Below are 224,182 nucleotides of genomic sequence, written 5' to 3'. Positions count from 1 at the left end.
CAGTAGTTATACATGGGAAATGAACATGAAGGCAATATTTAGAAAGGGCATCAGTAGTAGATGAATGCGAGATTGGAGGTATGACACTGAGAGAAGAATTTGACAGAGCATTGAAAGCTACAAGTCAAAACAAAGCCCCTGGAGTATATGACACTCCTTCACAACTACTGATATCCTTGGGAGACATAGCCATGACAAAACTATTCCACCTGGTATACAAGATGTATGAAACAGGTGGAATACACTCAGACTTCAAGAAGATTGTATTAATTCCAGTTTCAAAGAAAGCAAGTGCTGACACCTATCAGTTTAATGCAACATGGTTGCAAAACACTGCCATGAATTATTTACAGAAGAATGGAAAAACTGGTAGAAGTTGACATCAAGGAAGATCAGTTTGGATTCCAGAGAAATATAGGAATACGAGAGGCTATACTGAGCCTTCAATTTATAGGTTAAAGAAAGATAAAGCTGCATTTATATCATATCAATACTTACAGAAAGCTTTCACTGATGTTGGTCTGGAAAACACACTTTAAAATTCTGAAGGTAGCTGGGTAAAATACAGGGAGCAAAAGATTATTTACATCTTGTCCAGAAACCAAGTGTTAGTTACAAGAGTTGATTGGCATGAAAGGGAAGCAGTGGCTGAAAAGGGAACAAAACAAGGATGCAACCTATCCCCATTGTTCTTCAATCTGTATAGTGAGTAAGACGTAAAGGAAACCAAGCGGCAGCTTGGAATAAACATCAGGAAGAAGAAATAAAAATGCTGAGTTTGCAGATAACATACTAATTCTGTCAGAGGTAGCATAGGACTTGGAAGAGCAGCTGAAAGGAATGGACAGTGCCCTAAAAGGCAGATGTAAGATGAACACAACAAAAATAAAATACTGCTAAAAGAATACAGTAGAGTTAAACCAAGTGATGCTGACAAATTATATTAGGAAATGAGGCACCTACATTCAACTCTGCAAGCCACTGTATGGTGTATTGCAGAGGGTACCTTGTTCCACTGCTAGTCATTTCCTTTCTTGTTCTACTCACAAATAGAACAAGGGAATAAGACTATTTAATGCCTCTATATTTCTCTTATCTTCATGGTCCTTACATGAAATATCCATTGGTAGCAGTACAATCTTTCTACAGTCAACTTCAAATACCTGTTACCTAAATTTTCTCAACAGTGTTTCATGAAAAGGAGGCCATTTTCCCTCCAGGGATTTCCATTTGAGTTTATGGAGCATCTCCATAATATTTGAACGTTGATCAATGCTCACCTAAGAGCTGCTTTAACATCTTCCTTCATTCTGACCTGGAAGGGATCTCAAGGAATCTCGCAGTACTCAAGAGTGGATCACATTAATGTTATATTCACGGTTTCCTTTGTAGATGAACCAATCTTTACTAAAATCCTTCCAATAAACTGAAGTCGACCTTTCACCTTCCCAGCATTAGATGAGTATTGATAGAGGGGTAGTAAAGTAACTGATGATGGTCGAATTAAAGAGGAAATTAAATGTAATCCGGCAAAGGCAAGAAAAACATTTCTGAAGAAAAATTTGTTAATACCAAGTGTAAATGTAGGTGTTTGGAAGTGTTTTATGAAGGTATTTGTCTGGAATGTAGCCTTTTACTAATGTGATATGTGGATGATAAAAAGTTCAGAGAAGAAGAGAATAAAAAGTTCTGAAATGTGGGCTACAGGAGAGTGCTAAAGCTTAGCTGGGCAGGTTAAATAACTAAACATGGGACATTGAATCAAATTTGGGAACAAAGAGCTTTATGGTACACCTTGATCAAAAGGAGAGTTTTGTAGATCACACCATGTCACCAAGGAATAGTTAGTTACATAATGATGGGAAGAGTGGACAGTAAAAATTACATAATGATGGGAAGTGTGGACAGTAGACCAAGACTTAAAAGGTAAACTCTAGTGTAGAGAGCTGCATTACGCCAGTCTTTGGATAAGAGTTACTTATGTCTAACCTTGGTTTGTTCCTCACAGTAACAATTCCAAAAAGAACTGAAGAATGCAGTGAAATGGTTACTGAAACTGCACAGGTAATTTCACTTCCCCTTATTCCATCTTTACTTCTCACTTGTGTTAAAGCTGTACATTGCTTACCTGTTGTTCTATTTTTGACTTCTAATTCTACCACATTGCACCTTTCCCATTATTTTTGTCCCCCCACCCCATGTCCTATAAAAGATAGGCCCATTTCAACCTGGGACCTTTGTGACCTGCCCTTCTTTATAACATTTCCCAACATATCCATCTCCCCTTTCTGACTCAGTCTTTCCTTTTCATCCTGTACATTAAGTCTCCCCCAACCCACAGCTCTGGGCAACTTTCCCAATATCTACCCCTTTCCTAGGCCTCTCCAGTCCTTTTCCTTCACCCCTCTCCTTTCCCCTTCAACTCCTCTGCCTGAAGAAGAAGCCGCTGGCTCCAAAAGCTTGCCAATTACAATTGTCTTTGACGTGTGTGTTCTGCCACCTCTTATTGAATAGATTTTTTTTTTTAAATCTAAACAAACAGGGAAATAGTTATATCTGGCATTCCTTCAATCCTCTTAGGTATCTTGAGTCTCCTTGTATATAACAATGACATTTCAGTAGCATTATCAGGTGTTAAATGTGTTAAGCATTGCTAATTAAGTTTTCATGTTCCTCTATACATAGTTCTAACCCACTCATCAACATTTATCAGAACACACAAGAAACTGCAAACTGAAATATGTATACAATATGAAGATGTGCAAAAAGAAAAAGTTGGTGTTGTTAAATGCTGATGATTACTACTGGATTACAAGTAGACAACAAAATTCAGTCACAAGTGACATACCACAAATTGCCAAATGAATGAACAGATCTTTATTTGCAATTAAATTATTATTAGAGAGACATGTAAAATGAAAAGACTCACACAATTAGCTTACTTTCATTCCATAATGTCATACTGTAGCTATCAAACAAAGAAGTTTCTGCACATTGTAATATCGACAAAAAATAGTCAGAGTTAACTGAGTCACAAGTGAGTAGAACAGAGCCTGGAAATGAATTATACAGATTGCAGACTCACGGGATGCATGGAGGCACAGCAGAACTCCCTTTTGTGCGACCAGAACTGTCACTGTTCCATTGAGCTCAACCCAGTTAAGAACAATGTGTCAAACAGCCCAGTTATCAGCATATGTATGAATCTGGACGGGGAAGAAAGATATCTCTGGGAAATGAATAGCTCATACATGGCATGCTGTTACAACAGTGAAGAGAGTTCAGATCCAAAAAACGCAGAATGTTTCGGATATGGATCACACATTGTGACCATTACACTATTAACAATCCCACACACTAAGATGGGTTGCCCACATTGGGGGTAAAAGACACATCAAATTACTACTGTTTAAAGTGACATATTACAGGCACACAAACCTGTTATCCTTTATGGAATCCAGTAAGCAAACATTCAGAAGGGGGAGATTAGGACAACAAGCAGACAGGACAGCAATTCTTTTTCTAAACCCCCATGAGCTCCATAATCAGTACCTTCACTTAGACCAGAAACCATTGAGGTTTTATTTACACTGCGAGGAAAATGTGCAGAGGTGCCACACTAACCAACTGGATCCCCTGGAAGAGTTGTTATTAATGACAAGGTAAGTAGCCTGTCAGTGTTTTCAATGAAGGTGAACTGCCCATAAACCTTTGGTCACAAATAGCACAGATGGTGATTTAGTGATTTACGGCATGACCCAAAGGCCGTTAACATCTGAAAATTCACAAATTAATTGAATAATGTAGGTAGAGATAAAAATTGACACACAGGCCTGAAATGACATGGGTTTTTATTGCAAATAAAAACGATTGAAAAAACTGGCCAACAGATGGCACTGGACAGCAACAGGTTGGCGATGCCGCATAAGAATCTTGCATAAAATGCGAGTTAGATCATCCCTTACCTTGCTGATAAACACCTGCTGGAAGGTACGATATTTATGTAGGATAGCACCCCACCCTATGTTGCTACTCGTGTGGAAGATCTCTTGTGCATATCGTTCAGTGAGGATACATGCTGAGCTGCCATGTCTGTCATGCTTGGTGTCCAATGCTCCCAGCCCTTAATCCGTGTGATTATTCATTTTGCAGTTACCTGAAGTCGCACGTCCACTGCAATCTTCCACCTTCATTACGGGTTCCAGTGGAGAGCATCTGACGACAATTTCCCACTATACCTGCTGATATGCTGAACAGCGCTGGTCACAACATTGTCCCTCAGCTACGGGTACTGTTGACGAATGATGGCCGACATGTCGATCATTTCTTATAAAAACATTATTTTTGATAAAAATAAGATTTTATTCTAATTATTGCTTTTTATTATATGAAGTGCCATCTGTTGCTCATTTTGTGCACTTTCTTGTTTCAATAACACACTCATGATATTTCAAGTATGTATTTCAATTTTTACCTATCTGCTACCTGTAGACAACCTGTAGAGAGTTTCAGGGAGAGCATAAGGGAACAATTGACAGGAATGGGGGAAAGAAATACAGTAGAAGAAGAATGGGTAGCTCTGAGGGATGAAGTAGTGAAGGCAGCAGACGATCAAGTAGGTAAAAAGACGAGGGCTAATAGAAATCCTTGGGTAACAGAAGAAATATTGAATTTAATTGATGAAAGGAGGAAATATAAAAATGCAGTAAATGAAGCAGGCAAAAAGGAATACAAACGTCTCAAAAATGAGATCGACAGGAAGTGCAAAATGGCTAAGCAGGGATGGCTAGAGGACAAATGTAAGGATGTAGAGGCCTGTCTCACTAGGGGTAAGATAGATACTGCCTACAGGAAAATTAAAGAGACCTTTGGAGAGAAGAGAACCACTTGTATGAATATCAAGAGCTCAGATGGTAACCCAGTTCTAAGCAAAGAAGGGAAGGCAGAAAGGTGGAAGGAGTATATAGTGGGTTTATACAAGGGCGATGTACTTGAGGACAATATTATGGAAATGGAAGAGGATGTAGATGAAGACGAAATGGGAGATAAGATACTGTGTGAAGAGTTTGACAGAGCACTGAAAGACCTGAGTCGAAACAAGGCCCCAGGAGTAGACAACATTCCATTAGAACTACTGATGGCCTTGGGAGAGCCAGTCATGACAAAACTCTACCATCTGGTGAGCAAGATGTATGAGACAGGCGAAATACCCTCAGACTTCAAGAAGAATACAATAATTCCAATCCCAAATAAAGCAGGTGTTGACAGATGTGAAACTTACCAAACTATCAGTTTAATAAGTCACAGTTGCAAAATACTAACACAAATTCTTTACAGACGAATGGGAAAACTGGTAGAAGCGGACCTCGGGGAAGATCAGTTTGGATTCCTTAGAAATGTTGGAACACGTGAGGCAATACTAACCTTACGACTTATCTTAGAAGAAAGATTAAGAAAAGGCAAACCTACGTTTCTAGCACTTGTAGACTTAGAGAAAGCTTTTGACAATGTTAACTGGAATACTCTCTTTCAAATTCTGAAGGTGGCAGGGGTAAAATACAGGGAGCGAAAGGCTATTTACAATTTGTACAGAAACCAGATGGCAGTTGTAAGAGTCGAGGGGCATGAAAGGGAAGCAGTGGTTGGGAAAGGAGTGAGACAGGGTTGTAGCCTCTCCCCGATGTTATTCAATCTGTATATTGAGCAAGCAGTAAAGGAAACAAATGAAAAACTTGGAGTAGGTATTAAAATTCATGGAGAAGTAGTAAAAACTTTGAGGTTTGCCGATGACATTGTAATTCTGTCAGAGACAGCAAAGGACTTGGAACAGCAGTTGAACGGAATGGACAGTGTCTTGAAAGGAGGATATAAGATGAACATCAACAAAAGCAAAACGAGGATAATGGAATGTACTCAAATTAAATCAGGTGATGCTGAGGGAATTAGATTAGGAAATGAGACACTTAAAGTAGTAAAGGAGTTTTGCTATTTAGGGAGTAAAATAACTGATGATGGTCGAAGTAGAGAGGATATAAAATGTAGACTGGCAATGTCAAGGAAAGCGTTTCTGAAGAAGAGAAATTTGTTAACATCGAGTATAGATTTAAGTGTCAGGAAGTCGTTTCTGAAAGTATTTGTATGGAGTGTAGCCATGTATGGAAGTGAAACATGGACGATAACTAGTTTGGACAAGAAGAGAATAGAAGCTTTCCAAATGTGGTGCTACAGAAGAATGATGAAGATAAGGTGGGTAGATCACGTAACTAATGAGGAGGTACTGAATAGGATTGGGGAGAAGAGAAGTTTGTGGCACAACTTGACTAGAAGAAGGGATCGGTTGGTAGGACATGTTTTGAGGCATCAAGGGATCACAAATTTAGCATTGGAGGGCAGCGTGGAGGGTAAAAATCATAGAGGGAGACCAAGAGATGAATAAATTAAGCAGATTCAGAAGGATGTAGGTTGCAGTAGGTACTGGGAGATGAAGAAGCTTGCACATGATAGAGTAGCATGGAGAGCTGCATCAAACCAGTCTCAGGACTGAAGACAATAACAACAACAACAACAACCTATCTGCTTTCACTATTTTGCAAAATACTGAATTTTCAAATGTTAAATAACTTTTAGGTCACCCTGTACAGTAATGCATCAAACCTGATTGTGTGTTTAGAGATCAGCACATGTGTACATGATGTATACTCATATTTCCTGAATTACAAGTTGCATCATCACCAAACACTTAACTTTTCACAGAACCAGTCTTTTATTATTTGGAGCATAAGTATGCTCTCAGACTTAGATCCCGTCTCAACTATAGATAGTAGGACGTCTTCAGTAAGAACAGTCTACAACAACTGTTGAAGTGTATACTACCGTGTACCAAAGTATCAGCAACTTCAAGGCGCCAATGGCTTCTCGTGGATCTTGCGTAGATGCATTTTTTCCCCTATTCTACTACCTGTCGTGTCCCACTGACGTGTCCTGAGAGGGAGTGGAAGGTCTGCATTGGTGCGCGTCAGAGAACTTACTTGGCATGAGGTCTCGGTGGTGTGGGCCGCCAACTCCTCACTGCTCCGTGGTAGAGAAGGCTGCAAGGTGAGCTAGAGTACGGAACTCGGATAGGATCTTAGGGAAGCTTTCATGTATGAACACTCGATGTATAGAACGATTATACAGGAAGTACCCCTGGCACTTGTGATTTAAATAAGATTCTATATACAGTCTCCAATGATTGTCTATCTGGCTATGCAGTTGCCATCCCTAACTTCCCAAACCTAAGTCCTAATACAGCAGAGGCGAGCGCACCAGACTAAGTGTCAGCTGTGTCGATTCATCCTCAATCCCTACTTGTTGCTGTGCTCAATACTCTCCTGCAATTCTTGCAGCATCCCGACGCCGACTAACGTGGACCGGCGTCCTAGGTACCTCACTCCATCACTGTCCTTCGATCTAGCGGCTATCCGCTTTTATAGGGGGTAGTGCACCCGGCACCACGTGTTCTAGAAGGTTCTAGCACCCCCAAACTTTGAGCCCTGAGTAGGTTAGTCACGTGGCAGCATGTGATGCCTACGTGATGAACTAACCATTCTCCACTGTTTGCTGTGTCCAAGGGTTGCCACTAACTGTGCTTGAGCCTTGTGATACTGCATAAGTCCCTCTTGTTAGTCGAGTACACATTACACATTAGATAGTCTGGTCACATCCGCCTCGCTTGATCTGTAGCAATAATTTTCCAGCCTACATGATTTTAATTCTATCTTCTACTATTCGTGACATAACACCACTTATTTTTTTCTTGCAAACACCGCATTTAAGAACAGATCATATAATCCAGAATGAGAGTTATACTCTGCAGCAGAATGTGCATCAATATGAAACTTCCTGGCAGATGAAAACTGCATTCCAGACCGAGATTCGAACTTAGGACTTTTGCAAAGGTCCCGATTTTGAGTCTTGGTTCATCACACAGTTTTCATCTGCCAGGAAATTTCAGATTGTTACACACAATAATCTTGGTGTAGAAATTATACAATCATGAACACAATACTTTCTGTACTCTACTTGAGACCACATCTCTTAACTCCACTGCTTCTCTCTTAACAACTGATGAAAGAATAAACACACAGGATGATAACAGATTGCAATTACTGCTGCCACATGGCAAATGTGAACACAATCCTCACACAGGATGTTTACACATGCTTCACAGGAGATATCACTGTGGATTATGACTTGTTTTGTTATTGATTTGATGTGTGCTATGTGGTTCACCAACTACAAATTGTAATGTATTGGAGAAACAGTCTCCTTTTTGCCAATACAATTTTCTCTCTAATGTAGTATAATTACATGAATCGGTAATATTTGAAATGTGTAAGCTAATTTTGACTCACCCTTCCTAACAATTTACTGAACATGGTCTTCCATCTGCATTTAACCTTTTATTTCTGTAGATTTCACCTGGGAACCTACAGGGTTGATGACGGGATAACTACAGGTGTAAATTTCTAAAAATGATTACTAATGGTGAACTTCATCGTAGTACATTTTTAAGCATTGCCACTGGATATTGCACTCAAACAATATTTCTTGACATTCTTTTATTCGAGTTCGGCTTTTTTCTGCTCCAAGTACCCATTTTTTCTTCTACCTCCCATTTACTTGTGGTGAATACATAATTTCTGCACTACACATCACTTTAATGGAATGACTAAAAGCAATAAAATGTGATATCAGAGACAATTTGGGGAAAAAGTACTGTCAATTGTGCTGCAGTTCTACTGGGTCTTGCTGCTACTGGAGTGTGTGAAAGAGGAGAAGCGGAGGTAGTACATATAAATAGCTAAAATACAGCAATTTAAGATCAATTTTTGACAATCAGTTCCTGCCGTTCCTTAGACGCAATCTATAAAATTACTTTTCTGCTGTACGAGCCTATTCCCTTCTCTTAAATCTCCATTATAAATACTGGCAGGATAAGGACCAGCAAAATAACTTTTGTGCTTCCAAAAGGAACTGCACCAGTTATGCTCATGGTGATACATCCTGGGCTACTGGATTGTTTTCAGGACTAAGAATGTTGGAAAATATTAAGATAAGAATACTATACTTCAGCATCATACTTTAGCAAGAAAGTGCTGTGGTGAAAAATAAAATATGTTGTTGTTGTGGTCTTCAGTCCTAAGACCGGTTTGATGCAGCTCTCCATGCTACTCTATCCTGTGCAAGCTTTTTCATCTCCCAGTACCTACTGCAACCTACATCCTTCTGAATCTGCTTAGTGTATTCATCTCTTGGTCTCCCTCTACGATTTTTACCCTCCACGCTGCCCTCCAATACTAAATTGGTGATCCCTTGATGCCTCAGAACATGTCCTACCAACCGATCCCTTCTTCTGGTCAAGTTGTGCCACAAACTTCTCTTCTCCCCAATCCTATTCAATACTTCCTCATTAGTTATGTGATCTACCCATCTAATCTTCAGCATTCTTCTGTAGCACCACATTTCAAAAGCTTCTATTCTCTTCTTGTCCAAACTATTTATCGTCCATGTTTCACTTCCATACATGGCTACACTCCATACGAATACTTTCAGAAATGACTTCCTGACACTTAAATCAATACTGGATGTTAACAAATTTCTCTTCTTCAGAAACGCTTTCCTTGCCATTGCCAGCCTACATTTTATATCCTCTCTACTTCGACCATTATCAGTTATTTTGCTCCCCAAATAGCAAAACTCCTTTACTACTTTAAGTGCCTCATTTCCTAATCTAATTCCCTCAGCATCACCCGACTTAATTAGGCTACATTCCATTATCCTTGTTTTGCTTTTGTTGATGTTCATCTTATATCCTCCTTTCAAGACACTGTCCATTCCATTCAACTGCTCTTCCAAGTCCTTTGCTGTCTCGGACAGAATTACAATGTCATCGGCGAACCTCAAAGTTTTTATTTCTTCTCCATGAATTTTAATACCTACTCCGAATTTTTCTTTTGTTTCCTTTACTGCTTGCTCAATATACAGATTGAATAACATCGGGGAGAGGCTACAACCCTGTCTCACTCCCTTCCCAACCACTGCTTCCCTTTCATGTCCCTCGACTCTTATAACTGCGATCTGGTTTCTGTACAAATTGTAAATAGCCTTTCGCTCCCTGTATTTTACCCCTGCCACCTTTAGAATTTGAAAGAGAGTATTCCAGTCAACATTGTCAAAAGCTTTCTCTAAGTCTACAAATGCTAGAAACGTAGGTTTGCCTTTCCTTAATCTTTCTTCTAAGATAAGTCTTAAGGTCAGTATTGCCTCACGTGTTCCAGTGTTTCTACGGAATCCAAACTGATCTTCCCCGAGGTTGGCTTCTACTAGTTTTTCCATTCGTCTGTAAAGAATTCGTGTTAGTATTTTGCAGCTGTGACTTATTAAGCTGATAGTTCGGTAATTTTCACATCTGTCAACACCTGCTTTCTTTGGGATTGGAATTATTATATTCTTCTTGAAGTCTGAGGGTATTTCGCCTGTCTCATACATCTTCCTCACCAGATGGTAGAGTTTTGTCAGGACTGGCTCTCCCACGGCCGTCAGTAGTTCCAATGGAATATTGTCTACTCCGGGGGCTTTGTTTCGACTCAGGTCTTTCAGTGCTCTGTCAAACTCTTCACGCAGTATCATATCTCCCATTTCATCTTCATCTACATCCTCTTCCATTTCCATAATATTGTCCTCAAGTACATCGCCCTTGTATAGACCCTCTATATACTCCTTCCACCTTTCTGCTTTCCCTTCTTTGCTTAGAACTGGGTTTCCATCTGAGCTCTTGATATTCATACAAGTCGTTCTCTTATCTCCAAAGGTCTCTTTAATTTTCCTGTAGGCGGTATCTATCTTACCCCTAGTGAGATAGGCCTCTACATCCTTACATTTGTCCTCTAGCCATCCCTGCTTAGCCATTTTGCACTTCCTGTCGATCTCATTTTTGAGACGTTTGTATTCCTTTTTGCCTGTTTCACTTACTGCATTTTTATATTTTCTCCTTTCATCAATTAAATTCAATATTTCTTCTGTTACCCAAGGATTTCTACTAGCCCTCGTCTTTTTACCTACTTGATCCTCTGCTGCCTTCACTACTTCATCCCTCAAAGCTACCCATTCTTCTTCTACTGTATTTATTTCCCCCATTCCTGTCAATTGCTCCCTTATGCTCTCCCTGAATCTCTGTACCACCTCTGGTTCTTTCAGTTTATCCAGGTCCCATCTCCTTAAATTCCCACCTTTTTGCAGTTTCTTCAGTTTTAATCTACAGGTCATAACCAATAGATTGTGGTCAGAGTCCACATCTGCCCCTGGAAATGTCTTACAATTTAAAACCTGGTTCCTAAATCTCTGTCTTACCATTATATAATCTATCTGATACCTTTTAGTATCTCCAGGGTTCTTCCATGTATACAACCTTCTTTCATGATTCTTAAACCAAGTGTTAGTTATGATTATGTTGTGCTCTGTGCAAAATTCTACCAGGCGGCTTCCTCTTTCATTTCTGTCCCCCAATCCATATTCACCTACTATGTTTCCTTCTCTCCCTTTTCCTACACTCGAATTCCAGTCACCCATGACTATTAAATTTTCGTCTCCCTTCACAATCTGAATAATTTCTTTTATTTCATCATACATTTCTTCAATGTCTTCGTCATCTGCAGAGCTAGTTGGCATATAAACTTGTACTACTGTAGTAGGTGTGGGCTTCGTATCTATCTTGGCCACAATAATGCGTTCACTATGCTGTTTGTAGTAGCTTACCCGCATTCCTATTTTCCTATTCATTATTAAACCTACTCCTGCATTACCCCTATTTGATTTTGTGTTTATAACCCTGTAGTCACCTGACCAGAAGTCTTGTTCCTCCTGCCACCGAACTTCACTAATTCCCACAATATCTAACTTCAACCTATCCATTTCCCTTTTTAAATTTTCTAACCTACCTGCCCGATTAAGGGATCTGACATTCCACGCTCCGATCCGTAGAACGCCAGTTTTCTTTCTCCTGATAACGACATCCTCTTGAGTAGTCCCCGCCCGGAGATCCGAATGGGGGACTATTTTACCTCCGGAATATTTTACCCAAGAGGACGCCATCATCATGTAATCATACAGTAAAGCTGCATGCCCTCGGGAAAAATTACGGCTGTAGTTTCCCCTTGCTTTCAGCCGTTCGCAGTACCGGCACGGCAAGGCCGTTTCGGTTATTGTTACAAGGCCAGATCAGTCAATCATCCAGACTGTTGCCCTTGCAACTACTGAAAAGGCTGCTGCCCCTCTTCAGGAACCACACGTTTGTCTGGCCTCTCAACAGATACCCCTCCGTTGTGGTTGCACCTACGGTACGGCTATCTGTATCGCTGAGGCACGCAAGCCTCCCCACCAACGGCAAGGTCCATGGTTCATGGGGGGGGAAATAAAATATCAAATGCCCACAATTCATGCGTAGTTTATTGTGTTAATGGGGGTAGAGCTCAGGACCTAGTAGCCAACTGTCATTATTTAAATAAAACTATGTCCAACTTTATATATATCTTATTGTCCAGTTACTCCATGCGCAAAATTGTGGTAGATGAAGCCTTGTTTTGAATCAGTGTGAGTGAAAGAATGGAAAGGAAATAGACTGTGTGGGGCAGAGAATTAGAAAGCTAACTCTACCATTGACTGTCTGTCACTTCTTTTACATTGTTGCTATTAATTTCTTTCATTCATAGCTTGAAGTATTCATTAAATTATCTTCATGTACCGATACCAATTTATAAACATATGATTGCGTCTTATTTTCCTACGTTCAGCTTATCTTCTATTTAAAAAGTGAGTATGAGTCCTAATGTCACCCGATAACTCTGAAGTGCAGTGTGGGAATCCTGTATTATTGTCCTGTTGGAAATCTTCAATAGCCTTTAAAACTTACATAAATTAATATTTTAGTTATATGCATCCAAGTTACTTCTACGTGTTTTATAATGCCACCTACTCACCTTCTGTTAAATTGTTGCCTGTGTCTTCTTCTCTCTTGGAGTTCAACGAAGAACTTCATTGAGCCATTTGCTTCTTTTTTCCCTTAACTTATCTTACTACTTCTTGATGTACAATTCCCCATTACCAATTAAGTGAACTTCAGTTTCCTAATTTTTTTGTACTTAAAGTACATGTTAAAGCACACAAATATGAACTGATTGTGCCCTTTCTGTTTCAGACACATGAGAAACTCAGTTTCGAAAACACTATTTAATTTACAAAAAGCACTTTGGGCCATTTTGACTTTTCTGGTTTTTTCTTTTGCTGTCATCTTCACCAAATGAGGTGGTGCAATGGTTAGCAAGCTAAACTCACATTTGGGAGGATGACTGTTCAAATCCCTGTCCAGCCATCCAGATTTAGGTTTTCAGTGATTCCCCAAAATTTCTCCAGTACAGTTCCTTTGAAATGGGCATGGCTGATTTCCTTTCATAATCTGAGCTTGTGCTCTGTCTCTAATGACTGGTCTGCCAATGTGACAAACTCTTCAATCATCTCTCCTAAACAGAAAACCTCATCAGTTCAATCAGTTCTCAATAATTCTAGTTCTATGATGACACTGTTAAGCTGTACAATTTTTTTTTCAACATTGTTTGCAGGTTTTTTGTCTTATGTAATTTATTTTCAGGCCCAATGTCAAACTTGAGCTATTAAGGTTCCTGCATCTTTTGTAATAGTAATTTATTTGCAATAGAAGCACACAATACAATGTCATTATCAAAATGAACATTATTCAGATATGTTCTATTAACATGTATTCCCTGCTCATTTTTTTCAATTTAAGGAATGCAAAACTTCCCCCAGAGTGGCAGTGTAGTTTTGGTGGAATGGAATTTCCTTGGATCACTTCTTTCACTCTGAAAATTTCATTTAGCACCAAACAATATGAAGTGAAGCCTAGAAATATAAAATGTAAATGATAAAAAATTAATATGAACAAAACAATAAACTGTGCTATATAATATAAGAATGAGATCAATCAAATGCGTAAAAGTAAATAATTTTCTAGAAAGTATTCCTCTATGCTGTTAAATGCAATATGTGCCCGGAGATTACAACTGTACTAAAATTGACAAAGAAAGAAATAGGACTAATGATTAGAAATGAAACAGCTGCAGCAATGTCAGTGGTATAGTGGAGGAAACAGTGGGGAACTGAGTCCAAGTATGCACTTAAGACCCTAAAAAACAATGCCATTTTATGTTTCTCACAAACATCAACACAACTTTACTGCCTAAATTTTTGTTTGGTCTTTGAACAGAAATACACAGCAAAAATAATATATAGAAATGTGAATAGTTAGGAAATTGGAGCTGTTCAATATTTTTAATCTCTTTCTCTTTTCTGCAAATAAATTTGTGTACAGCATAATTCCCAAAACACAAAAAATTAAATGTAATAATTCAGCACAATTTTCACAACCTATCAATATGAGGCACAAATTTATAACCACTCAACCAGTCTCTTCAATCATTATAAACTACAATAATCATTTAATTGGGGAGAAAAAAAAAGCAATGGAAAATTTACATAACATTCTCTTCCCAAAAATTCTGAAGCACTGACAGTTTTTTGGTACTACCAATATGGTAACAATAATAGAGATGGTGTCATCTGCAAGATATAGAGTTCATTACCGTTGTTATCAAAGGAAGTTTTGTCATAAAATAGATAACAAATATGTCAGTCAAAAGCCTCCAGCAACACACATCTGACACACAAAAATCAGAAACAAAGTTCAGATGCTCAAGTTACACAAGATTCTTCACATAACATTATGGGGCAACAGAAGATCAATTAAAACATGAGCCTGCAGCCATATAACTAAATCTGTCAGTGAAATACTTATGGGTGCATTTATTAGTACATTTTTCACATGAAACTGAAATCAGAATAAAATTTAAGAATCAGGTATCAAAAAGATTTCAACCAAGTTATCCACTGTTCAGATGAACCATACAGAAGCTGCCAAATCACACAATATAGTGTCTTAATTTATGGTTAAGTGTCTGAAGTCCATGTGACCCATAAGAAATAATCTAAAAACAAACATTATCTGTACAGTTTAAGCTCCAAGTCCAATTGTTATTGAATGCCAGGCTGGCAAAACTGACTTATTATTGAGCACAGAATCCATCAGCATTATTCATAACAACTTTGAGGCATTGTTTCACTTAAATGTAGACTTCAATATGAAGTTACCAACAAGGTAACTTATTTGAAATAACTTTGTTTTTCAATATAAAATAAACAATTCAGGGAAACAAGAGTCAGAATAAGGTCATCTTCCATGTATATATCTTCGGGGGAGGGGGGTGGCCAGAGTAAATATTGCTGTAACTACCATGATTATACTTCTGTGTGGTTCATCTTCAAACTGGTCTGGATTCCCTATTTAGCTGTCATCTTCATTTCATAAAATATATAAGAAACAAGAAAATTATAATGGATAGTTGGTTACATTCTAAAGAAACAGTGGTAATAACACTCACAGCCTGGTGAACAGAATTTTAAGTTGTACACAAACTACAAAATATAGAAGCTGAAAAACTGAAGTAATATGACATAATATTGAATAACTTCTCATCTCATAGTTAACTGGATAAGTAAAGAAATGTTTTCAATGCCCAGTTAACTTCAAAATGTAAGTGCTCTAAACATTGAATGCGAAATCAAATACATCTGTTCTAAACTGCAAACAGATTTGGTTCTTGAACAGTTTGAATTAATAATGTGTTACATTTTTGCTGTCTACAGTATACCTGTCAAGAAACACCGCTCTGAAAACAAAACAAAATGACAAGTTACAGTGAGTGACTTTTTTGAAATGTAGTTCTAAATCTCTCTCAATATTATCAACTTTCAATATTTTGTAAGACACAAACAAAGCAAACTTAAAGCAATTATTACAAAACTTTTAATGGCCTTTTTATTATTGCTTGTACATGTGACAATAGCAGTACCAACAAATCTTTCAAGAAATAAAAAAAACAGGTAAACAAAAACAATGCTCTTTCCACATCTGCTTATCTTGCACTATTATAATACTGATCTAACAATGAGAAACCACCATGAATCTCATCCAAGCAGCAAAATACAGTCACAAATATTGTTAAGTAGCTGGAGGACATCCTGCAGCAATAAAAAGTAAAGGTTAGAGAAGAAACTCGGTTAAGCCTCTTTGTGTGACTAGGAGTACCCCACACGCACACACATACCGGTAACATGTTGCCGGGTGAACAGTATTTCATATTTGTATGAAACACGTAGAATAAATAAACAAGGTCATTTGTTATGACACACAGCACAGTTGTCAAATGGTGTAGTCTTTGATGATAATCACTAATATGCTTGTGTTTCATTTCACTTCCAACAGTGAGATGCAAACAATGAATACTTTAGTGGTAAGTCTTAAGTGGAGTAACAAACTCCGTCCAACACTGATGTAGTGAACACACAATTTGAGGAATCTCACATTCTAACACAGACAGTGACAGATGCAGCAATAACAGCTTGACACTTAAACCATTGAGAGTTGATCCCAATCTTCTGACACTTCCATAACAACACTGAGCCTACCCACCATAACAGTAAGATTCAAAGATGCACTGTGGCATGTCAAACTTCTAAGTGTTTTGATGGTGGGTGTATGATGAACGGTTCACTCCACATTCTCCGTAAATCACCCTGCAATGAAATACCATTCTTTCAAAACAATTCCAGATGACAAGTAATTATTCTAGGCAAAACACTGTATTACTGTCTGCAATCAATATCAGTTCATTTATAATGAAATAAAACTATTCTATTAATATTTTCAGTTATGATGAACATCCCTTGCCAGGACATTACAAGATCTGTGTATAGGTATCTGCTAAAAATTGCAAATAATGAAATAATCATATCTACTTCATGTCTGTAGTCTGAAGCAGAGGTAAGATAAGTTATGAACACCCCACTCCATTGTTCTATGGTTCCATTTCTATTGTCTTACAAAAATGGTTTCTCAAACCAAGTTTTAGAATAACTGGCATTGCAGTATCTACTTAACCACTCTAGGAAATTTACCATTTAAATCAGAATGGTATCCTTCTCCAAGGACAGCCAGATATATTTATTATTACAGAATTGTTAAGGCTTTCATGGCCACTTGTTGACAAACTGCCTATTGGTTTCTGTCTCGAGTTCTTCGGCCAACATTGGCTAAAGAATCCGAGACAGAAGTCAACAGGCAGTTTCTACTACTACTACTACTACTACTACTACTACCACCACCACTACCACTACTACTACTACTACTACATATGGTCATGATGATATCACTTCCAGTGCAAAAAATTATTACACTATGAACAGTGCTAGAGAAAACTGTCAATGAGGACTATTTATGTGAACACTCAAGTGGGAATACAAAGTGAAAGAAGTGAAATCTGATGTGATAATGTATGGGACACAAAGAGTGTGGCACAGAGATGGGTGGAAGAGGAAGGGGGGGCAGATACAGTGTAAAGAATTATTACATTGGGGGAAGAAAAAAAGAAGACTAAATTTATGGTCTAGTGTGGACTTGCCTGTATTAAAAATGGGTTCTGGAGAATACACACAAATACTTATTTTCTCTTGTTTTTAATGCTCAATCTCTTTCATATCAACACTTTCTTCAGTTTCTCATTTTAAATAATTCCTTTGTTGTGTAAAGTACTTACTTTTACTTTAGCAGGCATTTCCACTAACCAGCAGTTGCCTGTCCTAGATGCCACAGACGTATATCATGATGATCTTTTTCTGATAGACCTCTCCTTTCCATGGATTTGGCTATAGTTTGCCTCCACACTGCCTCAGCTCCTCCTCCAAGGCAGACACCAATTGCACAAACACTGCACCTATTATTGTTCCTCCATCCATCAGGCATGTCCATACCATTTCAGTACTCTAGCATCAATCCTATCTGTGATTGGTTCCACAGCATCCCTTTGCATTCTTGCGTTTTCGTTTCTCAGTCAATCCAAGCAAGTTACCCTCATGCTCCACAGTAACCCGTCCATTCTGACAGCCTCAATCCCCTCCCCCTTTCCTTCATTCAATGTCCAGCACTCTCCACTGTATGTCAGGATGCTTCCAACCACAGCATACAGCACTACTTTCTTTGTTCGCCAGGAAGTGTGTGAAACTCCAAAAGATACCATTAATGATCTAATAGCTACCCTCACTTGACTTAACCTGTGGGATATGTCCACTTCACAGTGGCTGATCTTACTGATTAGTGAACCCAGATACTTGAACACTTAAAACATTTCTTACCCAGCCAAACTCACAATCAAAATCCTCAGTTTGCCCACTTCCAAAGTAATATTCTGTTTTATCCATACGTCTGTTAGTCACCATTGTCTATAAGCATCCATTAATTTTCTCACACCTAATTCAGAGCCAAAAGTACTCAATCATTGGCAAACAGTAATTAATGTAAACGCTTATGCTGTACTGCTATGATAAAACTTTTGCACTGTCTATTACAGTAACCAAAAACAACTTCTAAATACAACTTACACAAGGCTGGTAATTAGAACATCCTTTTCTTAAGCCTTTACTTGTTTTCACACTTTCTGATATCTTCCCACCAAACTTCACAACTTCCTCATATTTGTGGTATACCCATTTCACCAACTCTATTAATGCATCATCCACTCAAACATTTTCCAATGCTGCCCATAGTAACTTTCTTGCACAGAATCATACATCTTTTCTAAATCAACAGAGATCTCAATTTATTGTGATAATTTTCTTGCACATATGGCATGCACCAAAGGGGTTATCAACATAGCTTTTCCCAGCAATGATACCTAACTTTTCTTTAGATACAATGATATTCACAACCTTTTGCAATCTATTCTTTACTATACTACCGAACAACCTCCTCTCTTAAGCCATTACATTTATTCACAACCTTTTGCAATCTATTCTTTACTATACTACTGAGCAACCTCCTCTCTTAAGCCATTACATTTATTCCTCTGTAATTAGTCTGATCTCTCCTGCCACCTTTCTTATACATGGCAGTAATATAAGATGTTTTCCAGTCTTGAGATACTTCATCTGCCTAAACCATTTTATTAAAAATAGTTACAAGTGCTACTACCACTTTAGGTCCTCCATACTTCAATAATTTCACTACTATGTCACCATGACCAGCTGCCTTTCCATTGTTTTTATTTTTGAAGGGCCTGATAAACTTCATTGTTGGCCACCTCTTGCACAGGATAACTCTCCACTTCATTCTGCTCTTCTCAAAACTCTTCCCTGTGCTCTGTAATAAGATATGTAAAACATGCCTTCCATTCATAAATGGCAATCACTTTAGCTCCTCATCTAATTTTAGCAGGCACTCTCATTTGATACACAAATCACCAAGACCCTGATGCCGTGTTGTATCAACTAAATGTTCTAGGTCAGCAAATTTCTATATCCCATGGCTTCTCTTTAGCTCAGATAACCATCCTCCTTACTCTCTTAACCCCTTCACTGCTATGGATGTCTATACATATCCTGCTACACTATTCACCAGGTGCCGTGGACTGTATACGCATGGCACTTGGATTTTCCTACAAACATTTGTATTTGTCCCTAGATGCCAACCCCTCACTGGTGCAGATGAGCTACTTCTATATCTCCCTGAATAACGAAGTTTTGGGTATTTATCAAACAACGTATGTGCCTCATCATCAGGTGCTATCATTTGCTAAAACTTCATTTTGATATCTTGAATAGTTTTGAGCACATGCACCAGCATTTGGTGACCAGCAGAGTCATAGCAAAAGCCACCTTCAGCACAGAATGCGTAGAGCATGTCTGCAGCACTGAAAAGATTGTGTTGTAGTGATCTCTATCTTACTGTCTTTTAGAACTTAACTATTTCTGATAAGCGGTCTTCTTTTCTTCAGTCCTTTCTCTTAAGGCCTGAGTCAACCACTCAGCAACCACTCCCTCTTCTTCGTGTGAATTAACATCATTTAATCCCATATTACCTTTGTCAATCCAAACTAGCCACCATTACTATTTAAAATTATTAAACTGTTCATATTCTTATTTATGCATTCTTCTGTTACTTCTTGGTAGAATAATTCCATATTTAAGGTTGAATAACAAGTACACTGTTTTTGTTTTGCTTCTAACTAGTTTTCGGCTTATTAGGTCATCTTCAGGAAACAACTGTCAAAAATCTGCAAGGGACACCTAAAGAACTCATGTTCCTTGTAGATGCTTATCAGTTGTTTCCTGGAGATGGCTTGATAAACCAAAAACTAGATAGAAATAAACAAAAATCAGTAGAACAACAACAGTGTACTTGTTATTCAAACTGTCCACATTCCTTTCTTCTTTCCTTCTCGCCCAACATTTTCTTTGTCTCTCTTACACAATTTACTCCAAACCTTGAAATGACATGATTCTACAGTGTTTAATGTTAAGGTAACATTATAGCTATTTATTTCTTACATACTTTGGTGAATTTTCTACCCTGTCAGTGCTCAAAAAGTATTGGGAGTAAAAGTAACTATGCCTGAAGAATTGGGCACACTTTCAGTTTTCAGAGGGAATACGAACTCTTCTTCCCAACTGCTTCATTAATCAATGCTCTTTGGAACTGGTGGGAGGCACATAGCCTGAAGCATAAATTTTACAATGAACTATTGGCCATACACAATGAAGCAACACTGGCCTTACCAACCCAAGGCCAGTTTTCATCTTAAAGGTAGCAAAAATTCCTCAGTCTTGATTTAAGTGCCAATTCAGTGAGGTTTTACCCTCATTCCTTAAATTGTTTCTATTCCACCAGCAACTTTCTATTTCCATATGTAGTTAAATTAATTTGTTTCTGCACAACTTTACTTTTTCTCTATTAAGAACCAGTTGTTGAGCTCTGCACTAAATTAATATCAAGTTGCAATATGTCTCAATGTATATTTCAACAATATTTTTTTATACAAAAGTTCCATGAGGTGAAATGTACAACATAAGGAATATGTAATTTTTTGTAAAACAAACAAATAAATAAATAAATCTACAAATACCAATGAACATGTAGTTCTTTCATTACTTTTCTTTTTACTGCAAACAGTTAGTTTGAAAACATCTGAATTTATGGCAAACTATTGCAAAAATAAAAGTGTCAACCACAAGCAAGAAGTTACAGTAAACTAGGATTATAAGTTGTGGAACAGAAACCAAAGCACATGAATAAATAAATAATGTCAGCATTTTCTCTAATTATTTACCTTCAGAGTCACACTTTTTTACTGAGTACTTTTTAGATGACATTTAAATGGTATTTTTCATATGCTCTCACAACTTTTGAAACTTCCTTCTGTTGCAAAAATCTATACTCAAACAACTAGTCACAGTTTCAAAAATAAATGTTTGATAATATAGTAATTTATAATTGTGACCACAACTCAGCTTCAATTAATACATAACAAACTTACTGCTCACCAATACAGGAGATGTTGAATCACAGACAGAGATTGCTACACATTTTAGTATTTCTCCCAAAAGGCCTTCTTCTGAAGTAGAAAGCACACACACGCTGCAGCCACAGACAGCTATCTATGCTTTTCATACATTGTTGCATTAATACGTACCTTAAGATAGGCCATTGTGAGCAGAGGTAACAGCGTAAACGGCACAAGATACAGAAGGGCAGGCTGCGCAGCTTTAAACACCTCCGATGACACTGTTGCTGTCAGCAAACCAAGGAAGTAACCAATCAGAGAGCAATGGAAGTAGCTGAAACATGTAACATTCAAACTTCAGACTCAAGGTGCTAACACTAATTAATGCAAGAAATCTGAAACTGTTGTTACACGGTATCTACTCACATATCTCGTTAATAATGGGAAAACTATTTGTTTCTGAGCTGAATATCTATTACAGATGATCATAAGGATTATCTATAAAAACTGATAGGACTTCATACCGCATCATTTCATAGGTCCTGAGTGTTATTTCAAGATGTGTGTGTATTCCAACGCTCTAACAAAGTGCTGGCACATCAAGATCAATGCTATATAAATCAGTGATGAACTTCAACTGAGTGGCATCTAGAATACTCATATTACAATAGTTCTGTTCCATGTATTCTGTGACATACATTTTATTTATTTGCAACACATATCAATGACATATACTAAGAAATATCACTGTATTACTATGCTAGTATTAATTATAACCTAACTATTAATTTAAAAGTTTCTGTGTACTTAATGGAGCAGGATTTACCAAAAAAAGTCCAATTCAGTAAAACCACATAACATTATCAACAAGATATTTCCCACATGTGCAGTAACGTACATTATAATAGTTGAAAAGTAACTTCCTAAAGTGGGTTCAAACCAGCTTACAGTTTGTAGCATTTACAATTTAACTGCGTCATAGTTATTCATCCAATCTTTTTCTTAGGATAAGACTACATTGCTCCATGATAAATATTAGTTGTTACCTAATGGAACACACTGGTTCAATTTTATGTCTTGCATTGAATTATATACCAAAAAAATGAGCACGCTGTACATGTCAAGATTTACTATCGCTACAAAGACAAAGGGGAGATGTCAGAAAGAGTAGGTCAGACACGATACAGTGTGTCAGCTTTAGTGTAGACATAAGGACAGAGTGTCAAGTAAACTTAAGTTTAGTTGGAAGAGATGAATACTGCAGTTAAGAATTAGGATAGAAAAAGGGTCATTATTAAAAATTATAACTATCTGACAAATAAAGAATAATGAAAAATGAGAGGGGGGAGGATGTTTTATGTTGATCGAATTCATGAAGGTGTCAGCACGCAGCTAAAATTCACCTTCCTGCACGTTGACCTCCACTCACTTAAACCTCATCTAAACCACAGTCCATATAAAAACAACCAATAAGCAACAGCATTTACATATCAAATGCCCTTTTTCCTACAGACCAGGTATCCATGGCAAACTTATCTTCTCCACCACTGAATTTCTCGATACCTACACCAACAGTTTCTCCCAAGCATTCCTTTCCCACAACTATCCCAAAAATCTTGTTCACAAACAAGTCTCCCACATAGATCCCTCCTCCCACCCTTTGTATGACTAATACAATTCCTTGTATGAATGTGTGTGTGTGTTTTCTTTTCTGATGAAGGCTTTGGCCAAAAGCAACATATCTAAAGCAGCTCTACAGATAGCTACCTCATAGCACAGGTTTAGAAATCTGGAACTGAGATTATCTAAAAACCACACTTATCAAGAATCAGCTGTCCTTTACCTGCTCCCTTAAATGGAAGTATTTCTTCCAAATCTACCCTATACTGCCCAGATCAAGCCCAAATTATATACTGAAAGTTGTCTTATTCAGTTTCAACTTCCCTTCAATTATGATCCTCTCTCATGTCCCAGCTGATAGGCTTTTAATAATTCCTCATCCCCATCCTCTTTTCACCTTCATTCCACAAATATCTTTCTTCCAATAATCGGAGATCAGAAAAGAGATCTGTACACATGTTTTAATATCGCCAATGGGTCCTATGGTGCCATCTCTGAATCCGTTGTGTTCTTACATTCGAAGACTCTACTTGCAAGTTTCTGTTGCAGGCCATTTAGCTGAGAACTTGCCACTGTAGACTGTTGTCAGTCAGAAGTGGACTTTATCACCATAACATGGGAAGTGAGTACACGAGTTTGCAAGTACAACTGGGAACTTGCATCACTGCCACTACATACACAACTCCTGGGCACTACAATTACAATTACGTTGGCCACACACTTCTGCCACGTTACCGAGTCTGTGACAAGAGTAAAAGAAAACAGCCACGAGGATGAACTGTACTCTCTACATGGTGATTAATTATTAAAATAGATTCACAGCAGTTTTTGAAAAGTTATGGATAAGAATAACAAGTTTAACAACTCATCATTAGACCATAAACCAAGTTGCCATAACCGAGAAATTACAGAAATAGCACGATATTTGGTCACAGGGGCATCAGAGTAACTTTGCAGAGCCCCCAGTTTTCAGTTGATGAAACACGTATGTTCTCTTTTGTGGGAGGTGGAACAAACAAGAATAAAAACCCTTTGTTGGCACTGGATGAGATTTTTATGTTTCTTGTCTGAAGTTTGGACTATAGCACTGAATTTATTCCAAACATCACTCTTCCCCTAATGAGGCACATCTGCAATTGTGTCGACTGCATCAAATAATTTTCATCTTACACCCTCCACAGTCTCACAAAAGATAACTTTGTTGTGGTCATCTGATCCTAATAATCGGTCATATTGTCCTTTAGAACAGTAAGATTGTGCACTCAAGTTCTGCACTATGACACGGCAAGCCCTACACTCCTGCATGCGTCAGTAAGAGAGAATGAGATGACACACAGGAAGCGACCACAGTGCTGCCACTGTCAGACTCATTATAATCATGGATCTGTAGCAGGTAGGAAACAAGCCAGTGTAGCACTGATGTAAATGCAGCACCTTGATTTCTCTCAACATTAGCCTTGTACTCAAGCCATTTCTGTCCTTTACCAGTAATCACACCACGGCAACTATGGAGGAAACAGCTATTCATGACATAAGTGTTATTGGAGGACTAATTCTCAGTAGCAATATGACGCAACAAGTTACATCATTTGCAAAACGGGAGAAAATGGAACTAAATGTTTGCTTTGGCCACAACTAAACAATACTGTGGACTCTTCATAACTTAGATAAAATCAAATGTTACAACAAAGCAGGACAGTTATTTATAAACTACTACATTACTTCTGAAAACAGATGCAAAAACCACCAAACTAGACTAGCACTGTAAATCCAGACAAATTATGCCACCACTCCAAGCGTGTCCATTATATCTAAAATTTCCAAACCATCAGGATATAACGATCTATTTTTAAGTATTGGTCAATTTGATGACATCACTGTCATTCAATTTTCGTGGTTGTTCTGAAAGTTAATTATTGTGTAAATAGGCCATTACTTTTAGACAAATGTTGTCAAAAACACTGCTTTATAGCACCTACATTTTGTACACAATGGCTACTATATTCACCAGACATATCACTGCAGGTTTCTGTCATTCTTCACACACTGAAATTCTCAAAGATATAACAACAACACAGATGTATTTGCAGACATGTAAAACAAATTTCCAATATCCCAGTACTTCTCTCAAAATTTTCAAATACTACACAGGATCTGCTGCATTTCTTGGTGATACAGTGCTCTATGAGTAAGAAAGATGGATAATAGTGTAACAACTGCTAAAGGTTTGTTTCTTAAGAGCACTGTAACAAAACAAACTAGTCCAGGCTCAAATTCTAAAAAAAAAAAAAAAAAAAAAAAAAAAAAAAAAAAAAAAAAAAAAAAAATTAATTTAGTTCTACTGTGAACTCATGGTTACCCAAGTACCAACAAAAACAGATTATACCACCTAAATGCTGTATCACTGTCACATCATGGAAAAATGGCACACTACTAAGAAATAAAAGAGTAGAATGTCAAACAAAGGAAAATCCAGGACAGAATGTAACAATATTATGAAAATGAAAGTTGCTACTCACAATATAACGGAGATGCTAAGTTGCAGATAGGCACAACAAAAAGATGTCACAATATAAGCTTTCGGCCAACAATGGCTTTGTCGAAAATAGACAACACACGCACGCACACAAATGCAACTCATACATGACTGCAGCCTCTGGCAGCTGAAGCCATACAGTGTGGCTTTAGCTGCCAGAGACTGCAGTCGTGTGTGTGTGTGTGTGTGTTTGTTTTTTTCCGAAAAAGGCCTTGTTGGCCAGAAGCTTATATTGTGACATCTTTTGTTGCACCCATATGCAACTCAGCACCTCTGCTATATAGTGAGTAGCAACTTCCTTTTTCATAATATTGTAAAAGAACAGAAAAATTATATTGTATGAATCAACTACAGAGCATCTCAAGACACAGTGGAATTTCATAATGACACCAAAATAAATAAATTTTTCACAACAAGACAAAATATTAATGTAAATAGAATACACTTACAGAATTAATTATTCAGTTCAAGACAATTTTATTTTCCTTTTACTCAAGAAGGAATTCTTTCAGCTGTTTTAATTGTCTACTAACTGTTCTCCAAACAAATACTGAAATTTTCGCACTTTCCACTGTAAATGTTGTGTCACATTACAATAACATAAGTTACAGAAAGAAAACAACACACAAAAATAAGGAAATCAACCATAAATCAACTGTACTTGACTGATGAGTGACATACAGAAGCACGCAACAACAGAGGGTCTTTGGTATCATGTTTCTATGTGCCACACACCAGCTGCAGGTGAGTGGTTGCATAACCTCATTTTGGTTTAATTTGTAATGATAGATAGCTGTTCAGCTTTCGCATAGTCAAAAAAATCTATGAATCTGGTACAAGCCAGATTTGGATTACAGATGCGAATATACCTCAGTTTACTGAACTGCCTTGGGGGTGGTACTCCCGTGTCAGCTAGATGCAGCAGCTGGGATTTTTTATACGCATCGTATCTCAACACAAAGCAGAGCAGAAGACCCGGCATGACCACATCTCCCAGGCCCAGCATAGAGAAGTGGCCAGCATGGTGGAGTGATGGGAACACTAGTTTCCCCGGCAGAGAGAGCTTTGGCGCTTCACGCACTCCTCCCATTCCTCCCAGGTGAAGCTTTCGCGCAACGAGGCCAACTGGGTTTTCTGCTGGCCGTGTAGCAACCTTGAAACATCAACATGAAAAAGGCCAGAATTATTAATTACTTACAGAACATAAAGTTCATATGAATCACTGGGGAAATAAAAACTAACTAAGGTACAACTGTACAATTTGTAACAAAACTACAATACTTGGTCCTGTTAGAGGATTTATAGCACTGCGTTCTTCAGCTTTGAGATTTTGAGCTGCTAGTTACAGAACCTAAAACTTAATACCTAATCTGAACCAAAGTGTACCCTGCCATTTTTCACACACAATACGTATGGTTAGTTGTTGAAATCTCTTGATCTTTTGCAACAGAGAAAAAGCAGAGGGCTGACTGCAGATCAGATTATGAGCCTTGGATTTGCAGTGTGACACTTACCCACTTGGTCACCAAGTCACACATCTAAGAAAATTACTTTATTAATTGCTTTTTCAAGATTCATGTACAGCTATCTGCCTAGAAACTACTTTAGCATGTTATTTTAACTGTTAAAAAGGACAAATCTCTTCTGGCTGTAAATGCAGAAGCCTATAATATGAGGGTTGCTTAGAAAGTAATCCACTGCATTTTTTTTTTCTCAGCCAAAAACAATGCTACAAATGTGAAACATTACTTATGTATCGTTTGAAGTCTCCCGAGTGAAAGCACCACGTTTCCATCACTTCCGACGGATGACATAGCTGCAGGACAAGTTTTGAAATAGCGTCTGTAGGTGATTACAAGCAATGTGCCATCATCAAATTTTTCATCGCAGAGAAAGATATTGTGGGGAATATTCACAAATGCTTGTGCAAAGTCTATGGAGCATCTGCTGTCAACAGAAGTATGGTCAGTCACTGGGCACAGAGGGTGAGGTCATCAGAATTCTGCGATTTGCAGTGGTCGGGGAGGCTATTCACAGCTGTCACACCTGACATGTTGCAGTGAGCTGATGATGTCATTCTCAAGGACAGAAACATTATGACTTGGTATTTGGCACTGCATCTGTCAATCAGCGTAGGAAGTTCACACAGTGAAGCACTGGCTCCACCACTAGGACAAGGATTGGTACCGATGGGACATACACGCTCTTGTTTCGCGCTGGATGAAGGCCATAAAACGGGATGGAGATTACATGGAAAAATAGGGTGTGTAGATAAAACAACATTATTTTGTGTGTCTAATTCTCATTACGTTCAATACAGAACTCTTGAAGGGAAAAAAATGGTGCATTACTTTCTGGACAACACTCGTAATTTTTCTCATATTTTCATTAGCAACAAAACTATTTATTTTACAGTATTATTTGGTAAAATCCTAATTTTCTGTGCACAAAAAGCAGTCAAACATTCAAAAAACATTCTCACAACTGCCTCTTAACACATTATTAAACAGGCCTGGCCAAACAGTGCTTTACAAGCAAGAGCGCTCTGACCACACTCCTGCCTAGCACTCTGAGTGGCGCTGAGAGGTGAGGAGCAGTATCCTCGACTGCACTGGCCAGTCACTTTATTTCAGTGTTTGATTCAACATACATGAGTGATCCCCCCCCCCCCCCCCCCCCCAACCCTCTTATGAAATTGATGAAGCCCCATCATCAATGTTAGAGTTTAAAAGATTTTAGTCTGCATAGCTCCATGTGTTTGACTATATCACAAACCATAGGACCATGTATATTACATATTCTAAAATCCAAATGTGGCATAAATGTATATACACCACAAAATTACTGTTAACAGATTGTATGTAAAGATTTTTGTAATTCTGCTGACCATTTTACCACTATCTAATATACTTCTTTACTGAAGTAATAGAAGTTACCGCTTTGGCAACAAAAGTTGAAAATAAACATGTGATAAAAGCCCACTTATAAAATTGTGCTACAATGATCGACTCTTAGAAGTAGTTGCACCGCATTGCAAACATGTTTTAAGTTTCACAGGTGTGCAGCCTTTGGCATATTGTATTGCCATCTCAGTCCCACACCTGAGTGGAAGAGTGCAATGGTTGAGAAAACCAGAGCACCGAGTAGAACAAACTGTACTCACAGAACGCGAGTGTGCTCCAGGAGCACAAATCTTGGTCAGGCCTGTTCCAAAATTTACTTTAAAGGTGGACCCATGAACTTGAGTAATTTTATTTCTACATGGAGAAAAACGTCACAAATTTACAACACCTGACTCAAGTCTTTTGACAATCAGAGCACGCTACACGTGTCTAGTACATTCACTATTTTGTGAAAGAAATGCAGACTAGTTGGTGAAAAGAGTTACTCAGTGAAGTCTAGCTGTGTACCTTTACACTGTACAATATTGGATGAGGGTGTGGTGTGGTGGGGGCGTATGGGTTTGGCAAAGGGTTGAAGGGACAGGGGGCTATGAGAAATAAGAGTGGGATGGGGGTAGTGTGTGTGTGTGTGTGTGTGTGAGAATTTTTCTCCACCAGATATCCACTAATCCACTACTAAACATGCACTGGTGCATCATCTGTTGTTCCAAGAATTATTCTGCTGTTACAAAGCAAACTGCCTCCTCTGTATGAATGTGCTGAAGGCCTCAGGACTGCCCTCTTTACTTTTCTCTCCCTGTGTTTAAATATTTTTTTCCTTTTTGTCTTTGTCTTACTCTTCTTCATTTACGTTCCATTTTCTTAGCCTTTCCTATTATTCTATAACTTTTCCTTCCAATTTTCATTACTGCCATGACAAGGTTCTCCAAACTTATTTTCATAACTAGTAACAACGTATTATTTCTATTTATTCACTTGCATTATACATTAAGTTTTGACTGCTGCTGCATGGTTGCTACAACTATGGCCATAAAACAAACACACAACAACAAATTCAGCATAACAGAAACTTCACTGACTTTAGAAGTGTAATGAAAGCTGCCATATCTAGGTAGCTCTGTAGATAACTCTCATAAACATATCACTAATCATAGTCTGATGCAAAGTCTACTATTGTAAATACCTGCCACCATATATTACAGTACGAGCTATATAGCATAATATAAAATCTGAATATAATAGAGGGAAACATTCCACGTGGGAAAAATATATCTAAAAAGAAAGATGATGAAACTTACCAAACAAAAGCGCTGGCAGGTCGATAGACACACAAACAAACACAAACATACACACAAAATTCTAGCTTTCGCAACCAATGGTTGCCCTCTTTCCTGACGAGGCAACCATTGGTTGCGAAAGCTAGAATTTTGTGTGTATGTTTGTGTTTGTTTGTGTGTCTATCGACCTGCCAGCGCTTTTGTTTGGTAAGTTTCATCATCTTTCTTTTTAGATATATAATATAAAATCTCATATTTATAATTATAATAAATTGCTATTAAACATTACCTTGACCATGACATTTGTGTTGAAGATATATGACGAGAAGAAAACCCAGAAGACATCATAAATAAGCAGTCCAGTCAGCAAAAGTGTCGACACTTTCAGACTGGGCAGACGCACAAATGCAATAAACGCGACGCACAGTCCCATACCCATTGCTGAAACAGAAAAATTATTTGAAATTCAGAAATGAGTGCAAATCCATTCAGCTTACATCAAGGAATAAAAGATTCTGTGGTCGTAAAAAGATTAGGGAAATAGTAACTTGGGGTGGGGAGCAGTGACAGGGTTTGTGGCAAGAAAAGTGTTCACATTGTATAGACTGTGTAAAGAGGCGAGTAGATCTTTAATCAGCCCAGCATGATTGAATTTCATCATTGGGCTGAAAGTGTAACTTTTGAAAAAGTTCTGAACTTCTGCAGAATTAAGTTTCTCATTGGATAGGTCAATAAGGTGTTCTGTGTTTAATTAGGAGCTTGGGAGGAAATCACAGGTAATGTTGCATATGGAGGACGTCAGCAAAGCAGAGCCTGGGTGAGGTGGGGTGGAATCTGGGAGTGGGTCAGAACATGTTGGGTAGTTAGTGGCATTCAGAGGTGGACAGTACATTGAATTCTCTCCCATATAGTCTAGTGATCCTGTAGCTTGTAAACAATTCCACTGACACTACAGTGAACTCAAGACTCCTAGGTCTAAGGGGGGATAATAGGTTCCCATGGAAAGCAGATATTCGTGACCTCCAGCTCAAGCTGGTTGCAGCTACGATTAAGATCAGATGACTATCCACAGTCAGCAATAATTTCACACTTAAACTGGTTACATTACATGATTCCCTCCTTTATGTCATATGAAATGTTTTGAGGCAGCCCAGATCAGGCAAAAACAATGCTCTTCAATCCAAAAGTGATCCACCAGAGCAACATAATAGTGTTAATTCATGAAGCTACATAGGCTACCATTTTATGAGCTTAGGCCTCTTACTGACCTCACAGTAAAGCTACTCACTTACAAGATTTGTGGTTAACAACATGAGTTACTATAAAAGAAACAGAACTTCCCATTTCAAGACAAAATGCAAGAACAAATTTTGGACAGTGGAAAATCCAGGATGGAATGTAACAATATTGTGAAACGGAAAGTTGCCTCTCACCATACACACACAATATTGGCAACACGTTGTAACATGTATTTTCAATATCCACACAAAATGTTGAAGGCTATTGGTGTAAATTGGTAGCTATGCAAACCTTAGTTTAAGATTATTCTTGTTGTGAACTCCTACATCCTGCACTAATACTGTAGGTTAGTTAAATTGTGTCATGGAATGTAATTCACTTAAATGATTTGAACACTAGGTAATATTGCTTATGTCGAGTACTTTAGGTCTGCCTGATTGTGCAGCTCTCTAAAATAACATTAAAAGTATTTAAAACTTTTCACATATATAGTGCACGATTCCCAGATCCAATTTTTCACTAAATAGCTGTTCATGAGTCATGCCTGGATAACTCAGTCAATAAGAGCACTGACCACATAAGGCAAGGTTCTGAGTTAACGTCCCAGCCTGGTACAGAGTTTTAAGCTGCAAAAAGGTTTTAGGCTACAAGGATGTCTGTCTGATACAATAATTTCAAGTTCCTTTTTTTCTGTCTCCGTTTGCAAGAGCTTTCAAATGGTTTTTAAAGATATGATGTTAAATTTATTTCATGGAAACAGAATACCAATAGCATGCAATGAAACCTTGAAATTCCATTTATCTGTGAAACCTTGTGATTCCAGTAATCACTAACTCCATTATCAAAGAGATTTGAAATTGCATGTATTTCTTTAATTTGTCAATAACTGAGGTTCTACTATATAGTTGCAGATGTGGCAACATTATCTGTATCACTTTATATATTTTTTAAGAAACCGTGTTTGCTTCTATAAAATTGAACAAAATGGAGTTACACGGTTTTTATTGCCTACATCAATATCTAGGTACTATCAATAATAGTTATTCTGTAATTCAAGATGACATCAAGAATATAAATCTCTCTCCTGTACACATGGTGTAAATGGTAACTGTTTACAAAGTACAACAGTGGTGTAGAGGAAGTCGAGATGAAAAATTGTTGTCTATCAAATTGAGAAACTACCTCAAATTGCCCTACAAAAACCACTTAATATACAACACATGGATGCCACACAAGATTCTCAATATTGCCTTGCTCTCTTAGTGCAAAATAATGGTCCTATGGAAAAAAATGAATAGGAACTTTGTTGCACCACACTTAATGTAGTCAATTTTGTACAGGGATATATTTTTGCTAGAGATTGCGGTTCTGAATTATTCAAGAAAAACATACAAAAGTGACCTTCAAATGTATCCCATCCCCACCGATCAGGATTTTTAGTATACTGTTCATGGAACACCCTCCTACCACTGTACAAAAATTTGTGACTACATCACTTATTTCCAATATTTGACCTTTTTTATCTTTACTGACGGGAGTTTACTCACCAAAGGCTTAGTTGTGTACTTACAAACAATACGAGAGGGAGTCAAATGAAAAAGCTTAAAAGTGTAATTAAAAATCAACACTTCATACCATTGTTCTGTACATTGGCAGTACTGTTACCAATGATATCAGGAATGCCCTACAAGTGGCAGCATACTACAGATAATCAAAGCACTGCCACAAATCAGTTCAAACTGGCTGCCACTCTTGTGACATGCACCAAGGAATAACAATATTCTGTCATAGGTTTTCTGGACAGTGAAGGTACTAAACTTATTGAAATCCATCAGTGAATGAAGGTCCAGTATGGTGATACATGTCTATCACTACAGCAAATGTAGGAGTTGGGCAAAAAGTTCAGAAATAGTGTGACTTCTGTGACAAGACAGTGAGGCACACTATGTTATGACATCAACAGCAGTTGAAGCCACTGAGGCAGAAAATTTCTAGGTAACAGTGGATGAAATAGCCGCAAATCTGGACATTACTCATGGCTCAGCACACCACATCATTTATGAAGTGCTTAAGTTTCACACAGTGTCTGGAAGACATATGCCATGAGAGCTCACTCCATAACTGGAATATTGATTCTCTTACCACATCTGCCATACTCACGAGACCTTGTCATGAGTTATTACCAGATGTTGAAGCACTCAAAGAGGTGATGTGAGGAAAGAAATAGTATTCCAATGAAGAGGGGGAAGCCTGTGCTGCGCAAGCAGCTGTACAAATGACCAAAAGATTGAACCCCCTCCCCCTCTCCAGAGGAGTCCATGCACTTCCTACATGCTGGAGGAGGTGTATTGAACGACAGGAAGACTTTATTGAAAAATGATACACTTGTGTTCCACTTTTCTTAAAAAAAAAAGACGATGATAATTAATGTTTTCATTTGACTTCCTCTTGTAAAATTGACATTTGTGTAAATTTTATCTCAAAATTTTGTTAATTTTAATTAATTTTAATTAATTATTAAATCATTCTGTTTGTTTGGCCTTCTTACAAAAAAGCTACTGTGCCTGTTTGTATCAAATTGTAAACATAATTAGGTTTTGTGGAATATTCACAAAGATCTTTTTTCTTTCGTTACCCTCACAGAAAAATTTAAATTAATTAACAAAACAGCCGACTAAGCCAATGGCGTAATAGTGCAATGTCTATGAACAATGTGTTTCAATGTCAGAGATATTGACACAATCATAATAAGAAAAATTAAAGACTAGAAATGTACAGAGAAGTGCTGGCATGTTTCCATGATTGAAATGTTTCCAAATTACACTTTCTATAAATTCCAACAATGAAGTACGAGGTGCATTCAAGTTCTAAGGCCTCCGATTTTTTTTCTCCGGACTGGAAAGAGATAGAAACGTGCGCATTGTTTTAAAATGAGGCCGCGTTCATTGTCAATACGTCCCAGAGATGGCAGCACCGTACGGCAGATGGAATTTTACCGCCAGCGGCGAGAATGAGAAGTGTTTTAAATATTTAAAATGGTAACTTTTTCCTTACTTGAACAGCGTGCAATCATTCGTTTTCTGAATTTGCGTGGTGTGAAACCAATTGAAATTCATCGACAGTTGAAGGAGACATGTGGTGATGGGAGTTATGGATGTGTTGAAAGTGCGTTCGTGGGTGCGGCAGTTTAATGAAGGCAGAACATCGTGTGACAACAAACTGAAACAACCTCGGGCTCGGACAAGCCGGTCTGACGACATTATCGAGAAAGTGGAGAGAATTGTTTTGGAGGATCGCCGAATGACTGTTGAACAGATCGCCTCCAGAGTTGGCATTTCTGTGGGTTCTATGCACACAATCCTGCATGACGACCTGAAAATGCAAAAAGTGTCATCCAGGTGGGTGCCACGAATGCTGACGGACGACCACATGGCTGCCCGTGTGGCATGTTGCCAAGCAATGTTGACGCGCAACGACAGCACGAATGGGACTTTCTTTTCATTGGTTGTGACAATGGATGAGACATGGATGCCATTTTTCAATCCAGAAACAAAGTGCCAGTCAGCTCAATGGAAGCACACAGATTCACCGCCACCAAAAAATTTTTGGGTAACCGCCAGTGCTGAAAAAATGATGGTGTCCATGTTCTGGGACAGTGAGGGCGTAATCCTTACCCATTGCGTTCCAAAGGGCACTACGGTAACAGGTGCATCCTACGAAAATGTTTTGAACAACAAATTCCTTCCTGCACTGCAACAAAAACGTCCGGGAAGGGCTGTGCGTATGCTTTTTCACCAAGACAACGCACCCGCACATCAAGCTAACGTTACGCAACAGTTTCTACATGATAACAACTTTGAAGTGATTCCTCATGCTCCTTACTCACCTGACCTGGCTCCTAGTGACTTTTGGCTTTTTCCAACAATGAAAGACACTCTCCGTGGCTGCACATTCACCAGCCGTGCTGCTATTGCCTCAGCGATTTTCCAGTGGTCAAAACAGACTCCTAAAGAAGCCTTTGCCGCTGCCATGGAATCATGGCATCAGTGTTGTGAAAAATGTGTACGTCTGCAGGGCAATTACGTTGAGAAGTAACGCCAGTTTCATCGATTTCGGGTGAGTAGTTAATTAGAAAAAAAATTGGAGGCCTTAGAACTTGAATGCACCTCCTACAATAGATTGCTATTCACCACATAGAGGAAGCAGACAGGCACATTTAAAGTACAAGGTATATAAAAAAGAATCATCCGATTTTAAAAAATCATACCTATTATGTTATTTCAGATATGTGCATGAACAACGTACTGTTGGAAAGAGCGAACTCTTGAGTTTTACATGGTTACTGCTAATTAGCAGTAGTTTGTGCCCACTTCAGTTCTAGTAAAAATGGAGTTGGGACAAGAGAAAGCATTTTGTGGTCTATATTTTGCGCAGTGCGAGTCAGTAAGAACTGCTCAGCATGACTTTCGTGTGAACCGTCATAATGTGAGAATATGGGGTACCGGACAACCACGTGAAACTGCACGACATGAGAGGGATTCTCCAAAATTTAATGTGCTTTGTGCAGTTTCAGAGGAAAAGGTGTATCGTCCATTTTTCTTTGCTGAGAATACTGTTACAGGAAGCACATATCTCGATATGCTTGAGAACTTTCTTTTTCCACAGCTGGAGACTGATTTGAATGATTTCATTTACCACCGTGACGGGGTACCGCCACACTGGCATCTGGAAATGCCGGAATTTTAAAAATTGAAGGATTACTGAATGATAGATTGGTCGCACTGGACCAAGTGATTCAGCCTTACATTATGGGCCTCCAATGTCACCACACCTAACTGTGTGTTGTTATTTCTTGTGGCAGTTTATAGAAGAGTCTTTTTACGTGCCTCCATTACCAACAACAATGAATGAACTGAGACATCGCATAACAACAGCTGTGGAATCAATAATTCAAGACATCCTCGCTGCAATATGGGAACAATTTGAATACTGCATTGACATATGCCGTGCATCTCAAGGGGGGCATATTGAACACCTATGACAACGTGTGAAAGAAGACTTTTCGAGTTTCCCATTCATCAAAAAACAAAATTCATTGTATATGTTTATTAGTTTCAGAAATATAGACTTGTCAAATTGGATGATTCTTTTTGATTAAATGGCTCTGAGCACTATGGGACTTAACATCTATGGTCATCAGTCCCCTAGAACTTAGAACTACTTAAACCTAACTAACCTAAGGACATCACACAACACCCAGCCATCACGAGGCAGAAAAAATCCCTGACCCCACTGGGAATCGAACCCGGGCATGGGAAGCGAGAACGCTACCGCACGACCACGAGATGCGGGCCCTTTTTGATTAACCCTATATATTAAACAGAGACCCAAACAATGGAAACTCCAGGTAGGCATTCCAGCGTGAGATGCTGGAGTTGGTGGTCATACGTGCATGAGTTGTACTTGCTTTATTTTGTGTGTGTGTGTGTGTGTGTGTGTGTGTGTGTGTCACTGATGAAGGCAGTGGCCAAAAGCTATATGCGAGTGTCTTAATTGTGCCTGGCTGCAACTTGACGTGTCTTTACCGCAAGTAACAATCTGTCTTTTCCTTCATTGTTAAATATGACCCAGTAGCTTTAGCTATGGGACAAAGTCTGTCTTTCTATGTAGACAATACGCATGCATGCACATATGTGCACTTTCACATGACAAATGAAGGTTCAATATTGTGATACATGTCTATCACTGCAGTAAGTGTATGAGTGGAGTAAAAAGTTTGGAAACAATGTGACCTCTGTGACAGACTCCCAGCACCCACATCATGCACACTGCTTTATGATAATAGTCTACTGCTGTTGCACTCAGACAAGATCGCTGGTTATCATAGTTGCAGCTAGGCCTTAGCACTCTTAGATGACAATGGTTTTGTTTGTGCGTGTGTGTTTTTGTCTTGTATATATGTGAGAAAGGAGTCAGTCTAATAACTGACTATTTTTAGTGTACTTTAAATTTCATGTCTGCCTCCTCAATGTGGTGAATAGCAGTCTATCCTATTTCACTACTGTTAGCTCATACCGGATTTTTCACTTGTTATTAATTTCCTTGAGAACTTCTTGTTGTGGAACCAAGGGTTATGCAGATTTGTTTTTTTTTTGTATTGAAACATACCATTTTCCTTTACAAGATTCCTAGTGTTCTTCCCAATACATATTTATTTTGTCACTGATCCTTGGATTAAGGTTCCATTCAGGAAATTATAAGCAAAAAAAAATTGCTTATGTTACTGTAGACTTAGCTAACTGATTTACCTATTTACTATGAGTAATGCCCAAGTGACAAGTGATCCAAATGAAAGAACAAATGATTTCTTTATCATTGCACTGTGCCATCATGTGAATGCTTTTGGCTAAATGTATGTATGTATCATAGTTCCATTTTTGACAACATTTAGCAGACTGAATAACACTTTCAGAACTGATATACATGGTATGTTGTGATGTCCTCGGGTCTAGCAAATATTTGAGCTACTTTTATGGCTATTACTAGATCACAAGCAATTGATTCATTAGATCTTATTTTTGAAGTATCTGTAAATATTAACAATGTGTTATTAAATGTCAAAGACCCCATTAACAACATAATATATTTGTTCTAACCACAGAAAGACTGCAGTGTTAAATTACAACAATAAGCCATAAATTTGCGTAATTGGCAACTGAATGAAAATTCAAACCATACATACAGGACACTTTGATAAGCATGACACAATCTCAAGAAATGGTGTCTGCTGCTGGTAACAACGGAAGGTGTTTAGAAAACTGATTTGAGTTTAGATTGATGATATGAGAAACTGACTGAAATTTATGGAAGAGTTTGTGCATAATATTACCAGAGTTTTCATCTTCTTCAGGAGGAACTTCTTAGCCAAAAGCTGTCTTATGACAAAATGGCTTATCCACTGATTCAAATCCTATTGTAGACCTGTTATAATGTTATGTAAAATGAAGTAGTTCTTATGCTGTATATTTATCACAATCAGATTAAGAAATAATAATACACATGGAAAGAGGCAACAACACAGAACCACAGGCAAGGGCACAAAACCGAAAACATCATCACAGAATCAGAAACAACAGAGAGAAACTCTTTTTAGAACTAAGATTCTTAATGTAGAAGGCTATCAAGAAAGGGACCATTGAAGCAGGAACATGAACAGAAGAAAGACAAAGACAATATGGGTAGAAGATGATGACATATTGGAAAAAAGGAAACAACAAGGTAAGTACAGGAACTGAAGCTGTTGCACGAAGCCAGTTATTCAATAGAAATAAGGTGCTGCAGAGATAATTGTTGAAGAAAATTACAGGCAAAGTAGACACGGAAAGGAACTTTTTGTAGTTAATGAATGGAGCCATGAAAAAGGAAGAGAGGATTGATTCTGGCAGCACAGAAACTAGCCATCTGAATGAAGGCCATCTAAAGCCAGAATTGAGAAACATAAAAAGCAACTATACTGGGACCTCCAAGAGGGATCCACCAAAACATCATGTAGCCCTTGCTGCTTAGGAAATATCAGACTGATGATAAAATATATTATACAACACAACACACTCATTTACTGTTGTCTGAAGTCAATATGCAATAACTTTTTTCTGTCATTCTGCATGAAAAATTATACTCAATATTTTATTATTGGAAATTATTTATCATGTGACTACATCTGCAAATGCTGGCTCAAGTTTTCTAACAAGGTATCTACCTACAAGGTTCTCAGGAACAGCATATTTTTGTGACCTTTGACACTGCCACAATTGACCATAATAATATTCTGTATCCATGAGAATTACTTTGTTTGCATGCATAATTCAAATCAGCATCTGAAGGTGACGACTAGCTGCCTCATAGAACATCATGCACTTTTCTACTGAAATATACACATATACCGAGAAAAAGTTTTTGACAATGATGACCAGAATACTCTCTTTCAAATTATGAAGGTGGCAGGTGTAAAATACAGTGAGCGAATGGCTATTTACAATTTGTACAGAAACCAGGTGGCAGTTATAAAAGTTGAGGGGCATGTAAAGGAAGCAGTGGTTGAGAAGGGAGTGAGATAGGGTTGTAACCTACCCCTGAAGTTATTCAATTTGTATATTGAGCAAGCAGTAAAAAGAAAAATTTGGAGTAGGAATTAAAATCCATGGAGAAGAAAAGAAAACTTTTGAGGTTTGCCGACAATATTGTAAATCTGTCAGAGACAGCAAATGACCTGTAAATCTGTCAGAGACAGCAAATGACCTGGAAGAGCAGCTGAATGGAATGGACAGTGTCTTGAAAGGAGGATACAAGACGAGCATCAACAAAACCAAAACGAGGATAATGGAATGTAGTCTAATTAAATCAGGTGATGATGAGGGAATTTGGTTAGGAAATGATACACTTAAAGTAATAAATGGGTTTTGTATTTGGGGACCAAAGTAATGATGGTCGAAATAGAGAGGACATAAACTGTAGACTGGCTATGGCAAGGAAAGCATTTCTGAAGAAGAGAAATTTATTAACATTGAGTGTAAATTTCTGTGTCAGGAATTCTATTCTGAAAGTATTTGTATGGAGTGTAGCCATGTACACAAGAGAAACATGGGCGATAAACAGTGTAGACAAGAAGAGAACAGAAGCTTCCGAAATGTGGTGCTACAGTATAATGCCGAAGATTAGATGGGTAGCTCACATAACTACTGAGGAGGTAAGAAACAGAACTGGAGAGAAGAGGAATCTGTGGCACAACTTGACTAGAAGAAGAGATCGGTTGGTAGGGCACGTTCTGAGGCATCAAGGGATCGCCACTTTAGTATTGGAGGGAAGCATGGAGGGTAAAAATCAAAGAGGAAGACCAAGAAATGAATACACGAAGCAGATTCACAAGGATGTAGGTTGCAGTAGTTATTCGGAGATGATGAGGTTTGCACAGGATAGAGTAGTGTGGAGAACTGCATTAAAACCAGTCTCTGGACTGAAGACAAAATGAAGGAAACATTCCACGTGGGAAAAATATATCTAAAAACAAAGATGATGTGACTTACCAAACGAATGCGCTGGCATGTTGGTAGACACACAAACAAATACAAACATACACACAAAATTCAAACTTTCGCAACCAACGGTTGCTTCATCAGGAAAGAGGGAAGGAGAGGGAAAGACGAAAGGATGTGGGTTTTAAGGGAGAGGGTAAGGAGTCATTCCAATCCCAGGAGTGGAAATGATCAGGGTAAAGACTTTTAGCTGCAAATTTCAGACCAAAAAATGTGCTAAATGAAAAAAAAAAAAAAAAAAAGAAAAGAAAAAAAAGGGGGACAAAAAGGTGTTTATTTACTCAATTAATTCAACAAAATCTCATTCTTCTATTTTAGTTTATTGAATTATGAACAAGTACAACAAATCATCGCTCATCAGAACAAGGAACGAACATGAAACTGTTATACTTCAAGATATTGGGCATCTCTAAATTTTTAAAAATAATTCTGTTTTTATTGGGTGACAGAATGTCTTTGCTGATGCTAAAACTTAAAACTTCTTCCACAATCTACAGAAATAAGTACGGCAAATTTTTTGTTCACTCAGAGTGGCAACTCTACAGATGTGGCAAATTTCTCAGTATTCAGATTTTTCTGAAGACTTGATCAAGTTCGTCTATGGAAAAGCCATCTAACTTCCCTTACAGAAAAATATACACCATCATTTTTCCTTGTCAAGACTTTGTTTTTCTAATCATTTAATAACTAGTCAGGTACTTGTAATTACTGACAAAAAAGATTTCTGTCTGCAGATTATATATCTTCTCTGGTAGCAGAAATTTCTGTGCCTTTGTACCGTTTCTTGGTAAACATGCTTCTTGTAATTTTTTCTTAAAATGCTCTCATCGGGCACTGACATATCTGTACACGGACAATCGCACGCGCACACATCAACGCTGAATTCTTAAAATTTTGGATTTTAGATGAACACTGTACAATTTCATTTCATAATAGAGGTCGCAATGATTTGTTTGTTTGAAGTCTTGTTATTTTAATGCTTAGAGTTGGAAATGTGTTGTTTTCATATGATTTTGCACATGTTTTTCATTAAACAAAATTCCTGAATCAAAAGTAGTACATCACATAACAGTCCTATCGATTTCTATGAAATCACATTTGAATTCCCGGCCCAGAACAAGAAATCTGGCACTGGATGCCTTCGTCATGGTAAAATCTAGTACTACATTCATTTAGTAATAATTTGACATCTACAAACAGCAGGCTCCTGATTCTGGTGAATTTGTAAGGATAGAATGCACATTCTCGCCACATGTGCATTGCTGCAACTATTTACAGCAGTAAAGTGAGAGGTAGAGGATTTTGATTTTACACACACACACACACACACACACACACACACACACACACACACACACACACACACACTTGCTTTGCGTACTTTCTGTCCCACATTAACCGAAAAAGGTAGGCCTACTATTCACATGTTCACTGCAAGCTGAGGACTCTACATCTACACGAGTACTCTGCAAACCACGTTTAAGCGCCTGGTATTGGGTTCATCAAATCACATTCATAATAATTCTCTATTATTCCACTTTCTAACAGCACATGGAAAAAACAAATGCCTATACCTTTCTGTGCGAGCTCTGATTTCCCTTATTTTATTATGATGATCGTTTCTCCCTATGTAGGTCGGCATCAACAAAATGTTTTCACATTTGGAGGAGAAAGTTGGTGACTGAAATTTTGTGAGAAGATCCCGCGACAACAAGAAATGCCTTTGTTTTAACAATGTCCACACCGAGTCCTGTATGTGTCCATGACACACTCTCCCGTTTCTCAACAATACAAAATGTGCTGCCCTTCTTTGAAATTTCTCGATGTACTCCTATAATCTTATTTGTTAGGGAACTCACAGTGCGTGGCAGTACTCCAATTGGGTTTTGTGACCAGAAATTAGCTTGTTATTGTGGCTACTGCTCACAAACAGCAGAATGCTATGGTACAATGCGATACGCTGGAAGAACTGACCGCTCAGAGTTAGCAAGGGACTACAAACAGCATCCTCCCAACGACCGTTGATTAAACGTTGCTGTGTATAGCCCCGCAGCAGCTGCTAGCCTCATGCATCCATGCTGACCGCAGTTCAGTGGCGACGAACAGTGGAACCCATAGGCCGGTAAAACGCAGTCTTTGGTTCACCTTCCCCCACAACATTTTCTATGTGTTCTTTCATATTTAAATGGTTCATAATTGTAATTCCTAGCTTTTTAGCTGAATTTATGGCCTTTAGATTTGATCAATTTATCGTGTAACCAAAGTTTACAGGATTCCTTTTAGCACCATGTGGATGACCTCACTTTTCATTATTTAAGGTCAATTGCCAATTTTCGCACCATACAGATATCTTTTCTAAATCTTTTTGCAATTTGTCTTTATCTTTCAATGAATTTATTTGATCTTTCTGTGAATTACTACAAACTGCGGCCTCTGACAGGAAACTATGAATCCAGTTGTCATCAATATAAAATATTTGACTTTCAATTAATTCAAAACCATATATAATTGTACATCATTTCTCTTATGAATAATGGAGTGGGCTCAAGAAGATTACTCAAAAGCTATAGTAGAAGAAGAAAGGCAGAAAGGGGGCTATTGACACGGTTAGAGGAAAAAAGGAATAAAGGTCACAAAAAATGGGAAAAGGGCTTGGAAAATGTGTCTTTTCGCAAGTAGAGGACTAAATTTCATAATGTGGTATCATTCCAAAGAACTTCAATTTATGCTGTGAAAAACGGTGCACACCTAAAAATTTTGACTGAAAATAAAAAAAATAAATGGTAGCTGGCCACAGTTAGAATGTTTTAAAAAATAGAGCCTACTGTCCATCTCAGGGGGTTACCACTGATCTTTCAATCTACTCCATCTGTAAATGAAATGAGACCAGAGAAAAACAGATTAACAGAATACAATTTACTTTGAAAAATCACTTTAGGTCTGCTTATGCCATTGCAATTGCACTCTGTTAAAATTTATAAGGTGACATTAGCTAGCTGTAAGTTCTTACTTATCAGTGCTTTATGTATAGACTTAACAAAAATGTTCATATCTCTTCATAGGCCGTTTTCTATTAAAGTAGCTTTAAAAAATTATTCTTAGCCTATATTCATGACACATTTAAAAAACATCGTCTTTAGACTAATGATACAAAAATACACCGATCAGCCATGCACGAATACAAAGCAAAAATAAAGAAAGAAATGGTTAACATACAATATAGCTGTCACATCAAAATACATAACCATCCACCAGCCCCAAAACATGACCAGATTCTAAAAAAAAAAACACCTCCTGGATGGCAAGCAACTGGCCAGCAGTGCCACATATTGCCTAAGAATAACTTAATAACCACCAAATGGTGGAAACATGGAGTAAAGAAGAAGATATCATGTAAAATTATGGAAATTATAAGGTCTAGGAAATTACACTGCACTTTTTCAACTCACCATCCATTAGCAGCCAATGGCCAGTTAGAACCCATATGCACACAATGAAGACTGCGAGAGAGAATGACAACAGCTCTGCTCCAGTGAAACGACCACATACCCCAAATGAGATTCTGAAACACACCAGAAAATGTTAAGTGGTGAATTAAAAACAGAACAAAAAGAAGAGAAAGAAGACAGAGGATGGCTATGGGCAAGTGGACAGAAGAGGGCTGAGGCGCGGTGGGGTGGGGCGGGCACATTTGAGGGCTGAGAGATAGATAGATGGGGGGTGGAGGGCTGAGAGAGAAGGGAGGGGGGGGTAGTGGGCTGAGAGAGAGAGAGAGAGAGAGAGAGAGAGAGAGAGAGAGAGAGAGAGAGAGAGAGAGAGAGAGGGGGGGGGGGTAGTGGGCTGAGAGAGAGAGGAGAGGGGGGTGTAGTGGGCTGAGAGAGAGGGGGGGGGTAGTGGGCTGAGAGAGAGAGAGAGAGAGAGAGACAGCTGGAGTTCAGAAACAGATATAATCCACTCATTTACGGAAAATGAAATGTTTCAGGTATTCACCATAAATGTCATTACAAAAACAGTAAAAATGAAGCTAGATACCATAAAAAAGGAAAAATTACTGAAGAATGAAGAAGGTCAAGAATAAATATTGTATGCGAAGTTCCAGCAAAATGTCAATAATTTACGAGTAAAGGTGACAATTTGCAGCACAACAGAGGTGTTGAGTTGTTGACAGACACAGAAACAGGGCTGGTAACTTTGCTCGTGGACCTGCCCACATAAAGTGCTGGCCAGAAATTACAGCGGAGTTGCTACACTAGGTGATCAAAGATAACCTGACACCTGGCACCGTGGCATCCTTCATCGGTAATGTTAGAATTCAATATGGTGTTGGCCCATCCTTAGCCTTAATGACAGCTTCCACTCTCGCTGCCGTGCGTTCAATCAGGTGCTGGAAGGTTTCTTGGGAAACGGAAGCCCATTCTTCATGGAGTGCTGCACTGAGGAGAGATATCGATGTCAGTCGGTGAGGCCTGGCACGAAGTTGGCACTCCAAAACATCCGAAAGGTGTGTTATATAGGATTCAGGTCAGGACGCCGTGCAGGCCAGTCCATTACAGGGGTGTTACTGTCATGTAACCACTCCGCCACAGGCCGTGCATTATGAACAGGTGTTCGATCGTGTTGAAATATGCAAATGCCACCCCTGAATTGCTCTTCAACAGTGGGAAGCCAGAAGGTGCTTAAAACATCAATGAAGGCCTGTGCTGTGATAGTGCCATGCAAAATAAAAGAGGGTGCAAGCCCCTTCCATGAAAAACACGACCACACCGAACAACACTGCCTCCGAATTTTACTGTTGGCATGACACACGCTGGAGGTGACGTTCACTGGGCATTCACCATACCCACACTCTGCCATCGGATTGCCACATTGTGCACCATGATTCGTCACTCCACACAGTTTTTCCACTGTTCAATCATCTAATGTTTATGCCCCTTACGCCAAGCAAGGTGTCATTTGGCATTTACCGGCGTGAGGTTTGGTTTTTGAGCAGCCGCTCGGATTTCATAGTCAAGTTTTCTCACCTCCCGCCTAACTGTCATAGTACTTGCAGTGGATCCTGATGCAGTTTGGAATTCCTGTGTGATGGTCCGGATATATGTCTGCCTATTACACATTATGACCCTCTTCGACTGTCAGCGAACTCTGTCAGTCAACAGACGAGGTCAGCCTGTATGCTTTTGTGCTGTTTCTACTTCACTATCACATCAGAAACAGTGGACTTAGGGATGCTTAGGAGTGTGGAAGTATAAAAGTGACACCCAATCACCTGACCACGTTCGAAGTCTGTGAGCTCCGTGGAGCACCCTATTCTGCTCTCTCACTATGTCTAATGACTACAGAGGTCACTGATATGGAGTACCGCAGTAGAGGGCAGCACAATGCACCTAATATGAAAAACATATGTTTTTGGGGGGTGTCCGGATACTTTTGATCACATAGCGTATATGTGACTGCTTTCACAGATGGCACAAACTCTATAGAAGCATGATCACCAACCAACTGCTCACTGAAATGAATGGCCACTGACAAATTGTGATCAAGAGCAGAACTGACTGACAAATTGCAGAACACGCTCATGAGCACAATGTGTTTGATTTCAAAAGCTGCTTCACATAACGTGCCATCTGCAACCCCCCCCCCCCCCGCCGCACTTTTCCTGAGCTACATAGATGGGAATTATCCTTGAAACACATCAAAACATCCTTCCTTCACGTAATCCTCTCAACCCAATCTTCGCTAATATCCTACAACCACACCATGTTCCCTATAGTCTCCCCTTCCTCTGCTCTGTCTCCACCTATGCATCCACTCTCCCGTGTCATTAGTATCATGCACTGTACGAACTCACCAGTTCACCGTGTTGCATACCTTTCCTGTGCTACTGCTGGATCTCCCTCCCAGATTCCTACTTCATACACCTGCTGCCTTCCCTCCAAGCTATCTGCCACTCTCCTCCAATCCTCCCTCCCCTCCCCACTTCTTTTCTTTCTTCTTGCCTCACCCACTCCAATTGTACATTCTAGCTCAAAAAAGGATTTGTCCAAAAGATAAATAAGTGTGTGTGTGTCAGTGACTCCACACCTCTACTACCAAATCAGTTGTACCTTTACTCTTAAATTATTTACATAAACAAAAGAACAGCATTTTATAAAACTCAGTTATAAACTGAAACACTGTATGTGATGCAATAGCAGGCTGCATATTAAGTAAATATTTCTTTTAATGTCCAAAATACTGAATGTATGCACAGACTTATAACAAGTTAACAGGTTTTGTGAGTAAAAAATAAATACATACTCACAGAAGTTAACACATGATGGTAATTTGTGCTTTAGGGTTTTCGTTACAAATATAATCTTGGAATTTTTATCAACTTCTGATGCTGTATTGGGTAGCTACAGTCAGCAATATTTGAGGTTCTAAATTTAGATTTTACAGCATTACTTACATAAATTTAACAATATTAAGATTTTTAAATAATTTTTTTTTATGGAATAAAAACCTAGAGATGATGAGGACAGGTCATCACATATAGCTATTTCTAGATATGAGAATGTGTTGAATTTGAGCTTTTAATTATTACTCTTCAAAAATCTTCTGGTATTAGTCGGTTTTCAGCAACCAAGATACAGATGTCCATGCTTGAGTAAATGGCAATTTATTACCATTTATATCATAAAATTTAATAAATAATAACATAACTTACAGTCATTTCTCCTCAACTGCAACTCTACAAACAAACTGCCTGTCAGTATGTACATGCCACCACAGAAAATTTACTCCCTTAGATGAAATTTCTTTTAAACAATCCCAGAAAAAAAAGTATCAAACATTCAAAAATAAAATACTGGAAAGAGAAGTGGTTTGCACTATCTGCCACTCATTCTTAGTGTGGCGCAGAAAAGAGTAACATGTTCAGCCACATAAATCTCTGCCTACAAAGTGACATGAAGATTTTAATAAACTAAAAATTGACCCCAAACATGAACCGGAACCATATTTGCTTGGCAGTTCCTAATTTTTAAACGTGCAATAATAATGAATAGTTGAGCTCTCATGTTAATACAGTACACTAGCACTCACTTGTTTCCATCAGAACACGGTCTTATGATGTACTGACACATTGGTAGCAGCAAAAAAGCCAAAGCAACTGTTGCAATTACTGAAACAAAAGTATGATGAAAATTAATCTCAGACAGCTCATGTCACTGCATACAAAAGTTCAAACTTAGTTGGTAGAATGATGTAACATTTCACTTACTTGCTGTGCATATAGCAAACAACATTTGCATAGAATCAAAGAAGAAGAACATGACTAGGAGTGAAACTGAAGCTCCTAGTGGGAGGCAAAGGGCCTGCATGGTATCCAAAGTTTGTACATCTGTGAAAGAGAAGAAAATTGAACATATATACATCAACAAATCATACCTCTTTATGAGAGTTACATTTGCATATATTGCACTACATACTATCATATGATTTTTTGCAACCCTATCTTCACTCTCTTGATTCTTTGTTTTTTCTATCCAGGCAGAGGATTACAACAGTCAGAGTCTAGACCCAAGGGTAGTGCTGTTACTTACATGCTACATGTGTGTGATGGAAATGGAAGTACTGAATTTTATTTGATTCTGCAAGATTACATTGTGTACAGCAAGCGCGCACGCCCACACACACACACACACACACACACACACACACACACACACACACACACAGAGAGAGAGAGAGAGAGAGAGAGAGAGAGAGAGAGAGAGAGAGATCCTTCTGTATCAGTTATTTCCTACAGACCAAACATTTTGATTAAAATCTGTAACATCACTGATTACGAAGAAGAACAATATATAAAAATTCAGTGTAATAGGTATTCTTTGTATAAATCATTTCCTATCAAATAACACGAGTTTCTTTGGAAAGTTAGTGTCATGTGTACTATGAGGTAGGTTTGTGGCAGACTCCTTAGTAACTTGAAATGTGAGTACCGATGTCCTTTTTCAAGGACTGTCAGTGGATGGGGTATGCTTCGTATCTCTTTCTTCCTCTGTGTGTTGTAGGTATGCACACTGTCATGTGTAATGCACTTTGAACTCTCTTTTCTAATATGTGTTACTGTTTTGATTATGTACATAGATAGCAGGTACAGCACTAGACTCTGCCCCTGGAGGTCCTAGACTCAATCCTGGGTAGGGGTGGGGATTTTTCCTTGATCCAGTCCCTACAGGATTGCCCCAGGACCACTCAGCCTCCTACTAAGTAAGTCCCCAGGACCCTTCCTGGGGGGGGGGGGGGGGGCCGCCACCCTCCCCCTCCTAGTGCCAAGGCAAAGAAAGGCTGCATTCAACAAGCAGTTAGGCCAATGGCCCCAACATGGTCTTGTTCCACAGACTACACCTTCTCACAGAAAATTGTTCAATTCACTCAATTCACTTCGCAAAACTGCAATATCAATGAGTCACAGATGGAATCGGTCAACTGTGCTTATCTTCAGTTTTTCTGGAATAACTCCATCCAGGAAAGAGCAGTTTGCCTTGTCCAGTAATTGTGCAATTGTTTATTCACTTACAAAAAACAGCTGTGTTATTTGATTAGATGTTTCATCTTCACCAGCTGATTTCTTCACTTTTAGTTTCTGTGTTCTTATCAATTTTATTTTGTGACCGGTTTCAAAAACATGTTGCTGTATATTTACTTACTTTTGATACCTTGCAACTTTCTTTTTTGGACTGTTTCTTCCAAGTTTCAAGTTGGCTACCATGTTTATGTTGCTATCATTGAGTATGTTTACTATTTCTCTACCATTAACAGTCACTGCACTGACTATTTTCACTGACCTGATATATGTTTCTTTCAGCCACTTTTTCCATTCTTTCAGTATTAATTACGTTCCAAATTACCTTTAGAATGTTATTTGATTTCATTATAGCAGTGTTCATTGGTCCTTATCTGTTTCCCTATCATCTTTCTCTATTCAATTTGTAACATGTATAGTTTTAGGCTTTTTACATCTGTCTCACTTGGTAATCAGCTAGATTTGATCTTGCACTTTTCTTGGCTCTCTGTTTTGGGTAATGCTACATTAAAATGATATTTAATTTGTAGTATTAAATGCACCTAGCATAACATACCACTTTCGATAAAGCAACGTGTTACCCACTGACTAACTAATCAAAGAATGACAGTGAAAATATTTTTTAAAAAAATTTTGTAAGCTAATTAGTTTAGAATTGCAAACTGTTTAGAAGTTTATTATTGTTTGTGCATATACACTGGGCTGGATGGTCACCATGTATCTCCAAGATGGGACACTGATGGCAGTTTGGCTATGCATTGCTATATCTGCTGGCTTGGCAATTATTCCATGCAATGATGTCCCGGCTACGGCACTCAGTGAATACAGGTGCCTCCTTGACAAAGGTGCTGAAGTCATGGAGGACATACATTGATTCATTAAGTGCCATATTCATACAGAACTGTTATTAATACTGCCAGATTGAGTTTAGATAGCATTAGATTGACTGCATGAACATTCTTTGGAGATGTGTTTCCCTTATATCATCAATTTTAACAGAAGACTACTTTTTAATTTATTTATTTACATTTTCTTTGCATGGAGCCATCGTAATGATGGCTTTTGCACACATCACACTTAATACTATTGTTATATTTACACTTACAAAATACATTATATTCTGTAGTTGTTGCTTCTTATGTCTTTTTTTACATTTATCACATTACAACTGATATGCTAATGCCTCATGTTACAATCACTATCTTAAAATTTGTTGAAAGAATATAAACATTTTTCTATTACAAAAGATGTTAATTTTGTTTTAAAAGATTTCCCATGTACGTTCTTGGAGAGTTTGGTAGCTTGTTATACCAAATCAAACCACTGTTATATGGACATGAAAATGTCTGCTTGTGTGTGTATATGTGCGGTTGGATATGGGGGTGTGTGCGAGTGTATACCTGTCCTTTTTTACCCCTAAGGTAAGTCTTTCCGCTCCCGGGATTGGAATGACTCCTTACCCTCTCCCTTAAAACCCACATCCTTTCGTCTTTCCCTCTCGTTCCCTCTTTCCTGATGAAGCAACCGTTGGTTGCGAAAGCTTGAATTTTGTGTGTATGTTTGTGTTTGTTTGTGTGTCTATCGACCTGCCAGCGCTTTCGTTTGGTAAGTCACATCATCTTTGTTTTTAGATATATTTTTCCCACGTGGAATGTTTCCCTCTATTATATCTATATATATACATATATATATAGATCCTCCTTCCCTCTTTCCTGACGAAGCAACCGTGGGTTGCGAAAGCCGAAATTTTGTGTATGTGTTTGTGTGTTTTTTTATTGTGCCTATCTACCAGCGCTTTCCCGTTTGGTAAGTCATGGAATCTTTGTTTTTAATATATATATATATATATATATATATATATATATATATATATATATATATATATATATACACACTCCTGGAAATTGAAATAAGAACACCGTGAATTATATATATATATATATATATATACACACTCCTGGAAATTGAAATAAGAACACCGTGAATTCATTGTCCCAGGAAGGGGAAACTTTATTGACACATTCCTGGGGTCAGATACATCATATGATCACACTGACAGAACCACAGGCACATAGACACAGGCAACAGAGCATGCACAATGTCGGCACTAGTACAGTGTATATCCACCTTTCGCAGCAATGCAGGCTGCTATTCTCCCACGGAGACGATCGTAGAGATGCTGGATGTAGTCCTGTGGAACGGCTTGCCATGCCATTTCCACCTGGCGCCTCAGTTGGACCAGCGTTCGTGCTGGACGTGCAGACCGCGTGAGACGACGCTTCATCCAGTCCCAAACACGCTCAATGGGGGACAGATCCGGAGACCTTGCTGGCCAGGGTAGTTGACTTACACCTTCTAGAGCACGTTGGGTGGCACGGGATACATGCGGACGTGCATTGTCCTGTTGGAACAGCAAGTTCCCTTGCCGGTCTAGGAATGGTAGAACGATGGGTTCGATGACGGTTTGGATGTACCGTGCACTATTCAGTGTCCCCTCGACGATCACCAGTGGTGTACGGCCAGTGTAGGAGATCGCTCCCCACACCATGATGCCGGGTGTTGGCCCTGTGTGCCTCGGTCGTATGCAGTCCTGATTGTGGCGCTCACCTGCACGGCGCCAAACATGCATACGACCATCATTGGCACCAAGGCAGGAGCGACTCTCATCGCTGAAGACGACACGTCTCCATTCGTCCCTCCATTCACGCCTGTCGCGACACCACTGGAGGCGGGCTGCACGATGTTGGGGCGTGAGCGGAAGACGGCCTAACGGTGTGCGGGACCGTAGCCCAGGTTCATGGAGACGGTTGCGAACGGTCCTCGCCGATACCCCAGGAGCAACAGTGTCCCTAATTTGCTGGGAAGTGGCGGTGCGGTCCCCTACGGCACTGCGTAGGATCCTACGGTCTTGGCGTGCATCCGTGCGTCGCTGCGGTCCGGTCCCAGGTCGACGGGCACGTGCATCTTCCGCCGACCACTGGCGACAACATCGATGTACTGTGGAGATCTCACGCCCCACGTGTTGAGCAATTCGGCGGTACGTCCACCCGGCCTCCCGCATGCCCACTATACGCCCTCGCTCAGAGTCCGTCAACTGCACATACGGTTCACGTCCACGCTGTCGCGGCATGCTACCAGTGTTAAAGACTGCGATGGAGCTCCGTATGCCACGGCAAACTGGCTGACACTGACGGCGGCGGTGCACAAATGCTGCGCAGCTAGCGCCATTCGACGGCCAACACCGCGGTTCCTGGTGTGTCCGCTGTGCCGTGCGTGTGATCATTGCTTGTACAGCCCTCTCGCAGTGTCCGGAGCAAGTATGGTGGGTCTGACACACCGGTGTCAATGTGTTCTTTTTTCCATTTCCAGGAGTGTATATATATAAAATAGAGGGAAACATTCCACGTGGGAAAAATTATATATAAAAACAAAGATGAGGTGACTTACCGAACGAAAGCGCTGGCAGGTCGATAGACACACAAGCAAACACAAACATACACACAAAATTCTAGCTTTCGCAACCAACGGTTGCCTCATCAGGAAAGAGGGAAGGAGAGGGAAAGATGAAAGGATGTGGGTTTTAAGGGAGAGGGTAAGGAGTCATTCCAATCCCGGGTGCGGAAAGACTTACCTTAGTGGGAAAAAAGGACAGGTATACACTCGCACACACTTGTGTCTGTATGTGTGGATGGATGTGTGTGTGTGTGTGTGTGTGTGTGTGTGTGTGTGTGTGTGTGTGTGCGCGAGTGTATACCTGTCCTTTTTTCCCACTAAGGTAAGTCTTTCCGTTCCCGGGATTGGAATGACTCCTTACCCTCTCCCTTAAAACCCACATCCTTTCATCTTTCCCTCTCCTTCCCTCTTTCCTGATGAGGCAACCGTTGGTTGCGAAAGCTAGAATTTTGTGTGTATGTTTGTGTTAGCTTGTGTGTCTATCGACCTGCCAGCGCTTTCGTTCGGTAAGTCACCTCATCTTTGTTTTTATATAAAGGAAGAGAAAAAAGGGTCCAAGGATTGAGCCCTGTGGTACACCTTGTAATACAGGTTAAATGGTGGACTGGGAGTTCATGATTTTATTATCTAGTTTGTATTGTATGACAATTTAATGCTTTGCTTATGATTCAGCAGGTATGTGGTTAAAAGATTCATGGCTTGATCCCTAATACTCTAAGATTTTGGCTTTTTAAGAAGTAGCCTATGGTTTACCATATCAAATGCTCTTCTCAGGTCCAAAAATATACCTGCAGTCTGCATCTTCTGGTCCAACAGACAGTAAACTTCATGAACTGTGTAGCTGCTGTGGTTGTACTTAGCTCTTTTCTGAAGCCATGCTGTTAATCTACGAGCAGTTTATGTTTTGTGAAAAAGGCACTTAGCTGAGAAAGGATAATGCTTTCGAATATCTTACTAAAAGTGGGAATTAATGATATTGGTCTATAGCTGGAGACATCTTCTTAACTTCCGTTTTTATACACTGGTTTCACTACATTCATTTTTAGAACCGGTGGAAACATGTTTTCTCTAATGCTGCAATTAATCAGGTAAGAGGTTTAGAGATTTCTTTTAAGCACGCTTTAGTAATAGCACTGGATACGCCATCCCATCCAGATGAAAATTTTTTCTTTAGCACGTATATTGCCCTGCGAACCTCCTGCTCATTCACCTCCACAAATTCAAATTCGGTACACTGGGTGAGAGGGCATCGGATCTCTACTTGTGAATCTATAATATGGGTTGATTGTTCACCAGAAATGTAGTAGTTATTAAAAATATTACATGTAGTATCTGGTTTTTTTTTTATGTCATCATCATGTCTTATGCGGATATGTTCCATGTTCATCTTGTTGGGATCTTTTTGGCATTTGTCAATCACCTTCCAAGATGCTTTGCTTATGTTGTCAGACTGTTCTATTGTTTTGCTGTTAATCTGATTCCTTAGATTAACAATTTCAGTTTTAAAAGTTTGCTTGGGCATATTGTATTTTTCCTTGAACACCTGCATAGTAGTAGCTTTATAAAGCTGGTTTAGATCATGTACTTGCTGCCTGAGGCTAATCAGATTTGTTGGGAGTTTTAGTCTAGGATTACTTCCATTTTGACAGTGTTTAACTACCTTCTGGATTTCTCTGACTGGACAACTACATTCATAATGATGCAGTAGGGTTGAGTAGAATTCATTCCATTTCTCATCCGACCCTTTTACCTGGTACACAGAATCCCATTTCTCATTCGCTAGTTTGTCTTTAAGAGCATTAATATTTGAGGTATTCAGCATTCGTTTCTCTAGCACAATTTTTGTTAGTTAGGCACAACTGAAGTTTTGTACTCTATCACCTGACAGAAGTGATCAGAATAAAGAAAATCTAAGTTACTGTAATTTACCTTATCTATAACATCTTTGTTGATTATGGCATAATCTATTTTAGTGGAACATGTGTCCTTCACTCTGGTGTCAGAGTTCACTATATTTACAAGATAGTATGAGGTCAGTACATCACTGAGTTTCAAGTTTACTATACTATTTGAGTTTAAATCTATATTAAAGTCACCTAATATAGTAAGGTCATTAGAACCGGCCTGACCAACAACACTACTAAGTTTATCCACAAACAGCATTACATCAGCATTTGGTGGCCTATATACTCCAATCACTTTATGTTTTGGTAACTTAAGCTCATTACTGTGGAGTACAATACCTGTCATTTCAATTGATCCTTCTTTGGTGTGGTGTTCAAGAAAGGAATTTTTTTTTAGCTTCTATATCCTTATTAACATAAACTGCCAAACCACCACCTTTATGGTTTCGCCTACAATAACTATTTGCTAGTATGTAACCTTCTATTATATAATATATTATTTCACTGCATTTTAGCCCACGTGGCAAGTGTTCCTCTATGAATATTTGTAGAATGTCTAGTTTGTTTCTGAGATATTGCACATTTAAGTGCATTAACTTTAAGGATGTTATCCCTTCTTGTTTATTTACCATCTTGCACGAATCAAACAAATCAAAATTGTTTAAGTTACACTTTTTACGACATTTTGCATACACTGGTTTTTTGGAATTGACCTGCAATGACTGATCACTTATTTCACAGCCTGGCTTTTCTTTGCGTGAACAGGACTCAGTCATATCTGAAATACATCCCTGAAAACTATTATTATGGTCCTTTATTCTAAAAAAGTCTCATGATTGTAGCCCAGAGCAATTGGAGCTTTCTCCACACTGTCTTTCTTGCACAGTTTGCTTATGTGGAAAACTGGCTTGGCCTTCCCTTTCCTGTTTAAGTGGAATCCGTGTTTTGTGTGTTCATCACGACTCATCTTACTTAAGTCTATCAAACGCACACGGCTAAATTTATCACACAGTTTCTTTAGCTCGGAATTGTAGTGTTGAATCTCTTTGTTTACACATGACCACAGTGGTAAATCATGTTGCACTGGCACATTTGTGATGACAATGTTCGTTTGAAATAGTTTTGATAATATGTTACAGAAGCATCGCAGGGCTGTCTTGCTTTCGTTTTTGTATATGTCGTTGCCGCCGCCAATAATCACAACGTAAGCGTCTTTGTTAAATTGACTTGTTTCTGAAACTTCCTGGCAGATTAAAACTGTGGCCCGACCGAGACTCGAACTCGGGACCTTTGCCTTTCGCGGGCAAGTGCTCTACCATCTGAGCTACCGAAGCACGACTCACGCCCGGTACTCACAGCTTTACTTCTGCCAGTATCTCGTCTCCTACCTTCCAAACTTTACAGAAGCTCTCCTGTGAAACCTGCAGAACTAGCACTCCTGAAAGAAAGGATATAGCGGAGACATGGCTTAGTCACAGCCTGGAGGATGTTTCCAGAAGGAGATTTTCACTCTGCAGCGGAGTGTGCGCTGATATGAAACTTCCTGGCAGATTAAAACTGTGTGCCCGAACGAGACTCGAACTCGGGACCTTTGCCTTTCACGGGCAAGTGCTCTACCATCTGAGCTTACGAAGCACGACTCACGCCCGGTACTCACAGCTTTACTTCTGCCAGTATCTCGTCTCCTACCTTCCAAATTTTACAGAAGCTCTCCTGCGAAACTTGCAGAACCAGCACTCCTGAAAGAAAGGATATAGCGGAGATATATTCATATCAGCACACACTCCGCTGCAGAGTGAAAATCTCATTCTGGAAACATCCCCCAGGCTGTGGCTAAGCTATGTCTCCGCTACTAGTGCTGAGAATTTGTTTGATAATGGTATCACTGGGGCTGTACTTACATGTAGTTCTTGCTTGTGTTTTTTTTTTTTTTTTTTTTTTTTCCTTCAGCACAAGCCACATTTTTTGCACGGAATGACTATTAACAACGGTGTTGTCTTGAGTTAGGCGATAATTCTAATCCACTGCTTTATATTGTTGCCAGCTCTTGGTATTTCCTCAGAAGTTCTTGATATTTTGTATTGATTGACACTAAATCATCTGCTACACGCTTATTATTTTTTCTTATTGTTGGAAGAAATACTTTCTGTCATTTAGTACACAGCTGAGAACCGATTAAAGCTTCCAGATTCCAGCACAACAGCTACAATGGTGCGAAGAGGTCCGTTTTGAGAATAACTATACAGTGTGTCTGAACAGTATTCCAAGAAGCAACACTTCAGAATTTGAGAGCAACAACATTCACATGCTGAACATAAAACACTTTTTCAGACATAGGGAACATTCCACACTGCTTTACATTTACTTTGGGTGCCTAGTCTTGTATGCTGCTTTGCATTTACATTGGGTGTGCTAGTCTTGGTTTCCCTACTTAATACAGTATTTTTCTACAGAAATTATTATTTTGCTTACTTATAATAAAGGCTTCATTGGTTGTTTTGATTTTAATATGTCAACATTTGGGCAAGAGCAGGTCATCTGCCCATGATGACCAGATATTTCTATTTGAAGCACGTGTGTTTCATAGGGATAATGATTATGTAAATAACTGTCTGACTTTGAGAAGTCATGCCTCTGGGTGCAGATTGTTTCACTGTTATACTTCATTAACAATTCTTCAACATGTTATCTTGTTTTTGATCCTTTTCTCATGTCTCCATAAATAATGTTTCTCTTCATATTCATTCACAGTAAATTAGCCTCATTTTATTCATAAAAACACTAATCTTGCAACTTGGTGATCCGCATACACAAAACACTCTAAAGCCATCTGTCATTACACCCACAACTTCAAAATATTTTTATTTAACTCTGATTAATCCCACACCTTTATGTCTGGTTTATTTCACTTTACAGTACTTCCACTTCTAAGTTCTTGTTATCAATATACTGCATATTCTAATGTAGCACTTTTACACAATTTTCCTTTATCTGACTTACATGTTGTGGGCTGTATTCTCAGTGCAATTTCTGTCATTCCCTTCTTGGGGTGGTGCTTACATTTTGCTCTTTCAGCTAGTGTCTGATTTTTTGCAGCCACGAGACTGAATTAGTTCCCCTTGTTTCTAATAATTTTGCAAATATCCGTCAACATCATGCTGAAAGTTACAGACCCAATCTAATCAAACACAGATCATCCTTTCCTAGGTAGTTTTCACACAGAAATTTCTTTGGTCTGTGAAAACTGCCCTAAGATTAACACATTGTTCCTTGACAGCACAATCTGTTTTATGACACCACTAAATATGAACCTGTATCGTGCATAGATACTTCTTGCCAAATAAATCAGAGTTCTTGTGTCTATTTAAATATTCATTGATCTGCTGCATTCTAATTCCAGGTTGTACACTGATTTTGCAGCTGGAGACAGCTATATTTTCAACAGTTTGCTGCCTGTCATTGGCAATTGATTTTCATTTGCTTGCATAGCTATGGTCCAGTCTTTACTTTTACTTTACATAAGAGAGTGTGTAAATAATCAAACAGGGAGCATCATGTAGACATGTTTTGCAGCCATGGGTAGAATTGATTGGGTCAAAATGTGACATCTATATAAAGATAAAATACACAATGTATTTGAAATAACAGCTACTGAAAACATAAAAGTTAACAATATGTATGTCCTAAGAAAGTGAAATTTTTATCACACAATTCATAACCAAAATGTATGCTATTTGTGTCACTGACTTCCCTCTGAGTAACTGCTTGAACTGATCAGTACAAGTAACCAAGCTCCTTGTCATAATACACACTGGTTGTCCTTGATAACTCACAACCAAACTATCATATCTGAGTCTAGCATAGTCCTTGGAGCTTCATTACAAACCAATCTGTCACAATAACATTCATTCCAAACAAGATGTAAAAAAGAAACTGTCAAGGTTGAGGAGATGAACATTTAATGAAACCACAAATAACATACAAAGGACTTCTACATACCACGCAAATACTTTAAGACCAAAGGAGACCACTTTGAATAGCCGATGCGTTGAGTTGGGTGCACAGAAAAGAAGTAACACCTGCTAGCTTTCAGAGCCAACCTTTGATGGGCTTAGAGTAAAAAGAAACACCACACACGCCCATGTGCCCCCCCCCCCCTCCCCCCCCCCCCTCTCTCTCTCTCTCTCTCTCTCTCTCTCTCTCTCTCACACACACACACACACACACACACACACACACACACAATTTTGTACTATCAAAAATATCCCACCTCCTATTAACCTAGAATAAAGACAAGAAATACTAAAGAGTGTTAGGTTGTTCCATACGATTTCAGACAAGCTGCTGGCTGTCAATAAGATGCTGCCACAATATTTCGGGACAAAACTCTTCTGGCCATCATCAGATGCATAGTGGCTAAAGTACACTAGGCTCCTCTGTTTAAAAGGAGCCAGCGGGTGCACAGTGTACCAGTTGTCACTGTTTTTGTGTTATTAGGATGCACGTGCATCTGCTCCAAGCCTTTGATTTGCTGGGAGCACCCTCTTTCTAATCAGATCAATTATCTTCACATGATAAAACTGAAGAATAAAGCAGATTATGCACAGCATAGCATTATTTTATCAGAGGATTCCATGCATTATCTAACAGGAAGCCACTATCCCAATTGGTAAGTGTCTCAGACAGTCATACTTCTTCTGATTCATTGATAACACAAGTATGAATCACACCATTTTGTGTTGTTGTATTTCATGAGATCACCAGTACAATTACAGTGCTCTGCGAAAGCAGATTTCCTGGCTCGGAGAAGCTGAGTATGCCACTGGTGTTCTACAGTGTGCTGCTGAACACTGTTCCAACAGCTCTCCTATAGCATGTATGATTTGCCACACTCACTCAGGATCTTGCACTGCTCTTAAATCACATCCTGCCTGATAACAAAGGTGTGAAGATTTTTTTATGGAGGATGAAAGATCACTTTAACCTTATGTTTTCTTGATATTCTGCCCATTTCCACAAAAACATTTCCAATCTATGGCAGGTAGGCTGTAAGCCTGAAGGTTTCGTCCTCTTCCTTGTTGTATTGTTTGTAGTACTCTCTGTATCTGCTGAGATGAATATCCATTTTCCAGGAAACAGTCTGCAAGTGTTCAAATATTGCTTGCACATCACTGGCATCTGAGGCGATATGCGCTTAGCAAATCAAGGTCCTCAGAATGTTCATTATTTGTGCCAGATGGTGGCAACTAGTAGCCTGCAAATACAGATTGGCATTAGTGGGCTTTTGAAAAGCCCAATTTTCCCAAGTGTTCAATACAATGAAACAAAAATTGTGTCCCTTAGTTCAAACTTTTGGAACCCTGTTATCAATGAATCACTGGAAATATGACTGTTTGAGGCGCCTATCAATCAGGATGACAGATTCCAGTTAGGTAATGCCTGCTATGCATAATTGGCTTCATTCTTCAGTTTTATCATGGGAAGACAATTGAACACATACCAAAGAGGACGTTTCCTGCAACACACAGACTTGCACCACATGCATATGCACCCTTTTAATGCACACAAAGTGACAACTAATACACTGCACACATACTGATGTGTTTTAAATAGAGGATCTCAATGTGCTTTGGCCACTATGCACCAGAAGACTTTCCAAAACAACGCGACAGCTGGAAGCAACTTTTCGACATCTGGCTGTTTGCCTGAAATTTTATGGTGCAGTATATGCTGTGAAAGTTTTAAATTTCACAGGATAGTGTTTTTGTAACATACTGATGGAAATTTACACTGGAAAAGCCATATACTTGTAGTAGATCTGCAAGAATGTTTAGGTATTAGAATAATTGTAAACGGTGGGGGTAACTCCTCACTTAGACAAAAATTATTCATTGTGCAGAAGGAAGCCATTAGAATTATAAGCACGATTCATCCATGTACATCTTGCAAGCATCAATTTGAGCAACTGGGAATACTAACCGCAGCCTCACATTACATTCATCCCATTACAAAATTTGCTATCAACAATCCAACGGAGTCTGAGACTTAAAACAGACATATTCACAACTACTACAACATCAAGGATCTGCATTACCCATTACTGAATCTAACTTTGGGACAGAAAAAGGTGAACTATATAGCAATAGAAGCCTTTGACAATCTAGCCATACATATGTAAATAAAATTTCTGACAGATAGTAGCAGTGTTTTTAAATGTAGATAAAAAATGTTTCTTCTTAATGACTTCTGAAATACAATAGAGGATTTCTTGAGCAGATATAGTCATTTATACAGAAAAACCTGTAAATTGCCAGCATGCAATTATATAAATATCTTCTCATCTTTTTTAAATGTGTGTTCTATGGTTGTTCATCTGACACATTCCACATTTAATGGTTAACATGAACCAAACTAACAACCTGAAATGCCAGCATTCCGCTTGATAATACTGTGTTGTTTGTCTTCAGTGAGTGTGAAACTTACGACAGCGAATGGCAGATCTTGATATATCAAGTTTGCAAGTAGGCCTGGAATCCATTGCAATAAGACTAAAACAACGTACAATCAAGGTTCAAAAAGAAAAGAATAAAATTAAGCAATGAAGTAGTAGAACCAACTGACAAATTATTGTATTTAGGATAACTGAAGACAATGACTGGATGGACAGTAAAACAAATATGCAGGAGAAAATTATCTTCTGCATCTGCATATATACTTCCCAAGCCCCCATGGCGGAAGGTACCCTGTACCAAAGTTAGTCATTTCCTTTCCTGTCCCACTCACTAATGGAGTGAGAAAAAAAGGACTTCTATATGCCTCTGCATGAGCCCTAATTTTTCTTGTCTTCGCAGTCCTTATGTGAAATCTATGTTTGTGGCAGTAGAATAGTATTGCAGTAGCTGCAAATGCTGGTACTCTAAATTTTCTCAATAGTGTTTTGCAAAAAGAACATCCCCTTCCCTCCAAGGACGCCCATTTGACTTCATGGACTATTCCTCTAGTATTTCCTTAACGTCTTCCTTTAATCCAACTTGGTGGAGATTCCAAAGGCTTCAGTAGCAATCAGTGATACAGTGAACAAGTGTTCTAGACAGCATCTCCCTTACAGATGATCTACACTTTCCTAGGATTCTCCCAATTAACAGAAGTCGATCATTCGCCTTCCCTACAACCAACCTTGCTTCTCTCTCCATTTCATATTGCTCTGCAACATTACACCTAGATCTTTCATCAATGTGAATGTGTCAAGCAGCACATTACTAATACTGTACTCTTCACATTACAGGATTGTTTTTACTACTCACTCAAATTAACTTACATTTTTCTACACTTACAGCAATCTGCCCTTTATCACACCAAACAGAAATTCTGTCCAAGTCATCCTGCAGCCTCCTATAATCACTCAATGATGACACTTTCCTGTGATCAACTACAGCGCCATCAACAAATGGTCACAGATTGCTGCTCATCCTTCCTATCACATCATGTATCTATATAGAGAACAAGTCTGGATGGTCCTATCACATTACCCTGGGGAACCTGACAATACCCTTGTCTCTGATGAACATGCTATCCAGGATAACATACAGGGTTCTATTACTTAACAAGTCGTCAAGCCACTCACACATCTTAAAAATCTAGGAAAATGGAATCCACCTACAGCCGTTCATCCATGATTCACTGTATAGTGTACAAGAAAACCACAAGCTGAATTTTAAGTATGTGGTTCTCTCTAAATGTGTACTGAGTTATTGGACATGATTTTCTGTATCAAGGAAATTATATTCAAACTTCCTGCTTGGGAGTTTGTGCTGGGTGAGATATTTGTGACAAATGCAAAATTAAGTAAGCCACTAACAGTGCTGAAGGCTACACTTTCCTAGGATTCTCCCAATTAACCAAAGTCGATCATTCGCCTCCCCTACAACCGACCTTGCCTCTCACTCCATTTCATATTGCTCTGCAACGTTACACCTAGATCTTTAATCTGTCAAGTCGCAGCCTCCTGTAATCACTCAATGATGACACTTTCCTGTGATCAACCACAGCGCCATCAACAAACGGTCACAGATTGCTGCTCATCCTTCCTATCACATTATGTATCTATATAGAGAACAAGTCTGAATGGTCCTATCACATTACCCTGGGGAACCTGAGAATACCCTTGTCTCTGATATTTAAAACCAAATTGGGATTTCATTTGGACTTGCCGATTTATTTGTTTTCAACTATTTCAGCTGCTTTTCTATTCTAGGGATGTCTTTCTATGTTCTCCATATAGAAGTCTGTGCAATGATTAAACAATAATGTGTCTGTATGTTGCTCCTGCGAGGAAAATTTTTTTAAACACAAAAATTAAAACTTCAGCAATCCTTTTGCTACCACACCAGATTGATCAATGTGAGACTGAACAGAACCTTGAATGTGCTTTGCACTTTTGTTTGTGACCAGAAATTCTCAGGTTCTTGGCAAGTTCTATTGCTAAAGCCGGGTTCACACACGCAACAAAAGTATCGCCACTAGTCAAGTCATTCTGGAGTGGCGTTGTGAGCTACCCTTCACACAGGACGCCACAAATTCTTCGTAATTGCGCAGTTTGCAAAATGGCGTCACCTGTCTCAGCTGATTAAACGGCTGTACATATTACTAAATAAGATGTTTTGGAAACATAATAATTGTAAAATATTACTTACCAAAGTGTTTCTCATCTCTCTTGTCTCAACTACATGTTTTAAGAACCGGTCTGCAGCTTCAAACCAAGCAAGGATGGGTATATAAATTCCGTCTGTAGACGCACCACTCTTAAGTGATTTCAGTACTTTTTTATGTTCATTCATGTAAGCATTTCAAATGCTTCGAATTTTTAATTTTGTTGTAGCTACATCAATTCCAGGTACATATTCACGCATACTGTTTACTATTTCAATTAATGCAGCATCTCTCAAATTTCTGTCTTTGTATGATTCGCTTTTGTGGTTCCAAAGGCATTCTCATTCTTGATACACCTCCAAGAATCACATAATTGTCACTGTTGACCACTTTTTCGACATATTAATAGCAAACGCACAAACAAAAAGCACTATCTGCGAACTTATACGCACTAGAAAGGTTTGAATCCAGCCGCGAGGTAGCAATCGAATGACATTATTCGATTGTGGAGAAGGCAAAATGGCGCAACAAAGTAGAACCAAGTTCAACTTTTTGTGGCGTGACAAAATTTTCGCTTCTTAAATGGCGCCACCGAAAACTAGGGGTTCACACATGCAATTACAAAGCAACTGCAGTTCACCATTAGCAGTGGCGATACTTTTGTTGCCTGTGTGAACCCGGCTTAATTTATGACAGTGGAAGTAACTGTATGCTTTGAGCATCTATCTTTTTAAAGATGCACATATTTTTACTACTTTTTGTTTTCAACATTTCTGCATTCTGTTTTGAACCAAGAGTGCAACAATCTCTGTTTCCTCGGCATTTTCCAAATTTTACTATGAAACCACAGCGGGTCTTTTCTGTTCTTAGTCCAGCTACTTGCTACACACTTCTCCAGAGCACAATTTAGAATTACTTTGAACTTCGTCCGTAATTCATCTATGTCCATTATACTATAACTAAATTATGTTCAATCTTTGTCTAATTAGGACACAAACAGCTGCTCATCCGATCTTTCCAGCATTAAAATTCTCCTAGTTTTCTGGGTGGATTTACAAAGTTAAGCAAGTACTGTTTCCACAATGGCATTATGATCACTAATCCTGTCTCTACACTGACACTGTAGATGTCTGAAGTGTGGGTTGTCAGACCAGCTGCTCAAAACAGTTTCCGAAAAATGTATTCAGAATAGCTTAAAAGAAATCACTTTCAGTGCCATCTACAATTAATCCGCAGATATCTGGAGTATACTCAGCCGATTAAAGTTGCTTGCAACTAATAATGCATGACCAAGGTACTTCTGTGCTATGACCCAAGACTTTCTTTGAATGATTATGCAAGTGTTCTGGTGTAATCTGCAGGTCAGCAAAAACATCCAAAAATTAACTTGAGTTCACCTGGGCTCACATACAGATAACTTTGCAGACAAATTCAAATTCAAACCCAATAGATATAATATTTTTGTTGACTACAATGAAAACTTCCTCTCCTGTAGCATATAACTGTCTATTCAATAAACATTCCATACCTTATCAAATATTCTAGAGCTCACTGCTTTGGGTTTCACCCAGCTATCAGTTCAGAGTATAATTTGCATTGGACAGCTTTCCTTGACGGTAGTAAATCTAGGGACTTCGTTACAAATGCTTAAGTTTACTGGCCAATGATCTTCTTCAGTGCAGATGCACTCACATTGCCCTTACGGGAATTCGTAGATTGACTGTCATGAGTAATGAATATAGTGGGCAGGGGCACTACAAATGTGGTGTTTGAACAGTAAGTTGGAAGTGTCCCTGCAGTCGCACTATCCTCTGTGTCTTCGTTGGCTCAGTCGGAGAGAGCGTCTCTGTCATGTAAGCAAGAGATCCCGGGTTCAAGTCCTGCACAGGTTACACATTTTCTACTGTCCCCGTTGATATTTATCAAAACCTGTAAGCAGCTAATGTCTGAATTTCATTGTAATTTTATTACTGTTAAAATTTTGACATTAAAAAGTGTCTTTACTTTAGATGCAACATAATTTTGTTCCCTGCATAGCAACTGGAAGGGGTCCATCAGAGGACCTCAGAATATAGCCCCACCCACAAAAATACCTATGTGCACTCCACAAGTACTCTGCTACCCGAATAGCTGCTTCTTTTGTTTGATGTCTGAGAGTATTTGAAAAAACTAAATACAATTTTAAATACCAATCTTTCCTTGTGCCTTTTGCTGAATGTTTACAATCCGTGTCCATTAAAAAGTTCTCACTTACAGCAATGAGACCTGTACTTTTAATGTGGAAACCTTACAAAAACTGAGGGTTGCCCAGCAAATGTGCAGAATTACTAAGAGGGACTCGAAAACAAGTAAATGGATTAGGAAACAAGACTAGAGTGGAGTGTAACAATAATCTTAATAAGATGCAATGGAAGTGGACATAACATGGAGAAATGCAGACGAGTTAAGTGGATGGTGCTTGGTGAACTGGAGTCTTAAGAGTAATTTCTTTTACCCACCGCTGATTGAAAACTAGCAGCAATGTGATACCCTTCCGCATGTATAGTGCCTCTCTACAAGTGCCTTTGCCATTGGTGCCTCACTCAAGTTACAATATATTTACTCTGTACTACATACTTAAAAAGTCTAACTGAACAACGGTTCAATGCTTCTTACTGTTTTCAGCAACTGCCGCTGTTGCTGGGGTGGCCGTGCCAGTGGGCAGCCCTGCGAGACCTTGCTGGGCTCGTTCCTTCTCTTTCTCACGTTCACGGGCTTCTTGTTCCATGTTCAAGGATCTGTAGACGGAAAAAAAAGGAAGTGAAATAATTTCTACCATTGTTATAGCTTATATAATACCCACCACTTGAGCTTTCACTGGTCCACAAATTTTCACTTTTTTATTTGTTACAGAAATGAAAGTAGATGTGCTTTATGTATTTAAAAGGGCTAAACACAGATTTCAATGCTAAAATTGTCTCCCAGCTCAGTTTACAGGTAAAAAAAGATGTTTATGTTTCACAGTCACACTTATGAGACATTACAAGAGCTACATGGAAAGGCACTGTCACATGGGTTCCTCAGCCGCGAGTGAGTGAGTCAGACATTTCCAGTCCAGTATACAACCATAAAAAATGGCATTGTGAACTGACTGACACCTGATTAGCCATTTAGATCTTTCACAGCACAAAGCTGAACTCTTTGCCTCATGACTGCAGCAGTGAAAGATCATTGCTGACACAATAAACGTTATGTGTGTGTATGTTTTGGGAGCATCAGAAAAAACTTGAGTGTAATTTCGGTTCCAAAGGCGATGCTACATTTTACAGTGACATTTACAGTTTGATGAAAGGTCTGAGCCTTACATACAAACAAGATAATTGGAAACACTAAATACTGGCTCAAAAGCAAGCATGAAAGCAATATTATTGCTCAATAGTAATCAAAGGCCATCCATCCTGGTCACATATGCTGCCTTAGCTAAAGATCATGTCAAAATCTATTATAAACTGTGTTAATTAGAATAATCATGAATGGCTGGTATGTGGAGACTTCAAAGTTATTGCGATGCAGATGCATTTGCAAGGGGGCTCCATTATTAGTGCTGCTACCTATGCGAGTGCGACAGTTGGGCAAGAGGAAAATGCTACACACAGCGAGGATGGTCTAACTGGCTACAATATGTCCCATCATATCAGAACAGGGAATATTCATGCTTTCTGGAGGAGACATATATTTGTGCACCTTGCCTTGAGGAGTGGAAACTCAGCTCCAGTAGTGAACAAAACTATTTTTAGGAGTTCCAGTAAAAATGTTATTATTTACCTTTGTACAGAAGCAGAATGTTTTGGAAAATGACTGATCAAGTGTAAACAATGTTTTTGGAAGTTTTAAAAATTCTGTGACTGCTTCAGATGGGCTAAAAAATTCCAGGTGGCGTGCTATACTGTTGTAATTCTGAACTTCACGCTACTGAACTGTGTAGTACAAACTGAGCATATCAAAACTGAGAATCATTGTGGAACTTTCAAAACATTTATTGACTGTCAAAAGAAATGATTCTTTACACAGCAGGTCATTACTTCTATGCTTATGCTGGCTACCTCTGAAAGCATGTGATATGTGAGTGAGCATGACAGTATGAACTATGAACAACAACTTGTTTTTCTTACATCAAGCACTGTACATTAGGATCAACTAGCTGGCAGTGTACACCTAGTGAAATTTAGAATAAAGAACAACTATTTTGGCCAGGAACTTATTTTATTCAGTAGCTTCAGACCCCTGATAAGGAACCCCCTTTGCAGCAGGAACCAATATTTTATGCACTTGCTGAAAGTATAGAGCAGAACCCTCTTTGCAGCAGCAAGCAATGTTTTATGTGCTAGCTGAAATTTACGTAACAGCCTATCTTTTTGGACAGCTTTTCCAGTTTGAACTACATGTAATATCACTTCAGGGCAGGCTAAGGAAACACACAGAGGAGAATGAATTAACTCCAATAGACAGACAGACATTGGAGAATCCAAATATTTACTGTAACATTTACAGAAAAGGAATCGAGCACATGTATTATTGTATCATGCATGACAACATGGTTTAAATCCAGATGCTCGCAAAGTAACTGAGCCCAACATCTGTACTCATGCCAGAACTGCACATGTGTTTTTATTATGATAAACAGCCCTTGAAATGTGTCATATCATTTCAAAATACCAATACAGTGTATTCATGTGCAAAATAAGAAACAGGAAAATTTTAAAAAAGAAGGGGATGATACAAGTTGTTGACTGAAGGAGAACGGCCAAGAATGGGTGACCATAGTTTTCATTTCCTTGGACTGTTCCGTTCGGTATAACATCAGCACAGCAAAACCAACAGCATGCACTTATTGCCTGGTTCAATAGCTAACATGAAATACAAACACGAAATTTGGTCAGTATTACAGCTCCATTTTGGTGATACCTGTTGATTGGCTAGTAAATCATTAGATGGCTGCATTAACTTTAAGAGTTCTTCTGTAATACAACAAATATAGGTTGAAACCGAAAAAGTAAGTTAGACAGAAACTGAAAAACACTATGAATTACATAAGCCATACAAGACAATATTCATGCAATCATATAATGCAGGTTGTCCGCCTCCGTAGCATTACCGCCTACCATGCAGGGGGACCGGGTGTTGTGTGCCCTTCATCATCATTGACTTGCAAGTCACCGATGTGGCGTCACCTAAAAAGGATTTGCAATACGGCAGCCGAACTCCCCCGAAAGGGGCCTCCTGGCCAACAATGCCATACAATCATTTCCATTTCTATAATGCAGGCTTTCACAATCAATATCTAATCATTACTATGCTACAATGTACAGAGGCCATTGAAATTCGAAAACACAAAATCAACTTTAACAGAAAAGAGGGAGGACTGAAATTAGACAAGTTGTGGGAATTAGTACTAAATAAAGATTCATAACATATGTCGATGCCACTCAGTGAACTTAGGTAGCGGTCTGACAATGTCATAAACTGACCGTTGTGTGGATGCATACAAACAGCTTGGCTTGCTGAGCTTATTTGATATTGTAACTTCTTTCTGAGTTGTTACAGCCTCTGATGATGTCTCCAGCAATGGAAGATGAGACATTAGATAGATAAATGTATCCTTGGACCACAGCATAATACCCATAAAACAGATAGCACCAAAAACAGTTTGCATGCATTGTGAAATGTTAATCAAAAAGTTCGAATACTTGTTTTGGTAATCAAACTGCCTTTTCCTGCTAGCAGCAGGATAACACAGTTTGATTTGCAAAACAAGTATTTATATGCTTGCTGCGGAAGATGACCACACAAACAAACTTGTTAAAAAGTTCAAAATTTACAATGTCAAACCAGGAAACAAAGATACAATGAGCGAATAAAGTAGCAATTTTCCATGGTTACAGAAACTGAATACAAGTGTATGTGACAGTAATGTGGATGATTTTCTAAAGAGAATCATTAAAGTCAATATCTTATCAGGCAGATGATACAGAAGATCCATCACTATGACTGGCAGTGCATCAGGTACCAACAGCATTGATACTGACGTACAACCTATGAGTGTCCTTGAAGACAGGTTTACTAAAAGAGGGAGACATGTTGCAGAGGTTGAAAAGAGGCCAACAGCTGAAACTGTTAGTAAAAGAGGTAGCTGCCTCAGTAACTTGTGCTGATGTGGGACTGAGAAGATTGCTAAATGTAACCACGAGAACACAATTCTTGATATTTTTGTGAAATGTTTCACAACCAACAGGCATTAATCACTGCACTCATATTTTCAAGAGCTTTTGAATGCCATTAAAAAAAATAAAAAATCATACTTGCACCAATACCTCAGCTGAGACAAGAGTTAGAGAGAATTAACCATGAAACAAATTATGTGCCAATCTGCATACTATCATTTTCTGAAAACCTCTTATCAGTATCTTAAGCCGTTCGCAAAGTAAAACTGATGTTCATTTTCTCATGATCCATCTCAGGGACATTTTTTATTGTGATATATTCACTGATGTTTTTTCTTCAAATGTTTCAATTCATGAAATTTATGATTTCAGTCAAGAGATTTGGGATTTCATACTACTGCAGCTGTTGTGGATGGTTCTCTTCTGATGTGGTTTCACTGGCCATTTGATTATGAACCCTCTGTAGGTTTATACATTTCATGTGGGAGGAAGGGGCTGGGGCGGGGGGGACTTTAAATTTATGCTCTTATCTAATTCTTCGATCTGTCTCCTTTTCTTCACTCTCTAGCTTAATTTCGTATTCATATACCAGTTTCCACAATTCATGGAGAGTACTGAACTTGCCATTTACAGTAATCTAGTTGACTAACGAAGGTCTAATATAAACTAAAAATAAAATTGTAAACAACATGAAAATATGACCAGAAAGGTGGTTTGATATACAGGCACCCCACTGTGGTATTAGTCTGATTTTCGTATATGTATCTTGATGCACACTTTTTAGCTGCTTGAACTATACAACTCTTTGTTTCTCATACAATGCTGAAAATAAGAATAATTTAAAGGGCTACCCTAAATAAATGAGACTGAATGGAGTTAAACGCTGGCCCAGAGACAAGATGAGCAAGTGAAAATTTCTTGATGGGTCTGCCTGCTCTAAATTACCACTGAACCTTTTGTGCATTTCAGGAGGACACAATTTTCTGAGATCCACTGTAACTTAGTGAAAAGTCTTTCGCAAAATGAAGAGACTGTGACATAAGAAACCCAGTATGCATTCATTCAATTCAAGTTCCGTAGTTCTCAAGGAGTGCAACAAGGGATGAAGAAGAGTGAAGATTTACATTAATAAAATATGTGCAATACTTAGAGAGACAATATAACTTTTTAACAACAATGGACAATCACTACTCTGCTTAATAGTATTTGTGCTTACAAGTTAAACGGAACATCATGAATTTAAAGGAAAAAGTGCTGCAGTGAGAAAAGTTACTGCTTCCTCAATTACACTAAAATTACTTTACATTTGTTTGGTCATTCGATATTTGTTGATTAACTTGGTATTTTTAAAATAAAATAGTTATCTACTTTGAAAATTTAAAACTCCAGAAAATATAAAATGTATCTGGAATTTTATCTTAAAAAACGAGATTTATAAATGAAAAAGCAATAGTACAATGAGTAGAACTGCAGTGTGGGTGTTCAATTATTAATCACAACATAATATGTAGCTGATGCAAGACAGTAACAACAACAGGAGAAAGTCAAATATGCTACGGAAGAGAGCAGCCCACTAGAAAAGACATGAAAATATTATGAAAGTAATTATCAACACAAATTTCATGTATTATCTTGTATCCACAGAAATGACAGCCACATCTTAAAGAGTTCATAAATGGGGAAAGCTTCATGAGAATAACATGGTAAGAGTTATGAGGCAGGCAGCACCAGAGTATGGTAACAGGCTTACATAAAATGGCAGATGCTTAAGTCACGTAGAAAGAATCTTTTCAGCCGGTGGCGCCATGAGGGCATCAGCAGTGCTTAAGCAATAACACTGTAAACCATAATTATCATTAAGAGTGAGAGTAAGAGAGGGATAAGGGAAAGTGTCTGGAAGGAGCACATGTATGTTATGAAAAGCCTACAGCAGGTTCATGACATGAATTTACAACAGACATCTCCCTTCCTCCACACAGATTCTGAAAATCAGTGCATAATTAGGGCCCACGACACGGCGAGGGTCCTTCATCACACCAAGTGAGGGACTTCGGAGGCAAAGGGGAAATTGATTAAAACTCAGATGCACACACTCTGAAGAAAGAGTCATGGCACTTAGAGCAGGCAGGAGTAGAGGATGGATAGGATAGGCAGATCCTAGTGGAAATGCCAAGATAGCAGTACTGGCAGAAATCGTGAAAGTTACTAGCTGAGCAGGAATGAGCCCAGAGTTATCTGCAGCAATTCTGAACAGTAGATGGACTTCTAACTGAGGACTCCTGTGTGTCACGTCATGGGTGCAGATGCAGTTAGCACGAACAGGTTCTTTTACTAGGACGAACAGTGCTACTCAGTAACTGTCTCTGTGTAAAAATTTGGTCTTTCATGGACACAACTCATTTAGATCAACTATATAAAGGGTTCACTGAATAAAGTCCAAAGTTATAAAACACTCAGTGTTAATCACTCAATACTAATTCCAATACTTACCTTTTGTAATAAAGGACTTTTAAAACACAGTCAGATCAAGACTCCTCCCTCACTGAGGCCAACTGGCTATTTCCCTTTCTCCCCAAATCCTGTCATCCAATCCCAAGCAACAGTCACATTTGGGAAGCTACAGTATCCTGCCATGTCTTGGCTTCTAAGCAATTGTGTCACGAGATAAAAGGATACATTGCCACAAGAAGCTACATTTCTTCCTTTTTCCCTCTGAATGATTTTTGATGGGGGATAAGGGACTAAATAGCGAGTGGTCAGTCCTTCCTTAAAAAAAAAATTCCATCTGAAGTTATTGGTATCAGCCAGAAATTTGACTCAATTGCGGTGGTAAGTAGAATTGCTACTCTACATGGGAGAGAGCTGACATGTAACCCTCCCTCCCCCCCTTTCCTGCCCCCTCCAACAGGGATTATCAGCAGCAAGAGCATCTAACCCCTCCTGACACAAGACAGGGGTTAAGACGGTAACGAAATAAACAATTCCATCTAGCCGGGTTGAGAGGATCTGTCACATTTTTTAAAAAAAGCTAAAAATGCTATGAACATCAGTAGGATGGACGACAGTAAAAGAAGATAAGAAAAATAATCAGGTGAGTAGGCAAAGGTGATACATCCCTCGGCCCATGGGGCTCAGCATTTGGCAGGGGTGTCTCACAACTATACCATCACCAATGTATTATATGTGGGAACAGAACCCACTTTCTCATGGGAAGTGTAAAAACTTGTTCAGTTACTCTTTTGCCATCAGCTAGTATCAAGAATAAGGAATTCTTAGGATCATGAGAGTATTACATGAAGAGGCACTCCTAAAAAAGTAAAAACAGGGCATGGTAAAAAAAAGAGCTAATTGCATCCAAGAGCAATTAAAAACAGGATAAAAGAGGGATAACTAGGGTGGCTGGCAGAGGAGATAGGATTGAGGGTCTCCTATGTGCAGCATGCATGGGAGACACCTCAGATTCAACCATTCTGACCTGAAAGCAGTTGAAACCCTAGTTCAACTATCTGTACATCATCTACGAACATTAGAGGTAAAAAATCTGGAAGACCACGATTGGCATGGATTGTCAGGTGGTGGCATTCCACTATGTTGTGAGCTGCTGTCTGCAAGGTTCTGCAACCACAAAGCAGTGGTGACTTATTACATTAACATAAAATTATGGATTAATCTGACCAACACAAAACAACATAATATGGTGGATTCCCTCCCAGAGGAACAGAAGGAAGAGCACAATGTAGTTTTAATAAACTCTGTGCTATCAAGGAGACTATGGCTGCATGGTGCTGCTCCTCTTCTTCCTCCTGGAAGAGAGAACAGTAGCCCATTAGATGATGATCAATTTCTGAGTCTTATCTGCATTTGTATATCTGTGTCCAGATTGTCAAAGAAGATGTTAATAGTATATTTCTAGGTGTTTAGCGAAGTAATTGTTTCCATTTCATGAACAATGTTTCAATGACAGACCCAGCTATCTTTTTCAGGTGCCGTGTGTTCTGCTGTTATATGTACTCGTTGCCTCAACTCCAATCAGACTGTACATAAAATGGAAGCAATAAGACTGAACACAAAGAAACACATCATTAATCAATCACACTGAGAAAACCTTAGAGATCACAAAGCAAATGCTGGGTGAGTAATTGCTCTCTAGTCAAACAGTCATCCAGTTCATTCCATGGAATACGAACATGACTTGGGAACCACAATATGACAACTGAGTCAGTAGTATGATTAAGGTCAGAGAAAAGATTGTGACTAGCATATACCACAAGTTGACAAGTGTAACATTGATCAACAGCCTACTGACTCCTTACTGATCCACTACATGTTAAAATGTGGGTGAAGGGGTCCTGTTTAATAAAATGTATGGTGATGTTAACGGCTATGAGCTCTGCTGTAAGAAACACATGTTGCTGTTAACAAGAGTTGTTCTTGATTGGTGAGAGATGTAAAAGTATATCCCATCTAATCCATTGTTTTAGCGCCATAGGTGTAAATGATGGTAGCATCCCGACACTCCTGAAGAGCTTAAAGAAACAGATGCAAGATGGTCATGTGGAAGACAAACTTTAGGTCCTTGAAACAGATTGGTCCTATCTGTGATGTTGATTAAGGGTTTAAGGAGACTAAACACTGCACAGCTTAGACTGTGCACACAATGGCACTTTACACCAAGAACTGTTGTCAGCACCAGAAGTTGCTCTCCTACAACAACATCATTCAAACATGCACCCTCTGTCATGAGACACACAAAATTGAAAATCTGCCACGTAGAGATTACCTGGAGTCAACAACACCAACTGATGGCCACTAACTGGAAATTATGGGTTGTAGGTACTATGAGAAGAATGCATCATAACTGCACACTTCCTTTTTGGAAGCAACTCAGTGAGGTTGTGTTGGCCCAGGGTGCATGTAACTTCCACCACACAATTAATTTGGCCATCATGTGTCCAGTGTGAATGGTAGCACAAAACTGCCAGCAGCTGGTATGCAAAGAAGGTGGGTAAGGGAGCACTTGAATGGAACCTGGATCAGTAGCATCAGATTCTCTTCATTGGTGAGTGGAGGCTTTGTCTGACAGCTGATGATCATCATATAATAGTATGGAGGTGAGCAGGTACCAAAATACATCTCAGTCATATAGTCTCCTGGATGAAGTGGGAGGGTCGTTTTTGGCCAGTTTCGTGCACAGATTTCAAGATGCCTTTCATCACATCTAGGGTAATTTGAGGGTTGTGCTGTATTGGAAAAGTATCCTCCAACATACATGCCCACCCTGCAGTCAAGATTTCAGCATTGGGTTCGTGTTTTGAGATAGATACCTTCCCCAGCATTGGGTTCATGTTTCGAGATGGATACCTTCCCCTAGGGGGGCAGGAATCAATTGAATGGAATGGTCTGCAGTATCTGCTAATGACTGAGGTTGCTTGGGACCAGCTCAGACTTTCAGTGCATTGTCACAGGAAACCACTTCGCACACTGGATGACTTCAAAAGAGAGACCATCACAAGATGGGAAAGGCTTCAGTAACATCTTAACGAAGGCTTTGGCAGTGATGTCTTGATCAACTGAGTTGTGGAAGCACAACTGAAAACTCCAAAAATAAGAAATGTCATTTGCTTTACACCTTCAGAAACTACTTATATAAGTAAGAGGGCAGTAACTCGAGACTGGTTTGGAAAGTTCTCAAAATCACCACGAGAGGCCAGTGCAAGTGCAACGAGTTGCTCACGTGATATTCATTGGACAGTTGCCTGTAAACATGTGCCACATCAGTGCTCTTGGAAGAGAGCCGTGGCGGTGACATGGCTATGTTATTGTGCCCACTTAGTGATTTTCAAAGGTGGAAAAAATAGATATTCGAGCAGTGATTAAGTACTTCGTAAAGAAAGGTATGAAAGCAAAGGATATTCATGCAGAGTTCCAGAATACACTGGGGGACTCTGCTCCTTCATATTCAACTGTTGCCAAGTGGAGAAATGAATTTAAATTTGGTTGCGAGAGCTTAGATGATGATCCGCACTCTGGTCGGCCAAGATGTATCACTACTCCAAAAATCATTGCAAAAGTGCACAAAATGGTAATGGAGGATCGCCGACTGAAAGTGCATGAAATTGCTCATCTGAAAGAGTATATCACATTTTAACTAAAGAATTGGAAATGAAAAAATTATCTGCAAGATGGGTGCCGTGACTCTTGACGCTGGATCAAAATTGCATGAGAAGGGACATATCGGAAAAATGTGTGACCCCAGGTGAAACTTGGGTGCACTACTATACCCCAGAGACAAAACAACTGTCAAATCAGTGGAAACCTGCTGATTCTCCACCACCAAAGAAAGCAAAGACAATTCCTTCGGCAGGAAAGATCATGGCATCAGTGTTCTGGGATGTGATTGGGTGTTTTAGGGAAGGAGACCAGACAGCAAGGTCATCGCTCTAATCGTATTAGGGAAGGATGGGGAAGGAAGTCGGCCTTGCCCTTTCAAAGGAACCATCCCGGCATTTGCCTGGAGTGATTTAGGGAAATCACGGAAAACCTAAATGAGGATGGTCGGACATGAGATTGAACCGTCGTCCTCCCGAATGCGAGTTCAGTGTGCTAGCCACTGCGCCACCTCGCTCGGTCATTCTGGGATGTGAAGAGGGTTCTGTTAGTGGATATCTCCACACTGGGCAAACTATCACGAGAGAACACTTTGCTAATGTCCTGGACAAATTGCAACAAAAGATACACGAAAAAAGGCCAGGTTTAGCAAGGAAGAAAGTCGTCTTCCATCAACACAATGCGCGCCCACACACATGTGCCGTCACCATGGCAAAATTACACAAACTAAGGTTTGAATTGTTGCCACACCCACCTTATTCACCTGGTATGGCTGCGCCGGACTTCATCTCTTCCCAAAACTGAAAATTTTTCTTGGCAGATGAAGATTCACTTCAAATGAAGAGTTGGTAGCCAGAGCTGACAACTATTTTGAAGGCCTGGAGAAACTCATTTTTGAGATGGGATCAAGGCACTGCCACATCATTAAAGTAAATACATTAATCTACAAGGAGGTTACACTGAAAAATTAAAAAAAGTTTCAGTGATGTAAGTACTTTTTTTCTATTGCGTTCTGAGAACTTTACAAACCACCCTTGTACTAAGCAGAAGCACAGTGCTTCCATCAGATACATGTTACACTACATTAATGTAGCTGCCAGGATACACTGAATGCAGATTTTAGCAAAATCACAAAATAGTTGTAATTCTTTATTAAAGGTACCTGATTAGTATTCTTCTAGTAACATCAAAAAATATTTACAATTTGGAGGAAGATAAGAGTGAGAGTGTGTGAGTGTGTGTGTGTGTGTGTGTGTGTGTGTGTGTGTGTGTGTGTGTGTGTGTGTGTGAGGCCGAGCTCTGATTAAGCGGCCGCAAATAAGATAAATCCTCCAACAGTTCATTCAATCAATACTGATCAGCTCTCAATATACTGGCATTATGTTATTCAATCTGTATATTGAGCAAGAAATAAAGGAAACAAAAGAAAAATTCAGTGTAGGTATTAAAATCCACGGAGATGAAACAAAAACTTTGAGGTTCGCCGATGACATTGTAATTCTGTCAGGGACATCAAAGGACTTGGAAGAGCAGTTGAACGGAATGGACAGTGTCTTGAAAGGAAGGTATAAGATGAACATCAACAAAAGCAAAATGATGATAATGTAACGTAGTCGAATTAAGTCGAGTGATGCTGAGGGAATTAGATTAGGAAATGAGACACTTAAAGTAGTAAACGAGTTTTGCTATTTGGGGAGCAAAATAACTGATGATGGTTGAAGTGGAGAGGATATAAAATGTAGACTGGCAATGGCAAGGAAAGCATTTCTGGAGAAGAAAAATTTGTTAACATCGAGTATAGATTTAAGTGTCAGGAAGTCATTTCTGAAAGTATTTGTATGGAGTGTAGCCATGAATGGAAGTGAAATGTGGACGATAAATAGTTTAGACAAGAAGAGAATAGAAGCTTTCGAATGTGGTGCTACAGAAGAATGCTGAAGATTATATGGGTGGATCACATAACTAATGAGGAGGTATTGAATAGAATTGGGGAGAAGAGGAGCTTGTGGCACAACTTGACTAGAAGAAGGGATCGGTTGGTAGGACATGTTGTGAGACATCGAGGGATCACCAATTTAGTATTGGAGGGCAGTGTGGAGGGTAAAAATCATAGAGGGAGACCAAGAGATGAATACACTAAGCAGATTCAGAAGGATGTAGGCTGCAGTAGGTACTGGAAGATGAAGAAGCTTGCACAGGATAGAGTGGCATAGAGAGCTGCATCAAACCAGTCTCAGGACTGAAGACCACAACCACAACAACAACAATAGCAACATGTATATTTGAAGCTACTTCCCTAAACTCAGTTGGGGAGCATATCTTAATATCTTTCCAACATTTTCAGAAGGCACAATTTTATCAGTCTTTGATCTCAAGTATCTTGTCATCAAAGACTGATATAAAGTCCAAGTTCATGCACCTGCTACACTGTTATATTGGGAAGGGTTTAAGGACCATTCAGATTAATGAGCACTATATATTATGGTCCGAGAAAGCAGCACTGGTCACAGTGTGTTCATTTTTTTTATATATAACCCGATCAAGATCTTCCACAAGAAATGTCCCATATGCCCCAACCCCCCCCCCCCCCCCCCCCCCCCCAAAAAAAAAAAATCTCTCTGGGTCCTGTACGTGAAAGAGAGAAAGAGAGAGAGAGAGAGAGAGAGAGAGAGAGAGAGACTGATACCACCATTCTTGGTCTTCATTTGCACAATAGCTATTACATATTATGGTCACTGAGCTAATGTCAGTGCCTATATCTTTAAGATTTGATTCTTCTAGATTCACATGTGTTACAATTATCCAAGAAAGATTAAGCTCTACAAAATATTCAAAAGCTACTTGAGACAGACATGGCTTTATGGTAGGTAACTATCTACTTAAGCCACAGAGTCTTCCCGAGAGAGACTTTCACTTGCTACTTTCTCCTCCCAACTTCATTCACAGCCAGGCTTTTTCAGCATGCATGATAAACTTTCACTATGCACTGCACACAAAAACAAAGACCTGAATCACCATCAGTAGTATTAACAAGGAACACACACACACACACACACACACACACACACACACACACACACACACACACACACACGCGTCCTGCTTTAAGCACCATCCAATCTTTTGAGAGGCACAAAGTGTACAGGAAAACATAACTAGTAAACACTACTGATCTAATGAACATGCTCAAATTCCTGAATGTCCTCAATTCCCATAACTATGACTGCCTCCTCTTAAAAACCTTGGTGTATTATGAACATGAATTTGAAGACACTTTTTCTTGTATCAATGTTTAAGTTGTGATAAGTTGTAGCCCACATCTTTGGTAGGAAGATAAGCTTTGAAAGTATAGTGTTTAAATAACCTGAAAGTAAGAGGTCTAGGTAATATTTGTATGTTACAGAAATTATTATACACACTACTAATCACCTACACAACTGATCACTGATGTTCATTTCTGCACGTGTCCTAAATATGAAAATACCTCTGCAGAATGGCTACTGCTACAAGTGTGTTGATTTTCTCCTTTTTGACATACCTAACTTAAGACCACTTTAGTTCAAAGGCAGCCAATTTATTTATTGCTCATTTCAAATGTGGATGTCTATGTAAGCACTCAAGAATCTCAATTTATATATCTTTTAGTATTGCCCTTTCATCAATACGTAACAGGTATTTAAGCAACAAATATTTTTAATTTACAGCCCATGAAAGCTGTACTAGACTATCATGAGCCATACTTAAATGGAAGGGCTATAAATGACCAATCACAGGTAGCAGATATGTTTAATGATTGGTTTCTAAATGTCATAGAAAAGACAGGGACAAATAGTTCAAGAGAAAAACCACAGTAGTGTGTTGAGAAAGCAACTCAAATGAAATTCAATTGTGTGGCTGTATCAACAAGTGTCCCACCTGAGTAACAATAGTACCTTTGGTAAATTAAGTTTTGATTTCAGAAGAGTTGCTCAACTAAGAATGCCATTTACAAGTTCACTCACCGAATCTTACTCACATTACATAACAAAATAGCACTGAAGTATTTTCTATGACCCATCTAAGGCATCTGGCTGTGTAAATTACAACATTTTCCTAGATACATTGAGGTTTTATGCACTTATTGTATAATCAACAAATAGACAATGTCATATTTATCCAAAAGAATGCAGAATGTTACATGCAGTAATTCAATCAGTTTAATCGGGGAGATTCTTCTAACCGGGGAGAAATCACATGTGGGGTTCCGAAGGCTCAATTTTAAGTCTGCTATTGTTCCTCAAATATGTAAAAAAAAATTTCACTAATATGCGACAAGCAGTTACTTTTGCAGAGGACACTAATATCGTAATCAATTCATGTATAATATAGCAACAGAAGAAACTATAAACAGCTTTCTTAATAAGTGTCATTGACCGGTTTTCTGCAAATGGTCTCACTCTCAATTTCAAAAAGACATGATGTATTCAGTTCTGCACATCTCAAGGTACTAAACCAACCTAAGTGTAACACATGGTAAGGAAATGACACACAGGGTGGAAACTCCAAAAATTTTAGGTGTCCACATGAATGAGAATTTAAACTGGAAAAAAAGCATTTTGAAATGTCTAAAACAATTTAGTTCAGCCATATTTGCAGTTACAATCACTTCAAATCTTGGGGAGACATAAATCAGTGAAAGCACATATTTTGCATGTTTAAAAAAGAAAAATCGCCAAACAGCCATTACGTTTTCAGAATTTCTTTTATTTACACGACCAGTTTCTGCATCTCATTAATGCTATCTTCGGGTCCCCTATGCACTCCACGTATAGACAATCAGATACATTGATACTTGCAGAACTGGAGGCATCAATAACTGTGGATGAAATCTTCTCAGGCTTCCATGAGGGTAGCTGCGTCGAAAATCCGTGATGTTTCGATGAGTTTCATTCTCATCATCTTCTGGCGGGGGAGGGGGGGGGGGGGGGGGGGGTACTTTGCCAAAAGATGATGAGGATGATACCCATCGAAACATCGTGGATTTTCAACGCAGCTACCTGGACGGAAGCCCGAGAATATTTCATCAGCAGTATACACCGGGAAAGCCTGCATTCACATATCAATAACTGTATTCCGTGAATTCATGTTAGAAGTGTTTACTTCAAAGGCTTAACTTGAGTTGTTGTCAAGTCTTCAATATAAACACAACAAAAACAAATTCACAGAATCCAGATTGATGGCTCCAGTTATGCAAGCATTGATATATCTGACTGTATATACATGGAGTGCCTAGGGGCCCGAAGATAGCATTAATGAGATGTGGAAATTGGTCCCCTAAATAAAAGAAATTATGAAGACATACGGCTGTCTGGTGATTTTTCTTTGCTGAATATCTGACTGGCCACTGTACCATATCCACGATGGATCAACAGAGATCTTTTGCAATTTTCATTAAATAATGTCATATGGAATAATGTCCTGGGATAACTTATCTTTAAAGATGTGTGTCCCCTACTGCAAACTTATCTAAGTCTTGCAGAAGCTACTTCTGCAAGCTGTTTGCTTTGGAAACAAACCAAGCACGTTGATTTCTGCAAGTTCCGTCTACTTGCAGAAGCAGCTTTCACAAGTTAGTGGAAACAGTTTCTTGCATTTTGCTGCAAATACTTGCCGAACTTGCCAGTTGCTGGAAGTTCTGTGTGTTCAATAATGGGATGATGAGGTCAGTGTCGAAAAGGAGAACAGCACAAGGACAGAATAACCAAACAAATGTACCACAAGAACCCATAAACGTATATATTTGGCCACCGTCAACCAAGGGAGTGTTGAAAAAATTAACTGACTATTGTGTTTCACCAGAAGGGAAAGAAGAATGCGACTAGATAAGTCTTAAAATTTTAGTTGATTTTTTATCTTAGCATAAACATACACGCATTACATTTGCAATAAATAATGTCTGCCAAAACTGAAGATTAATTAAAGGCCATCTCTTGGTGATCTAGCTTGCAGCATTTTTGTGTCCTGGTTTTGAATATTTTATTGTACAACAGACAAGAGTTTTTTGAAATTTGCACATGATATTCTCAAAGTTTTTAATCTGACTTTAATCATCTGATTTTAACTCATTCAGGTGTGTTTCCTCATAAATATATACACCTCCATATCCACTCCTTCCCTCAAACATTTCCTTTTCTTTTTAACTTATTGATTTTTGTCACAATTTTTCTTCAATAATACGAGGGACATTCAATAAGTAATGCAACACTTTTTTTCTGAAATCAGGTTGATTTTAGTCAGGATTCCAATACAGCAGATTATTCCCTACTCTTTTGGTTACAAAGCCTTATTTTTCAACATAATCTCCATTCATTGTGATGGCTTTACACCACCTTACTGAGAGGGCCCGAATGCCCACAACGTACCACTGTAGTGGTTCACTTTGGAGCCAATGTCTTGCTGCATCAATAACCTCCCCATCATAGACATACTGCTTCCTGTGCAGTGCATCCTTCAGTGGGCCAAATAGATGGAAGCCGGAAGATCTGTGATTCAGGCTGTAGGGTGGATGCAGCACAGTCCAATAAAGTCTTGCGAGTTCCTCTCATGTGCGCAGACTTGTCTGACGCTGTGGTTTTGTTCACTGCCAGGTTTCTGTAGACATTCTGCTAGAGCCTATGAGTCTGTTCTTCAGCAAAAGGAACTTAATAAAAGCCCTCTACTTGGAATGCACCTACGATGCACACGCCATTTTGAAAGCTGCATATAGCACTGCCACCTATCGAACTTCGTGAAACAATAGGTGCTGAAGCGGGAATATTCCACTACGTTTCACAACAAATTCCGCATTTTTTCAACTGAAATTGGCCAAAAATAAATTTTGCATCACTTACTGAAAATCCCTCATAATAATGCAACAACAATGGTTTCTGGCCTGGCTTTTAGCATGATACTGTAAACATCCACTTGCCAATCTCATGATGCATCTCTAGCTGAAACATTTCTGCAAGTACTTGCAGCAAGTTGCTGAAATTAACTTGCCCAAGTGACTTGCAGAAGTAAATGTGCACAAATTTTTGTTCTAATGTAAACACCTCAGCAAGTGCTTGAAGAAGTTACTTGCAGAAGTTAACGTGCTAGTGGACACATGCCTTAAAAAAGAAAGTCTCCACTGCTCAAAAAGTACTGTAAGAATAATACGTGGTGCTCACAGACAGTTTTCTTGTAGACATCTGTTTAAGGAGTTGGGCATTCTGACTACTGCTTAACAGTATATTTATTCCCTCATGAAATGTGTTGCAAGTAATCATTTACAGTTCAAAAGGAACAATTCTGTACACAATTACAATACCACAAGGAAAAATGGCACTCATTATTCCACATTGAGGTTGGCTTTGGCACAACAAGGAGTGCACAATAATGCAACTAAAATTTTTATCACTTATCCAGTAATATAAAATGTCTGACTGACAGCAAAGTAAAATCTGGAAAACTGGAAACCTTTCTCCCTGATAACTCCTATTTTTTAGAATATCTTCTGTTATTGTAATTCAAAAAGGTTGGGAACATGCAGTACTAAATCAAATGTGTATGTTTAACAAAATGGTCAGCATGCAGCTGTATTTCCAAATTAATTTTTTACTTGAGTGTGAAATGACTTGTTCCACATCAGTACAATTTATCATACAAATTATCCATGAAGCATGGAACTAAGTAACTGTGCTTCTACATTCCATTCCTAAGCCACATTTTAATATCAGTTCCATATTTTGTTGATATTTTTGCCTTGTTTGTTTTTTGGCTCCACAACCTGCTTATGTAGTCTTCCCAGCTTCATTTGTAGTCAACAAACATTAGGAAAGACTTGGCAAATTATATTTGCTGTATAAATATGAAGGAATGACAATTTGTTTTAGCGGCCTAAAACAAATGATCAGAATGGCACTACTGAAACAAGAGGATAATTTTTTAAAATTTGTATTCAGTTATATAGAGACAAATAGAAACAGAGGAATTACTACACCTAACACAGCAGAGTTTAGTCCAAAAATAGATGTTATCTGTCAAATGAACTTAAGGTGAAGGAAGCAAGACTTTCTTCATTTCAGCTGGAGATTTATTTCCCAACAATTACAGTTCAATGATCAATTTCAATTCAATCCACATTTAATATGTTAATTAGTCAAGAGTCCAATCAACATATACTATCAACAGGGGCAACTTTGCCACATTTTTCCTTTATTTGAAGCGCTGTGTACGAAAGTGCATAAAAATCATTAGCCTTCATCTCTAGTTTCATAATTTTTGGAAACTGGCGAATTAAAAAAAAAAGTTTGTGTGTTAAAAAGATAAAACGCAGTGATGTTGAAGTAGTCCTGGAAATTTGTCAGCTGTGTTGAAATAAACGGGATCACTAAAAAAATTCAATAGAAATGGTACTTTAAATTATGAAAACCCTTTTTTGGAAAGATAGGCACAGATAAATATTCAACACATTACACAGACAACTTTAAATCCACACACTTTGGGTTAAAAGAAATAAATCCTGAAAGATTTGTTAGAGAAGGCTAATTTTCTCAAGATTTCACTGCAGGGAGAATCAGTTACATCCATAATGTCTTGCACATTGCAGATTTTGGAAGTAAAAACTGTTCCCACAAGCAGTTGTTCGAAGATTTGAAATTTTTAATTCTACAGCTTTATAGAAGAAACAAGGACTACTACTACATCATTATTCAACCTATGCACTTCTGTATTGTTGAATGATGGCATTTTACTTTATTTCAAATAATTCTGATCTGAATATTACATGTTTCTGCTGCTTTTCCTCTGCTCATTTCCCCACTTACCACTGTACACAAAGCAAGTTGTAGAGTAATATTGTCGCCGTTTTCATATATGCAGCCTCCCAACCTGGTCCTAGTATATGTTTGCATTTTGACAACATGTAAAACAAATCTAAACACGCATGAGCTGAAAACAAGTACGGAAAATGTAGGGGAAAATGCGCAATTTTAGACTGGCACAGTTGCCCCGATTTCAGGAAGATTCCTGGTGTCGAATTTCCATGCAATACAATTAAACCAAAATGAAAAACAATATTTACAGCTAAAATGATCCTGAAATACAACTGCATACTCTATGAAGCAAAACAAGTAGTTTTTACTCAGACGTGAATGTATGAGCAACTACTACAAACTCATGCCCTCCAAAATAGACAAAAACACCTATTATGACCTATAAATATGACAATGGTGAAAATCTGCAAAATAGCCATCATCAAAGATCCTCTGCGTGCAATTGAAACACTGGCACCTCTACTGGTTAGTTTAGGAACCTGACAGAGCACAAGATATTTTCAAATACTGGCAAAACTTGTCCAACGACATGCAACAACAGATCCCACCTCAAGCGAGAAAGAGGGACATCTTCACAAACTGAACTTGCATTACAAATGATACACAAACAAATGTCTCAATTTGCTGAATAAAGGCAGAGCATTAGTTGGGTGCTGACAAGTAGAAAATCAAGAACAGTCTGTCATGGAATCTCAAAACTATTTACTATTCCCTGCAAAATTAATATGAATTACTCAGATCCTGGGTAACCTTTTGTTCCACATGCCAATGCTGTCCCAGTTGACTGCACTTAAAATGGTTAAAAATTAGTTTTCTGACCAATCCTAGTTTTAAATTACAGGAAAGAAATGAAGACAAAGCTGTAGCTCTGCTTTTCAAACATAAGGTACACCTGAGAAGTTTGGCGAATGGTCTCACTAAATAAAGGAAACAAGACTGACAAACAAAATATCTCTACTGGTCTTCAAAGTAATCCCCATTAGCCACAACACACTTCTGACACTGGTTGTAAAGCAGTTGGAAACTATCAGCAAATGCTTCTTGTGGAATTGCTCCAAGCACAATCGTCACACACAATGCCTGTGAAGCTAAAGCCTCTCAGGGCTAATTTAAGCCGGAGGGGCAGAAGAAGAAGAAGAAGAAGAAGAAGAAGAAGAAGGTCAGCTGTAGCTGAAACTGGAGAATATGGAGGATGTTGAAGTCAGCTTCTTTGAATGAGGCAGTTCAGCAACAAGACATGGATATCTACCAATGGATGAATATGGCGTTTTGAGTGATTTCAAAGGACGTATTTGCCTACAGGTTCCACAACTTCACAATCATTGTCAGAAGTGCGTTGTAGGCACAGCCCATACCAATTCAGGCAGGCTAGGAAAAAATCTTACCTTCATAGTCTCGGATGTTATTGAACTTAGCAATGTTAAAATGAAGGACTAAGTGAGCAACACATTTTTTTGCTTTCTCCAAAAAAATTTCTGCTCCGAGATACAGCCCTCCAACAATGACACTGCACATACCATTTTGAAGATGTGAATGTTGGAAAAAATTTTAAAATGCCGTGTCTTTGGAACAGTTCTACATATTTTGATTTTTTTATTTGAAAGAGAATTGCTTTATGATTACAAAGAAATCCTCCATTTGGATTTATCTGTCAACGTTTTTTTACTACAGTATTCTGAAATTATTTATAATTTATGGATTTTTTTTTCAAAAATGCCAATCCATAAAATTTTGATTTTTTTTCTGTTTATTAGCACTATTTAGTTCTACATTCCCTGAAAAGGAGAGATTCCACTTTTAGTTTGAACAGGTTTTATAAACAACTGAAATTTTTGCCATACATAAAACCTTTTTTAGTATCACATAAAAATATATCTCATAAAAAACAAAACAAAACCTTATTTAACATAATTTTAGTTTTGAAATATGAGTAAGAGACTCATTTTTCAAGCATTTTAAATCGTTACAAAATGTACGTGAAAGGTCCAAAGACTTAAAAGATTTCAACTTATACAACTTCTATGCACTCTGGTTTGTACTGAAATTAGCCAGTAAATGAAATAAAAATGTGTTCCACTGCTTCAGTATATAGTGTGATGCTTTCCTGTTGAACCAATAGGAAGTGGAGCACTTACAGTCTTCAAAATATTGTGAACAGGAAGTGAGCACTGATGGCGTTGTTGCTGTCCTTCAGCTGGAAACCTACATCCAGCTGCTGGTCCATGTGGTAGCATAAAATTCTTTACAATTTCATTTGACTCGTAACTGGTATCTATAATCTCTGCAATCCACCAGCCCCAGTCATACACACACGCCACAAGCACCCCTCTTCTCAGGTTGTGAATCTGAATGTTATGCTGCTGTTTCCGAGATGTTGGCCGAACAAATAAAATTTCTTCTTTGTTGCTCTTTAAAGTGCGTGCAATATGAGTTCGCCCATCACTTTGAGTCTATAAATGTCTTCTGAATTCCTTTCACAGGAGTAGTTTGTTTGGACCATTTTTCTTTTTTCTGATCACAGAAATCTTCGATTTTCTCTTTGGACAAACAATTGAGGGCTGTGGATGTGTAAAATATCATGGATTACATGACTCTTGTAAAATCCCCAGCATTCTGAATTGCAGCTGTATTTGGTCTGGAAAGATTATGTTTTGTAGCATGGTGCTTCAGTGGGCCTCCTAAACCACCACAAGACCCCTTCCCGTGACCAGTAGCACTGTATACTCAGTCAATTGGCACAAGCAACTTACTCAATTCAAACAGCTGGCAACAATTTTTTAAAATGACTAGAAGCACAATCAGAAATGATTATGATCTTCTCCGCCCCTGTTTGCAGTTGAAGAACTTTGTGCATTGCTAGCAAAAGATGTGCTGAGTCATGTCCTGTGTCATCACTCATAACTGCAACACCTGTGGTCTTGTTTTGAAAATATGTCACTCCTGCAAAAATTGAAACCTTGTAATCACTCCAATGATACCCTTGTACTTGGTGTGGGAGAATTACATACCAGTTCTCAGCAAAATCACAGTGAAGCACTAAACATAGTTCTTCAGCCTGTACAAACCCTTTAACTTTTACAATGTGGTATTGTTGCGATTTCTTCAGATGCTGGTGCGTTATTGCTTTCACTGACCATTTACCAAGTTCATCAATGAAACTATCAAAGGCAATAGTTTTTTTGATTAGTTTATTTTCCTCCCATGTAGAATATGCAATTTCTGCAGAGTTATCTGCTACACCTTCCAGGGCAAGTGTCTGTAAAGACAGTCCTCCCTTTCCAAGACAGTCACCACATTCTTGAAACAAACAAGTCTCTCATTTTACATCACAGACTACTAATGACTTCACACGCCCAAACAAGGTGTCATATGTCACGTGCTCCAGTAAGTTCCTCAAAGTTACCACATAAAGTTCAAAATTATCGCAGTACACTCATAAACAGGTGGGTGTGGCACTACCCACTAGGTTGTAGTGCATAAAATTTTTATCTTCCAATATGAGAAGTTGTATAGTTGCTCTTATAAATTACAAAAGTTTCTTTAATATTGTGAGTCATGTAACTCTTCACTCTCACAACGGGTCGACAGAAGCGTCCGATCCCACGAGTCGGCTTTGACCCGTGACATAAGGGTGTTGTCGTGTGTGACATCATGACGGCGCTGCTCATTATCCAGAATTGTTAGAGTGTCGGCTGTGTTTGTAGTGGAATTCGTTTCAGTGAGTTAACGATTTTGTGTGAAGGTTAATTTAGTGTTGTTCGCTGTACGTCGTGTGGTAATATTAGTAAAATTAATCGGTTGTTGTTTTTGTTTAGAAATGGATATAACGGATGAAATTAACAGTGCGCAGGTCAAGGGAAGTGTTCGATCCCAATGTGTGCCTGTGTATGTTGGTATCGGGAGATGTTTCTGAGCTATATAGGCCAAGGGAAGTATTTGATCCTAATTTATGGGATCGGGAGCTGCTGTTGTGCTATGTAGATCAAGGGAAGTGTCCGGTTCCAGATGATATTGTGTTTAGTGGTATTTGGGAAGTTTTATGATGACTGTTTTTTTTCGTCTTTTTGTGTGGTTTTGTATGGGGGTGGGTGTCTAAATTTGTTTATATTTGTGTGTTTGTTTTTCGATGATTTTCGTCCTCATAATGTGTACGTAACGACTTTATATGCGTCATACTGGAATCGTAGTTTATGGTCGTTTTCGCCATATTTGTGACGTCATGGGTCAAAGCAGACGGGCGGGATCGGAGGCTTCCGTATTTCCCCTCACAACTTTTTGACCTTCAAAGAGAGCTGCATCAAAATTCATTTAGATGAATATCACTCTCTTCTTCTTCGTCTTTTCTGTTAGCACTCTGGGGAGAACAGTCCCATTATCTTCCAGATAAAATGACTGCACTATCTGAACTTGAGCTGCTTCTACTGAATGACCATAGTAGGGATCTGGTCCTCCAAAGACCCCATTTACAGACCTCACATTTCTTGATTTGTCTACCGTATAGGCCTACTTTGATACTGAATTGTTATCTTTGAAAATGTCTCTGGAATAATAGTTGAAACTTGCACCATTTCACTGTAGGATGCACGAGCTGAATTGATATTTTTGAAAAATTCCTGGCAAGAGGTGCAGGAGTACTTTGATTCGTTTTCTTCTGATGATGGAATGTCTATTATGAAGAGTGTGGTCAGTTTCACTCTAGTGTATTCCTCCATAGCTTTAGTAATTTCTCTGCACTTTCTTGATGCATAGAGCTTGTGACTAACACCTACCTCTGTAGTCGACTGATTCAGGGCATTTCATTCTTCCTCTATTGATGCAAAATCTGCACCATGGGAGGCTTCGCCTTGTTCATATACTGTTATTCGGTCAAAACATTTAGAACACATGAAGTCGTCACTGGAAACATCTTCACTTTGAAACAGAGTCTTCAAATGAGAACACTTATTCCCAACCTGAACAAAGTCTGTTTTTTTGTTTGTCTTACATATCACTCTTTTACAGATATCCAAATAGTCAGCACATGTCACTCTCCTGTGCCCCTGTCAGAAGACAATTCAAACAGTCCTTTTCACAAAACACACTGCAACTGTGTCAACTGGCAAATTCCTCATGAAAACACAGAACTTGCGGAATGGTCTCAGATGTCTTAGAAGCCTCTTCAGTAAGCAAATTATAACTGAACAACTACAATACAGAAACCTGCAATGAACAACGACAAAGAAACTGACAAGAAAATACAACAAAGTGTAAGAAATAACTGCAACAATGAAAGTGAAAAGAAATCACAGCAACAATGAAAGTGAAAAGAAATAACAGCAACAAAGAAAGTGTTAAGAAATAACCGCAACAAAGAAAGTGATAGAAAATACCGCAACAAAGACAACAGAAACAAACATTGTAACAAAGAAATTAGTAAGAAACTACTTCAGTGAAGACATACATTAGGCTACCCTTGAAAGCTAAAAAAATGTTTTAAAAATAAAACTAGCCCAACTTAACAGTGGAAGCTCTCCCTTACAGGGAATATAGTACTACATGTTACTAATTAAAAGAAAAAAATTGAACTTTTCTGGATCGGCATTTTTGAAAGAAAAAAAAATTCTGTAAATTATAAAAAAATTCAAAAAGCAACAGTAAAAGAACTTCGACAGATATGTCCATACGGAGGACACCATTGTAATTATAATGCAATTATCTTGTAAATAAAAAAATAACAAAATATCTATAACAGTTACAGAGATACAGCATTTTAAAAAAAATTCCAAGATTCACATCTGCAAAATGGTGTTTGCAGTGTCATCTTTGGAGGCCTCTATCTCAAGGCAGGATTTTTTTTTTTTTTAAATAAAAAAAAAAACATCACATTTCTTACCTACTCCCGAATTATAACATATGCTAAATTCAATAACATCCAAGACTATGAAGGTAACTCCCCGGCCTGAAGTGATACGCATAGTGCCTGTAGCTAATGGTGATTACTTTGAAGGCCAGTAAAGGTATTTTCTTTGTAACTCTTGTTTCCTTGATTTTCTGAGACCATTCAACAAACTTTTCGGATGCACCCTGTATGTAAACTGAAGGAACATATTTGCTATAGGAATGGAAACTCTTTCTGATATACAACTCTTGACTTATATTACCAATTTACAGCCCTAATATCTCAATATGTCCCGATCTAGATCAGTTATAGATAGAGTGATGAATTTGTTTAAAGTAAATTTCTAGCAATATAAAAATTTCCTGTTTCATGTCAGTGAGTCACCAATTTAAAAGCTTTGAACCTTGGTACTGAAGAAAGCTCCAAATCATGCAGCATGATGCAAAGACTATTAAACAGTAATTATTTTTCTGCTCATTTTAAGACGATGTATATCACAGTTAATCTGAAAAGTTTTGCCTGTTTCTGATACACATAAATGTCTTGAAAGAGTAACTGAACCAACTGATACAAACAAATCTTCTAACTGGTCTCTGGATGATGTTTGGCTACTAACTCTGAATATTATTCTTACTGTTTATGAAGTCTTGGGCTTCCACCCACAGAGCTATATCAAAATTCATTTTGATGAATATCACTCTCTTCTTCCTCATCGTCATCTGAAGATGATAGGAGCAAAAATCATGAAAATTTCATGGAATTTCAGTGCAGTGCCCAGATGCAAGCTTGAGAAGATTTTAAAGGTACAGGGAAAGTCAACATTTGCTTTCTTGCAGCTTACTATCCATACTCATTGAGTCTTCTTGAACTACTTAAGAATATTATACTATTAATGAAAGTAAGTAACATTTTCATCTACAAATCAAATGTGAATACTACTAATTATATTCTTTCCCAGTTTTTATTTTCTGAGAGTCATGCTTGTACTTACAGTTATCAGTGCGTTTAATTTTCAATCATTAGGTACCTTGGTCTTAATCTTGTGAATCAACATCAAATTAAGGTTTGAGTGTGATAGTGTTTCACACCCGAATGTTGGCTGTGACAGCAGACTGATCCAAGGCATAGCCTGAGGTCTAGGTAAAGTTGAAGACGACAGTTAGGTAGTGAGTAGGTGAAGCTAATTGATATGAATTCCATATAATGGTTATGTATCAATGAAAATAATCAATTTTTGACAATATAATTGGAGCCAGTGACTCCTCCTCGTCCTGCCAGGAGGGTTGAAGGGGACGCAAGAGGAGTGAAGGAAAAGTACTGGAGAGGTTTAGGAAATGGAGTAGAGTTCATAAAAGATATCCAGAATCCCAGGTCAGGGGAGACTTACCAGACTGGATGAGAAGGGATATAATGGTTATCGTACCAGATTGATTAGTTGCAAAGCCTGAAATGTATGTTCCCTCTATATTTAATGCTCTTTCCACTAGGAACTAAAAAGCAAAGTTCGTAGAGTGTTAACTGATGTTTCAGTCAACAGCTGCATTTATATTAGGACTAGTTCCAAACCTTACTGGTTATATTTTCAAGCCTTGCCTATTCAGGCTGCAACGGCAGTGACTGATCTTTATTATAATAAACCATCAGCATGTCAACACATGCTTTATAAATGTCTGCAGAATGAATGCCACAATCCACAAGTGCCTCCTACCAAGTCAAGTTATTGAGATTTGCAAATTGTATATACTGAGTTCCATGAGCTACTCTCCACTTGCACATCAAATAATTGTGCAAACAAATGTATGAATGTGAACTGTCAACTATAGTTACATTACATTATTTTGTGATGATTCAAGAGATTAAGATTTACGGCAGATAGGACCTAATGATTTGCAAACAAACAAGACTACAACAGAACATAATAAGCGTTGTCAGTATAATAGTAGTTCTTTCACCTATGTCATGGTGGAATTCCACAATTTTATTCCACATCAATTAACTGAAAACTCCATGACCAAATGCAATGCTAGTTGTTACCACAAACACGAAAGTATCACTCTCGTATTAATCCACGCTACATTGACAACATTCTGCTTTATGCACACGGCTACTTTTTTAAAGAAAAACCATGCAGTTTTGGTGCGACGACAGAAAATTTGTACCAAGAACAGGAGACTGGAAAGCATAATCTTTCTTAATTTATGAGATACTACAAAACTAGCAACTAAATGAAACGGAAAACTCATTCATCACTCACCTGAAGCTTCCGTAGACGATGAGCAGGATTGATATAAGGAACGTCGAAACTCTCGACGAATCCATTATGGAATATGCCCTACGAAAGTGAGGAGAAAAAGTGTAATAATGTCGACCCTTTTCATTGTACACAACACAGAGCAGCATGTGAAAAAATATTATGTTGACATCCTTGAAGGACTAAAAACAAAACACGAAGCTGTTCTGTAACTGGGTAAGATATTAAAGTAACTGAATGATTTGCATTTCTTACCACTGATAATCGGCCGGGGTGGCCATCGCAAGGCCCGCCTGCGGCTTTGCTAGCACCTGTAAAGTTTCGTTTTCGTTAATGTTATGGACAAACAGCTGTCAGTTGGAACACTATAATTTAATATGCATCGTCGTGGAAATTACAGTGGGAATTGCAGGAAGCACAAGAAACATGTGACACAGATATGTATGTCACCGGTGCTGAGACTTCAGTATTGACGTAAACAAAAATCTAATTTTTATACCACTAGGGCAGGTCTTTTGTTCCATTTCAGTTGCGAGAAAGCGTAAGATGAAAGTAACAGCCCTTTACGTACCTCATAAATCGAACCATCCCAGAAATTCCTCTACTACAAAACCGCGTCCGAAACAGCTGTTTCTCAAAAGCCATTAAAACTAACTTATGGAGCTACCACTTCGTTACAATAGTCATTCTATCTGTTACTGATGAGCCTCAGGCATTCAACTAACGGTCTGCCATCTTGGTAAACATTGTCACGTGATCAGCTGGGAGAAAATCATACAGCACCTGTATTTTCGTACATAGAAGCGTATGTGAGATAAAGAGTAGGCTCTGGAATGCTGCACTACGGAAAATTGCGTACTTCAGTTGCTTTTTAGTCGTTACATGTAATGAAATTTCTTTGGAGATATTGATGCGCATTGGCGCATGTCCTTTGTTTTGAAAGTATGTCACAGCCATAGGTTAATGGGGCCCTTGTAGACGTATTATTTCGCTTATAGGCATGGATCGTAAGTGTATTTATCACTGTCGGCTGTGATAAACACTTCGTAATATAACAACTTCAAATCAGTGTTTGGGCTGACTTCTGCTGTCTTTGTAAATTGCGACAACCGTAAAAGTTTAATTTCGCAAGAAAATATATTTTCATGTACACTTTTCTTCAAGCAAGCTTTCTCCGCTATAAAACGTTTCCATACTTACTGTGGGGCATTCTTTTATGTCGGATGGGTACATTGTCAATGTAAGGAAATATATCAGTATGGCATTGACACGACGTTGATTGCTTGGTAATGTCTCCACAAAATATACCATAACACTTCAGTTGATTCTCCTTTCAAGGCTTTTAATCTCCATTTAACTGATGTCAATAAGTTTTGTTTTTATTGAAAATGCAATTTACTACGCTTTTTTAGGGAAAAGCTATACTATAGCACAGATGTAGCTATAAATGCACTACCACCTTGTTAAGTACCATCTCATTTTTCTTCATAGCCTTTCAGAAATGTGGGAAAACAAAACTAGGTGCTTCAAAATAAATTATTTGAAAGGTTTTGGTATGGATGGATTATTCAAGAGACACACGTTCACTAGAATGAATATATTTGTATAAACTAGACAAATACAAATGTAGCTTTTAAATAACATTCAAGACAATTGCTTCCACGGAAAAATATTCATATTTATAACAGATAAAAATGCACTTTTAACAGTTTTGTACATTAAATAAAGCCAAAATAATAATGTGCAAGTACAATGGCTATGAAACAACAGGTATTTTACTCGTGTTTCATTGCAGGACACAAATTTTCCAATGCACTGTTTGCAAGTCCAAAGCAGTGTTACAGTTACCTCACAGCAGTGGCATTCAGCTGGGTCAAAATCAACAAATTTAAAGTCAATATGGACCACAATAAAAAATTATGGCATTTTTAAATTAAGTAAATCAAAGCAAAAATACTTGTACAGAAGCACTACACAAACTCTCTCCACTTTCTTTCAGATGCATACACACAATTTTGTAACTAAGATTAAACAGACAAGGCAAAAAATCTGCACACTTAAATACATGTCACACTCATGACAAACAGAAATCTGACAGTTTAGCATGAAATGCTGAACACCACTTCTTGAAGTACATGAGCCAACTCAAAACTGAAGACACCAACACAAAATGAACACTACTGTTACAGCATACAGATGTTTATCACTGCCCACCGTGGCACTCATATGACTTACAGCTACCTTCGGCAGTAAGCATCACCCTGAAGGAAGACTGTGATGTAGGTAGGAAGCCTCAGTACAAATCACAAATGCTGATACTACAGGAGCTTCCATCAGGGTGACAAAAAATATCACAACTCTACAGCACAAGGGATTAAATCAGTTCCGTTTATTTTTTTCATTGCATTTCCATAGCTTTATCTAGTAGGTGTACTACATATAGCATGTTAAATACAAAGTTTAAGAAGAAAATCTTTCTGCTTCTTGTATTGCTATCAGGCAGTCACACCCATTTCAGAAGATATCCTTTATAGAACAAGCCAAGGACCAACTGCAAATGGTTTCAGCTTTCATTGAACAGGATGTGCCAGGTTGGGGCAAGGATGAGGAGAAAGTGTTAAGGACAAGATCAGTCTACGCTACCGTCCCACTAACTACTATTATGGGATTCGTGGCTGGAAAAAAGTAGGCGTTAAGTACCAATAAATAATTACATTAATACACACTTTCTGTCTAATACACAGGGTAAATGTAAAACAGAGGCCATTACTTTAATACTCTCAATACAAACAAAATGCAAATCTTTTGGAATGATAACTAGGAATTGAATACAAAACAAACCTGCACTGGCAATGAGCTATGAAGACGACACTAAGAAGGTGGAACACTGTTTGCTGGAGTTGCCTCTCCTAACTATAAATGAGGCACCACTGATAAGTATACCCTGAAAGGAATTTTGTATACAAAACCATTCCACATTCTTAGTTTTAAATTACTTTTTACATGCCTATTAATACTGTGATACAGATAAATGTTATACATAGCAATGGCTCGATTCTAAATATGATTTCTGCCGCACAGACATAGAAAAAAGTCGTATTCTCTTCTGTAACAGTGTATTAGTTGCAAAATTATAGCAGTGAGATTTGTCATATGACTACTCTTCATCTTCATCCCCACCCTCCGTCTTGATTTGCTGGGCGTTCCGGTAGAGCAGTTGATTCTTACAACCTCCCCACACAACATCTGTTTACATTAAGTTTTGCCATGTGTCCATTATCACTTAGCCATTCGATTTTGGTTTTGACCACAGAAAAACAAGATGAAGATGTTCAGAGTTAAGATGTTTTTAAACTTTTCTTTGATGTAATTAAGAATTTATGGCACAAAAGTTACGACACATCCTGATCTTCTACATCTTGCAGTTGTTCTTTCTGCTCTGTTTCACCTGGGGGGAAAAAAAGCAGAATTATAAAAAAATACCAATACAACAAATTTTTGTCAATATCATACACAGTTAAAATGTCAGGGAAATATTAGTGCACACCCTCACCCCTTTTTCTAAGCAATTTTTTTTTCTCCAAACATTTGGCATCACTAAGTGCTATGACAAAAGAATGGACAAAAACTAAGAAAAAAAAGGCGAGTAAACATGGGATCTAAACTGCATACCTTAAGAGTTAGGAGCAGTTATTTGGTAGAAAAGATGATTTAGAGTAGTGAAGTTTAACAAGTGCTCATAAATTTTAAGATATGCACATTAGAGCCAATGTACACTCGACATTTTTCCTCCTTTTGATCCATACTACCACCTTCGACAGTTTTGTCTGTAGAGTTCTGGGTTACCCTATATATTTTAAACTAAACAAACATTACAAAATTTGTGTGAAGTCTTTGAGTAGGGCTCTAAATAACTAGAAGTAATGAGCAGTAAGGTTACTAAACATGGCTTTCTTTTAACCACATAATCACTTTCTCCATTAAGATGGTCTTCAAGTGTCATTTCTTCTATTACAATGCCCTACTACTCAATAAAACTGAACATATTTACAGAAATTCTCAAGATAATCAGTTATGAACTGCGAGACAATACCATAAAATCTATTCTCTACGTTTTAATTGGAAAGTTAGTACACTATGATAACATACTCAGTTATAGGACAGTGTACGGTAGGGAAAGGGACAGGAAAGGCAGAACATTAAAAATTAAAAGCTCCCGGATTTTCATTTCTGAATGTATAACGATGAAACCAGTTACATTTTAGCAAAACAATATTGTTGCATTAACTCACAGCTCAATGTCCACAAAGTAAATCCCTTGTCTCATTCAGCATGGTGTTACTGCAGTTGCTACATCCTTGTCTTCCCCAAGTGCTGAACTTATTAACCCAACCAGTTATTTGGTGACAGAGTTTACCATGAATTCATTATTTTACACATACACTAGTCATTGGCAGATGTAATGGAAGCAATAAGTGACAATAGTCATACAACCACAAGGTTCAACGCAACACCCCCCCCCCTCCCCCCCCCCCCATGAATATCACTTTGTAAGTTACTTCAAGTTGCAACAATACTAACGAAAAGGATCAATCTAAGGTTATATCAATTTGTAGAGGGGGTGGTGGTTATTTTTGTAGCATTCTCAATAGTTATAAAAGGTGGTTTCAGCAGGATTCAAATGTTCACCTTCTGACATCCATTTTACCAACACACAAACTGACTGTGCAGAAACTCTGCAACCGTGTGTGCCCTCAATCAATTTCTTCGTTTACAGTAACCACAATCGTTTACCTGCTAAAAGACTTATTTCCACCTCAGCTGTTGTTGACAAGAATTTACTTTTTACATATTGCATGGCTGACTCAATTTCGGGTATTTTTAAGCACAGCAGGTGTCATTACATTGTAAAATTACCATACACCTACATACATGCGTCACAAGCCACTGTTATGGTGTGTGGCAGAAGGTACCAGATACCACTTCCTTTCCTGTTCCACTTGCAAGTAGAACACTGGAAACACAACCATCTATATGCACTCCTAAAGAGTCCCAATTGCTCTTGTATCTGTAGACCTTATGCAAGAAGTTCATTGGCGGCAGCAGAATTGTTCAGCAGCCAGCTTCAAATGCCTGTCCTAAATTTTCTCAACAATGTTCCTAAAAAAGAATGCCTCCAAGGACTCCAATTTGAGTTTCTGAAGCATCCCCATAACATTCACTTGTTGTTCAAACCTACCAGTACCAAGTCTAGCATCCTGTCTTTGAATTGCTCCAATGTCTTATTTTAATCTCATCTGGGGCGGACCTCGCTAACAGTACTCAAGAATAGGTCATACTAATGTACTATATGCAATTTCCATAAAATGAACCACTCTTTCCTAAAAGTCTCTCAATAAACAGAATTCGACCATTTGCCATCCATGCTTGTTCCATTTCATATCACTTTGCAAAATCACACCTAGATATTTAATCTGTGTGTGCGTGGCTAGCAGCACACTACCTGTATCTGAACACTATGGGTTTGTTTTCCTACTTATCTGCATTAACTTAAGTTTTTCTACATTCACAACAAGCTGCCAGTCATCACACCAACTACAAATTTTGTCCTAGTCATCTGGTATCCTACAATGACTCAATGGCAAAACTTTCCGGTATATCACAGCATCATCTTAAAACAGCTGCACACTGCAGCTCACCCTGCCTGTCCACTAGATCATTTTATGTTTGTAGAAAGTAACAGCAGTCCTACCTCACTTCCTTGGGGCAGTTCTGACAATATCCTTGTTTCTGAATAGCTCTAGCCGCAAAGGACAACATCCTGGGTTCTGTTACTTAAAAAGTCTTTGAGCCACTCAGAGATTGTAAAATGGCAGATGTAAATTATGTGAGTGCATTATGGTTTTAATTTTGATGCTTGCACATTATGCATTTGCTCACTCATCAACTAAGCCCTGTTATGTAATCAGACAATTTTACAATATACTGACACCTACTGCACACGAAAATGACCTGTTAGGCCAATTGTGTAATATGTAATGAAGTGAGTACTTGTCAACAAAAGCTTAGGTGGAAACCTCTTCAAATCAGTGAAAATAAATTGGAAATATGGCTCATGGCACAGTTCTGGGTAGTAGTATAGAGTTCAATATTTCACACCGGCAGTGGTACACATGATGAACTAACTTTTGGAAGACAGACTGAAAAAATAATGGACCTTCCTGCTTCAAGAAATGAAACTTGCTTTAAAACATTTTTGGTAAGATAAGAATCCAAATCGGAAAGCTACAGTATATTTGCACCAATGTGGACACGAAATTTCATTTCACCGTCCCCACAATAGCTGACCACCTTATCAGAAAATAGTTAACATCTATCAAAGACAATTTTTTTCTCTTCACTGAATGGTAATTATTGGCATTAATTTTTTGTTATCAATACCATGGAATACTAACACCAATAAACACAAATGAAGGAAAACAATTTGTCTTTAATATTAAGCAGCCAGGGTTCCTTATGTACCTTCTGGCAACATGGAAGAAAGAAAACTTAATGAACTAATGACCCCTCTACTTGTGGGACTTTATTTTTACCTGATATGTTATGAAAAAATATTTCTGCCAATACTCAACAAAAATATTCCCCAAAAGCTGCAACTTCCACCCACAACCTTCATCCATATCTGCAATCTGAATCTGCTTACAAATAAACCAGTTTGCTTTTGGTTACGAATTTGATGGCAGGGAGTGGGAAAAGGTGGGGAAATGACCTGGGAATCAGGAGGCTGCCAACAGATTGTCTTCAGGTGGCGTACCGTCGCCTTGCATGTCAGATGTCCACAGCGTCAGGTTGTCTCTCAGAAGTTGCATGATTAGTGTTGAGTCTTTGTAGCTTTCTTCACTAAGAGTATCAAGCTCTGCAATCGCATCATCAAATGCGGCTTTTGCTAGCCTGCAGGCTCTTTCAGGCGAGTTCAGAATCTCATAGTAGAATACAGAGAAATTCAGTGCCAAGCCCAACCTGAAACAATTGGAAAATATATTAAAATGAAAACAAATTTCCACACATGAAAAATTACACGCAAACAAGTTCTAACATACTAAGATTTTGATCTTACCTAATAGGGTGGGTAGGTGGTAGTTCTGTCATTGCAATATCACTGGCTGCCTTATAGGCAACGAGGGAGTTTTCGGCAGCTTCCTTCCTGTCATTACCCGTGGCAAATTCTGCAAGATATCGATGGTAATCTCCCTTCCTGCATAAAACAAATGTTGGTTAGTGTATTATTATGTACGGCACAGTGCTCTACAAAGGTATTAAGCACAAAGCTCAAGACTCTGATGCTAAGAAACTGACTTACATTTTGTAGTAGAAAACTTTACTCTCCCCTGTGGATGCACAGGGAATCAGATGTTTATCCAAAACTCCCAAGATATCAGAGCATATATCTTTTAACTCTTTCTCCACCTAAATCAAATGTTCTATTATTACAGTGTTAAGGTTTAACGTAAAGCACAACTCAAACTACATATAACAATTTCCAACCTGTGATCTATATCCTCTAATCATTTCAAGCTTTTCTTCTGCTCCTTTGTTTTCCTCCTTCTGCTCAATAGAACTTATTATCCTCCAGCTTGCACGCCGTGCCCCAATTACATTCTTGTAGGCGACTGACAGGAGATTTCGTTCTTCAACAGTTAACTCCACGTCTAGTGATGCCACTTTCTTCATGGCCTCCACCATCTCTGCAAAAAGAATGGCGATTAAAAAAAAAATCCAGTTCAGCAAACAATGCTTCTAGGACTCAAACTATTTCCCTTATTGGGTATATTTTTTCCAGGAAAAAAAAAAATGTAATGCTTGGTAAACCATTACAAACAATACTTCCGTGGCTAGTTGCGAAGGAAAGTGCATTCGATACCATAGTCCGCTCTTCGAGTCCTTTTTCAGAAGAAAATAGCATGTAAGTCTGTTTCGGGCTTGTGTTTTCAATTTATGGTGAAATAATTAAGGAAAGCAACCGCAATGATGTAGAAGATCAATACAATACAGTATTGTAACCTCAGTATCCATGGCAACAAAACTGTTTGCCGTACCATACCTTCCGCATGTCAGATACAGTATGAGAAATTTTTTCAGCACTTTTCACTATAACTATTAACTCCATAGAAGCAGATTTCTTAAGACTGATTTTTTTAACAGACATATTCCGAATACTATAGCATGTGTAGCCGCAAACGTTAACTTCAGTGACGCACACGCAATCTTCACACGCGCTGCTAGTGCCGAAAGCAGGTCATTAAGCTTCTGATGTACCATTTGATTGAAGCCAACAATTCCGGCACGTAAAAGTATTGATATAATGAAGAATACTAGCCCGATTTGTTGTTCCAAAATTTGTAAATTTTAAAACGCAGTAAAACCCCGAAAGCACCTTACTGCAACTACCTGCACTTCTAGATTAGTTTCTTACAATCGTAATGCTTAAAATCTTTATTTGGCGATAGAAATTACAACTGCGGCGCAAGTAACTAAATTCATGGATACCAATGCTCTTGCAATACGAAATTTTCAATACCATCTCCTTCGAGTGATGACGCATCGATCCCTGGGCCTTGCCCACTCTGATCACTTCATTTATGTATCTCGGAGATGTAGAAAAACTAAATTCCTACTTCTTGTTTCAAATGAATGTAAACCATCGGATTACAAACATATTTCAGTTTAATATCAAACTGCTTCCGTTGGTCTCTATGCTCTTCGGTCGGTGGCAACTTCAGCACACGAAGTACCGTCGGCATCTTTACATACATATGTAATATAATATATACTGCGGAAAATAAAAGCTATTTACTTACCGTCATATCTTTCAGCCTGTTCCGCCAGTTTGGCTTTGTATACGTTATCATCTCTTTCCGACATGGTTGATGTACTAGGATTTACAACGCGATGTGCGGACCGACCACTATTACAGAGATATCTAAGATGGCCGCGCCCGCCAACACTGAAAATAGTTCGTCAATAAGGTGTGTCGTCCATGTGTCCTTCCGCCATTTACGTCATAAGCTTGGGAACGAAAATGAGGAACTTTGTAGGTCCCAGTTTGTTTGAAATTTACGAAATACATGTCAATTAAAAGAATACATCTATGTAATTATAAAGTTTAAAATCATGGAAATAATATTAAATATGTATATGTAAATTTAAAACATTCTGTTACGGAATAATTTTGAGAGTAGTCGAGCTCGCATAAATGTGGGAGAATTGTGATCTGACCGCAATATCCTAGGTTCAAATCCCGGTCACGACAGATGTAAAATAATGCTAGAAACTATGTTTTTCTCGTTCCATACCATGATGCTTGTAAATCGATTGGAGGGCGAAACCTCCATTTCGAGTACCATGTTATATTATGTTACTAACTGGTAATATATTCTACAGATGTGTCACATTGTGATTCGGCGTAACCAGATGTGCTGCTGGTATTAGCTTTGGTTTTAGTACTTCAGCATATAGACTGCCATACATTTAGCACATATCTTTAGCAAAGTTCTATGTCAAGTATATGAGGCAGGGTCCTTTTTTACCGTACAGTTAATTTTGTCGGTGCAGTGTGGAAATGGATTTCTTAGCTATACGTACTCCTTTCCGCGTATAGTAATCCAGCTTTTCCTTGACTATCCCCGTGAAAGAGATGTAAAGAACAACATTCGCATATTCCACACTGAAAGATTGATTTAGATGTCATCGATTCTTTTTATAGACGAGGAATTTTTATTTTGTTGGCTGTGTAAGACAGCTGCAGAAATAGCGTAGTGCAGTCATATCTTATTTATTAAAAATGTATAATCATTGAATGTATCGCCGTTCTACATGCCGTAGCAGTTTGTCAGACAGCTTCCTATCCAAGTGTTGTAGCTAGAAAGATCTCGTGATATAACAAGCATTGCTATTTATTTCCGTAATTCAAATTGCTATAAATTTATTTGCCCGTTAACAACTCTCTTGTTGTATGAGACATCGTAATTTCAGACATATCGGTTATTATACAGTAATACAAATTACATTATATGCAACATGTTACAACGTGGTTTGTGGAGATTGTGCCAATTATCTCCGTGAACCATAGGCGATTTCATGAAGAAATTCTTTTTTAAAAATTCATTTAAGCAGAAAGACAGAGAAAACTGTAACAAATCTCGGCAGTTGTTACACAGTATCTTGAGCCCGCACGGCGCAGATGGCGTCATGGCACCGACAGGGCTAATTTCGAATTTTTAAGCTAAGGATTGAGTTTTATTTCTCTGTTGATGTTGATATGTAAATGATTACTGTCAACACATCGTATGCGGTGCAATAAATTTGAATCTTGTGCGGAAATCCCTGTAGTAAGTTAAGTGTTTATTCAACAAAGAAAACTTTTGTCCTTCAAGATTACTTAATTCGATAGAAGCATATTAGTGAACAATATCATTCTGGAACGGTCATTACAGAAAAAGAAGTGGAACTGAAAGGTACTTCGTTTTGTAAAGGGCGCTATTGGGCTTCGCCTCTAATTTGCGCACTCTGTTAGGGAATTACGGAATCAATGCAAAGATATGTTGATGAATTAATGAACCGGTAAACGAATATAATATTTACAAATAATAAGTTTGGAGCTGCAAGAAGTAACAACAGTTCTTTCTGAATCTGTTTAAATCAATATTTAATTTTTTACAGAAATGAGAGCATCTTGCTTGATTTGAGCGTTCCATCAGCTCGCAAGTGGTTTGTCTTTACGCGTGCTACATTACGTGGAAACATACGTCGTGTACTGTATTTACAGGAGACTAATGGAAGTGAGGATGTTGTTTCATGTATTGTTTATTTGTATGTCCGTGTGTTTTCGAGTATGTGTTTCGTACTCCATAACAGTGGATGCCCATGCAGAAGAATGCTTCTTTGACAAGGTTGAAGCCGGAACAAAAATGGGTAAATGTTTTGACAGCAACAGACTTGCAGGTGATTATGCTTCCTTATGCAGTGATCATGCTTAGCATTATTTTCTTTTTTCAGGGCTGATGTTTGAAATTGCTGAAGGTGGTTTCCTTGATATTGATGTTAAAATAATCGGACCTGATAACAGAATAATCTATCAAGGTGAACGTGAAACCAGTGGAAAATACACTTTTTCGGCGCATACAACTGGAGTATACACGTATTGTTTTAGTAATCAAATGTCTACAATGACTCCTAAGGTTGTCATGTTTAACATGGACATAGGAGAAGCACCTAAGGATCAAGCTCCAGCATCTGAAGGGGGAGGTGAGGATAGTCAGTAGTTGTCTCTTCAGAGTACCTGTCTTGCCTTTTCATTTATCCATGCACCGGCAGAAATAATAATTGTTGTTTACCGCATTGTACAGCTGTCTTGTACAGTTCTGTTATACATGCGGTTAATGATTCTGTGTACTGGATTACACTTTGCAAATTACGAATATGTAGGTAGATTTGCCAACTTTCCTTCCTTCCGGACTTACACGTAAGTTCAGCCAGTTGCAACCACAGTGAAACTTTCAGCTGCCTTACTACGACTTATCTTATGCCCTCTTCCGTACCTGCTGCGATTTTGCAGAAAGTGTTTTATCTGCTTGAAATAATTAGCAGCTGTTTGAGAAATACGATTTGAATGAATATCTAACAAATAGAATCGTCTTTATAGTTAGGCTTTGAGGCTGTGAATTACGAGTTTACGATTCTGTCGGCCCTTAAATGCTTTTCGATAGATATTTTTGTCAAGAAGTTCTTTTAGTTCCTACAATGTGCCTTGCATGGAAAGTAGTGATAAAGAGAGAGCTTTTATGAAGTTGGAAGGGGTTATGGACAATTTGTGGCTAACTATCTACAAACAAAAGAAGGTGCTTGTCTTGACGCTAATGTCAAAACCAAAATAATTGGAACTACAAAGTAAGTATTCATGCTTGCCTTACAGATTGCAGTGCCGTGATGATGAGTCTACAGACAAACGCAGTGACCGCACAATAAATTCCCAGGTGGAATACATGTTATTTGTTAATAAGTGGGGTTATTACAAAGGAAACCTACAAATCTTTCAAAAAAAAAAGTTCTTTTATTGATTGCTAACAAATATTTGAAGAATTGGCATCAAATGATACATTAAGTTGCATGTTGCAGACCCTTAAAGTCAGGTTTGATGAAAATTGCCCACTAGAACTTGATAGATATCCAACTGTCAAATCAAAATGCATGCAGAGAACAGGTCAACTGAAGACTGGGATACTACCCATCGACTCTGACTGATGACGTCATAGTTTACTCGTAGATATTATCTTTTTTTTAATTTTTTTATCTATTTTGTTGGCTTGTAGCATACAAACTTTTTGGCAATCACAAATAAATGTACTGACAAGATATTGTCTTTATTTTCGAGTTGTAGATAATAAATCTATCTCCTGTGTCATCATTGTAAACTGAAATAATTGACTGTTTTCTGAAAAGATTGGGCTAGACATTGGTTCGATTTTTGTCACTTGTATTAATTATAAGTTAATTGTTCGTTCCATTTCATTCGGTACTTGTTTTCATTCTTAGTGAGATCTAGATATTTTGAAAGAATTGTTATTCATTCTGGACAACTTTCACTTTTTGATTTTCATTTGTAGGTATGGATTTACCTATCTTGACTGCAGTACGGGATACAAATTTTACAGTTGTTGCTTCATTCTCTCTCACTAGTACTAGTATTACTAAGATATTTCTCAGTGGGTATTGGTACTATTGAAGGCAAAAAGACCAATAATACAAAAGATTTGTACTAGTGCTAGCAAAGACGAAGAAAGCGACTTATTTAACACTGGCGTCCTCTACCTCAGTTGAAGTATGAAGGTAGTATTCTGTTCTTCAGTTGACCTCTTTAGGTCAACTGAAGAATAGGACACAAGTTTTTCGTATGTCGCTTTTTTCGACTTCGCTAGCGTTAGTATCTCGCTCTTCAGTTGACTTATATACATCAACTGAAGAAAAGAATACTACCTTTGTAGTTCATCTCAGATATTAGTTCTAGTGAAGGCGAAAAAGTCGACATACCTTGTATCTCGTATTGCAGTTAACCTATACGTATCAACTGAAGTTCGGGGTACAACTCATATATGTAAACTGAAGTAGGCCATACTGACATTGCTTCTATCCCTTTTTTCTTTATATTTTTTGCACTAGTATCCCATTCTTCAGTTGAGCTGAAGAATAGGATACCAGGACTCAAAGAAATGATATATCTAACATCATGTTCAAAATATGGATGTTCGTGATGCATGCCTAACATCTGTTTTCTCTGACCTGCGTTCCTTTGTTACTCAACATTCGTCTTTGCTAAATAAAATGTGTTGCCCAAGTACCAAATATAGTCAAAGTAGCTAAAGACACTGTCATTAAGGATAGACTATCCAGCAGTTAGTTATGAGCCAAAAGGATATACAGAAAGAAAAGAGAAAAAAGGAAAATGCTGCTAGATTTATTAAAGAAACGTATAATCGTTGCAAGGCAGCATGGGAACTGGTTAATGAACACAGGAAAAAAGTCCACCTCTTATTTATTTGGTTATGTATCCATGGAACACTTTACAATGATATTGGATTTGTCATTATAATACAGTGAAAATAAATAGCTCAGGAGCTAACATAGAATATGTAAGTATGGTGTATGAGGGTAGGACAGTTGGTCAGCTTAATTGATTGCAATTCGTGAAGTCCAGTGAATTTAATGAATGCGATGACATTCTTGACTTGGGAATTAATCTTGCAGTTGCTGTGAAATTTGGAAATAAATACAGCATAGTAATGTGGAACAGAGTGTATCCAAAAGATGTAAAAAAATGTAAACTCTCAAAAAATCCCAGATGTTTACAGTGTGCCCTGTAGAGTATGATACAAACTATAATGTGTGAAATTGCTGAATCACTGTTAGAAGTGATAAATAAATGCCTTGGTGCTGGGGAATTTCCAGATTACCTAAAAGTAGCATGCACAGTGTCAATTTACTAGAAAAGGTACTCCAAATAGTGTCACTCTACAGGTCTATGTATCTATAATACCAGTATTAGCTTAAGTGATATAGTCCATAATGAAAGATCAACTATTCAGTTATTTTGAAAGAGTTGTATGGTGCCTACCATTTCCCTCAGAAGGTCCAGTCAACAGCAGCAGTACTTGACTTTGTTAAAAATACAGGGTGAGTCACTAACTATTGCCACCTAGAATAACTCGGAAAGTATGATAGTAGCTGAAAAGTTTGTGGGACAAAAGTTGTGTGGGACAATGGTTTTTTTTTTTGTTGCTAGGTGGGGTCGCTTCAGAGATATGAAGGTCAGCTTTGATTCTTTAAACGGGATGTTATAGTTTGGTACTTATTTCCTGGTAGCAGCTATCGAGACGAATCCAATGATGTGTAACAGTAAGGACTTTGAAAGTCAACGAAGGTCAAAAAAGTGACATGATCGTCCATTTACAGAAGGTGTTAGAGGTGATGACCATTGGTATCAATGCAGTGCTGCAATCTTCTTATCATGGATGAGTGGTATTCCTTATCACATCAGCACTTATCGAAGTACATGTTCTGACAATTCTCTCTCGTATATTGTGCAAATAGTAAATATTCACCGCGTATCCATCTAACTTGCCATTGACATGTAAACACCATTTGACGGTTTCGCAATACAACACTAATAAGAATGTTAAGACTAGTATCGTCGAATCCAGCAAATGTGAATGATGTATTCCTTCGAAAAACAAGTTGGTATGCTTCTCATTTATGGAGAATGCCAATGAAATTCAGTGAGAGCTAGAGACTTATACACTGAAACATATCCTCAACGTAATCACCCTACTCGTTGTACTTTTAAATAAGTGTATGATAAATTGCCCCCCCCCCCCCATCAATCACGGACCTTGCCGTTGGTGGGGAGGCTTGTGTGCATCAGCAATACAGATAGCCATACCGTAGGTGCAAGCGCAACGGAAGGGTATCTGTTGAGAGGCCAGACAAACGTGGTTCCTGAAGAGGGGCAGCAGCCTTTTCAGTAGTTCCAGTGGCAACAGTCTGGATGATTGACTGATCTGGCCTTGTAACATTTACCAAAATGGCCTTTCTGTGCTGGTACTGTGAATGGCTGAAAGAAAGGGGAAACTTCAGCCGGCCTGGTAACACTAACTAAAACAGCCTTTCTGTGCTGATACTGCGAACGGTTGAAAGCAAGGGGAAACTACAGCCATAATTTTTCCCGAGAGCATGCAGCTTTACTGTGTGGTTAAATGAGGATGGCATCTTCTGGGGTAAAATATTCCGGAGGTAAAATAGTCCACCATCCGGATCTCCGGGCGGGAACGACTCAGCAGGACATCGTTATCAGGAGAAAGAAAACTGGCGTTCTACAGATCAGAGTGTGGAATGTCTGATCCCTTAATGGGGCAGGTAGGTTAGAAAATTTAAAAAGGGAAATGGATAGTTTAAAGTTAGATATAGTGAAGTTTGGTGGCAGGAGGAACAAGACTTCTGGTCAGGTGAATACAGGGTTATAAATACAAAATCAAATAGGGGTAATGCAGGAGTAGGTATAATAACGAATAAAAAAATAGGAGTGTGGGGGAAGCTAGTACAATAGCATAGTGAAAGCATTATTGTGGCCAAGATAGATACGAAGCCCACACCTACCACAGTAGTGCAAGTTTATATGCCAACTAGCTCCGCAGATGAGAAAGAGATTGATGCAGTGTATGATGAGATAAAAGAATTTATTAAGATAGTGAAAGGAGATGAAATTTTAATAGTCAGGGGTGTCTGGAATTCGATAATAGGAAAAGGAAGAGAAGGAAACGTAGTAGGTGAATATGGAATGGGGGTAAGAAATGAAAGAGGAAGCCGCCTGGTAGAATTTTGCACAGAGCATAACTTAATCGTAGCTAACACTTGGTTCAAGAATCATTAAAGAAGGTTGTATACATGGAAGAGGCCGGGAGATACTCGAAGGTTTTAGATAGATTATATAATGGTAAAACAGAGATTTAGGAACCAGGTTTTAAATTGTAAGACAATTCCGGGGGCAGATGTGGACTCTGACCACAATCTGTTGGTTATGAACTGTAGATTAAAACTGAAGAAACTGCAAAAAGGTGGGAATTTAAGGAGATGGGATCTGGATAAACTGACAGAACCAGATGTTGTAGAGAGCTTCAGGGAGAACATTAGGGAACAATTGCCAGGAATGGGGGAAAGAAGTACAGAAGATGAAGAAGAAGAATGGGTAGCTTTGAGGGCTGCGTCAAGTAGATAAAAAGACGAGGGCTAGTAGAAACCCTTGGGTAACAGAAGATACATTGAATTTAATTGATGAAAGGAGAAAATATAAAAATGCAGTAAATGAAGCAGGCAAATATGAGTACAGAGTCTCAAAAATGAGGTCGACAGGAAGTGCAAAATGACTAAGCAGGGATGGCTAGAGGACAAATGTAAGGATGTAGAGGCATATCTCACTAGAGGTTAGATAGATACTGCCTACAGGAAAATTAAAGATACTTTTGGAGAAAAGAGAACCAATTGTATGAATGTCAAGAGCTCTGATGGAAACCCAGTTTTAAGCAAAGAAGAGAAAGCAGAAAGGTGGAAGGAGTATATAGAGGGTATATACAAGGGTGATGTACTTGAGGACAATATTATGGAAATGGTAGAGGATGTAGATGAAGATGAAATGGGAGATATGATACTGCATGAAGAGTTTGACAGAGCATTGAAAGACTTAAGCCGAAACAAGGCCCCGGGAGTAGACAACATTTCATTAGAACTACTGAAAGCCCTGGGAGAGCCAGCCCTGACAAAACTCTACCATATGGTGAGCAAGATGAATGAGACATTTGAAATACCCTCAGGCTTTAAGAAGAATATAATAATTCCAATCCCAAAGAAAGCAGGTGTTGACAGATGTGAAAATTACCGAACTGTCAGTTTAATAAGCCACGGCTGCAAAATATTAACACGAATTCTTTACAGACAAATGGAAAAACTGGTAGAAGCCGACCTCGGGGAAGATCAGTTTGGATTCTGTAGAAATGTTGGAATACGTGAGGCAATACAGACCCTACGACTTACCTTAGAAAATAGATTAAGGAAAGGCAAACCTATGTGCCTGACATTTGTAGACTTTGTGAAAGCTTTTGACAATGTTGACTGGAATACACTCTTTCAAATTCTGAATGTGGCAGGGGTAAAATACAGGTAGCGAAAGGCTATTTACAATTTGTACAGAAACCAGATGGCAGTTATAAGAGTCGAGGGGCATGAAAGGGAAGAAGTGGTTGGGAAGGGAGTAAGACAGGGTTGTAGCCTCTCCCCGATGTTGTTCAATCCGTATCTTGAGCAAGCAGTGAAGGAAACAAAAGAAAAATTCAGAGTAGGAATTAAAATCCATGGAGAAGAAATAAAAACTTTGAGGTTCGCCGCTGACATTGTAATTCTGTCAGAGACAGCAAAGGACCTGGAAGAGCAGCTGAATGGAATGGACAGTGTCTTGAAAGGAGGATATAAGATGAACATCATCAAAAGCAAAACGAGGGTAATGGAATGTAGTCAAATTAAATTGGGTGATGCTGAGGGTATTAGATTAGGAAATGAGATGCTTAAAGTAGTAAAGGAGTTTTGCTTTTTGGGGAGGAAAATAACTGATGATGGTCGAAGTAGAGAGGATATAAAATGCAGACTGGCAATGGTGAGGAAAGCGTTTCTGAGGAAGAGAAATTTGTTAACATCGAGTATAGATTTAGGTGTCGGGAAGTCGTTTCTGAAAGTATTTGTATGGAGTGTAGCCATGTATGGAAGTGAAACATGGACGATAAATAGTTTGAACAAGAAGAGAATAGAAGCCTTCGAAATGTGGTGCTACAGAAGAATGCTGAAGATTAGATGGGTAGATCTCATAACTAATGAGGAGGTATTGAATAGAATTGGGGAGAAGAGAAATTTGTTGCACACCTTGACCAGAATAGGGGATCGGTTGGTAGAACATGTTCTGAGGCATCAAGGGATCACCAGTTTAGTATTGGAGGGCAGTGTGGAGCGTAAAAATCGTAGAGGGAGACCAAGAGATGAATACACCAAGCAGATTCGGAAGGATGTAGGATGCAGTAGGTACTGGGAGGTGAAGAAGCTTGCACAGGATAGAGTAGCATGTAGAGCTGCATCAAACCAGTCTCTGGACTGAAGACAACAACAACAACAACAACAACAACATGTAAATTGAGAACAAGTAGATTTTTAATGCGTTGGAAACATGTCTGGTAAAATAAAGTTACTAACAGTGGTACGTGTGCCAGTGTGTTTCGAGATCCTTGTGTTAGTTCGCATCAGGTTGTAAGGGAATGTGGCATGAGCCAGTGTAATGTTGTTCGTGTTCTGCATTGCCATAAGTATTATCCTTACCATATTGCTCTCCACCAAGAATTAACTGGTACGGACTGTATGTGTCGCATTGAATCCTGCCGATGGGCTCAACTTCGGATTCTGAGGGATAACACATTTACTAATTTTACTGACGACGCTATATTCACACACCATAAAAGTGTTAATTTACATAACATGCATTATTGGGCATCTGAAAATCCATGTTGGCTGCGGCAAGTTGCACGCCAAAAACCGTGGTCGGTGAATGTTGGTGTGGGATTCTGGAGGACAGAATTCTAGGCCCCTATTTCATCGAAGGAAATCTTAACACTAGAAAGTACATCACATACCTGCAAGAAAGATTAGGTCCGTTATTGGAAGAAATACCTTTAGGAACAAGGAGCAGAATGTGGTATCAACATGATGGGTGTTCGGCACATTTTTCGCTGATGGCTAGAAATGAGTTGCAGAGACAATTCCCAAACCTTTGGATTGGACGTGGAGGAGAAGTGTCGTGGCCGGTTCATTCCCCAGACTTGATGCCTCTGGATTTTTTTCTTGTGGGAATTTGTAAAAGACATTGTTTATAAATATGTTCCAACTACACCGGAAGATATGCGAGAGATAATTGTCATAGCATGTGCTTTGATAAGTGCCGATGTGATAAGGATTACCACTCAATCTGTGATAAGAAGATGGAGCACTGCATTGATACCAGTGGTAATCATTTTGAACACCTTCTGTAAATGGACGTTCTTGCCACCTTTGTGACCTTGGTTGTCCTTAAAAGATCTTACTGTTGCACATCACTAGATTCGTCTCGATAGCCGCTGTCAGAAAATAAGTACCAGACTATAGCATTCCCTTTAAAAAAGTAAAGTTGACCTTCATATCTCTGAAGCGACCCCACCAAGCAACAAAAAAACCGTCATATTATGTCCCCCATTGTTCCATGCAACTTCTGTCCCACAAACTTTTCAGCTCCTACCATACTTTCAGAGTTATTCTTGGTGGGAATAATTACTGACTCACCCTGTATAATTCAAGTTTTTAAGGAGCTCCAGAAAGCCCTATGTTTCCAATGTTAAAATAGTACTTATAAATTACATGTAAATATGCTAAATGAACCAATTTCTTCAATTTTAAATTACATATAACAGTAATTGTGCTTATTGCAAACATAGCTGAACCAATAACAGCAAAATTCCACATTCTGGCCCTGATGACCTATCAGAATTGACCAACCACTGTGTCTTCCTCTACCAGTGGTGTCATTGGGTGTGATATGTACCTCTGAGACTCCACTTCTCATTCAAGTAGCTCATCAGTTGGCCTCACGAGGCTGAGCACACCCTGTACCAGTCCTCCCACCGAGGAAAAATCTCTGGCAATAACAGGAACCAAAGCTGAGTCCTCACTGTAGCAGCCATACATGCTTACCACTGGGCTATGGAGGCAGACGAAAGAGTTGCTTCATTATTTCTAGACATTGGGTTTTTCCAAATAAGGTTGTGACCTATCTGTAATGCGCAAACATTAACACTTTCTAGTTCTTGTATTTTATTGTTGGAGAAATCTACACTGAAGAGCGAAAGAAACTTGTACACCTGCCTAATATCGTGTAGAGCCCTTGCAAGCACTCAGACAGGTCGTGGCATGTACTCGACTAATGTCTGAAGTGTGTGCTGGAGGGAACTGAGACCGTGAATCCTGCAAGGCTCTCCATAAATCCGTAAGAGTATGAGGGGCTGGAGATCTCTTCTGAACACCATGTTGCAAGGCATCCCAGATGTGCTCAATAATGTTCATGTCTGGGGAGTTTCGTGGCCAGCAGAAGTGTTTAAACTCAGAAGAGTGTTCCTGGAGTCACTCTGTAGCAAATCTGGATGTGTGGGGGTATCACACTGTCCTGCTGGAATTGCCCAAGTCTGTCGGAATGCCCAGTGGACATGAATGGATGCTAGTGAACAGACAGGATGCTTACGTACTTGCCACCCATCAGAGTCGTATCTAGACGTATGGGGGGTCCCATATCGTTCCAGCTGCACATGCCCCACACCATTAAAGAGCCTCCACCAGCTTGAACAGTCCCCTGCTGATGTGCAGGGTCCACAGATTCATGAGGTTGTCTCCATACCTGTTCACATCCATCCGCTCGATACAATCTGAAACGAGACTCGTCCGACCAGCGTCATGTTTCCAGTCATCAGTTGTCTAAAAGTCAGTGTTGATGGGCCCAGGTGAGAGATAAAGCTTTGTGTCGTGCAGTCATCAAGGGTACATGAGTGGGCCTTTGGCCCTGAATGCCCTGAAACTAGAAATAGAAAATTATTTGTGTAGATCAAAACCAACAGAAGACCAAAACTGCCAGTCTTACTTCAAATTCAGTTTGCCATTGGAACGTAATTGACATGAACTAATATACTTTAATTTTCATCATTTGGATGGGATAAAAATCATGAACCTTCTTGTCTGCTATTATTTTCACTTTCGCATAAGGATATCACAGTTCACACAGTCAGAAACGTTACCGGAGTCACAAAATTCAGTAGTAATAATTTCTGATTTATTGTTTCTGGTACACAATCTGTCAAAGGGATTAACTTAATCCTTTGGCAACCACTTTGTCAATTCCCAACCAACCTGTCAGCTTTCAGTCCAGCAAAGGCCTTGGGCTACACTACATGTAAGTATTTCATCTCAACTAAGATTTTGTATCCGGGTCAGACCATGCTATTTTTTTGTTACGAAAGGATACTTTTTTGTGAAATCTGGGTAAAAAACTTTAATTAGAAATGGAAAACAAGGGCACAACACATATTCTGCAAACTGTTAAAAGCAACAGGAATTTTTTATGCATTTAAATAGTAATATTATGTTTCTATATTTTCAATATTAATTATTTTACTGAGCATTACGGAAGGACGAGAAAAAGCAAGCTTTTTCGATACTTGAATGTAAAGATTAATTCCTGCTCTGATGTTTATGTTCCTCTTAGTAAATTTTTTAATTGGTTGACTGCATATGTTTAGTATATAGAGAAGGGCATAATAGATTTTGTAGCTCTTAGATTAAATGCTGCATCCAAGAAAGTGAGTAGCTGCAGTGTTACGGAAGGACATTTTTCCCCAGCTATACAGATTTGACTTTTAACACAAAATAAATTGCTATTTATTGAATTTTGTAACTATAAATGCTATCATACAAGTTACATATTAATTTATTACTGAAATTAAAATATGTAGCATAGGAAAGTTAAATTATTGTTAGTAAAATATAGACTTTGTACATACTTAATTTAAAACACTGTTCTGAGGAAGTACCCTTTACATTTAATAAAGTAACACTGGAAAATGGTTTATAAACTTCAAAATAATTGAAAAATTATATACTTAGGCATTACTACTTGCTTAAGAAAGTATGAGTAATGTTGCTGAGATATTTCTTTTTTTGTTTTTTAAGAAAGTACCAGGGAAAAAAAACTTTCATTTAGTTATTGTTCATAAACATCAACAGGATCTGAAAATTTATAAGTAAGTCTTTCAGAACTACCATTAATATGTGGTTCACAACACAGAAATTATGTCAGCAGGAGAAACATTAAAGACATTATTCTGGGCAATTTTAAATGTGTTTTTAGTATTGTCTGTTGACTTCATTCCCATCACTTTGTAAATATCTTTATCAGCATGAAACTTCTGAATAATGCATGCATACCTGTATACAACAGCTGTATCACTTTGCAAAGTAAAAATGACCCATTAGACAAGACTGAATCATTTGTTAACTTGCTTTGAACTGCTTGGTTCTGCTGCTGCTTGAAAACGTTTGCACTCTGAATAAGTTTGTAGGTCCTTTCACTACTATGCTGCCCAGAAAAAAACGGAATTTTTCAAAAGTGTGACTTTTTTTTATCAGAAGAGGGTTGTGCAAAATGATATTTTCGAAGGCCACTTATAGGCAAACAGTTATACTCTGGAACGTAAATCACAATAGAACTTTTGGCAAGATCTTTTGCAGCTGTTGCAAATTCTTCTGCATTATTTACTACTATTTTTTTTTTCTGGAGTATGGAACGAAAAATGACACTCTTCAGTTCTCCTCTGATGTCATCATGTGGACCCTTTCCATGAGTTGTTTCGAAGTAACTCTGATCAGCTGTTACACCAAAATCTTTGTCATGAAAAAGAAGATCACAAACAGAAAACCGGCTTTTGAACTGACTTGCAGCTCCATCACTAAAGTAATGGACAAGTGAAATTGGAAACCCGACTTTTGTTTTCAGATGTGCTAAAATTGCCTGATTGAAAGCATGGTTACTGTCCGTACTACGTTCTAAAGAATCAGATACAACACAGCAGTTTATATGCTTCAGTTCAGGACACTTGTAATACAAAATGGCTGTAAAAATAGACACCCTGGGTGAACACCAGTGAGTCTGCACGATCTCAGATTGATGTTTTGTCGAAAAGTTTTGTGAGAAATTCTCTAGTACAACAATGTCAGTTTCGGGAAGGACACGTTTTAACATGAGCAACTTGGAGTGCTGCCTACGTGCATTGTAAACGTGCCTAGTCAGTCTGTAATTGTAAATAAAGTTGTACCTTTGCTTCTGACAACTTTGCATTTCTTGTTTCTTTGTACGACCTTCTTCTAGACACCATTTATAAAAAGTTATTCTTTCGTTTAAATGTAACCCTTCAAAATAGCTGTCAAGGTTTTGAAGTGCCTTACTCTTCACAATTCCTGTCTCGGTCCGGCACACAGTTTTAATCTGCCAGGAAGTTTCATATCAACACACACTCCGCTGCAGAGTGAAAATCTCATTCTGGAAACATGCCCCAGGCTGTGGCTTAGCCATGTCTCCGCAATATCCTTTCTTTTAGTTCTGAAAGGTTCGCAGGAGAGCTTCTGTAAAGTTTGGAAGGTAGGAGACGAGGTACTGTCGGAAGTAAAGCTGTGAGGACGGGGCTTGAATCGTGCTTGGGTAGCTCCGATGGTAGAGCACTTGCCCGCGAAAGGCAAAGGTCCCGAGTTCGAAACTCTGCCAGGAAGGTTCACCTTCTTTATTGTTCGATTTGGCACAGAATCCCTTCTTTTTTTTTCTTTCAAATATTGATTGTTTTGGTTTTACATTCCTAGCAGTAAAGCCAGCAACATCAAAGAAATTATTAAGTTTTTGAGGTGAAAAGGATTTGACGGGTTTTCGAAGAACTTCGGGATGCTTGGAAGGTGATTTTGGGAAACAACTCTTGATCCTAGCGGTAGCTTTACCTAACGTGCTAGGTGACATTTTTAATGTTGGATTTGGACTGGTTTGACGAGCAAGGGCACGTTGCATCTTTTCTTTTCTTTTTCATATTTTCGTAAATGACCTATCTTTCCCTCAGCTATTAACTTCTGTCACTTTGCTTTCTTTCTCTCACGATCATTTTGACGATACACTTCTGCGGTTCCTGGATCATTCATTTTTCATTTCTGCATCCCTTAGCACGCTTGGCATCAGTTTTGGCCATCACACCTGCACATATATTCAAGAAACTTGTTAAGTCTGTAACTGAACCAAAGAAGCAATTGAATTTACATTACATTTCCAAAAATTTCATAGTAAGCCATTGATGTACATTACATTTTATTTGCAAGCTGAAAGAGCGAACATATGCTCAGCTCAAAGGAGATATGCCATGTTTGTTTAGAGTATAAATTAAAAATTACAAAGCCAAAAATTGAGAAATTCTTTTTACATGTTTTTGAAAGTGTTGCACATAACAGTGTCACCTAGTCTTTGCAGAGTAGGCTACGACGTTCCTTCACTGTTAATAATTATAAAAATATTTGGAAGTTGTCAGATAAATACTAACAATATTAACAAGATGCCTCAGCATGTAAATATTTGATACACTTGCTTATATAGCACATGGAATTATAGCTTATATTGTTCACTCATGCTTTTGAAGTAATCAGGCTTATTCAAAAATATGTTTCAGACCATGCATAAATAAACAAACTTTGTTTACATTAAACTAATACTTACTTTCAAATTGGTTATAACCTTTATAACCAGCAGATTTACACTTCCATCATGAACAGCCACTTGAAACCTATACAACAATGGGGAGAGAGAGAGAGAGAGAGAGAGAGAGAACAGAAAACTGGAGGGAAAACATCTGATAGAATTGTTTCATTGGCTAGCCAGGTAAAGACATGCTGTGAGTGGCTGGTTTCATTTTTAGAGGGAAACTCAAATAGACATTTATAACAAATGTCCTTCTGTAACAAAACATGTCCTTCCGTAAAAAGTTTTACAAAATAAATATTTATTAAATAGTCATGTTTCATGTGGATTTATGGTACTGACTGAAGACATATTCTCTTATATTAGGAAGTTAAGGAAAAGAAAATTGTGTATTAACTGTTCATTATATTTTATATTGAAATTGTCAACAATTTGTTATGGAAGGACATTTACAATTTTGGGGGAAATTTTATGTCTTTGATAAACATACCAAATTCCTTCTTTTAATACCAATGTGTTCCTGTTAGGCTAACTTAAGTGCCCACATAGATTTTGTCATTGGATCATCAATGTGTGTCATACAAATAATAAACATGAAATGTCCTTCCGTAACAGAATTTTTTTTATTTTTTCTAAATATGTGAGAAAAAAATCACACAAATAATTTTTAAAAAGGAAAATGACTATAGCATATGAAACTAGATAATTTTTCTGAACAAAATAGCACAAACTTTTATGGTGATTAAAAGGTTTATGAATTTCAGTACTTGTGGCAAACAATATCATGGCCTGACCCATCTACATTCTTTGCTTTTAGCAACTCACGATCAGATTGTCACCCTTCAGCATCTACCTCGTGTTATACTACAAAACAGCCGGCCGGTGTGGCCCAGCGGTTCTAGGCGCTACAGTCTGGAACCGCGCAACCTCTCTGGTCGCAGGTTCGAATCCTGCCTCATTCATAGATGTGTGTGATGTCCTTAGGTTAGTTAGGTTTAAGTAGTTCTAAGTTCTAGGGAACTGATGACCTCAGATGTTAGCCCGCTGTGGGTTTGGGGGTAAGAATAGGCCCGCGGTATTCCTGCCTGTTGTAAGAGGTGACTAAAAGGAGTCTCAAACGTTTCGGCCCTTCTGTGCTGGTCCCCTGTCGGGTTTGACTTCTATATCTCAAAGTTCTTCTGAAGAGTGAGCCGATTGGGGAAGGGCGCTTTACTTGGTACATTGTGTCCATCTTGCGTTGAGACCTTTCGCCAACTTATTCGTCGTTGCTTTGCAGTCCTGCCCGCTCTCCATCTCTTGGGCATGGATACGTTCCTGCGTGCATTTTCCGCCATGCAATGTGCAGTGTCGCTTTCTGCAGTGACGACGAACATGGACTACTTGTCACCTAATATCTAGCACGGTAGCCAGTCCGTTGTGGTGGGGCCGCCATGTACCCTGTTGGTTGTAGCCTCCTGACAACACAGGGATCGCTCTGCTGATGCCTGCGCCGTTAACTCCCCATGTATGCCAAGGGTTAGATGCCTATCTCCCTGGGTCATCGGGACTCCCAGCAACGGCCATTCTGCCAGGTGGCCCTTGCTGAGGCTGGGTGGCACCCGTGGGGAGGCCTCTTGGGCGGAGTGGGTGGCATCAGGGCGGATGACCCGCAATTAAGCGTGCTAAATCATCTCTTGCTGGTGGCCAGCTGCCAGCAGTCTCTAAGCGTTCTCGGGCTCAATGTAATGCTCAGAAATACGATCCGAAAACGTTCCCCTACCTGGCCACACCGTGGGAGGAGGTTAAGTCTCAGGATGGCAGTGACAGTTATTCGCCCCGTTTCCTTGTTTGTACGAGAGCTGATGGGGAGTCTTCCATGCCCACAAAGCCTCAGTTCTTCATAGAGCATTTAGAAGACAAGTTTGGGGAGGTGGAGGGCTTGTCCAGAATGCGCTCAGGGACAGTTTTGATAAAAACGGCGTCCTCTGCCCAGTCATGATGGTTACTTGCTTGTGACAAATTGGGGGATGTTCCCGTTACCATCACACTCCATAAGAGTGTAAATATGGTCCAGGGTATTATTTTCCATAGGGACCTACTTCTGCAGTCTTATGACGAGCTGCACGCCAACTAACAAGAGCGTCAAGGTGTTCATTTCTTCTGGCGCGTTCATTGGGGTCCGAAGGATAATCAGGTTGCTAATGGTGCCGTCATCTTGGCCTTCGAGGGTGATACATTACTGGAGAAGGTCAAGGTGATGGTCTACGGGTGTGATGTCAAGCCCTATATCCCTCCCTCGATGCAGTGCTTCAAGTGCTGGAAGTTTGGCCATATGTCTTCCTGCTGTACTTCCAGCCTCACATGTCGAGATTGCGGACGCCCATCACATCTCAATACTCCATGTTCCCCACCTCCCATCTGTGTAAACTGTGGAGAGCATCATTCACCTTGCTCGCCAGACTGCAGGATCTTACAGAAAGAGTGAAAAATCATGGAATATAAGACCCTGGACCGACTGACCTATACTGAGGCTAAGAGGAAATATGACCGACTACTTCCTGTGAGAATGACGTCTTCATACGCCGCTGCTGTAACAACCATGCTATCCCCATCAGTTCAGCAACTTCCAGCCAGATTGCCGAGCTGTACAACTCCACATGCCCCCATGCCCGTGGGGGGGCACTACCCACCCTGTTGCTCCTGTGCCACCTACCTCGGGAGCAACACTCCCCCACCCTTCCCCGCTTCTAAGCTGGAGAAGCGTCCAACTTCTTCGGCTACTCTCGCTCGCAAGGGGTCCCCTGGGTCCCTCCCTTTCCAGGTTTCCACAAGCGGGAAGGATGACGCGCGACAGTGTCATAAGTTCCCACAAGCAGCTGGTCATAGGGCTTCGCAATCCTCCTCCATCCCTGAGACTGAATTGGTGAGGCCTCCCAGCAGGTGAAGCCCAAGGAGCAGCAAGAGAAGTCCAAGTGAAAGGTACTTGCGGTAGCACCCACCCCACCACAACCTTCGAGCTCTGCATCCGAGGAAGAGGTGGAGATCCTGGCATCCACTGAGGACCTCGATCTTGCCAGTCCCTCAGACACAATGGATAGCACTTGCACAGGTGCTCAATCGGTGGCAGCAGGTGACCCATCTACATCTACATCTACATCCATACTCCACAAGCCACCTGACGGTGTGTGGCGGAGGGTACCTTGAGTACCTCTATCGGTTCTCCCTTCTATTCCAGTTTCGTATTGTTTGTGGAAAGAAGGATTGTCGGTATGCCTCTGTGTGGGCTCTAATCTCTGATTTTATCCCCATTGTCTCTTCGCGAGATATACATAGGAGGGAGCAATATACTGCTTGACTCCTCAGTGAAGGTATGTTCCCGAAACTTCAACAAAAGCCCGTACCGAGCTACTTAGTGTCTCCCCTGCAGTGTCTTCCGCTGGAGTTTAGCTATCATCTCCGTAATGCTTTCACGATAACTAAATGATCCTGTAATGAAGTGCGCTGCTCTCCGTTGGATCTTCTCTATCTCTTCTATCAACCCTATCTGGTACGGATCCCAGCGGCGTAATCTGCCTCCCCAGTCCCTTCACGCCTTTCTCAGCCATGGACAATATCATCCCCCAGTGGAACTGCAGCGGTTTCTTCCACCATCTTGCTGAGCTCTGACAACTTCTCAGCCTTCACCCTTTCCTCTGCATTGCTCTTCAAGAAACTTGGTTTCCAGCAATGTGAACCCCCGCCCTTCATGGCTATCGGGGTTATTGTAGGAACCGGGCAGCTTATGAAAGGGTATCTGGTGGCGTCTGCATCTACTTCCTTCACTCCCTTCACAGCGAGTCTGTCACTATAAAAACCTTTAGAGGCTGTCGCTGTTCGGGTGTGGATGCCTCATGCTGTTACTGTCTGCAGTCTGTATCTTCCACAGGATGGTGATGTCCCTCAGCATGTCCTGGCTGCGCTGATAGTCCAAATGCCGCCCCCTTTTCTGTTACTGGGCGACTTCAACGCCCATAACCCTCTGTGGGGTGGATCAGTGGCAACAGGCCGAGGCGCCACCGTTGAGCATGTTTTGGCACAGTTCGACCTTTCCCTTTTAAATGATGGTGCCTTCACACATTTCAGTGTGGCGCATGGCAGGTACTCGGCAATCGACCTTTCGATTTGCAGCCCTAGCCTCTTACTGTGTGTCCAATGGAGGGTGCACGACGACTTGTGCGGTAGTGACCACTTTCCGATCTTTCTGTCACTGCCACAGCATCTTTCTTCTGGGCACACCTGCAGATGGGCCATGAATAAGGCTGACTGGGACTTGCTCTCCTCTGTTGTCGCTATTGTGCCTCTGTCCAATGACGCCATTGATGTGGTGGTTCACTCTGTCACCACCGGCATAATTAATGCCACAGAATCTGCTATTCCCTGTTCTTCTGGGTCCCCTCGGCTGAGGACCATGCCTTGGTGGTCACTTGAGATTGCTGAGGCGATGAGAGATTGCAGGTGGGCACTCCAGCATCACAAGCGACATCCCTCATTAGCACACCTCATCGCCTTTAACGGCTCCGTGCGCGGGCCCGCCACCTCATTCGCCAACACAAGCAGGAATGCTGCGAATGGTATGTCTCCACCGTTGGCCTCCGTACTTCTCCATCACAGGTATGGGCCAAGATTCGGCGACTCTACGGCTATCGAACCCCCGTCAGTGTCCCTGCGCTGTCACTGAAAGGGGCAGTTTGTACTGACTCTGACATAATTGCAAACCGCTTAGCAGACCATTTTGCTCTCAGTTCTGCTTCTGTGAATTATCCACTGGCCTTCCGCTCTATTAAAGAGCGATTGGAATGTTGGAGCCTTTCATTTCACACGCGCCATCCTGAATCCTACAATGTTCCATTCAGTGAGTGGGAATTCCAAAGTGCCCCAGCACTTGCCCTGATACAGCTCCTGGGCCAGATCGCATCCACTGTCAGATGCTCAAACACCTCTCAGTGCACTGCCAGTGACGCCTCCTCGACCTTTACAACCGTATCTGGGTCGAGGGTGAGTTTCTGTCGCAATGGCGGGAAAGCATTGTTATCCCCGTTTTGAAACCTGGCAAGAACCCATTGGAGGTGGACAGCCATTAGCCTCACCAGCGTTCTTTGCAAGTTGCTTGAATGCATGGTGAGCCGGCGGTTGAGTTCGGTACTCGAGTCTTGGGGCCTTCTGGCTCCGTCTCAGGGTGGGTTCCGTAAGGGCCGCTCTGCCGCTGACAATCTGGTGAGCCCGCCGTCAGCACCGTGTCGCTGGCTTTTTTGACATGCGGAAGGCATACGATACGACATAGCGACATCACATCCTCTCTACGCTTCATGGTTGGGGTATTTGGGGTCCGCTGCCGATTTTCATACGAAATTTTCTGTCGCATCGTACCTTCTGCGTGCAAGTTGCGGCCTCCTATAGTTCCCCTCGGGTTCAGGTGAATGGGATGCCACAGGGATCTGTCTTAAGTGTCTGCCTGTTTTTAATTGCAGTTAATGGGCTTGCTGCGACGATAGGAACGTCTGTCTCAGCTTCCTTGTATGCTGACGACTTCTGCCTCTACTATAGCTTCATTGAATTTCAGCTGCTGAATGTCAGCTGCAGGGCGCTATCCGCAAGACGCAGTCTTGGGCTGTAGCACATGGCTTCCAGTTTTCGGCTGCCAAGACCTGCGTTATGCATTTCTGCCGGCGACGCACTGTTCAGCCTGAGCCACAGCTTTATCTTGACGGCGAACCTCTTGCTGTGGTGGAGACACATCAGTTTTTGATGCCTGGTTGACTTGGCTCCCTCATATTCGGCAGCTTAAACAGATGTGTTGGCGGCATCTTAATGCTCTGCGATGCTTGAGCCACACCAGCTGGGGAGCCGACCGATCTACCCTCTTACGGCTCTACCAGGCTACCCTCTTACGGCTCTACCAGGCTTTAATTCAGTCCCGTCTGGATTATGGGAGCCTGGTGTATGGTTCAGCATCCCCTTCTTCATTGCGGGTGCTGGACCCCATCCTTCACAGTGGGATCTGACTTGTCACTGGAGCTTTCCAGACCAGCCCTGTGAACAGCATCCTTGTGGACCCAGGTGTCCCTCCACTGCGGTTACGGCGCCAACGTTTACTGGCTGCTTATGCTACACACATTTGTAGCGTTCCCGTTCATCCTAATTATCATCTCCTGTTCCCTCAGTTGGTCGTCCATCTCCCAGAACGTCGGGCCTGGTTGGGTTGTACGATCGCGATCCTATTCAGAGAGCTTCTCTCTGGGCTTGGGGTTTTCCCTCTTCCACCTCCTTTCCGGGCCCCTCTGCCTACACGCCCGTGGTGTGTGCCCCGCCCATGCCTTTGGCTCAAATTGGCACAGGGCCTAAAGGACTCAGTCCCTCCTGAGGCCTTCCGTCGCCACTTTCTTTCCATCCTTGCCACGTATGAGGGCTCTGGCATTGTTTACACTGACGGTTCGATGGTTGTTGGTCGTGTCGGTTATGCTCTCACTCTAGGGGACCATTACGAACAACTCTCATTGCCGGCTGGTTGCAGCGTTTTTACTGCTGAGCTGGTCGCCATCTTTCGTGCCCTTGAGTATATCTGCTCATGCTCAGGTGAGTCCTTCGATATCTGTAGCAACTCCCTGAGTGATTTCCGAGCTGTCGACCAGTGTTTTCCTGCTCTCGTCTGGTAATGGCTATCCATGAGTCCCTCCATACTCTTTCCCGTTGTGGCCACTCTGTGGTCCTTGTGTGGACCTCAGGCCATGTTGGGATACCGGGCAATGAACATGTTGACCGCCTGGCCAAACAGGCCACCAGTAAACCATCTCTGGACATTGGCCTCCTGGAGACTGATTTGCGAGCTGTCTTACGCCGCAAAGTTTTTTAATTTTGGGACACTGAATGGTGCGCTCTACCTTCTCAAAACAAACTTAGGGCCATCAAGGAGGCTACCGGTGCGTGGCGCTCCTCATTGCGGGTCTCTCGCAAGGAGTCTGTTGTCCTCTGCCGGCTGTGCATTGGGCACACCTAGATGATGCACGGCCACTTATTGCACCGTGAGGACCCACCTCTATGTCGCTGCGGATCCATTTTGACGGTGGTCCACATTTTGTTGGAGTGTCCCTTTTTAGCTGTGCTCAGGCAGACGTTTGCGTTAATCTAAGTGTTTGTAATTTCTTTGTTTTGAGTCTGGCCTTTGGCCTACGATTTTAGACTGGGTTATTATTTAGTGTGTTTCTAGGTGGTTGGCTTTTCCTTTTTTGTCTCTGTGTTCAGCCAATCACCATCACACTCTGCATGATTTTAATTCCTTTTGTCTGGTCTCTGTCTGCATCATTCTTGTCCTGTGTCGTCTGTTGTCATGTCCATTGTTCGTTTTTATTCTGTGTGGGTGTTTTGAAGTTTTGGAAAAAGGGACCGATGACCATAGCAGTCTGGTCCCTTTAATCCCACAAACCAACCAACCAACCTCAGATGTTAAGTCCCATAGTGCTACAAAACAGTCCATCATAACAACTACATTACAAAAAATAATAGAGATGCAAAGAAGTCAGTTGATCCTGTCAAGGTACTGTTAAAAATAAGTGTAAGAATTATTTAGCTGCCACCCAGGTTCCCTCATCCCACAATGCCAGAACATTTTTCCAGTCAGTGTATTGATATGCAACATGTATAAACAGATCTATTTGTTACCACAACCATTATTTGGTATTCAGTCATTGACCTCACTGGCTTATGTCAAAGACCTCTGCCTATGTTAAAGATCAGTCTCTCACCACAGCTAAGCTTTTGAGAAGGTAACACTTATAACACTAAAAACAAGATAAGCAATACACCATATAGAATTTTTTCTTGAAAATTGAGATATAGAATGCACTGATTCCACAAATGAAAAAATGTGTGCGCTGCTACTCAAAAATCTTGCTGTCCCAGGTGATTATTCAGCATTTTGTCTTCAATCCGATCAATTCCGTTCCCCCTTTGGAAAGGTAGTGCTACAGAACTGTGGCGCAGGCTACAGTCTTCTGGTTGTCCATCTTCATCAGTCTACCTGACACCAATTGTTAGAAAGAAAAAGTGTTTTGCTCCAGCAACATGGCAGTGGCACTGCTCGATGTTGAGGTCCAGACTAACACTGGAGAGCAGGGACGGGCAGGTGAGCGGTCGCAGAGGTCTGTAAGTCGCAGCCCAGAAGCAGAGTTTGAGGCGAAGACTCGAGGGCTTTGTCAGTAGAACTCAGTGATGGCTGACGACCCATGGCAGTCAGTACACATGGCCCTGCTGGGCTGAATGTGATATGCTTGGCAGGGCCTGCATTCAATTGCTGGTTATTGACACTGATTTCCCCCCAGGGGCTCAGCATTCATTTGCTGAGTACGGGCTTGGCGACCCCGGGGTCCTGAGCTGGGGACTGGTCAGCGCCGCCAGTCTCCTGTCACCGTAACCCCCGGACATGCTTCAGCGACCACCGCATGGCGCGGCGGTGGAATGTTGTGTGCTGCGGGGAATGGTAATCTTGGCTTGACCGCCTGGATTGCGAGGAAGGTAAACCTCTATAAAAACCCCTCAATCTTATGGTGTGCTGCGCGCCTATAAGATGCATGGCTGTTGGGGTGGAACAGTCGCAAGCGGGCAACCTCTGGGGCACCTGCCGTGCCCCAGTTGTATAAGGCTTACCTAGGCACGCGGGGCTCTGTCTAGGTCGACTTCTAGTTCCCTAGCTGCTCGTGGGACCAAGATGGAACCCTCGAACTTTTATTCTTCTCCTGCCAGCGGAAAGGGTGGACCGCTGGTGGGTTCTAACACCCAATCCAACAAGAGGGCTCGTGTAGCCAGTCCTCCTGATTCAGGTAGTAGTAACAGAATGCATGCTGCTTCACAGAATGTGTTTCTCATAATTAAAAGAAAGGATGGGAGTTTTGAAAAAGTTTCGCCATTTTATATACAGAAGGGCTTAGAAGGTATTGCTGGCACATTAAAATCTGTAAAGCGCTTGCGAAATGGCACCTTGTTGGTTGAAACGTCTAGCTTCCAGCAAGTCCAGAACCTTCAGAAGGCACAATTTCTTGGGGAGTTTGCGATAGAGACTGAATTTCACGACACCTTGAACTACAGCAAGGGTGTTGTGACTTGCAGAGATCTCGTTGACATTCCCCAAGACGAACTGAAGGCTGAATGGTCTCGGGAAGGAATTGTCGACGTGCAACACATTATGAAACGGGTGGATGGTGCTCTCATAAAGACTGACTCATTATCCTTACATTTAACACCACCAAATTGCCAGAGCATGTGAAGGCAGGTTTCCTACGTCTCCGTGTACGGCCTTATTACCCCAACCCCATGTGGTGTTTTAAATGCCAGCACTTTGGACACACTACTCTCGGCTGTAGAGGGGAAGCCACTTGCGGGAATTGTGGTAAATCCGCCCATGAGGGAGTTGGTTGCTCCTCTCCTCCCAAGTGTGTCAACTGCTCTGGGGATCACCCTGTGTGGAGTAGGGAATGCAGAGTTTTCCTTGAGGAACGGAAGATCCAGGAACTAAAAACTACAAAACGCATCCCGTATGGTGAGGTGAAGAAAATCTACAAGTCTATGCAGCCGCCCACGTTCGCTGCTTCCTTTTCTTCCGTTCTCAAACAACCAGTCTTGAAAACCGATGCCGCTACACAAACGGAGGTTGCTACTGTCAGCACTAGCACCTGCGCTTGTCAATGTACATGTGCTGCTGCCGTTCCTGTGAAGCCTGCTGCTCCCCCCCGGCCTTCTGACCAGGCCGTGGTAGCTGACATCATGGAACTTCCTGCCCCTTCCCGGGTCCAGTCTTGTGCACTGCCCAGTGCTGCTACACCCCCTACTGCTTCTGAGGTTTTGGCTCCAATGCCACCTCAGGCCAGAACATCGAAGCCAAAGACAAAGGTGAAGACTCGCCAACTAAAGGAGACTGCAGTTATACAGTCTCCTGATGTGGATGTCATTGTCTCTGACGTCTCTCTCGACTCCTCTTCTGAGGCGATGGAGGTTGATGTCAGACTGGGGCAATCATCTCGCCGCAAAACTGAGCCTCCACCTGTTGTGGGCTCTCCTCCCCAACAGAAAGTGAGAAAGTAGGTACTCCCACCCTGATAGATGGCTCCCATTATACAGTGGAACATGAATGGATTCCGGGCACATGTGGAGGAACTGAACCTCCTAGCACGGCAACACCCCCTGTGCTTGTGTTTACAGGAAACGCATTTAAAACCATCTGATGCTCCTGTACTAAGGGGCTATACGTCATATCGCAAAGATGACCTGACTGGAGAAAGGGCCAAAGGCGGAGTCGCTGTGTTTGTCAATAATGACCACCACTCCTCTGCTCTCCCCATGGATACTGACCTGCAAGCAGTTGCAGTTGAAATTCATTCACCTCGGAGGCTTACCGTTTGCTCCCTTTATTTACCCCCTCTGGATGCAATGACCTTAGACGCTCTCACAGATCTTATCGACCAACTCCCCCGCCCATTTCTCCTCCTGGGAGACTTCAATGCCCATCATGTCCTGTGGGGCTCCACTTCTCTTTGCCCTTGAGGTCGAATTTTGGAGAGCCTCCTAACATCTCAAGTGTTGTGCATCCTCAACACAGGTACTCCGACTCATTTCTCTACTGCTACAGGGTCATTTTCGGCCATTGACCTATCTTTCTGCTCTCCAACCCTCACCGACTCTGTTCACTGGGAGGTCATTGACGACCTTCATTCCAGCGATCACTTCCCTATCCGCATTCATCTCCTGGATGGTGTATCGCTGGAGCAGCGGCCACCATCGTGGATGATTGGCAGGGCTAACTGGGCACTGTTCACTCGGTTGGCTGTCTTTGACCGCCACAATAACGTACAGGAATGGGTGGATCACATCACGCTTGTGGTCCATCATGCTGCTGACCTGTCCATACCACAGTCTTCTGGCACTCTTAAGCGGCACCTTGTGCCTTGGTGGACAGAAGAGTGCCGTTCAGCCATCCGGGACAGGCGTGTGGCTCTTCGCCAATTTAAATGCCGCCCAACAGCGGTCAGTCTTACCGCCTTTCGAATCGCGAGAGCCAGGGCACGCCGTGTCATTAAAGAGAGCAAGAAAAGGTCATGGGAGGAGTTCCTGGACTCCATCAACCATTCCACTTGTTCCACAAGAGTATGGGAAGCCATCCAGAGGATTTCCGGTAAACATAGCCGTTTACCAATAGCTGCCGTCCTGAACCAGGGATGCCTCCAAACGACACCCAGAGCCATTGCTCAGATGCTGGCAGAGCATTTTGCACAAAGTACTGCCACTGCAAATCAGGATCCAGCATTTCGTCGCTACCGTGCGACTGTCGAAAAAGCGACCTTGGACTTTCGGTCGAACAGTTCTGAGGCCTACAATTCCACTTTCTCCATTTGGGAACTTGAATCGGCACTTACTGAGACTTCTGACACTGCACCAGGTTAGGACCGCATCCGGTACTCCATGCTTCGATATCTGCCAGTGGCGTCAAAGGAAATCCTCCTCGAATGTTTTAATCTCATATGGCAGACAGGAGTGTTCCCCACCTCGTGGAGGGAGGCAATTCTCATCCCTCTCCTCAAACCAGGAAAGGACCGCAGATGTCCCGGTAGTTATCGTAGTATCGCCTTGACAAGCTGTGTCGGAAAGACCCTGGAACGGATGGTTAACCGGCGTCTGGAGCCACTTTCAGTGTGGATTCCGAAAATTTCGGTCCACGGTCGACAACCTGACCCTCCTAGAGGCGGCTATTCAGCAGGCTTTTCTCCGTCAGCATCACTGTATCGGTATCTTCTTTGATATCAGTAAGGCATATGATACTACTTGGAGACACTGTATTCTTGCACAAATGCATCAATGGGGCTTTCGTGGCCGCCTCCCGATTTTCATTCGGTCTTTCCTGTCTCAGCGGTTTTTTCGGACCCGCGTTGGTAACACACTGTCTGATCGCTTTGAGCAAGAGAATGGTGTCCCCCACGGCAGTGTTTTAAGCGTTACCCTTTTTGCCGTAGCCATCAACAGTATAACGTCTACAGTGAGGAGTCCAGTACAGTGCTCCTTATTTGTGGACGACTTTGCTGTTTCATGTTCCTCCTCCAGTGTTGCAACCATGAGCCGTCAGTTGCAGCTAACAGTGCGGCGGTTAGAGGAGTGGGCTGCAAAGACGGGTTTTCGGTTTTCTGTCGAAAAGTGTGTTTGTGTTCATTTTAATCGTTCTCGTCATCTTTTTACTTTGCCTGCCTTGCATATGGGGGATACTGTCCTACATTTTAGAGACACAGTGCGGTTTCTGGGCCTAATTTTTGACTCCAGGTTGTCATGGCTGCCACACCTACGTGACTTGAAAGCCAGAACGCTGAAGGCACTGAACATCCTCAAGTGCCTCAGCCACAGGTCTTGGGGCGCGGACAGGGCGCGTCTCCTACAGTTTTATGGAGCTTTTGTGCGTTCACGGCTGGACTATGGGTGCACAGTATATGGGTCAGCGAGGCCATCTTATTTGCGGATCCTTGACGCTGTTCACCATGCTGGGATCCGACTGGCCGCGGGTGCTTATCGGACCAGTACCGTACCCAGCCTCTGTGCTGAGTCTGGCGAACCGCCACTTACCATCCGGCGGCAGCTCCTGCTGGTGCGCCAGGCTTGTAAGTTTCTTGCAGCTCCCAGATCGCCTGCTCACCATCTTGTTGCTCATCCACCTCTGGACCGCCTTTTTTCCCGCCGTCCCGGGGCTATGTTGCCGTTTGGGATCCGTGTGCAACGTGTACTAGAGTCCCTCGGTGTGGAGTCTGTACAACCAGAAATCCAAGGTTTTAACCGCCTGCCACCCTGGTTACTGAAGAGGCCCGGAGTGATTTTAGATTTATTGCAGTACAAGAGAGATTGCACTCCTGCCACCGTTTTTAATGCAGCATTTTCTGCCATTTTATCTGAGCACCATGACTATGTAGCTGTTTTTACGGATGGGTCGAAACAAGGGGATTCTGTTGGTTGCTCAGTTGTTTTTCCATATCGTGTCCTCAAGGTCCGACTGCCTCAAACTTTTACTGTCTTTGATGCAGAATTGTTTGCGATCTTGCGGGCACTGGAGCACATGAGACATTCTTCCTTTCCTAAATTTCTTGTCTGTTCCGATTCACTCAGTGCCTTTCACTCATTGCAATGTTTGTATCCGGCAGACAAAATTGTCCAGACCATCCAGGATGCCCTCCTCGGACTACAGCGACTGGGGAAGGTTGTAGCTTTCTGCTGGGTTCCGGGGCATGTTGGCATTGCTGGGAATGAAAGGGCAGATCTTGCAGCCAAGGAGGCGTGTCTCGCCCCACAAGTATCTCAGTGTGCTATCCCCTTGCACGCACTCACCTCGCTGTTGAGCTCACGGGTCATGCGTCGGTGGGAGGATGAGTGGCTGGAAGTGACTGACAATAAGCTCCGTATGGTCAAGCCCACAACGCGTGTGTGGTGTACTTCCTTTCAGCCCCATCGACGGGGCGAGGTTCTCCTCACTCGGCTTCGAATAGGCCACAGCCCTATGACGCATGGCTTCCTGCTCCGGCGAGAGGACCCTCCAATGTGTGGTGCTTGTGGCGTCCAGGTCACTGTGCGCCACGTTTTATTGGATTGCATTTTATTTTATGACCAGCGGGTCGCGGCTGACTTGCCAGTGGACCTGCCATCTCTTTTAGGCAACACTCGCACGAATGTGGCTAAAGTTTTAAAGTTCTGTGCCCTGTCAAATGTTTTTACAAAGATTTTAGGGAGAGGATTTTAATTTGCTCACTGTGTAACAAGCTCGCCCATATTTTGTGTAAGTGGCCAGCCAATGACAATTTCCTGTGGCATTCTTGTTGCTATGTTTCCCCTTTCCTTAGGTTTTAATTTCTTATGTAGCATTTTCCTTCTTTTCCTGCTTTCTTTGAGTGTGTGCTTCAGCTTTCTTAGGTCTGTCCACATTCGTTCCTTTTAATGTGTGTCAGGGCGCTGATGACCTCGATGTTGAGCGCCCATAAGCCCCAACACACCACCACCACGACACTGAATTTATGGAACGATTGTCTTTGTGGTCCACCACAAACCATCTGAAACAGAACAACAGCCACAGTTTCTGGGGTAATCGGTGCCATGTGTCGAAAGCGCTGAAGTTGGTCGAGCTGGAGTGGCTTCTCAAATGCTTGCTCCAGGGTACTGACACCCAGAATGGTGTCACAGAAGTCTTGCTGCTGCCGAGGGAAACTGATCAAGCAGGGGTCATTGCTGGCTGTGGCCGATGCCTGTGGCTTATGGTACGATTTTGGCAGTCCACCTTCTGCTGCAGTTCATCCCATTACAGTTGTTTCTCCCTTGGCATACTGTATCTATGGGCTTTGTCATCAAAACATTCATTTGTTTAGTGCTTTCTGTGTCCCTTCAGTGAGTGTTTATAGCATTGCATGCTATCCAGGATAAAATTATAGAGAGAAGTGAATAAATGCATTAACATAAAAAGTGTGGTATTAAAATGGTGTAATGGTGTTGTCAGTAATTTGGAATGCAGTAAATGGTTTTATGTGCATATGTGCAAACATGGTATTCAGCTGGAAGCAATGACACTATCAGTAAGCCAACTTTGTCAGCCATATTTAATCATTGTGGAATATGTGACATCTTATTTATGGATATTTTATATTTGGGGCATCTGTGGGAATACGGGGATGTTGGATGGGAACATTCATGTTATTAACACCTTCAAAACATTGATAATTTGAAAATATCAGATTGCAGAGGAAAGCAACAGTTGTCAGCGGCGATGTTGAAATGTTTCTTCTTCTCTGTTGTAACAGAGACTTCTTAGCATCAGGCAAAATCACACTCGTGTCCATGGCCAAAGTTGGCGCACACTTAGCACTGAGTAGTACATGAGACAAATTGTGCTAGGTAGTTCTCTTAAGACTTCCTCTGAAAAGTTTATCACTTGATGCAAATTATTTCTGTGCACAGCTACACATATACTGGTCAAGCTGAATAACAGTCACCCACTTCGCTTCTCACTTTTACCTGTGACATAAGGTTAAAATAGTGACTTCATCTACACCACTAATCAGTGCTCTGAAGCAATCCAGGTGCATTCAAAGACTCTCCAACCACTATACTGGAAAACAAGCACCGCAAACAGACACTACACCATCTCCAGATGGTTTATAATGTCTCTTCAATACATGAGACAGGATAGCAATCTAAAATTGAAAGATAGCAGGACACTTGCAGAAACACCACAAGTTTCCACTAGAACAAGTGGAGTTTATAGGCATCAGTTAATCCTAGCCAAGTCTATCACTTTTATCCAACACCTCCTCCAGCTAGTTAATGCCTCCAGGCTTTGTTCAGGGGTGCCTTTTTATTTGACAAGTATTCACTCACTAACCTGCAACACTCTCAAAGAAAAACAGCAAAGTACCTAAGCTGTAGTGACAGCCGCACATGAGAACAACTTTTGAGTACTTTGTAGGCTTTCTGTATTGGAAAAGTAATCTCAGACATTGTAAAGAATGACCACTTTAAAAACACAACCTCCATCCCCGTGAGGGGTGCAAGCTGACTCTGATTTCATGAGCTACCAAAATTACCCACGAAATTGTTTTAATCTCCAAACCTTCCAACCAGTCAGCTTCCAGAGCAGGAAGTAGGCACCTCAGTTGGTCATTTCCTGCTAACATACATAGTACTTGCTTTAAGGTGCTGCTTCCTGCCAGTACCTGTACCTCCAGCAGCCAAAATTCCAGTACAACCAACACACATACAGAACTACACACACTATCCCAGTTTCCAGAACTATTAGTTCCTTCCTTACGGTTGTTTGATTACTGCTTGGTTGGTTGGTTGGTTGATTTGTGAAAGGGGACCAAACAACGAGGTCATTGGGCGCATCAGATTAGGGGAGGATGGGGAAGGAAGTCAGCTGTGTCCTTTCAAAGCAACCATCCTTGCATTTGCCAGAAGTAATTTAGGGATATCACAGGAAACCTAAATCAGGCTGGCTGGACATGGGTTTGAACTGTTGTCCTCCTGAATGCCAGTCTAGTGAGGTAACCACTGTGCTGCCTTGCTCAGTCCTCCCTGTTGGAGGAGGGAGTGAGGGATAGATTGGGTAACATTAAAGAAGGGAAGGCAGGCCAGTCAGAAGTGGAAGAGAGGAGACGAAGACTTCTAAATATATTTTTAATTTTTTTTTTAGGTATGCCCATGATCATAACTTTTTAATTTCATTTCACACTTCCTGTAGTTCATTATTGACATCTTTTTCTAATGCTGTGAGGACTATTTAAATAAGCATCAGTCCTTTATCCACGCGTTGTTTCTGCTGGGCATTTTCTTCTTAGACTGTTTCTAGGTCATTTTAATGATAAATACCTGATTTGATCAACCAGCGATGTTCAACTTTCCTGTCTCTAGCTTCCTTTCCAGGATTTATTAACCACATTCTTTGGAAAACAGTGCTCTTTGTTTCTGTGTATCTTTGCACACTTTCCACTGGAGCAAAATTTTGCAGTTCATCCGTAAGAAACAAAACTGTTCAAGATTAGGCCTTAGGTGTGAGAAAAATTACGATCATTTGTTAGCATAGAGCCAGTTATCACTTTGCTTGTTGAGTCAACATTCACCACCCTTGAATATTAGATAAAAAGTAATTCAGAGTATTTAGAGGTTGGTATTAACTAAATTCATGTGAGCACCAAAACATTGTTATAGTGTAAGTGCTTCAAAGGAAAAATGTATCAAAAAACTTTCTGACCAGTATTCACCTTCAAAAGCCAAAATGTTTAGTGCTACCAATAGACACATAAAAAGTATAAATGATATTAGTTCCTTCCTCAGGGGGAGGAAGGGATGGAGTAGAGAAGGTTAAAAAAGATGTCTGTTAATTAAAGAGAGGGATATTTGATATGGCAGATTGGAGAAAGAAAATTTAATGTAATATTACTTAATTCCAGGAATGTCTTTGAAATATACGGTAACTATAGATAGAAAGTTGGCTGAAACCAGATGTTAATAGCAATGAAATTCTAAATTTTGGTAGGAATGTATATCGCAAAGACAGATTGAATGCTTGTGGTGGGGGCATGTTTTTTTTTCTTTTTTTTAAAAAAGTAATATGTAATATTTCTGGTACAGAATACAAATGTGAAATAACTTGGGTGAAGATAAGTGTTACAGGTGGATCAAACATCGTCATCAGATGCTTTTATGGACATCATGCCTCAAGAGCAGTAGAGGCAGAATTTTTGAGGAGAAAGCTTGAAAAGGTTTTGCATGAATTTTGTGTTCATGTTACAGTATTAGAGGAGATTTCAATGTACCAGCTATAGCCTTGGAGACTTCAGTGATTAAAGTAGGTTGTAGGTACAGGAAATCACGTGAAATTTTTCTGAAGGCCTTATCTGTAAATTGCATTGAGCAGCCAGTCAGGGAACCAATTCGTGAAAATATATTGGAACTCCTTGTTAACAATAAGCTCTAAATTTTCAACTTGGGATAGAACATGGGATCAGTGATTATAAGGCCCTTACAGAAGCCCTGAATGTAGTTGCATGTATGAATGTAAAGGGAAACAGGAAGATATTTTGCTTAATAGGTGTCACAAGAAAGATTTCAGTTCACCTGACTGGTCAACATGGAAATTTTACCTCCAGCACTGCCGGTGTTGAGCATCAATGGACAAAGTTCGAGAGTATTCTCCAATATACTTTGTCCGTGGTTCAGCAGCCATGTTAGGAAGTTGCTACAAAAGCAAGGAGTGTTTCACTGCAAATGTTAATGTAGCCAAAGCCTCACGGACGAACAAAAACTGAATGAAGCCGAAATTAGTGGAAGGAGGCTCACGCTTGAAGCATTCAACAAATTCGAAAGTAAACATCTACCTGCCAACTTGAAGGAAAAACCTAAAGTTTTGGTTGTACGTTAAATCAGTTAACAGATTCAAGGTATCTGTCCAGGCAATGTGACCTTAGTGGCATAGACGTGGGATGGCAGCAAGAATGCCAGAATATTAAATGTCTCGTTCCAAAATTGTTTCACTGAGGAAGATCATACTGTGGTTCCTCCTCTAAATCATCAGACAAATGTGAAAACGATAGATAATAATATAAGACATCATGTGGTAGAAGAGAAACTGAAATTGACTGACAGATGAAACACCACTGGACTTGCTGGAATACTAATAAGGTTTTACGTAGAGTATACGAAAGAACTAGTTCCAACATGTTCCTCTTATTGCAGCAGTGTGCTGTAGCAATGAAGCATTCCTAGCAATTGGTAAAACGTGCAGGTCATTCCCATTTTCAAGAAATGTTATGAGATATATGTGCAGACTGTAGGCCTATATCTTTGACATTTGTCTTGTTGAATTATGGAACATGTTTTATGCTTGCTTATAACAAAATTTCTGGAGACTGAAATCTCCTCTTTATAAATCAACAAGGGTTCAAAAAACAGTGATCATGTGAAATTCAGTTCACTCTGTTTGTCAACGAAACCCAGAAAACAGCACCTACCAAGGTTGATGCCATGTTCCTTGACTTCCAGGTGGTGTTCGATAACAGTTCCACGCTGCCGCCTAATGAAAAAAGTGCAGGCATATGGAATACCAGATCAGTCGTATAATTGAAGAGTTTAAAGCAATCAGAAGACAGTGTGTCATCCCTAATGGAGAGGAATCTTTGAATGTGAAAGTAACTCTGGGCGTTCCCCAAGGGACCGTTAAATGACAATTACTTTCCATGGTATATACTGAAGAGCCAAAGAAACTGGTATACCTGCCTAGTATCCTGTAGGGCCCCCGCGAGCTAACAGGAGTGCTGAAAAATGGCTTGGCATGGACTTGACTAATCACTGAAGTAGTGGTGGAGGGAATTGACACAGTGAGTCCTGTGGGGCTGTCCATAAATCCATGAGTGCAAGTGGGTGGAGATCTCTACTAAATAGCACGTTGCAAGGCATCCCAGATATGCTCAATAATGCTCATTTCTCGGGAGTTTCATGGCCAGTTAAAGTGTTTAAATTCAGATGAGTGTTCCTGGGGCCACTCTGTAGCAATTGTGGACGTGTGGGGTGTCACATTGTCCTGCTGGAATTGCTCAAGTCCGTCGGAATGCACAATGGACATGAATGGATGCAGGTGATGAGACAGGATGCTTACGTACGTGTCACCTAGACGTATCAGGGGTCCCATATCACTCCAAATGCACACGCCCCACACCATTACAGAGCCTCCAGCAGCTTGAAAAGTTTCCTGTTGACATGAAGGGTCCATGGTTTCATGAGCTTGTCTCCATACCTGTACACGTCCATCTGCTCGATACAATTTACACGATTACACGAGACTCGCCTGACCAGGCAACATGTTTCCTGTCATCAACAGTACAAATTTGGTGTTGATGGGCCCAGGTGTCGTGCTGTCATCAAGGGTACAGGAGTGGGCCTTCGGCTCCGAAAGCCCATATCGATGGTTCTGTTGAATCGTTCACATGCTGATACTTGTTGATGGCCAAGCATTAAAATCTGCAGCAGTTTGCGGAAGAGTCACACTTCTGTAGCGCTGAACAATTCTCATCAGTCGTCGTTGGTTCCATTCTTGCAGGATCTTTTTCCGGCCACAAAAGTGTCGGAGATTTGATGTTTTACCATATTCCTGACATTCAAGATCCACTCATGAAATGGTCATGCAGGAAAATCCCCACTTCATCGCTATCTTGGAGATGCTGTCCCCCATCGCTCGTGCACCGACTGTAACACCACATTCAAACTCACTTAAATCCTGATAACCTGCCATTGTAGCAGCAGTAACCAATCTAACAACCGCGCCGGGCACTTGTTGCCTTATCTAGGTGTTGCCAATTGCAGCACCATATTCTGCCTGTGTACTATCTCTGTATTTGAATAAACATGCCTCTCATAATTTCTTTGGTGCTTCAGTGTATAATTGACTTGTAAATATAATTGACCTAATGGACAATGTTGGGAGTTCTGTGAAGCTCTTAACAGATGATGCCATTGTATACAGAAAAGTCGTAACATAAGAAATTTCTTGCAGGATGAAGGGAGACCTAGGGAGGATCAGTGTTGGTGCAGTGATTGGCAGGTAACCCTCAACGTAAAAAGAGTCATATATTGTGCATAAATAATCAGAGCGCAAGATTACACAATTGCAGACCAATCACAGGAAGCAATCGCATCTGTAAAATATCTTGGAAGAATTGCACAAATGATTTAAAGTGTAACAACCACATAAAACTAATTGAAGATATGCAGGTGCTAGTCTGAGATTCATTGGAAGAATCCTCAGAAACCATCGACCACTCACAAAGGAGACAGCTTATAAAACCCGTGTTCGACCAGTGCTTGAATATTGGTCGTCAGTCTGGGATCTGTACCAGATTGAACTGATGAAGTAAATAGGAGATCCAAAGATGATAGCAGTGTGTTTCCTTACAGAGTCATTTAATAGGCACAAATGTGTCATGGAGATGGACGTTCAACTTGAGTAGGAGTCGCTGTAAGAGAGGTGTTCTGTTACACGGTGTGGTTTAGTGTTAAGAGTTCCGAGAACAAATGTTTATAGAAGAGTTGACCAATTTATTCCTTTCTTCTGTGTATTTCTCATGAAAAGATAATGAAGGTATAACTAGAAGTATATGAGCTCACATGGAGGCTTGCCAAAAATGGTTCTTCTTGCAAACAGGATAGTCGGATGAGTGACATTGATGCACACAGTACCCTCTGTTACACTGTAAGGTGGTTTTTGCAGTTTAGACATAGATGTAAATGCTTAAAAAATATATTTAAAAACAGAAGTATAAACTGAAACAAAATTGAAATAAAAATGTATTAAAAAGGTGCTTGGTTGGCTCAGTCGGTAGAGCAGTTGCCTGTGAAAGTCAAAGGTCCCGAGTTTGAGTCTTGATCCGGCACACAGTTTTAACCTGATAGGAAGTTTCATATCAGTGCGCACTTAGCTGCTGATGAAAATTTAATTATGGAAACATCCTTCAGGGTGTGGCTAAGACTTGACTTTGCATTCTTTGATCGAGGAGTGCTAGTCTTGCAAGTTTCGCAGAAGAGCTTCTGTGAAGTTTGGAAGGTAGGATCTGAGGTGTGGTGGAAGTAAAGCTGTGAGGATGGGTTGTGCGTCAATCTTGGGTAGGGTGGATTGTGAGTCATTCTTGGGTGGCACAGTCTGCAGAGCACCTGCCTGCATATGCCAGGAAGTCCCCCCCCCCCCCCCCCCCCTCCCTCCACTCCCGTCCCTGTGGGTCCGGGGGTTAGAATAGGCACGAGGTATTCCTGCCTGTCATAAGAGGCGACTGAAAGGAGTCTCACACCTTTCAGCCTTTATGTGATGGTCCCCTCCATTTTTCAGAATTTTCCCGAAGAGCGAGCCAATTGGGGAAGGGTGCCTTACATGGTGCATTGTGTTCATCGTACATTGAGATCTTTAGTCCGCTTTCTCGTCATGGCATTGCAGTTCCGCTCATCCTTGAATCTCTTGAGCGAGGACACCTTCCTGGGTGCGTTTTCCTCCACCCACTATGCAGTGTCGTTTTCTGCGCCAACAATGACCATGGAATTCTTTGCACCTCACATCCAGCATGGTAGCCAGTCTGTTGTGGTGGGGCAACCATGTACCCTGTTGGTTGTAGCCGCTAAACTACACAGGGATCGTTCTGCTGATGCCTGCACTTTTAACTCCCCACATATGCCAAGGAGTAGATGCCTGTCACCCTGGGGTATTGGGACTCCCGGCATTGGCCATCCTGCCAGGTGGCCTTTGTTGTGGCTGGTGGCACCTGTGGGGAGGGCCCCTGGTCGGAGTGGGTGGCATCAGGGCGGATGATGCGCGATGAAGCGTACCATGTCATCACTTGCTGGTGATCAAACGCCAGCAGTCTCTGAGTGTTCCAAGTCTCAGTACAATGCAAGGAAGTATGATCCTAAATTGTTTCCCTCCCTGACCACACCATGGGAGGAATGCCAGGCTAAGGATGGCAGCGTACCTCATTCGCCCCGGTACCATGTATGTACGAAAGCTGATGGGGACTCCTTGGTCTCTAAGAAGCCTCAGTATTTGTAGAGCATGTAGAGGACAAGTTTGGGGGAGGCAAAGGGTTTGTCCAAAATGCGTTGAGTGCCAGTCTTGATGAAAACGGCATCCTCTGCTGAGTCACGGGCATTATTTGCTGGTGACAAGCTTGGGGATTTTTCCATTACCACCATGCCTCAAAAGAGCTTAAATATGGTCCAGGGTATCATATTTCACAGGGATATTCTTTAGCAGTCTCACAATGAGCTGTGCGCTAACTTAGAGTGACGAGTAGTTCATTTCGTCCGGCGCGTCCATCGAGGTCCGAGGGATAATCAGGTTGCTGCCGGTGCCTTCATCTTGGCCTTTGAGGGTGACACGTTTCCTGTGAAGGTGATGGTGATGGTCTACCATTGTGATGTCAAACCATATATCCCTCCCCCAATGCAGTACTTTAAGTGCTGGAAGTCTTCCCGCTGTGCTTCCAGCGTCACATGTCGAGATTGTGGACGTCCATCCCATCCCAATACTCAATGTGCCCCGCCTCCCATCTGTGTCAAGTTCTGAAGAGAGCATCGTTCCTCTTGCTCACCAGACTGCAAGATTTTACAGTGAGAAAGGAAAATGGTAGAATACAAGACCGTGGACCGACTGACCTACTCTGAGGCCAAGAGGAAATTCGAGCGTCTACATCCTTTGGCTATGATCTCCTCTTATGCTGCTGCTACGAGAACAGCTGCATAGCCCCATCAGTTCTGCGAGGGGGGGGGGGGGGGAGCAGCACTTCCCTCCCTGTTGCTCCCGCCCCACTTACCTCAGGAGCACTGTCCCCCCAACCATCGGGGACACCAGTCCCCACTTCTCAGCCAGAGAAGCGTAAGTATTCTTCGGCTCCTCTCGCTACGAAGGAGTCCCTTGGGTCACTCCCTTCCAAGGTTTCTGCTAGTGGGAAAGGTGACACACGTGAGAGGCTGAAGTGCCTAAAAGCAGCTGCTCGTAGGGCTTCACGATCGTCCTCAGTCCCAGAGACTGAATCATTGAAGCCCTGCCAGCCAGAGAAACCCAAGGATCAGTAAGAGAAATCCAGAAAGAAGACCCCCAAGGCCAAGGGAAGTGCGGTGGCACCCACACCACTGCTACCTACAAGCTCTGCGTCTGAGGATGAGGTGAATATTCTGGCGTCCACTGAGGACTTAGATTTTGCCAGACCCTCAGACACAATGGATATACCCTATTCAGGAAATAAGTCAGTGGCAGTAGACGACCCTGATGCGTAGACTGCCTCATTGAGTGTTTCATGCCTTCCCAGTCTCACGATCATGTCATGCTCCAGTGGAATTGCAGCAGTTTTTTCCACCACCTGGCTGAGCTACAGCAACTGTTAAACTTTACACCTGCTTTCTGCATTGCCCTCCAGGAAACTGGGTTCCCGGCAATGCGAACCCCTGCCCTTCGCTGCTCCAGGGGATATTACAAGAACTGCAGCAAATATAATAGTGTGTCAGGTGGAGTTTGTGTTTATGTCCTGAACTTAGTATGTAGTGATCCTGTGTCCCTTCAAACTCCTTTTGAAGCTGTAGCTGTCAGTATATGGACGACACAGGAAATAACTGTCTGCAACATATATCTCCCTGCAGATGGTGTGGTACCCCTGAACGTATTGGCTACAGTGATTGATCAATTCCCTAAACCTGTTCTACTTTTGGGAGATTTTAATGCCCACAACCCCTTGTGGGGTAGCACCGTGCTTACAGGCCATGGCAAAGATGTCAAAAATTTACTGTTCCAACTCAACTTCTGCCTCCTAAATACTGGGGCTGCCACACATTTCAGTGTGGCTCATGGTAGTTACTCAGCCATTAATTTACCAATTTGCAGCTCAGGACTCCTCCAATCTATCCACTGGAGAGCACATGACGACCTGTGTGGTAGTGACTGCTTCCCCACCTTCCTGTCACTCGCCCGGCATCATGCCCACGGATGCCTACCCAGATGGGCAGGCAGATTGGGTAATGTTCACCTCTGCTGTCACCAGTGAATCTCCTCCACATGGTGCCATCGATGTTGTCATTCAGCAGGTCACTACAACAATAATTTCTGCGACGGAAAACGCGATCCCACGTTCTCTAGGGTGCCCCCGTTGAAAGACAGTCCCTTGGTGGTCACTGGAAGTCGCTGAGGCAGTTAAAGAGCGTCGGCGAGCTCTACAGCGACATAAGTGGCACCTTCCCTAGAGCACCTAACAGCCTTTAAGCAGTTCTGTGCCCGCGTTTGCCTGCTTATAAAATGACGGAAACAGGTGTTGGGAGAAGTACGTGTCGACCATTGAGTGCCATACATCACCTTCCCAAGTCTGGACGTAGGTCAGACATCTTTTTGGGTACCAGACCGACAGGTGTCCCTGGCGTTAATGTCAATGGTGTTCTCTCTACCGACACAAACGTGATTGTCGAGCACTTTGCTCGAGCCTCTGTATCAGAGAATTATCCCCCAGCGTTTTGCACCCTCAAATGCCGGATGGAAAGGAAAGTCCTCTTTCACTACATGCCACATTGAACCCCATAACGCCACATTTACAGAGTGTGAGCTCCTCAGCGCCCTTGCACATTGCCCCGACACAGCTCCTGGGCCGGATCGGATCCACAGGCAGATGATTAAACAACTCTCGTCTGACTACAAGCAACATCTCTTCCTCATCTTCAACCGGATCTGGTGTGATGGCATTTTTCCATTGCAATGCCTAGAGAGCACCATCATTCCGGTGTTCAGACCTGGTCAAAACCCGCTTGATGTGGATAGCTATTGGCCCATCAGCCTCACCAATGTTCTCTGTAAGCTGCTGGAACGTATGGTGTGTTGGCGGTTGGGTTGGGTCCTGGAGTCACGTGGCCTACTGGCTCCATGTCAGGGCAGCTTCTGCCATGGTCGCTCTATCAGTGATAGTCTTGTGTCCCTCAAGTCTGCCATCCGAACAGCCTTTTCCAGACACAAACATCTGGTTGCCATCTTTTTTGACTTACGTAAAGCTTACAACACGACCTGGTGACATCATATCCTTGCCACATTGTATGAGTGTAGTCTCTGGGGCCTGCTCCCGCTTCGTATTCAAAACTTCCTGTCGCTCCGTACTTTCCATGCCAGTGTTGGTGCCGCCCATAGTTCCCCCCGTATTTAGGAGAATGGCATTCCATAGGGCTCCGTATTGAGCATATCTCTGTTTTGAATGGCCATTAACGGCCTAGCAGCAGCTGTAGGGCCATCGGTCTTCCCTTCTCTGTATGCGGATGACTTTAGCATTTCGTATTGCTCCTCCAGTACTGGTGTTGCTGAGCGGCACATACAGAGAGCTGTTCATAAGGCGCAGTCATGGGCTCTAGCCCATGGATTCCAGTTTTCAGCCGCGAAGTCGTTTGTCATGCACTTCTGTCGGCATCGTACCATTAATCCGGAACCTGAACTTTATCTTAATGACGATTCACTCACTGTAGTGGAGACGTATTGATTCTTGGGACTGCTTTTTGACGCTCGATTGACTTGGCTACCTCAGCTTCGTTAGCTTAAGCGAGAGTGCTGGCAGCATCTCAGTGCTCTCCAATGACCGAGCAACACTAACTGGGGTGCAGATCACTCTAAGCTGCTGCAGCTCTACAGAGCCCTTGTTCAATCCCGCCTTGACTTTTGGAGTCTGGTTCATGGTTCGGCGGCACCCTCAGCGTTGCGTTTACTCGACCCATTGCACCACTGTGGCATTTGCCTAGTGACGGGAGCATGTAGAATTAATCCGGTGACCAGTGTCCTGTGGTGGAGGCCAGAGTCCCGCCATTGCGGATCCGATGTGCACAACTGCTTGCCAGTTATGTTGCACACATTTGTAGTTCTCCTGGGCATCCGAATTACCGTCTCTTCTTCCCACCCACGGCAGTTCATCTCCCGCATCGGCAACCCAGGTCAGGGCTCACGATTGCGGTTTGTGTGCGATCCCTCCTCTCCGAAATGGAGTCCGTCCCATTACCACCTCTACTTGACGTCAATTCACGTACACCTCCATGGTGTACACCTCGGCCGAAGCTTTGTCTGCGCCTTTTGCATGGCCCTAAGGACTCCGTTAACCTCATCGCTCTCCGCTGTCACTTCCTCTTGTTTATTCACGTGTTCAGGGGCTCTGAAGTTGTTTACATCGATGGCTGATGGTAATGTTGGCTTCGCCTATGTCTACAGAGGCCATATTGAACAGCATTCCTTGCCTGCTGGCTGCAGTGTATTCACTGCAGAACTTTTGGCCGTATCTCGTGCACTTCAGTACATCTGTTCCTGTTCTGGTGAGTCATTTCTTCTGTGTTCTGACCCCCTGAGAAGCTTACAAGCCATCGACCAGTGCTACCCTTGCCATCCTTTGGCAGCGAACACTTAGGAGTCCATATCTGCCCTAGAACAGTCCACTTGTTCAGTGGTGTTTGTGTGGTCCGCAGGACACGTTGGAAACCCAGGCGACGAACTTGCTGACAGACCGGCCTAACAGGGTATGATGAAACCACTCCCAGAGATGGGCATCTCTGAAACTGACCTGCCTTCTGTCTTCCGCCACAAGGTTTTTCAGCTTTGGGAGACGGTGTGGCATAACAGTATGCACAACAAACTGTGTGTCATTAAGGAGACTGCGAATGTGTGGAGATCGTCCCTGCGGGCTTCTCCCAGGGAATTATTTGTCCTTTGCTGGCTCTGAATTGGCTATACGCAGCTCACACATGGTTACCTCGTCCGTCGCGAGGACCCACCTCAGTGTCGCTGTGGCTCCCAAATGACAGTCGTCCACCTCTTGCTGGACTGCCCACTTTTAGCCACTCTGTGGGGGGACTTTTAACTTTCCCAGCATCCTACCTTCAGTGTTGGGTGACAATGCGTCAACAGCAGCTTTAGTTTTATGTTTTATTCATGAGGGTGGGTTTTATCATTTGATTTGAGTTTTAGCGCATGTTCTTCGTCTCTGTGTCCTCCACCCTAGGGCTTTTAGGGTGAAGGTTTTAATGTGTTGCAGAGTGGCTGGCTTCTCCTTTTTTATTCTCATGGTCAGCCACTCATGGTAACCTGCTTTCTTGTTTTTAATCTCTTCTCCCTGTTTCTTGAGTCTCTCTCTGGTTTTCTGTTCTGTTTTGTCCATTGTAGTGTTTGTTGTCCTCCTGTCGTTCTTCTGGTTCTTCCTCTCTCCTGTTGTTGTGCCGTATGCCTTCTTTGTTTTCTTTCCCTTGGGTAATTGTTCTACTGGGAACAAGGGACCAGTGACCTTGCATTTTGGTCCCTCCCCCCTTTTAAACCAACCAACCATGAAGTTTCATATTGGGCCACACTCTGCTGCAGAGTGAAAATTTCATTCAAAAAATATATTGTCAGCGCTAGGCCAAACACCTGCCTCAAGAACGGTCAAAAATGCAAGTAATATATGTGAACAGTGTTCAGATACTAGTTTTTGATTATGAACGTAAGCTTCAATGTTGCACTTATTTCATATATAAAATAAAAAGTACAATGTTTCAATTAAATAAAAAGCAATCAAGCATTTGATTCTGGAACATCATGCAGTTGGATCTTGGTAATCTGGCACATTTTGGGATTCAACAGTGCTGGATCGTCAAATATATGCTGGATTATTAAGGTCATTTTTAGAAACTTTGTGTAAAAAAAGGGTATAAACAAAATCTATTGTTTTAATGTACAAAAACAAGTATTGGTTATTTATTAAATATAACAGTAGAGATTACAGTATAAAAATTAAAAGTATGTATTACTTTTGTGTAAAAACAAAATTGAATTAAAATTTGAATACTGTTGTGTTCCATTAAATGAGTTGAAGGCTCAGAGATTTAGAAATGTTCAGTTTACATAAAACAGTGGAAAGTTTAGGATGGTATAATGACAATATTATTAAAAGGAAAGTTGCTACTCACTGTGTATTGGAGATGCTGAGTCACAGATCGGCACAACAAAAAGAATTCTAAACGGGCCTTCATCAGAACCCCCCCCCCCCCTACACACACACACACACACACACACACACACACACACGACTAAAGTCTCTTGATCTACTATCTTGGAGCAATGAAACTGAAATTTTGCTGCAGATTTTGCTTTAGAAATTAATACATCGCTATGTATTTCTGAGGTGCCTCAACAATTTTTGTTGAAGCAGGTGTCCTTTTTCAACTTCTCTCTCTCTCTCTGTGTGTGTGTGTGTGTGTGTGTGTGTGTGTGTGTGTGTGTGTTTTCTGATGAAGACGTGTTTGGGGTAAAGCTTTGTTTGTCAGTTATTTTGTTGTTATATCTGTGACTCAGTATCTCCACTATGTGGTGAGTAGCACCTTTCCTTTTCATAATGTCGTCAGTATACGTAAATAATTTTTCTATGCCACGTATGAAGTAAAATAAGCACCGTTGATTTGAAAAGATCAAGAGCAAGCTAATTATGAAAAATTGTTACCATAAATGTGGTCCACTCTGATTAGAATCACTGTCCTTAGGGATAGTACAGACATCTGACATTGTCAAGGGCATGGACACATGTTGGATTGGTTTCTACCACTGACAGTTTAGATAGAGTTTTCTTCTCGACTCTCTGGAACATTGTAGAAATGCCAACTTGTTTCTTGGATTTAGCTCAATTGTATAAAAGTAATTTTTTATGATGTGCAGCTTCAAAAATTCAGAGGTGTTGTATTGTTGGCTACTCTCAGCGAATTTCACAAAAGTGTTTAATGTTTCTGAAGCCTCAGGCCAAGAGGTGTGAATTGTAGGCATTTCTTCTTCATCACTCCCAATTTCTGGTGCCTCCTGTGGGTTGAAAATACTTTGTAATACCACATTGTCAGTCTGCCCTTCTTTAATAGCTAAATTTCTGTCAAGAACAATCCATTTGTCAACTACTTCTGCAGAAGACACACGCAGTTCAGTATTGGATGCAGAATTTGTCACTTGTGCGACTTCAGGGTGATCAGTTGTCGACTCATTATCATTTAATTACTTTCCATCTTGGCTTCTTCAACCAGTTTATGCCATACTTTTCTCCAGGCCCTTTACAATATTGCATGTTTCACAGAGGTCCAAGCAGTTGCAGCTGTGAATGTTTTTAATATTAAAATTGCATTGGAACTCTTTGACATTGCAATCTGAACTTAGCAGATTTTGCACAAACATTCCTCTGGCCTAGCACTTGAAATATTGTATGATCTCTTGGCCCACAAGTTGAATTAGTGACATAACACTGGCGGGAAGATACGAGCAGAAAATATTACCTGACACAATTTCCGATTCTGGAGATTGAGCTCCTGCTTCACAGCATGTGCTATATAGATCCTTCCCACCAACACCAGCAGGTGGGAACTTCCGCTGCAATACATCCTACGTTCTAGTAACCCTCCTGGCCTCAACCTTCATTAGTCACTGTCCTCACCCATCTAGCTCCTTCCCTGTTCCCATTCCACCCAGTCTTTTTATTTCTCTCCTTTTCAGCTGCTTCGCCCCCGCCCCCCTCCCCTGCCCTCAGTCTAATGTGCAGCACTTCGCTGTCCATCACCCCCACCATACTATCCCTTCCCCTCAGTGCTCCAGCCTCGTCCTTACCCCCAGCCAGTTGCCACTCCCATCATGCACTGGTGCTGCTGGTGACAGGGTGGTTTCAGTTGCTGAGACTGCAGTTGTGTGTGTGTGTGTGTGTGTGTGTGTTGTCGATGAAGGTCTTAATGGCCAAAAGCTATAATTGTGAGAGTCTTTTTGTGGTGCCTATCTGCAACCCAGCATTGCTGCTGTATAGTGAGTAGCAGTTTTCCTTCTCGTAATATTGTTACATTCCATCCTGGATTTTCCAATGTTTGATTTCTCCCTGTCTTGTTGAGATGAAGAAAACGGTACCAAGTAGTACCTTGGCATTGCTTACAGGATGTATTAATGGTAAATGAATTTTAGAAAATTGATTGCTGTAATGAAAGGATGCTAAATATTTGCGCATAACGTACATTAACAATTTTGTAAAGGTAGGCAGAAGCTGTCACACCAAATTACATTCTTGTCAAATGAGTGATTTTGAAGTTGCTTATATGATTTTTATGGCTATTGAGATTAATGAGAGTCTTCTTGCGATCTTTACATCACAAATATTTCCATGACAACGTATTGTCTCTCTGTCTCTGGGATGTGGGGAATCATTCCCATTCTCTTTTCGACTATCTGCTTTTATTCTTTCTCTTGAGATGCCCATACCAAATTAAGTATTATATGTACTGTCTTAAGTTATCATTGCGCACATTATCCATCCTAGAGATGCCCCAATTTCTATTCCGAAAATAATTTTGAGTGTGTAATCATTTTTGTTGCCTCTGTACAACTCATTTGTGATGCATGTATGTTAATTCCATCCAAAATTGCCTAGTAGATAACGTGTTATGTTCCATGCTATACCTGTGCTTCAGAACACAGAATTCATTTTTACAGACTCATTAGAAACAATTATCACTATTAGATATTCCAGGAATTAAATTACAGAAAGTACTTACCAACTGCCAGTGTATTAGATAAAAATGGACAAAGAGTTTACTTTGTTGTAATGATTTCTGTAAGTAATATTGGAGTGGATTTTTATTTGTTTGTGTATTTGCAACTTGTGCCATTACAATGTTTTTTGCAACACTAAATATATGTATATTTGTGTGTGTGTGTGTGTGTGTGTGTGTGTGTGTGTGTGTGTAATGTAATGTAATAATCATTTTTGTATGATGATGATGATAGAAGGGGGCCGCCAAGCTTAACGTCCCCATCCGATGCGTCAACAGTGTCACATGCCCTCTCTTCATGAGACACTGCAGAAAGGTTTGGTATTTCACTCAGGACATTGGCACCAAGTCTTTATGCCACCACCTCTCCTCCACTTGCCAGCCAGATACTGGCAGTGAAAATTTTTACCCCACCAGGGTTCGACCCAGCTTACCTCTGGGTCGGGTGCCACCGTACGAGCGTGTGTTAGTGACCTTGGTCACGGAGGCGGGTTGTGAAATTTTATTGAGAGAGAATTTTTATTAATAGCTCGTGAGACATTTCCCAATTTAATGTATAGTGGACAAATGAAATATTTCTTCCTAGTCACATAGTGTTGGGGGAAAATAAAGGCTTTAGATGGCATTTCACAAGTTGTTCTGTTCAGGAAATGAACTGTAGCACGTCAAACACATTTCATGTCATATCTGTCATTGATAAGAAGTGTGTACTTATGTTTGTTATATTCTCTCTTTATGGCAGAACAATTAACCTTGGCTTTTTATTTTGCAGATGATCACAACAAGTTACAGGACATGATAAAAGAACTATCTACAACACTTACTGGAGTAAAGCATGAACAAGAATACATTGAAATGAGAGATAGAATCCATCGAAAAATTAACGAGAGTACAAATTCGAGAGTGGTCATGTGGTCTTTCTTTGAAGCCATGGTTCTAGTTGCTATGACTGTGGGACAGATCTATTACCTGAAACGATTTTTTGAGGTTAGGCGAGTGGTATAAGAATTTCACTAAGAGAGACATATGAGTGTGTGGCTGTGAATAGAAGTGTGTGTATGCAGATTATACGAACTTCTATTGTTGTGTCAGTATTTAATAAAGAGGTGTAAATGTCTATATGAATGTACCAAGATTTTGATGTTAAATGTTTTTCTATTGAAATTTGCAGAAATAAAACATTTTTCCATCTGAAACATTTTTACCTCTAAAAAAATTCAATGTTGTTTTAACCCTTCTAGGGGTTAACTTGTCATGCTCCGCTGCCTCCCAGGAGCTGTGGGCACGTTGAAATGTGGCCCCTGGCTTTTCCTGAAGCACTATTGACATGTTTACGCGGATCTTCTGCTGACCTCTCACTGTTGCAGACTAGTTACTCCCATAGCTTGCTGAACAATAAAGTTTAGAGTATTTATCATGCTACATGTGTACTTCCTTGCATGCTGTTATTTGCAAAAAATCTCGTTCCATTATCTTGAACCATTTATATAATACGACACTTTATGACCACATTATTTCTGGTGCGCAGGGATGCAAAAGGGCGTATCTCGCAAGGCTGTTCATTGGGTGGAAAAATCACTAACTTGAGAACAAAATAAGATATTTTGCTTTAAATAAAATTTTGATATCGTATCTACATTTCATCCACAGCAATGCATGAGCTAAAATCAACCATAACCAAACTTTAAGCAATGCAGTTTTACCTCTGAAAACTCTATAAAAAGTTTGTTTTACTAAATCTGATACAGCGCTGTCACTATTATGGATAACGAAAAGAAATTCAGTCCTTTATTGAGCGAAGATAACTTGTGAGATATGCGCAAATCAGATTTCTTTTCACTAAATAGTTCTATTAAAATCGGTTGATCAGTATTCCATAGTGGTTGGCAAGCCATTTCTCAGCACAGGTAGCAGAGTTTGTAAAGCAGTTCAGCCTCAGCAAAGCAGCACTCAGCACGTCTTAGCAGCAAAAGGGTTAGTATGTAAAAAGTTTGTAATTGTGAGGGATTGTAGGAAGAACTTTACTGTGAACATCTGCTGTGATTGGTTTATTGTTATATTGTATCCAGGACTACACTGGGCACCATAGATGTGTAACAGAGCAAAAGTGCTGTCTCACTATGATGTTTTGCTTGTGTTTGTGTGTGTGTGTGTGTGTGTGTGTGTGTATTTCAGATTTCAGTACTCACACGTCTATTGCACATGTCTATTGTTTTCGGTTGCCTTGAGTATATAAACTTATCAGCTGTCCTGTAACATCATTGCTGATCTTTATTGATTTCTTTCAGCAAACTGACTGTGCAAAATTTTTGTCTTGCATATTAGGCCTCCTGTCATCTTCACTCTGTTGAATTTTTCCATTCTTTGTTGCTCTTATTCTGCAAGCGAAGTAAACAGAACCATATTGTCTTGCCTAACATATTTATCAATTAATTGTCTACTACCTTGTAACAGAGAAACTGAAATTTTGCTGTAGATTTTGCTTTGAAAATTAATATATCATTGTGAGTTTCTGAAGTGCTTCAACAAGTTTTGTTGTAACAGGCGTCCTTTTTCAACTTACACTTTCATGTATGTGGTGCACAAATGTTCACCACCTTCATTTATCAATTTCTCTCATTGCTCTAAGTAGCAGTTATTTTGTCCTTTATCCTTAAATTTCTCTCTAAGGCTGTCTGCCCCTTAGCTGAGTGATCAGCACGTCTGACTGCCATGTTTAATAATAGTTAATTGAGTCGTACCTTAGATAATCATACATGTTCTGTGACTGTCTTAACGATTTCAGCCTCATGTCTATACTTAAAATACAACACGTTACGCAGGCAAATTCTGCATTGCAAATTTGGTGTATGTGTTCCCACTTCCCATCGCTTTAGGTGTTTGCTGTGTCTTATAGTAAAATTTGTACCTGGTTATCGGAAGCAGTCTGAAAAGACTGTAAGGGTGCTAAAAGATAGGTTGTGTGGATAAATAATTGTTAAGTAAAGAATTGGTGTGTTCCACTGTGTCTGCGTTAATTAGCATTGAAATTAGTAGCCAATCGGACCTTTGTGTGTGCAGATTCAAGCAGCTTGCCAAATACAATTTGTGTCAGTTGTTCTCATTGTGTAGATGATAGTGAAGACTGCTCAGCCTTTGGTTTGGGTTTGATCCTTACGACCGTTACATGTCCAATTTTTTTTATTGCTCTCTTGTTCAGTTTTAGGAAACCAAATGAAGAACACATTTGGGGCCACTCTTCTTGGCAGGCCACTTGAATTTGCATGTGCAACAACCTGATTGATTAAATTCAATGCCAGTTAACTCAGAGAAGGTACAATGTATCAATTTTTTTTTCTTAAGAGTTACTTCTCAGCACAGCCTACTCTGCAATATGCTTACAAGCTTTTCAGACTGTTTCGACCACCCTGCCTGTATATGTCTTCCACACATGTGCTAAATGACAGTTTGAAGGTTAATTGACATATGTATGTGTTTTTGATTTTATTTGAAGTTATGTGGATTATTTGTAGTATTGCTTTTCACTGTCACCATGAAATCATCCCCAGTATATCGTGTTTTTCTCTTCATCTCACATATTTGTATAATTTGTCTGCTTAGTCCAATAATTGAAGAAAGAGTGTACAGTGCTCACCACATTCTATTTGATTCAGGTCTAACTCATTCACATGGATTTGGTGTCTTTTTAATAGCAGCAGTCATCCCCAAACATGAAGGGTAGTGGCATCCATCGTGCTAAATTTCATCATAGAGCAGATTCTGACCTAACCTAACTTAACCTTCTAGATCCTGTGAAAAACTGATGAAGCAGATCGGTCACACTGTGACCAAGCGGTCTGCCAATGTTATCAATTAACCTCTGGTGATGGCCTCTGAGAACCATTGTCGGTGCCACTGTGAACGAAGCCTTGGTGTACGTTCTGGTGTTCTTCATTCTTATTGCATGGCTGTATCACTGGAGTAGCCAGTACACTTTTAAGGTATTTGACCCAGATTTTGAATTAAATTTGCAGAAGAGACTGGAAAGCTGAGATTAGAGGGATTTACTAACACAGAGCACATGTAGTATTAATTTATATTGGGTAATTCTGTGATGATTATACAAGCTTTCAGGGATGATGGAGAAGTATAAATGGGTCAATTTGATGTAAGGGAGTCTCGTCTTCAAGTGACGGGGTCGAAAGATATAATCAAAAATTGTTCTAACCTAACTTACATGCATGTACCTGTACTGTTGTTGCCAAGATTGCAAGTTGGGCAACTTTCATAGGCGGTAGTATGGACCAAACAAGATAAAAATGTCAAGTAAATATGATCTCTAAAATGCATACCTTGAACTATGAGCACTTGTTCATCTTTGATCCAGTGAACCATATCTCTTCTACTGCACAGGTGTCCATAGCTCTTAAGGTATGCATTTTAGAGCCTGTATTTACTGGGTATTTTCTGTTTTGGTCCATACTACTACCATCCCTGAAAGTTGCCTACCCTACAATCATAGCAACAATACCAATATATATATTCCATTGTCAGAGGTATCAGAACAATTTTTGGGTATAACTTTTGACTCAGTTCTTTCCGGACAAGGGTCTCTTAGCTCAAATTGACACATGTACCCTTCTCCACCACCCATGAAAGTTTGTAACTTCATCATGGAATTTTGCTATATACTGTGCTAACCAAAGTTGTACATTTTTGTGCACTAATAGTTCTTTCTTATGTTCTAGTTTATTCACTGCAACATAAGAAAATAGCTGCTCACTGCTCCTTCTCACAAACTTAGTTGCAACTTGTTACAAATCACTTTTCATTCTAAGATTGATGATTCCTATTAAACAGTTCTTGGAGTTCCTTTAATGACACAGGTTCTGTCACTTATTTGCCCAGTCATTGCTTAACTAAACTTGGTTATAGCATGTACAGTATAATAATGAGTGAACTTCTTGCTATCATATGTGATCATGAGAACAATTTAATTTCCTTTAATGGCCAATAGCCAAGAAGAAATATTATGAATGAACCTCACACAAAATTGGTGTAATATTCTGCAATATTTATTATTAGTTACATGAACCTGTTTTCAGTTGTTACATGATCGTCAAGTACAAAGATAGGTATGTGGTGCAGTGAAATTTTGTAGTGCATTTACAGAGTATATCCATTTCCAGAGATGAAAATGTTAATGTTAGAACAGGAACGAAACAAGTGGAGTTATTTCAGTATATATGCAATGTAAGATCATTTAACTAAGATAAAATATGTGACACATTAACTAATGAACTATAGGCAAATTACTACAGTTGTGCAAAGAAGAACATAACTGAAAGATAAGCATTGGTGACATATTTCAAAGATGCAGCTGAACAAAGTAATCTTGTCTTTAATAGATCATAAATTACAAACAGATAAGATATAATAGTGATATAAAGCAGCTGAGTGATGCAACTGTGTTTATACACAGTAAATTTTTTTTAACATGGCAAGGGAAATTATAGTAACTGAAATAAAAGAAATGGAGCATGTGAGTAAGGTGGATAATTTACAACATGGCCCGGATTGGAGTTGTTGTGGTCTTCAATCCTGAGACTGGTGTGATGCAGCTCTCCATGCTACTCTATCCTGTGCAAGCTTCATCATCTCCCAGTACCTACTGCAACCTACATCCTTCTGAATCTGCTTCGTGTGCATATCTCTTGGTCTCCCTGTATGATTTTTACCCTTCACGCTGCCCTTCAATACTAAATTGGTGATCCTTTGATGCCCTCGAACGTGTCCTACCAACCAATCCCTTCTTGTAGTCTAGTTGTGCCACAAACTCCTCCCCAATTCTATTTAATACCTCCTCATTGGTTATGTGATCTACCCATCTAATCTTCAGCATTCTTCTGTAGCACCACATTTCAAAAGCTTCTATTCTCTTCTTGTCCAAACTATTTATTGTCCATGTTTCACTTCCACACATGGCTACACTCCATACAAATACTTCCAGAAACGACTTCCTGACACTTAAATCTATACTCGATGTTAACAAATTTCTCTTCTTCAGAAACGCTTTCCTTTGCCATTGCCAGTCTTAATTTTTATCCTCTCTACTTCGACCGTCATCCGTTATTTTGCTCCCCAAATAGCAAAACTCCTTTACTTCTTTAAGTGTCTCATTTCCTAATCTAATCCCCTCAGCATCACCCGACTTAATTAGACTACATTCCATTATCCTAGTCTTGCTTTTGTTGATGTTCATCTTATATCCTCCTTTCAGGACAATGTCCTTTCTGTTCAACTGCTCTTCCAAGTCCTTTGCTGTCTCTGACATAATTTCAATGTCATCGACGAAAGTTTTTATTTCTTCTCCATGAATTTTAATACCTACTCCGAATTTTTCTTTTGTTTCCTTTACTGCTTGCTCAATATACAGATTGAATAACATCGGGGACAGGCTACAACCCTGTCTCACTCCCTTCCCAATCACTGCTTCCCTTTCATGTCCCTCAACTCTTATAACTGCCATCAGGTTTCTGTAAAAATTGTAAATAGCCTTTCGCTCACTGTATTTTACCCCTGCCACCTTCAGAATTTGAAAAAGAGTATTCCACTCAACAATGTCAAAAGCTTTCTCTAAGTCTACAAATGCTAGAAACATAGGTTTGCCTTTCCATACTCTATCTTCTAAGATAAGTCATAGGGTCCGTATTGCCTCACATGTTCCAACATTTCTACGGAATCCATCTTCCCCGAGGTTGGCTTCTACCAGTATTTCCATTCGTCTGTAAAGAATTCGTGTTAGTATTTTGCAGCCGTGGCTTATTAAACTGATAGTTCGGTACTTTTCACATCTGTCAACACCTGCTTTCTTTGGGATTGGAATTATTATATTCTTCTTGAAGTCTGAGGGTATTTTGCCTGTCTCATACATCTTGCTCACCAATTATGAGTAGTAATTGCAGTTAGAAGTGGTGATTAAGGGAACTGTGTCTGGTCATTCAGTACTAGGCTTGGGTTAATGGATATGTGTTTATTAAATTCCATAATTTCAAGACAGTTCATCTTCCTTCTTTTGTGGATGTGATGTAATACTTCATGTTTCACCTTGTAACTATGACCTCCTTTAAGCAGGTGGTCTGCCAAAGTAGGGTCTCCTTTTCTAAGTTTCCAACGGTGCGTTGTTCCTTCAGGTGGGTATATATTGGCCATATATAGAATTTGCCTAAGTTACAAGTAATTTTATATATTCCACTCTTTTCCAAAGCTGGAGTACTGTCTATCCCTCTGGGCATAAAGTGTCCAGCAGTGTTGCACACATGAAATGATGCTCTTACATTCCTGGATTTAAGCTTTCTGGCTCCATACAGTGAGACTTTTCCTAAGTATAGAATTGTGCACCATTTATCCCATTCTTGAGGTGGTCGGTTAGGGGCAGAGTAAGGAACAGTAAGTATTAAACAATTTCAAGACAAAATTATATGTGTACAACTGTTTTAATTTGTCTATAGTTCATTAGTTAATGTGTCACACATTTTGTCTTAGTTAAATAATCTTACAGTATTATGTAGTTACATTCCATCCTTGATTTTCCATTATTTAAATAATTGTAAATCACATTTACACTGAAATAACCTCACTTGTTTTATTACTCGGCATAACAGCCAAAAATCTGGTTTGTGTAACAAATAATAAATATTGTATAATATTACACCAGTGGTGTGAGAGTTTTATTCATAAAGTACAAAATATTCTACCAAGAACTGAGGAAACATTCAATCATTGTAAGAAGAAATAATTCACAACTTAACATATTTAAGCACTCACATTCCCAGATACTAAAACACCACCTTTTATCAACATTGTTTAAAATAAAATTCTAGTATTTTTTATCACAGCAGTTTTCGAATACAATCACAGTTCACATATTGCACTACACACTTAACTGTTTCAAACACAATCTTCCTTCCATGCATGAGGAGGAGATTTATAGGTATCAAAAGCTGGCTAAAGCTGGAGATAAGTTTATTTGAAATTTTTACAAAAGACCAGGTGTGTGCATGGCTGTCAGAGGTAGTTTATCATGTAGCAAAATTGAAGTAAATAGTTCATGTGAGTTACTAATGCATAGAGGTTATACTTCACAACTGGAATAAGTTAATAATTGGTTCCATTTACTGATCCCATGAATAGATATCCCACTCATACAATTATAGTTGGTGGTGACTTCAAATCTACACTTCAAGCGTTTCTGAAAATACCTGTTCAAACGAGGTGGTAGGTATAAAACGTCCCTGGAAACGGTACTAAATGGTTTTTATGGTAACTACTTTGAGCAATTACTTAAGGAGCCTACTCGAAGTGTACATGGTTGCGAAATCTATTTTATCTCTTAGCAACAAATAACCCTGAGCAAATAGGCAGCATCATGACAGATACAGGGATTAGTGAAACTTTCTCAAAATCTGCCAAAAAATCCACAGAGATTATGCTCATGTGTAAAGTACATCAGTGGCCACACAATAAATACCTTCACTGTGTGATACTACTGATAATATTACCGAGTTTTTCAAAATTCCTTCACCAAAGAAGTAGTAAATACTCCAGAATTTGAATCAAGAACAGCTGCCAACTTGAGTAACTTAGAAGTAAGTAACTTCGGTGAAGCAAAGCAGCTTAAATCACTAGCTTTCAGTCCAGATAGTATACTAATCAGATTCCTTTCACAGTATACTTAGCAATCGTGTACAACCACTCGCTCAATGGCAGATCAGTACCTAAAGACTGGAAAGTTGCTCTGGTCTCATCAATATGCAAGAACAAAAATGGGAATAATCCAGTAAATTACAGACCTATATCTCTTATGTTGATTTGCTGTAGGATATTGGAACATATGCTTTGTTTGAAAAGTATGAATTACTTTGAGAGTAACTGTCTACTGATACACAGTTGTCATGGATTCAAAAAATCCATTATTGTGAAACACAAGTAGAATAATAGCTATCAACAGGGGATCTCAAATTGATTCCCTATTTATAGATTTCTTTTCCTCTCAAGAGACTTCTAAAATTTCATGCCTATGGAGTATTGTGTGAGTTGTGTAACTGGATTTGTAATTTCGTCTTAGAACCATCACAGTATGTAGTAGTAGACAGAAAGTCATCGAGTACAGCAGAAATGATATCAGGTGTTCCCCATGGCAGCATTATAGGCCCTCTGCTGTTGGTTATCTACATGAACATTACGAGACAATGTGAGCAGCCTTTTAGAGTGTTTGCAGTTGATGCAATTGTTTATTGTGTAGTGAAGTCATCAGTAGATCAAAGGTAATAGCAAAATGACTTAACCCTTTGTTTCCTTACATAAGAAAAAATTTACTTTTTAACATTTTCTTTGCAGAATTTTTGCTATTGTGGCCTCAAATGACGGTAGGATTTTTTGTAAAATTTTATTTTATTTTTTACAACTTTTTTCACTCCTGGTACTCAGAAGTACCGTCACACTCCATGGGCAGAATCACAACATGCGCAGAAAAATGCTCCAATTTTTATAACTTGTACTTTATTCCACATAAATATTAAATATTTTTACATTAGAAAATTAATTAACAAAATATGATATTTCTGAATTTTTTTTTTAAATTCGCATAAATTTACCTTACTATGTGTTTGTCTCTCCACATTCTGTGTGTCCAGTATTCACATTGAGGTGAAGGTGTAAACAGCAAAGAACACTCTGAGGCATCATTATCCGAACAAGTGGAGTTTGTTTCACAATCTGCCTCTTGCAAATTGCACGAATAAGCCTTGTCAAAATTATTAACATTTTCGTCATCATCTTCGATGTCAGTATCCTCTGTAATATCAGAATGTCCTCATACAAAATTGCTTCAATCTCTGCATCACTCAAAGGTCGAAAGTAGCCATCAGTTTTACGATTTTCGTCCATCTGTGTTTGAAAACTTGACAGAACAACTAGTGAGAGGTAACGCACTGTTGCTACAATAAAGTGTTCGCACAACCTGACGGTACTAAGAAGTCCGCTTTATATTTTCCACGTTGTCTCATTCAGTTGTAACATAATGCTTCAAACTATTATAAAAAAAACAAAGAAGGTAAGTACTTACATTGGAAAACTCAGAGGAAGTTTCAATAAATTGCGCACAAATTCAGGCAACACCATGGAAACAAGCACATACAATCCTCTGTTTTCACAGCAACGCGCGAAAAACAATTTCAAGCTCTGACAGCCAGAGAGGTCTATGTATTGCATAATAACATCTATGAAACAGTAGAGCAGAGTTACTGTTAGGTACCGACAGGCTCTTAGATCACGAAACTGCACCACGAGAAAATAATGAGAGTCAAAACTTTACTGGTACTTTTAAGTACCATCAGGCAACAAAGGGTTAAGACATGTTGTGTCGGTAGGTCATATTGACCACGATTAACACTATCTTTGGACTCTGATTGCTCTGCTGAGCCTCCATGTTAGTTTTTAGTTCTGTTGTGCATCTCAAGCTGTGGACATGTTTATGACAAACTACGAAATATATCTCTATGTGGAATTTAATGGGGATAGTTATTGCATTCGACTGATAACCGTACCCTGTTCCCATACTAGTGACCCCAAAGTTTCTACGTCTTTCATGACCTCCGTGCTGGGTGTTGTAAATCAACAGGTTATACACACGACGCCATGGCTACCTCACCCAACGCTTTGTTCGAAGATTTGGAAGCACAACAATGGTCGACGGACATCTCCATGCCTTCGCCAACGGCTGGCTCTACATTCACAGTGATTCGTGATCTCCAGCCACGTCAACTTCAAACTTTGTCGCTCTACAATGGTTGAGTGCTACACTGCTAATGCAACCAATGGACTTGGGTTTCATGTTGCTAGACTGTGCTCGCCAGCATGTGAAGTGGGAAGTGAATAACATTTGATTGTATAATTCCCAAAGTGATCTACATTCACACACGTACTTTGACTCTCAACGGAGCGCAACAACTGTTACTGTCACGCCGTGTGCAGCACCGCCATTATTGCAAAATGCATCCGGCCACTATCAACCATGATCTGTTCCGGTTTTGCCACATTACAAACTAATGAAGAACATTTTAGTGTGCACAATTCTCCATGCTCACTTCAGAAGAACTTAAACTTTGGTCATATGAGTTACTGACACCCTCCTTCCCCCCCACCCGCATTCGCAGGGGGCCGCGGTTTCGGTCGCTCAGCTGCTCGTCTCTCCCACAGCACTGCCTGTGTCTGCCGCACTGGCCTTCTGCATTATGTCTAGGATGGGTTAATTCGATTCAGTACCTATAATCTCCAATCCAGTTTACGGGACCCCCGCACTTATTGCGCAACCGCTCATTCCCATGGTACCGACTGCCAGCAACGCCGTGTTTTCATGACAAGTCAAGGACAATGCAACCTGCCATTGCTACGGATGTGCTTGCCAGTAACACAACTACACATACTGTGCCGGTCTGCTGTACGACCTCTCCTACCACGGACCAGCTGGTTTTCTAAGGGACACCAAAGCCACCTTAATCCCCTCCCCCTGGTCATCTGTCAAAGCTACCTCCTTTGTATGAGGACAACACTGTATCATGGTTTGCACTTGTTGAGCATCTTTTCGAGTTGCATCATGTGTCGGACGACAACCCTAAATTCATGTGTCTCGTCACGCACCTCCGTGATCACTCAGACTTAATTTGCAATCTATTCCTCTCGCCACCACCTCCACCAAAGTACGAGTTCCTGAAGAAAACGATCATGGACCGACTTGCCTGCTCACCATAAGAATTAATCATCAAGATCTTGTACAAGGAACACCTGGGGGACTGAACTCCATCACAACTCTGGCACCGCCTTCAGTTTCTGGTGAGTGAGCATACAATGCTGGACATCACTCTGTGGGCAGTATGGTTTGCCAAATTGCCTACCGACCTACTGATTCACCTGCTACTGCACTTCTTCAAGTCAATTGGCTCTTGTGTCCGCATCACAGACCAGCTGTATGCATGTATGCATTGGTACGACAACACCAACCAGCTCACCACTCACCACTGGTCGGCACCACTGCTCTAGTTTACCGGCCGCCTACTGGCAGAGGCAGAGTTTGCTCCACATCCACACTGCCTGGCAGTATCTGCTCGCTCTCTCCACCATCCAAACATTCCAGGATTGCCCATGCACCATATGTGCCGGTATACATACCAGAACAAATCAACGAGGACAAGCCTCCTCCGCTGCCGCAGTTACCACCACCACATCTGGCTCATCTGTACTGCTAGTACCACAAGGTTTTCGGCGATAATGCTAAGAAGTGCCAGTTACCTTGCCAGCACCCAAACCAACCGCAGGACCTAAAAGATGCTGAGTCCTCCAGGGAACCTCACAGCGTTCCTACACATTGCACTCCATTTGCTTGTCCGCCCAGCCAAGGGGTCATTTATACGTGACTGACATTTCGTCACAGCTCGTTTTCCTAGTCGACACTGGTGCTGACGTGTCTATCATACCTACATCGATGGCTCCCCCCACCTTTTCACCGACGAGGTCACTTCTGCGAGCTGTCAACGCATCAGTGTTACAAATCTTAGACTCTGTCAAAGTTACAGTGCACATATCTTCTTCTCTGTGTTTTCCGTGGTCTTTCTACATTGCTGACATTGATGAACCAATTATTGGTATAGATTTTAATCCCATTACAAACTCTCTCTGAACATGGTTCAGGGCTCAGTGCTACACCATCCCACTAATACTCATACTGTGCTCCCACACTTATGTTCCATGTTCTGTTGCTCTTGTGAAATGTGAGTTAGTACGCGAGTGCTCTGCCCTCGTGGACAACATTGTTATCAGCGTCACTAACCTACTGTCAGAATACGACTTGGCGGCACAACTCTGCCGGGAAAACGACAAGCTGTAACAACGAACAGCACACACTTACAACGAGCTCGTCGTGGCTCGTACCTCGCTGCTGAAACTGCAGTCCACAGTGCCACCACCTAACCTTGTTTCTCCAGCAGACACCAGCTCGGACACTCAGCAGGTTAGTCCAGAAACTTAATTGCATGCGACGATTCGCGTCCAGTAGACACCGCACCCCCGACGTGCTCACCACGTTCAGTGCCTTGTGTTTCAAACAGTGCTTCTAATGAGAGTCGTGCACGATATGACCACACCCTCCATGCAGGCAGCCATCCTGCGTGTTGATAAACATTCCCCCTCTCTCTTGCGCCATCCACATGACGCGGCGGCCATCACTGTTCCCCGCGGGATGCCAACACCTCTCTTGCCCATACCCGAGGCAAGAGCTGACAATAGAGTTGCTGTGCTTCTCGACCCGCTCCGTGCTGCGCGCACAGCCGACCTCTCCAAACAAGCACACGTCGCACTCACGTAATAAGCATGTGACTTTCATGCTGCCTTTTTCCAACCATGCTAACGGTTATGCCTCGTCACGCCCCACTCGTCCAAAAACTTCACGTCAGGACGTTACTCAGTCTCGTGTGCAGTTCTCAGTTTCTGACAGAATGACACACAAGATAATTACCACTGCCGGCTCTCCTATTAGGCACAGGGTTAGACGCCTTAACCCCATTAAGTTGTCCATGGCCCAGCAGAAAATTAACAAACTTTTGGAAGCAGGTATTCTACAACATTAGGACAGCAACTGGTCTTCACCAATTCACCCTGTCCCCAAACACGATGGTTCTTTTCGAATGTGCAGTGACTACAGACGCTTAAACGCTCGTACCGTCACGAACAATTACCCTGCGCTGAACATAAACGATTTCACTCATATGTTGTTGGGCGCCATAATCTTCAGTGTGATTGACTGTAAATATGCCTATCACGAGATTCCCATAGCACCGGAAGACATTCCAAATACAGCTATTATCACACCACTCAGTTTGTTCCAATACAACTTCATACCGTTCGGCCTGAAAAACGCAGTACAAACATGGGAACATTTCATCAACTCGATCTACGAAAGTTCGAGTTTTGCTTTGCATATCTGGATAACATACTCATTTTCAGCAACTCAGGTGAGGAACACGGAAATCACTTATACAAGGTCCTCCAGACCTTGAACTCCAATGGTGTTGAGGTCAAGAAGGACAAATTCCAATTGTGCCAGTCCTCTGTCACATTTTTGGGTTAATCTGTCTCCACAGATGAAATACAGGCTCCCAAATCCCACGTGCAGGCCATCACGTCACTGCTGCCTCTGGCTACTTACAAAGAACTCCAACGTTTCTTGGGTACAATAAATTACTACCGTTGGCATCTGCCTTCTGCCGCCGCTGTGGAGGCCCCATTGACAGACTCGCTGTCAGGCAAACAAGACTTCAGGCCTTAAACCAGTTCACTGGACTGAACCCATGCTGGAGGCCTTAAAGGCTCTAAAAACTTCCTTAGCTCACGCCATGACAGTCGCCCATCCTGACCCGTCGGCCAAGTTGTTCATCACTACTGACGCCAATGACATCGCAGTGGGGGCAGTACTACAGCAACGTGAGGGCGACATGGTTTCTCCCATTCATTTATTCTCTAAAAAACTGTCTATAGCTCAGAAGAAATATTCCGATTTTGATAGGGAACTTCTGGCGGTCTATCAAGCCGTCAGACACTTTCGCCCTGACGTCGAGGGCTGCTCTTTCTTCATCCTTACAGATCACAAACTACTAGCAGACGCTTTCTGGAACCCTCCCGAGGACCCACCTCCTCAGTGTTTCCGCCACTTTGATTTAGTCTCTCAATTCACAACAGACGTTCGCTGCATCAAAGGCACGGAAAACATCCTTGCTGATTTTTTCTTGCAGATCAATACTGTCTCATACATCATCGACTTATCCAACCTGAGACTCTCCAGGCCTCCGACGAGGAATCTCAAGCTCTCCTCACGGATCCTCAAAAATCTTTTGTGTTTACCAAAGCCAAGTTCCCCAGCAGTTTGGAAGAGGTGTGGTGTGATTCTTCTACCGGCACCCTGCGGCCGTTGCTCCCACCCACATTGCGCCGGCAAGCCTCCGACACCTTGCAGAACCTCACTCACCCTGGCATCTGTGCCACTACATGACTCGTATCCAAGCCTTTCGTTTGGAAAAATATTAAACGGGACTGTCAGACCTGGGCACACAGCTGCAACCCCTGTCAACGCAACAAAATCGGCCCCCATACCACCCCTCCACTAGGCAAGTTCCACATTCCACAAGGACGATTTCGTCATGTAGATATCGACCTTATCGGTCCAGTACCACTGTCGGAGGGCCACAGATATATTCTCTCCACAATCGACCACATGTCTCGCTGGATGGAAGCTGTTCCTCTACCCAACATCACCACTGAAACTGTGGCCCAGGGTTTTGTCTCCTCATGGACTGCCAAGTTCAGTTGCCCGACCACCATCACCAACAACCAAGGTCGGCAGTTTTCGTCTGCCCTGTTCACCATTTTATGTAGGATCTGAGCCATTAAAAAAATTCATACAACAGCCTACCACCAGCAAAGCAATGGTTTCATTGAATGGTGGCACCACACCCTCAAAACTGCCCTCAGGTGCCACGACTGCCTCTGATATGAGGTGCTTCCATGGGTGTTACTCGGTCTCCATTCGACCTTTAAACCAGACTTACAGGGAACCATCTCTGGATTCGTTTTCGGGGAGAACCCAGTCCTATCAGCAGAACTTATCCTACCTCAAGCATGTGAGGATCCCCCCCCCCCCTCCCCAGATTCATTAGTTGCATGTGCACCCACTTCAAACATGCACGGTCACACCCGCCTATCAGCCATTCCCCGCTGGACACTTACGTGCCAACTGCACTCAACACTTGCTCCCATATTACGCTCAGGGATGATTATGTTAGACAACCCCTGCAATCACTCTGTTTCGGCCCCTTTAAAGTAATCTGGCGGGGCAAGGCAATGTTCGACATTATGGTTAAAGATCGTCCTCAAACTGTTTCATTGCACCAGCTCAAACCTGCTTTCTTGGACTCCGACACCACTCTGCCATCTCAGTCAGATCCTCCTGACGACTTTTCCGCTGCAGAGCCTGAAAATGCTTTGTCACATCCCTTGGCGCTGTTTTCTCCAACCCATGATTTGTTGTCACCATTCGCAGGTTTTCCAGGCACGTCGCCATCCACCCCATGTGCGGGTTTCGCCACCAGTTCACAATCTGTGGAGACTTGCTCTCCCACATCCAACCTGTGCTGCAACGTGCCACCACACCATGTGGATGAGGTGTCGATCATCACCTTCGATAACCAGGTGCTCGTGCTCCTAACAGACACCGTGGCCTCGGCATCCAACACTCAGTTAAATGTCAGTGTGGTGCATAGCTTGTCCCTCCCCCATGAGTGCGATCCATCAGAAATCCATACATTCATCTTATCGGATGGCTCGATCTGCATACGGGGTGGACATGTCTACACCATGCTGCAGGCCGTTCTGCATGCCTGCTCTTGGGTCGGTCGACGCATCATCTGCCTCCACTGGTTAACCGACTATGAGGTGGACCTGCCGTCAGTCACTCCGCCTCCACACTCCGCTTCAACCGAGGTGGAAATCCTGGTCGTGCCCCTGCTGACTCGCACGACTACTACCGACGCCAACGCCCACATGACCCCCGCTCAAGCCTCCCAGTAGTACTCTATACCTGTACTGTGGGGGGGAGGGGGGGGGGGTGCTGTGTGGCGTCGATAGGTCGTGTCGACCAAGATTAACACCATCTTTCGACTCTGATTGGTCTGCTGAACCTTCATGGTAGTTTTTAGTTCTGTTCTCTATCTCAAGCTGTGTACACGTTTATGACTAGCTATGAAATATATCTCTATGTGGAATTTAATGGGGATAGTTATTGCATTTGACTGATAATCGTACCCCATTCCCATAGAGACAATGTCTGTACGGTGCAAAAAGTGACAATTGATTCTGAATAAGTAAACATGTGAGGTCATCCACATGAGTACTAAAAGAAATATATTACATTTTGGTTACATGATAAACCGTATAAATCTAAAGACTGTCAATTCAACTAAATACCTAGAAATTAGAACTACAAACAAACTGGAATGAGCACACAGATGATCTCATTGGGATAGCACAAACCAATGACTGTGTTTTATTGGCAGAACACTTAGGCCCCCATAGATGATAAAATGTGTTTAAAAACATTCTCATATTTACCCAGCGATTTGTCAAGCACATACAGTATTTGTCATTGTAATATCACTTTAGAAGCATTCGTCTTGTTGTCAATAGGGAGAATGACCACAAATGCAGACGAAGCAGTTCTGGCACTGACCTTTTTGCTATGTTTGAAGAAGGAGAAAACAAGATGCTGGCTAGGGTAAGGCTCCAAATGAGAGATTTTGCTCATGAATATCGGCTAAAGGAAATAGGCCTACTACTCTCAGCACATGATGATTACATTAACTTTCTTTGAGTTGACAATGAAACGTACAAAGACTCATTAAGAATCTCATAAAAGAGGAAACTTGTCTTTTTTTTGTTTTGTTTTGGTTTTAGGGCGCAAAACTGCTATGGTCATTAGCGCCCGGTCCATGACTTAGGAAACAGTAAAAACCGAAAATGGAAACCAGCAGCAATGGGAATGAAAGTCATAAAATTGGAGAAACTAAAAGCAGAAGGAAAGCTTAAGAATCCACTACAGAAAGGGGTTGGTTGTCCCCAAAAAAAGCTTCAAATGACTGACGTCATTTCACTGGCACTAGTAAACTCGAGAACGCGATCGGCTGAGCGCGTGTCATCTGCTAAAATCGATGATATATCAGGCGACAGCTGTAGACGGGCGCGTAACGGAGTAAAATAGGGGCACTCAATTAAAAGCTGTCTTACCGTCCACAGCTGAGAGCAGTGGGGACAGAGTGGGGGAGGATCGCCGTTTAAAAGATGTCGATGGCTAAAAAGACAGTGCCCTATCCGGAGTCTAGTTAAAATTACCTCCTCCCGACGACGCGTTCGGGAGGAAGAGGTCCAAGCACAAGGAAGAGCTTTCATCCCGCAATTTATTATGGGGAAGTGTCGACCAATGTGCGTGCCATAAAAGAACAACACGACGACATAAAACGCTCCGTAGATCGGCGAAGGGAATCGATTGAATAACTGGCCAAAGAAGAGAGACTGCAGCCTTGGCTGCTATATCGGCCGCCTCATTTCCACAGATACCAACGTGTCCCGGGAGCCAGAGGAACGCCACAGAGACGCCCCCCAGGTGGAGCAAGCGCAGACAGTCCTGAATCCGGTGGACCAGAGGGTGCACAGGGTAAAGAGCTTGGAGACTGAGGAGAGAGCTGAGAGAATCTGAGCAGATAACGTACTGTATCCGCTGTTGGCGGCGGATGTAGTGGACAGCCTGGAGAACAGCGTAAAGCTCTGCAGTATAAACCGAACACTGGTCGGGAAGCCGAAAGTGATTTGGGGTGTCGCCAACAACATAGGCACTCCCTACACCTAACGATGTTTTCGAGCCATCGGTGTAAATAAATGTGGCTACCGTCATTTGTGCACATAGAGCAGCAAATGCCCGACGATAAACAAGTGAAGGGGTACCATCCTTGGGAAATCGACAAAGGTCACGGAGCAGGCAGATCCGGGGACGGAGCCAAGGCGGTGCTGTACCCCAAGTTGTCAAGAAGGTTTTAGGAAAGCGGAAGGGAAGAGAATGGAGCAGTTGACGGAAGCGGACTCCCGGTGTAGTAGGGAGGAGGGGCGGCCTGCATACCCTACATCAAAGGAGGCGTCGAAAAAAATGTCATGGGCTGGATTAGCAGGCATGGAAGACAGATGGCTAGCGTAACGACTAAGAACGACTGCTCGCCGATTGGACAGCGGAGGTTCAGCAGTCTCAGCATAAAGGCTTTCCACAGGGCTGGTGTAGAAAGCTCCAGACACTAAACGTAATCCACAGTGGTGGATAGAGTCGAGACACCGAAGAATAGACGGCCGAGCAGAGGAGTAGACTATGCTTCCATAGTCCAATTTCGAGCGCACTAAGGCACGATAGAGGCGGAGAAGGACCACTCGGTCCGCTCCACAGGAGGTACCATTCAGGACATGGAGGGTGTTGAGGGATCGCAGACAACAAGCCGAAAGATAGGAAACGTGGGAGGACCAGCACAGTTTTCTGTCAAACATAAGACCCAAGAATTTAGCGACGTCTGAAAACGGAAGGTTGACAGGTCCTAGACGTAAGGAGCGTGGAAGAAACTCCTTACGTCGCCAAAAATTAACACAAACAGTCTTACTGTGAGAAAAACGGAAGCCGGTTTCGATGCTCCAAGAGTGGAGGCGATCGAGACATCCTTGAAGACGTCGTTCAAGAAGGCTGGTCCGTTGAGAGCTGTAGAAGATCGCAAAATCATCCACAAAGAGGGAGCCCGAGGCATCAGGAAGGAGACAATCCATAATTGGATTTATGGCAATGGCAAACAGTACAACACTCAGCACGGAGCCCTGGGGTACCCCGTTTTCTTGGGAGAAAGTACGGGAGAGAGTAGTGTTCACCCGCACCCTAAAGGTGCGCTCTGCCATAAATTCGCGAAGAAAAAGGGGCAGCCGACCTCGAAAGCCCCAAGAGAACAGTGTGTGGAGAATGCCTGTCCTCCAACAGGTATCGTATGCTCTTTCCAGATCAAAAAATATTGCTACTGTTTGGCGTTTCCGGAGAAAATTGTTCATGATATAAGTGGAGAGAGCAACAAGATGGTCAACTGCAGAACGATGCTTTCGGAATCCGCATTGGGCAGGTGTTAAAAGACTGCGGGATTCCAGCCACCAAGCTAAACGGTAATTCACCATACGCTCCAAAACCTTACAGGCACTACTCGTGAGAGAAATGGGGCGATAGCTAGAGGGGAGATGTTTGTCCTTTCCAGGTTTCGGAACAGGAACGACGATAGCTTCCCGCCATCGTCTGGGAAAAGTACTGTCGGTCCAAATTCGATTATAAAGGCGAAGGAAGTAACGCAGACTATGGGTTGATAAATGCAGCAACATTTGGACGTGGATACCATCCGGTCCTGGGGCGGAGGAGCGAGAAGAAGAGAGTGCATGTTGGAGTCCCCGCATGGAGAAAACAGTATTGTAGCTTTCGCGATTTTGAGAGGAGAAAGCAAGATGTCGCACTTCCGCTGCACGTTTCTTCGGGAGAAACGCTGGCGGGTAATTTGAAGGGCTCGAAATCTCAGCAAAGTGCTGACCCAATGAGTTAGAAATTGCGACGGGGTCCACTAATGTATCATGCGCGACAGTGAACCCAGAGACCGGGGAGAAACTAGGCGCCCCTGAGAACCGTCGATGCCGACTCCAAACTTCCGAGGAGGGAGTGAAGGTGTTAAATGAGCTAATAAAGAATTTCCAGCTTGCCTTCTTGCTATCGCGGATGACACGACGGCATCGCGCACGGAACTGCTTATAGCGGATACAGTTGACCAAAGTAGGATGGTGGCAGAAAACGCGAAGAGCACGTCGCCGCTCACGTATAGCGTCACGGCATGCCTCGTTCCACCAAGGAACTGGGGGGCGCCGGGGCAATTCGGAGGTGCGTGGTATTGAACGTTCCGCAGCTGTAATAATGACGTCGGTAATATGTGTGACCTCATCGTCGACGCTGGGAAGGTGACGGTCATCGAATGTCGCTAGAGACGAAAAAAGTGTCCAATCGGCTTGGGCAAACTTCCAGCGTCGTGGACGCATATATGGCAGTTGAGGCTGCAGTCTAAGGACACATTGAAAGTGGTCACTCGAGTGTGTATCATCGAGGGTGAACCATTCGAAGCGCCAAGCTAGCGGAACAGTACTGACCGCAAGGTCCAAATGAGATAAATTTATCGTGGAGGCAGACAAAAATGTAGGGACCCCAGTGTTGAGGCAAACTAGATCCGCTTGGTGGAAGACGTCTAGCAATAGTGAGCCACGTGGACAAGGATGTGGAGATCCCCAAAGCACGTGGTGGGCATTGAAGTCCCCAACCAGCAAGTAGGGGGGTGGAAGCTGACCAAGAAGATGAAGGAGATCAGCTCGTGCCATTGGCGTGGACGATGGAATGTATACAGTACAAAGGGAGAACGTGTATCCAGAAAGGGAAAGACGGACGGTGACAGCTTGGAAGGAAGTGTTTAAGTGGATTGGGTGATAATGGAGAGTATCATGGAGAAGAATCATGAGTCCTCCATGGGCTGGAGTGCTGTCAACAGAGGGGAGATCATATTGGACGGACTGAAAATGAGGGAGAACAAAGCGGTCATGGAGACGCAGCTTTGTTTCCTGAAGACAGAAGATGACCGGCGAGTAGGATCGTAAGAGGATCGACAATTCATCCCGATTGGCTCGAATGCCGCGGATATTCCAGTGGATAATGGACATAGGGTGAACAGAAAATGGAGGAATGTGACCAAGGTTGCCGTCAACTCAACGACTGCTCAGAGCTTGCGACCGACAGCATGGAATGGCATTCAGCCAAAGGCAGAAGATCCTGATCCATAGGTAGTTCAGGAGCAGCTCCTGCCACCAGCGATCGGCCGGTTGATCGGCCGCCAGCAGTGCGCCTCGGCGACACAGAAGACGGCCGAGGGCGATTTCCGCCAGGTGGTGCTGTAGATGGGACACGCCTTGGCGGAGAAGGAGATGAACTGGGTTTCTTTGTAGCCTTCTTGGAAATATGATGTTTAGATGAAGGAGGGACCGATGGTTGTGAAGTTGGGGTACGTAAAAAATCTTCACGAGTATGCTCTTTTTTCGAAGTCTTGGTGTCTGACTTTTGGGCTCGAGATTTAGCAGAACCCGATGAAGGGTGAGCCATAGAGTGGGCAGGCGAAAGTGGTGAGGTTGAACGGGCGATCTTTGCGCTGGCCGATCTGACGACCGTGGCACTAAAGGTGAGGTCACAAGTCTGCGTGGCCACCTCCTTTGTTGGCCGAGGAGAAGCAAGGACAGTGCTGTATTTTCTTGTCTGAGGCACGGTGGGCTGTCGACTGGCGAACAATTTTCGAGCAGCAAAGGTCGACACCTTTTCTTTCACTCTGATTTCCTGCATGAGCTTTTCGTCCTTAAAAATGGGGCAATCTCGAGAGGAAGCAGCGTGGTCACCCATACAGTTGATGCAGCGAGGGGATGGAGCTGGACAAGCACCCTCATGGGCATCCTTGCCACACGTAACACATTTGGCCAGATTGGAACAGGACTGGCTGGTGTGATTGAACCGCTGACACCGATAGCAACGCGTAGGGTTTGGGACGTAAGGGCGAACGGAAATTATCTCATAGCCTGCTTTGATTTCCGATGGGAGTTGAACTTTGTCAAATGTCAAGAAGACAGTGCGGGTTGGAATGATGTTCGTGTCAATCCTTTTCATAACTCTATGAACAGCCGTTACGCCCTGGTCAGACATGTAGTGCTGAATTTCTTTGTCAGACAATCCATCGAGGGAGCATATATAAACGACTCCACATGAGGAATTTAAAGTGCGGTGCGCTTCAATCCGGACAGGGAAGGTGTGGAGCAGTGAAGTATGCAGCAATTTTTGTGCCTGGAGAGCACTGACTGTTTCTAACAACAAGGTGCCATTCCGTAATCTGGAAGAAGACTTTACAGGACCTGCAACTGAGTCGACACCTTTCTGAATAATAAAAGGGTTGACCGTGGAGAAGTCGTGACCTTTGTCAGACCGAGAAACAACAACGAACTGTGGCAACGATGGAAGAACTGTCTGTGGCTGAGACTCAGTGAACTTACGCTTGTGAGCAGACATAGTGGAAGGTGAGGAAACCATTGCGGAAGAAACCCCCTTAATTACCGGCGTCTCCGATGGCGCGCTCCTCCCTTGTGGGGGCCCTCTCTGAGGGCACTCTCGCCTTAGGTGATTTTGAGCGGTTTTAACAGTTGAATCTGGAGACGAAAACAACCAGTACAGCCGTCGTTTGGACGATAACTGCCATCCCTGTTTCTAATGGCACCTGTAAACGATCAAACTTTCTGTCAAATAAAAGTATGCCTGTCATATATTTGACCACGTACGGTGCTGTTTGACGTGTTTCAAAGCATAGATCGTGTTAGCGAGAAATGTTGATTGGCGGAAGGTTTGACAAGATGGCGAACGTGGTTTGAAACGATGATACGCCGCCTATGTTTAGTGAAAAATTGTTTGATTACAATTATCACACTCTATCGGGAGTTTCCATAGCTACAGAAACTCAGATCGAGGATAAAAACAAAATACTACTGACAATTGCCTCAGGTCACACCACCCGACAAACGGACGGAGGGACCAATCGGCACTTTCGGAAGGTATCAGCTTGGGTAATCACCCCTCCCTGGGCCTGGCCATTACCAGGGGGTACGTACGTGTCCTACCTGTATACCCAGGGCGGGGAATTAGCGTTACCCCATCACCGGCTACGCACAAAAATGCGTGGGTCGGCCTTCAGACACGCACAGGGAGGAAGAAAGAGAATGGGAAAAACAAAGAAAGGGAAAGGAAATAGGAGAGGTCTCAAACGCCGCAGCGGAGAAAAGGGTAAAGAGAAGAGGTAAGGAAAAGAGAAGGACAAAGGAAGGATGAAGACATACAAGCAGAGAAGGCGAAGAATGCGGTACATTTACGAGTGTCCATCTCCGGACGTAGGCACAAACCATACTCCCAGAGGGGGAGAAAGGGCAGGAAAGAGCCAGAGGTGAGGGGAGGAGGGGCGAAGATGGGGGAGAGGGAAGGATGCAGAAAAGGAAGGTATGCAGCCCAGAAAGGAAGGACGGCCACATTAGCTCGGGGTCCCGTGCTCGCTACGCACATATCCACAAAAGAATTGTGGACCCCCGGGGGGGGGGGGGGGAACTTGTCTGTCAGATTCACTCTTAATAAGTCACAGATGTGTCAAACAAGCCTATAAACGTACCAAGAAAGCTTGACAATGTAACCTTACTTCTGGAACAAACGCTTTTCGTGATGCTGAATTTTGGCACTAGTGCGATGTGCTACAAATGCAGATAATGTATTTCTAACATTGGCTGTGGCACTATGATTAAAGAAGAAGGCAACAAGACGCTGGTCCAGGCAATGGTTTAAAATGAGATAAATATACACTGTAAATGGCTACACTCAGAACCCGATGATTACATCAACGTGAACGGACAGTGAAACGTTTAATAACTTAGCCCAAACATTGAAAAACAAGACCCAAGTACTACATGTGAAAATTCATTCTCTTCTACTTGGTCTTTTAATGTCAGTTCATTACAATATTGCAATGTGGAAACATATAATCCACATCGTCCATGGCACAAGCGGAGAACTTCGGTTTCTTTTATGTCTTTGCACTCCCGGCTGTATGTTGTGCGTAAAATGTTGATTTTATTCATTACCTCTTCCTGCTTAAGGTATGGCTGGGAAAAATGTGATAGTTCCATCATTTTGGCAATTGTCAGTAGTATTTTGTTTTTATCCTCGATCTGAGTTTCCGTAGCTATGGAAACTCCCGATAGAGTGTGATAATTGTAATCAAACAATTTTTCACTAAACATAGGCGGCGTGTCATCGTTTCAAACCACGTTCGCCATCTTGTCAAACCTTCCGCCAATCAACATTTCTCGCTAACACGATCTATGCTTTGAAACACGTCAAACAGCACTGTACGTGGTCAAATATATGACAGGCATACTTTTATTTGACAGAAAGTTTGATCGTTTACAGGTGCCATTAGAAACAGGGATGGCAGTTATCGTCCAAACGACGGCTATACTGGTTGTTTTCGTCTCCAGATTCAACTGTTAAAACCGCTCAAAATCACCGATTTCTGAAATAACCAGTTTTCGGTTTTTTTATTGTTATCATTTCCAATAATAGACGTAGGATTTGAACAAAGATTAAATAATTCTAATGAAGCCGAAGGATGAGGATGAGGATGAGGATGACGATGAGGATGAGGATGAGCTATCGATCGATATGCAGTACAGGCTGTGGCCGAAATCGGTCTTAGGCTAGGCATGGACGATTTTTCGATAGGCCGATCACAGAATCGTTTTGTTACTCAATGATGTTATATGGAAGTACGCGCATGATCGATCAAAAAATCGGCCGATAGAAAAATCTGTGACGAGACACAAAACTATCGGCCGATCCGTATCAGCAGAGACAGTTACGCATACCGTTTTGCTTGCTGCGCACACATGCTCTTGTTTCCGGTCGGCCGATTTGCGATCATCTGTTGAGAAGCAAAATTGGAAAACGTAAACATTACGATAAATATGGAAGAATTAATTTCTGTAGTAGAGAGTTGTCCGGCGCTGTATGATAAAAAATTAAAAACATACAGTGACTGTTGGGTAAAAGATAAATTGTGGACCGAAGTTTGCGAAAGTTTGACACCAGTCTGGAGCGAACTAACCTCCAGCGAACAAATGCAAACTGGTAAGTACTTCGGCGACACTAGTTGCATGAGTTTTGAGGTTATGTGTGATCGTAGAGTGTAGATAAATAGAAAATGAAGTGGGTAGCGGAGAATAATGTTCACTTTTTATACATCTATGCTTCTATGCTTTGCATAAGTGTTTGTGGGATTTCAGTGATGCTGATTACAAAAATAAGCAACATATTGCTGCCGCTGAGACCGTCATGTGCGATCATAACATAAATAGTTTGACAATATCTGAGCTGCAGGGCAAAATTTATTGAGTTAGGAGCACATATACAACTGAATTAATAAAAACACTAACAAGTGTAATTCTAGCTGTGGCAATGCTCTGGTCTGCAAGACTAAAATCCCATCGTTCGAGTTGGCCAACTCTTTGTTAAGGAGTGATGTTGACAGGAGGGAAGCCTGCATTCTTCATTAGATATTCTTCTATTTAAAACGCCGCTGTGCTTCCCATTAACATACGTTAGAATTTTGAAAAATTGCCACTGTACAGATCTATCTTCAAGAAAGTAGTTTGCAAACCTTTCTCTTCTTGATGCGGCCTGCTTCGAATAAGTACTGCTGTTAATGTAAATAATTGTTTCTGTTAATAATTATTGGTGTTAATGAAAAAGCGTCATCACCAACTAAAACCGCATCTTATAGCATGCCGAGTGTTCTTGATTGCATGCAATGTGATATGTAATTTCGGTTCTGGCGACAGTGCTCCATGCAGTACAATATCTTTATTCCTTATCGCATAATTAACTCTATTTAGAAGAAACGGTAACAGTTCTGGTGACAGTCAAAGACAATTAAAAGAACTTCTTGGATCTACCGTTATAAATTATTTCAGCAAGGATGCTGAGCAACCGAGCTGACCACTTTTCTTCATCCAGTCACGAATCGAAACACGTTTCTTAATGTTTTATTACGCAGCGATTCCACGCAACAAGCTTTAACTCCATCACAACTCGTGCGACTTGGAGCCGCCAAAACTTTTATTTCAGACACGCCTCAGGAACCCAGAAACGACGAAACTAAAGTGTATACTGGTTTCGCCGTTTCTACAGTCAAATATGAAACCATTTGCGTGCAACTCTTTCCACGCAACGAATGCCACAACCCAATGTCGACGTGTAAACTAGGCTTTATTGTCTCCAACAACGATGGCAAAGCCGCAGGAAAGCGGCGTGGCGAAGGCGAGGGCGAAAGGTGATAAGTTGATTTTCCTGCATTGTCACCTTTGGATAGTATCACTTTTTCACCCTGAAGCAACCTCAAAATTAAGGATTCAGTTATTATCCCAAGTTTTTAACTTGTAAAGTTATACTAAATTTGCCTTCCGTGAACATTGCAGATATTTTCTTGTCATATGACGCAAATGTTTTGTACTTCCTCCTGTTTTTAATCGTCTGAAACAAATGGAGCATGGCAATTCATTGCTACCACGCTTCGAAAAAAACTTGCGAACGTGGGATGGTGCCTTTCTCAAATACATGCAGAGTTGCCAGCATATATTTGAACAAATAAAGTATATTTCGGTGCCAAAGATAAGAAGTACATTGCATAAAGATAAATTATAGTATTTACTTTGCTTAACCCTCTCATGCACGAATTATCAACCCGACAATGAAAAAGATTTCTACACTACTGGCCATTAAAATTGCTACACCAAGAAGAAACGCAGATGATAAACGAGTATTCATTGGACAAATATATTACACTAGAAATGACATGTGATTACATTTTAACGCAATTTGGGTGCATAGATCCTTAGAAATCAGTACCCAGAACAACCACCTCTGGCCGTAATAACGGCCTTGATACGCCTGGGCTTTGAGTCAAACAGAGCTTGGATAGCGTGTACAGGTACAGCTGCCCATGCAGCTTCAACACGATACCACAGTTCATCAAGAGTAGTGACTGGCGTATTGTGACGAGCCAGTTGCTCGGCCACCATTGACCAGACGTTTTCAACTGGTGAGAGATCTGGAGAATGTGCTGGCCAGAGCAGCGGTCGAAAATTTTCTGTATCCAGAAAGGCCCGTACAGGACCTGCAACATGCGGTCGTGCATTATCCTGCTGAAATGTAGGGTTTCGCAGGGATCAAATGAAGGGTAGAGCCACAGCTTGTAACACATCTGAAATGTAACGTCCACTGTTCAAAGTGAAGTCAATGTGAACAAGAAGTGTCCGAGACGTGTAACCAATGGCATCCCATACCACCACACCGGGTGATACCCCAGTATGGCGATGACGAATACACGCTTCCAATGCGCGTTTACCAAGATGTCGCCAAACACGGATGCGACCATCATGATGCTGTAAACAGAACCTGGATTCATCCGAAAAAATGATGTTTTGCCATTCGTGCACCCAGGTTCGTCGTTGAGTACACCATCACAGGCGCTTTTGTCTGTGATGCAGCATCAAGGGTAACCGCAGCCATGGTCTCCGAGCTGATAGTCCATGCTGCTGGAAATGTCGTCGAACTGGTCGTGCAGATGGTTATTGTCTTGCAAACGTCCCCATCTGGTGACTCAGGGCTCGAGACGTGGATGCACGATCCGTTACAGCCATGTGGATAAGATGCCTGTCATCTCGACTGCTGGTGGTACGAGGCCGTTGGGATCCAGCACGGCGTTCCGTATTGCCCTCCTGAACCCATCGATTCCATATTCTGCTAACAGTCATTGGATTTTGACCAATGCGAGCAGCAATGTCGCGATGCGATAAACCGCAATCGCGATAGGCTACAATTCGACCTTTATCATAGTCGGAAACGTGATGGCACGCATTTCTCCTCCTTACACGCGGAATCACAACAACGTTTCACCAGGCAACACCGGTCAACTGCTGTTTGTATACGAGAAATCGGTTGGAAACTTTCCTCATGTCAGCACGTTGTAGGTGTCGGTGTCGCCACCGGCACCAACCTTGTGTGAATGCTCTGTAAAGCTAATCATTTGCATATCACAGGATCTTCTCCCTGTCTGTTAAATTTCGCATTTGTTGCTCGTCATCTTCGTGGTGTAGTAATTTTAATGGCCGGTAGTGTAATACTTTATTCTGTTCCTTAAGATCTATCTTACACAGAATTCTTCATAATTTATCTAAAAAATTAGTTTCGTAGACCTCATATGATGTCAAAGAGCAAGAAAACTACTACGTTTTAAATAGAAAATTTATTAGTAATATCAAAGGATACATGAAGAGCATACACTATTAGAACATTTATCAGTAATATCAAAGAATACGTGAAGAGTGTGCACTATTTTGTACTTTGTCTACAATGAAATTGTTTCATGCACTCAGGGCACACAGCAACTTTACACTTTTCACATATGTAACGGGTTTTCCGACTGCAGTCCCGATGTTGTTAGCTGCTGGCACTGGAACCACCTGACTTGGCCGGCCAGTGTGATCCACCATCGAAGCGTAATCCGTTGGGTACCGCATAACAGACTCTTTTTTTGACTGTACAGGCAGCAATGGGCTCTCATCTGAAGGCCCTCCTGTACTCTTTCTTGTAATTTCTGCTTTCGCTTTGTATATTAGCCCAGAGGTGATTCTACTTTTGAATGCTAACAAATCCATATTTTCTTTTTCACTCATCCTCCAGAGTATCCATGCATTTACTAGAGTCACATTTAGCATGTGGTAGAAAATCCTCATGTACCACATAAGATTTCTGGTGTCCATTCTATAGAGGACCACCAAAGAATCCATTAGGTCAACTCCTCCCATGTGCTTATTATAAATTCCAGTGCAGTGGGGTCTTTTGATGTCTATAAACTTCTTTGCCTTTCGACAAAATCGGGTAGCAACCCCTTCAGGTTCTCTTCCAGCAGATGATGATACAACGGTTACAGGTGAATTGTCAATCCGTCTCGTGACAGTAACGCCTTCTGTTGATATCACTACTAAAGAACTGCCATGTCCCTTTGTAACACCTCCGTTTTCATCATGACCTGATCTGGTTTAATAGCAGCCCAATATTTATTATTAACATGACCGTGAACCTAATGGGGCTAGTAATCGGAACTGACTGCTACGGAAGTTGTTACTTTCCAGTTCGTTCTGTTCAATACTATAATACTGAATGTATGGTAATAAGGAACACCAACACAGTTTTACTAATTACGAACTTATATTCTTCTCAAAGCCCAAAAAGGAGACAGCCACTGCCTTCGTCACACATATCTAATTACGGCTAATCTCAGCACAGGCTTTCTTCATTTGCCATTATTGTCACACACTAATCCATCACTGTATCCAACACTGCAATCCAAGGTTAGGCCAGCGCGGTAGACGCGAAACTAAATATCGGGACTAGTAACGTCACTGATAACTTTTACAAAGATACTTCATCACTTTCCCGGTATTCATTTATTATTTAGGGGTCTAACCACGGCGATGGTGACACCCTTCTCGGTTAAAAACCCTGTATTCCAATAATGGCCTCCACACACACACCATTCCCGCCAACCACTCTGGTGCATCTCGACACTCGCTCTCTCAGCACGTCAGAATCGATTGTTCGCCCTATCGACCTGTGCCTAGTGCAAAGTTATAGTAAGGGCCTACGGACCCCTTACAACTTCTTCTGTAGTTCTTTTGCCAACATCAGTTTTTGACCTGCTCCCTCCAGTCTGTTATTGCGAATGGTACTAACATACCATATGTTTAGCTCTTTCAGTTTTAACACTGAGGGAATGCTACTGAAGAGATTGTCTGCATAGACTTTATGGTTCTTTCCATGAATGTCATGACACAGATGGAGCACAATATTTCCTGCTGCCCCACATTCAGAGATATTACTGCGTTCACCTCCCGCACCTTGAAACAGTTCGAAGGAATACACATAACCAGACACACCTGCACGCACTCACATTTTGTAGCCCCATTTCTTGGGCTTTTTGCGAAGGTACTGATTCAATGATGATCTCCCTTTGAATGGAATCACCATCAACTCAACACTGTGAAATTCTTCAGGTTTGAGAGCCTTGTGATAATTATCATGCAGGGTTTCCAAAGTTGGTCGTAATCTGACAGCTTTGCCAGTATTGTCTGGAGGAATTGTAGAAACATCTTTGAAGCGTAGGAAACAGCGCAGTTCTTCATATTTCCTGCACGACACAGCATCAGCAATCAGCTCCATGCATAAACCAGATTCCTCAGACCAATACTGTCGTATTCTCGGACGTCTCACGTAAACCATTACGAGTGTTATTCCAAAATACATCTTCAGTTCAGAAACAGAAGTTGAGAAATATTCTTTTCCGTTCTGATGTGCACATAAGTTGGTCTGCTCAACTATTTCAGCTGTGATTTTCTCTGGAAATAGCTCCATAAAGAAATCAAGGTGACTTTTTCCAGTAATGCACACTTTTGCTTTTCGAGTAAATGGCAGTACAATAACTGAGTTGTATAATTCAATGAAAAAAATCACATTCCTTTTAGGACATTTTGTTGATATTCCTAGTTCAGAAGGATCTCTTCAAATTTCACATTCAACCTCAGTATGATTTGTTGCACTTGTTTCATTGTTGGAGTATTTTCATTGTCACTGTCACTTGTTTCTCAACATATATTACAAGTATCAGTGATGAGGTCCACTTCAAATGATGGGTCGTTTCCAGAGTCATCACGCCAACCAAAATCATCTTCTGAGTCAGCTTCCAAAATTTGTAGAATTTCGGGGCGTCACTTATAAGCTGGCAAAAGTTCTTACTTCGATCTTTATTTGAGTGAATTCTATTGTCCTCGAATATCTTGGCTTATTAATGCGGCCTGTCTCATCCTAAAGAAATAATATAGATTTATCACTTTTTGGGATATAACTATAAAATTGTGTATGGATATCAAACTAATTGTCACATCATTGGCTGGTGTCGAAATTACTGTAAAATTTCTAAAATTGTTCGCACCATCAACTGTGGTACTTATTATTACAGTACATCGGCGGTGTCTTTTCCATCCCATCCATCCACTGATACGCTGTTGGTTACCACATAATGATTAACTGACAACGCTTGTTTGAGTTGGGAATAGTGTTTTGTGGACACCTTCTGGGTGTTGCTAGCACCAAAACAGTGATCGCATACATGAGTGCAATATGAGGAGTCAATCGAAACGGAACGCAGAGCCATCAGCTATTCCGTCACTGTGACAGATGAGTTTAAATGTAGAGGTAGCCCAGTTGACCTATCTTCCCTCCAAAATTCGAACTTCCTGGCAGGGGAGCTTGGGAGGGGGATGTGGCACTTTCCCGCCATCTTGGGTAATGGTACTCGCATCATCAGCTGACGGCACAGCAGCCATCTTGAATGACGTCAATCACATCACAGTGCAAAGTCTTGGATAACTGTACTTTGGGGTGATGTCCTTGTTGTCTGCGAGAGGCCGTGGATCAGAACATCTTAATGTCAGTTTAGAACCTGACACAGACCTCGTAGTCGTGGCATAAAATTAAAATGTTTGGCAGTGTACAAAGCATATTAGAAAATCATGTTTCAAACAAGGAGACAGGGCCACAGGGGGGCGTCTCTTGCGATTAACAGTATAGTCTACGGGATACGATCATCCCCCTAGAGTACAGGTGATGGAACTTTAAACTGGTCTGTGCAGTGGATCAGTAACTGTATATTTAATAGGATTGTGACATGTGCTTAATGCCTGCACGCATGCAGTATTTGTTTTCGATGTATGGAAGGAGAGAGTTGTGTTAAAAATGTTATCTAGTTTCTATCGGATGAAGTTAGTTGAGCTTTTATAGTTCATAATTTTTCTCTGATGGATGGTGCAGAATAACGAAGATAGCATGTTGGGGAGATAGATGTGAATGGACGTGGATCTGTAGTATCTGTATCTAGTTTGGGGATGTGCCACAATGCGCCCATTTCCACCGAATGGTCAAAACACAGCCCTGTCGCACTAACTCAGGTCACTCTGTTTCTACACGGGTTGCATGAGGTGGTGGATATTGCTTTTTCTGCCTTCTACCCAGTTCCAACTTGAATTGAAACGATTACATGCGCAAAGCTGTGGAAATGGCAGCAGACACAGGATGTGAAGGGACTGACTAAAGCCACGTTGGAATTTTACTGTATCCGACAGGTTCGAGAGGGGTGACTCATTCCGAGATATGAGAGTGCCAGAAATATGATTCACTTGTGGCTGTAATCATTAAATGACTTCTCTGTAGGATCGAATGCAGGTATGTGGTTGAATGGAAAGACTTGATTCCAAATCCCAGACAGCATTTCTAGCAGATAGCGTAGCATTTGATATCTGAAAAGTTAGCCAACATTTCTTATGACCTCAATCAGCACACCATCTACTGTTTGTGATCCTTCTCAATCAACCATCGCCTATAGCCCCGTGGATATACCACCAAGCCTCTGGCATGGGATTGAGACAGAATGCATTACAAGTACTGTAGAAATATCTAGCTGTGGTGGCGTGAGGGATTCGTAAATACCGGTTTCATACCACGTTCCTTAGCTGAATCACTTTCTAAATTGGGTAAATTTATTACGAGGTTGCACCGTTGGTGATGCATAAGCACACTGTTTGTCTGATACTATACACTCCAACAATCGCTGTCACGGTATTTGTCTGGACAAAATACCACCTCATTCAGAGGTAATGTCGTACCTAGATTTGTAAAGGTGGTATAGCTTTTAACATGGATACTTGCAGGCACCTGTAGAAAAAAGACCGCTTGTGACAGTAACATACAGTAGTTGTTGGGATCGGGTTTCTTAACATCTGGCAGTTTGTAAGACGATTAAACCTCTCTTTCTAAGACATGGTGGTAGCACTCACAAGAAAAACGTATGAGACATCTCCACCCATGGTTGATTTTCTCTCAGTATTATTTCGTATCACCAGCGATTAGTTATTTACGAGGTTTTATATTTAGTAGTAAGGGGTGCTGATAGGTTCGCATTTGAGCTTCAGGTTTATAAAGTATGTGTTGTATTCCGACATGTGCAAAGGAAATGACTATGTCCAGTCATAAGGAAGGTATGGATTTGACGTGGAGTACGGTGATAGCAAGGGAAGAGTATGTCAAGTCATAAGAATGGGTACACATATTTCTATTTCCAGAGCCACAGCTATGAGCACAGCGTATTTCCAATACTTCGCTCATTGTCGAGTGTCATTCAGCTCAGACCGCAATGCTAACATTTAGTTGTAAGCACAGGAATAAAATATATATGAAAACTATTTCGTAGGATCATTCTGTCTATGTGTGCTTGGGCTGCCGCACCTGTGACCTGTGAGGAAATGATTCACGTTTCCCATTAGCGGCAGGAGCTGTCCAAATGCAAAGGCCTGTTGCAATGCAGGAATGTAGCTGAGTTAACTTTGTTGTCCTCTAGACAGCAGAATAGCGAACTAATACTTAGTATGTGTTGGGCAGCTTTCGTGATCGCATGGAAATTTGAGAAGACTGAATAGGGACGTGTGTTTGCGCTGGACCATTATTCCCTCTCATGTAAATTGTACGGTTGACTGCTTCTGCACATTTGGCGCCTATATTTAGTTGAGGGAACATGGATTGTCGTGTTTGCATCTAGCAGGTGGAGGACATGTTTGCTGGTTCTCTAGACATGAGAAACACATTAGTTGACTTTGTAAATTACAGTGATGATTTAGAATCTGTTACATCATCCATATCGGTATTCTCGAGTGGAAAAATCAATTTCCTGTATTTTTCTTTTGTTGAATTTTTGTCACATAAAGGTCTTCACAGATGGGATAAGTGCTTAAGTTTTGGGTTTGTAGAGAAATAATTTCTGGTCTATATCATCGGTATTATGTTGCGTGAGCGATTGGTAGGCTACTGCTGTGTGCTTGACATCGAGAAGTACCGCGAAAATGGTATAATATCATGACAAACCATGCAAAAATACATGTGTTCTTGTAATCCCAGAGTCTGAAGACGGATGTAGAAAAGCAAGCAAGCGAGCAGGTCTGGACCAGAAACAGTAACCCGTTTGTGCCGAGGAGGAATGAGTCTAAATTTGTAGAACAGTTCTGAGAGTGATTTCAGTCTGCTGGTCACCCGTCGGGAGTGAATGACCACTGAACCTCACAGGGAAATATCTAGTGCTGCGAGGAGTATATATAGTGCTGTCTGCCTTCACGGTAAATGTATGAATGATGTAAAAGGTATGATTTTGCATGGCGCGGGATACGAATTGTATGTTTACTACACCGACACGGTTGGTGATCGGTTTTGCGCTCTAATATTCATGCTCCTGTCCTCAGTGGGAGAGCAGTGTAGATGAGTAAGAGTCTTTCCGTATTTGACGATATGTAGGGGCACTTTGCAGGGCTTAATTATCAGTGCAATATGGTGATCTGTAGCAAGTACAATCATAATGCTCTATTAATTCACAAGACATCCTTTGTGCCGGGACGTAGGAGTGTCTACAAACTGATTCGAACAAGAATGGACATAAGGCATGTATGGAAAGTTCTGAGAAAGCAAGTGTTCAAAGACAAGTTGAAGCAGACCATCCACCTCTGGCGGGGATGCCGTCACTCATCTGCCACTGTGCCATTAAGACATCTCCAGACCTGTAGCTGCAGGATACAGAAAATTAAGGACATTTTTCTCTTCTGTATGACAGTGCTTCGAATTCAATTTGGCTAATTGTTCTGATCCCTCCCCCCCCCCCTCGTCTGTGCTTAGACAGTGATCTCTTTACAAACAACTAGAATGCTTTTACGATTAATCATGTTTCTGAGACAGATATTGACAGCAGGACAAACATTTCACCATGAAGCGTTAGCCACGCTCGGTATGCGTGCACGCTAGACACAGCCCGCAAGTTCCGTTAAGATCATGAGGAACAATGTGCCCTGTGCTATTCTGGGGAGCATTGCAACATCTCTCTGCACTGGACCTTATGCATCTTGCACCAGCAACAGTACCTATGTGAACACGTATTTCGATAGGAATTTCTCAGGTGTCTAGTATGAAAGGAATGCTGGCGCCTCATCCTTGCGGGACCCGAATGGTCATGTCGTCGCTTTGCAGGGACTGTCAGTGCACTCAGACTCCAGCATTGGCGTCGGACTCAGGAATGGGTTTTTTATTAGCTGTCTTTTGTTTAAACTATATTCCATCGACATATATACTCCGCTAGCCACCAAGCAGTGTGTGGTGGAGGGCACTATTCCTGCCAAAGTCATATTCCCCCCTCTGTTCCACTCGCGGATCGCGCAAGGGAAAAGCGAATGTCTGAATGTCTCAGTACAAGTTCTACTTTCCCTTATCTTTCAATGGTGGTAATAATATATGCTCTACATCCCCAGCAAAGATAGGATTTTGGAATTTAGTGAGCAGTCCCTTCCATTTAGCACATCGTCTTTATGCAAGTGTGTCCCACTTCAAACTCTGAATGCGATTTGTAATGCTCTCGCAATGGCTAAATGCACCAGTCACGAATCTTGCGGTTCTTCTTTGGGCCTTCTCAATCACTTGAATCAGACCCAACTGGTGAGGCCCCCCATAAAGACGAACAATACTCTAAGAACAATAGGATGCCCCTAATTAAATAAAGCTACCCCATAAATGCGAAGAACATCGATTCAATTAATTTGCATAAGTTTTTTATATCAACGTGGTGTTAGTGGTACAATAGCTAAGGGGAGGGTGTGTGAGAGTGGGTGACATGGAGCAGAACAGCAGGTTAAGTGCAGAAAACTAAGTTAATTTGAATAATTTTTATGTAAAACGCAGTACAATAGTTTAAGGGGGTGGATGACAGAGAAGATTGCGCGAGAAATGGCGTTCAAAAGCATCTTTAGTTCGAAAAGTGTACCAGAAATTGGTGGGAGGACTTAACTAATTACTTAATTTGGTATCAAAGGTGGTTCAATAGTTTAAGGAAATGGAAATGACATGGAAAACCACTTAACAGGACAAAAGGTTACATGCCGACAAAGGGCCGAACATTAGGTTAAGACACCCAGAGTACAGTGCTGAACATTAGGTTATGCAACATGTTTGCCCCATTTACCTACTTTTTACAAGACCTACATGTTTCCAAACAGCAGAGAATGATGAGCAAGGGAAATCCAACCCCCACAAACTTATTTTTTTTATAAATAAACAATATCCCTTTCCATATATTCCATACATTGTCTAAATTGTTTAAACAATATTCCATACACAGCAATCATTTTCCTTCCAAATGACCGTTCAACTGAGTCTTTTTCCCGCCATTGTCTGGGGAGGGGAGGGTGAGAGGGGGGGGCTTTATCAGAGGGGGAGAGGTTATTTAATTGATCAATTTAATTAAGTAGTCAATCAACTGATTGTAGTGACAGGGTGTATTCCAGTAACTCAGACCAGTAAAGCCTTGAATCCACTAAAACACTGTTCCATACAAAGCAATCGATTTCCCTCGAAAACACCGATCAACTGAGTCTTTTTTCCGCAATTTTCCGGGGAGGAGGAGAGGGTGGGAGGGAAGGGGGTTTACCAGAGGTGGAGAGGTTAATTAAGTAGTCAATCAAACTAATAATAGTAACAGGGTCTATTCCAATAACTCAGGTCTGAAAGTGTACCTGTAGCAGCGACGGGGAGGTTTCCTGATGGGGAGGGGGAGGTTTCCTGATGGGGAAGCGGAGTGGGTGGAGGTGGAGGAACAATAAGTTAAGTGCAGTCACATGGAAAACCACTTGACAGGACAATAGGTTAAATCAGACCTGAAAGTGTACCTGTAGCAGTGAGGGGGGGGGGAGTTCCTGAGGGGGGGAGGGGAGTGGGAGGGGGTGGGGGAACAATAGGTTTGTGCAGTGACACTGAAAACCACTTAACAGAACAATAGGTTCAGGACCTGTCAATCGAAGGAAAACAATAGGTTAAGTACCTGTCAATCAATTGTGGCTGGTCCCGGCAGAGGTTCGAGTCCTCCCTCGGGCATGGGTGTTTGTGTTTGTCCTTAGGATAATTTATGTTAAGTAGTGTGTAAGCTGAGGGACTGATGCCCTTAGTACTTAAGTCCCATAAAATTAAAAAAAATGAACCTGTCAATCAAAGGGGAACAATAGGTTTGCCCATGAGTGCATATCTGCCCCTGATGTAGGCAACCTGCACTAACAAAATGGACTGACGTCCTTGTTGCCCTACTACTTATGTAAAACGAGCCCTGAAGAAAATCAGACTACACAAAGCAAACTACTTTCTGTTATTATATACTACTGGCCATTAAAATTGCTACACCAAGAAGAAACGCAGATGATAAACGAGTATTCATTGGACAAATATATTACACTAGAACTGACATGTGATTACATTTTCACGCAATTTAGGTGCATAGATCCTGAGAAATCAGTACCCAGAAAAACCACCTCTGGCCGTAATAACAGTCTTTATACGCCTGGCCATTGAGTCAAACAGAGCTTGGAGGGCCTGTACAGGTACAGCTGCCCATGCAGCTTTAACATGATACCACAGTTCAGTGACTGGCGTATTGTGACGAGCCAGTTGCTCGGCCACTACTGACCAGACGTTTTCAATTGGTGAGAGCTCTGGAGAATGTGCTGGCCAGGGCAGCAGTCGAACATTTTCTGTATCCAGAAAGGCCTGTACAGGACCTGCAACATGCGGTCGTGCATTATCCTGCTGAAATGTATGGTTTCACAGGGATCGAATAAAGGGTAGAGCCACGGGTCGTAACACATCTGAAATGTAACGTCCACTGTTCAAAGTGCCGTCAATGCGAACAAGAGGTGACTGAGACGTGTAGCCAATGTCACCCCATACCATGACGCTGGGTGATACGCCAGTATGGCGATGACGAATACACGCGTCCAATGTGCGTTCGCCGCGATGTCGCCAAACACGGATGCGACCATCATGATGCTGTAAATAGAACCTGGATTCATCCGAAAAAATGACGTTTTGCCATTCGTGCACCCAGGTTCGTCATTAAGTACACCATCCCAGGCGCTCCTGCCTGTGATGCACCGTCAAGGGTAACCGTAGCCATGGTCTCCGAGCTGATCGAGCTGATAGTCCATGCTGCTGCAAACGTCGTCGAACTGTTCGTGCAATGGTTGTTGTCTTGCAAACGTCCCCATCTGGTGACTCAGGGATCGAGACGTGGCTGGTGGTACGAGGCCGTTGGGATCCAGCACGGCGTTCCGTATTACCTTCCTGAACCCACCGATTCCATATTCTGCTAACAGTCATTGGATCTCGACCAACGGGAGCAGCACTGTCGCGATTCGATAAACCGCAATCGCGATAGGCTACAATCCGCCCTTTATCAAAGTCGGAAACGCGATGCTACGCATTTCTCCTCCTTACACGAGTCATCACAACAACGTTTCACCAGGCAACGCCGGTCAACTGCTGTTTGTGTATGAGAAATCGGTTGGAAACCTTCCTCATGTCAGCACGTTGTAGGTGTCGCCACCCGCGCCCACCTTGTGTGAATGTTCTGAAAAGCTAATCATTTGCATATCACAGCATCTTCTTCCTGTCGGTTAAATTTCGCGTCTGTAGCTCGACATCTTCGTGGTGTAGCAATTTTAATGGCCAGTAGTGTAGGTTATCTGTCTTGAGATGACTGCAATGTAATTAAAATGAATTACACCAGAAGCGTTTCGATTTTATTTACAAAGCATCTTCTGTGGTATTCAGTAAATTGGATACACACTTTTGTACATTTATTTGATTCTTTTAGGTTAAAAACATCATTTTCTTTATGAAGTTGGTCTGTGAGCTACGTACGATGTTTCTTTACATGGTTTGCACCTTCCCCTCTTGCGAGCAGTGGTAATGTCGAGAGGTTCCATTTCACGTCTGCAGTTTTTGGCATTTTGCGGTATTTCCTACGCTGCACTATTTATAGTTGACTTTCTTAACTGTTTTTCATTCATCACTGCTACAGTATTTATGCCTATTCGTTTGTTTTCGTTCACGCTGTGAGTGTTGCCGACATTTGAAACGATTTTCGGTTTTTTGTGTGTGTGTGTATGTGTGTGTGTTAGAGAGAGAGTGAGTTTTAGAGAGTTAGTGAAATTGCCTTGTATGTAGGTAGACTTGTGGGTTTTTTTTCTTCTTCTTTCCAAGAGGGGGGGGGGGGGACGACAGGGATGGCCTGGACAGTGATTATGGGATAGATCTGGGAGGAAATGGTAGTGGTAAATGGAGCCTGTGGTTGTATTTGTAGTTTTAATGTTATATTAAGTGGTTAATCGGTTTAAAGAGTGTGTGGTTTGCCAAGCTGATCTGCTCATTTGTGAGTTGTTTCTATTCTGTTATGGTTTTTGGATTTGGTAGACATAATGACATAATGGTAAACAACAGTAAAAAACACTTCCTCACCTTTCAAGAAAACGACCACATCCAAAAAAAGAACATAACAGAAAAGAAACAACTCATATATGATCAGATCAACTTGGCAAACCACACACTCTTTAAACTGGTTGACCACTTAATATAACATTAAAAGTACAAATATAACCACAGACTCCATTTACCACTACCATTTCCTCCGCTGTTTTCAACCTAAAAGAATCAAATAAATGTACAAACATGTGTACCCAACTAACGGAATACCAAAGAAAATTCTTTGTAAATAAAAGCGAAATGCGTCTGGTGTGATTCTTTTTTATTACATTGCAGTCAGCTCAAGACAGATAACCTATAATAACAGATGTTAACAGCTGCTGCGGAAGATGGCCACACAAAAAAACTACTGTCGCTTACTTGATTGTTTTCATAAAATATAGAGAACATCAGCCCATAACCACCGTACAGTACTTTTCAACTGAAGACAGACTCTGTCTATGATTCTGCGATCATTTTATTTTTAGCACTTTTATTTTCACAGTCCGTCTCGATCACATAGATTTCTTTACACTTTATGGCCGCTTTCGGATTATCGCCATCATCAGATCTGTTGTAAATACAAACATTATGTAAGCGACCTGGTTCAATTACTTAAGATTTAATCTATACCCAGATTGCGTCAGTATTTATACAAAAATCTGATGCCAGCAGAACGCACTTTAGCCAGAGTACATAGTAAACCAGTGTCGTCAATATAAAGATTAAAATGCGGTATGCATTGTCTCTGGTTAAAAAAATTTTTTCCCCCTTGGCTAAACGAGCGTCTGTCATTAAAAACATATACTGATGTACTGTAAGTGATATTAGACTCATACTTGAAATCCATAAAAAAAGTACAAATAATATACAATACAGCCCTTAGCCTGGTTAGGTAACATACCAATTTTATGAATACCAGTATAAAATGTATAAAATAAAAATAAAAACCACAAAATCTTCTATCTTAAGATCAGTTAATAGTGAACGAAATCATAATACAATTAATAAATTAGTGACCCTTAATTAAAAATAGAAAATTGATAATAGATATGATATTAGAGTGCAGTATCGATGGCGAATATGTCGTGGCTTCTCTACACGACTCCTTGTTTTCCTGTGGTTGAGCTCACGGAGGACGGCCCAGTCTCCTCGTCGCCGGCGGCCGGCACGCGCCAATCCGCTGGGGAGCTCCACGCTACTCAAACTAGAAGGTCTCTGAATACATCAAAGTAAGCATTCAGGTTAAACTCGTTCTGTTCATTCAGCAGTAATTCCGGTTGTTGTTGTGGTATCGATTAGATATGGGCAAACTCGTTCATCCTTGGGAACTAGTTCACTGGTGATCGTTCTTTTTTGGGAACCGTTCATTTTTACTCGTTCGCCGTTCATTTGGGCTTGGTATATGAAAAACTGAAAACTAGTAGTGTAGGTGACTGAAGGATGGAGGGCACCAAGAGGGGGCACTTGCCTCTCCCCTGGAGAATAGAGTTTTTATTCATTACAGAATTCTTACACACTTTCAGAAGTAATAGTTTACACCCTATATATACTTCACATTGTCTCTGAGTTCGTAGGCGAAGTAGAGACTTTATGGATGCATAAAATAAAATGTGGTTTTCTCATCATACTTGCATCACACGCTTAGTAAAAATTAGGTTTTTATGTTGCATTATTAAAGTTAATTCAGCAATAACAATAATAATTAAGTTCGCAGTAATAAAGTTTTTGGTTTGAAAGCTCCTTCTGAACAAATGTTTTTGAGATAATAAGTAAATACGATTTTATGGCAATTTATGTCTTTTCAAATGGAGAGGCACCGCTTTTCCTATTGAGCCAAAATGATCCACAACCCACTTTTTTTTTTCCGAAGAAACCAAAGTAGCAGGTAATGCAAATCGAAAACCACCAAACTTAAAAATAATTAGAGCCTTCCTAAATGTAATGTTTTGTATAGATACACGAAAATCGTTTTATATGAATTTTCTTACACAAAAAATTAAGCAAATTATTGAAAGTTAGTTGCTAAATCAAGTCGATGAAACCAAAAAAGATATGAATAACAAAAAGAAAAAATTGCCTTGTTATAAGTATATCTTCTGCTGTTCATCGATATAATGAAGTGAGCCGATATGCCCTTTTGCTACCTGAAAAGACGTACCTATTACATACAACGTAATTGTTTATGTAATTTACGTAACAATAAAAGTTGATTATCGGTTGTGGACGCTGAATAGCCAGAACCAAGTGCAAGAACAGTTTGGAACACATATAAAATGGTCGAGCGCAGTGAACGAAACGAGCAACTGGATACTGAACTAACCAGCAGCAGTCGGCAGTGGAACTGAGACAGGTGGTCATGCGAAGAACGACGGGTGCGGCCGAGGGAGGCCGAGACTGAGACGAGCACGCGACCGAGGCTGGAACGAGAACTGCCGAAGTGATCGCAGCGACCGAAGTGAACTAGTGAACTATGAACCGATCGTTCCTCGTTCCCGGGAACTATAAGTAGACCGCCGCGACCGAAGTGAACTATGAACCGATCGTTCCTTGGAATTCGTTCCTCGGTCCTTTCGTTCATCTTGGTGAATCGTTCCTTTGCACCCGTTCGTTCGCGAACTACCCATCTCTAGTATCGATAGCTACTATTCCACGGCGTAAATACAAGTTCTAAAGTTGGCACTACGAGAGACACCGACGACAGCGCACTCTAGCCGGAGCGGGAGACCTCTACGAGCTCCGCTCCAGATTCTGCCCGTTTCATCAAGAGCAAACGGCCTGGAAATATTGCTTCAACCTCAGCTTGCTATTAAGACTATGTATCTACTTACGACGGGAATACGGTTTCGCACCTACGGGCTTATCAGTGTAAAATTACGTATCTCGTTGATTAATAATTAAATGTACTTTCACGTAAAAAGCTGTACCGAGAATCTTAACTCACCTGCTCCTACTCACTTCCTACATTCGGCCTACCCATTCCGTTCACAGGAGCAGACCCACGCGCCGCCTTCCAGGCGGGATTAAAAATTGTTTACTGTGCACATAAATCTCCATTTCTACGAGCAGGTTCATTAACTGTCCCTTTGGCGCCCTATGCAACACTTCCATATTACAATCTATACGTCCTACCGAATATCTTTCTCTGTCCAAATGTGTATGGACAGCACCCTTATTTTGATTACATGTATGTTCTCTAAAACGAGTCTGGAAAATTTCTCCCTGTCTGACCGATGTAAAATTTATCACAGTCCTGGCAGCTAATCTTATAAACACCAGATCCCATATATTTATTGCTGTCGTTGCCAATTTTGTGCCGTAGCTTACAACCAACTGTACCTTTTGTTTGAAACCCAATTTTTATGTTCGTTTTTCCGAAGGCCTGCGCAATTCTGTCTGAAAACGCACCGTTGTATGACATAACCACAAACTTCTTGCCCTCTGGCTCTATTGGCTTCTTCCTGTCACATATTATTGATTTTAGTTAATAAAGTTTCATTACGTCACGATCTTTATATCCATTTACTCTGGCTACTTGTTTAATCACACGTAACTCTTCTACCTCGTCATCAGGGGTAAGCGGCAGTTTTAGCGTCCTGCTAAACATAGCTCTGAAGTATGCCCATTTATGCTTATTGGGGTGACAGGACCTTGCATTCACAATAGTGTCAGTGGCCGTTGTCTTCCTAAATATGCTAATTTTATGTCTTCCATCTCTTTTAGTTAACCTAAAATCCAAAAATCTTATACTACCTTCTTCTTCCAATTCCACTGTGTATTTAATTTTTTTCGTGCATCTCACCCATCCTTTCTGCTATCCCAGTTATTCCATAATCTCTCTCCATTTTATGTACTCTTTCTTCTACAGCGAATTTTTCTAAGGCATTTTCTTGGATAATTTCTCCCAAATATTTAAATTTATTTACCCTCTTTATCTGGCCAATATCTGTTGCTAGGGATTCCGGAGCATTTTTTATATTTGACATAAATTTTGTTTTTTTCTACAGATGTTCTTAATCCTGCTTTGTTGGCTATTTCTCCCAAGAGACTGATATGTACTCCAGCATTTGTTAGGTTTTCAGAAAGAATGGCAAAAGCCTCTACAGATGTTAATCAGTGAATTTCAATAACTTTGCTTTTAGTTCCCAGTCTGATTGGTGATAGCTTCTCTTCTTTTAGTTTTTTGTTTCCATTCTTTTACTATTTTCTCTAGTACGCAGTTAAAGAGGAGTGGAGACAGGCCATTACCTTGTCTTACACATGTTTTTATGTTGAATGCCTTCGATATTTCACCCTGAAACTTTACTTTTGATTTGGTGTCTGTGAGCGTTTCACGAATCAGGTTTGCTAATTTAGATTTGGTGCCAAATTCTCTGATCACTTTATCTAGTGGTTCCCTATCAACTGAGTCAAATGCCTTTTTATAATCTATAAATGTTACAACTATATCTTTGGAGTTTGTAAGTCTGTGACGAATTGTGCACTTTAGGTTGAAAATCTGTTCTGAGCAAGATCTGCCCTTTCTAAATCCATTCTCATACTCTCCCAATTGGCTATCAAGTGTTGCTTTTACGTTGCTTAGTAGTATTGTTGAAAATATTTTATAAACCACTGGCGACGAAGATATACCTCTGTAGTTATTTACATTTTGCTTATCATCTTTCTTGTGCAAGGAATGGATGAGAGCCACTTTCCAGTCTTCTGGTATCTTTTCGGTTTCCCATATTTCTTCAAACATGAGTTGAAGGTAAGTTATAATTTTTGGTTGAGACCATTTAATAAGTTCAGCTGTAATTGAGTGTTCTCCACTGGCTTTGTTTTTCAGGTTACTTATTGCTTTTTTAATCTATTCAGCTGTAGGTGGTGGATCTGCTTCTGTATTTTCATGGAGATCTGAGAATTCTAGCTTACAATTTGGTTCTTCACAGTTCAATAATTTTTCAAAGTACTTTCTTAGTATTTCACAATTCTGGCTGTTGCGTAGGCCTACTTTACCGCCGGCCGAAGTGGCCCTGCGGTTAAAGGCGCTGCCGTCTGGAACCGCAAGACCGCTACGGTCGAAGGTTCGAATCCTGCCTCGGGCATGGATGTTTGTGATGTCCTTAGGTTAGTTAGGTTTAACTAGTTCTAAGTTCTAGGGGACTAATGACCTCAGCAGTTGAGTCCCATAGTGCTCAGAGCCATTTGAACCTACTTTACCATTTTCATCTACAAAGCAAATACTTGGAGCTTGGTAGCCCTTTAGATGACTTTTAAACATCTGATAGAAATTCCGGGAGTTATTTTTTACAAAGTTGTTTTGTATGTCAAGAAGTTGTGATTTCTCAAATGGTCTTTTAGCACTCGTTATTATTCTTGCTGTTTCTTTCCTTCGCATTCTAAATGCATCAAGGTGTTCAGGCTTCCTAGAACATTTCCATTTCTTCCACTGCTTTGTTCTTTCTGTAACTACTTCTTCACAGATTTCATTCCACCAGACTTTCTTCTTCATTTTTGTTGTTCCAAATACATTTTTCGCTGCCCTGTTGATTTCTTTCGATATTTGTTCACATTTCCCTGATTTAGTTCCTTTAATTTCTTCCTGAAAATTTTTTATTACCTCTTTGGTGATGTTGAGCCTATCTGTACTATATTTAATTAATTTTTGCTGTCTCTTTTGGTTTTTATTGGTAAGAAGTTTCAGTTTAATCTTAGTCAGGTAATGATCAGAATCAAATTCCCTGTTTCTTGCTACTTTTACATTCATTATTTCTTTCAAATTGCATTTATAAATAGCCACGTGATCTAACAGGAACTTCCATTGCATTGGATTCGGAGAGATCCATGTTTTTGCGTTTTTCGGTAATTTTTTGAAGAAGGTTGACATCACTTTCAACTGAAATGTTCTACAAAGACAGATTAGTCTTGCGCCATTTTTGTTTGTTCTTTTATGAGCTGGATAATATCCTACTATTTTTTCGAGACGATTTTTTTTTCCAGATGCAGCTGCCTGCCCTGTTTCAGAGGATGATTCTCAGCCTTCAAGGTCCGGGCAATCGCAGAGGGTGGGCTTATTGGTAGTTGGAATCTCCAATGTTAGGCGCGTAATGGGGCCCCTTAGGGATATGGCGGCTAAGGAGGGGAAGAAATCCAGCGTGCACTCCGTGTGCATTCCGGGTGGAGTCATTTCAGATGTGGAAAGGGTCCTTCCGGATGCCATGAAGAGCACAGGGTGCAGCCAGCTGCAGGTGGTGGCACATTTCAGCACTAATGACGTGTGTCGCTTTGGATCTAAGGAAATTCTCTCTGGATTACAGCGGCTATCTGATTTGGTGAAGGCTGCCGGTCTTGCTTACGAGATGAGGGCAGAGCTCACCATCTGCAGCATCGTTGACAGAACCGACTGCGGACCTTTGGTGCAGAGCCGGGTGGAGGGTCTGAATCAGAGGCTCAGACGGTTTTGCGACCGTGTTAGCTGCAGATTCCTTGACTTGCGCCATAGGGTGGTGGGGTTTCGGGTTCCGCTGAATAGGTCAGGAGTTCACTACACTCAGCTGGCGGCTACACGGGTAGCGGAGGCTGTGTGGCGTGGACTGGGCGGTTTTTTTTAGGTTAGAAGGCCTCGGGAAAGTACGGGGTGGGCTGCAATCTCAAAGGGTGCATGGCAAATACAGGACGTGCTTGGATCAAGGAACAGTCGGAATTGTAGTTGTAAATTGTTGTAGTCGTGCTGGGAAAGTCCCTGAGCTTCAAGCGCTAATAGAAAGCACAGAAGCTGAAATCGTTATAGGTACAGAAAGCTGGCTAAAGCCTGAAATAAGTTCTGCAGAAATTTTTACGAAGTCTCAGACGGTGTTCAGGAAAGATAGATTAGGCAGAATTGGTGGTAGAGTGTTTGTGTCTGTCAGTAGTGGTTTATCTTGTAGTGAAGTCGAAGTAGATACTCCGTGCGAATTGGTATGGGTGGAGGTTATACTTAACAGTCGAACTAGGTTAATAATTGGCTCCTTCTACCGACCCCCAGAGTCCGATGATATAGTTACTGAACAGTTCAGAGAAAATCTGAGTCTGGTAACAAATAAATACCCCACTCATATGGTTATAGTTGGTGGGGACTTCAACCTTCCCTCGATTTGTTGGCAAAAATACTTGTTCAAAACCGGTGGTAGGCAGAAAACATCTTCCGAGATTGTCCTAAATGCTTTCTCAGAAAATTATTTCGAGCAGGTAGTCCACGAACCCACGCGAATTGTAAATGGTTGCGAAAACACACTTGACCTCTTAGCCACAAACAATCCAGAGCTAATAGAGGGCATTATGACTGATACAGGGATCAGTGATCACAAGATCGTTGTAGCTAGGCTCAATACCGTTTCTTTCAAATCCACCAGAAACAAACGCAAAATAATTTTATTTAAAAAAGTGTACATTCGGCACGTGTGTTTACCTTGTGGTTGTTTCACAAGACGATCAGTTATGCCTCGTAGACAACAGCGAACATCTTTTGATCAAGTATCCGAGTTCGACAGAGGAAGGATAGTGGCTTACCGAGATTGTGGATTATCATACAGAGAAATCGCTAGTCGTGTTGGACGAAACCAAACAACTGTAATGCGGATATGTGACCGTTGGATGCAGGAGGGTACGACGGACCGACGTGGTCGATCGCATTCACCTCGGTGCACCACTGCACGTGCTGATAGGCAAATTGTGCGCATGGCAGTGACGGATCGCTCAGTGACATCCCGAACCATAGCACAGCACATTGCGTCTGTAACGCATCATCCAGTGTCTACGCGTACCATTCGACGCCGTTTACAGCAGAGTGGTCTGTCCGCAGGACGTCCATTGCTTCGTCTACCATTGACGCAGAACCACAGACGTCTCCGTCGCTAATGGTGTGATGACAGACGGATGTGGACGGCAGAATGGAATGACGTTGTCTTTACTGACGAGGCACGCTTCTGTCTGCAGCACCACGATGGTCGGATTCGAGTGTGGAGACACCGTGGAGAGAGGGTGCTGGACAGCTGCATTATGCACCGCCACACTGGTCTTGCACCGGGTATTATGGTATGGGGCGGTATTGGATATTACTCTCGCACGCCTCTAGTACGCATTGCCGGTACTTTAAATAGCCGGCGCTACATATCCGAGGTGCTGGAGCCAGTTGTCCTTCCTTACCTTCAGGGCTCGGCCACAGCCATATTTCAACAGGATAATGCGCGACCACACGTGGCACGCATTGTCCAAAGCTTCTTCGTCAATAACCAGATTGAATTGCTTCCCTGGCCCGCTCGTTCTCCGGATCTTTCGCCGTTAGAGAACATGTGGTCCATGGTTGCTCAACGAGTGACCCAGATTACATCCCCAGCTGCCACACCAGATGATCTTTGGCAACGTGTGGAAGCTGCTTGGGCTGCTGTACCCCAGGAACACATCCAACGTCTCTTTGACTCAATGCCGAGACGTGTGGCAGCGGTGATCTCCAACAATGGCGGCTACTCTGGCTACTGATTCTGGCAGGAACCACATGTTACAGACGTCTGTAAACGTTATCATTTGATACTTGGTCAACATGTTATCTACAAAATAAATTTTGTTGTGCCACCTCTTGTCTTTCTTGGTGTTGCATTTACGGTGGCCAGCAGTCTATATAAATGACCTGGGTGACAATCTGAGCAGTTCTCTTAGGTTGTTCGCAGATGATGCTGTAATTTACCGTCTAGTAAGGTCATCCGAAGACCAGTATCAGTTGCAAAGCGATTTAGAAAAGATTGCTGTGTGGTGTGGCAGGTGGCAGTTGACGCTAAATAACGAAAAGTGTGAGGTGATCCACATGAGTTCCAAAAGAAATCCGTTGGAATTCGATTACTCGATAAATAGTACAATTTTCAAGGCTGTCAATTCAACTAAGTACCTTGGTGTTAAAATTACGAACAACTTCAGTTGGAAAGACCACATAGATAATATTGTGGGGAAGGCGAGCCAAAGGTTGTGTTTCATTGGCAGGACACTTATAAGATGCAACAAGTCCACTGAAGAGACAGCTTACACTACACTCGTTCGTCCTCTGTTAGAATATTGCTGCGCGGTGTGGGATCCTTACCAGGTGGGATTGACGGATGACATCGAAAGGGTGCAAAAAAAGGGCAGCTCGTTTTGTATTACCACGTAATAGGGGAGAGAGTGTGGCAGATATGATACGCGAGTTGGGATGGAAGTCATTAAAGCAAAGACGTTTTTCGTCGCGGCGAGATCTGTTTAAGAAATTTCAGTCACCAACTTTCTCTTCCGAATGCGAAAATATTTTGTTGAGCCCAAGCTACATAGGTAGGAATGATCATCAAAATTAAATAAGAGAAATCAGAGCTCGAACAGAAAGGTTTAGGTGTTCGTTTTTCCCACGCGCTGTTCGGGAGTGGAATGGTAGAGAGATAGTATGATTGTGGTTCGATGAACCCTCTGCCAAGCACTTAAATGTGAATTGCAGAGTAATCATGTAGATGTAGATGTAGATTTGTGCATTAAAATCCCCCATTAGTATAAGGAAGTTTGATTTTGGAATTTTTGATATTTCTTCTTTTAGAAGTTCCCAGAATGCTTCTACTTTACTTGGATTTTTCTTATTGTCATCATTGATTGGAGCAAGACAATTAACAAAGGTATACGGTTTATTTTTGAATTTAACTGTGAGAAGAGATAGTCTTTCTGAATCGGATTTGAATTCTGTAATGTTATCTACTAAATCTTTATGAACATAGAAAGCGGAAGCAAGTATTGGCGTGCCTTTCATGATTTTTATTGCTGGTTTACCCTTAAAAATTTTATGGTTTCTGGTTTCTGTAACATTTTCATCCAAAAATCTTGTTTCTTGATCTGCCAAAATTTGTATTTCATGCTTATCTATTTTTATTTATTATTATCCTGTTTCCATTTTCCATTTCTGTACTTGATGTTTCGTTGTACGTGTAATTTTGGCAATTATGTGGATACTGTAATCATTTAAGATGTCGTTTGAGGATGTGCAGTTGTGGGAATAAATTTATATTTCTCCAAGTAGGTTCATTCTCTTGGCTTCGTTGAACACGTGAAGTGTTTGTAGATTGTACGTCTGTCATTTTATGTCTATCTTCAGGAACATGTAAAGTAAAGGAGGGTCTGATAAAGTTTTCTGAAGGAAGAGCATCAATGTGTTCGTGGAATCGCGTACTGAAATTACTTCTTTATTGGCATAAATTTCAATTAAGTGTGTATGTCCCGGATCGACTGAATGTCGTGATATTGTTTTTAATACTGTGTACGGCTTCGTCCTTTATTTCGTCATCGGTATGCATGTGACAGAATGGTCTGCCTAATATGTTCCAAAACGCCGACCAGGAAAACGGGGTTCTACCGGGGGTCATACGTCGGGTTCTGTTGGTGACAGGAAAATATTGTCAAGTATTTTGGATAGTCCTTGTGCTAGGGACCATTTGTAGACTCAACAGAAGGTTCGTTTTAGTCCCGCTGAATTACAGTACAGGCTCAAAGTAGAAATTTTACACACATCCTCTTGCATAGGCAAATGGAGAAGGTCGGTAACAGGCAAAAGTGGGCGAGATTCTCGTTTCGTAGAATGAATGAACTGTCGATATGCATAATTAACTTTTTACGGAACCCTCATTGCGCAAAACCTACTCGCAGCTGGTCAGTTTTTTTTCTAAAATAATACCATTTTGAACGAACAAGATCGAGGAAAAACTCATTTTAGTACGATTAGAATTTAGGTTATCAAGCAGTTGCATTTCATTAACAATACATTTTTACGTGAATATCAAATTTATGTACGCCTTTCAAATTACCTATTCGTCCTTGTTTTTGAAGTGACCAGACTAAGGCTTGGTAGCAAGAACTCAGTCGCAGGTCGACAAGCAGTAAGAAAACTTCACCTCTGTCAACAATAAATAACACTTCAAAATGCTCTGGGAATTGCAAATAATTCAGTCAGCAGGAAACATCACAATAACTCTTGTTGGCACGTTAAACCGCCTACTGTATACTTGTAAGCATTATGTGAAAAGTTTATATTAGCTGTCTACAAGTAAAGAAGCTCACTGAATACCACACAAGGTAAAATGTGTGTCTGGAAAAGGACCACTGTGTTGGACGGTGTCCAACATCAACAATAGAGTAACAAATCAGTACACCAAAGTCCTGGCGTCAGAGCTCATGGGACGAAAGACGCAGTGTTTCTTCAGGGTGGACGACCGGCAGCTGATGGTTGCTGCATAAGGTGCTGGCATTCAGGGTGGAGCGTTGACACCACTGTCTCTCGGACATTGGTCGTGCCATTTCTTAAATACAGCGCCGGTGGAGGAAGATATGTAGTGATCCATTTGTCAGTAGGTGACAGGACGGATAACATGCCTACCATTTTCCATTTATGTCGCGCAACTCCTTCTTAGTGTTCTTTTTTTCCGTCAATGTATTTCGGTTCTCGCTGCTGCGGTCCCTACGACTTGCTGTTTCGGCTACCCGCAGTGCTATCCTGACATGCTGGTAGTCTATATTCCCCGTCATAGGCGTTTTTTTTTGCATGGTATTGGACATTCTTATCTTTTCGCGAATTCCGTTCTTATTTTTTTACGTTTTTATTGTGAACGTCAGAAGAATGTCTTATTAGTTAAATAAGGATTCTCCCGAGAAACAGTTTAGTTTGGTGTTTAATTATAATCTACGTTGGGTAATGTGCAATATTTGTTCTGTGCAACAATGAAGGGGTGAATAGAACTTTCAGTTCGGATAAACCAGAGAAAAGTGTTAAGAATAGGTTTTGCTTCACCAAAGTATCCATACATATTATAAAAGTGTATGTATGTCCCATATCGCCTACTAAACGAATGAACGGACTTCAACCAAACATGGTACACGTAACCTCTGTCTGGAAGGAACCACTGTGGGGCTAAGATACAATTACCTCTCAAAGGGAGCGGGGTGGGTTTGGCGTTGGAAAAGCTGCGTAGCTCACGATTAGCAAGCCGATTTATGTTCATCCAGACTCTGAGAATGAAAGCACGTAGTGACTTCCAACCAACTTTACATGTAATTTCATACATATTTTCATACATATAATTTCAAACATTTACGAGTCTTTTTCTCGCTGACACCACCCACAAACTGACTAAAGGGAAAAAATTGTATAGCTTACTAGATTTTTCACTGTTCATCCAGTAAAAGTGCCTCTTCAGGCATGGCCTTTTAATTTATTACTTCTTTACTTCTAATTCTATTTGCAACACATTTTGCAGACACTATTCACAATGTACTTGCAAAAATATATCATTGTACGACAGATATTTCAGGAGATGTGATGTCATAAATTATGAGATGCATGAAAAACTGCTGAATCATGCATGAGGTTTTAATTTATTACTTCTTTAATACTCTTTTGGCAACGGGTTTCGCAGACAGTATCTACACCAGCAAAACTATACCATTCTGCAACAGATAGTTCCGGAGATAATACGTCATAAACTTTATCAGCGTGAAAACGAAACGGCTGTTCGAAATCAGCGGAAATACCGGTGAAATATGCGTAGAAATATGTCTGAAACATTAAATACGTGTAAAATATACCTGACAAATACGTATGTGGACAAAAGAGGAGATGGAAACAGATAATGAGGAGGAGGACATGGACAGGAGAGGGGGAGAGTTTGAGGGAAGTGGACAGAAAGGGAATAGGGGGTGGACAGAGACAGGAAGGAAGAGGAGATGGATGGAGAAAGGGGGACGAGGAGATTGACAGAGAGAGGGTAGGGGAGGAGATGGATAGAGAGAGGGGCAGAAGTGATGGCAGAGGGTGAAGGGGGTGGAGGAAGTGGACAGAGAGAGTGTTAGAAGGAAACAGAAAGAGAGGGGAAAGGAAAAGATGGTCAGAGAAACACGGAAGGAGGAGATGGACTAATAGAAGAATAGAATAGATGCATACCCAGGCAACTCTGTGTATTCAGCTAGTTTAATACAAAACAGACACTTTTTTCTTATTTAATTTTTTGACTAAGGTGGGAGAAGAGAGGCTTGGCTAATGGCGGAATGTACTATGTGTGTGTGTGTGTGTGTGTGTGTGTGTGTGTGTGTGTGTGTGAGGAGAAAGCGGGCGGTTGTGAGAGACGTAGTGGAGAACGTATTTTTCAGCTGACAATGTGCTGGGTTGCGGGTAGGCATGTTGGTTGCTGAGCCCCCCCCCCCCCCCCCCCCCTTTACGCATCTGCCCCAGGGCAGCAGTGACTGTACTTACGCCCGTGGTGATATAAATGTGTAAAATTATGCCTGATAATGCTACATGCATAGAGCAATTACGGCATTTTTTATGGTTCCTGAAAACTTTTTCCAGTACATGTTATCTCTTTTTAGTATAGAGGCACTTTGCCTGTAATTAGGGCATCTTGCTGTAATAATAATAATAATAATAATAATAGTAATAATAGTAGTAGTAATAATAATAATACCAGAAACACTGAATTACCGAAGGTAGGCAAAAGCAACCGAAAGAAACAGCCCTCGCACCATTTACATGTTCACATTTGATTTTGAAATGTGTAAATTGTGACCTTTGAGAGTTGAGTGTTTGTTGCCGCAATTGTTCTTAAATCAACTGCATGGCACATGTAAGGCTATTTCTCAAATATTCATATGAGTGCATTTCAGGTGCTGTAGTTCTATGAACTACAAATCCTTGCAAGTTGTGCTGTGCTGTACAACTGAGAGCCACTTGGTCGGAGTGAAGATTTAGCGAGAATTGTGAGTTTCTCGATCTCGACTTTATGATAGCTTCCATTTCTCTGACGCGCTGCTCGAGTTGCGAGGGTGCCGAAACGCAGTTAGGCAGTGGGTCATCTGGTACCCTACTCAGGTGCTCGTCTTCGGACGTAGAAGCAAGTCTTCTCGCAAATGACGTTGATATACAAGGAGTTTGAGTGGCGTTCAATAAGTAATGCAACACATATTTTCTCGGCCATTTTTGGTTGAAAAAAATGCGGAATTTGTTGTGGCACATCGTGGAATATTCCCGCTTGAGCCCCTATGGTTTCATGACGTTCCTGTAGTTGGCAACGCTCATGTAGCCTTAAAAATGGCGTTTGGAACGGAGGCCCCTTTCCAAGCAGGGAACAGTCGTTGAGTTTATTTTGTCGGGAAACCAGAGCCTTGCAGATATGCAGGGGCTCCTGCACAACGTCTGCGGAGACCTGGCATTGAAAAAGAGCACGGTGCGTCGTTGGGCAAGGCGTCTGTCATCAGCGCAGCAAGGTCGCGCAAACCTGTCCCATTTTCCGCGTGCGGGCCGGCCGCACACGGCTGTGACACGTGAATTGTTGGAACGTGCAGACACTCTCATTCGAGGTGCTCGACGACTCACAATCAAACAACTAGCTGCATAGCTGAACGCCTCTGTTGATAGTGCTGATACACTTGTCCACATTGTATTGTGTGTTAATCGTAGGCCTAGAAACGACGGAGAGGCTCCGTTCCCGCGGCAGCCGCAATGGGCCTCAACGCCACGACGACTACCGCAGTCCACTTCACCCCTCCACCGCCCTACACCGAACCACTCTTTTAGGGTTATTGTGCTGTTCCCCACCCGGTGGACCCCCCAGGGAACGCCTCACACCTGGCGAGTGTAACCCCTATGTTTGTGTCGTAGAGTAATGGTAGTGTACGCGTACTTTGAGAACTTTTTTGCGCAGCAAGCGCCGGCATAGTGTAGGCGGGATAAGGGGAACTAGCCCACATTTGCCGACGCAGATGGAAAACCGCCTAAAAACCATCTGCAGACTGGTCGGCTCACCGGACCTCGACACAAGTCAACCGGGCGGATTTGTACCGGGGACCAGGCGCTCCTTCCCAATCCGACTAGTTGGGATACTCAGAGGTGTGTGCCATTCGGTTCCTCGCCACCTACCAGAAGACCATAGAGAGCAACGGAAGGACTATCTGTGCGAAATTGCTTGTGCATTACTAGTCTGATCGAGACAATGTGTTGATGAACATCGTCATAGGCGGTGAAACGTGGCTTCATCACTTGGAACAGGAAACAAAACGTCAATCCTTGCCGTGGCGACCACACCACCTTTCGTCTGAAGAAAAAGATCAGAGCTGCACCCTCTGCTGGTAAAGTGACGGTAGCGATCTTCTGGGATTCTGAAGGGGTTATTTTGTTTGATGTCCTCCCTTTTGGTGCAACGATCAGCTCAGAAGTGTATTGTGCTACACTCAAGAGACTAAAGAAGCGACTTCCTCGTCTTCGTCCCACTAAAATGCAATTGAACTTCTCCTTCTCCATGACATGCTCTATCGCCGCCAGACTGCTGCTCTTGCGCCTGACAGTAGGCCGTGCAGAATTGGAAAGTGTTGAAAGGGTTGCAGGCCTGCAAGCGCTTAGGACTTCGCCACGGGTTAAAATTGAAAAGCAGGGCTAAAGTAAGAAATCACAGTGGAAATGTTAACAAAGAATACCACTATGTAATGACAGGTAGCTTCTTTTCGCAAATTTGCCTCTAAAAGAAAACTACACGACAGCGAAAATGATAGAGAGAAAATTAGGAGTATTTTTAAATCGTGTTAGCTGGTTGACTTGCCAGAGAAAACGAAAGGTAACGGTTGGAAGGTCATCAGGTGGAGACCAAAGAATATTGGGAACGACAGCAGTATCAAGGTAAGCAATGTTCCCACAAATTAAAATGAAAGATGTGCTAACGGTTTTCCCACAAATCGAATAGGTGAGAAACGAAGGGGCTCACTTTTTAGTGGCAGTAAACAAAATAAAGACTGTGACAGAGAAAATACAGACGAGAATTTACATTTTCATGATTGTCGATAAAATGACGATTTCGACAGAGAGAACCCAGTGCAAGTTCAGTATTTCACAATGACAAATGATGTAATAATAATGTTAAACAGACTATGCATAACAGGAAAGGAATGAGTATAAAGCGAATTATCAATTTCGTGCGAGGACTGAAGTTGGTAGTACTGAAACAAAAAAAAAAAAAAAAAAAAAAAAAAAAAAAAACAAAAAAAAATGGTTCAAATGGCTCTGAGCACTACGGGACTTAATTTCTAAGGTCATCAGTCCTCTAGAGCTTAGAACTACTTAAACCCAACTAACCTAAGGACATCACACACATCCATGCCCGAGGCAGGATTCAAACCTGCGACCGTAGCGGTCGCACGGTTCCAGACTGTAGCGCCTAGAACGGCTCGGCCACCACGACCGGCAGTACTGAAGCAGTATCTATCACTGGGATTGGTAGCAAGTTCTGTGCCATTGTAAAAGAAAGATTTTATGAGCAAATAATAGGTAGAGAGAGTGTAACAGTGTTACCAGTGCAGTGATTTGAGATCGTAGATGCCGGTGGAATAAAGAAACGGGTATTAGTGGAAGTGAGATATAACGAAAAAATAGTGAGAATTACTGACATGATGGAAACAGATCAATGTGTTAATTTTATTGAGGGTTGAATAAGTGTTATTCTACCCTCAATATGGAAATGTTCTATCAAGAAGCGACGGAAGAATACATAAAGAAGTGTTAGTTTTAATTTGGAAAGGATCTGTTGGCACATCATGTTGTCGTTGTGAATTTTGATAAGGGCTGTATGACCATTAAGGTAAGTTGGAGGAAGCATATAACGAAATTTGGGAATATTAATAGTTGTTGTAGAGAACCGCTAAAGTGATGCTACATGACGATGATAAGTGAATTACAGCAAAGATGAAGTTAGAGCAAAAAGGGAAACGCATAATGTGGACTTTAGTCAAACAAAACTAGCAAACGGTAAAACGAGGGTTAAAGTTAGCCAGACTAACGTGATTAACAAAATGGTAAAAGAAGGGATAAATAATTGGATTTCGAAGTCTCTGAATGCTTTTTTCAAATGGTACGAACGTGATGAAGAATGATGGCAAAGTACATGATGTTATTGACTCGATAGAAGTAATTTATAAAGCTGTGAAAGGAGGGTTAAAGAGTTTGGTTTCAAGCAAACAGAACGTACTTTCTAAACATGGAAGTTTAATGAAAAATGAAGAGAAATCAGTCAGTAGTAAGGACCACAAAAATATGTATGAAGAGGACGCTGAAGAGTTGATGATGTTTGGTTTGTGGGCTGCTCAACTGCGGGGTCATCAGCACCCGTATACATTCTCGGTCTGTACACAGTCCAATCTAGCCACTTCCATGAATGACGAGCACAACACAAACACCCAGTACCCCGGCAGAGAAAATTCCCAACCCGGCAGGGAATCGAACCCGGGACCCCGTGATCCAGAGGCAGCAACACTAACCACTAGACCACGAGCTGCAGACAGGACGTTGAAGTACAGGGTACTCAAGCTGTGGCGAAGTTACGAGCGTATGGAATAAGTTCACAGATTTGTGAGTGGCTCACCTCTTAGGTAAAAGAACCCAGTGTGTTGCCCCCGACGACGAATATGCATCAGAGACAAGGGTATCGTCAGGAGTGCCCCCGGGAAATGTGATACGACTGCTGTTGTTCTCTAAATACATAAATGATATGGCGGACAGGGTGGGCAACAATCTGCGGTTGTTTTCTGATGATGCTGTGGTATACGGTAAGGTGTCGAAGTTGAGAGAATGTAGGAAGATACAACACGACTTGGACAAAGTTTCTGGTTAGTGTGATGAATGGCACCTACGTCTAAATGTGGGAACATGTGAGTTAATTCTGATGTGTAGGAAGATCAAACCTGTAATGTTCGGACACAGTACCACTAGCATCCTGCTTCACATAGTCAAGTCGTTTAAATATCTAGGCGTGACGTTCCAGAGAGATGTGAAATGGAACGAGCATGTGAGAAGTGTGGCAGGGAAGGCGATTAGTCAACTTCGTTTTATTGGGAGAATTTTAGGAAAGAGTGGTTCACTTGTAAAGGAGACCACATGTAGGACGCTGGTGCGACCTATTCTTGAGTACTGATCGAGTGTTTGGGATCCGTACAAGGTCGGACTGAAGGAAGACATTGAAGCAGTTCCGAGGCGGGCTGCTAGATTTGTTACCGGTAGGTTCGAACAACACGTGTTACGGAGATGCTTTGGGAACTCAAATTGGAATCCCTGGAGGGAAGGAGACGTCCTTTTTGAGAAACATTGTTGAGAAAATTTAGAGAGCCGGCATTTGAAGCTGACTGCCACACGATTCTACTGCCGCCAACATACATTGACTGTGAGGACCATGAAGATAAGATACGAGAAATCAGAGCTCATATGGACGCATATAGACTCGGTTTTTCCTCGTTCTATTTGCGAGTGGAACAGGAAAGGAAATGACTAGTAGTCGTATAGGGTATCCTCCGCCACACACCGTGCTGTGTCTTGCATAGTACCTATGTAGATGTAGATACGGATTTAGTTGTAGAGGGTTTGGTGAGATCTCGAGGAGGCCAACAGTACTAAAGAAGAGGGGGAATCATTTTTTGCAGTTCTCCCCTAGGGCGGCAAAACGCCAAGCAAGGGCCCTGATTATTACTGTACTACACACCAACAACAGGTAAGTGAAACCAAATTAAGCAGCAGCAGTATCAAAAACCAGTTACAAGTTAAATACATTTTGAAAGAGAAGCTATTGGAAACGAACAGATATTTTGATTTTCAAGGCAGTTAAAATTGTTGAGACATTAAACAAACTTAGCTCACTTGCCAGGAAATATCAAGGTTTTAAGGTACAAGATGGTGCACGACCGACTTAACCGCCCAACAGAAAGCTTGGGCTCGACGAGATACTTCAAGATTTCAGTTATTAAGGAATTGGTTGAAATACGTTTGGCAGAAGAGCTGATTAATCATAATGGCTGCTTTCAAATAGATAGGGAGTGGGACCGGGTGATTTCTTTACTACCTTCAGAAAGAAAACATTTTACGACCAATAACACGTCTAACGATAGTTAATTTTACTAATTTGACATCCGAATTTTAATTCCGTTAGCCCGCATTCCGACACAGCGCGCACATGTAGTATCACCATTACATATGCGCCTGCGCGTCATAGTTGGAGCAGTATTCGAAGAGGGCGCGAAACTCGACAGAGGTCACTCATGTAACGGTTGCCTTTGTGCATGCATTTCCGCGTCGATTTACGGTATACAGTCAGCTATGTGGACTAGCAATCTTCAGTACTAAACACTCACCTGAAGATGACTGAATGGTTGTCAGACGAAATATCGTGGCAAGAAATCACGTTATCCGCCTGCAATCACGAAAGTTCGTGGAATACTTTTTATGCTAGGATAATTTCAAGTTTCACAACGTTATGTAAGTAGTTTTTAGAATATACATAATATCACGTGGCATTAAGCTCTGCAACCGAAGAACTGAGTATATCGCCAAAATAATTGTAGTATACGAGGGGGTACGAATTTCTCCAGCTAGGAGTGTACAACGCAACTCATTGCCAGTTCAGTGCCGCCTGTGCTGTCGACCTGGGTTGTTCTGCTCATCTGCACTGATTGTTTTTGCTAGCACTATTTTGTTCTTGTTTCGTTTTTCTTGATGGCAAGTTTAAGTGAACAGCATGGAACCCCTGAAATTTTGTTTTCTATTCGGCGAAAATGCTGCTGAAACTGTTTTAAAGCTGAAAACAGCTTACCAAGATGGCGCTGTGGGAAAAACTCAAGTGTGCGAGTGGTCTGCTCGATTTAAAAATGCTGAAATATCGTTTGATGACAAACCTCGTTCTGGACGTCCATCAACTGATCGAATCGACGAAAATGTTGAAAAAATTGGAGATCTTGTCACAGGCCGCCGACAGACAACTGATCAACCGTCAGAGATCAATGAGTTACCTCGGAGCTCGGTGTTCGTCAAAAAAAAAAAAAAAAAAAAAAAAAAAAAAAAAAAAAAAAAAAAAAAAAAAACCAATTTGTGGTAGACAGGAGACTGGTTCTTCCATCAAGACAACGCACCTGCCAATACACAGCCATCCCGGTTGGACAGTTTATGGCTAAGAATGGTCTGGTTCCGCTGCTCCGCGCCCTTTGCTCACCTGACCCGTCTCCGTGCGACTTTTCCTTATTTCCTCGATCGAAAAGGGGCATGAGGGGACACCGATTTGACAGCGTTGAAGAAGTCAAGAAAAAAACGAGGGAGGAGCTGTCGGCGATTTCTAAAGATGACTACAAAATATGTTTCGAACAATAGAAACACCGATGAGGCAAATGTATTAGTTGTAATGGAGAATATTTCGAAGGGGATAAGGTGGTTTAGCAAACAATTTGAAGATATATACCTTTTAAAAATAATTCCGTTTTTTTGGGTACCGCCTCTTATAGCAGTCCCTATTACGCATTCCTGCATATGATCCTAAAATTTATCACTAGCTTGAAGCACCGAACAAGAAACACCATTCATTCCTAGGTTCTCAGTAGAGGTGGCAAAAAATAACGTAACTGATAGAAATAACCGGTTACTGAGAAGTAACGGTTACTGCGATAACCGTTCCTCTGATTCTGGCAGTTATTTTAATAACTGTTTAGTGTCAACAGTGCCTCGCGCCATCTGTTGACCGAAGATCGTACTGCGCATTTGGAAGGAGTTCTATAGACCATGGGAATAACTGTGAGACTGCGCGCCATCTGTTGATAAGAACTGTGTACTATTTCGTGGGCCTTCGTTACTTTTAGCATAAACAATTAAATAAAGTTAATGTCCAAGCCGTGGCTGATAGGAGCTGCAGCACAGTACGGTCGTTCCCTTAAGCCACCGCCTTACGTGTTAATTTAGCTTGGACGGGTAGTACAAGGAAAGTTACTTAGGAATTCGAGCGACTATGGGAATAACTGTCAGAGACCGGTATTCTCTCTCCTCTGGCAGTTATCGTTATTGGCTCGTAGTTCTAGTTCTCTGGTAGTTATCGGGCTACCACCACAGATAACCTGGAAGCTGGTAACGGAATAACTGTGTGTGTAGACGTTCCTGACTCGGTGACTCCAGTTAAAGGTCGTAGTTCCAGGTGATATTTCCAGAGAGGATAGTAACTGGAGCGAACAAATATTTTCGTACTGCTACGGAAATAGCCGCTGGCCATCGCGAATGAGAAATAACATGTCAGAAAGTATAACATAATACAGTGGAATATAATAATTATTATCTCATCATTTGTCAGGAGATTGTCAAAATATGTGAATATATCACAGTAACTGCTAATATTTACAGAATTGGTACACTGACAGAATAAAACACAGTTACGTACTTTTAATAAATTTATCGTACACAGAATACCCGATCTTGACTGTTGCAACCAAGTGCTGTCAAAACTGAAATATAGCAGAATTTTTACCTAAGCTGGTCTGTCAGTCTCTGTTACGATATTCATCTACAGAGTAGAAGGAGGGGTCAATGGAAGCGTTTGATTCCACCCGTCAGCTTCGACGTAAAGGTGTTGTGGTGTGTGAATGTCATTACGGCACGGTGTTTATGAGTTGGTTTTTGTGTGTCTGTGTGTGTGTGGGGGGGGGGGGGGGGGGGGCTGTCGATCTAGGTTGCAGTGCCGGAATTTGCTGGTGGTAATTAATAATTTTTTTTTCTAGCTGTGATGTTTTGTGTATTTATGAAGTATTGAATGTGATTTAATTTATGTAGGGATGATTGATTTGTGGACTTTTGGGATTGTGGTTTTATTTTTCGCAGTTGTAGGTGTTGGTTTTTTGGCATCAGTAGCTATGGTGGACCTATATAGGTCACCGGAAATGACCGATTCCCATTTTCATAGTTGTGTGTGTTGATGTTTTAGTATCGTCATCTGAGGTTGACCTATGTAGGTCAGGGGAAATGTCTGATTCCAATTTTCGTACTTTTAGTTGTGGGTATTGGCGTTTTGGTATGGTCACCTATAGTTGACCTATATTGTTCAAGGGAAGTGTCCGATTCCTGCAGATTTTTGTTGGTGTAGCAGAATGCTGTATTTTTTTTTCTTTTTGTTCTTCATTTTGTGTTTTGGGATCATGGTGTGTTTTTTTTACTAGCTTGTCCTCACCCTAAAATCCCCAACTTCCCGCAGTTGTCCCATTGGTTTCATTGTATTTTTGGTGGGAAATGTTATTGTATTATTTATATGTATCTTCGTGTTTGTTGCCATGTGTATGTAGTGACGTCATAGACACACTTAAAATAGCCATTTCCGGCATATTGATGACGGGTGGAATCAGACACTTCTGTATCAAATAGTCTTTCATACACACTGTAAACCGTGCCTTATCTGAAACCAAGCTTTTAATGGTTGCTGACTTGCTGGCAGTTTATTGAAAATGCATGTTCCTGAATATTGGACCCCTTTTGGACCAAGGTAACTAATTTTAGGTCTTTATGTAGATTGCTGTTCCCATTTCTAGTACTGATATTATATATTAAGCTATTGGTTGGAAATACTTGAAACAATTTTCATAAAGGAATAAATATACTAGGAAGCAGTGGTTAGAATACAAAGTTCCTTGGACAGGTTCCTACATGATGTTCTTGAATTGATACCACAAACGATTTTTATTACACGCTTTTACATGCGAAAAACTTTTGCTACGTTTGATAAGTTACCACAGAATATGCTCCCTTATGAAATAATAGAATGAAAAAATGTGTTATGCCCTTCCCAACTGAATTTATTATCGAGTTGTAGTCCCAGAAATGTAACACTGTCAACCTTTTCGATCTGCATGTCTTCATATGTTATAAACATGCTGTCGCTGGAGAAATCGAGCAGTTTGCAAATCTGACATAAAACTTGGATTAGCGTACTCACACTTTCCCCAATAGGACTAGCTTTTACAGCACAGGAGTAAACGAATCTGTCACATTACGTATATTTTTTGTTGTATTATAAGGCTGTACACTTTATTCTATTATGTGAGCAGCACAAGAAATTAAGCTTCGAATTTAACCTACAGTACTCAGTTTACATATTACTTCATACTTAAAAACGCACGTTGTTAACATTTTACTTAAACAGTGCTTTGGCGAAGTTCCGCGTACTTTCTGTCGCAGCTGCGAAGATAATATTTCTAATAGCGACCGATAACCTACAAACATATAATATGAAACATTAATAATCGTTCTAACATCAACTAAAATGTACCCGGAGTTAATAAGCTAAGGTTATGACACGATTCATACGACATTCCTGCTATTTCACACTACTCGCAGTTATACTGATAACTAAACTGATGGATTCCAACTATGTCGTTATTTATTTGTCGGAGTTATCGGTATTCGCTAGCGAAAAATAACTTGGCAGTTATTAATAACCGTTAACGATAACGGTTATCAAAGAATAACTGGAACTGTGATAACGGTTACTCCAGAATAACCGTTTGGCCCACCTCTAGTTCTCAGGGTACAGAATTCTTCACTACATAAAAACAAGCTACCGTTTATAAAAATAAACCACATAGGCATGTAGGAGTATATCCTTAAAGAACCTTCAAGAGTCAGGCTACGATTTGCAATAAACCGCATTGCTGTATCTAGCGTAGTTTCTCAGAAGTAAATTTTTGTAATCAGACATTATGTTCATCCTGCATGTAAAGCTACACTGGTGCGTAAAACTTTAAGACTAAAGTAACTTTCGCATGATGTATCATTGTCAAATGACAGAGCTCGATGAAACTTGGACACACATACAAGGGTCATTCAATAATTGAAGAGACAAATTGGTCTGGGGAAAAACTGTTAGTAGGGCAAGTTTGGTACTTTTATGGCTTTAAGTTGGCATCACTAGGATGAGCCTTGATCAGCTAATGTATCAACATTGTTTTGTTTATGACCTCAAAAATACATTTCAAGATGTCGAGTCCACTTGAAACGTCCACATGTACTTGCTGAAGGCGAGAAACCAATGAATACATACTGTAGAATGTCTAAAGTTTATGGTGAAGGTATATGAATCGTGAAAATTTTTACAAGTGTGTAGAACAGTTCAAAAATGGTCGACCAGTTGCAGTTTCAACTCCCTCATTCGAAAGTCGAATTGATGACATTATTCGTGCCAATCGCCGTGTGACTGTGGAAATGAATGTTGGTAAGGTTCAAGTTAGTGCTGTTACATTTCATAACATTATCTGTAACAACCTGAAGTACTGCAAACGTGTGCAAGATGGGTCCCAAAGGAGTTGACGCGGCTACACATGAAAACAAGATTGAGAGTGTGCACAGAGCTAAAGGAACGTTAAGAAAGAGAAGGTGAGCACTTCCTCAACAAAATTTTAACTTGTGATGAAATTTTGGTTTACTATTATGAGCCGGAATCAAAACGAAAAACCATGGAGTAGAAGCACACCCACTCACCTGTCAATAAAAAATTCAAAATCCAAGCATCAGCAGGAAAAGTCGTGTTGACGGTGTTTCGGGATGCTGAAGGTCCAGTTTTTTGTGATTATCTCGAAGAGCAGTGTACAATGAACAACCAGTACTACTCGGATTTGATTTTAAACAAGGTGAAGCCATTTATGAGAGAGAGACGTCGTGGATCTCAGAGGATAGGTGTGACTTCCCAGCAAAACAACGCAGGTCCTCATATTGCTCAACTGACCCGTGAAACCATCGACAAAATGGGCTGGGAAGTACTAACCACACACCGTATTAAGAATCGTTTCCCGCCTTTTTAAATGTCCAGGGGACAATCATGAATCCCGGCGACTTCAGTGTTATTGTTGTCTTTGAATGAAAGTGTCCTTTCTGTCCAGCTCGTTGCGTACGCCTTTCAGTTGCCTTCTGCACTATACTGTAGCAGTTCTTTCTATGCTCTATGCAGTTTACTCGACAATAACATATCATGCGAAAGTTACAGGGGATAAGCAAAATAATGTGAACACTTGTACTTACTTGGGAATGGTTTATTAATGAGGGGTTGGACTCCCATTTGCCCGTAATACAGTTGCGATTCGTCTTGGAATACTGGCATGTAATGATTGTGTAGTCTCCAGTGGAATGCTATGCCACTCTTCGATCAGAACCTCTTTTAACTCCTGTAGCGACGAGGGAGGCAGAAATCTGCTCTGAGTCTGCACTCAAATACCGCTCATAAGGGTTCGATAATGTTAAAGTCCGAGAACTGTGCTGGTCATGGAAGGCGCTGCAGTTAGTTGCATGCTCCTAATAGCGCGATTGTATTGTCCCGGCTGTGTGAATGGGTGCATTATCGTCCTGAAAAATGGCGTTGTTGTTGTTGTTGTTGTTGGGGAACAACATTTGAATCATGAGGTGCACAAGATCACCTAAAATGTTCACATAGTCATTGGCTGTAACACGGCCTTTGACAGTAATGACGGGACCAGCAGAATACTGTGATATGGCTGCCAACACCATCACACTTCCACCTCCATGCTTAACCGTTGGAATCAAGCAATCAGGATTGTAGGTTTCTTTTGGCGTTCTGCAGACGTAAACCCTGCCCGATGCTGGAAATAACGAAAACATAGATCCGTCGGACCGTACGACGTGTTTACACTTCTCAACCGTCCAGGATATATGCTCCTGACACCATGTTTTACGCTTATTTGCGCTGGTTGTCGTTACCAATTGTTTCGGTATAGCAGGTTGTCCATGAATATTCGCTTTACGGAGTTCTCGGTGGACGGTGTCGATAGATACAGGATGTCGAAGATGGCTGTTGATCTCTGCAGTCTCTTTAGCCGCCGTAGTTTTTTGTTGCTTTTGCACAATCTGTACTGGCATACGACGGTCTCTGTCAGTTAGTTTTGGTTTGCGGCCAGTATTACGTTTACACGCTCTTGAAACTGAAACATCCCCTTACAAAAAATTGTGAATTATCGTGCTGGTAAACCTCTATGTTATTTGATTTTCAAACAGCTGAGCAAAACTGAACGTACTCAGACATTACTCTCTTTACTTATTCTGATCAACACTAAACTGAAACACAATATTTTAAGCGCAACGTAATCTGACTTTCAAAAATCCCTACAAAAGAATGGCCCTGACTAACAATAACCTATACCTTTCATGAATCACTTACCTCACAAAAATCTTCGTTACTCGAACTACTGCAATACAGCGAGCGCCACTACTACCAGCTAAGTAAAAGATTCAAACTACAGAAGGCACTAACTACTGATAGGCATAGTTAGCAAATGAAAGATTTTAATAGAGAACAAACAATGTATTTACCTTAATAGTGTTCAAAAGTCATAATATATACATCTAGTCTTACAAATTTACTCTCTCTGATGGACACACGTCCAGATCATCCGCTCTCAAAACTCTGCCATCTCTCTCCCCACATCCACTACTGCTGGCGGCTCACCTCCAACTGCGCAACGCTACGCGCTGTTCACATCCAACTGCCCAACACTATAATAGCGACTATTCCAACAATGCCAACCAGCCATAGACTTCACACAACACAGTCAGTGATTTTCATATAGAGCGCTACGTGGCGTTAGCAACATAAAAACAGCCTACTTACAAAACATTCAGTAAGTTGGCCGTCTTGGTTACTGAAGCTCCAGCTAATCCAGCCCCCACAATGTCCTCTATTTGGACCTCTGATAGGTCTTGCATTGCGCGTCGACCTTGGCCTCTGAATGCAAATACGAAGTGTGCACTAGTCATAAACAACCTGCAATGATGTCTAGTCCGTACTGAACACGCACAGTCTAGCGCGACACGCATCTTACCTGCGTTATTGACCATCAAACACAACCATCCCATTACTACCACTGTTCACATTATTTTGCCTACCCACTGTACTTTCGTCTAAGTGTAGAGGAAACTAGAAACCGGTGTTTAGCCGTTCGAGGCTAAGTATGTGCGAAGGTCTCGGCGAGATAGCGCCTCCTCGTGGCTGATAGCAGTCGAACGCTTGACAAGTAATCAGTCAGCAGTCAGTTGTACGATCCGCGTCGCGAGGGCGTGTGACTGCGACTGGAGGCGCGAGACAGCGGCTGGAGGCGTGTCCGGAGAAACGGGAAACAGACCATCGTCATGAAGGTATGTCAGTGGGCGCCTCACACCACGTAGCGCAGGCGCATTTCTTCGTCTTCCTTATTTGGTGCTGGTGTTTGGTTGTAGCCATACGAGTAGATGCCGCCTAGTGTGCTGCGACTGTGATGCAAACGTTTTCGACTGGCGGTGCTCCACAGTATAAGCCGTGTTGGGAAACACGTAGACAACTGTTAACAAGAGGAAGGCGGTAGACACGGCCAACCGATTCAGCTCAGCAGAAAAACCTTAAGATACCGCAACATACAAACCCACCAAAAACAAACGCAACGGACATCTATTTAAAAAAAAGTAGATAAAAATTCGCTGGGAGCCTTTCTAAGAGACAACCTCCACTCCTTCTGATCTACGTGGGTCGTTCAATAAGTAATGCCCCACATTTTTTTCCAGAAAATATTTACTGTAAAGAGTCAGAATTTGGTGACACTATACATCAACATGTCTTGTCCATGTCCTATTTTTCTACGTAGTCTCTATCACGTTCTACGGCTGTACGCCAACGTTGCCAAGAGTATGTGCTCCCTGCTGGTAAAAGCTCTTGTTTTCACTGCATGACTGACGCTCTCGTCTTCCTCAAAATGTGTTCCCCGTAGTGGACCTTTAAGCGGCCCAAAGAGATGGAAGTCCGAGGGTGCCAGGTCTGGACTGTAGGGTGGGTGGATGAGGCAATGACGTCCAACCCCATTTGGCGATGCGTTCTCGGGTTCTCAGGCTTGTGTTCAAATTGGTTCAATTGGCTCTGAGCACTATGGGACTTAACATCTGTGGTCATCAGTCCCCTAGAACTTAGAACTACTTAAACCTAACTAACCTAAGGACATCACACACATCCATGCCCCAGACTGAAGCCCTTAGAACTGCACGGCCACACCGTCTGGCTCAGGCTTGTGTGTGGGCGTGGATTATGGTGTTGGAGCAAGATTTCTGCTGGATTCTTGTCCGATCTAACACGTCGGAAACGGTTCTTGAGATGACGCCATCACAATCCCAGAAGACTGTCACCACGACTTTTCCGGCAGAGGGGGTTGTCTTGAATTTTTTTTTTTTTTTTTTTTTTTAATGAGATGATGGCACTCCATGGACAGCCTTTTTGTTTCCGGCGCAAAGTGGTGCACCCAGCTTTCGTCCCCGTATACGGTCCGTGACACAATGGCCTCTCCGTCGGTCTCTAAACGCTCCAACAATTCAGATGAAATGGCCTTTCTTTGAATTTTGTGGTCTGCTGTGAGCATTCGTGGAACCCATCGTGAGCACCTCTTCGAATATCCGAGGATCTCGATCATTGCAGACGTACTTACAATGCTGACCGACAAGTGTAGAGCCAATTGTCGAGTTGTGATGCGCCGGTCGGCACGAATAATCGCATCCGTGCGATTCAGCATTTCTGGAGCAGTGGCTGTGAAAGGACGTCGCGAGCGTGGCTGATCATGGATCTCTGTTCCTGCATTTCTTGAGGTTGTAACTTTCTTTACCCATCGCCCAACTGTACTCCTATCAAATGCAGCATCGCCATACACTGCACACAAACGTTTACGGATGTTCACCACGGTTTCTTTTTCTGCACACAGGAATTCAATAACAGCACGTTGCTTGTATGTAGACGCCATTTTGACGCTGTACTACGGCTCTGCCATCTGCCAGAACGGTTCGAAATTTCACCGGCGCACACAAGCATCAAATGTGAAGCACGAACATGGACGTTTGTCTGTGTATATTAATGGCTTTAAAAAAAAAAGTGTGGGGCATTACTTATTGAAGGACCCTTGCATGTTAAGTGTACACCAGATGTGATTTGAATTCAAAGAAGTAGTATCGACCGCAGTCGGGAGATACATACCAAATAAATTAATAAGAGATACTACTGATCCCCCATGCTACACAAAACAGGTCATAACACTGTTGCATAAGAAACGAAAAAAGCTTACCAAATTTAAGGTTCACGGAAGCTCGAAATTTAGCGCGAATTGAAGCTCGAAATCTGACAGAAAACCCAAAGAGGTTCAGGTCATATGTAAAGTACACCAGCGGCAAGAGGTAATCGATACTTTCACTGCACAATAACAAGGGTAATATTACTGATGATAGTGGCACTAAATCAGATTTATTAAATACGGTGTTCCGCAACACCTTCACCAGAGAAGGAGAAATAAGTATTCCATAATTCGAATCTAGAACAACTACACAAATGCGTAACTTGGAAGTAGATATCCTCTGTGTAGCGAAGGAGCTTAAATAACTTAACAATGGCAAGACCTCCGGTGCAGATTGTATTCTAGTCAGGTTCCTTTCACAGAATTCGAATATAGAGCGACTGCACAAATGCATGACTCGGAAGTCGGTGTAGCGAAGGCTCCTGGTCCAGATTGTATACTAGGCAGTACGCTTCTGCAGTAACTTTGCACTTATCAATCATATACAACCGCTCGCTCCTCGAAGGATCCGTACCTATGGACTGGAAAGTGGAACAAGTCACACCAATAGCCAAAAAAGAAAATAAGAGTAATCCACTGTATTACAGACCCATGTCACTAACGTCGCTTTGCAGTAGGATTTTGGAGCATATACTGTGTTCGAACATTATGAATTACCTCGAAGAAAACGATTTATTGACAGTCAGGATGGGTTAAAAAAATATCGTTATCGTGAAACATGACTAGTTCTTTATTTTCACGAAGTAATTAGTATCCTCGACAGGAGTTGTAAATTGATTTGATATTTTTAAATTTACAGAAAGCTTCCTCACAAGCGGCTACTGATCAAATTGCGTGCCTAAAGTATCACCTCAGTTGTGCTACTGGTTGCATGATTTCACTCATAAAGGTTACAGTTCGTAGTAACTGATAGAAAGCCATAGAGTAAAACAGAAGTAATATCTGGCGTTCGCCAAGGAAGTGTTATAGGCCCTCTGCTATTCCTGATCTCCATAAACGACATGGGAGACAATCTGAGCAGGTCTCTTAGATTGTTTGCACATGATGTTGTCATTTATCATCTTGTCAAAACCAATTGCAAAATGATTTGGACAAGATGTCTCTATGATGTGAAAAGCGGTAGTTGACTCTAAACAACGAAAAGTGTGAACCCATCCACAACAGTACTATAAGAAATTCGCTATATTTCTGTTAAGCGATAAATCAGGCAAGTTTAAAGGCTGCCAATTCAACTAAATGCCTAGGATTTACCACTACGAACAACTTAAATTGGAACAGTCACGTAGATAATGTTGTGAGGAAAGCAAAGCAAAGAGTGCCATTTATTGGCAGAACACTTCGGAAACGCGACAGTCTACTAAAGAGACTGCTTACACCACGCTTGTCCGTTCCCGTCTGGAGTACTGCTGTGCAGTGGTAGGACTGACGGCTTACATCGAAAATTTTAGAGAAAGGCAGCTCGTTTTCTATTATCGTGAAATAGGGGAGAGAGAGTGTCACGGCCATGATACGAGAACTGGGGTGGCAATCATTAAAACAAAGACGTTTTTCGCTGTAGCAGGATCTTTTTGTGAAATTTCAGTCACCAATTTTCTCCTCCGGTCCCGAAAATATTTTGTTGTCGCCCACCTATATCGGAAGAAATGATCATCATGATAAAGTAGGATAAATCAGAGCTCGCACAAAATGATTTAAGTGCTCGTTTCTCCCGTGCGCCTTTCGAGCGTGGAACCGTATAAAAATAGCTTGAAGGTGAAACTTCCTGGCAGATTAAAACTGTGTGCCGGACCGAGACTCGAACTCGATACCTTTGCCTTTCGTGGACAAGTGCTCTACCATTCTTTCTTCCAGGATCTCTAGTTCTGCAAGGTTCGCAGGAGAGCTTCTGTGAACTAAGGAAGGTAGGAGACGAGGTACTGGCGGAAGTGAAGCTGTGAGGATGGGTCGTGAGTCGTGCTGGTGTAGTTTAGTTGCTAGAGCACTTGCCCGTGAAAGGCAAAGGTCTCGAGTTCGAGTTTTGGTCCGGCGCACAATTTTAATCTGCCAAGAAGTTTCATATCAGCGCACACTCCGCTGTAGAGCGAAAGTATCATTCCAGCTTGAAAATGATTCGATGAATCCTCTGCCAGGCATTTAATTGTGAATTTCAGAGTAATCACGTAGATGTATTTTGCGTCAACACCCCTCTCAGGATCGATAGATAATTGAAAACTGAGCATTTTTCATTGTCATTTTGGCCTCCGCAAACACATATTTTCCTACAAATCAAAAAAGAAACTTAAAATTGCCGCATATGAACCCATATGGTAGACGCCGTTGAACGAAAGCACCGCTGATGTAGCAACCAAGGCATCTGGCTTCGAGGCATTGAATGCGGATTAGATTTGCATTTTTTTTTTCGTGTGTATTTTTTCCGTATTAAAATTGGTCGGAATAGGAGGGCTGATAAGGTAATCAGTAACGTAAATAATGAATAATACAGGGTTATTACAAACGATTGAAGCGATTTCACAGCTCTACAATAACTTTATTATTTGAGATATTTTCACAATGCTTTGCACACACATACAAAAACTCAAAAAGTTTTTTTAGGCATTCACAAATGTTAGATATGTGCCCCTTTAGTGATTCGGCAGACATCAAGCCGATAATCAAGTTCCTCCCACACTTGGCGCAGCATGTCCCCATCAATGAGTTCGAAAGCATCGTTGATGCGAGCTCGTAGTTCTGGCACGTTTCTTGGTAGAGGAGGTTTAAACACTGAATCTTTCACATAACCCCACAGAAAGAAATTGCATGGGGTTAAGTCGGGAGAGCGTGGAGGCCATGACATGAATTGCTGATCATGATGGAAGTGCGGTGGAGCACCATCCTGTGGTACGTTTAGCTCCCTGCTTGCTTTATTCGTCGACTTCCGTAGGCTACGCGTGAAACTTGCCCGCACGCGTTCAACCGTTTCTTTGCTCGTTGCAGGCCGACCTGTTGATTTCCCCTTACAGAGCATCCAGAAGCTTTAAACTGCGCATACCATCGCCGGATGGAGTTAGCAGTTGGTGGATCTTTGTTGAAATTCGTCCTAAAGTGTCGTTGCACTATTATGACTGACTGATGTGAGTGCATTTCAAGCACGACATACGCTTTCTAGGCTCCTGTCGCCATTTTGTCTCACTGCGCTCTCGAGCGCTCTGGCGGCAGAAACCTGAAGTGCGGCTTCAGCCGAACAAAACTTTATGAATCTGTAAAGTTTGGAAGGTAGGAGACGAGATACTGGCAGAAGTAAAGCTGTGAGTACCGGGCGTGAGTCGTGCTTCGGTAGCTCAGATGGTAGAGCACTTGCTCACGAAAGGCAAAAGGTCCCGAGTTCGAGTCTCGGTCGGGCACACAGTTTTAATCTGCCAGGAATTTCCTAAACTTTATGAGTTTTTCTACGTATCTGTAGTGTGTTGTGACCATATGTCAATGAATGGAGTTACAGTGAATTTATGAAATCGCTTCAATCATTTGTAATAGCCCTGTATAACACAAGGGCAAAATAAATTTCTCACAGGACTTGAATTAGTAAATAGCAAAGATTATAAGCCTCTTTGTAGAAAGTTAATTATGAGCAATAATGCTGCGGATTCGTCACGAGGGAACACAGACGGCTGACCAGGCAATGCTTGTTAACAGTGACGCGTGATACTGAACTTTATTTGAAGGTTTCAGAATTGCATTTTGCTTTTGGAAGCCCAGCGGTTGCAACAACGATTAATAGCATAATTCATTATCAGCGTTCAGCACAGATTTTGCTGGTGATGTTATTGTACGCATGATATAGGCTACATTAAAATTAATTTTCGAAGAAGAAATATTTGTAAATGTAAACCACGACTGTTTTCCACCAAATCTTGGAAAACAACAATGTAATTGTGTGAAGATTCCATTCAGTAGATTATCTTTGTGCTGCGGATGTTTATAAGACCATCCACGTAGTTATTCTAAGGAAAGTGAGGAGTTGCGAGAGAGAGAGAGAGAGAGAGAGAGAGAGAGAGATAGTGAAAGAGCCATTGTAAAGTCAACAAGATTAAATTTTAGTTCCTTACTAAACAAAGTCGTTTGAGCAATTTATTTGCTCACTTTGTTATTATTCCTTATTAATTACCTTATTAACGCTCCTATTTCTATCAGTTTCGATACGAGAATAAATACATAAGAATAAAACTCTAGAATGCACAGAGGAATTGAACACAGGTCGTCTCCTCCCAGCCAGGTGCTCTGATCGCAAGACCAGCGGCGCTTTCGTTGAATAGCGTTAACTTGTGGGAACATAAATGGCAGTCGATTTCTTGGAAAATATCCGTCTTTGGCGGCCATATACGAAAACGAACTTTAGAGGCTGTTTTCTCAAAAACAGGAGTGGGGGGTGGCGGTTTTGATCTCAAATATATTATAGTCTTTCATTCCAGGTTGATTACAAGCGACCTGCCAAATAAACTTTCATTTCAGGTTGTACACAAGCGATCTGCCAAATTTGAGCCTTCCCCTTGAAAGCGCATGTCTTCATTGCGCTATCAGTTTCGATCTACAAGATTATCACGACTCCACAAAACACCATCGAAGCATTCCTAAGCACAATCCACCGTGGTTTCGATTATGTTCACCTCGTTTGGGAGCCATATCAAAGTACGATATAGAAATAGTATGTCTGTTGCGTTATATTTTCTTAATCGATTACCGATTATAGGAGCGCAGTCGATCGCGACTGTTTCAGTTGAACCTAAATTGATATTACCGGTACGTAAATACAATTATTTTACACATAACTCGTGTTTAGAACAACAACGCAACATTCTTGATTGCATGCTGATTCCATAGACACTATACAATCCTTCTGAAATTATATTTCACGATTCCTGTAAAAAGTCCATATTGAAACCAGTTAAATCCATCAGTCTACATCTTGCTACGTTGAATTGAGGTTCTATAACAACTAAACACCATAATAGGAAGCCTACTCATTTGGCTAATTCCAAAACTGCATCAGGTATTAACGGAAGAGTTATTATGCAATACTGAAATTCATTAAACGAGTGTTTTGAAAAGTAACGTTAATGATAGAGAACAAAATATTATTTGTTATAGTAATCCAACTGCATCAGGTGAAATAGAATTAATAAAATATTACGCATAACATTAAATCCTCCGTAACTTCGGAAACATTACAGACTCGGAAAATCTAAGATCAGTTTTTGGAATGAGCACACAAATTCCTTTAACACGAGATATTTTATACGTAACTTCACAGTCGTATTAAATTTCTTAAAATTAAATGTATTTTAGTTTACTAAGATGGCAGAACGAGTCGTGCAAAAATAGTTGACTCAAATATGGTTGCTGCCACGTTAATAGAGATCACAGATAATTTAGTATACAAAGAAAATTCTTATATGTTGAAAAGAATGTAAATTAAAATAGTGCTAGCCATCAAGCAGCTTAATTCTCCTATGAAGGACATATTTGTAGTTTGTTTTTGTGACGTCACATTCCTTAAACTGGTGGGGGACAGGCGTGTCTATACATAGGTTTTTAAGAGATGCCACAAGACAATTCAGTGCGAGTTGCTGTTGGGGTATGTCGGTGAGGCCGACAATAGCCGTACTCTCTGTAAGTGCCTTCCAAGAGTAGGTTGGCAACACTGCAGAAACATGGCCGATGGATTTTGCTATTACGAACTGTTTATACTTAATAATCGTGTTAGTTTGAATACATGGTTCAGATTTATAAATATGTACTAGCACATGTGAGAGCAAACTCCTGGAATAGAATGCAACCATTCTAATTCATCATGTTATTGATGAAATCCGAAAGGTGGAATTGTGGCGTTCGCTGAGCGGGGACTCAGAATTAAATTTTTTGCCAACCACGAGTCAAGAAAAAGCCATACTCCATAGGAACCCAGTAATCAGCTGGTAATCAGATGGAGTTGTATTGATAATGACATTAGTTACAAACTGACGATACATAGTTATGACAATTCGTTGGTATCCGTGTGTTTAATGTACTGTTACCAGAAGTTAGGAAGTATTTCAAAACTGAAGATAATGTACACACATTGACGGCACCAGCATGCACAGATCTTATAACACTAACTTTAAGATTATAGTCCGTTTTCCATAAATTCAGTTACTGTTACCCCTTTTATAAGATTTAGGTGACCGTGATCGTGTGTCTAATAGATTAAGCAGTCGGACTATGACTTTCTTTTGCTGCATAACTTCGTAACAATGGGGCGAACTGAAACAATAACTGGATTCGAATCAATGTTCCGCAGACAATAGTAACTAGAAGGGCAAGATGAACAAAAACGGTCGTCAACCCAAAACGCACAAATAATTTAGAAACAACTATTAAAAAACTATCAAAGCTCAACATGAAATGTAAGCTGTTAATTCTGTCTAGTCCCAGAATGCAAGACCAAAAATGGAATCAGACGAGAATACACTACTAGTCTCAGTCATTTATTATCACCATGAGCTTACCTACTGTTAATCATGAGGAAGGCAATGATCTTTATCAAACTAGCGTGTTTTAGGTAACAAATTAGGGAGCCATGACGTTCCTTAATGAGCGTTAATTGACTAATAACCAGCTGCTAGCTTAAGGGGAACCTAAATCCGTTATAGTGCACCACTGCACTTTTAACCAAACTTTTACTCTACACAATCTCTTAGGGGGTAAGCGTAATATACTTTAATGAACAAAAATTGGTTGCTGAACAAGACGTTATTGGGCACATGAGGGCGCAGAATCTGTTACGGTGCAATATTATTCTTCTAGTAACATTTTCACTGTGTACAAGTGGATAAGGCGTAACCAAGGTATACTTTAATGAAATTTGAGTGATTAATACCTGGCACTGTCTAAGGCATGGGGACTCTCAAACTGTTACACCTCACTAGACACTCGTATAAAGGCACTATTACTATGGACCAACCTGTACAACAGAGACATACTAATAAACGTTCACAAATTAGAAATCTGTATAGTGCCCATCACATGAAGCAGGCCCTTAAACCGCTATAACAAAAAACGTATACAACCTACTTCACAAAATGCCTTTCATGACCAAATCTGCGTAGCATCTACATGCACACGCCTACTCTGCAGTTCACAATTAAGTGCCTGGCAGAGGGTCCTTTAATTCCCTTACAGCCTTACCGAGTATCTTGAGTCTTCCCTCAAGAGTTTGATATTTCATATCAGAATATATGTGAGCATTTTGTCTATGTAAACCTCACCTCTCAGACTGAGCACCCGACATGCGTGTGAACTTGTCCATGGTGTAGAGTATACTGATGCAGTCACATATTTTGTACGATTATATATGAAGAAACTCCTGGAAGTTCCGACTGTACCTACCATCATTCTGTTTTCGAGTTTTACCAATAACGAGAAACCCGTACTGTGAGTGATTACAACAATCTCCACATATCTTTACAAATTCATTGTACGATATGCCAGTCCCCGCATGGGCCTGGTAAATGTGTTTTAAACTGAGATTGCCTTGTTTGAATGCTATAATGAAGTTGGCGTTATCCCGGACCAGCTGATTTGGGATCCTGGAATACGTTTTACTGAAATAAAATATGTCAACACCCATACCACGACCAAAGCACAGCTACATCATCAAATATGAAGACTGTGTTTGGCTTTAGTTCTTCAGGTGAAGGGATGTCTTGGCTTTCACTGAATGCCCTGTACATTATACTATCTACGCCATCTAATATTCTCTGCAGTAACTGAGACTTGGGTTGAAATAGTATTTTGGAGAATATGCAGACATGCTCGAAGCGAACTCCTTCAATGTCTGTTAGCAGAGCCATGAGAAGATTTGTTTCGCCACAGCTGGAGGGAACTACAATTATAGCTCGTATACTGTCAGGAAGGAGCACTCCTTCTTAGTCTTCTTTTCTGGATCTTCATCGTCGCAGGACCCGTCGCCTACAACAAAGTCCTTATGGCGAGGGTACTTCACCCAGCCTGCCAGGGTATCTACTTTGTTAGGTCCTTGCGTGCAATAGGCTTTTATATAAAAAATAAAATGGGCGTAATCACATGTGACTTATATGCAGGGTCATTTTGGCTAGCTAGAGAAATATCACAAACACAAGTTTGGGATAATATATGTCTTTGTTTATTCACCCTTGACAATTATACATAGCATTGTCACCATCAAAAAATCACTTGATTCTTTTTTTTTTTTTTTTTTTTTTAGCTGATGCAGCAGCAGTGCAGTATTTGGGAAATAGCTGCTTCTTATATCCCTCAAATGCTGCACGTATATCCTGCAATGTTATTGGTTCTTTGCAGTAGTCTGGTATTCCATCAGTAAATTTAATTTCAACATTTTCCACACCCATTCGACGAATAGCGCGAGACTTCAGCACTGCACTTATGCAGGTACT

At 41.0% G+C, this 224,182-nt stretch overlaps 3 protein-coding genes across 3 annotated transcripts; 1 reads left to right on the top strand and 2 right to left on the bottom strand.

Annotated features, from left to right (window-relative positions):
• Positions 1-13,804: 13,804 nt before the first annotated feature.
• LOC124711432 (signal peptide peptidase-like 3) lies at positions 13,805-92,777 on the bottom strand. The gene is made up of 11 exons (XM_047241501.1): positions 92,585-92,777; positions 92,269-92,324; positions 92,017-92,094; positions 65,398-65,519; positions 47,429-47,548; positions 47,251-47,329; positions 43,617-43,729; positions 30,126-30,277; positions 26,526-26,809; positions 21,690-21,834; positions 13,805-16,743 (listed from the first exon to the last, which is right to left on the bottom strand). Exons 2-11 carry the CDS (start codon positions 92,292-92,294, stop codon positions 16,675-16,677), a joined length of 1,188 nt encoding a protein of 395 aa, XP_047097457.1. The 5' UTR covers positions 92,295-92,324; positions 92,585-92,777; the 3' UTR covers positions 13,805-16,674.
• Positions 92,778-93,595: 818 nt separating this feature from the next.
• On the bottom strand, positions 93,596-101,029 carry LOC124711169 (14-3-3 protein epsilon). Its single transcript, XM_047241093.1, has 6 exons — positions 100,872-101,029; positions 99,559-99,758; positions 99,374-99,480; positions 99,131-99,268; positions 98,828-99,033; positions 93,596-95,461 (listed from the first exon to the last, which is right to left on the bottom strand). Exons 1-6 carry the CDS (start codon positions 100,933-100,935, stop codon positions 95,406-95,408), a joined length of 771 nt encoding a protein of 256 aa, XP_047097049.1. The 5' UTR covers positions 100,936-101,029; the 3' UTR covers positions 93,596-95,405.
• Positions 101,030-102,780: 1,751 nt separating this feature from the next.
• Positions 102,781-148,236, top strand: LOC124711170 (transmembrane emp24 domain-containing protein 2). Its single transcript, XM_047241094.1, has 3 exons — positions 102,781-102,984; positions 103,069-103,317; positions 147,813-148,236. Exons 1-3 carry the CDS (start codon positions 102,846-102,848, stop codon positions 148,043-148,045), a joined length of 621 nt encoding a protein of 206 aa, XP_047097050.1. The 5' UTR covers positions 102,781-102,845; the 3' UTR covers positions 148,046-148,236.
• The last annotated feature ends 75,946 nt before the right edge of the window (positions 148,237-224,182 follow it).

Source organism: Schistocerca piceifrons, chromosome 8, assembly GCF_021461385.2.
Source record: "Schistocerca piceifrons isolate TAMUIC-IGC-003096 chromosome 8, iqSchPice1.1, whole genome shotgun sequence".
Taxonomy (NCBI): domain Eukaryota; kingdom Metazoa; phylum Arthropoda; class Insecta; order Orthoptera; family Acrididae; genus Schistocerca; species Schistocerca piceifrons.
Note: the sequence above shows the minus strand (reverse complement) of the source record. Positions and strands in the feature narration are given on the sequence as shown.

What these genes read in the sequence shown, in the direction of transcription:
- LOC124711432 (XM_047241501.1), bottom strand. Translation starts at nt 92,294, where the DNA reads ATGGCCACCCCGGCCGATTATCAGTG. An exon ending in GTTTGCTATATGCACAGCAA is followed by an intron (nt 47,330 to 47,428) that starts GTAAGTGAAATG and finishes CTTTTGTTTCAG; the next exon opens with TAATTGCAACAGTTGCTTTG. An exon ending in ACACAAATGTCATGGTCAAG is followed by an intron (nt 26,810 to 30,125) that starts GTAATGTTTAAT and finishes TGATGTTTCAAG; the next exon opens with GTTGCTACACGGCCAGCAGA.
- LOC124711169 (XM_047241093.1), bottom strand. Translation starts at nt 100,935, where the DNA reads ATGTCGGAAAGAGATGATAACGTATACAAAGCCAAACTGGCGGAACAG. An exon ending in ACAGGCTGAAAGATATGACG is followed by an intron (nt 99,759 to 100,871) that starts GTAAGTAAATAG and finishes TTCTTTTTGCAG; the next exon opens with AGATGGTGGAGGCCATGAAG. An exon ending in AAAGTTTTCTACTACAAAAT is followed by an intron (nt 99,269 to 99,373) that starts GTAAGTCAGTTT and finishes TGTTTTATGCAG; the next exon opens with GAAGGGAGATTACCATCGAT.
- LOC124711170 (XM_047241094.1), top strand. Translation starts at nt 102,846, where the DNA reads ATGGAAGTGAGGATGTTGTTTCATGTATTGTTTATTTGTATGTCCGTG. An exon ending in TGAAGCCGGAACAAAAATGG is followed by an intron (nt 102,985 to 103,068) that starts GTAAATGTTTTG and finishes TTCTTTTTTCAG; the next exon opens with GGCTGATGTTTGAAATTGCT. An exon ending in TCCAGCATCTGAAGGGGGAG is followed by an intron (nt 103,318 to 147,812) that starts GTGAGGATAGTC and finishes TTTATTTTGCAG; the next exon opens with ATGATCACAACAAGTTACAG.